Below are 288,358 nucleotides of genomic sequence, written 5' to 3' on the forward strand. Positions count from 1 at the left end.
AAGCAAAGAAGCACACTCACTGATTCTGAGGACCCAGATGTCTGTGGGGAAGGCAATCGTATATTATTTGGCCTACCATAACTATTGTCTGGATATTTTGCAATTTATCTAATGTTGCTTTCAATTACTAGTTTAAATCTGACACATAGGGCATCAATGAATTTCCTTGTGAATAAATTTGTATGAATTTCTCTGATGGTTTCTTCAATGTGAATCCCTAGGAATTAAGTTATTGGGTAGGAATATTTTTGAGGACTTTTTATTCATCTTGCCAAATTCCCTTCCAGAAAGATTTTGCAAGTTATTTGATTTCACACGCTTTGTGGAGTCCACCCTCACTAGCATTCATCATTCTTATTATTTCTCATGTTTTTTTTGGCAACATGATAGCAAAAAATGGTGTCTTACTGAGGTTGATTTCTGCCAGGCAGAACATTGACCAAATATTTGTCAGCCAAATGCTTTTATTCCTCTTTGAAATAGATGCTGACTGCTTTTAGCCACTTTTATAGATGCTCATGTTTGGAGATCAGAACTGAATAGACGGAAGTGTCTGGTTTTGATTATATGTTTATATATGTATTAGATATATATATATGTGTGTGTGTGTATATATATATACATATTTCTCAAATGACCAAATAATTTAATTACTGTTGCTTTATAGTCTCATTTTTGAATACATGAATAACTCAACTCTATAATGAATGTCAATGCTTGTTTAGAATGGGCTGATGTGTGGCTACTATTGTTATTATGCTAAAGGCTGTTAGAGATTTTTTAAAAAGTATAATAATATTTTTAAAATTATTATACACTTGTCTATATTTGTTAAACCTGCTTTCCTAATTTCACATTTCTCTTTAATTTTGATTTTGTGTGTAAAAATCTCATTTTTGTGATTAATACATTGTCAGTTTTTATTTCTTGCATTTATTTTATATTTAGAAGTTATTCTCAACTTTCAAAATAATTAGGAGCTTACTATAATTTTAATTGTCTAATATTTTTTCTTTGTCTTCACATAAAGCATATGGAACTCAAATTGGTAGGTATTTGAGATGAAAAGCAATTGTTTATTTCTCACACATTTTTAGCCACTTTTGCCAACATCAAATTGGTAAATATTATGGCTTTTCTGCATTGAATTTTGCTAGTTCATTCTTATCATCATAAAATTCTATGGTATTTTATGACTGTTCTAGAACTTTCTGTTTTGTTCTGCTGCTATAACTATCCAGTCTTCTGACAAAATGGACCTGTTTTAATGATGGTAGTATTGTATCTCTTTTGGTTTGTAACTCCCTCTCGTTTTTCTTGTTTTAAACATGGTCTTCACTATTTTACATGCCTATTCATTCTTTTCTGAATAACTTTACAACCATTTTCTTAAAATAAAGGCCTTACTACTGTCTTAATAAACTCCATATTAATTAGAACGTTCTGGCATCCTTATTCATTCATTTCTTTAGGAACTTAAGATCTCTCTAGATTTTTGAGTGTCTAAAAATCTCTCTAGTTTTATTTAAATAAATCAGACAGTTTTGGCACAGGTAACTGAGAGTATATTTTATTTTATTTATTAACACATTTTAGGGATATATTTTAGTAATTCCCAATCTTTCTCCACTATGTTTTTAAATGGAAATTGCTGTTGCAGAGCAGAGTTATTGATAGTTTAATTTTTATTTGACTAATTTTTTGAGCTCTCTTATAAGTCTTAACAGTTTTCACCACTATTTTTCTTTAGCTTACACTGCATAGGCAGACATCAAAAAAGTAATCATTGTATTTTTCCCATGGTTCTTGCATTATTTTTCTGATTCCTATTTTTCATTGGCAAAATTTTCAGAAAAATAACAAACATTAATATCATTTGTGAGTATCCTTTCTTTTTCCTTATATTGTAATGCTTCTTGTATTTAACCATGAAGTTGGGCAAAGTAGGTGTTTTCCTCCTGGAGGTATTTCAGGATTGTTCTCATTACCTCTTTTGAATCTTTTCATTAGATTTATTAGGAAAAAATGCATATCAATAGCCCCCAGAAAGAACAAACTCCTCTCACGCCCCTTGTAAGTGGCATTTTAGTACAATGAAAAGAACCTGGGTGGACAACCTGCACAAAGTCTCACAGTCTTTCTTTCTTTCTCTTTAACTGTAGGTGAAAATATTCCCATCTTGGGGATATAATGAGGAAGGGGGAAAACATCTAGGGCTTGTCCTTAGGCCTAGGTAATGAAGGAAGATATCCTATATTCAGGAGCTTTCTTATGCAAAGTGAATTTTAATAAGAAACGCTAGACCTTGCTGATAACCTGTTATGGGCTTCAATTTCTGCTCCTATTTATATGCAAACTGGATGACTAGTAAAGTTTCTCCTAGCTGGGGAGATTGAAAACTTCTTACTCTTCCACAAAAACCCCGGTACCCCAGATTCCCATGCAAAGTGCTTGGTTGGCGCAGTGTGATTGCTAGGGGGCTGGAGGAAGGGGGATGAAGCCACCACTGGAAGCCTGAGCAGCAGTGGCTGCTTCCTCACGGCCTCTCCTCCAAGCAGCGCTGCGTGTTGTGGCAGTTGTACTGTACTGTTCTACTGTGTGGAATCATAGTTAACATTTTTCTTACAGGCACACTGAAAATGTTTGGCTCACATTCTCCTTGAGCTGTTTTATAAGGGCAATAACCAAGACCAGGGTGTGCTCTTGTCAGCAGGCAAAGCTCACGGTGGAGGCTGCCAAAGAGTTTCCTGCTGGGAAAGGAGGAGGGGCACCCATCCTTGGCTGCAGGATACACGGCTGGAGCTCACGGCAACTTGCACAGAGCCAGTGCTGGGACTTTCTGTTCTCAGGGCTCATGCTTTGGATTCCTTCCTTCAGCTCTGCTGCACTGATCTGTGGAGTCTGGTGTGTTTGCGCTTGTTTGGGATGGGCTCAGAACACGTCACAGCAGCCATCCAAGGCCTAGCTCTAAGGCAGGGGCTGGGAAAATGCTCTTTAAAGACTAGCAAGCTGCTCTTCCCTCCCGTTTATGCAGGCGCACAGCGTTCCCACGAGTCAGCTGCAGGGAAGCAGGCATTCCCTTCATCTCCTGTTTGTGAATTAACTTCTGGAATGGACAGACAATGCAGGTGCCAAATGGAAGGTTCTAACACTGCTGCCTCACCCTCTTTGAAGTCCACCTTGGCACAGGCAGATCTCTTTTATGTATTATTTATTGCCAGGGACTGTGATGGGGAGAGTCCCTGAGAGATTGCTGAAGCTGTTTTTTCAGGATTTCCTTTGATTGGAAGCTGTTGGCTATGCCTTCTGCAGCTGGCTCTGTCACAAAGCAGAGGGCTCAGAGTGCATCCCCCAAGTGACAGCTGCCATGCCAGCACCAAGGAGGTGCTGACTGTGAAGTGCCTTGGGTGCTCTAAAGCACTCTACAAGGGGACACAGTGTGTAACGGCTTCAGCATGGGCTCATGAAGAAAAAGAACTCAGGCTTATGACTGAGAGGTGCAAGTTGAAATGTCAGCTCTTCCACTAACTCGAAGTATGAACTTGACCTCAGTGTTCTCAACCACAAAATGGCAATAAAAACATTCAACCCCCCAACTTGTGGGAGAGAATCAAGGAGATAAGACTTGCAGACTGTTTCTTCCTGCTTCCAAATTCCAAATCTAGCCTGGACATTTTAAAGCATGTTGAATGACTACTATCTACTCTCTTGATCTTCTTCTTTCATCATTCATTTAGTCATCATTCAGTAAATTAAAAAATTTGCTTTTTAATTACACTTCAGAGACTTTAACAATGTACATAGTGTATTACATGCTGAGAATAAAGAAATATAATATATATTCAAAACATGCTCCCTTCCCTTTTCTGTCTCAAAAATTTTTTTAAAAAAATCTTAAGTGAAAATTAAATGTATAGTGTGTCTGGTGGTAGAATGCTGAAGAAAGGGATGTGTCAGATGAGATATTTACACTAATTTGTGAAATGACAAAAGGTCTTCTAGAAGGAAAATTTAACCATAGGGATGCAGCAGAAAATGGTTCCAGAATTTAGAGACAATACAACTTTAGTATGATTTGGATCTTAAGTGTCCCTATTAAAGGCCTGGTCACCAGCCTGTGGTGCTAATTTGGACCTTTAGGAGGTGGGGCCTAGCAAGAGGAAGTTAGAACATTAAGAGCTTGCCCTAATGCCCTGTACTGGGACCCTAGTCCCTTCCTCTCTCTTTGTTTGCTTCCCAGCCATCTGTCATGAGGTGAGCAACTTTGTTGTAACACATGCTGTCTTGCCACAGGCCCCAAAACAATGGAGTCAACTGGCCATAACTGAAAGTCGTGAATGTAAGCCAAAATAAATCTTCCCTTTAAGTTGATCATCTTGGGTATTTTGCCACAGGGAAGGAAAGACAACTAATACAATCCCTTTGAGAATGGCCCAGAAGTGACCTGCTTTATGACGTGGACAGTTCATAAGTGGAATAGGAAAGGAAGAAAATGTCAAGTCTTGTAAAAAAATCCAAGTTGTGATAGCCTATCCCTGGACTCAGCTAGATCCTAGTCAACAAGACTGCTTTTGTCATTTTGAAGCAAAGGTAGGCTCAGGCAATCATAGCTTGCTTAGATGCTAAGAAAGGGATATTTGATGTAAGCCCCACTGGGAAAGAGATCTGCTGAACCATGTGGCAGATATAGATAGCTGATCATCAATACCATTTCCTATCCTTAAATGAGTAGGGGAAGCTCATCTCATGGCCTCCTCAGAGCCATGTGTCCAGGCCAATTGAATACAATCATATTGTATGACCATTCTAGGTTTGACCATGAGAGGCTTCCATGCACCATGTCTACTATCTATATGGAAGAGTCACAATATGCAAAAGTTTTGAGTTCAGAGTGATTGCTTAGAGGAGAGCTAATCAGCTGCATTGCCCACCCTATACTGGATCATGATGTGAGTAAGAAGCAATCTTTGGTAGTGTTAACCTATTGAGCTTTGGGACTGTTTATACAGCATACAGCTTTACTTAACCTGACTAATACATGTTTCTAAAGCATCTAGTATTTAGTCACTTTGAAGTATGCTGGTGAGACTGACTTTTGGGAACTTTAAATTTGAAGAACAACTTGTAAACTTCATTGGGACAATTGGTACCTGGCTAACTTAGTCTGAGTGATGAGTTTTAGTTCTCAGTTTTAGGCAGTGCTCTGCCAATGACATGTGAGATGGGGGCAATGATTCTAATAACAATGGCTATCATTTATCCAGTGCTTACTTGGTGTCAGATATTCTGCTAATTACTTTACAATTATCTTCCCACTTGCGTTTTATGATAACCCTAAGAAATATTTGTCATTGTTCCTATTTTTAGATGAGGGAATGAGGATCAGAAAAGTTTAGTGCTTAATTTATCAACATACTTCTCATTATTGGCAGAGTCAAAATGAAAACTCAATCCTACTGGACTCCAAGGTCTAAATTATTTCCATCAGATCCAATTGCTCTTTGCTGAGCTCTAAGTAGTCTAAGAAACCAAGGAAGGATTGGAACTGGAGCATGGAAGGGCAGATTTCTGTCTCTTCATGCTACCTCTACCAGAGCAGGGCCTTTTCTTGATATTTTTTGTTTGCCATTGTTTCCACCTGAACTTTTGTTTGAGCAAAGTGTTTTAGGCTAAATAGACTTTGAAAACAAATGCAGCACACTATTATTACCTAGGAAGAGATATCTCAGACAACAATCTCCATTATGAAGATGGGGCCCAAGTCAGGGAGTACAGTGTGGTTTACAGACTCTTTCTTTCTTTTGTGTTTTTCCCCACCTTATCTGTACATACCTGCTTTCTCATAAGACTGTGAGCTCTTTGAGAAAAGGGACTTTAGCTAGTCATCATTTTATTCCTAACACTTAGCAAAATATTGGGCAGAGAGTTGCCAGTGTACTGCTGTTAGCCCTACCACCAAATGATCATTTTGAAATACACATCCAATTATGCTACCTCATACCACTTAAATGTTCTTCAGCAGCCACCATCACTCCCAGAATAGAGCAGATTTGCTCAGCGGTCTCCATACCTCTCTTAATCTCATCCCTGACCATTTGGCAAGTCCCATTTCCTCTATACATGACATTCCACTAATAGCAAATTCCTTGCTGTGTTCTGTACATGGTGTGCTCTTTAATAATCCTCTACTTTTTTTTTGTCTTCTTTCTCAAGTACTTTTACTCCTTTCCCAGGGAAAGCTCCTTCCATAAATGTTACATCCCTGTAATCTCTTACTTCCTCCTCCAGGCCAATTCAAATGCTTCCACCTTTGTGACTGATTCTTTCTCATTGTACACACCTCCAATTTAGCAATTCCCAGGGTTGGGCTGAAAAAATGAGGTAGTTTCCATCCAAGAAGGAAAAGAGCAGATGGGAACAATAGTGAATGCTGCATTAAACTGAATGAACTACTTGTAGAATTTGTTCATTGAGACTACTGAAAGGGGTCTTTTGCATAGGGTTGCAAAGATATAGTGGCTAATGAGAAATAAACCACATTGTAATATCAGCTAAGAATGGATGACTGAGTATTAGGTGCATAGAATTAATTTTCTCAGTTTGTTTACCTATGGCGTGATGAAAAACTAGGTAATCATTCAGTCTCTTTTTCCATCTGCCTGTGGTCTGGGTCTTCGGTGTGTGAAGTTAATGCTTAGTAGGATCTTCCAGCCCTCCCCTACCCCTACTGGAAAGAGAAAATAAAAAATAAGGCCAGGCACTGGGCTTCTGAATAATGTGGGAACTACAGGGCAAGGCTGGACTTTGTACCTCATTTCACATAGCTTCTTTCTTTGTAGGGATTCAAGCCAGGGTGGACCCAGTGATTTTTTTTTCTTTTAAGGAAATCAATTGGGGAATCTCCACTGCATGGTGTCTGCTTAGAGCTCTTAGCACAATGTACAGCTGGGTATATTGTCTCATGCTGAGCAGAGACACGATTGGATGCTCTAGAGTTTAAACTCAATATGGGTCTAGAGAATGCAGTTTCAATTAAGTTTATGTTTAGGGAGAGTTGGGAACATATTGACATGGTAAGAGACTGAATTTTATTCATCAATGGTAATAACTGATGGTAAAAACAAAAAAGAGCACTGAGTTTGGTACTTGTGTGACCTTCAAGGGATTGAATGTCCCCAAGTTAAAGTCTTCATGCCTTCCTACTCCTAGGGCAAATACCAGTTCCTTGGGGAGACAGAACATAAACATAGCTCTTCCTAGACTCTGAAGACATAAAGGTCAAATGTTCACGTTCCACCTGCTTCAATCATCTAGTTTTCCTCATCACTAAAATCAAAGCAATTTTTACAAACACATGTTGTCCTCCTGCTTAGAACTCCTGATTTAGTGGTTCTTAGCCTCATCTTCAGCACACATCAGAAAGATTCTAGTGTCCCATAAATAGGGGCTCTAAATTAATGTTTTTCTGTTTGGGAAAAGTACCCTTAGTAGAGCTCGAGTGCCTATAATTTAGAAAAAGCCTTCTGTGTAATTCTGATATACTTTCTGACCTGTGTATGTTTCTTGAAGCCAGAGATCTTGACTGTTTTGTTTTGTTAGTCATATGCTCTTCAGCATCTAGTATAGAAGTTGGGGTGTAGTAGGTAAGAGCCCAATAAATACTTGCTGAATTCACTAATATACGCACCACCTTGTGGAGAATCATTCACTTCTATAATTACAATCCCTTGTCGCTTACTGATGTTCCAAGAAATATGTTAGGTGAGGTCATCATTGTATGGTCACCATCCAGGGCACTTACACAAACCCGGATAGCACAGGCCAGTACATACATAGGACACACGGAATAGGCTATTGCTCTTAGGCTGTGACCTTTACAGCAGTCATTGCACTGAATATTGTAGGCAATTGTAGCACAATGGTATTTGTGTATCCTATGGCACCTAAACATAGAAAATGTACCATAAAAACATAGTACAAAAGATCCAAAATGGCACACCTGTATAGGGCAATTAGCCTGGATGGCGCTTGCAGCTCTGGAAGTTGCTCTGGGTGCGTCAGTGGGTGAGTGAAGGTGAAGGTTTCCAGCATTATCATATATCACTGTAGACTATAAACTCTGTATGTTAACCTACACTTCTTGCTTATAAAGTTTTTTCTTTCATGAATAAATTAACCCAAACTTATAGTAAGTTTTTACTTCATAAACTTTTAAATGATTTAACTTTTTGAGTCTTTTGTAATAACTTAGCTTAAAACACAGATACATGGCACAGTTTTTTTAAAAAAGTTCTTTCTTTATATCCCTATTCTATAAGCTTTTTTCTACTTAAAAAATTTACTTTCTTAACCTTTTAAACTTCTTTGTTAAAAGGGAAAACATAGATACACACATTAGCTGGGCCTGCACAAGATCAGACTCATCAATATCTCTGCCCTCCACCTCACCACTTGGCCCACTGAAGGTCTCTGGGGCTGTAATACGCATGGAGCTGCCTTGGCTGTGCCAGCAGTGCCTTCTTCTGCAACACCTCCTGCAGGACCTGCCTGAGGCTGTTGCAATTAACTGGAGGGTTTTTTTTTGGATTTGTTTATAAGTAGAAGGAGGACATTCTAAAATAGCAATAACAATACAGTCTAGTAAATACATAACCACTAACATAGTATTCATTGTCATTGCCAGGTATTGAATGTGCCACAATTTTGCATAACTGGCCATGCAGTGTACTTGTTTAGACCAACATCAACACAAACATGTATGTACCACATTGGGCTAGGACATTATGATATTATAACAGCTATGGCATTGCTACAACAGGGATTTTTCAGCTGTTTTGCAATCTTATGAGACCACCATTGTTGACCAGAATGTTATTACACAGTGTTTGTCATACAAGACAAATTCCAAACCATTTGGAGGTTGCACACAAGGGCTTTTATATAGTGGTCTTGATCTGCCTGACCAGGGTCTTCTTCCATGGTTCAGTATGTGCTTCAGCATTTAGCACAGCTGAATGCATACCCCTGGTTGTGTGTGTCTTGCTCCATTTGTTGGAAATACCTATCAATCCCTTTTTCTACATGACAAACTCTTACTCATCCTTTAAAACCAGTTGCCTCACAAACCATAGTCTGGGTACAGCAGTTAATTTGCTTTTCCTGTGTTTTCCTATTGCACTTGAGGACTAAAATCTTAGGCAATATGAGGCATTTTCTCATAGCTAATACTAGAGCACTTAACTCATGGTAAATGCACTATGAGTACTGGTTTAATTGACTTGAATTTCTCCTGTATGAGGGAGATGCCAAGATATCTCTAAATTATGTATCAATAGTAGGATATGATTGCTATGTTGTGAAGTAGTAATTATGCCCAACTCACTGAATAGATGATATTTAAGGAAATGGGTTCCTACAATAGCTCTGGGCTTAGCAAACATGCCTCATGTATCCACCCTGTGTTTGGTGATAAAAACACAACCATGGATAAGTCCCTCTTTCTCATCTCAAGGAGTTGCTATTCTAGAAGGTAAAATAAATGCATAAACAGAAAATTAAAGTACAGTGTGCACTGTTTGTGTAGTCTCCAATTCTGTTTCTTCTTGAGCACGCAGGAAAACTACATAAACCAGGCTCCTTTGCTATAAGGTTGTGAGCATGTATGCAACTTTGAGAAAAGTGATATTTACCATTTTCAAGTTTGCCAAGTAGTTACATAGAAAGGTTTAAAAAAAGAGCACAAAACAAAATAAAACAAAAAAATAAATAAAACAAACAAAAAAACACCAAGAAAAAATATCAAGAGAATTTATGAGACAATGTTACCTGCGAGACTCTGAAGTACTAAGAATGGCAGAGCCATAAATGAAAGGGATTTTTATCCCTGTCACAGTATGGAAAAGTATCTATCAAAAGCCCAACGGGACAGTTATGATCAATAACAAAATCCATTATATTAAGTCACTGTCATTTTAGTTCTTTAGAAATGGTAGCTAATATGCCATTCATTTATTCAACAAATTTGTATTCAAAGCTTAGTAACAGCTGGGTACAGAAAGTGGGAATGAAAAAGGAATACAAGTCACAGTCTTGGAGGAATAAGAGCAAATATCTCCCTTATTTATTATGCCATTCAGAATTTAATCATGAGGGAATTTATCACACAGAGAGATGTAAGCGTGCACCAAGAAGAGCACAGGGATGAATACGGCACAAAAAGTCTAACCAGAAATAGATGTGGATCTCTTGTTTATGCCATGCTACTCCCAAGCCTTCCAGGTTTCCATCATAGGTCTCTTAAAAAATATTATGAAGAATGGGAGGTTTGAATATTAATCCCTCCTGTAGAAAAAATATCCCCTTCAACAATATCCTTTACCCGGGAAACTCTCAGGAACACTGAATGGCCCAGAATGGCAAACTACACAGGCAGGTGAAATTATCAAGACCACATTTTATAGATGGTGAAACAAACACAAAGCAAGGAAACGAGGTGACCAAATTCTCACAGAGGTTAGTGTCTGGGATCAGAGCCCAGATTCTCAGTCTCCTGGTCCAGGGCCTTTTGCACTGAGATCACTTGTGAGAAGAGACTTTTTGTCTCCTTTAAGGTTGAGAAGAATGTTAAGACTTATTTGACCCTAAATTAAGAAGGGGAAATAATGTTTATTAATCTCCTATTATATGCCAACCCTGGTACCATACATTTTTCATGCCTTTTCATTGGTCTTTACAGTAATGTAGTAGCTATCACTCACTCCAACTAAAAATGGGATACTTTCTGAGGCTTTCTAGCCTCATCCTCACATGGTGCCTTACACTGTCCTAGAGTTTGTTTTTGTTTTGTCTTCTTGTACTAGTGACAAGACAAAAGATGGGAACCTCTCCATTTTACTACCATTTAACTTTATGGTATCCCAAGAAATGTTGGTTCTTCATGGTTTATAAATTGTTCCTAGTTACAGGCATAGAGATTGGAATGTAATCTGCTAGCTAATTGGATCCTGAAATTATATTGGGGAAAATACAATTAAATCTCTTACTGTATATTCGCCTTGACATAAAATTACTCTAAATTTAAATTGCAAGTAGAGTATTCATATATATTGATTTTAATTGTTTGAAATTCAGTCAAATAATCTGTGTGAAAAGGCTACACCCTCTGTGACTTATTAATAAATGCAATTTTAACTGATATGATTATTTCACTGATCAACCTAATGAGAAAAAGATCTACAAATGTATCTTGGATGTATATGTGTGTGTACAAGTTGTCTGATTGGTATCGTTCATCAAATTAGACTCAGTCTTAGAAGCCATCATGGAAACCACAGGAAGTGATTTTGAGAATGAATTTTTGCATGATCATTAATTATCAGTAGTGGATTTGAACTCTTCACATGAATGCTATATCTTGTAAATAAGAACACTAGTCAGAGCTGGATGAATATGGAAGAAATGTGATAGTCTGATTATTTCCAATATCTGTGAGTCTGAGGCACTGGAGAGTGAGAGAGTAAATATGTACAAGCCATGTTTATGAACAAAAGTAGCAAGTCAAATAAAAGGAAAAAGTTCTTCTGTGCTGGGTGACCAAGGTGAGGTCAATATCAATATTGGCATTGGTGCTGCCGAGGCCGTGTTTTGCATGACGATAATTTAATCAAGATGTGTTGGTGACAAAAGGCTTATCAAACAAAGGTGTTTTAGTACACAGGTTGGTTTGTTTGACAAAAGTGACACCCATCTTCTTTCACAAAGCTACTGTAAAATTTATATCCGGCCTTGCAAAATTTTATGTTGACAGCAAGGACTATGAGGTGCAAATTTATTATACATTTGACATGCTTATTACTTGTCATAAAGAAATAGGAGTTTTTTCCCTCAGGAAACAGGGATGTTTCTTTTTAACCTACAGAAGCAAAATGTACAATGGAAATTGTAACTATAATCTGAGAATTCAAACACAAACTTATTGAATCTGACAATATTTTTGCACAATAAGGGCAGTACAGATACTGTCTCATCTTACCAATACTGGAAAACTAAAATATAGTGTATTTGAATATGTAACAACTTTTTCTATTCCTTTAGGCAACCATAATAGGCCATAATCAGGTAAAACCATCCTTCATTAAATCTGGAGTTCTGAAGCACCAGGTCAGACATTTTGTGTGTGAACTTATCTTTTTATTATTTATTTATTCATTCACTTTCTATCAAATTTTCAACAGGAGTTTTTCTATCCCAATGTTTTCAGAAAAGTGAGGAAAAATGAATAATCTTAACAAAAGTCTATTCACAATTGGTTTCTTCAGGTGAATACCATATTGAACAATCTTTTGTTAGACAAGACAGTAAAGGAAACTGGGTTTAACTTTACTGTCATTCTCTGAATAAGAGGAAGTGTAAGTTTTCATAGGTATAGGCAAGATTTTCCCAAGCTGTAAACTAAGAAGAGACATGCACCTAGTACTTTAAGTACACACACACACACACACACACACACACACACACACACACACACAAACACACACACACTCACCTTCAGTACACTTACATAACAGGCATTGTTGTCAATAGAACCATCAAGCCACCTGTGATACAAATGAGAGAAGTAATGAAGTTCCTTCATGAATTTTTCACAGAACTTTCAAGGGTAATAACTGGCTACAGGAAAAGAGGTCGTGTGTAGTTCATATCCAGGTCTAATAGATGGTAAAATCTCTTGATTAAAAGAAACCAGACTTCCTAAATAAATTTTCCATCCATGAAGGATTGGCCACTTGAGGGAGAAATTTCTAAACATATTTAGGTGTGACAAAATGTAAAGTTAGTTTCTAACCATATTCAATACTGTGTGTACGAACCCTCCAAACAACCTGATTTTCTGAACTCTTAATCGTGTAGAGAGGGTCTTTGAACAGAACCCTGGCTGCTTTCTTGGAGAGTCCACATATTTATTGACATTTTAAACACTAGCCAACTCCATTTTGTCTTTTAATCTGCAGTCCTTCCAACTGTTTGGGGATAGCTAAGTAGTAACTATAGAATTTCTATTTAGAGAGGCTTGAGGGGTGGTATTCTGGTTGCTTAAGGGGCTGAGGATTTGCAAAGCTGCCTTTATGCAGACACCCTGGTGTTTGGCTGTCTGATGTGTATTTATTTGTGATAACTGGAAGGAAGAAGTCTTGTGGAGATTACTGAACTGATTTTTAGCCTTTCTCAGCCCAGAACCTCATGTCCACCAAAAGGACTTGGGAAATACACACAGTGCGTGTTGACTATGACAAATTAATTATAATAGCTTTACCCCAAACTTCTCATCACTCAGTTACCTGAAAGGAGGAGCTAGAGAGGTACCGCTGTCTCAAACCTTCTGTGAGGATAATGTCCCTGTAAAACCATGTTGTATCCTAGGGAAATAAGTGGATCAAGGATTCCCAGGTTAAAAATCAGCTATTAAAGACTGATTAGGCAAAAAAGGTGGATGGGCTGGTGAATGAAGTCCTTATATATCTCTCAGGGACGTCTTACCTGGTATAGGCTGGGTCACAAAGCCCAGGTTTCAGTGAGGATAACCTCTTTGTTGCAACTGGAAGAGAAAGCTAATTTTATCTCTGACATGTTGGCTGCATTGCATTGATGTAGGTCAGAGGCTGTAATGGCAGCCTCTGATCCTACGGTTAATTAGATATTCATCAAATAAACTGTTTTAGCCTCTGAAATAAGTGGCATAATTCTAGTTAGATTCATTTGAATCTCCAAATATCTTCTCGGATAGAAGTACCCAAATCCACAAGCATAATATTGACAATAACAGCAACAATAACACACTAATAACAATCTTTTTGTTTGTCTTGCTTGACATTTGTTCTTTACAGAACAAATGAAAGGGTGGTGTTAAAAGCTCTATTTTGTAGCAAACAACATTGTGGTTGAAATAAGTGACATGGTTTGCTTTTAATTGTACAGTGAATTGTTGTAGCCCTGGGAAAGTTGAAGCTCCCCCACTTAAAAGGACCCCTGGCACAGTGCTGGGTCACATGGAACTTTCTCTATGAAGGGCAGAGGGGTTGAACTCTGAAGTCAGAAGTGGATGCTGAGGCAAGCAGAGGCTAAGAGAGGCTGCCACTCTAGGAAGGACCTGTTTTCGTCATTTGTGGCCCTCTCACTCTCTCTTACTGCCCATTCGTCTCCAACTCACTTTAACAAAACTTGAAAAGATCAGAAGCTCTTGCTGACCTGCCTTAAGACTAGAAGACCTCTATTGGCTCTGCTCCAGGCTTTGGGGCAAGCTCTTTTGCACTTATAGCAAAGCAGCTTGCTCGAGATAATCCTTTGCAAAAAAAGTGGTTAGATTCAGGGAGCTAAGGGACCATCACAGGCAGTGATGGGCTGGCAAAACCTCAAGCAACAAAAAAAGAAAACAAAGAAAAAGATATGAAAAGTCCTGATTTGTAGCATTTGCTGAATTCTGTGGAAGAAATACTCCCACCATGGCTTATTTCAAGCTCCCCACTTGACCTCAACTGGCAAGCAAACTTCCTGAATTTTTAGCTGTTGGCTCTAATAGGCCTGTTTTACAAGTCTGTATTAGTATCTCCAGCACAACACTGATCAAAAAAAAGGTGAAATGGTGAAAGGGGATCATGGAACTACCTTTTTCCCTAAGTCCCTCAGCATAGCTGAGCGCTAAAGCTACCCAGTCATAAAGTAAATGTATGGATTTGGTACATTTATTTACCTTAGAAATTGCAAAAGAATGAATGGGTGACAGATCAAAAGAGGATTCCAGAATATTCTAGTGTTCTTGTATTTTCCCTCTCCCCACAATGTATATGTGTGCATATGCACATATACTCACAAATACGAAAAATCTCCACTGTGCTAACAAGATTTATAAGCTCTCACCTAAGTAGGGCAAATATTCAGAGATTGGGATTTATATGAAATAGACATATATTTGATGTCCTGCTCTTTCACTTAAACTAGTTGCTTAAGCTCCGTCTTATCTTATCTATAAGTTGGGGGTACTAGTAAGTACCTGACAGGGTAGGTCTTAAGATTTAATAAGATTAGAGTGCTTTAAATCTTATTAACAACCAATAAATAGGAGCTGCAGTTTTTCTTTTTCTTAAACCTGCCTGGGTAAATTCTCACTACTGTCAACATATTTCTTCCCTGTCCTTTGTGAACAGTTTGGGAATAAGCTGCAAAGTACATTATGGCAGGGTGACATTTATTTGGTTCCTGTTTAAATTGAGTGATAGGGGTGTTGTTAATCTTGAGCGTTTTTTTATTTAAGTAATTTCCCCACATGTTCAAATAATATCCTTGTCACCCCTAAAGGCCTGGGAACAGATCTTATCTGCTTTGCCACAAAATGGTGCCTGCCTGAGTAAACATGAATGCAGAATGAAGAGGTAAAGGTTTGCTCAGAGTTTGTAACCTAATTCGCTAAGGCAAATAGAGAACATGGCTGCTGGGCTTAGCCTCCCTGAGCAATTTTAATCACAAAGCTATGAATTACAAGACTCTAACATGCAAATAAAATGTTAAATTGTCCCAGGAGCTATCTTACATCCTTAATAAAAAAATCTAAAAAAGAGCAAGAGTGTTGGTGAATGCCAATTTGTAGAAATTAAATTATTTCCTAAGAGCCAAAGGTAGATAAAGGTCAATGTCTTAATTTCTCTACAACTTGATAAATTCATTTTTTAAAACTCAGTTTTTTTTATCAATGTGATTCATATGTATAGCTTAAAGAATCAAGTAATCCTACAAGGCAAGTAACATTCAATTCTTGTAGCTCATGCCTCTCATAGTTGTCACCATATCCTTCAAATTACATGATATAATACTCGTTAATTTTTACTTTAGAAATTATGAATTAACCTCCCATTATGGGAAATGACGGTTTAGCTTCCTTTTGCTCTCTGCCCCATTTAATCCAAGCACACTTTATTTCCCTGTTGGCACAAGATAGCTATATTTTAATTGTGATTCAATCAGTTTTCAATATTTGTATAATAATGATTATGTAAGTGCTAGTCACAATTTATCATGTAGTATATTTCCTTTCCTACACAGTGCTTTCATTTTACAAAAAGATCATTCTTTTGTTTAGTTTTTTATGGCACATATCCCCAAATTCTTCCTGAGTTGTGACAAATGTCCTTGTCATACATTCAAACACAGGAGAGAATTATTGATTTCATCCTGAGGAAGTAGCGAAGGCCTTCTAAACTGGTCTTATGCAGATGGATTGTTCTCTGGACCTCCTACCTGACTGATCCTTTGGGATCTTGCTTTGCCAATGCCTTGGGCTTTCCACTTATCTACATCTGGTGCTGGGTCTGCTGTTCTCTGGAGTTTCCTTCTTGGTTTACTCCCTCTTGGTGGTTTTACTTTCTCAAATAGCTTCCTAAAGGAGTCAAGTCACTTAGTTGAATGCAGAGAGGTTGGGGATCTCACTGATTTTTAAATATACTTTTAACCAATCCCTCCTTTTGGTATCTCCCTTCTCAGAAGTGCCTAATGCTACCTGTTGGTGGGAGGGCGGGAGGACTTCTCAGCTTTCTCTTGTTTATATTTGACCTATTTTTCTCTTACTTGTATTAGAATTATACATTGTTGGGTTATAATTCACCTTTATTGGGTCTGTTAATTCAGTTTTCATCTGCTTTCCACCTTCCAAAAATCCTGTTTTCCTTAATCTTCTGGGTTTCTGTTTTTATTTTTTAGTCAGTAAACTATTGTATAAGTGGAGCTTCAAGACAGAAGTAGAGGAGGTGGCCTGTATTCAATTCATACCTTTAACTAGAAGTCTATATTTATTTTTCAACATGGTTTTCCTTAGGGTCTCTTACTTCATTTTTCTTTGTCCATGGCATTATTATCTTTAACATCTAATTCAACCTCATGGATGAAGTAGCTATTAGGGATCATGTACTGAGTATTGTGGATACAGAAATATAAGACAAAGACCCACTCAAAGACTTTTGGTGGTGATAAAAAGAATGTCATAAGATATTTTGAAGTAGTCATTTTATTGTCTGCAGAACATAAATATATCTTCCTTTTTTCTTACCTCCCCTTTGGTTAATATAAATTACCAAAATGTTTTCTGTGCCAATACCTCTATTTCTTGAATTTTAGCTCCAATATTTATCTGCCTCTTTGTGCCACATTGTCCTCATCCTACAGTGCACATAATGGTTCTTCCTGCTCCTTTTTTATTTTTTATATGACACCCATTCATCTGGCATAGAACAGTTAAGAAAGATCTATTGTTTTCATCTTCGTATCTGTAATCCTTTGTTGCAAACAAAAATAGGAAGGGAAAGAGCCCTTGCTTGGCAGAAATGCTTGCTACAGTAGGGAGAGGGATAGGTAACCGACAATTTCAAGACAGTGTAACATGTGCACAAATAAGTGCCATTAGGTTCTTGCCACTAAATCTCACATAGACAGATCGTGAGTTAGCCTACTTACCAGACTGTAAGCATATTAAGGTAGGAAAAATATTTGAGTCCTTCTTGAAGCTCAGTGGATACTAAATATGTTAAAGAAGGAGCAGAACTTTGAATTAAAATCATGTTTGCTCTCAAAACTTTCCCTGAAATTAAATAGATAAGTAAGTAAACCAATGTTATAACCTGCTTTCTCTACAACAATTTTGATTAACTAGCTCTGGTTATTTACTATTTTACTCCTTTCTAAAGAAACAGCAATTGCTTTATCGTATTTACTTTCCCAAACTACTTTGAATGCATCCTCTAACTTGACTGGCAGGTACTGTACTTGGTAATACCTTCTAAGACAGTCAACTATTCCTCCTCATTCCATATAATTCAATTAATGTAGCTTGCAGGCAAACAGAAAGATTTAGTGGTTCAACCCAAGACTCACAGCTGACCTCAGAGTGAAAGTTGAGCAATCACACTAGGATTTCTGTTCTGGGTTTATTCTGGGTCACTCAGAAAGATCTTGAGTTAGAAAACCTGGTTACTCTGCTGACATGAGACACAATCAGGCAAAAAAGCCTACTGAGGATGGCTGCTCCTTCTTAAAGGAAGTTGCCATCTCCAGTGAGGCTCTGCCCTCATTTGCATCACATTTGTACCCCAGGCTTTCTGAAGGCAATGGATGCATCAGTGGAGGATTACTAAATCCACATGGGGAACTTGAACTTGATGCATGCTGGTATGCTATTAATTTAAATATAAATGTCTATAACAAGTGATCAATAATCAATGAAGTTCTGCTGTCAACTTTTAATTCCTCCTCTCAGGAACTTTGAAGTGCTCTGCTAAGTATGCTTAAGAAAAAATGATTCCACTCAGGTTTAGTTAGGATTTCTGCTTTGCGTGAGCAGATACCGATTAGCTTCTTTTTATTAGCATAAATTAAATTGTATGAAGTAAGGGGTTTCACTATGACATTTCCAAACATACATGTAGTGTAGCTTGATTACATCTACTCCCTCTATTGAACTTTCTTATGCCTCATCCTCCATGATTAGCGCCTTTTAAAGAAAACAAGTGTAAGTTGGGCTGCAGGTACCCTCTTTGCACAAACCACGCATTCTCAACTTTATAGATGTCCCTGGTCTCCAAAGTTGTCCTTGTTTTCCATTCCTTATTATTGGACTGTTTACTCTTATTTTTGTATGATCTGCAGGATATCCAAGACATCCACTAATAGTTCAATCAAAAAAAAATGTGTTTGGTGCCAAATTGTGTCTTTGGTCAGAACATGCTATACAGCACAGCAGTGTGGCTCTGGGTTTGAAATCCAGCCTTGCACCTTCTAGCTAAAAGACCTGACAAGGTAGGGTGCTTAGCTTCTGAGCTCAGTCTCATATCAAAGCTCAATTTTGATTCTACTTGATTCTGACTCCTTAGAGAAAAAATCACTTTTCCCTCTCATTCATCTATGCATTAATCAAATACTCTTGAGTGCTTATTTCTTGAGATACACAAAATACATTAGAGAACAAAACAATACAGAAATGGTCCCTAATGTCATGGTATGCACAGTCTAGTTAGGGAGTTAATCAAGTCATCATTCAATACATGAAGAACGAAAACTTAGCATACTAGAAATATCCAAAGAATGGTAGGAGTTACAGAAAAAGGTGTCAAGGAAGATGCTGTGTCTCACCGATCCCTGAATCGCAAGGGATCGGGCTTAAAACCTGAGAGTTATGTGGCAAATATTTATAGAAATGGGAGCCTCATTTTCTGCCCAGTTGGCTGTCAGGCTATGGTCAAGTTCCTGCCTTGGGCCATTTGCACTGTCCCTGTGTCAGGAAATCTTTCAATTTTACTGTTGCTCAGGGAAATGTCCTAGTCTTACTCATATAAGATCCCCTCAAGACCCAGTTTTTGTGGCCCTGGTCTGAAGCCCTGGCCATGTCACCTGCTGCTGATCTCCATAAATCTTCTGTCTGTGAGGGTCCCCAAACCATGAGCTTGTGCTGTCTTTCCACCACAGAACCCATGTGAATCCCTCCCTTTTCTTGCCTCTCATACCCATGTACACAGCTTACCCAACCCACCTGAACTTCTCTGTCGCCATGACTTTAGTGATGTCAATTTCCAGCTTGCAGATATGGCTTTTCTGAACACGCTCCCCATTCCTCCGCATGCCTCTCTGTCTCTAGGGAACAGCATTAGTTCTGAGACCCAGACATCCTTGAAGAATTCAGCAGACTAGCCATGCCCAACACCCAAACTTTCTTAATGTTGACTTCATCACAGCCAAGAACACATTTGGTTAATCAACTCTCTTTTTTTTCCAAACTGGAGCCACACTGATAAAGATTGAAAATGTGCCCCTATTGTAAGTGGCTACTGTTTCCAATTACATATGCTTCTCCCAGCCACCATACAATCTGTTCACTTCATGCTGCTTTGCAAGAGCTGTTCGCACCAAGCCATTGACAGCCAGTATCTAAACTGAAACCATCTGCTTAGCCATTTGCCATGCACGGCTGGGTCTTGCAGGCTTACCCAGTAGAGGCCCTGTGGAGAAGTCCATAAAACAAGCATGAATTAACGCAGCCTGTTTTTATTAAATGTCTTGCAACTGATGGGAAGATGGACAAGCCTGTCTGGCAAGGATAAAGGCCAGTCCTCACAGCATCTGAAGTCTTGGATAAACTCCAGCAGCACCCTGAATCTCAAGACCATCGAGTGTTTCAGGAGTGTGGTCGTACTAAGAGCTCATTTATCTATAAAAGGCTTTTTAAAACATTTTATGGTTTCTCCTCTTTCTTGTGAAAAACTCAGCCATAACTTTATACTCCTTCTGTTTTCCTTGATATCACTTACATGGAAACACAGAAAGAAGCAGATAAGAGTGACCATGAATCTTAGGAGAGCACTCTACTCTTTATGGTTATTACTAGATCTAGAAAGTCGTGTGAGGTAGGATCTTTTCTTACTAATATGGGTGATCTACCCAAGAGTCAAATCTGGTTTATTCAGAAAACTTAAATAACCATCCATGCATTTCCCTAAATACATTGACCACGGTTTTGAAGTCTTTGAGGAGAGGATACCTTGAACCACTCACCCCAGATTCTGACCCTTATATCTAGATCTTATTCTGGACATTGGTGAGGAAAAAGTCAGTGATCAAAGCCAAGGGCACCTATGAATAATTTAAAAAGTTCAGGAAACTCTATCTCCTCCACTCTGATTCCAGGGTCATCAAGCAACTTTTCTTATACTTTGACTTCCTAGGTAGAAATAACTATCCATGAGAAGAGATTGGGTTCTTGAGCAAGCACAGCATTCATTCCACCTGATATTTCATATTGTAAAGTCATATAGTAGTATACCGTACAATGAATTCACAAAAAAGCTCAAGAAAAGGATGGTACGTAACTTCTCTGCTGTGGGGAATATCAGGACTATTGAATTTAAATCAACCAATTACAATGGACTCTTGCAAAAGCAGGTGGGTGGTCGTACTGGCATGGTTAACTGAATGCTGGTGATCCCTCTACTGTATTCTACATTTTATTCACTTGAAATTAGATGAGTGGAAGGCTTTTAACTTGAATCACATCCATTACCTTCACTATTATGCTCTGTAACACCCAATCTGAGATTTTTGTGGGCAATGCTATTAGCATAAATTGTATGAAACTTGCTTTTGCATTTGCTACAATACTACAGTTAATTTGTCTGTGATATTCTGATGCATTCATCAACAGTGCCTGTTGAGCTTCTCCTCAGTTGCAATTTCTCTAGACACTAGGAATCTAAAGATGAACAATAATTCGATCCCTGAGTGCAAACACTCCAAAGATGTGAATAATATTGTTATTCAATGTTCCTTACATAAAGTCTCAGGTCAGATGTCAATTAAAAAATATAGCCACAAGAGAAAAAGGGGGAAAAGTAGAATTACAATAACTCACCAAAACAAAGATGTTTGTATTCTTTTTGGTTTGATTTCATTTGTTTTTTTGAGGCACATTCTCATAGCAGCTCAAACTGGCCTGGAAATCACTATGTAGTCCAGGCCAGTCTCAAAATCATGATCCTTAGACTTCCACCTCCCTAGTGCAGGAATTATAGGCACATGCCACCTCACCTGATGACGTTTATATTCTTTAAGCAACTTGCACAGTTTTTTTTTCTCAGATAATAACTGAATTTTATGTTTGCCACTGCTGGAAAACTCAGAGCCCAATATGATGCTCTGCCACTAGGAGACTAGTGACACTAAGAGTCTTACCTTATTCATTAAAGCTCTCAATATTTCCTTTTCCTTCATTTCTTTGGTTTCACTTTGCTCTTTATTTCTTAGTGAATTTCTGTATGCCTGGTTGTTACTACAAACTAATTCAGATACTTTTTTGGATATAGGCTAAAGTGATTTTAAATATGTTTATGCATTTTTAATAAAAATATTTGGTTTATGACCATGGCTTTTATTTGGTCAAAGAAAAAGAAAATCTAGCTGTTATAGCTTTGAAAATTATAACACTGTTCATTCATACCTTTTTTTGCTGATTGCCTCTTCTTCTCTTTCCATGTTGTTTGATGAGCTTATTAATTTGTTGATTGATAAACACTACTTTATATGAGGAGTCATACTTTTTATTTCTAGGAGTAAAAATTATAGACTATGGCTTATTGTATTGATTTATCATACAAAAGGACAGGTGATTTGTAAAAGGAGAACTATACAGAATTAACTAAGGAGGAACTTACCAACAGAACAGAAGACATAAATAATTTGCAAACTAGATGTATTATCCAGTTGGTATAACTGCTACCATATTTGCCTGGATGCCTGGGGGTCTTGGTGTCTTTGCTGTCATTCTTGCCTAGTTTCTGTGTACCAACTCTACAGTTCTTTACCATTCCTTTCTTTTGCATAAGTTATCAAGGGGGAATTCTCTTTGGTAAAGTCTCTGCTTAGTATGGCATTCTATGCAAACGCATTCACACACATGCTACTGAATCCTCACACCAACTCCAGTTAGTATTAATCTTGCTGTGCAGATTGGAAAAGGAACCCCAATGAGATTAAATAGAGCTCTTAGGGAGAGAAGAGGAGTTTTCTTTTAACTCTTCAAAGACATGGCCAAAAGTACCAAGTGGAGTTAGGCTACGGACAGGCCCACATCAGCAAAATCCAAACAGATCTGAAGACAGAGGAGGAGACAAATTATGGAAAAAATGGAGTAGTAACAAGAGCATGGCAAGAAATGTCTTTTTATGGTTAAGATGGACCCTTGAACACTTCCTTCAAAAATGGCATAGAAAACAATAAGGTCTTAGACTGATTTGGCTTATTTTTTCATTCTGTATAGTTAGGGAAACTGAGAACTTGGAGATATCTATTTGAGCAGTAAAGAGAAACTCTGCTAAGCAGATTCACTGACTCTTTTCATCATTAAAACATTCCTTATAACATGGTTCTAAAATCAACCCAAGTGAAAGTAGACTTGGCCAACTTAAAATCCTCTGCTTTGCCAATCTCCAAATGTGGAACTTATCTTCTCAGTCTGGCTCAGTTCAAAAACTATTGTCCTCTGATCTTATCTAGGAATAGATGTGACAAATGCTAAGGTCTGAAGTGCCTGATCTAACTGAATACTAGCTGTGGCCAGGCACTGGGTTGAGTGTAGTTTACATCAATTATTTCTTCTAAGAATGATATGTGTTAGGAACTTTCATCTTCCTGGTTTGAGGGCATTTAAGTTTGATGCTTTTGGGTGTTTTATTTTGTTTTGCCCATTATTAGTAAGACTGAGAGGTCCATCTTTGCTCAAATTACAGGTCAGTCATCTCCTTAGGATGACTTCCAGAAAGTGAGACCAGCCCTCAATCAATTCTTTCATGCAGATTTAGGAAAGGAAACCATTATCAGAATCAAAAGAAAATCTACAGAATGGGAAAAAATATTCACTATTTATCAGATAAAGGATTAATATCCAAAACATATAAAGAATTCAAAAAATTAAATACCCAAAGAACAAATAATACAATTAATTAATGGGCAAATAAATTGAACAGTTTTCAAAAGAAGTAAAAATTGTTAATAAATACATGGAGAAATGTTTAATATTCATAGCTACAAAGGATATGTAAATGAAAGCAACACTGATATGGAATCCCAAGTCAGGATAGCTAGTATTAAGAAAATAAAGAACAATAAATGCTGGCAAGAAAGCAGGGAATATAGGATCCTTATACACCTTGGTGAGAATGTAAGTCAGTGCAGCCACTATGGAAATCAGGTTGGAGGTTAAAAAAGCTGAAAAGAGAACTACCACATGATCCAGCGATACCATTCCTTAGACAGTGGGTAACTTAGAGCACAAATAAGCTTTCATACAATTTCTCAAGTTATATGTAAAAAGCAGCTGGGTAATTGTGTCTTAACGGTAAGATTAGTTTTTACTATTTACTATGAGGGACACTTTGCCAAATAATTTTTCCTTTTTGAACCCTGATTTCCTCGTGTATAAATTGTAGATAATGTAATGGGGTTTTTAGAAAGACCAAATAAGATAACATATGTAAAACATGGTATATGATAGGAGTTCAATAAATGTTACTACTTTTTATAGAAGAGAATACAATACTTTCCCCTCCTTCCTCTCTTGGGTAAAGAATAATGGAGTTCCTGAAGGCATTTACAAGTAACCATTCACAGATTCTGAGTATCTAGAGGTTCAGGATTCTGGTTTCTTATCATAGGCATCTGTAGCTTCCAGCAGCTCCTAACTTCACCCCCCAGCTTTGAGCACCACCACTGAAGTTCACTTGTTTTTAGATTTAAAGTTAATTTGAAAGTTCCATGTTGAGCCACCATGTTTGCCTGGGTACAAATGTGCCTGACATCATGAGATGTTCTCAGTGGCTTTGATATTGCGAAAATTTGCTAATGGCTCTGGCAGTTCAGGGAACTCTTTGAGCTAAACACTGATTGGTTAAATGATGAATTCATTCTGAAGGGTTGCATCTGTTCACCACACATTTTCGGTGTGTACTTCCTTGGGTGATAGAATTCAGAGATGAGTAAGAGTTAATCCCTGCCATTTGGAGTTCCCAGACTAGTGGGTGAAAGGCCCATGTAAACAAATAACTACAATACAAGGTGATAGCAAACACATTCAGTGATTATGTGGGGGACTAAAAGTTGAGACAGGGTTCCCAAAGAATGTGATATTTAATCTAGGTCTTAAAATATGAAGAGAGATGTATGATGTAGATGATGAAGAAAAGGTTGCTTAAGTAGAGGGACTAGCTAGGCAAAGGCATAGAGGTTAAAAAAGAGATTTTAGCTTATTTTTGGGGAAATCAAATAATTTAAATAGAGACTAAATAAATATAAAGTGCTTTCAATACCAGGCTAAGAAGTTTGGACACTATCCTACAGATTTACAATGTTTAATATGGTAACCACTAGACATACATAAATTAATTAATGAGTTAATTAAAACTAAACACAGTTAAAAATTTAGTTCCTCAGTTGTACTGACTATATTCTAATGTCTAGTATGTCCATGTCATTGGTTGTTGTCATATTGGACCGAACAACTAGCATTTTCATCATTGCAGAAAATTCTATACACAGTATCTCTGCATATGGTGTTGAGTGAGTGAGTATTAAGGGGGTACAGAGACTTGTTTGTACTGTCTAGGATGGATTTGAGGCACATAAAAGCAGAAGCAAAGAAAATAGTGAGGAGGTTGTTACACTCTCAGCAAGAGATAATGAAGACTAAAACTGTAGCATGGGTTCTCACCATGCAGGAGGCAACCAAGACCATCTTGGAGCTCATGAAGTGTCAAGAGACCAAAGGCTATGGATGGTCATCAATGCACTTTTCCAGCTGGGAACTGATGGAAGTTCAGGAAGAAACCAATCTCTTGAGTTGTCATGAGTACCCTTTGGCCTGAAGACTTGATCTTCAAACTTTTCCCCCAGCTCCAGGCACATGGGCAAACTCCTAAGAGCCTGTGAGCTCTGTGCAGTCTCCCTAACCCTACCCGCCTGTTTTGTTTGGCCCCTTCTCCACCCATGGTGACCAAGTTTGGAAGAGGATTATATGGCCAGCCCACATGTCTGTTTTGCTTAGAGAGTCTGGGTTCCATGGTTATAACATAATAATGGATACCTCTGAAAGGCAGTGGCAGATTGGATGATAAGATGTGGTTCTTTGTCTCCTCCCTTCCTGATTGGGATCTCTGCTAAACATAAACAAATTACTTCCATTCACTGTTGACAGGAGGAAGGGCTGTACTCTGCAGGGGAAGTTGCTGAGGACACCATGGGAAGGAATGCAGACTATTTCTTCTAGGAATGAAAAGATGCCCTCAGGGACAGTCATGTGCTGTGAGGAGTTTACTCACAACCCAGAAAAGTGGGCCTTAATATAGACTCTTCAGAAGCTTGGCACCCAGCTCAGGCTCAGCTTCATTTATCATAAACACTTCTTGCACCGCTCAATCCCAGGCCTGTCCAAAGAGAAATGTTGAGGCTCCTACAGGAGAAATGGGATCCCTAAAGAAAAAGGAAATTCTTTAATGGTGAAACTCTCATTTTCTGAAATCCTCTTCATCCTTCAAGACCTAGTTGAAGCACCACCAGCTTTGCGAAAACTTCAAATCCCCAAACCAACTCACATTTTTCATACAAACCTCTGTTGGACACACAAACTGTAATGGGGTGATGGTGCTCCTGCATGCCTGTCTACATAATAAGCATTGTTGAGCAGGGTTTGGTCTATGTCAGGTTGGCATCCAAAGGACCTTCCTTGAATTCTGTTCTGTAGAGGTTCTCTAAATGTTATGAATGATGATGCATTGTCTACATTATATCTGGAGAGAGACAAAGCAGAGAAGGTCTAGGAGAGTCACATAAGAACCTAGGGAAGAAAGTATCCATTTTTAATACGTGTTTTTTTTTTATCATGTATTATGTATTCATTCTTCATTCATGCATTCATTTTGCTATTACACAAACATCTATGGAGTTCCCATTAATAGTAAAGCAATGGACACATAGAAAGATTAGCCAAATAAAGACTTTGGAAGCTGATAGGGGAGGTAAAGCTTTAAATAAACAATGACAGTTCATTGTGGAATGTCTCAACTAGAGGGATGCACCAAGTGCAAGTAAAGGGAATCAGAGAGAAGCACTCACTCTGTGAAATGAAGAGCATGGACTCTAGAATTCAAATCCTGGCTGCACAATGAGTAGGTGTGGCTTGGGCAGGGTGTCTGAGTCTCAATGTCCTCATCAATAAAATGAACATAGTTCATTTTCACATAAGATATGTGAAAATATTTACAAAAGTCATACCCAATGTCTGGAATAGAGTAAGCATTCAATCTGCTATTTTTAGGCCATTATATTTGTCAACATAAGGGAACAGGACCATTTGTAACTTCTCTTTACCTGGGCACACAAACCAAATTGAAGATTTTGTGGTAAAAGCAGGGTGCTTACAGATCTCTGATAAGTGTTTTCGATGATCCGGCCTTTGGCTAGATGCCTGTCTAATGTACATCCTCCCAGGTACAGCTTCTGGAAGATCAAACAAGACAAGTCAGACTGTTTTTACTTTCCTAGAGACTGAAAAATGTATGTAACCAGACAGAGAAATGGAACTCTCTGGGCTAGAATTGGTGAGCTCTTTTTCACCAGTGTTCACAGCAAATACATTCATTGAGACACAAAATTTCAAAGGGGCCATAGATATCTACTGTTCCCATGGAAGCACACATCCACATCATCATTGTGATTACTGGTGGCATCATTAAGCCCATAGGGAGCTAGCAGTATCGTGATTACAGAAGATGGTTGTTGATGTTTATAGGGCTAGTCAAAACAGGAAAGAGGTGCTGCTGTCATGACCAATTTAATCCCTCACAGAGACAGATGATACAATCAATGCAGAGATACTAACTAGTTACACAATGCTGTAATCTTTTCCACTATGGTGTGAGGAAAGGACTGCCTGGTTTGTATGCCTACTCACTCCTTCCTTTATTCAAAATAAGAAACAAGTATACACCATGCCAGTTTGTCAACATAGTCTCAAAAAGAACAAGGCTGTTGGAGGAAGGAGAGAAGATGTCTCATAGTAGCATTTCTTGCTCTGTGTTGATTGAGAACAAATATCCCAGACAATTGATAATCTCTATGTAAAAAAACAAAACAAAACAAAAAAACATTCTGGTTTCTAAACCACTGACAGAGAGCAATTCTCATATATGCTTGGAAATTGACAGCCCTGCAACTTTTTGTTTAAATGGGAGGGAAAATGAAGAAATAGTCAATGGACCCTTCTCTACTTCAGAACAATGAATGTTTTTTATATTTCATTCAAGAAATCAAAAGCTTAAAAAAAAAGACACATTGAAAAGGCAGACGCTGTTATTAATCCAGATGCTTTTGATTTTAAGTTACAGAAACCTATCTCTGAAGAGTTTAAGAGAAAAATGGTATCTTGGTTCATTTAGTTGAGAGGAAGAGGTTAGCTTCAAGAATCACTTGAAGGTAGGAGGTGTATTTTATTTCTCTCTGTGCTCCTCATATCTTCTGTAGTGTGTTTGTCTGGACAGGACCAGAAGACAGAATATTCTTGAGGCTCTGTGACTAAATCTGTATTTGTAGAGTAACAAAATAAAAACTTAATGCTTCCATCTTCTGGGATGTTTCTAATCAGTGGAAACTAGTCCCCTTCCTTTGAATTGATGGTTCCGTCTCTAAATCTCTTCTGCCAAGATTTCCATCCTTTGCCTGAGCACTTTCTTTGTCATAAACTTCATTCTTTTCTAGGATAGTGAAATTCATCTTCTGACATTTTTGTTAGATTTCTTTTATTCTCTTAATGTAATGAATCCCTTTCCTTAAATATATTTTTCAATGGTACCATGATGCATCAGGTTATTTAGATTCAAGATTTCAGTGTTCTCTTTCTTCTCACTTTTTTCATTTGATCTGATTCAACCAAAATTTGCTGAACATTTCCTGAGTATATGGAACTCAGCTAGATTCTAGGAGTATGTAAGTAAGCACAATGTAGTCACTGCTGTCCAGAGTCTGTGCTGTAGACTGTGTAAGACATAATCATTTAAATCACATGTGTTTTGGAATAAAGCAATTGTATATGAAGTATAAGGGAGAAAGTGGTCAGATGTTCTAGGTACAGGGAGCACAGAAATAAATAAAATAGTGTTACTCTTCTCAGGAAGCTCCAAGACTATAGAGAGCATAATATTAATAACAATAAATTAATGTTATAATGAAATCATAAATGATATGAGTAACACATTAATATTTGGATATAAAATTAGTATTATGTATTATATAATACTTTCAAAATAAAAATGTTTCTCAGAATAAAATATTGGCAATTGAGTATATAGCTGTTATATATTATTGATGTAAGTATATTAACAGATAAATATATAAATATATGAAGAGAAGTCAGTTGCATCTTAGGGAAAGGGGAAGGGCTTCGCAAAGTTCTTCTAGGCCTGTCATTGTCTTTTTAGACATTCTGTCACCTTATCCTGACACCATTTCGATCCCTTCCATCCCCTGTTCCTTGTTCCCCAAGTCAATCCTGTTCTTTGCTCAGTTAAGAGGAGAGAAAGACAGGAAAAAAAAAAAAAGAAGAAGAAGAAAAGAAAGAAAATCTTCTGGATGGACTGCTAGCACACCTTGTGATAGTATCCATGTGCCAAGTGCAAATGTACTCATTTTCTCAGTTATTTCCCCAGGAATAAAATACACACAGGGAAATCTCTCTCCTGCTAGAGGGAGCAGAGTCCAGCCCCAAGCCCTTCCCTCTGGGATCAGGGATCCCTGAGGCTGATCCTGATGAACCAGAGGGGTGTGGATCTGCTATGTCTGGACCATTTGGCCTGAATTTTACATTCCGCAGGATTTTAGTATCACAGGGCCGGGCAGGGTTGAGAGAGGCCATCAGGCAATATTCTCTTGTTTTCTTTTAATTTCCCCAGAGAATAGTCTACAACTTCAAAACATTTTCTGGTTTCTCAACATCATTCAGAGCAGGGAGTTCTTCGGAAACAGTGCAAGTGGCATTTACAGTAGACCAACTTTTTGTCATTGCATTGGACTTTCCCTTGACTGGGAGGTCTTTCTCATTTTTCACTGTCATTAATCCTCTGCACCCCTCAGCCATTAAGATGACTAGAAATGCCCCATACATTTCAAAATTCCACTGCCCATGGAATATTTCCATCCCCAACTGAGAACCATTGGATGAGGTCATCAAAATTGGTCTTTGTTCAATGTGAATTATTAAATCATTCCTTTAAACCATACAAGAACAAAGCACCTAAATCATATTTATTGTGCTATGAAAGCTACAAGTCAGAGTAAGACAGATACTAAGATCTCCCTCCACTTAAGAAGAAAAGATGAGGGCTGGCAGGGTAGCGCAAGTGGTAAAGCGCCCTACTAGCAAGCATGAGGCCCTATTTCAAACTCCAGTGCTGCCAAAAAAAAAAAAAAAGGAAGAAAAGATGAATATAAATGTAACTCCATTTGTTCACTTATTCACATATTCATTCATTCATTTAAAAATATGTATTGAATATCTGTTGACCCTGTGTTGGGGCCTATGATTAAGATAGGGTCCTGCCTACAGAAAACAGAACAGGGTACTACCATGTGAACACAGAGAACAAAAGGATTCTTCCCATTAGGAGAGCTGGAAGTTTACAGGAAGTAATAATCCAAGTAGTACTCGGAAGGATTTGAATGTCAAGAGTGGACGATGTCTGGAGGATACCAGCCCACATGAAGAAAGCCAGTATGTAAATGAATGAGATGGCAGGTGACTTACTTTGATTGGAGTACCCCGGGAGCACAGGTGGCTGTGGAAAAACTTTGTCAAAGTTGCAATAAAGAGCATAAATTTTGGAATTTTTTGCCTCCATTCAGATGGCCACTGAAAAGATTTCAAAGAGATTGTCACATACTTAAAACCATTTCTTCTTCTCCACACAAACCTCCTACTCCCCTTTCAGGCAAAACCCCTTTGCACATCTATTCTTGTAAGAACCATTTTCTCATTCAAGGGTAGAACACAGTGACTAGCAGGTAGGATTTGTTTCGCCACCACTGCAATTTGTAGAAATTGAATTGCCTGTGTTTGGATCAGGCAGGTTCACTCCAGCTCAGGCCAGCCTCAATACTTCCTACCTGCCACTCATTCTTTTTCCTTGGCTCGCTTGAAACACCTTTGTCTGACCTTGAGGCCTCACATCATATGACTGAGCTCTGCACACTTCCCCAGGCTCATCTTTTGCCCTCATGGTGGTCCTCAACATCCTGATCTGCATTATTCTATTTCATTTTCCTCTGCCTGATTTTCATGACCGATTTTCAGCCCTTCAGCTCTCAACTCACACATCACATTCTCTGAATGTCTTCCTGAGTTGCTAACCTACATTAGATGTCATTCATCTATTACTAACCATACCATCCTGATTGCTTTCAATCCAGACCCCAGCCAGCATCCAGACATTCTTTTAAACTATTTCGATCCCTTTTCTCATTTAACATTTATTTTCTCAATCATTCATCTGACTGCAGAGCACACATGGTTGCTTCAACTTGTTTCTTCTTTACATATTAACAACACATACTCCCATAGTTCTCTAGCTACTCTGACCATCTTCCATTTCCTTCCTGCCCCAGGGATTTTTTACCTTCTTTCCTTGTACTTAGAATATAGACACCAACCCTTCTCCCAATCTCCTTTCACTAAATCATTGCCAACTCTTCTAAACCTCATTTCTCAGAAAAACAATTATTGAAGAAAGTTGATTTCCTACATTATTTGTTTTGGCTATTCCTTTACATTTATTAGAGTAATTTTGTAATTTGGCATATCTGCTGCAATCAATTTTAAGCTCAAGAAGGCAAGGTACTTGGGCTGGAGGCATGACTTAAATGGTAGAGTGCTTGCCTAGCAAGGGCAAGGCCTCAAGTTTAAACCTTAGTACTGCCAAAAACAAATAAAACGGACAAGATACTATATTGGGCTTTGTCCAACATTACTGTTGCCTTAGCCTCTAGTAAAACAGGGGGCACATAGCTGCTCCAGGAGCTCAGTGGTGATTCGTTGCCCAACAAACACATGAATAAATTGGTCAGCTTCTTAAGGCGTGGAATTGCGTGGAACTGTGGCATGGAGTTTAAATAACTTCTAGTCATAGTGATTGATAAATGACAAGAAACAGCAATTAGAAAGGTATTTTAACTTCAAGACATTCTCAGTCTGGAAAGTTCTTGTCAAAAAACAGGTAGAAATTAAAGATGGAAGTTTTAAAAGAATGCTGTTTTTCTTCAACACTGAGATTTATGGTGTGCATGAGACTTTAAACACATACTTGGCTTCCAGAGGATACTATCAGTGACTCATCAGAGAGAGATTTAAAAATGTGGTTTCTAATCAAATCATCTGTGGAGCTATCAGGTGCTTCCTATGAGTTCTGCGGTAATTAAGATTCTGCCATAAGATATCAGTCATTAGGAGCTTTTCTCATAATCCCATCAATTCTCCTGGAGAGAGAGTCTCTTAAGCCACTATTCAGCCACAGCTGATTTATTACACCTAATGACCTTGAGCCACAATTATGATTCCATACTGATGAAATGCTTTCTGGTAACTCCTTTACTCTGGAGACCAGAGAATAAATTTAAAATTATTAAGATCAGGTCTTGATTGTGCAAATTTCTGAACTTGGAAGCAAAACACAACAAACATCAATTAACAATAAGCAATCTTTGAACTTCATACTGAGTCCATCTTTCTGTACCAGACCCTTAAGGGCCATGAACCATAGGAAGAAGTAAAATATACACATATATGAATCCAGGCTCTAGACTGATAAGTAAATTCTTATCACCAGCTATCTCATCTTGCAAAAGGGCAGAAGAAACTTGACTTAATCAAGAAGCAAAATTTGATCTTCTACAGAGAACATAGGATTCTGGCCAGAAGAGAAGCACACTACCAAGTGATAGCTTTCCTGTCTGCAAAGCAGCAGGAACAGGACCCAGGGAAATTCCAACATCAGAACAGACCACTTATGTCATTTTCCTCCTAGCAGTGTTCATCCAGTGTCCTGTCTTCTTCCTGGCTAAAGTCTACAGATCTGGTTATGTTCACTCTACAATATTCACTGGGTCAAACATTCTGTGCATTCTTCCCTGCACCCTCAGTGCCTCCCTAACACTTTACATACACACACCATATAATGAGTTCTCTTGGCTGGCAGGGTGACTCAAGCAGTGGAACACTTGCCTAGCAAGTGTGAGACCCTGAGTTCAAACTCAAGTACTACAAAAAGAAAAAAAAAAAGAATTCTCGTTAGATCTGATTTCCAAAGACATTCCCCAGTCATAGTATAAAGGATGCATGTTACTGGGATGGATACAGTGGATACTGTGCCATAATCAGTGGAAGGATTGACCCTTCTACGCAGATGCCTGACATTGAGTGTTCCCTCCAAACCAACCTCTTAGCAGTCAGAGCTAGAGTGATCTTTCTGAAATACACCTTCCACCTTGTCATCACTCCCTTCCCATTTAACAAGCTTGTGTGTCTCCCCAAATGTATAAATAAATAACATATTTAAATGTATAAATAACAGAACTCAAATTCTTTAAGAGCTTTCATTGACTCATCTCCTTTTCCCAGTGTCATCTCTGTTATTCTTCCTGGCCCTCCCATTATATACTCCCACACATCAGTTGTCTTCATAGTCCTTTTCCATGTCTCTATGTTTTGCCAATATTATTTTATCTGCCTGCTTAAATAAACTTACACTTGCTCATCTTCACATGTACATTTTACCTTCAAGATTTAGATTTCAGATCTCTTTGCCTTCCTTTCTTCCCCATCCTTTCTATTCTGAGGTATAAGGATTTCTTTTTCTATGTTATCCTAGATTCTAATTTCCCCTCCACGTAGTTTCTAAACTTCCATCAGGGTTGTAGAAAAGTTGGGGATGTCAGATTCAAGTGGAGGGGGATCTAAAAGCCAAAAATGAGTTATAAAGATGAAGAGGGAAGACAAATCTGAGTGTATGGCCATACTATCCGTTGAGCATGGTTGAAATGGGAATATGAAGAACACTACCCAGGGCCAAAGTCATATTTAAAACTAAGAGCAAAGGTTCAATCTAACAGGATCATAGACAGCCAGAAACCAGGTCATCTGGAGCTAGACAAGAAGAGAGAACTATATAAAATTGTCTTGGAATCTGAACAAGAGAAGGAAACAACTCTGTTGCAGGAGAATTGATAATGGTCAGCTTTCACAGAGAAGATATTTCAACTGAATTTTCATGGATTTGTAAGTCTCAAAAGGAAGAAGGGGTACCCAAATCTTCTGTCATTGATGTTCCCAGAAGAAAGGGAGATACATAGTCACACCAGAGAATGAGGAAGTAGCAGACCTAGTTATCTATTGTAGAAATGTTATTACTGCAATTTGGAAATTTGACAACCATTTGTAATTTGTCAGCAAATTATTTAGAAATAATAACAAAAATTATCTAAGGTTTTTCTTCAAGTTGATCCATATTTATGCATACTTAAGCCCAAGGATTCAGAGAAATTCATAAACTCTTATCCCAAAATCATAATGAGGAACCTATTGGGTCATTCTGTTATAATGATAGTATCTATTATTTACACAGAGATTTACCACTATAAGAGTAACAGCAACAGCTGGAACCTTTGGCTTATTTGTAAGTGTTTTCCATGTATTATCTTATTTAACCCTTAAAACAGTTCTATAGTTAAGTCCTTATTTATAGTCACATTTTACAGATAATGAAATTGAGACATAGAGTAGATACAGAACTCAGCATTGGAAACTAGGTAATGGGTCACTGAGAGCCCAAGCTGTTACCCATCTGTAACTTCTCTCAACTACTTCTGAATGAAGAGAAGACAGATTTTGTGAAAAGGGTTCTTTGGAGGGAACTGTTCCAGTGTAAGTTCTTTTCAACTCAAGACAATGGTGGGGACTTCAATGGGACCATTTGGAGAGCTTTGGAGTGTATTCCTTGTCATTGGCTGATGCAGAAATTGGTGTCTCCAGTGCCTGGGAAATCTAGGGAGTGAGAGCCTAAGTGTTCCTGGCAGAGCCAGGAGTGTGTGTTTGCTTTGACATCAGCCTGCTTTCTTGGGTTGCCAGAACTAGGGGTTTGTGAGTATTTCCTGTGGCCCAGTTGTAGACTATGTGGGAGATAAAAGCTTGTGTGTGTGTGTGTCGGGGGGTGTTTGTAAGGTTGGAGCGGGGAGCAGGTATACTTTCCCACCTACTCAATGATATGATCTTGAGGTGGGTAAGGAAACTGGTAGTGGTAATTGGGGAGGCAAGGACTACTGGAATCCCAGGACTGAGGAAAGAGCTGAAAGGGACCATTGCATTCACCCCTGCTCAACAACTGCAAGATAGAGGGGCCCTTCAGAGCCCACAAAAATGCTGGTAAAAATCTCAGCTGTAAACATTTGCTTAGTCTTAGAGTTCAGAGTCAACTGCAAATGGAATCCATTTTGAAAAAGTACTTGCCTATCTTTTTATTTCAACCACCTCTTCCTCTGCAAACTAAGACCTTGGGGAATCAAAACAGAAACCAGCAAGGGGGATGAGGGGTTGGCCATAAGGGTGGAGGGCAATTAGAGAAGTGTAAGGCCAAGAAATGAAAACTGTGACCAGGCCCTTTATCTCATAGAAGACTTCAGAGCTAAGCAGCCCCAAATGGGGGAAGTGGAAGGTTTGATAGTAGACCAAATTCAACACTGTGATTCATTTCTGGAAGCAGAGAGATTCAGATTTCAGAATTGAGATTGTGATTTCAAACTAAATAGCTCGTTGCACTGTGACCTACAAGGAAGTGAACATTGAGACTGCTGGGATAAAAGAAAAATCATCTGAACTACTGTTACAACTATTGGTAATTTCATTTGTACCCTCCATGGGCCTTGTGATTTCTTTTATATTTCTCCTCTTTCCTTAGTGATGACTGTGGAAAGGAGTCTGATCTTCAGGTTCACTAAATCATTCTTCTGTTGTATTCATTCAGACATTTTTCTCCAACAGATTTGTCCCATATCATCTTTTATTTGACTATTGGATTTTTTATGTCTAAAATTCTTACTTGGAATTTTTTAACTTGTTAGTTGTATTTTATATTACCAATATTCTTTAAGAATATTATATATATAGTTTACATTCTTATCCTTTCTTTAATTCATCTTTATGCACAATGAATATTGTCTTTATTTTGTACTAGATATACCCAGATAGTTATTTTGGCCATGAATTTAAGTTCCCCTATAGATAACCACTGTTAAGCCTGACAAAATGTTTCCAGGGAGAGTGGAAAGCCCACACCTCATGCTGTTCTCCTGCCCAGATTGCCCTTCCTTTTTATTGCCAGAGCACGAAGCACCTCTTTCTAGCAAGGACTGTCCTTTGAGTTCCTTATAAACAGGTGCAGACCACCACTTTAGATTCAAGAGACAGAGAAGAGGGGCAAGGACTGCCGGTTGGAAGGGCCCTGTCTTCATTCTCTTTCTCCCCAAGATAGCTCATTCCCACCATCCCTGTGGCTCTGCCTTAAGGCTTGTCAAACCTTTCAGCTGCCATGAGTGTATTGTAACTCTCTAAAGACCCCCTAACTTGTAGGGGGAGGGAAAGCCTGAGAGCATCAGTACAGGCTGCAGAGAAAGGACTCTGCAGAGCTCCCCTTGATTAAGTGTGGAAGACTTAGGAATGTGTTCCCAGCTTAGAGGCCAGGTCCTTATTGGCAGATGTTTAGAAAGTTAATTAATAGCTTAGAAATCATCACTCTGTGGTTGCTATTAGTCATTAGACTTTGGTCCAGTCGTTCACCTCTCTGAGTCACAGTCTCCTCACCAGTCAGATGGGGATAAGAGTTGCCCCTCCCAAGGCACCACAGATAGCTTGTTGCTAAAGGCTGTGATGAGGCTGAGTGAGCACGTGTTGAGGACTGGCCGACACAGTGCAGGCAGCACTCCTAGTATCCTGGCTCAGCCAGTCTCCCAGACTGGCTTCCCTTCTGGCCCTGCTCAGCCAGTCTCCATGCCCTTCTTTTTTGGTTCTTCTTGGCAGGTTGAATGGTGGCCAATTCCCAGTGGTGGCACCAACCCTATCATCATAACCTGTAAATTCAGCAGGTCTAGTCCCTGGAATAAGTGTCCCATGCCATAGTGTACTCAGTCAGTCCTTACCTATTTTCAGGGCTCTGAGGCCTGGTGAGTCTTGCTGGTTGGAAGCCTATGCTCCTTATACATACAACTCTTATCCACCATCCCAGCCTCAGCAGGGCCTTGACAGAAAGCATTACCTATTGAATTGCAAGGAATCTGCTGACTGAGAGATCAAGCATATTCATCTTTTCCTCTTGGTGAAGAGGACCAGGAAAAATGCACCAGCCACAGTCTGTGGTGCTGTAAAATGTATTTCAGAGGTCTGTGCACTAACCTGGACATATTCCGGGAAGTACTAGGCCACTTGGTTGACAGCCACATGTAAGAGAATGCTGAGAAAACTGCTGTGCACTTATGTAGAAGTTACTGCAAAGGGCAATAGTAGCAACACTCCTTTTTAAAAAAAGTTAATAAGTTGAGTCACTTGCCACTGTGTAGCATGACACCATTAAAAGAGAATGGAATATGGAATTATGAGTCTTGAGTTTGAATCCTAACTTTGTCACTGGTAGCTGTGTGACCCTAGAGAAATTAAATTCTTCCTAAAGCTCATTGGCTTTACTGGGAAAGTGTGGCCATAATGGCTAATATGCCATAAAGTTGTTGAAATAAATGAAACATATGATGACATAAAATTAAAACTGGAAGAGAAATGTAAATGAAATGTTGGAGACTACAAGGAGTCCTGCAGATGATGGCTGTCACCATTATTGTGGGTGTGGTCCATAGCAGGATGTGAGTTTTAGTAAACAGATTTATTTGATGGTAATGGTACTAGGATGACTGACAAACTCAGGGATGCTGAGTGTGTTATTAAGGTTCCAAAGCTCATGTATCTTCTCTTAATCCCATAAAACAAAATTAACATATTTTAAGAAGGAACTATGTGCTAGGTACATAAACACCCTCATTGCAACTCAATATGAGAGATATTGTAATCAAGGTCAAGACGTTCCCAGTGATGTTGTATACTGGTGTTCACGTCCTGTGTGGTGTTCTTCTGCCTTCTGCCAGGGTTGGTCTGTGTGACCAAAAGAATGTGGCAGAAGTGATGGTATGGCTTTCCAAGATTAGGTTATAACAGATCCCATAGATCTCTCTCTCTCCTCTATCAAAAGGTAAATAGCGTTCTCTGAAAGGCTCACTTGGAGAGGAGCTGAGACTCTTTTGTAACAACTATGTGAGCTAGCCTGGAAGGGAATCTCCAGCTCAGTTCAACATTCTGATGACTATAGCCCCAGTAGAAAACTTGACTTCTGCCTCATGAGAGAGCTTGAGCTAGATTCAACCAGTTAAACTATTCTTAGATTCCTGAACTTCAGAAAATGTGTGAGATAATAAATGCTTATTGTCTTTAGCTACTTAGTTTTAAGGTAATTTTCTATGCAATAGCAGATAACCAGTTGTTCCTCTTTCATATATGAAAACAACTGCAAATCAGAGCTGCTAAGTATTTTTCTTAAGGTCATGTAGTTGAAAAAAGTGGATTAAAACCAGGTCTTTCTGACTTCAAAACCAACATGATCTTACCATTTAATATGCTGCCTTTCCAGAATGGAAGCACATTATTGCCTTGAAGAGGGAGAAAAAAAACCCAACATAATATCTTCACATATGGTATTTAGGTTTACTCTTAAGCATTAAAAACCAAATGCTTTTGAAAATGAGTATCCAAACAGAATGCAAAACAGAGTTGCCTTGAAGGGAAGAATAGATTTTGTTCAATACAAGTATCTTACTATCAACTGAATGCCAGATTCTGGGGAAAAAACTACATACAATAAGGGAGGGTTATTGTTCCCATGTAACTTGCAGCCTTCTGTGAAAAATAATTCAATAGATGATAACTAACAGACAGACCAGAGTGGTAACTGAGAGCTTTAGAATCTTGTGGGATTTGGGGGGAAAATCTACTACTTGGCATCCATGTGATCTTGGGCGAATGACCAACTGCTTAGTATGCAAAAGACTATGCAAAACTCTTCACGTTTGTCTTCTCATCCAGTCTTACTAAGTGCTAACCTCTTTGCATGCATTATTCTATTTAATTCTTATAATAATCCTGAGTAATTATTGCCACCCCAATTTTATGGATTAACACCTATCTTATTGTGTTGCTAAGAGAATTAAAATATATAATCCATATAAAGATCTTGACCCAACAGCCAGCTCCTGGTAAGTGCTGACTAAATGATTGTGACCTAGTGTAGGTAACTCCAGAGTCAAGACCAGAGAAAGAGTCTGTGTGCAGGTAGCTTGTTTAGAAAGGATGCAAGAAAAACAATAAAAAAAAAAAAGAAAGAAAGGATGCAAGAAACTATGAGGGAATGGAAAGTGACATGGAAAAAGGAAGAAAGCTCATATAGGATATCTTAATGAGCAGGGTTCTCCTGTGGTCACCTGGAACTCAATCTATCTGGGACTTTCTGAGGCAGAGGATAGAGCGTACCTCACAAATAATGTACTGAGGTGAAAATGTAAACTATTCATCATTCATTGAGGTTAACTTTACAATACTTCTAGCCTGCCCTAGATAAGAGTCAGGTATGCTCTGTGATCAAAACACAACTTTAAGCCAAGGTGTAGAAGCTGTTGAGTAGGAGAAATGTCTTCAGAGTGTACAGGGGATAGTCCCAGGAAGCATGTGTTACAAGAAGTTATTAATATCATTGTTACTGTTAATAGCAAATTAAAAATATTACAGGATGGTTAATATAATACTGGGATAGGGATAGGATATAAGTTGTTATAAAGTCCAAAAGAGAGTCACTTCCCAGACATGGACAAAGCAAGTCAAAATAGGCTTCCAGAAGAGTGTTCTATGTAGAGAGAGGCTTGTGTGGAAAGTCTAGCCAAGAGATAGGAACAAGGAAAATATGCTCTAGAAAATGAAAGAGGTCTGGTGGTTGGTCTGAACTTTGAATTGAAGGGAAAGAGCCATGAAGGCTAAGTGTGGAGAGGTCAGCAGAAGTCAGATTCGCAGGCCAGGTAGGAGTTTGGGCTTTATCCTAAGAGCAATCAGAAATCCTTAAAGGATTTTAGCAGATTTGTGTTTCAATATTTCACTCAGATTCATGTGAAGAAAGTAAATTTGGGGAAAGGAAGAAATTTGAAAGTAAAAACGCATAGTAGAAAAGCAACTGCCAGAGTTTAGCCAAGAGTCCATATGACTCGGCAAAAGAGGAGATAATGAGGCTTAATAATGAGCAGTCATCTCTGTCTGTGGGTCAGGAATCCAAGAATCTAGAGGCTCTGACTCAGGGCTTCTCAGAGAGTCAACAAGACCGCCTCTGCAGGCTTGACTAGGGCTGACGGATCTGCTTCCAAATGATGGACTCGGCCTGGCTGTTGGAAAGAGGTCACATTTCTCTGCCACATGGACCTCTCCATATAGCTGTGCTCTTCTGACATGGCATCTAGCTTCCTCCAGAGTGAGTGATCTCAGAAAGGATAAGTAAACAGAAGTTGCTTTGTCTTTTGTGACCTAGCCTCAAAAGTCGTGCTCCATCATTTCCAAAATATTCTACTGGTGACCCAGGCCAGCCCTCTCCAGTATGGAAGGGGTCTATACAGGATGTGAATACCACAAGGCTAGAATCATTTAGGGCTGTCTTGAAGGCTGACTATGACAGTCTGACCTCACCTCCAATGGTTCACTCCCTTTCACATGCAAAAGACGCTCATGCCTCCCCAGTGCTCCCAAAAGTCTCATTCAATTTAGAGTAAAATCTAGAATCTTGTCATCCAAATCATTTGCCCCACACACGACAATGGGACAAGCATAGAATAACTGCTATTGACACTAGTTCAAAAAGTTGTCATCAGGGCCATTCTGAAATCTAGCTGGGGAGATGTTGGTATAGGCTTGATTAGTGCTCAGTCTTGCTCATGTAAAGGAATGGCCTTCCATTGTCCTTGTATCTACCCTGCTACTGCCTTGCATTTGACATGTAGCCCAGATAAAAAATAAGCCCATGTTGCTTTGATAGTAAGGTTGTCTCTGAATGAAGCACAACCTAACCTGTCCTGACTAGTAGAATTATCATGGAAGCCCGGAGGAAGCCATTTAAAGGGAAGATAGAGGAAGACAAGTCTGCAGTGAAAACTGAGAAATGGCCAGGGAGAGAAGAAACCAACAAAGCTTAGCGTTAAGGAAGAGAGTCAATGCCCTGTATAGCTATCTTTATCTCAACCAGCAAAACCCCTTGTTCCTTCCTATTATTGCTTATACTCTCTCTAAAACAAAATTAGAGATAAGGGCAAAATAGTTTCTGCTGGGTATTGAGGGGGGGAGCGGGAGGGGGTGGAGTGGGTGGTAAGGGAGGGGGTGGGGGCAGGGGGGAGAAATAAACCAAGCCTTGTATGCACATATGAATAATAAAAGAAAAATGAAAAAAAAAAAAAGAGAGAGTCTTTGAAGAAGTGGGGAGTAATCAACAGAGTCAAATACTTTTGAGAGGTCAAATTTACAATTCCTTGGCATTGTTTGGGTTTTTGGGTTTAGGGAAAAGACGATTTGGGGAAACCATGGCATGGAGTAATTTCAGTAGAATAGAAAGATCAGAAGTCAGGTTATAATGGATTCAGACAAGAGAGAGGCAATTAGAGGCATAAAGTGTGGCTATGAAGGTTGAGAACTAGAGGGAAATATAAGTATTGAAAAGTTTTGTTAAAACAGAAGAAAGTAGGAATTTTAAGCTTATAGAAAGGAAAATTAAACAACAACAAAAAAGGAGAGGAAAGAAAGCTGGACAGTCCTTCCAGAAGTGTCTGGTTTATATGAGGACATTTGGGGGACAATTTGATAATTTAGATTAAAGCAAGAAGTTCAGCTGAACAGATGCTGCTCTGGCAGCCAATGGATGGAAGTTGCATGGGGAGAATGGGAGAGTTGGAAAGGAAGTTGGCATATTGGAACAATGTGGGATGTTGATGCCATTGATTCACATAGAGGTGACAACAGATTCAGCATGTATTTTGGCAAGTCTGGGATATAGTTAGAATTGCTGCTGAGCTGAGAGAACCAGGTTTGATATAGTTGATGTAAAGGAGACCCCAGGACTCTGGGTTTCATGGCCAGGACTTGTCAGAGCCTCCAAGACTATATCTCCTACTGATCATGCCGTTGATACTGAAAATGGCTTTCCACATCATCAACAGATTGGAGAATGACTTGAAAGTAAAATTTTCCTGCATTTAGGTGGTACCCACCAAAACCCAGGAACAAATTCAGGCAAATGTCAGTTTATGTAGATAGAATCCCAGGGTATAGAAATTGAGAGTCATCTTATAGCTGACATTACTCTGGTAGCAGTGGAGAAGTGGGTTGGTGGTCAGGTATGTGACTATGCATACATCCCCTACTACCTGAGCCTCAGATTTTGTAACATGGTGATGAGAATTCTTAGATTTTTGTAAAGATCACTGGTGTTTTTTGTGTTTATTATCACACCCTGTTTATAATACCACAGGCACATTTTAAAAATAGGAAGACTGGTCTCTCAGAGGAGAAGGGACTTGGCCAAAGCCATATAAAACATGGGCATTTCCAGCCACATCTTCATGTACCTGAATAGGGTTCATTTTCAGGATGTATCTTATGCCTAAGGAAATGCTAGGAATAGCTGATGTTAAAAGGAAACAGAGATTTCTATTAGCATTTCACAAATATCTTCTCCCCAGGCCCTTGTGTGCTAATGTTGTTAGCTCTGCTTAGAGACTGGTTGGCTCCTCAGTGGCAGGATCAGGAGAACAGGTTAAGATTGTGGGATCCCCTTTCCTGCAAGAACCACCACCAGGGACGGTCTGCCTTTTATGACCTTGTCAATCTTGAAACAATTGTCTCTGGGTTGTTTCTTGTTTCCTTGGTTCATTCATTTGTTTATTTATTCATTCATTCATTTGGAGGTCACCAGGTAGTATCATGCGCTTGTGACAGTAATTGAAAGCAATCAGTACCTTCAAGCTTATGTGGTAGATATAAGGATTTGGAATCTCCATTTGTGTCCTGCAGAAATATAAAAATTAAATTGATGACTCTAGGTTTTAGGCATCAATGGCAAGAATTACAGAATTATTGGGTTAGAAAAACCCAATATCTACTAGTCAGTATGATCAGCCAACACCAGATGCTAGTACTATTAACAGCTTTAACTCTCTGTGGTTAGCTGAATATTAAGTGCTGGAAACTTCTCCACCCCTTTATTGATTGGGCACAAATCTATAACTTGCTCAAGTCCAAGGAGTTCTTTCTGTAACTTCCACCCACTAGGACTAGTACCAGTTTACTAATAGAGTGACTCTGCCGGGTCCCCATATTGTGGATCATGGAGGCTGAGTTATGATTGTCTTCCTAAATCTCTCCCCTGTTTCTTTGTTTAAAATGGAAATAGCTGACTTTTTCTTTTTAGCCATCAAAGTGCTTTCTTCCCCAACTTCAAATAAAGTACTTTCATGATTTCAAAGCTTTTCATATTCCAAGTGACCTAATTGTTTTATCGAAAGAGAAAAGAATGGAGCCACCCAAACCCTTCCATATGCAGATATTTGGGGAACACCTGGTACCTGGGAAGTATTAAGCCAGGTCCTGGTCACAGGAGGAAATGATTTGGATAATCATGTCTGGTGCTGGACACCATCATACTGCTATTCTGTGTGGACCCAGGAACCAGCCTGTGTCTCAGATCAAAGGAACAGTCTGGGGCTGCAGGGGAGCTGATGGGGAATCACTTGGAGGGAGGCAGTTTGAGAGCGACAGTGAGATAGTGAGTGGTCAAGAAAGCCAGTTTCCTGGAAGGACTGGCTACATAATTTGAGGGGCCCAGCGCAAAATGAAAATGCAGCACCTCTTGTTAAAACTATTAAGAATTTTAAGATGGCAACCTCAGAATATTAAGCCAAGCTTGAGCCCTGGGCAACTATGCAAGAGCAATACAGGGCCTCTGGATTGGATAGTTGGCTCCATTGTTTCTGTTTAGGGAACCCCAGTGTGTGGAGGGCAAGGGATACAACAAAAGAACCACTTTTCATCTTCCTCAGGTTCAATGGAAAGGAACAGGATCAGGTGTCCTAGTTTCCTATTTAGTGCATTTATTACTCCTTTACGTTATTTTCTTATCTAATGGCAAGAAGGCATTGACTAACGCAGATCAGAAGAAACATGTATACCACTCTCCAAAATTTGTAAAAGCAGCAAAGAGGAGAAATTTGTCATTCAATCCCAAGTTTTGGTACCCACTTGCCACCCACCAGTATGTTGCCCAAAATCTCTGAGTGGGACTAATAGCAAGGACTGTCTTTATATCTTAGGCAGAATTAGATAAAAATAATACATGGAAAATGTTTAACACTGTCAAAGCATTTCATTAGTATTTCTTCTGTATAAAAAATGGAAGAGAAGGAAGGGGAAGAGAAAATGAAAGGAGAAATGAGAGACAGAATGATCCAATACTCTCAGTGGACTCTTCCTGTCACACTGGCTTATGTGTTCCCTGTACCAAGGGTTTATCTCAGTGCTTATTCACTTGCTCTGCTTGTACTTTCTGAAAGAAGGAAGGAAGGGAGAAAGAGACAGAAAAGGAATTGGTAATTACAGATTGGGAAGACCTGTTAGACGCTGAGATGGTTTACTGTAAAATCACTCAGGCTCACTGAGTATCTTCACTCTCTCTCCACATGCGTTAACTTGCAGTCTCCTCTGACCATAGGGTCTTCTTAGGAAATAGGTAAAAGGGGAAATGTGGTGGTGGTAGGGGATGACAAATACAGAAGGGGAGATCTGGTAGATGCTACTCACTGCTTGCCCATTGCCTGCCTCACACACCATCCATGCAACTCCACCATGTAAGAGACTCAGGAGATCCCCATACTAAGCAAGTCCAGGCAGGCTGTAGGCAGAGGAAGAGAGAGAGGCAGAGTGGAGAGAGCATGGAGGGAGTGGGAGAAATGATCTGAAGGGGTTGGGGCCATTGCAGACTTCTTGTTGAGGAAAGAATGGAGGGCAAGGCCTGAAGTCAGTCCTGAGCTAAACAAAACAAAACAAAACAAAAAACAAAAAAATCTCTTTGATCCTTGCACTGATGTGGAGGAGGCTGGCACAGGGCAAGACTGAAGTTGTGGGTTAGAAAGAGCAGTTCTTACAATAGATTTTGGATGAGGCTCTTGGGAATTTGCAAGCTGATATTTTCCTTAGGCATCAAAAAGTCACACTGCCTGTCCAGCATGGAGGGAGTCTGACAGGTTTATGACCCAGTGGCTCCCACATGGAGCCTCCTCAATGCCACCTCCCCAGGCTTGCTTCTCCTCCTGCCATCTTCATCTCAGAGAAGGGATATATCTAAGTCACCTTGGTCCTGAATGCAGAATCTTCTACCACTCCTCCCTGCTGCCCCTCATAGCTGCAGCCTTCCATGGACAGCCTTATGTGTTTTCTTGACTGTTCTTCTGACATTGCCCCTTTTGGTCTACCATAATCTTGAACTTGAAGTATTGCAACAATAGTTTTCTCCCTCTTCCTCCACTTGGCCTCCTCTTTTTAGGTCTCAGGGCTACAGCAAATGACTCATCTACAGTGTAGTAGGATCACAGTCCTTTTCAAATTCTTTAGTCTTTACAGAATCAGTTCCTTGGCCTACCTTTTTTGCCTCAACTCTTTGTATTATGTCCATAAACCCCAAACACCAACCACATGCCAAATGGCCTTTTCCTTTTTATACTCCCATGCCTTTGCTCAAAGGCTTTCCTTTGCCAGGAACGCAGCATTGCTCCAGGTCTTCCTGCTCATTTCCTATTGGTCCCTTGACAAGTCCAGCTGAATCATCCCATTTTCACTGAACTACATCTTCTCAGACCACAGTCTGCTTCATAGAACATGTTTAGAAAACTGATCTAAACCTGTTTGTCCCTGCTGATCATGTCCCTTCCCTGGAGTCTAAGAGCCCCTTGAAAATCAAGACTACCTCATTCGTTGGAATAGACATCAGCATTTGGTTCCTGATCTGAATGCTTTGCAATAGGTCTGGCACCTGGTACTCACTCTGACTGGGATGAAATTGCCTAATTAAACACACTAGAGATATTCCATCTCTCCTTACATTAAATTCACCCTGGCAGCTCCTTTGGGGGTAGAGAAAATCTTAGAATGAATAAGTACATTACCATAAGAGCTGTATCTGAGACTCATAATTAGGAGATAATCATCTGGAATGCATACATTGCTGTGGTTACAGTCTTCACAGCGAGCCTGAAGACAAGTCATGGAAAGTGGGATCCAGGTCTCACTGTCCAAGTCAGGTGGCTGTTTGTCAACACAGTTATATAATATCTACTTGTCTGATGGAGCATGGATGAGCTAGCAGGAAGTTCTCCTTACTAGGGCTTCTGAGACATGAGTTCCAGAAAGGTAGAACAATCAAGTTACAATGCAAACAACATGGCAAATTTAGTCAAGGTCTGTGGGGCACCCTGACCATGTGGGGCACTTTGGGGCAATATTTTAAACTGGCAACAAATTTCCACTGGGTCAGTCTCTTTTCTCACTGGATTCCCATTTCTCTACTGTCCAGTCATAAAACCCGCTTAGTCTGGGCAGCGTTTTCCTAAGTTGGGAGAGGGAAGTGACATGGTCAGAGATGCTCAGCAAGTGAACAGTGAGTGACAAATTGGATACGTAGTCTTTTCTGTAGGTTTATCCCATATCCTTTTCTCTTGAGAAATCCATGTGTAGTGGGTTGAATGGTTGCCTCACCAAAATTCATGTCCACCTGGAACTTTAGAACATGACCTTATAGAGGTCACTATGGATGGAATTAAGGTAAGAATTCTAAGATAAGACCAGCCTGGATTAGGATAGGCCTTAAAGCCAATGTCAGGTATCTTTATAAGAGTCAGAAAAGAAGACACACAGAAACACAGAGAAAATAATGTGAAGGTAGAAGCAAAAATAAGAGTGATGAGTCCCTGGGTCAAGGAATGCTAAAGATTGCTAGAAGGAACCAGAAACTAGGAGAGAGATGTGGAATATATTTTTGTCCCACAGAGCTTCCAGAAGAAACAGAATCCTGCCAACATCTTGATTTGGATTTCTGGCCCCCAGAATGATGTCAGAATATACTTCTGTTGACTTAAGACACACAACTGATGACACTGTTATGGCAGCCCTTGGAAACCACCGTAATACACTAAGTCACCCTTTGTTGTTGATTACACAAGGCAGTTCAAAAGCCCTAATGCCATATGCCATAAAAATGTACTTTTAATTTCATTTTTGCATGGTAATAAAATACCACCAATGCCTTCTTTAGATTGTTTTCCAGAAGGACAGAGTTTAGCAAGAAGATGGAGAAGGGAAAAAAGTTTGCATGGTTCACTATGTGCCACCAATAAGAAAATACTGTACCATCTTTATTGCTAAACTATCTGACATCATCAGTAACATTTTACCCTGTTTATAGATGAAGCAAGTGAGACTTCAGTATGACTGATTGAACCTGGGAATCCATGTTGACTGATGATGGCAGACTCTATGTTGTTTCGTCTCCTCCCCAATGATCTCCCTATCAAAAGTCACCATTGTGCTCTATTCATAGTAGTCAGAAGCTTCAATTCTCAGAGCATCACAGCTTGCTCACCTGTACCTCAATCTCCTCTTGCTCCCCTATAGCATCTGTTGGAATCTTGGGAAAATATCTCCCCAATACTAATTCAATGGAGACCCCCAGATTCTTTCAAGGACACTAAATAGTCTCCTACTAGGCTGGAAATCATTCAGTCTGGAAAAAGAGTCTGAGTTAAGACTTCATACATTGTCAGTACTAATCCTGTAGAGAGGGCTAAGCTGGCCCTCCTGCAAATAGGGCATACATCTCACATAACCCCTTTTGGCCTCAGTCTCCTCTTGTGTTTGAGGGATACAAAGTCCTTAATTTGGACTGATTCTGCCACTTAGCACAGTTACTCTCCTCCATGTGTCCCAATTCACATGTGGGATCTGAGCATCCATCAGAGACTGAAAGAGCCCTTGTAAAAGCTTTGAAGAAGTTACTAGTCATTCTCCAATAAATCTAATTGTATTTGATTTGGACTATTTCTTTGGTTGCCACTCATAGCACCTAAAAGTGTGGCTATGACATACCAGTGTGGTTCTGAAGCCAGATTGCCTGAATTGAATCCTAACTCTGCTATTTAACAGCAGCATGGTCCTGGGCAAGGAACCTAATCTTTGAATTCCTTCGTTTCCTCATCTGCAAATTTGATGAAACATACTTCTATATTCCAATTACTTTGGTGACATAGAAAATGACTCAGATCAAGCGTTGTATGTTACTGATATCACCTAACATTGAGACTGGCACTAAGAATCCACCCCCATAAAGCATAGATTGGAAAAAGTAAACTGAAAGGTTTCTCCTCATTAGAACTGAAAACAGAGGTGATTCTTATTGTGACATTTCTACCTTCAGCTGCAGCTCTACCACAAAGGGCTGAGTGCTTTGAGCAAACCACTTCTCTTTCCTGAGATTCACTTTGCTAATCTGTAAAGTGTGTGGATAAGTACATAAATTAGTGGTTGGCAGGAGGAGTGGGGAGACACAGTGGCTGGACCAGGCAATTGTCTCAGCCCTGGCTCTTAGCATTTCGAGGACACCTCTGCCACACAGCAGAAGTGTTAGCTAAAAATATCAATAAATGTGGGCAAGAGTGAGGGGGAAAAGGACCTCTCATATATTATTTTTGGGAATGGGAACCGGTGCAACCACCATGGGAATGAGTAAGAAGGTTCTTCAAACTAAAAGTAGACTTACCTTATGATCTCTCCATATCACTCATGGGTGCATATCTGAGGGAGTGTAAATCAATACATAAAAGAGATGCCTGCATCCCCATGCTTATTGTAGCTTTGTTCACAATAGCAAAACTGTGGAACCAGCTGAGGTGTCCAACAAACTACAAATAGTTACACACGCACGTGTGCATGCACACACACACACATACTATGAAATATTACTCAGCCTATAAGAAAAATTAAAGTAAGTCATTTGCAGGAAAATGGATGGAACTGGAGATCATGCTGTTAAGCAAGTTAAGCCAAGCTCAAAAATTAATTTTTAGATCAACACATAATATTTGTACATATGTATGAGCTACAGTGTGATGTCTTTATTCTTTTATACACTAGGTAATAATAAAAATCAAGGTCTGTCCATCACCTTAAACTTGTATCTTAGCCTTTTAAGACTCCTGTACATTTCACTCAGAAGCCAGTGTGGACATCAATTCCTTCCCTCAGTATTTCCTATATTATGTTCCCAATGCTCTTTTGATTTGGTTTCCCCAAGATTTTCAATTTCTTTATCTCTTCAAGTCCTCCTTGTTTTAATGACCCATTTGAGATAGACATTCTGGGGGAAGTGGCCTTTAATTTTGAGAGTTGGTTCAAAACCCCAAGAGCTGCCCTATTCCTACAACACCAGCCACCGTGCTTAAGAGGCACTGATCCCAGGGAACCCTCCAGCCCCTCTTCTTCCTCTTCCTATATTTCCTTCCCAAGAAAGGGTTTCATTAATGACCTCATCTCTAAACTGGTCATAGATCCTGGCAAATGCAGAAAGAGGGGCTGTATAAATGGAAAACTGCCACCAGAACTCTGTTGATTTGAATCCTGATTCAGGACACTAGAGGAGGTGCCAGTGGGCTGGGTACACTGTCTACCCGTCATGTGTCCTGCAGAGAGCAGCCCCTTTACTGCTGCAGTCCTCGACTCTGTGTAGGACAGATTTCAGAATTTTCCAGTGCTCTTCCTCAGGAGGGTCATGATTTGGTTCCTCTTACACAATGGGGGAATTTGAAACATAGAGTGTGGCATAAAATATCAATTCAGCCCAGGCTCTGAGTGCTGTTGCATGTTGGAAAGGGGGAAGTGATGGGAGGGGTGTGATTTGTGTGGAGGAATGGCAGATGTGGTTGATCCACTTTGGATTTATCTGCCCATCTGGACTTTCAAAAGAAAAGAAAAGTGGTGTGGTAACAATTTCATAGCAAAGGCCACAGGCTGGCTAATCTTCAGGGATTTTTTTGAGTTAACTTCTGAAAACGTCGATTTGGCCTATTGATTTCATATTAATTGGTTCTGACTAGCTGGAGCACTGCCAGAGGAATCCCGGCACGTTGCATGTTGCCGTTGTCGTCGATCAACCTCCTTTGCAGCTCTCTGGGGTGCAGTGTGGCTGGGTGGCTCCTGCCATGGCACGTGGGCTCTTTACAAGGAAGTGCTTTTGGCCAGACTCAGGGATTCTGAAAAGAAAGGAAAGTTGATGATGAGGGGGAAAAAAAATTAAACCTCAATGTGCAAAGTTAGCTATCCTGAAAACTGAGCCCATTTCATTTGGGACTTGGGCCAAGCTGCCTAACTTCAGAAAAAAGAGAGGAGTGGGGGAGGGAGAGAGAGAAAGAACAGAGGTGAGTGTGACAAAGAGAAAGCAGAAAGAAAGAGAAAGAGGAAATGAGAAACTGGGACAGAAAGAGACACAACAGAGACACACAAAGAGCAAGTCAGACTTCAAGAGAAGCAAAGAGGGAGAGAAAAAAAAAGGGACACAGAGAGGCAAGAGAGATTTACAGAAATAGAGATAAAGACAGAGAAACAGAGCTAGAGATGTACATTCAGAGACAGGCAGGGGTTGATGGGTAAAACTTTCATTTGCCAAGAGAAAGCATGGAAACAAGGGTTGGGAGCTGGCAAGACTGCAGCTATGAAGCAGGAGTGATAGCCAGGGGCCCAATAAACTGAGAAAGAGCTTAGGGTGGTGGAAACTCCAGCAGTCAGCCCCAGAGAAACCAGGGGGCTCCCTAAGAATAGGGGCACCCACCCAGAGCCCTGTGGCTCACCTTGGCTAGCCCCATGGGGGGGGCCTTTGCCTGCAGTTCTAGCCCCAGCAGGCTGAGATCCCACGGCTTGCAGAACTGGTTAGTGTGTTGTGTGATGGAACAATGAGTGAATCATGAACGACTGGAAACAAAACAGGAGAACAAAAGCAGGGAAGAAAAAACCCACAGGAATAGTTTGGAATCCCAATTTCCTACGTGCAGTTGCTAAGCAGTTTCCTGCTGCGTGTGTCTCTCAATCTTGAGAAACTCAGTGACTGTGAGAAAAGCAGGTGTCAGGGGGGTCCACTGTGTGGTCCCCGGGTTCTCAGGCACAGAGGGCTGTTCTTCTTGGGAGGCCAGAAGAAATTCAGCTATCCAGAGAAACAAAATGAAAAGGAACTGGCTTCTGAGCAATTCCCTCACACCACAAACCAGGAAAAAAAAAAAAAATGGTGGCCGTGTAAATCTCAGGGGCAAACACTGCCTGTCAGGAAACTGGTCATGAGGACTTTTCCCTCCAGGCTATTCAATAGGTCACCAAAGGCCCTCTTCCCTTCATGGACATTGCTGTAGTCCCCAGTTATTCCACACCAGACACTGCTGCGGATCCAGGCACCCTGGACTATCAAGGTTGCAGGAAGCTGGGTATAGGTTTCTGATGCCTCTGCCTGGGAAAAATGTGCCCTAATGGTCTTCTGTCTTGTGCTCAGAATTCCTAGGAGACTCATTCAGATGGGGTCAGATGTCTTCCCTTAACTGAAGAAGGGCCGAGAAACGCTTAAATAAACATCCCACCAAGACTTGCAGTCCCACAAAGACAGCGTGAACTGGAGGAGTAGAAATTCCCTGGAGAGCAACTTGAGTGATGATATGACCAGTAGGGATAGGATGCTGGGGAGGCAGTAACACCCACTCTGGGAATTCATGAATCTGGCCGTGTGCTCCAGGGTGTAGGTCACTTTTGCATCCTTTTCAAGTTGTCTGTGGGGGTAAGCCAAGAAGATGGGGATTCAGAGTGCTCGAGTGTCTGGGGAGATGACCTTGGAACTTGGTTTGTGGAAAGCACTTAGTGTGGAACAAAGAAATGTGTGTTCTAATCACCTATGGTTAAGCAACAGGTAGAGAAGGACTGAACTCTCAGCAGAGGCTCCTGCCTAGAGCTCAAGATCAATGCTGTCCCACTGACCACAGGCACAAAAAGCAAAGAGGAATGCATAATTGGGGCCTGGGTTTTTCTTTGCTCTGATTGTCTGGAAACTGCAGTCCTCTGGGAGCTTTGCACTTCCCTATGTCAAACTTACAGAAGAATATATGAAGTCCAGCTATTCAACCAATGAGTTTACCCTTTGGCAACATGTGTAAGACTCCCATCGCTAAGAAGGATCAGGGTACAGGGTAAGGTAGGTTAATGTACCAGTGAACACCTACTGCCCTCCCAGGACCTAGTCCCTGGCTCTTTCTCATAATAGAATTGGTTGTGAATGCCTTACAATTCCATTGTGCTTCTCTTTTACGATATTCCAAAGGCTTAGTTTAAAAAAAAAAACCAAAACTTTTTGCTTTGAAACATGGACACCACTCCCAATGGCAAACATCAAGTTTGCATCTTGGCAGATCCTCAGGCTGAACACCTGGGCCACTTTGGCTGCTGCTGGTGGCTCAAGGAATGTACATCTATTTCAGTATGGCCCACACAATAATTAAAAGGACAATTTGCTTCTACATAAAGAATCACAGAATGTAGCCTCAAACCACATAAAAGGCATTTCTGCCCTCGCTGCAGTTTGGCTCTTCCTGGCTGGCCACAGTCTGTGCTGGGAATGGGGGCTGTTTTGTCAAAATGTGCATGGGTGAGTTTCAGAGGCAACAAGGGCAAGACAGTGGAGAAGACCCCTGAATCTTACTGTTCACCTCACTCTGCTATTCCCTTGGAGCCACTTTGCCACCATGGTTTTCCTGTGTGTAAACTGTAAATGCTAGTGCTAACTGTCTTTCTCAGGGATGTGGGACAGATCAAAATAAAGAAATAGGAGTGACAACTCTTCAGATGATATTAGGGCTCTGTACAAATCAGTGCTCTATTAGACTCTGTGAGCATAACACTAGAAATTCTCCAGAAATACACACCAAAAACAGATGAAGGCAGAGTGGTAGAATTCAAAAGCACCTTGGGAGGAAGGTAAAAGAGAATATAGTCCAGAAAACATAAGCAAAATTATAGGTCTACACTTAAACACAACCTTAAGTCAGTGATGTGTTGGTAAATATTTAACAACAATCAGCTCTCTGAAAAATAAGAGACCATGGTTGCAGCATTTACCAATTTCCCTGGTGTAAATACTACCAACTATGGCCAATTTTAAGATATTAATATGCTGTCAACTGGTTAGCCAAATTCCTGCAAATTTAACAATTATTCTGCTCCCTCCCGCTAAGTAGGAGCTGGGTCCAGCATAATACAGTGTAAATCACAACCAAGGTTGGCATCCATCACAAACCCTTACCTATGTCTGGTCATCTGGTCAATTTCAGTCCCAGTACTGACTGAGAAAGGCAGAAATGGTGACCCCCAGAGGACATGCCTCCTCCATGCTGTGTGCCTTAAGAAACATGCAGGGATAGAGAGGAAACCCTTTTCCATAGGGATGCTAACCCTTTCTCCAGTGAAGAACTGTTGGATCCCTGCTGACCAGCCTGACCAGTCCCCCAGGCTGAAGCTTGAAATGACCTACTTGAAAGAGGGTGTCACATCTGCCTGTCTTATTCACTCATTTCGTCAGCCTCTTGGCTATGCATTTTGTTCTCATTGTCCACTCCATCTTGACACTGTGGTTTAAGAATCATTACCATAAAGTTTTCCCCTTAAGTTGGAGAGCAAAGATAAGGCAATAACAGTGTTCCAATGGAGTGAAAACACAGAACATTCTAGAATGGGCTCACCCTGGCTAGAGAGTTCCTGCTAGTGTATAGCATGTGGACAGCACCGTGGCGTCTGTGTGGATGCAATCATATCTGTCTGTTTATTTGACCTACACTGCAGCCCGGAAAGCAGATTCGGAGAGGACTCTTCTGTCTGCTCCTTCTGTCTGCTCCTTTTGTCTGCTTCCTTCTGGGCAGGGAGGCAGGAAAACAATCTAGAACCTGGGAAAGATGAAAAGAAAGAGTCGTGCTGTGGATGACTTACCACAGCATAAAGTGAGATTTTGATCTCAAAGAAAGTTTGAGTTGGTTATTGCTTCTTTCTAAAATGTTCCTGGTCAGTTTGTAATTGGTATTTGGTAGTTCCAAGGTCCCTGGAAGATGTCTTTAACTGTGCAGCAGGAACACAATAGCCATAAATTGGGGATTCTTTCACAATTCCTAGAAGTAATAAAAGATTTTGAATCTGCTTGCACAATTTTTGCCAAGGGATGTAAACTAGAGTCATTTCAATGTTTTATGCTTCAGGGAATTTTAGAACTAAAAACATGAAGCAAGGTGTGTGTGTTTGTGTGTGTGTGTGTGTGAAAGAGAGAGAGAGAGAGAATGTGTGTTTTAAATCTCCTTCAGTATTTGTGAAATGGAAATACCATGGCCTCCTTCAGAAACTGCTGTGACATGAATGACGCGGATGGCTGCCCAGTGCCTGTGTGGTTACTAGTGGTCTTCATCCTGTGGTCAGGCTTCTTCCTGTATCTGGTTCATTTTGTGCCAGATGGGAGTATTGGTAACTCCCAAGTGCATGACCAACTATCTATCAGTCTTGTTTGTCAACAATCACTTGCAAAATAATTCTTTGAGGAATCATCCTAGGGCAGTTGGAGATTCCCACACCCCTGAGACCTGGCTTTCCATAACCTGTGACATGAGGATACAGGAAAGCCATGAGTCTCTCATATCCTGGTGGTGACAGTGATGGATCTGCTTATTGACAGCAGCAGTTCTGGACTACCAAAAGGATCTCTCTCTCTCTCTTTCTTTTTCTCTCTCTCCTATGTGAGACCCATAGATCTAGCCCAAATCCTCCAGTATTTGGAGATGGGCAAGTGGAATACTTTCCAGAGGCCCAGGACACCCTGCTCATTTGTCTTACAGAAGACAGGTCTGCAGAGCTGGGGCTAGGGAAGGGGCCCTGCTCTAATCTATGCCAAATGGAGAGAGTTCCTAGGAAAGCCAGTGGGCATCTCCAAATGGGCAATAAATTTAGTCCCCAAATCCCATCCAGGGGAGTAGTTACTGTGGAGGAGAAATTCCTTCTATCATTCAAATAAAGAATGATGATGCCTATCAATTCGGTGGAAATTTCGTCAGCACATACCTCATCCAGAACAGCTCATGCAATGGCCACGGGTTTGGAGAGAGAAGGGAGTGGACAGCCCTGCTTCAGTGACCTTCCAACTGCATCAATCCAGATTATGGCATTTTTCATTTTTCAAGAGCAAGAAGGACACCTGTCCATTGAGTTATAGTTCCTATCTCAACTGAGTCATTTAGAGGCACAGCCTGTTCACATACCTGTATGTAAACAAAGCTGGGGCCCATTCCCCGGATAGTCAAAGTACATTTGTGTGATTTTGTGCTTAATTTGGTGAGAGGAAATTTAGTCTTGAATTCTGACTCTGAGCCTCAGTTTTTTGTGTTGTACATTCCAGGAGTGGGGGGAGGGAGGATAAAGGAGAATGATGGAGGGGGTGAATTCAACTATGATATAGTGTAAGAACTTTTGTAAATGTCAAAGTGTATCCCCGTACAGTGATAATAAAAAATAAATTAAAATAAAGTGCTGTACACACTACAGGCAAGTTAGCCTGACAATGGCTCAGTATGATATAGCATTTCTAAGTAGTGGAAGGGGCACTATTTCTGTGCTTCCTTCTCCAATGGGAAAGGAGTGCTGTCCTGATGACAGGGACTGTGGAGTCCAAACTCCTAAATGCATCTCAGGCAGTTTTTAATGTAAGAATCAAGTGGAAGAGTATCAGAGGCTTAATATTCCCGAGGGTAGAGTAACAAGAATACTTTGACAGTTGTTCTTCAGAACTCAAACTTGTAGCAAAGGCAGTAAAATGTTGGTCTCTTGAAAGCTCTTGGGAAGATGGTGGCATTTTGCAAATACCAGCCAGCATCACTTGGTACAAAGTTGGAGCTCCCATGAAGCACCTGCATATAAAGGTAATCTGTGCAATGTTCACCCCGAGGAGTTATGTTCTAGAAGAGGAGCCATCGTTTTACTCCCCTTTGGTACACAGAAAGAGGAGAATAGTCCCGTAAGCCTGGGGACAGGCATCAGCTATCTAGTAGAGACACCAGGTTCTTGGAAACCTGAGCAAAATCTGAGTTTTATACAGATCCTCCAGTAGAAAGAAGCCACTGAGGTCACCAGGTGACCCTTCTGACTATTTCTCTACATACGTCCTCCCTGGGTTTATGGGGGGAAAGTGGATAAGAATTCTAATTTGCCAAGTACCTACTATGTTTCAGGCTGTGCCGGTTGCTTCAGATATTTAATGTTATTTAATTTTTCCAAAACATCTATGAGAAAAGTACTAAATCACAGATTACAGAGGAAGAAGCAAAGAACAGAAAGATTGAACAACTCCCTCAAATTACTGAAGGTCAGAAACAGGAACCCAATTTGTGTTTCCAACTCCAGAGCCATGGGTTTTCTTCTCTGAGATGGGGGAAGATTTCTCATGAGCTTAGAGAGGTGGTTCCCCATCAGGGAAGGACATTGGAATCCCATGCGGAGTAGCACATTTCAAAAAGAACCGTGCACAAGCCCCCATCCCTCATGACTCTGTGTTCATGACTGTGGATGAGTCCTGGGCCCAGGTTTAGTATAAACTCTCCAGATGATTCTGAAATGTCACCTGCCTTATTGTGGTTTGTTTTGTTTCAAATAGCATTCAGAACAGATCTCCTGCAGCTAGCATAAAGTCTACTTCTGCTGGCAGGAGAGATTCACTTATGTATTCATACACTCATTCTCTCACTCAGTGGGGGTGAAGAGCAGGTAGAGGAACTTTGATATATGGGACCCAGTCTGCACAGGACAGGACAGGACAGGCCTCCAAGTAGGGTGTTCCATGATATCCACTAGCTAATTCTGTCCCCTTAAAAATGATCTGACAGTGTTGTGGTTTGTATATGGAAACATTTTGGTGTTTAAGAATTAAACACGCACACACACACACACACACACACACACACCCCTGACCTCTGGTGACAGGAAGTGTGGACAAGGAAGTGGTTCCAGATTCTTGTTCAAAGATAGGAAGGACAGAGGCACTGGGAGTTGTGAAATGCAAACAGCACATTTCACTGGCAAGATTTGCAATCAATGTGTCTGTGCCCAAGAACTCTCTCTCTTACCTTCTATTTTATTCTCCCCAACTCCCTTTTATCCCTGAGGGTTTTCTAGTCACCTTTTTGCTCATAACTGTTGCTGATCTTGTAACGACACACAAGACTGGCACAGAGGGAGCAAATAACGAAGGGATGAAGTTCTGTTTCTCTGCAATCCATCTCCCAAGCTGACTTCCTCCACCCCAGTGGAGACTGCCTGTCTCTCCTGTCACAGCACCTTCAAGAAGCCACACTGGCCATTGGAATGCTGTGATCAGAGGAGGGGCCTAGGCCAGACTGTGGGGTTTGAATGGTAGTGTGGCCCCTCTGCACTTACATTAAGCTGGAGCAAGTCACCCAGCTTTCTGTCACTTGCTTTCCCTGTCTGCCAGCTATACATACCTGAGCATTCTAAAACCTCAAATCATCCCACAGTGGGGGAGTGAAAACAATTACAATACCTTACATAAACAATATCTTGAAATAAATACTTTTATATGTAGAACATTATGAAATAGACTCAGACATTTTCTGTTTGGAAACTTCAATGGTTCAGTTAACACTGACTATGAACATGGGTATAGGGCATAGTACTAGCTACTCAGTGCTGGGTACTGTGACAAGGGAAAGGAGCAGAGTGAGCCAGATGTAAGCTCTTCTTAAATGGAAATCCTAGGACAGGAGGGAGTTCAAGTGCATGCAAGTGTCTACAGCTTATGGTGTGATGTGTGATATGTCACAAAGAGGCATGGTATGGCCCTGTGGGGGGTTGGAGCAGGAAGAAAGTCTAGTTCTGAGTACTGAAACATGTTGTAAAATGTCTTTCAGGTGCCAGCCTAAATAAATGAATGGATAACAGTTAAATGAAGATAGATAAATTTATAAGTCTTTATCTGTGTGTATGTATACCTTTTGGAAATAGTTTTTTTCCTATAGCCATTCAGCAGTGTCATATCAATTTAACAATTGTACTTGTTTTCATGTAATGATATATCATTTTTTTCTCATAGATAAAGCAAGATAAAATCTTCAGTCACTGTCCACAACATGAAAGTCCAAGTTAGTGACCCTCGAATGAACGAGGTATCGCAAACATGGTAGATAAAGAGATTCAGTGACCACCTGGGTGTGCTCCTTAAAAAATCCCACAGGGCCTGGGACATCACGTGTTGTGATGCATATAGAGGAAGCTCATTGAAAGAGTGACATTTTAGCCCAAGTTTATAGACATAAACAAGTGAGCATGTAGAAAAAGAATGAAACATTGGAGCAATCCAGTTTTTTCATCTTGAGCTGATCATTGCCAGGTCATCCTAAAATAATGGGAAAAGCAGTGGGAAGTCCTTACCTGTGTCCTGCGTGGATAAAGCTCTCCCCTGTCCCTCTCTGCATCCCTACAGTGCTGACTGAGTCCCCAGAGCCCATTCACTTTTGGGTCTTTGACCTGCCATCTCATCTTCCTCCACATCCTCAAAGAACTTTCTATAATGTCACTCTTCTGTGAAGCCTTCCTGACAGTCTCAGTGACATGTATCTTTCTCTCCTTTGGTGTTGTCATAACCCTGAGTTCATTTAAATTGCACTCTTGTTTGTTTTTTGAGACGAGGTCTCACTATGTAGCCCTGGCTGGTCTTGAACTCACGCTCCTTCTGCCTCAACCTCTGGAGTTCTGGATTATAGGCATGCATCACCACCCCCAGCTAATTACACTCTTTTTGAATGTTTTCTCAGCTAGCAGAGAGGCTCTCAAGGGCAGGGATGTCTTTTCATCTTGTATCCCCTGGTTCCAGCAATAGGGCATGATATAGAGAGAGTTCTTAACACATGTTTGCTTAATTAAAGCACTTTATGGTTTAACATCATCCCCAGCAGGGTCTGCTTAGGATTTTCCTTGCTGCTAATGACTGTGTGTATAAATACAAGCAAGCTCTTATAGCCCCCACTCTATCCTGGGATTTCAGGAGCGAAAAGTCCTAATGAGACCCAGACACACAGAGCATTAAACATGAAGTCAAGGAGATAATGTGCCGCTCTCCACGCCACCGAGACAAAGCTACTCCTTGTGACTACATTTGGGTCATACCTAATTTTTACCAGTGTACTTTATACTTTATGATTCAATTGTCTTTGTAATAAAAAAGTACACAATTACACAGTGACTTCTGTCTTGCTAAATCAGCATTGGGCTGGATTCCAGGGGCTCTATTCTGGTTACTTTGTTGAAATTCATAACCACTCTCCCAAGGAAACGTTTTTCTAAATGTATAGCTTTCCAAATGTTTCTACAAAACTCTGTGTAACTCCTTCATTCCCAATAGCACTTTTAGGGACTCAAGTTCAGTGATCTTGAGGAGCTAATGAGGAGTTGCTTGCTTATGCAGAAACAGTACTGGGAGAGAGAAAGAGGTGGAGGAAGAGGCTGGGTTTATTTCTTGACTCAATTCAATGTCAACTGTTCTGCAAGCATTTGTTCATACCCCTCACTCCCAAGATGCAATAGAGATGTCGTGGACCTAGTCCTTCAGCTGCATGGGCCTTTTTCACTCATGAGTCCGGGATTTTGGGCTCTGTATCCCCAGTGCCAAGAACCCAGCCTGACAATGAATGAATGAATGAATGAATGAAAAGACTAATAGAAGGAACAAACAAGTGTGGGCACTAGGACCTTGTAACTCTTCCTGTGTCCATTAAGGTTCTTTAGCAAAACACTGCAGAAACCAACTGTGGCCAACCTAGGCTGTAGTGTATCTTGCTGCAATTTTCATGGTGCTTTGAATCTAGGTGTTTAACAGAGGGTAGTTGTTACAGTTATCTTTGTAAGTACTAATTTTATCATTTACAAAATTACAAGTGTTATCATTGTATATCTATTTTTTAAAGTCAAGCCATAATCAATAGAAATGAAAGTGAAGGATCTAAATAAAAAGTGAAGTCTTTGTTCTTCCCCATGTCATGTTCCTTCTCAAATTAACCACTGACACTCACTCTTTCAGAAAGTGTACAGTCCTGGGCTGTTCCCATGTCTGTAACAGTTCTTGTTTTTTCTTTAGTGTAGAATAGAATGAGGCAAATTTTCAATATTTGTATTGCTATCTCATCCATTTTAATGGGTATATAATATTCCATAGCATGTATATGTTACCATTTATTTATACATTCTCTCTACCATGGGTATTTAAGTTGTTTCCATTGCTTTATGCATGTGGGGATATTTAAGATAAATCCACTTCTTGAGTGAAATTGCTAAGTCGAAGAGTTTGGACATTTCACATTTTAATGAATCTCAATAAATTTGAAAATAAATCTTATAAGGACCTGATGTATGGCTCAAGTGGTAGAGCACCTACCTAGCAATCTGAAGGCCCTGAGTACAAACACTAATGCTGCCAAAAGGAAAATAAACCTATCAATTGTTCATACCACAGGATACGAGAGCTGCTGCTTCTGCACACCTGTGATATCTCAGCTTAACTATGCATTGCCCACTGCATGAGTTACAGTGGAAAGTGATAAATGGCATTGGGTTTTGCTGGATACTAACAGGGCTCATTATCTTTTCTTGTGTTCTGTGTCCTTTGTGTTTTCTAGGCTACACACCTTCATGTAGCATTTACCTGCTGCTTAGAGCTGGCTATTTTTTACTTATTGAATTTATTAAGCTCTTTATATGTTATTCAGTTAATCCTTTGAATTGTGTGTAACAAATACTTTTTCCAGTATGCCTCTTCTCTTTCTTGGGTTAGCTTTTACCGATAAGAATTTAAACAAATTAAGTCAGATTTGCTCTTTTTTTCTTTTTAAGTTTTAGTACGTGCATTGTTTAAGCCTTACCTAGCCCAAGAATATGTTTTCTTGTAATTATACAATAGGTTTTTTTCCATAATTGGCTCTTAATTCAGCTGAATTTATTTATTTATTTATTTATTTATTTTTGGTGTTTTGGGGTTTGTTTGATTTTTTTTGGAGATAGGATCTCATTATGTAACCCAGGCTGTCCTCGAACTCACAATCCTCCTGCCTTAACCTCCTGAGTGTTGGGATTATAAGTGTTTATCACTACACCTGGCCTGAATTTATTATTAATTAATTAACCTATATGGCTAGCTATTTATTATTTATTTGGTGGTAATGGGGTTTAAATTCAGGGCCTTTTGCTTGCCAGGCAGCTACTCTACCATTTGATATGGTCTCACTTTTGCCTGGGGCTAGCCTCTAAGTGTGGTCCTCCTACATATGCCTCCCACATAGCTGGGATCACAGGCATGAACCTCCATACCTGGCTTATTTGTTGAGATGAAGTCTCACTAGTTTTTTGCCCATGGTAGCCTCAAGCCATGATCCTTCTGATCTCCTCCTTGAATTTATTTTTTAAATAGTATAGATTCTGTATATATTTGGGCTGAGGGCATGGTTCCAGTGGCAGAGCGTCTGCCTAGCAAGTGCAAGGTCTTGAGTTCAATCTCCAGTACCACCAAAAACAGAAGTTCTGTGTATGTTTAAAGATTACACAGTCATTTAAAATGCCCCTTTCGCTATACAAATTACAATCTTGAGTCCATTCCTTTCTTCTTTCCCAGTAAAATATACCATGTTCTTGCATCAATACCGACACTACTTTACGTACTGTGGCATATATGAGCTATTGCATTCCTTACGTGTTACATATTTCACATACAATCCACATGCATGCACATGCATTCAAACTTGGGCACTAAAAAAGGGCTATGGGATTTCAGAGGCAAAAGAGATTATTTGTAATATGGGAGGCCAGAGAACAGTTTCATGAGGGGGTGACACTGAGATGTGACTTGAGAGGGAATTGGCAATGCTTCGAGAAATCCAAGGGCGTTCCAAGAAAAAGTGATTGCCTTGGCAACATGACAGAGACAACGAAACATTGGCTGTGGCCTTGTCTACTACCAACCCATAAGACAAGTGTGGCTTCATTGGGACATAGGGAACGTCTGGAAATTACGTTGGGAGAGCCAGACTGGGTGAGGACATAGAAGCCCCTGGGGAGGATGAGCTGTCTTGGTCCTGGGGCCATAAGGAGTCTAGACCGTTTAACCATGGCATGCCTTCACAGGTGCACTCAGTGTCCTGTGTCCCCAGATTTTGCACCTACAAATTCAAACCACCATCGATTGAAACAGTCAGAAAAAAATCATCTATATTGACCACGTACAGACTTCCTTCCTAGTCATTATTCCCTGAACAATACAGCATAATGAATCTTAGGATTTACATTGTATTGGGTATAATAAGTACACTTGAAGATGATTCAAAGCATGCAGAAGGATGTGTGTAGGTCAGGTACAACCACTACACCATTTTATGTAAGGGACGAGCATCTGCGGATTTTGGTATTTCAAGGGCAACCTGGAACCAACCTCCTCTGGCGACTGAAGGACGACTGCATTTGGGAAAAATGATGGGGAGGGGGGATCTGAGGAAGGCAAGCATAGAGCCAGGGAGAACAATAGAGTCGCTGTTGCAGGGCTCTGGGCAGAAGATAAAGAAGGCTAAAGAAATGGCAAAGAAAAGTTTCCAAATTATTTTGGACAGCATTTTCTATTTCTTCCAAATACACTGTATTAAAAGGAACTGATTGAAGATTGCAAAGCTCAAAGCCTTGTATTTAGGCAACAAATAGAACAGAAAAGCTGTCTCCCTCCCTCCCCCACCTCACTAAACCTCCATGGTACTTAAAGTATTAAAATGTGTGCAAACTGGCTAGCCTGAGTGTCCCTGCAACAGTCAATTTTGTAGGAGAGCCACTCTGACTGGGCCTTGTATCTTATGCTGAATTTTTCAGCTAAGCACTATTGATATTTTGAGCTACAAAGTTTTGTTATGAAGACAACATCTTTGGGCTCTATCCACTAAATGCCAGTAGCATCCCTTAGCCAGTTGTGACAATCAAAAATGTGTCCAGGCATTACCAAATGTTCCTTCAAATCCTTTTGTTTAGTGGGCATTTGTGCAAGTTCTCTCTCTTGGTAAATTAGTAACAAGATGTTAGAGGACCAAGATGGTGGAAGTTGTTTGCACTTGGTGCTGGACACTAATCCATAGCAGAGCTTAATTGTTGTAGTTCCTTGGGCAAATTACATATAAGCTCAGGCTTCAGTCTCTTCACCAAGAAAATGACAGCAATAATAACTACCTCACAGGATTACTTGAAGCGCAAATGAGATGACCTGTGAAAAGAGAGATAAGTGCAGTGCTTGTACAGTAGTTGCTCAATAAATAGGTGTTGGCTTAGGAATTTCCATCTGTTTAATGCAAATTTTTTTGATACAAAGGGAAACACTTGACTTTGCTGTAAAATGCCTTAAAATGCCACCCTTTGGCATAACCTAAATCCCAGGCTTCATGGGCTTGATTCTTTCTCATATAAGGTACATGCAGAGTGTTGGGCTAAAACCAATAATCCAGGGTACATGTCAATCCCCAGCCGACATGGCCCTCGGTTTGGTTCTTTTCAGCCTGTGGAAGGAAGATATTCCAGGTAATGCCACAGTCACACAGAATAAGCCTTTCTCCTTGTTGGGCAGCTGTGGCTCCATTAATGCCAGAGCCACTGCTGTTTAAAGGCTGAAGTATGAAGAGTGGGAAGCAGTGAGGCTTCATTCAGCCCATGAATATTCTGATGGTGAGTGCTTCCTAAGTGTTATGTGCCTCAGACTCACTTCCCTGTTTCTCACTTCCAACTCTTCTTCTTTCTTTACTGAGAGTTAATTCTTCCTCCCCAAACTTTACTGTCTTTCCACCACTGTCTATAGAAAAATTCTCATTTTCTATTAATAATTCCATCTTACTCTTTGTTCATCTCTTCTCTGTATCATCTCCTCCACATCTCCACATCTTTCTCTTAACTTCTCATCACACAGCTAGTAGTCACATGCTTTAAGATGTATGTTCCTACATCATTTTCACAGCAGAGGACTTGAACATTAAATCCCTCATTATAGTTTAATCATGTGTAAATTTTAAAATCCTTTGGATCCCGAAGTAGTAAGAGTCCAAACTCTTGGGAACATTTTCCACACCTATCTTTCTCATCTCACTGCTCTAAAAGAAATCTATTGCAATGGTTCCAAGTTTTTCTTAGGAGCTGGTTTAGAAAGAGCTGGATAATTAACATGCAAATGTTGAGAAGTAGTGTGTATTTACGTAGCACGGTCACTCTGAACAGAATAGAAATGGAACCATTGACACTAGAGTTTGCTAAAAGACAGTTAATAATACCTGGCCCCCCCAAAAAACCCAAATAATCTTTCTTTGTACTTCCTTACTCCCTTTGCTTTCTCTGAAGCCAGCATCCCAGGACCCTGTCTCTTTGACAATTAGCCTGCAGCTACTGGTGGAGGTGGTGATAGAAACAGAGAACTGATAGTTATCTTGGAAAGGAGCCCAGGAAAACCACCTTTTGCACACAGTAGGCACTCATTATGGGATTTAATGGAAGTCATAGTTGCCCCATAGCTGTGGGTGGAATTTGTATCTTGAAACAACTCCTTGTGATTTAATCTTTAGTGCCTTGTATGACATGTGTGTGCACACCAAATAAACACATCCCAGAAGGACTTCAAAGAAGCAGCTATGCATGCTGTTTTCATATGCTGATCAGACACACACGGGTGAAAAATAAGCCAGAGCAATGGTTTAGGAAAGTGTGTCCTGGAAAAGGCCCACCGGTCTCTTGGGAAATTTACTGGTCTTGGCCAAGTCAGAGCTTGGGAGTTTCCATGGAGACACCCCTAAACCACAGGGGAGATGGAGCCCAACACACAGCCAACTGAATGGACACATGGAGGTAAACTCCTTAGTTTTGGGGAAGCCAAACTAAACATCATCCCGTTGTGAGGCCTTCCTTGTCAACCAGTGGCCCCAACTTCCTTCTCTTTGACCTTTTGACATTCTCTTGTGCATGCTGTACTGTGTATTACTTTTCCAATCTCTCTAGTTGATTAAGGGCACAAAAACATCCTTCTTCTCCATATTTATTCAGAATCAATGCAAAACCCAGCTCAGATGAAAAATTATCAAAGAAATCCACTATGGAGGGTCAAATCTCATCTGTTTGTGTAAATAAAGTTTTATTGGAACACAACCATACCCATCTGATCATGGAATGGTGCTACAAGGGCAGAGTTGAGCAGTTGTTGCAGTGAGAATAATGCTGGCTAGGCTGAAAGACCTGATGTCTAGCTCTTTACAGAAAAGTCTTGGCAATCCTGCATGAGGACACACAACTGGCTTATGTATCCAAATGGGGTCACAGGAGTGTTAACTAGAATTGGGGAACAGAGTATTTCTGGCATGAGGGCCATTCTGTCCTCTCTTACAAAGACCTTAGCTTTGTCTTTGAGAGCCTGCCTCTCACCTTACCTTTTTATCTTCTGCATTTTTTCCTAGCTCTTTGGTGTGTTTAACATTTTCTTTTTCATTCTAATAGAATGTGATGTATTCACCAAATATTAGCTTTATAAAGCATGCTTTATATCATATTTAATAACACTAGTAATACCAAGTGAAAAGGCAAAATATACAAATTCACACAGTTTAATTCCAGACTTCTTTTTCAAAGCCATACTCAAGGGATGACAAGGAAGAAACACATCACAGTGTCACGAATGGTTGCTGCTGGATAGCAATGCTAAAGGGATTTTCACTCTTTTCTTGCTCCTTTCTTACACAATTATAATGAATCTATCTTCTAATACCAAGCATCTCTGATTTAAGCAGCCTGATTTCAGTCCTGCTGTCATTACATAGACACTGTCACTAACAGGGCATCCCACAGTTCTGCATGTTAAGACTCTCTCATAAATCCTATCTGTGATTCACTACATCATATTTTTGAAACTGCTCTTGAAAAAAGTAATTGTGTATGTGGAAAATACTACCAACATTTTAAAAATTTTGCAGTCCTGTAAAAACAAAAAGTCAGGTCATCCCCAAAGTCCAATTTGTGACATTAATTTTATGTACTGGGTTTATTTGCAGTGACAAGTTCTGCTTTTTTTCAGCTGCTTTCTTTAACTATCTTCTTTCTAATCTAGATTTATAGTTTCTGTCAAAGGCTAAAAGAGAAGTTGGCATAGGCATTTTGATATGGTAGAAAGACATCAGGGTGTGGTGGCTTCAAAAGTGAGTCTCCTTTCTCGCTCTAGTGTCTCCCAACCATGAGACCTTGGGTAAGTCACTTCAATATTCAGAGCCTCAGTTTCCTCTTCTGTAAAATGGGATTACTAGTAACTTCACTGGTTCCCAAGAAGATTAAAGAGAGTGGTTTTTAATGCAAATACCTATATCAGTTTAGCAAACAACAGGTGCTTGATATATGGTCTTTTGGGAACTAACCGAATGCCTTTGAAAATAGTGAAAGTGCATGTTATGGAAGGAAGTACAAGGTGCTTCCATGGAAGACTCCCAGGAGGAAGCGATACTTCCTGTCTCTCTGACTCAGCCAGCAGCAGGAAGAATCTGCACTCACATGCTGTACTAGTGACATAGTGTCATCTATTTGAAAGCACGGGAAAGATGAGTCAGGTGACCCAGGACCAGCTTTGCCTCATATGCGCTGTGCAAACTGGAATAAACATGTCCCCCCCCTCTGGGCCTCTGTTGGCTCATTTATAACATGAAAGCTTCAGACTAGAATTTCTCTAATTTTATTAGTTTTAATACAAAAGATTGCAAAAGCATGCTGTATTAAGCAAATAAATCAATGATTTTTTTAAAAAGTCACTTTGAAAATGAAAGCTTGAAACATAGGTACAGTATTTTTACAGCTTGTCACACACTTCCATATATATGATCTTCAGAACATTCCTGGAATCCTGGGAAGACAGTGTTTGATCCTTTCAAAACAGAAGCAAAACAGGTCTGTGATCACAAAGATAGGAAATCACTGAACCTGGACATGGAACCAGGGCTGCTTGAAATTCATTTTGGCAAACTTTCTGCTCTACCAAGAAGAATACACTGATGCTCTGGGCATTTACCTTGAAGGCCTTAAGTTTCCAACAACTCTTAATTAAGTACCCATGTGCTTCCTGTTTGATCATAGGTCCTCCTTGCTCTGCTCTAGAACTTACCAGCATGGGAAATTCACTTGCCTGAAGTCTTCTTTACAATGTTAATTCTGGGACTTATTGAAGGAGACTTACCAATCAAGAGACACTCTGAAGAGGACAGGCAGTGACATCAAGAGCCAAGAGAGAAGGCTAAAGTTTCCTAAGAAGTTCCATATGATAACTAAAGCATTTTGTCTCACAGCCTTAGCGGGAAGCTGTAGAAAGCCCTTCACACAGCTGGCACTGGATCTGGACACAGAGAAGTAACTGTTCTAGTAGAAGTGGATTGCACAGTGGTTTCAGTGCTAGGCAATTTGGGCAAGCCACATTTATCCTTAGAGTCTCAGTGTCCCCATGGTCCACTCTGTGAAGTAAATACCTAGCAAATGTATCCTTTATCTTAACACTTCGGTCTGAATGCCTCCCTCTGGGAAATCTTCCCCGGTTCCTCCAAACAGGACCAAGGCTCTTCCTCTGTATCACTATCCATAGCCTTTGTCTACTCCAATATCTTCTTATGACATGATGATTTGTGCATGTTTATATGTTTACTTGTCTGTCTCTAACTGGGCTGTGAGCTTCTCAAAGGCAAGAATTATCTATTTTTCTCTATATATGTACATGTGTGTTGTGTACAGATTTTTTCTGTCTATCCATTGAAGTCCTCTCAAGCATTCAGACTTAGTGTTTGCCATGTTTAACTCAGGCAATATCTCTTCACAATGGCCTTAAAGACCTTGCAGGGCCTCCTTCCAGTCCCTTATCCCTCAAGTCTCCATCCTCTCTCCTCATTATTGATTTCACCATAGCTACATTGGCTTCCTTACTGTTACGACACACAGAGAACACATTCCTGGCTTGAATCTTTGAGGATGCTTTCCCTCTTTCTGGAATGCCCTCTCCTTGCAAATGTCTAGGCTAATATGTCCTCCTTAATGATTGTGCTTGGCTGTCACCATCTCAAAGAAGCTAAACATATCCATCCATTGGAGTTGGCTACCTGCTTCCCTGAGCAGCCCTCTTGAGTCCTGGAGAAGTGTCTTTCCCACACGCAACATTTTCTCTCTTCCATGTACTATCAACTTCTATACACAATTATTATGTCATTTTCATTTAGCGTCTACCTCCACCTCCAGAATGCAGCTCCACAAGAGAGGTACATCCCACATCCCTAGGAAAGTATCACGCACACAGTGAATGCTCACACACAGTTGCTGAACTGAATTAAATTTGTCTATTTTTTTCCTCCGAGAGAGTCAGGCTGAATACTTTGGAGCTAAGTATTCTAGCTGATCTCTTTGACTCTCCCCTGGTCTTTGTGCAGACAGACCCTTACCAATGTAGAGTCCTGGTATAGAATTTCCCTTAGGAAGGGATGACTCTTTTCATAATTCAGGGCTTCCAGAGTCTTACAAAATCTCATTTCCCCTTATCAAGTAGTTCCCAAACTGAATTTGCAAGGCTGGTGTATCTTAGTCCCTTAGTAGGTTAGGATGCTCACCCCTGCCTTGGAGCATCTGGGGCTGGAGCAGGAACCTTCTCCTTGGGGTACTTTTCCCCATGGTCATTGTCTTTTTGCATCCATAAGTCACAAGTTGTTAACTATACACAACTAAACAAAGATAATAATTGCTTCTTGGAGCACTGTGTAACATCACGAACACACTGCCCCTAGTTGCTGAACATTGGCCCTAACTCTGTTCAGAGTAATTTCTCAGGGATTTTAACTCAGCCTGTCTTTAAGCTGAATGTTTATCATTTTTCCTTTTTATTGTTTCTGGCTCCTCCCTTACCTTTGAAGTCTCTGAAATCTTTTAGCATTTGGCTGGTCTCTATATACTGCAGGTCTTCTCCCTTCAAGAGGGCACCTGGCCAAGAGAAAGGAATTGGAGTGCCTCTCTTGTCTGGGCCCATAAAACAATCAGATTGCTTCACAGCCTGCCATTTGAAACATGAAGCCATGCTAAAAGTACAGATAATGCAATGGTTTCAAGGAGATTAGACTACCCCAGTGGGATTTCCAGTGAATAGAGAAGGAGAGTAAGGAGTCCTCTGTGCATAGGGTAACCCACTCTTCTCCAGACTGCATTGTCTACAAGGGAGGTCAAGGGCATGGATATCCAGCCTCCAAGGACACACAACACTGCACAATAGAAGCTGGGTGGACAGGACAACTGATGAAACTCCTTCCTATAACTACCTTGATATGGGAAAAGCTAAAGGAGCTCACAGCTGGGCATTTTCCATGTAAGCTCCTTGACTGTTCTCTTCTGAACCATTTTAGCAAATTCTATCAGTAGTTATCCTTGGCCTTGACAACCCCAGATCCCATAGCTTCCACCCAGGGAAGGCAGAGCCTCATGTCCCTGTTGTACAGGAGAGATTTCTTCCCCCACCTCCCACCTCCTCCAAGACTTTCAGCTCTTTTGGTAATTTCCAGAAGTGCTCAGCTGCTGCCACCTTGTCATGAGGGGACCTCAGAGCCTGTAGGAAACATTTGCATTAAAGAGAAAACAGCACACATAAAGTTTAGCCCATATGAGTAAGCCAGAGCCCAAATTAACTTTATGCATACAAAGATTCAAACACTGGAAAGTTAAAAGAGCGGACTGCTTTCGCCTAATTCCAATCTCAATTTTTTAAACACATTTTTTCACTTTCTCTACTTATGCCTTTTTAAAAATATACTCTCTGCATCACCCATGGAGCTCAAACATAACCTCACAGCAATACCATAGTGAAATTCGTGTATCTGGCAGGAGGAGCACCAGGAGGCAAGCCTGCAGAAGAGAACCAGGTTGAGCAAGTGGTGGCAGGGCTCAGGGAATGGCATAATGAAGTGCTGTTGCAAGGAGCTGAGGGGAAGATGGGGTAATGAATGTCTGTGTAGTGTGAAGGCATGGCAGGGCCAAACCTGCTTGGGATGTGTCCCAAATCTCCAAGGATATCCAACAATAAAAGCCGGGTAGACCAGATAGCTGATGAAACTCCAGGTGTTGATGAAAGAGGGAGGTCAACTTCAATCCCTGTCACTCTTCAGTAGGGACTCCAGAAAGAAGCTATGAGGAATGTGTCAAATGATGATGAATGCTTCCTGTGGGCCAAAGCAGCAAGTGCCACAATGTCCCTATCATGTTCAATGCTGTACCTCGTCATGGAATTACTGGCCCCAGGAGTTGAAAGGACCACCCAGTTGACTCATTGTCTCATTCACTTGACACTGGAATGCCAGATATCATGTGCTGGACAAAAGTCCCTCCCATCTGCTTGGATGGTCCCATTGGTGATAGGTTTCCAGTCTCCAGAGGCATCCCAGTCTGTGAGTCTGCATTATATTTTTGGACTGTTTGGATTATTAAATGTGTACGATAATATTGTCTCAATGCCTACTGAATTGAGAGGCTTCTCTTGAAAATACTGAGATCTCATAATGCCCTCCTTACCTACAGGTTCCATTATGTATAGATTCAGTAGCTATAGATCAAAAATATTTGTAAATAAATTACATCTGTGCTGAACAAATAGTCTTTTTTCCCCTTTGTCATTATTGGCTAAGCAATACAATGTAACAAGCACTTGAGTAGCATTTACATTGTATTAGGCATCATGTCTAAAGATGCCTTTAAGTATGGGGATAGATGTTCAGAGGACATATGCATAATGCACTATGTCATTTTATTTAAGTCACTTGAGCACCCATGGATTTTGGTCTGTGAAAGGGCTCCAGGAACCAACTCCATGCAGATAACTGAGGGACAACTGTATTTCCTAGGAATTCCCAAGGAAAAGTTCTGTGTTCTACATGTTTGTGAAGGTAGCTACTTGTAACCACTTCCAACTGCCAAAGTTCTAAACAGTAGATTTTCAAGACACTTTGCATCACCCTGGCCCTCATCTGCATCACGCTGCTGGCTCGCTTATTCTCTCCCTCTGCCCTGATTCACTATGAGTAAAAGCATTGCCTTCTTCACAGCACCCACAGAGCTGTGGGTGTTCTGGATATCCACAGGGATCCCTGTCTTGCTCTCCTCCTGGGGATTGAAAAGATCGACCTTATATCTCCAGGGAGAACTACAACATCCCTTAACTAATTGGCTCCTTCTACACCATGACAGCAGGCTTATAAGAGCTAAAATTATGTACACACACACACACCACTTCAATTCAAAGCATTTAGGTTAATTCACTGCCTTGAGTCCTAGTTTCCCTAGAAGCAGACCCTAAGACAATTCAAATGTGAGTGATTTATCAAGGATGTGTTGCCAGGATTGTCTAGAATAGGCTAAAGGAAACAGGGCAGGAAGAGGGAAGAAGCCCAGCAATGGTGAGATTTTAGGCAATATCCAGCCTCAGCCTTATAGGGAGGCTCTGGAGTGGAACTTACACCCCAGAATTCATCAAGATTTGAGACAAGGGAGCTGAGTAATCCCATCTCCCTCACAGGTTGGAAATTTTCAGTACTTCCACCTGTCTAAACTGCTGGGCAAAGGGACTACAGTAGCCCAAGTGTCCCAACCGTTAGAAACAAAGGCACCTGGTAGTCAGGAAAGGAGTATAGAGAAATGTAAAAGGATCAGAGAAGATCTGGACAGGACATCAACATGTCTGCTCATTCATTCACCCATGTCACCCCAAAACAATTACTTTCATTGGACTCAGACTTGATATATTGCTAACATAGTTTGTTATCTTTGGTAAGAAGTAGTCAACAAACTTCTAATAATAAGTAAGTTAGCCCTACTGGAGGGCGGGATTGGGAAGGTCTTGCCTCATCCCACACCACACCTATAGGCCCACACAATTGTTTGGTCTATTTTGGTAGACACTGTTCAAATAAATCTTTTGGAACTACTCCATAGACACGGTTGCAAAGTCTTGTTTGTTGAACGTCTGTGCATATGATCTTGGTTCTGTCCCTTCCCTCACTAGAATTTTCTATCTAGCTGTTCATCTAGACCAGTCAAATACCTCCCAGAACACTAAAAATTTCTGTGAGAAATCCTAAAACAGGTCATGTCTCCCAGTTCTGCAGACACTGGTTAACCTCTTGGGAGGCAGATTTTTTAGTGCAAAATCACTCATATAAAACTCTCTGTGAAGACAAATTCAAACTCAAAGCTGCTTTTGCTTTCTTTACAGTAAACAGTCCAAAATCTAAAGGACTATAAAATCAGACCTTTATCTCTGTGGGCATGTTTGTATTTAATTTTCCAATAACAGACTCATGGCACATCATCATTTTATGCCCAGGAACCCTCACCATGACAAGGTAATTTCAAGATACTGCCATTTCAGGTTTATCAGAATTTTAACGGCCCAACATGAGGTTCTGTTTTTCCTCTCTCACTCTACTTTTTTTCTCCCTCAAGCAAATAAAAGCATGTGTTTCTTTCCCCTTTTCCTTACATCACCCCAAAAAAGCAAGAGAGAGGAAACCCCAGAGATCAGCACTCTTGAGCCATACTAGCTCATACAAGTTCCACTCTCATGACTGGTTAGAAAAGCAGTCCTGTTTCCTTTGCCACTCCTTCTGATCTTGGGCACTGCAACAGGCATTCTATAAGAGTGGGCTTCAGCTCTTTCTCCTCTCCACTTCCATGATAATGATCCTACTAAATTCCTTCCCCTGCCCTCTCAGCCCTGGCCGTTGGACAATATTTTTTTATGGTTTGTCTGGTTGTACACTGTTCTGCTCCCACGGAGATAAAAAGAAAGAAAAAAAACCCCATAGTTTTGAGTTCTTACTATGTACCAACCACCTTCCATCTATTATCTTGTTTTAATCCTCACAGACTCCCTTGGGAAAACAGGGATGCAGAGGAGGTCAGTGACTCTTCCAAGATCATGCAGCCAAGAAAGAAGCACATAGTACTAACCCCATGTTGGGCTGCATCTAAGTCTAATAACTTCTGTCCTATCACAGTTTTTGCTACCTAGAATATGCTTTGACACTTCAACTCCCATGACAACACCATAGGATGTCAAGTCATTTTGAGCCCCCACATTGGTGATCAAATTATTGAAAAACTCTGATTTAAGCACATAAAACCTTTTTAAAAAATCAAACAGCAAGAAGAAAAAAAAAGAAATGACATCTACCTTTATTTGAAAATGACTTCAAATAAAGTCAGCAGTATTGTCAATCCTGAACTAGACCAAAAGAGCTCTTGTTTACGATTTCCAACAGATTATTTCATAATACAAGTGTTTAAAAACATTTTAATGCATTGTTCCACCAAATGACAGTCCCTATAGCTTGCAACTCAAAATGTCATGATGGTGAAATACGCATTAGTCACCTGCTATAAGTTCACTGGAATGTGCTGGGACATGGAGTCTATAAAAGCAAATACAGCCTTGTTAAGCATCTCGGTCACATCAGGTGCAACCTAACGCAAGGCCACTGTCATCAGGAGAAAGGCTTAGGTTTTGTGCTTGAAGTACACTGAGAAACTGGTTTCTGGAAACCTGACTTTTCATTGAACGCTCTTTAAAGCCAAGTTAATATGTTTTCTACTGTTATAACAATGACATGTGAGTCACATATGTGGTTTCGAGAGTCCCAAACTACATCTGTGCAACTGCTGATGTAATCAGAAATAACCTCTGGGTCTCTGAGACTACAAGATTAAGGAGGAGCAATGCCCAGCTGATGCAAGTGCTGACTTCCATTGTTGCTATCACCAGCATTCCTGCACTCCCAGCACTTAGGTCTCCTTGGGAAATTATTCATGAAAACTCTCTTTTCATTGGAAAAATGTCTTTACTAACAAGCTGAAATATTTGTGGGATTCAGCCTGCAAATGTGTCTTTATTCTCACAGTCTGGAGGTCCTGATGGGAAAAAAAATGTACATCAGATAGATTTGTATTTGAGTGCTAGTTCTCCCGTTTACTAGCTATATGATTTCAGAAAAGTCACTTTACTTCTCTGAGTCCTGAAAATCAGGAAATAATCTCTACCTCACTATGCTAATAAAGTGAGACATAGAATAGCATCTGGCAAGCAGGGTATGTGAACAAGCAGGTGTTTGGATCCAGTCTCCTGGGTTTTGAGTCCTGAGCTGACAAGACAGGAACCTGCCCTTGTTCTGGACCTCTGGTCTCTACTTTTCTCCCCAGCCCCTAACCAGAGGATTCACGCACATTTCTAGGACTTCACAGGAAGCAAAAGGAGGGTCACAAAAGTAGGGTATGTTGAACCAGCTCTTGCAAGGACAATCTTTCCTATGGAATGCCGTCTGTCAGTCACTAGATTGCGAAGCTGCAGGAGTACGTGACTGAGAATTCTGACCTTGAGAATGGGAAGAAGGGATGTGAGCTGTGAGAGGAAGAATATCAAGACATGCTACAACTTTACGTGGCTTGAGACGAGGGCAGAAGACATTGCAAACTTTCTGAGAGCAGAGACTGGTCCATTAGGCAGGAAAGAAGACAGTGACCCAGCAGAAAGAAGCAGCTAGGATTTGCTCATAGTACCTGTGTGCTCCATCATCTTCTGGGTAAAAAGTGTTTCAGAATATACTGTGTATTTTTCATCTTCATGCCAACATGAGTCAGGAATGAGAAACTTGAGACACATAAACCTGGGGTGACCTGAGAATTCTGTATGAGATCACACTAGGGAGATAGCCACATGCTGTTCTAGTGAGCTCTGTGTCTCTCATTTTCAATTTCTTCCTTAATTGCAATATGAAATTGGATTATATTCTGCAGATCTAGGGAAGGGCAGATGAAGTTCTATTCCAAACTAAGAAGGAGGGGGAAAATGCAAAAGATGAAATGCTACCATTAAAAAGGTGTCACAAAACTCAATAGGGTGGAGTGGCTATGCTCCTAAAAGTCTATTTAAAAAGAAGAATCTTTAAGAAATAGTAAATATCTTTATCTTATCAAGGGCTGATATACAAATGAAAAATTGCTTCTTCTCTTCAATAATAAGTGTTATCATTATCTAGACCATGTAACAAATTTGCTTTGACTATCTCCTCAACCCAATGGACAAGATATTATTATGATTTTTTTAGAGATGAAGAATAGAAGGCTGGGAGAAGCTAAGAAACTATCTTCTTTGAGAACACTCAGATTTTAAGTTCAGAACAAGGACCAGGTCACAAATCCAGTGCTGCAGCATATTTCTTTTGCTCTTAACTGCAACCTCCCAGGAGCTGTACTGGCAGATCACAAATATTTTTTTTTTCATTGAATTATGAAGAAAGCCACATGAGGTATGAATTATTACTTTAAATTCTCAAATAAGGAAAATAAAGTTCAAGAGCCTTATGTTTCTTCCCCATGACCACACAAGTAGTTTGAGGAAGAGATGAAACTCAAAGCTCATGATTCAGAACGGCCATAGAGAATCCAGAACCCAGAACCCTGGATCCCAGAATAGCGTAGGACTGTTTCTACCCCCATATTTGGTATTATAATTCTTGATGGGAAAAATGGAGATTAGCACAAAATTTATTTTCCAAGTAAGGAACTTTATCTTGTACAAAAGTAATATTAATGGGATCATCCCACTTGCTGCAAAAAAAACCATTCGTTTAGTTAGCAGCCAATATATTTTGAGATTGAGTACTAAGTATGGACACGGTATTTTCAAGAACCTTGAAGTTTAGGATAAGCAGAGAATAAAAGGTGGGTATGTATTCTCACAGTTCTCCATTCTCACAATTGCCTTCTTTCTCAGAAACACTTTCTCTACATTGACGGAAAAATAAATCTATCTTTAAAGCTTAGTGGTTTCCTACTAACTTTTCCCTCTGAAAACTTCATTGTGTTTCACTTAGTTTCCTGACTAAGAAGTTCTACACAGTGAGGGCCCCAATAAGGCTGACTGAAGCAACTTTTTCATGAAAAAGTCCCCTCACTAGCAGCTTGTCTTGAGCAAGCCCACCTGTCTGCATCCAATACCATGCAGTGACCTTGGAGCACACACAGGTGCCTTGATGTCATCCCAACTGCAGACACCTGCACAGCAAGTCTCTTTGGACTTCTTTTGGAATGATTTGATCTTCATCAGGAGAGCACTTTCTGGATTCCAAGAAGGACCAAATAATGGATCACCAGCATTTCTGCTGACTGACTGAGCCACCAAAAGGAAATTCCTTGGAGCAGTGATAGAAATGCCTCTTATTTGGATTCCCTGAATGTACAGAAGGATTAGAGAGAAGCAATCAGATGGCATGAATGGCCATTAGCAGTTTCCAGTTGACATTGCCAGGGCCAGAAGAGCTATGATCTAATCTTTGCTTCAAGAAGACTACAAACAAATGTAAACAATCAGTTTCCAAGGCCAACATCTAACCTCTGGTGTCCTGGTATCCTCTGCATTGTAATGTATGTTTCAGTATCCTGGTAACCGCTGGAGAGAGACTCTGTCAAGATGACCATACATATTACAGTCTCAATAGAAGGCACATATTTTTATAGTTAACATGAACTTGCTGTTTCCAATACCTCACTCAGTACCCATGATAATATTGAAAGATAAATTTTGTTATTCTCATGTCATATATGAGTACACTAAAAGTATATAGTTAGTGGCAGGACTAGAGTTAGACACATAGTCTATTAACTACCAGAATAACTCTCTTCTGCTTTATTGTAAGATGGGTCATTATAATAAGAAGATCTTACTTGGAAATTTCTTAAAGGTACTGGATCCTCTATAAGTAAATAAGTATACACATATATGCATAAATACTTTCTGTATATAGTATTTTATACATACATGCATATATACATATATGTACACACATACTTATGGCATCTATTCCTGTGCAGTAAGAAATAGCATTTTTTACATACAAAGCAGCATAGTATAATTGTTCAGTCATGGTTTTCTGAACTCAGATGAACCCACTCTACATAACATCCTAACCTTGGAGCAGGTAGTTATCCTCTTTGGGTATCAGTCTCCATATATGAAAATGGGAATAATGATAAAAAGCTTTCTAAGGTTAGTATGAGAGTTCTATAGATATGAAATAGAAAAGCACAAGAAGCAAAACACTACTTTTGTAAAGTGGAGTTGGGGGAAGTCTCAGCTCCTTTCCAGGCTTCATGCAAAGACTCCCAATGGCATTTGAAAAGTGGAAGAATGTACTACATTCTGAAGTCCAAAGATATTCACCAAAATGTAAAAGAAAATGTATGTATTCCCAAATAGAGAGCTCTTTGCCATCATACTAAGCAAAAATACTGGGTGATTTTGCAAAGCCCCAAGGCTTTAATGATCAGTGATCAATTTTGTGGCATACTGTACAATTCCATCAAAAGTCCTGACACTTTTCAAGATGCTGCATGGGACCTGTAACAGCATGTTCCTCAACCCCAGGCTCTTGGACAGGACAATAATCTTCACTTGCCTTGTAGGGCCAGTTCTGTTTCCTTCTCCACCCTAAATACCATCCTCCCTCAATAAGTTCCTCAAACAGAGGCTCAAGGGTGGGAGTTGGTATGTGGGTGTTTTCTTGTTGTTTTCTCTCTTCAGGGCTTCCCTGGAGGGGAGGAAACATGTAATCCAGACACATTTTTTCAAACTCCTATCATAAGGGAAACACAAATTAATATTCCAATGAAGTTTTCTGCCAACAACAAGGAAGAGGAGGAAGAGGATAAATGATATATGTAACTTGTCAAGCACAGAATGTCATTTTGGAAACACCTAAATAGTTGTATAACTACTGCACCATTGCAGTTTTATGTTACTAGGACTGTCCTATGATGCTTCAGTATTTCCTTCCTATGCTTTTTTAAAACAGGCAGGACCTTAGAGTGATACAAGTCTATTATCATATGAGCGATGACCAAGTTCTCCAAAGTGAATAGAAATTTGATCTTGAAATTTCCTCTGGGCTTTTCCTTGCTAACCTCCCCTTTCTTAGTAAGTAGTTTGGCTTAGCTCAATAATGAAAATTTAGCATATCTTGATGTGAAGCAATATCTTTTGTGTGAGTACCATGAATAAAATGTTAGCAGCTCCAAACCAGTAATATCTTAAAAGAATAATGTACTTTGACTCCACAGGATTCATTCCAGAAATGCAGGGATGGTTCAATACAAAAAATGTTGATCTCTGCATTACATCATTACTTAAGTGGTTAAAGGAGAAAACCGGAATTATCATTTCAATGAAACTGACCATATTGTCCTAGTTAAACTGGAAATAGTACAAAAGAAATAGGAGTAGAGTTCTAGCACAATAAGGAATATCAGAAGTCAATCTCAAACAAACACAAGGGTATTGTCATTAAATTCAAGAACAAGGTGCAAATGTTCACTACTACCTATTATGATTTAGCATGCTTTTGGAAGTTTAACTCAATGAAATAAATTACAAACAGATATATCTGCTAAAATGAGATTTAAAAATTAATCACTATTTTCTGTTTCTTAACCCTGAAGAAAAGAATTAAAAAGTTGTTAGAATTTAAAAAGACTACTGATTACAAATATGTATATATACAATTAATAATGTATTCACATACTTAAAGTAGGTAATTGAAATATTAATAGAAAAAAGAATAAATTCATTTGTAGGTAGTATAGAAGTAAATTTAATATCATCATTTAAAAAACTTCTAAATTTGTATACACCTAAATATAAGAGCCATAGCTATGTAATTCTTAGAAGAAAAACAGGAGTAAATATTCATGACTTTGGATTAGGCAAAGCCTTCTTATCTATGACACCAGATACATAAATAACAGATAAGAATATATGTAAACTAAATGCCAGACCATAGAATTGGGCTAAATGTGATAGCTCTTCTACATTTGAATGCAAAGCTGAGATCCCTAGTGCAGAAGATGTCTTGGCTCACATGTTGGAGGATGTACTGAAATTGGGAGAGCCTTTGAAAGGGAGAATGGCTGAGGGCATCAGTCCATGGGTAGTGGCAGGTGGAAACAACCAAGAAATGAGGAGGGAGTCAGAGAGAATAAAAAAAAAACCATTTTTCTCCCCCAAGAGTCATAGATTGGGCAAGTAGTCCATTATGGGTACATAAAAAAGAGTGGTGAGTTACAGAAATTGGATTATTTTCAACATTTCCCTCAAATGGAATTCCATCCCCAGGTCCTGCTCCTCCAACTTTTGCTGAATATGTAGATGAAATTTACATTAAAAGGTAATTTATAAATCTGGGTAATATGATTCAGTAGATAATACACTTTGGACAGACAAATCTAAGCTCTGATACTCACAAGTATTGAGTCTAGGTAAATTACTTAACAAACCTGAGCACTAGTTCCAACAGTTATAGCAGTAACCTCTACATGCAGGATTTCAGTGTGATTGGGAAGAGTGTGGTCCCGTCTATGCAGTCATTAAATCCAGGTCATTCCCTTCTCTCTTCATTATCACATTCCAGTGTACAGCACCTAAACAGTGTTCCATGTGAGCTTCTGTGCTCTCTATAGCGGAAAGCTGCTGCTTTATACTAATTCACCTCAAAGAAGATACAAAAATCATTCTGGCCTTTTCTCAATCTATTGCTTTATCCATCCATAGCCTTCATCTCTGCCTTTCTCCTAACATTCAGAGTTGTTTAATGGTGCATTAGATAAACCAAAACCTGCCTTTTTAGACCAAGTGAGCCTCTGGGCTCAAGTACTATCATGAGCCCAGAGGCATTGCTAAAATAAGAATCCCTTGCTGCCAAGGAGGTGTAAGTCTAGCAATCCTGACTTGCTCCTGACAAGTGCCCATATTCTCCTCCTGAAATGACTTTGATGAGTTTACACACTCAGTGCCCAGAGCTCAGCTCCACTTTCAGATTCTGCCTGTCCATCATTGTTTCTTAAGGATGGGCAGCAGATGACCAAGGATGGCTTCTTACTTTGTGAATGTCCCGCTTAGTTTGAGAATAAGGCAGGCTGAGCACAGAATGGTTCTTGGCAGAAAGCAGAGGAATGAGTCAACACAAAAGCAGAACTGAGCCATGGTGAACTTGAATCACTGGAATGGCATTTGCCATTCAACAAACATTTACTGAGCTGTGCTGTGGGCTGCTATTTTCTCACGTGTTATCTCACCAATTCCTCAGTTACCCCACAAACAGGTATTATCTCCCGTATGACAGAAGAAACAGAGATGTTAGGTAACCTCCTTTCACCACCCCCAGGTCACTAGTACTAACAGCAGGATCTGAATGGGGTCCCTAGATAAGGAGTTGTCTCATCTGTGTCACCACCACTTCTGCTCAGGTGTAACATGTATTAATGAATCCAACCACAATTACCTGAGAAGGCTTCAGGTTAGAGTGTAAGATTTGGAATTTTAGGATTGTGCCCACACACCAACACATACATGTTCCCCAGCTCTGAATGCATTTTCCTGAATTGTGTGGTGACTGGCTAAACACCTCCCATGAGCCCCCTATGCTGGACTCTGATAATACTAAGAAGGCCAAATTCTGGGACATGGCCTTTAAAAAAGAATTTTAAAAACATTTTATTAGCATATATTAGTTGTTTAGGGGGTTTCATTGTGACATTTCCATACATGTTTACAATGAACCTTGAATAGACTCATCCCTTCCGTCTTGGGACATGGTCTTGACCATGTTTAGGGTCTAGCAGAGAATATGTCTAACCACTGTCTATACAAAATGGTTAATCAAAAGTACATTTGTCTCTTCCTACTTTCTCAGGCTAACACTCCCACAACTCACAAGGCCTTAAATGCACAAGTCCCAAGTCACCACAGCAGTGGTATTTTTAAAGGAGAAGCATGCTCTAACCCCAACCAGAAAGAAGTGATCCACACAGGTGGCTGCTGAGTGGTGTCAGTTAAGACCAGCTACATCCATAGTCAGCCCTGTGTCCCTGGACCACTTAGAGTACACCCTCACCCAGGGCAGGGTTGCTTACTAATATCTCATGCTTCTCACTTACTTTTGACCCAAGTCCCATCTTTATCTTGGACTCATGAGCAGTGTGACACCACCTCTTGGCTGGGATCCTAAGGACTTGTCTTTTCAAATTGCTTTCTTCTAGAGGACTGTCCTCCTGCAATCCCATGCCCTTCTGTCAATATATGGGGTATTTCCTAATCCAAGAAGGCTCAAAATCAACCCTGTATATTGAAGGCATGAAGACATCTGGCTTGGTCTCTTCTCTACAGAGTGGGTTCTTTTGGGTTTTTATCAGCATATGAAACAATATGGTATATTCCTTTAGAGCAGATTCTCAAGCCAAACCGTATAGTAGGTTGCTGTTCATTTTACGCTGAGATGCTAGCCAGAAACACTTAACTCAATCAGCTCCATCAGAGCAGGATAGCCATGGTACGCAGAGTACCAAGGCTCCAGAGTCTGGAAATTGCTTATGAATTCCTTGCATTCTTCCATCAAGGACTAGATTTATCACCTCCTTGTTAGCTACCCATCCAAGCATCCCAAGAGCTTTGCATTCTAGCCTAGCTGAATGACCACAGTATCATATAAAGCAATTCCCTATTTGTTATAAGATGCATCTAATACTAAGAAACAGAAGAAATTATCTGGCTTCTTCCAATTACTGCTTTTCCTCCTGACTCATCACAACCCCACTTTTCTGGTTTTTCACCATATTTTTCATCCAACTCTTAGGAAAAAAAAATTCGATCTCGTGAATTTAGAGTCTTGGTTTCAATTGCCTTCCCAAGTAACTCACTCTACATGTTTATCCTTCTTGCCTGATTCAGTTCTCCTAGAGGATCTGACTTTATTTGTTCTTCAATAAACATCACTTAGGCTGACCTACGACTGAGGTCCTGAGCTGGGATCTGGGAAGGATCTCATGCCAGCCTAGTCAGTATCACTATCATCACCAGCACCACTGTTAGTTACTTAACATTTACTAGGGGCAGACATCAGGGCCACATTGTCTAACCTGCATAATCCTCACAATCACTCTGGGAGATGGTCACAGTGATGATTTTTCTTTAGTTGAGAAAATCAAGGCTCAGTTGAAGAAGTCAAGGATCAACTTGGGCCTTTTGTATTTCCAGGTGACCCATTGAGTGATAAAGGCAGACTGCCTCATGTCTTGAATCTGCCACTTGTTGATAGTGAAGATAATTTGAATGCTTTTCTGTGCCACGCTGTATTCAGACTCACCTGTGGGAATAGTGGGCCATATCTGTCTGGAATTTTTTAGTTTGTCCTGTTTTTAATACATCTTATATCCTCATCATAACAGCTCATCAAGTTCACTAAAAGCAGGTACCATTGTCCCCAGGCATTGATTCAAAGACTAATAGTATATATCGATTGTGAAATTAATTCAACAACTATTGACTGAGTACTCACCCTGTGCCAGGCTCTGTGCTAATCTACAGAGGGACTTGACATAGTAAGACATGTCTAACTCTCAGGAAGCTCAGTCTAGGGATGAGCACAATTGCCAAAACAGACAATAACTTCCGGGGCAATAAATGCACTCACTGTGGAGCTGTGGCTGACAGGACAAGGAAAATTACCCAGTGCAGTCAATGGTTTCAGGGAGCAAGTGGAATCAGAGGGATTGAGGTGCACATGGAGTAGCTGAAAGCCAGGCTAAGGGGCTGGACCTTGTCCTGAAGGCCATGAGAAATAAGCTCAGAGTTAGAAGTCCAGGCTATAGGAAATGTATGTGATATTCCTGTCCTATGCAAAGACAGAGTAATACAGGTGCTCTCAGAAAGCACTATCTTGAGGAACTTTGAAAGCAACAATGTGATTGGATGGGAAAAGAGTAGATAGGAAGGGGGGTGGTTACAATAAATGGACATCTGCCTGCCATATGCTTACCTATGTTATTTCAGAGGAAGGTAGAACCTGACTTTAATCCCATGTTAGAAATGAAAAACGAGGGCTGGAGATGTGGTTCAAATGGTACAGTGCCTGCCTAGCAAGTGTGAAGCCCTGAGTTCAAACCCCAGTAACCCCTCACAAAAAAAAAAAAAAAAAAAAGAGAAATGATTTACTCAAGAAACTTACCTTCAGCCCGGTTCTTGTTTTCTCTGTGTGGATCGAACACATTGCCTCATGCATCCTAGGTATGCACACATGTTAGCCTTTTCTTTCTGTTATTGGTCATGAGACCTTGGACATATTTGGTTTACTGCTGTGTGGACTGGTTTCATTCTGTATGGAACAGATAATTGGTCATAAGAGTAACAAGTGGAAAATGGCATCAGATAGTCTGAAGGTTGTACACAGACAATGCGTTTTGATTGTTTGCTTCTTAAGGTAGGGGAGATGACCCAAACCCTCAGAATATCCCTATACCAAAGATGAGAAAACTAGTAGTGAGCACAGAGTAGCTACAGGGGAAACGTAGGGTAGAGATCTGAGCAAAAATCAGGTCTGAGCTATAGTCAGGATTCAGATCCCAACTCACTGTGTGAATGCTGGTACAGCATGTCACTCCATCCAGGGGTGGGGAATGGTCTTTCCGGTGTCAAGACCCTGATGGCATGGGGCTACAAGACAGGCAAGAAAGTCACAGCTTTGTTGGCACAAAAGAACATGGAGGGGAAAAACATGTAAGACCCCTGTGTATACCACCCACCTTGTCCCAGCCTTATTTGCACAATTTGGGAATTTATTTCTGCTTTATGGAGACAATGAATTACTTAGTAGAAACTTATAGAAAAGCTAAAGATTCATTTTTTTCTCCACCTAGAAAGGAAAAACTCCTGCTCAATGTCAAAAAAAAAAAAAAGCGCCTCCACTTTCCAAATTCCCTTATTGGGTGAGTAGCAGCACCCTTCCTCTAGCTGATAAAGCTGGACACACAGCACTCGTTCTAATCGCTCCTTCCATCATCTCCCACATGTAAGCATTCACCAAGCCACTCTGCAATCTTCTCATCCCAAGAATTTGGTTTCCTCCCTCACTACTTTCCTCAGGCCTAAAGGGATCAGAGGCACCGCCCCTAGCTTTGCTTACTGCTCCCCTCAACTTGTCTAACACAATGAGCAGTCCCCATGAGAGCAAACCTGAAAATGCAAAGTAGTTAAAATCCTTCAGGACAAATCTTAAACAATGGGGGAGGGAAACAGGTGGATTATCATTGACCCCATTTTCTGCCCCTGGCAGACCATTTTGAAGGCGTTTCTATATGGTCCTCAGAAGATCCCAGTAGGATCCAGCCTCCATTGTTCACAGTGATGGTCATCTGCATATGGCTTTCTTCCTTTCCTGTGTCCCAGCCCCATTGTTACTGTTCCCTGAGACATACCCAAAAAACAACTACCCTTATCTCAGGCTCTGCTTCCTAGGGGGATTCCCAGCTATGATAGCTCCCTTGCTATCCTTCCAACAGAGAAGTTTCACCTCTATCTGTTCTTTATATTGGGCTTCTGCTTAAGGTTGTTTTCAAACAAAAGGTTCTGTTGTCAAAAAAGGAAAGATAGAGAACGATAGGAAAGAAGGAAGGAAGGAACGAGGAAATGAGGAACAAGAGGGGTTATTAATCTATTTTCTACTGCTAATAACACAGTATCAATGACCAGATAAGTTCTGTCTCATGGTTCTGATCCAAGATCAAAGGGTTGCATTTGGTGATAGTCTTGTTACTGGCAGAGTCCCAAACTGGCACAGAGTATCACATGATACTGACAAGGAACACCTAAGAAACCTAGCCAAACTGGCTTTTACAGAGACCCACTCTTGAGATAATTCAATAACACATTTATACATTAATGTGTTCATCACATAAATGGATGAGATGCTTATGAGACCAGACTTCTAATCATCTCTTAAAAGTCCTACCTAGTTTCACCTCTTAATATCTCAAAATGGTGATTGAATTTCAACATGAGTTCAGAGGGTATAAACTATATTCAAACCATTTCAGGAAGGAAAGAAAGAAAAGAGGAATGAAGGAAGGAAAGAAAGGAAGGAGAGAGGGAGGGAAGAAGGAAGGAAAGAAGAAAGGAAGGGAAAGAAGGTAAAGGGAAGGAAAGTTTAAAAATTCTAGCCTGCAAGACAAAATCTGTAACCCTTACATGGGCATTTAAGTTCCCTGAAGCCCATTCAGTCCCGTCATCTACAGATGCTCCTCAAGGAACTTGGCCTTCACAGTGACCCACCTCATGTTTCCATTGTTCTCCTAGAAGCCATGGCATCTCATACATCCTTGCCAGTTCCCTTTCCCCACCAATCCCTCTGCCTGATGGGATGTTCAATCCCAAATGTCACCTTCTCTGTGGTGCTTTCCTCCATCCTCATCACACACTGGCTGCCTCCCATTTTAGTCGATCATGACAATACCTCATCAATCATCACCATTATCACTACACTATGTAACATTTATTGAGTTTTCACAAAGGGCTAGAAGCTCTGATAACAGCTTTACGTGGACTATTTCACCAAAGCCCTGCAAGACACTGGTGATATAGGTCCAGATGGGGAAATTGAGGCTCTACAAGTATCAGGAGTTAGATGCTGAATATCCCTGTGAAAGTAGCACAATTGTGTAATTATGCATGTGTCCTCTTTCTAGTGAGAACTGAGGGATTTTGGGGGCAAGGACTGAGAATAAGTCTTACACATCCTCATGATTTTCTCAAAGCATAGTGTAGCATGATTCCAGCACAAAGTAAGCAGAAGAAAGTGCTGGTCCACATAATGAGGACACATAGAAACCTATAAGAGGAAGGTTCTTGGTCTCAATCAAGACCCTCACTCAACTCCCAAGCCTAGACTCAGAGCTTCCTTGGTGTTTCAAAGGCACTACGCTGCCCATTTTTATAAGAATAAGAAACTTCTCTTGAGGACTTGCTACAGCTAATTTAATCTTGAACACGCCTATGAACTTTTGTTGTCATAGCTTGGTCATCCTGCATTCTTTAGAGTCCCTGGGGGTCTTCAGGGCAGGGTACTTGATGGATGTGACTCTGTCTCCCCAGGCCCAGTCAGGGCTGGGCATGGAACAGAAGTGCTATAACAACGAAGGGCAGGGCAGCTGGAGAAGGCCCTTTCAGGGTGGTGGCCTGGTATTTTCCCCAGCTGGGCAGAGGCCCTGTGCTCCTGTGGTCAGTCTCAGGGCTGACCTCCATGTCTCAGACCTGAGTTTGGATCTGGCTTCTCTGAGGAGCCCAGGTTTATAAACAAAAAACAAGCGGAGCAAATAAAAACATTATCTCATTGGCGCTTGACTCAGATGCTCCAGATGTCTTGGGAGGTAGGGAGGAGTGGGTACAGAGCCAGCCAGAGCGCAGCCCAGCCTGCGCACAGGAGGGAGGATGATGCTTTGGGCTTGGATGTCTGCAGCTAATGGGGCCACCCTCACTGGCATCCCCACCCCCAACTTGTCTCTACCAGCCAGCTAAAATGAACACCCACAACCTCCTGGGTCTCCAGCAGACAGCTCTGTATCCGCAAGGCTGGCAGAAGGTAGCTGCTCTATTTGACAAATGGAGCTGTTGAATTAGCTTCTTTCTACCCATTATCTTACTTAATTCCCACAAATGTGTTACAGGATCAAGTTTACAGACCTTACTTCCCTGGTGAGAGACTGAACTCCAGAATGTTAAGGGATATATTCTTAGTCATGAAAAAAAAAACAGTGGCAGAATCAGGACTTGACCCAAGGTTAAGTACCCTTAGCTTCTACTTTCATCCCAATTCTACCCCCGCCAAGAAGACAGCAGTCTCAGAGCCAATAGCTAGTTCCTTGGTCCTCCCTCCTCTCTGTGGGAGGCATTTGGAAGGATGGAATGGAAGACAAGGAAGAGAAACCAACTGTTGGCTTGTGTTTGCAGCACACTGATGAGATACAGCAGAGAGAGCCCTGGCCTGGAAGTCAGGAAGCCTGGGAGGAAGCTGAACCCTCTTGCTACAAAAGTGCTCTGTGTAGTCAACAAATCCACCTTCCCTCTCTGGGCTGCAGTTCCTCTGATCACGAGTGCTCACTTGAGATGAGCCTTGATCCCAGGCAACCCATACAGCTGTAGCTTCTTGTCTTATGTTAGGTGTTCACATTTTAGAGCAATCTTCAGCCCTTCTACCTTTTTTGAACTTTCCACAAACAAGAAACTTCAATCACCATGTTGCATTCACATTGTACCTACAGAGCTTAATCCAGAGTGAGGGGAGGCTCAGCGAGGCACCCTCCCAGCAGCACCCATCTGCATGGATTGCCCTCCTCCCCACAATGGTACAAGGATACAGAAGCTCCAAGGAGAACTGTGCTCCATTATCCTATTTTTCTCATGTGTTTCAGAATTTGGCTCTCGCTAGCATTTCATTTTCCAGACGTGATTCAGACAAGTTTCATTATGTCTTGACATTTTCCACCCAGTCTGAGAGCCCTTCATGAGGGCCTATCCTGGGGCTCTCTTACTGTTTATTTAGTATCTAATTAGTGCTGGTAGAACAAGTGTAGCCTCAAGGTTGTTGCCAAGACCAGCAGCATGCAATTATCTACTGGAGGTAGGAAGGGATAGGACAGAGTCCAAAGTCTATTAGAGCCCAATGGAACAAGGCCATGTTGGAGAGAGGTTTGAGGAGGGTAGAGAAGATAGAGAGAAGGAGGATGAAGGCGTCAAAGGGGTTGGATGCCTTGTAGGGAAGAAGTACGCTAGACTTAGAACAGAATTTACTCATAAAGTCATGAGTAATAACTTCTCTCCTCCCTTCTGTTTGCCAGCATCATGTGTCCTAGATATAACCCTAAATTAAAACACAACTGAGATGTTGAGGGACTGTCATTGCGAGTCAGGCCAGGTGAATAGGAGACCTTCATTGCCCAGAGAATTCAATGCAACAATTCAATTTGCATTTTCTAAATAAGTATCTTCTCCACCAAGCATCATTGGTGATACGGAGGGTACGGAGATGAATGACAGAGTTGAGGGTGAAACAGGTAGTGGGGTCTATGTAAAGAGGTAGATGACAATATAAGCTATAGGTGACATAGTGAGAAAGACATCCAGCTCTGGCTGGGGTTTTTAGGGAAAGCTTCCTGGTGGAGGATGCATTTGACTTGGGGCTTTTTAGACTCTGCACAGCAGAATGCTGAGCGTGAGCACCCCATGTATCTTCACTGCCACTTGTTTTATGCTAGTCTCGGGGCTGTGCAAAAGCAAGTCAGTACAAAGGAGCTCAGCTGGATCAAAAAGCCACAAACAGCAGCATGTGAAAGAAGTGTGATTAGAGCACTTTAGGCCAGGTGAGATGGGAATGCCCAGGTAGAAAGGGTCTCATCATCGGAGTGAGTAAAAGGGACTTCACGCTCCAGATCTGCACTGTCAAATATGGCAGCTACTGGCCATGTGAAGCATTTGAATTAATTAAAATGACATTCCTTAGTACTAGAAGTAGCGTTTCCAGTGTCCAGTGTCACAGCTATGCTGCCTGCATGCTGGGTAGATACATAGACCATTTCTGTTCCCCCTGAGGGTTCTCTTGGACACACTATTCCAGACAACTGGGAAAGCATGAGAGTCAGCCTTCTGTTTCAGGGGGCAGTGTGAAGTCTGGCTACAGGGATAGAGATCACTGACAAGGAGTCATGGAGCCTGTTCCACTGTGCTAGGTGAGCTTTGATGTGAATGGGGGGGGGATGGAGAATGAGTACTATCTTTCTATAAGTTCAGGTAAGTCTTGATGAGGATGGAGAAGTGCGATGGAGATAAAATCTGTCTACAACTGTTTTTGCAAGGGTGGTTGTCTTCTGGAGCTGATGCTCCTACAATCATCAAAACCCAATGGCTTCCCCAAATTACTTTCTCTAGTGCTGTAGATTCCTAAGTCACATCAGCAGGAGCTCAAAACCCAGAGTTCCTGTGTTCAAATTGCAGTAAAAGTTTTAAAACTTCTCTTTGTTTTCTCACATGTGAAATGGGGATAGTACAGTACTACATTATGGGGCTATCAAGAGTCAAATAAGATAGTATTTATAATGCATTTAAAACAAGACCTGGCACATGTAAAGCCTCAACAGGTAAAACCTCATACCATACACCAAGAAGCAGTGGGCCTTGAGATTTGGAGCACGGATTCTAGATTATTTTTCATGTGCTTCTAATCCAGCTCACTTTCTAGCTGATGACCTTAGAAAGTTTATTTTACATTCTCTGTGCTTCCACTCCCTCAGTTCTGAAATGAGATTGGTACTAGTACCTGGTTCTTGATGCAATTGTGAAGGTTTGATAAAATTGTGTGTGATGAACTTAGAATGTCACCTGGCATGTGGCAATACGTGTGAGATCCTCCAGCACTGCTGTTGTTGTGGTCTTGGCTGCTGTTACTATACTCAGGGAAGCAGCGGTCCTGATTCCCTCATGTGTACTGAAATACAGTGCTGTCCCTTCCCTAAATATGGCCTACCTCAAAGTGAGTAGCCACCAAGGACACTGATTTGGAGAGCTTATTCTTACTTCTTCTTTGTGAACCTCCATGGAAGAATTTCTTCTTCTTAATGCTCCCAGGAGGTGCCTCAGTGTGCTGCTCAGAGCAAAACACTGGAAGTAGATCTTGATAAGTGTGACAGCTCTGGGAATCTTAAAATTGTCTTTGTTCTGTTTGAACAAAATCTAGCTTCTAACACTCTTGACTTGCTCTCACCCAAGGGGAGATGTCAAAAGCTGGACACTGAATTATTGATTAATCCTGAAAATATATTTCTCAGAGAAATAGAGGTCTTAGGCTAACTTGAGGATGAAGTTCTGTACAAAGGAAATGTGAAAGAGGAATGTGAACTAACACATCTCACAAGCAAACTGCACTGTGATCTTACAGGGTCTGGGGTTTCCGGTCCAGTCTGGAGTAAGGATCAGTCAACGCAGGCCCTCTATAGTAGCAGGCCTTGTAGTTTGGCAAAGGACTTCTCAATGACATGGATTTTGTTTGGACTTTTCTTGAAAGGACAATCTCAAATAGATGTCAAGTACGTATCAGAAGCCCCTGCCAGTCAGCAGTGCGTGGAAACTGCTGAGTTACAAAAGTGACACTCACTCATGTTTTGAAAGCTACTTAATTCCTTCACTAATCCCCCACATTCTTCCATGCACGGTCATGCATATAAATCACGACTCTGTCTCTCAGTCTCTTAATATTGATACTCAGATACCTACTTGTTATTTTATACCAAAGGGAGCCTGGGGGAAGCTAGATTAATTTGAAAATTAATTTTGGCAGGTGAGTTATCAATACTAGGTTGTTGACTCAACTATGAACATAATTTGAGTATTAATCAGAATAGTTATCATAGGAGTAGGCCATTGGCTTCTGCCTACCAGACATGGGACCAGACCTTCCATCAAATGGATCAACTCCCTTGTTTACTCCTGGCCATGCTCAATGAGATGAGCACATTGTCCTCGATACCTGAAGACTGGATGGTTAGGCAGCTTGTCAGAGATGAAACTTTGGTTGGAACTTGCAAATCTATTCCCACAGGGCTATTTGTTTTTTTGTGTGTTTCCCGTGGAGACTTCTGGAAATGTAATCTAGGTGAGCTGAGAAGCTTCAAGGTGAAGTTGGGTAATTTACATTGCTGACCTTATTCAGAAACCTTATCCTTTCCCCAAAGTTAGGGTGAATATATAACTTATTACCTATAGTAGAGACTTCTGAAAGGGAAAGGGAGAACTATTAACCATCACTAGACTACAGGTCAACATTGGGGTATATGTAACCCCAGCACAATGAGTCTGGAGGGTGAATGACCTGCCTTGTCCTGGTAGTTTATAGTGCAAAGGTCCCTGTGCAGACCAAGAACTGAGAGTTAGACTTGGGAGTGTGTGTGTTGGTGTGGAGAAGGAGTGGCAGTCAATGAGTGGAGGAAGTGATTGAACGTATGTCAAGAGTGAGGTCTTTTCCTAATAAGTAGTTTCTGATTATAAAACCTTCTCATTAAGGAAGATGTGAAAGATTAAAAGAACAAAGGAAGGAAATAAAGGAAAAAACTCGACAATACTGTTATAATTCCTTACAGTGTTCTTTCCTATGTAGCTATGTACTTTTTAATATATTTCAATTAGAATCATATAGCTTTCTGTCCTAATTTTTTTTTACTGCAGAACATGCATGCATGGGTTTTAAAAATATTTATCTACTTGGTTCTCTATTGTTAATGTGTAGCAATGTGCACTTCAGCAGTCCTTTGCATTGGGCATATAAATTGCTTCCAGTTCATTAGTTCTATAAGTGACTCTATTATGGATCACATTATAGATCAATCTCTACCTTTCTCTTGGCTTTCAGGGAAATGTGTTTCTGATAAAAGTGGCATACACAACCTGTGCACCTATGTTATCCCTTCTTTAGTCTTGCCTTTTAAAAGAAAGTGATAAAAAACTATGGTAGCCATATTTGTCTATGAGGTGCCACACATGAATTAACATGAACAGAAAAATTGACATGATCTCTGTTCTGATATTGATGGAATGTGGAATCAGTTCCAGAAGTCTGACTTAATATATGCGAGAAAACTACCCTCTGAATATTTAAGCCACTGTACTTTCCTACCTCTGATCCTTTCGGTGAGAATTTTTGTACCTGAAACAACTGGGAAAAGGGAAGAAACAGCTGAAGAAGCAAAATCAGAATTCTATATAATGGACAGAGAAAAAGAAAAATACAGCAGCACTGTGAGTGCTTGTGACTCCCTAACATGCCTTTTAATCACCTACTGTGTACGAAGCACTGGAAAACTGTGAGTCCTGCCTGGCTAGTCACCTTATTTACTTTTACTGCCAATTGCTTTCTTGTACTATGATCATAGATAAATATTATACACTGAAGTCCAAGTTCCCATGAATGCTTATAAATAACTATACATAAAGTTCCCCTATAAATAACTAATACATATATATATAATTTATATATTGTATTGATTAGTCTATATATTATCATATGTATGCATATATAAATTATGTGCTAGAGCAACTCATGCTGGAGACAAAATTATTAGTGCACTTATTAAACACACGTGTAGGAGTCCCTTCAAACAGCAATAACTAATGCAGAAAGAAGGAAACCTAGAGATGAACTGTGACTTGTGCCCTTCCACATACCTGGGCTACATCTAAATCCACACCCACTGGCCCAGAGAACTCTCCTTACCTGTCTGTGTAATAGGTGCTTCATGCCAGCCCCTGTCTATACCAAGGGCTCCTTAGGAAAAGCCATGTCTATGTTTCTATTAGTCGCAGGAAGAGGTAGGTAGTGTTAGGGCCCTATGTATGGGATACAGGGGAAGAGAAACATTTATTTGGACTTACTATGTGCAAGGCAGGATGCTGGGAAGTTTAGTCTCCAGTTTTTTTCAGATGTCTCCGGTTTTAATGATTTTTCAAAGTGATACATCTTTCTTTGATTGCCCCACAGGAAAATGATCAAATGAATGTTGGACCTAACAAAAAATGCTATACACTCAGCTAGCAAATCAAACAGTTCAAAGATGTATAAATTTTAAAAACAAAACATTGTTTTCTCTCTTCCTTCTATTACTCCCCTTGCCATGTGCAGCCTGCAACCTTGAGGAATTTATGCTACTTGTTCTTCTGCATTTTTCATCTTTTTCTCCAAACACAACCATACAAATATATCATCACCATCATAGTCACATGCATTGTTGAACTGTGATATCTGGTAAAAGCACTAAATCCCTCAATGTGTGATAATACATAGTTTCATATATTTTCACATATATGTATATGTACACAGGAATAAAAACACATGAATTCATAGGTTTGTTGAGAGGATTAAAAAATAATGACCCAAAGAAAATCCTTAGCCCCATGCATAGCACATAGCAAACCCACGGTACACATTGGCTACTATCATTTTTATTGTCATGATTCCTATCATTATATTTCTATAACCACAATATGAGGTGGGTATCACTGTGCGATGTTACCTGGGTATAAAGAGGCAAAGAATTTGGTGTGTCAAGAAGATCATGCACCTCCCAGAGTTAAGCCTATACTCTCTGAGCAGTTCACATTCAATAAAGCCTGTTCAGAGCAAGCAGCAAGGCTCCTCGTGTAAAAGAATGAACTTTGAGCTACCACTGACAGAGAAACTGAGGCCTCCCTTCACAAAACATGTCAGCTCTGGTACAAACAAATGACCCGCCAGATTCATGCTTCTGGTAGTTGCAGAACCAGATAGTTACAGAAAAATGAAAGGAGCCAGGAAAGTCTTTAGAGAATGGCCAGCCAACTACTGGCCCAACAATTCCCTTCTGCTCAGGATCTATTGACTCCTGAGCACCTGTCCCATTCCACACCCCATTCTTTGTACTAAATATGAAGAGATAACAAGACAGGGCTCTACCCTGAGCAGTCCTATGTCAAGTCGGAAAGCTGGTAAGGTAAAAGTGAAGTAGAGGGCAGGTCATAGGTTTACCAGCATTAGATGAGATTACACACATAACCCATTTAGAACCCAGCCCAGTATGTCACCTATCAGCAGTTTCACTTCAATGCACTGCAGTCAGTCATTCTAGCATCATCTGTCATTCATGTGGTTTAAGGAACTGTCCAAGACATCATCCCACATAGTCAGTTACAAAAAGAAGCTTAATTATTTTCAGTGAATCTTTCTATTACCCTTCAGTGGTCCTAAGTGACAATCCATCCCCCAACTTGGTACTCATGCTTGCGGGGTGGGATCGGCTGGAGAGTGGCAGCTACACAGTAAGGAAGGATATAGAACGTGGAGTGGAAAGATGACTGCATCACTAATGAGTTCCACGATCAAGGTTCAAAGTTTTAAATTCTCTGAGCCTCAGTCTCTTCAACCAAAGTGGGAATGACATGCATGTCCACATCACAGGCTGTGGTATGGATGAATGAGATGGCCTGTCATGTGATGTCCAGCACATAGTCTTCCTCAGCTGACTAGTGCTTCTCCTGTCCAGCAGCATTCTCCAAGAAACTGGGCCCACCTGCTCTTCCCTCGCCCCTGTACCTGCCTCTGTCTATGACTCCTGGACCCTGAAGGGAAGGACTGAAGTGGAGAGGGACAGCTGAGTCCATTGTCATGTCTGTAACCATACATAATGTATTAGGAGAAGCTATGCAATTTGTTTTTAAGGAAAAAGAAGTCATGAAAAAGGGAGTGTGAACAAATGGCCTTTATTTACTGACTGATGGAATTTGCTTGTCATCTGGAAACCACCCTTTCCTCATTCAAAGTCTTCCCTTTAGTAAGTATGGGACATTCCCCAAGTGTGGCCTTCCTTGGCCCAGTGCCTGGACCGTACACTCCTTGAAGGACAGTAAAATGCCTCTTCTTCCCAACCGCTTTGTCCAATCCTCCATGTTCTTTGTTTTTCCAGTTTGAAGTTAGATTATTGCTTAGAACTTAGACTTTTAAAAATTAGTTTCTGTACAACATGCACATCTATAAGCATAGCAGTGTTATTCATAATACCCAAAAACAATCCAAATCTCCTTCAACCGATGAATAGACAAGATGTGGTTTGTACACACAGCTTAATATTATCCAGTCATGAAAAGGAATTAAGTAATAATAAATACTACAATGTGGTAAGCCTTGAAAATTGTATGCTACTGAAAGAAGCCAGACACAAGAAGTCAGGTATTGTAGGACTCAATTTATATGAATTATTCAGCCTAGATGAATCTACACAAACAGGATCAGTGATGGTTGTTAGGTTCCCAGGGAATAGGGAGCTACTGCTTAATGGGTATGAGGTTTCCCTTTGGAATAATGAAAGTTTTTTTGTTGCATAATACTGTAAATGTACTAAACAGCACTGAATTGTTCATGCTAAGATGATTAATTTTACATTGTATCAATTTCATCTCAATAAGAAAATTACTTGCATTTTTGTATGCTATCTATTTCTGTTGTCCTACAATTTCCCTCTCTAAAAGAGGGACTCTTTCAGTCATATTCCTCGACACTTGGTCAAAGTCTCATTCTAGGAAGACCTATTATGGAAAGAAGTTCCTACTCCAGTGGGTTACCAGGCATGTGCCCCGATCACTTTACTTCTATGGTTACTTTATGCATAGTTGTTTACAGTTGAAAGGAATTTTGCTTGAAGATTGTTTTGATGTCCTAGAAAGGACAGTCCTGGGAAGTAGACCAGCTATGGCTTCAATTTATCTCTCCAAGTGTCATTCATCATTATTCAGTCAATCATTCAGCAGTAATTTTGAGATTAAAATTGTGTTCAGTTCCCTATAGGGCAGTGCTGGGTTAGTGGAAATGAATTAGATCAGCTCCTGTCCTCGGGAGCTTATAGAATATGGAGGGGAAGACCCCTTTAAGAGTAGCTATGGTGCTGTGGGGGGAGGTCTTAGCTTTCTACCTCTTTAGGCTTTTTCTGATTCTCTCAAGTAGACATTCTTTTACGTCCTACTCACGCACTATACTTACTAATGAAGTATAGTGTGTCTTGGTTCCTTCATCCTCAGCCCTGCTTAACTTAAAGGTTAAATATTTACCCCTTGTGAACAGATGAAGCTCATAAGGAATTACCTATATGTCCCAAGCCCCCCACAAATGGTGACAGAATGATATAATGGGAAGCCCATTTCTCAGACCCTGCCCTTACCAATGGAGCCTGCCAAATGCAAACAGTGATCAGTATGCTTTCTCCTGGAGGCCACTTATCTTAAACAGAAAGAGTCTAGAGCCAAATCAAAAACGTGTTTTCTAGTTACAGCTTTGCCAATATCTCCCTGGAAAGTCATTACCACTCCCCCTGGCCTTCAAGTTTTGTAAACTCTGATATTCTAGTATGCTATATTTATTTCTTTTCTTTAGCTTTTGAAAATAATCCTAAAACCCCTGCTTTGAACGTGTTATGTACCTGAGCAAGATTGCCAAAGTTAAAATCTGAGGTCCCCCAGTGTGCCAGGCTGAGCAGGCATGAGTTATGACTCTTGCTCATGCTATTGAGGATATGAGATAAACTAAGGAAATTTAAATAAAATATGGACTTTAGTTAACTACTTATATTGGCACATAGAATATGTTAGATTGCTTCCAAAGATGGTGAAAATAATAAATTATTCCTCTCCCTACCCAGTTTTCCATTTCCATTTCTCTCTTAGTAGAACAAATGCCAGAATATTTAGAACGCCATGCTAAGGATTTAGTTGACTAGTCCTCAAGGGAAGCAATATAAAAAGACCCCAGGGAAAGGTCAAATTTGGGAGTCAGATATAATTGAATTTGTCTCCATTCTCTACTTACTTGTTGTGTGACCTTGGAAATATAGCTTAACCCCTGACTTTCAGTTTTCCATTTAGAGTTAGGCAATCAGTGGTGGACATTATTTAGGACACTACTTATTAACTCAAAGCATAATTATAGCTTAAATCAATACCAGCTACTCATTGTCACTCTCTTCACAGAAGAGTATAGAAAGAGAGAAGAAAATTATGTCTATATAGTAGAGAAACCTGACAAACACCACGCCAGATGATATCAAGGTCATCATCAACAGTGATAAATATTATTGATACTATGTGCCCTAGATATGATGTAATAAGATTGGCACTTTTACATCTGTGAATCTTCTTCTTTAAAACTCATAACTCCAGTCTGCAGTAGAGGAACATTTTACAAAATACCTGAGCAGTCCTCCAAAATTATCAAGATCATTAAAAGCAAGCAAAGCCTGAAACTCACACGACCAAGAGGAACTCAAAGAGATGTGATGACTAAATATAATGTAGTGACCTGAATGGAATGAAAAAAGAACACTGTATAAAAATTAAGGAAATCTGAGTAAATGGTAAACTTTAGTTAATATATCAATAGTGGTTCATAACTGCAGCAAATGTACATAAGAACTCTACTATTTTATTAATTCTTCTGCAAATCTAAACTGAATCTAAAGTCAATGTTAAAAAGGCTATATTATAGTAGCCATTTTCTGCAAAGACTCATTTATTTCAGACACTTGTGCAAGGTGTACGTATGTTCATTACCAGGTCTTATGTTGGGTGCTGGGTTACAAATACGAATGAGTTAAGGCCTTGTTCTCCTAAATTGCTCCCAGCTTAGCAGGGAGTTGGTCAGGCCCTCAGATACTCCATTGCCTCTTCTACTTGCTACCGAGGATGTAGGAACAATTGGCTATGTGGAAGCAAGTAGGCCCTGCTTGCACTGAAAAAGTCACCATGAGTGGAGGACTTTGTATCCAGTCTTGAAGGGTACTTGTAGTTCAGGTAGACTATTCTGAGCAGAAAAACTTTGTATTTGTTGGAGAGGAGGAGAAGAAGAACTAAGAAGTGCTCAGGAGGTAGTGGGGGAGAGAAGAGTGAAGGTGTATAGCGAATGATTTTAAGCCAGAAAAGTAAGGATTCTGTTATGCCATAAGTATTTCTGAGCACCTGTCATGTGCCCAGAAAGTGCTAAAAGCTGCATAAAACTGATGAAGACAAGTAAGGTGCCTGCCCTCAAAAAGAGCAAATGCGAACAAGACACATCCGACAAGATGATTTACTTAGCAATTGATCATTGTCATAGAAGAGGCAAATATGGAATGAATAGTGAATAAATGCCCATATGGGGAGGGACAGGGTACTAGCTAAATTAGATGGCTGTATTAGTTTTCTGGGGCTGCTTTAACAAATGACCACGAAATTGGTGACTTCAAAACAACAGAAATTTACTCTTTTACAGTTCTGGAGGCCAGAAGTCTAAAATCAAATCATTAGGGCTATGCTCCTTCTGATTGTTGTAGGGAAGAATCTTTCCCTACCTCTTCTAGGTTCTACCTGTCAACACCACTTGCCTTGAGTTGCTTGCTCCAATCTTTGCCTACCTCTTTGTCTTTTTATAAGGACATCTGTCATTGGATTTAGGGCCTGCCTAAATCAAGGCTGAGTTCCTCTTGAAGACCCTAAGTTCAGAGCCTTTATTGAAATAAGATCACCTTCACAGACCCCTGGGGTTAATGTTTTGACATATCTTGTTGACAAGTCATTGTTCAAGTCCCTACGGAGGGAAATGAAGGTATTTATGTGGAAGTCTGACTTGCAAAGAACAAGGGAGGAATGTTCCAGGAAAAAAAGAGAACAACCTGGCCAAAGACCCTGAAGTAAGAAAGAGTTGTGTGTGTCTGCAGAACTGAAAGGATACAAGTGGAGCTGGGACCAGGGGAGGGAAAAAGGGACCTGAGTAGACTTAGAGGATTTGGGGAGGAGGGCCTGAATCACAGAGGATTAGGCCAGGAGAGGTCTCACAAAGATTTGCTTTTGTCTCCGACCTCATTCTCGCTTTTACCTACTCATTGCTCTAGAAGATTTCTGCTTGGTCATTCCTATAGCTCCTGGACCTTGGTGGGGGACAATTACCCACTGCAGGAAGACATTCTTTCTTCATAGCTGTCAGTGTCATGCAGCTGGAGTGGCAACAACTCTACAGTGACACAGTTGATCTCAATGCCAACTTCTAGTTTCGATGGACGTGCCCCATCAGGTCCCATTGTGAGCTGCTAGCTTATGTCCTTGAACAAGCTCTGCCTGGTTTTGTTTGGAGTCACGGAGGAAGCTGGGGATCTCTGTCCTGAAGTCCAGAGAGCTGAGGTTGAATCCCATGTTGCTGTGGGAAGGTCAGTTTCCCTCCAGAAGCTTTGGCTTCTCACCTATAAAATGAAGAAGAAAAGCCCAGTCTTACAGCAAGTAAATTTTAATTTCCGACATGCAAATGGTACAGTTGATGCAGAGAAGTTCTCAGTCAATCCTGCATTGTCAGTTGTGTTTAAATCATTGGGTGATCTCTTGAGTGTTTCCCTGTCCTTAATTTTGTGAAAATCTGCCTCCCCAAAACACAAATGGTTCCCAAAATGCAAGGTGTGAGTGACTGTGCTTAATCAAAGTGATAGAGGGAAAGTTTTAGATTTGTTGAAAGGCGGCGTGTGACATTGGTGACATTATGGGAAAAATGAATAGAGTATTCACAGTACAGCACTGAACTCTATGCATCCTGAGCATTGGTGGTTTTTCCTCAGTGGCAATCACTTTGGTGATATACTCACGGTTACCGAGGGTCTACTGCGCTCATGTATTCTGCACTCACAGCCACGTGTCATTGCTACTTTCCAAGGAGTTAACGTGAATCACACCCCACAGAGGTATCATCATGGAGCAAGTTCCAAGACTGGAAAGGAGTAGAATTCAACTTGTATCTATACAGTTCAGTCTGTTTTTGCAACTTGACACCCTTGAAAACCTGAATTGAACATCAAAGAAAAGAAGGGAAAAATATTGAGTAATTAATCAGCATTTTGTCCAATCCAATTTGGTTTTGAAGGACATTTATCAAGAATAATATACCAGCCAAGGCAAATCCTGGGAGCCCTGGGAGTGGCCACTTGGACTTGACATCTGCATTATCTCAGTCCACTCACTTACAAACTGGTCTCCATGAAGGTAACAGTTTGTGGTAATGGGAACCATATGTGCTGGTGGCTGTTGTCAGTAAAAATAGCCGACATGGCCTGTGTGGCCAGACAAAATGTCAAGTTAAGAGCAAGAAGACAAAGCTGTATGAAAGAATGAAAAAATTGTTTAACAGCCTGGAGACAGGAGTCTGACCATGAAGAAAACTTCAAGGCATTGGGATACAACGTCAAGGGGCTCATCAACCACAGGGATATTCACATGAGGCACCAGAATTCTGAAGCCTGGTTTTCACACTCTTGTGCACCAGTCAAGAGGGGCTAGAGAGATTGTGTCTGGGAAGAGACCTGAGGCTCAGCACATATGCAGGAGGTCTCTCTAGGATGTGTCCTGGGTACAGAATCCTCTCCTACCTACCCATCCTGTTAGAGACCAAGAGCCTAAAGCAACTGTACAAAGAGGTAAGGCTAGTAATCTAAAAAATATTTTTAAGCATGAATTGTAGGCTCCTTTCAAATGTGGTATGTTTCGTGGCATAATAAAAAGAGCCTATATTTGAAAATTGTGTGACCTGACTTCAGTCTCACAATAAGCATGGCCATTGTATAATAGAAACAAATTATTCAATCTCTCAGAGTGTCTATTTTTAGTCTTTAAGATGAAAATAATATAACCAATTGTTATTCTGAAGAATACACGAGTTGATGCCTTGTCCACTCAACAAATATTTATTAAGTGCTTAGTAGGAGCCAGGCAGTAACAGATGGATAGATCAATAAGTAAAATAATAAAAGTGGCCTGTCTTTACAGAGATGACATTCTCAAAAGTAAAATGTTGGAAAGTAAAAAATGCTGTGGGTAAAAATAAAGCAGGGAAGGGGAATGGAGAGGGCAGAGACTGGAGGTAAAATTTTCAATGGGGTGGTCGGGGAAGGTGACATTTGAGCAAAGATGGCAGAGTAAAACCAGGGTCTAAATAGGAGTATAGTATTGAAAGCAAAGAAAACATTAGAATAAAAGTCCTGAGAGGGAGAGTGCGATGGGACCTGGGAAAACAAAGAGACTTAGTGAGGCTGGAGAGAAGGGAGTTGAGGTGGGCAAAGAGTCTATGTGAGCCTGGGGACTACAGTAAGAAAACTTGGACATGACTCTGTTCAATTGGGGAATCCTAGGAAGGTTTTGAATGGCTGAATGACATGACTAGACTGACTTGGGTTTCTGTGTTGAGAAGTTTCTACATGAACAAGTACAAAAGTAGTGACTAGTTGGGAAGTTGTTGCAAGAATCCAGGTGAAAGCAAAGAGTGTAGGATAATATTAGAAATAGTTTGTGATTGTGGGGTTTTGGAATATGTTACAAAAGGAGGGATGGCCCAAATGATTTGCTGATAGCTTGAATGTGCATTTCAGGGGGCAGGTGGATAAGAGCGACACCAAAGTTTGGAGCCTAAGCAAATGAAAGAAGTTGCTATTCAGAGACGGGGTAAGTGTAGGTGTAGCAGTGTGGAAGGAGATTGGGAATTGAATGTTGCACATACTAAATTTGGGATGCTTATTAGACATTCAGAGATGTCTGGTACATAGTACATGAGAATCATAAACAAACCTGTGGAATTTAAGACATGACTCACTGTGAGATCAACATGGGAATGATCAACATGGGATAGATAAAAAAAGGTAGAGATGTCTTTCCATCAGGCATCAATAAATATTTACAGAACTTAAATAGTCTTCCACATGGCATTTTCCAAATCCATGAGCTACATCAGAGCAAAATGCAGAGTATGCATACAGTCCACATATTGTAAAAGTGAATTCTGTAAAGTAGTTGCTGCTATTATCATCTTACATATTAGAAAATCAAAAACCAGAGAGGAGAATTAATTTGCTTAAAGTCAAAGAGCTAATAATAATAATAATAATAATAATAACAATAAACAAAGCAGGAAACCCAACCCAGCTGTCTTGTTCCCAATTTTAAAGTTCCTTCCATAGCAGCCGTCTGCTTAGTGCTGCATTTAGAATGCAAGGTGGCAGTGGTGTCTTGTGTCCTCAGGCTATTTATTCTGCTTCTCCAAGTTTGAAATAAAAGCCGGATCATTCTAGCAGTTAAGTACTCCTATTTTCCATGCTGAAGATATTCCTAGTGTTTGAAAATAAATAATGCGTAAAATTGTCTTTTCGCAGAAAGAGAGAGAGAGAGATGACAAAGAACCAAAAAAGTCTGCTTTTCTTTTTCCCCACAGGTACTCACTGTCTCCTGGCCTCTAAATCATGTTCTCTATCTTTGGAAGGGGGAGACATAAGGCAGATACAATCTTCCCTGTCTTCTAAATCAGGTATGAGGGATAGAAAAAATAAAGTGATCTATGTGAGGTCACTAAGCAATTTGTGGATGGGACATGGAAATGGTCTTAGTTGTTTTGTGCCACCCTTTTCCCCTACAGACTATCTAACATTGCTTTGTGCAATACATATGAAAGCTGACTAAAAGAAAATCATATCTGGTAATTTGCAAAGCACTTTTTAACCCATTGTTGATGTAAAAGCCACATTTGGAGATAGTCCTGTGCATGCTAGCATGAATTTGAGAGATGAACAAGTTATATCCTGGACACTAATAATTTCACTAAAGTTGCTATAAAACAAAGCTGCCACTATAAAAATGTGACTACAATCACTAGAAAATAAATATAATTTCATTTTAATGTGCTTTAGTTGGTACTTATAGGACCTATAATAATCAAGCCCAATTCTGTTTGGGGCATCGCTATTTTCTGCAATGTGCAATGTGATCCAGTCTTACCTGGGTCTGCCTTCTCCCTTTCCTATTGGACAATATCACTTCTTCTTAAGAACTCCAAAATGTCCTCTCTGGAGACATCACCAATGCCTTTCCAGGTGCCTGATGCAGGGCACATGCTGACTGGCTTCACTGAGTCAAATTTCATGCGTTAAAGAAGAGGGGTAAGGTTGTAATTGTGGGCTGGGTTAAGACTGCAAAGAACCTTGAATGCTGAATCTAGCTGTTAAGATAACCATTGTACAGCTAGCAGGTAGCCAGGACCACTGTTTTGTTCAGCTCCCAGGTTCTGCATCTCCATGCTGGGTTGCCTTTAAAAAGATGCTTGACCAGGCATGGTGGTACACAACTCATACCTGCATTGGTAGAGAGAACTAAAAAGCTCGATCAAAAAGCATGAAACAGTACCTTATAAATAAGCAAAAAAGGACTGGGGACAAGTCTCCCTGCCTAGTGAGGATAAGGACCTGAGTTCAAAACTCCAGTACCACCAAAATAAAAAAAGAAACAGTTTGCTGAGTAACTAAAATGAGGACAAACTTGTCTTTATCACAAACCTCAGAAGAACCCACGCTTGTGCTTCTTATTGTTTTTTTCAGATTTGAAAGTCAATTTTATTTTCTTATTCCCACCCACATCTTAGGTCTTGTCATGGTTTCAGCCAAAGAAAACCATTTCAGACAGGGCCATTTCAGGCTTGTTCTGGTTCTAAAGTAGAGAGACAGGAAGTAGGAGGTGACATTTGATTTTTTGAGGTTTCCTGCTCAAATTTAAGACCAAGAAGTTTTGTGTGGGTTGTTTGAGTCAGATGAACTAGGGAGAAGTGTTCAATTCCATTCAACTCATCCCACACTTATTAGCTGTCCTAGGAGGAAGAGAGAAAGTCAGTAGTTCCTGCTTTCATGCAGCTGTCTATCTGCCTAATGAATGGGAAAGAAAAAAGAAAAAAAAAAAAGAAATACATAGATAAGGGTACAATAAGGCAATGTATGATGCTATGTGAAATACATGATAGCATTCAGTTAGGGGAAGGAGAACAGAGAAGGCTTCTTTTGGCAGTGACATTTGAAATTGGCCTTCAAGAACATGTAAGATTTTTAGCAGATGGGATGGGAAGGAGGACATTTTAGCTGGAAGGAACAGGGTAGGTTAAGTGAAGAAGGCAGGATGTCTTAGCTTAAGGAAGTAGATTCGGGGAGCAGTTGTTAATTGTATTTAACATGAGCTATTTAGGGACTTTGCTGAAATTTTATGTTCCCTATAATGAAGGAAATAAAACATGGTTGATACCGAATACATTGGCTTTGGGGGTCAGGGCCAAAATCTGTATTTGAAAGCAGGTCAAGAGAAATAGAGAGGAAAAAGCAGAGATGTGGTGTCCAAGCAATTTATGGTCCACGGGGATATTATGAGTATTAATTCATATTCGCATTACTTCTGTACAATTGACACCTGACAAGAGCTGTCAGAGATGAAAGGTGCAGAATTTAAGGAGCCTCAATTGGTGTAAAGATGGTTATGCTCTGCAAAACTCAAGGAAAGCTTCTTGGAAGAGGTAATATTTGGAGGGGAAAATTGAATCTATGGAAAGATGGCATGGAAATCATTCCAGATGAAGAAAACAGAAGCATCAATAATATTGAGAAAGACTACTATAAATTTGACTACAGTGGATTCTTAAACTGGGGTACGCAGATGCTTAAAGAAATCAAAGAATAAAACTTGAAGAATTAAAAAAAAAAAGCCACAGTTCCCACTGATTTCTAATTTAAATCTAACATTTCCTTCAAGTATGACTGCAAGTAATAAACAGCAGCAGTATTGGTAATACCTTGATTCTGCCCAGTAATAACCATAGTATTTTCACAGCACATTACTTTTGTTGAAGATGTCTTAGAATAGCATTTATATCTGTTACAACTTCAACATTTTAATAGTATCAGGCCTGGTGCTAGGTCTTATTCTTAAATGTGTATATTAGTCAGCTCTTCATTACTACAACTGAGTTGTTACTGAGATAATCAATTTATAAAGAGGAAAAGTTTATTTTGGCTCATTGTTTCAGAGGTTTCAGTCCATGGGTTCTTGGTCCTCTTGTTTTGGGCCTGTGGCAGCACAGTACTTCATGGTGGGAATGTATGATGGCGGAGATCTGTTCACTTCATGGTATCTGGCAAACAAAGAGAATAAAAGAAAGATCCAGGGTACCAATATACCTTTCTAAAACATACCTCCAATGACCTAACTTATTTCCACTTATTTCTAGGTCCCACTTCCAAAGACCCTACCACCTCCTGATAGTACCACCTTGGAAATCAAGCCTTCAACACATGGACATATTTGAAGGACGTTCAAGATCCAAATTATAGCAACATGTTATTAACAAAGCTCGCTACCAGCCTTATCACAATTTCTATTATTTTGGTGATCATATTTCAACATAATAATTTTCCTTTGTAAACTAATATTTAATGATTTTTAAATCCTTATTTTCAGGAGGGGGTCTATACATTTTTCTAGACCGACAAAGAAGTGATTATGTTTAAGGACTCAAGAAAGTCTGAAGAGGAAGAAGAATAAGGATCTAACTACAGGTTAAAATAAGATCTCAAAGAGCCTTTAATACCAGGTTAGTTATTTGTGTATTGATCAAGAATTAATAGGTAAAAACTGGAGGCATGTCTCAAGTGGTGGAGTGCCTGCCTAGCAAGTGTGAGGCCCTGAGTTCAAACCCCAGTACTGACATAAAAAAAGAATTCACAGGCAGTATTATCAATGCCTTGTCCAAATATCAATCCATTTCAGCCTGGTCTCATCTTCCAAGCATGATGCCTAGATCCCTGGAGACAGGAATTGACCTTTTGTATCCCCATAGTCTATCTTGCCTGACACTAAGAGCCCAGTTCAACATAGGACTCCACTGAGAACTGAGGTGGTCCCCCAAACCTCAAAGGTGAATTTGCCTCCTTGCTTTGGCAATATAATTCATACATTCTCCCTAAATTTGCTTTAGGGCTTTTTTTGTATTCCATTGGGGGGGATGGTTAAAAAAAAAGGCTGATAAGTCTTTATCACTTTATTCCAAGTAACACAATTAAAAAGTAATGAGACCAGCTTCCTTCAATTGTCATAACCATTTCATAAAAGAATGAGCATTTCAACATCCTTTTTCTCAAAAAGGAAAGACACAATCTCAGAAGAAAAAAAAAATATTTTCTAAGGACAGAAAATTAACAATTTCACACTCATTTTAAAGACTATGTCTTTAATGTTAAAATGACAAAGTACAATGTAGGATTTTATTTTATAAATTGTGCTGTAGGTAATGCTTCTTTTGCAGTTCAGTCTTGAGAGTATGTATGCGATCTGCAATATGCAGTGAGCTTGAATCTCCAACTAGTTTTGTCACTCTGTTATCAATGCTGTCATCAAAAGCCAAACTTCAAAGAGATTTATAGGTGAAATTGGAGAGCAAACACTCACACCACTTCATTCAATTCATAACATTTGGGCTTTTTTCAGAAGTGGAAAAGTAATTTAATTCTACCATACCTCAGCAGCATGTGCTCACCCTTGCCCCGGACTTGGAAAGAAAATCATAAAGGTACCCCAGGAATCTGATTGGTGAGGTTGCAGGAAAGGATGTGCCAATGGTCTTTTTTTTCTGCATGGTTAAGAAGAACAATTTATCTCCCTTGTAGCCCAACATGGACGGTCAGGAAATTATCTGAACAACATGTCACAGATTGGACTTCAACACTTGTCAGCTGGTATACACATACACACACAAACACGCACACACACACACTTTTTATCTTATCTAGCTCTCACATTTTTTAGATGAAAACACCCAGAGTCCCACAGATAGACCTGCCTTACCTGAAACAAGGTGGGTTAAAGGAACTTCATCCCAGAACAGTGGAAATCAGTCCCGTGTCTTCCTAGCTGCCCAAATAGCTCTTAATTCCTTAATTCAAGCACTATTCAGGTATTGCACTTAAGGTCCCATGCACACTTAGATGACAGTGTGTAGCCATTCTTAAGATGGGTCTTTCCTTGAGCTTGAAGTTTTTTTTACCTCTCCCTCCACCACAAACACACACACACACACACACACACACACACACAGAGGAAAGGTAAGGAAGGGCATAGCACAGAATGAAAAGTCACCTAAAACCTGACTTTAAAATCAGGTCCACAGAATCTATATTGTTTATAAATGTCCCCGAATTTGCCTAGAGAGTCAGCGAAAGCACCACTTTTACATACCAGCTTTAGGCCAAGTCCTGTGCTCATCATTCTACATACATGATCTCATTAATGACTCAAAAGGCCCTATGAGATTGAAATGATCATGTCCATTTTATAAACAAGGACACTACAGCCCAGTCGGTCCCCAGGACTTTTCCAGAGGTGCACCACTGACATTTCCAGTGAGAGCTTCTGCAAAGTGTGCCAGGGCTTCCAAGGCCCATATTCCATGCTGTCCAGTACCTGGTGGGAGGCCCGGTATGTGAGAGATGCACAGGGAGTATTGGCCAGCAGAAGAAATTCACAAATAACTCCCTCCTTCATCCGAAGATGCTATCCTTCTGCCACCATTCCATTTCCAAAGTGATTCATAAAATGTCCCATTAAATCACCTCCAAGGCATTTCATAAATTGTCCCAATACATGTGATCCACAACTGTGAGCATAATCTTACCACAGAGTAGGGATGTTGGTTAGACTAGTTTGTTAGACTTTAAATTTATATATTTGGTGCAAGTTAGACTTGAGGCCTGGTGGGGTCCCTAGATCTCTTTATGGCTAGGGGCCAAGCCAGGCGCCCTCTCCCATTCTCTTATATTGGTTGTTTGGATGGAAATGCTGGCCCTGGAAAGGACCCCTGCTGCACTTCATCTTGTAGGATTTGGCTCGTGATTCCAGCCAACTGAGATCATTTAGAAGTTTGATTTTTGTCATCAATCATATTTTCTATCCCTCCCAGCTGTGTGTCAGCCACAGATGTGATAAGCGGATTTTATATATCTCTGTCCAAATCACTGGTATCAAATATTGAACAGGGTTCAGGACAATTCTCTGAGGCATACCTCTGCTATGCTCCCGGGGCCTTTGCAAAGGTCTTTCTTCCAGGATTTGTCCTTTGACATCATTGATTTTTATCTTCTGTGCAAAATTTTAAGAGTAGAGCCTTGATATCATGCTCATTTTAACCCTCATTGTATATAATGCTGGCTATTGCAGGAAAACTCAGTCAATGTTTGTTGAATGGTGCAATAGACAAAGCCATTGACTTGGTGTCAGGATCCACAGGTTCAAGTCACAAGCTTTCTACCTGCATATGAATGATCTCTCCTCCTAGTGCCTCAGTTTCTTTATCCATAAATTGGGGATAAGCATCTCTGCAAACAGCCTAGCTGGGTCATTGCGAAGCTCAGATGAAGTCATGGATATAATTGTGCTTGCTCACTTATGGCCTTTTGTGTTTTTATGCACACATTTCTTCAATCTGAAATACCTTTCCCTTCTTTCCTATCACTTCTACCCTCACTCGGTTCTTCTGCTTTTCTGGGAATCTTTCCTAGGCCCCCTAAGTGTTCAATACCATCTCCTCTACAGTACTTTTCAGAATTTCACTGTCCCATATGTTCTGAATTGTCTGGTTATTTGCCCATTTTTCTATTAAGAAAATGGTCTTGAAACTCAAGAGCTACATTTTAGGGGTCTCTATCCCTGGCACCAGCAAAGGGACTTGGGACACAGAGGACACACAATACCAGGCTTATGGAGCAAATATGGATGATTGCAAGCTGCAAGTTCAGTCTTGCTCTTGCCTTAGGAATGTCTGTATTGAGTGTTGTGGCTGTGAAAAATCTTTGCTCAGGCCACCGTCAAGTATCACCAGGAGTACAGCTCTATTGTCCTGGCTATTCTTGGTTTATCTTAGTGAAGAAACAAAGGTAAGTCTGATGGACAAAGCCAGCACCAAAGCTGTGTGTGAGCAAGTATTGTGTTTGTTTTGCTTACTATCAATACAGGCTAGACTCCCCAGAAAGCAGCTTTGAGACAGAAATTCACATACAAGAAGTTGACTGGGAACAATCTCTGGGATTGACAGTATGGGAGGGAGGGAGAGAAAGAAAGGGAGGGAGAGAAAGAAGGAGAGAGGGATGAAAAGAGAAAGAAACAGAATTCAACAGACAGAAAAGTCAGTCTTCAATGCACTGGCTGCAAAAAACTCAGCTGGTGCTGTGGAGAAATCTGGCACTGGGTATGTCCCTTAGAGGTGTCCCAAGTAGAATCAAATGGGTTGAGCCTCCCATTGACCTGTCTTGGAGGAAGGCTGCCTCCATGATTGGGGGGAAACCTTGAGCTACACAGTTCTCTGCCACTGAAGATGTTTTCAAAGAGACAGCTGTCAACCCATTAGCACATGCTTCACACAGAAATGGAGAATGTCTGTTACAGAGACATTTGGCAATAACAGCATCTGGTTCTTTGCAGCCCTGCAAAGGGCACTCCTTGTGTGGATGAAGGAATCTGTGGCCAAACCCAAATGCAAACTTGAAGGATCTCTGTGGGACTCCCTACACCACTCAGCTATGCACTTTGGAGTGTGCCACCCACTGCCAGGGCCTGATCAGGTGCCCAGTTCAGTGAAAAGGAAGGCAAGGTCTCTCCTCCTGGTAAAGGAGGCTTGTCTAGCCCAGAGGAGGACTTGAGGTCAAGGTAAAGAGGGCTGAGGTAGCTTCTAAGGTAGAAAAGACAGACAGCTTCTCAAAGGTGACTTTGGAGGTAAAAGATAAGTGATAAGCAGATTCTGGGAAGCAAGCAGTGTAAGTCAGTGATACTGGGTGAGAGAACATGGCATGGACTTGTGGTGGGGGTAGGCCAGTCCAGGTCCTCAGGGCCTTAAGGACCACACTGCAGAATACCAGACTTCAGAGCTTGGATCAGATCCAAAAATCAATGAGGGGGCCATGGTAGGGTTTTCAGCATAAGACTGGAGGGCCAGGCTTTCATCCTAGAAATAACATGGGCTTCAGTTCCTTGGGCCACTGTCCTTTCAGGGGTTTCATAGAAGGTCCCAGCCACTCAATCATATACCATACCTGTGATCTCCATCCAGAGCTCACCTTGAGCTGTCCCCACTGCTGGGACCTCTCATGAAGTTGAAGGAGTTACTGTCTCTTGGGAAGAAGGGTGTAATTCTTGCCTTAACATCCAGCTAGGGAGTTGCTGTGGGTGTGACCCCAATGAAAGGAAATTTAGTGAATAAGCCCAATTTTATCAGAGCTTCTCTTGACATATCATATGCTGGGAAGAGCACCAGCTAAAGAGTCTACCTGGCCTGGCTTGTCATCCAGTCTTCGCCACTCATTGGATCTGTGGTGTGGGCACGTCGCTAATCCACATTTGTAATGTGTGCATCTATAAAATAAGACTGAGAATCCCCAACTACACAGTGACAAGGACACACAAATTAACCCAACAATAATATATAATTTTATTCTTTCAGAGTGACAAAGATGTTTTAAAAGATAATGATCAGTATTGATAAAAGTGGGTAATATAGATTCACTCATTCAGTGTGGGTGGGTGTGGTGAATTCAAATAAGCAATTCCAGGAAACAAATTGGTTTTTTTTCACTGAACATTGTGCTATAAGCAACTATTTACCAACATAGTAACTGGAATTATCACTCTGTGTACCAAGGAGTTTTGATTTCCTACACTGTTAAAGTATTTCAAATATTCTGTTGTTTTTATTTTTGTTACTTTTTTTATAACCAGAAAAACAAAATCATAACTCCTTAGGACTCCTGCAGTGATGAGTAAGATAATACACTGAAGGAGCCCTGCAAACCCCTATATCTATGTAAGGGTAAATTCTCTTTAAGTGTGCCTCTCTCTTTACACAGCATCTCGTAGTGAGGGAGTAATCCATCCTGAGGTCTTGGGCCCCCAGAAAGGTCTTTGGTAATCAGTAAGAGACTTCACTGGAGGACATCACAGTGATCTCCAAAGGATGCCTCTGAACTGTCTCCCTGACTCTGCCCATTTCTTCAGCTCCACTATTCTGTTCTTACTGGGCTCTCCTCATCTCCTGCCTACACAACCATATCAGACTCATTTTTGGTCTCTTTTGCTCCTCAATCTTGCTTTCCTCCATCCATCATTCTGTAGCCAAGGCAATTTTCCTTGGTGCATCTCTAACCATGACATTCCCATAGGCAACAGTCTAGACTTCTTGTTGTGAAATTCAAGGTCATATATGACCTAACCTCCATCTAATTCTCCAACAGTATCTCCTGCTTCTCCACCATGCCTGAAAACATAGTCTTGGTCCCCACCAATCTGTATTACATTAGTTTCTCCAAATACCCCATTTTTTTCCCTCATAGTGGAAAGTGCTCTACCACTTGAGCCATACCCCAGGTCATTTTGCTTTCAGTTTGTTTTTCAGATAAGCTCTCACACTTTTTGCCCACGTTAACCTCAAGCTGAAATCTTCCTACCTCCCCTTCCTGAGTAGTTGATTATAAGCTTGAACCACCACACAAGTATTGTTTTTGAGACAGGGGCTCACTAACTTTTGTCCAGGCTGGCCTCTAACAATGAGCTTCCTATCTCTGTCTTCCAAGTAGCTGGATTATAGGTGTGCACCACCAGCTTCCATCCATTTTTTTATGCCTCCACCTTCCTGGAATGCTCTTTCCTTGAGGTTCATCCAGCAAAGCCCTATTAAACCTTTCTGGGCATTTGCTATTAAGTTTCATTCTCTCTATTCTCCATCCCATACCCAAAGATATTTACTACGACACATTCAGTACTTTGAATATAAAGTCACTCTTGCATGCCTGCCTCCTCCTTTAGACAATATGCTCCTCACAGAAGCATCTTATTCACCTTTGAAACCTTGCCACCTGGCATGTGCCTAACTCAGTACAGGGATTTGTTAACATTTTCTTAAATGAATTTGTCAGAATTGTACCCTATGGCATAAAACAAATCAGCCTACATCTACCCTGGCTGTTCTGGAATGCTGACTTCACAAAGTCCCCAACCACCCAAGTGATCTCTTACTGTTGTCATCTGGAGGACTGGGGAGCTTTGGGGGTAAGACAGGGCCCCTCAATTACCAATTCTGACAACTCTTATTTTAGCCTGGGTCTCCCCATGCAAACAGACAGTTGACATGTGATTGGAGAAGAAATAGAAGTATGTTTCTATTAAAACCATGTTCCTTAAGTTGTCGCTCTGAATTTATATCCCTCTGGCCCCTGCCAAGTTGGCTCTGGGCTATATTCTGTCCTGAAATGAGAGCATTCTTCTCACAGCCCCAGGAGACGCCTGTGATGCCTGGAGATGAAAAACAGACTCTGAAACATGGATTTGAGAATCTGTGGAGTGCAAAGCTTCACTGCCTTGTATGATGTGCTTTGACTTTCCGTCCTACCTCTGGTTAGAGCTTTTGGGAGGATAGAGGAGGACACTACCTGAATAGTGATGCCACTACCAGAAAAGACGGGCAAGAAATCTAGCAGGAGTGGAAAAAGTCAGCTTGGGGTAAAGGAAAATGCAACCCAAGGCCAGAGAGTCTTGGCCTTTAAGTAGAACCAATCATGGCTTATATTTGCATCTAAGTGTTGACTTTGATTAAATTGAACAATTATTAGGTGACTACTATTTTCAAGATCCTTGCTAAGTCTGGTGAGGGATGAAAGACTGAGCAAGAAAATGTGGCCCTAAAACTTCTCAGGAAGGGTTTGAATCTACATACCCATGATTAACAGTAGAGCAGAATAACTATTATGAGCGTGAGTCTATGAGCAGTGTGGAATGGTAAAGAGAGCACAGGATTATCAGTCAACCAAATTCAGGTTCAAATGCAAGTTTAACCAGTTGGGCAAAGAACTGCACCTCTCAGAGCTTCAGTTTCCTCAAACTGTAATAATGAGTCCGAACAAGTCTCTTCAGAAGGGAGTTCTGCAGTAGCTCCTCTCCCTTTTACTGTTTGTTGGAGCAAAGACCCAGTGACCTTGGGCAAACACTAGTCTCAAGAGAAAGTGTCAGGACTGGGGCCAGTCTTGCTGAGGTGAAAGCCTTTGTCCCAGTCTTTCAGTTTGCAGAAGAATCTCTTCCTGTCCAGTGACTTTGGGGCTGCATGTATTTGGATTTAGCAGATGCTCTGTCAGTCAGGTTAAATGCATTTAGTTCATTTGGATTAAATTTCTGTCAGCATGAGAAGTTTAGCTAGGCTTGTTCAGGCCAGAAACTAAGGAGGATTGCTGCCATGGTAGCTTCACTATTGAGGCTCCCAGACCCTCGCCAGACCACATAGTGTATAACAGGAAAATAAACAACAGGACTGAGGAAACATGGCCTTCTTCACGTAGGGGCTGCTGCCCTGGCCTGTGGTCTTGAGCGATGCAATCAAACATGAGAATCTCAGCTTGGTTTAGGATGTCTGGTGGTTGGAATGCTCAGGCTTCTGACAGAAGGACATGGGCAGTTGGTTTATGTCTCTGTGACTTCTTTCATTTATACATAGAAAAAAGCACATTTCCAAACACATCTGTAAACAGCGAGATGACCCACTTTTCTTTTTGTGGTTCTTCTTACCCCAAATCCAACCAAGCAGAAGTACTACTGTCTTTTTACAGTCAGACAAGGGGAGTTTAAGTACAGTACAACAAACTAATTATCAGAAGACTATGGTCAATGGTAGCTTAGTTACCTATGAGCTAGGGAACTTTGAAACAGCTGTTTACCTCTCTCATGGGTCAATGACTTCGTCATTCAAACGGGTACCATAATATCTATTTCACGGGCTTGGTCTGTGGATTAAATAAATTCAAAGGATGGGGCACTCAATAAGCCCTACCGTTATCCATGAGCTATTGCGTAGTCTTTTAATCAGTCTTAGAATTTCTCTTTTACAAAATTTAGCCTTTTCTACCTCAATCTCTCTACTTCTTGAGCCTGATTTGAGAGTTTAAAGTAGAGGTGAAATGAATATGCTTTGTACATGAAAAGCATTAGAGCAAAACAGCTATGATGAAGGCTTTTTTAACCATGTGGAACATTGGCCAAGGAGAGGGGAGGACAGTATGTCTTTCAGTGCTGCCTTGGGCTGGGGGTATAACTCAGTGGTATAGTGCTTGCCTAGCATGTATCAGGCCCCAAGTTTCATCCTCAGCACTGCCAAAAGGAAAAGAAGCTTATCCCTTCAATCATTTCTTAGATCTTGAGGGCCACTTTAGAAAGTCCCACCTTTGCTTGAACTTCTAGACTGATCAATTATCATCAAAGAGCTAGAGAAAAGATGGAGACTCCAGTTGCTGTTGAAGTCAAACCACATTGGCTACAGGGCCAGTGCCCTAACCCTTTGAATCCATTTAGCCTCAAAGAAATAAAGGCTGGTAAAGCCTGACGCCAGCTCCACGATTAACTGGACAAAACCTATACACTCTAAGCTGTGAGATCAAAGAGAATACTCTTTCCAATGAGTAAACCCTCTTGAGAATTAGAACATGATTCATGCTAACAAAGCACTTAGGAGTCAGGTAAGCAGTCTGTTCCCTGGCTTAGGAATTAGAGGTGCATCTGTCCCAGAGAGGAGGTTGGTGGGGGTCTCCTTTAAGGACTTTCATATTCAGTGGCAAGATGCCCATGATCTGAGGCTAGAGCCTAAGAAACTCACTTCTTAAATCCTCTGGCCCCCAACACCCACCCCATATCTATAAAATAGTGAGATCCATGAGGGCAGAGAAGCCTCTAATTCAGTTGGCGCCCTCAGTTTCGAGTTGAAAGCCTCATACAGATTGGGTTCTCAGGAGCCTGATGTTCTATAATTGTGTCAGGAGAAGTCTTACTATTAACTCTTAGCTTAGTCTAAGCCTGCCTATTCCGTGTTCCTTAGTACTAGTTCAGACCTCTAGCATTTCTTTCCTGATCGTCTTTCTGCCTTTGTACTTTCTGCTTCAGTCCAGCCTCCACCTGACCATCAGAGCCACCTATGCAGAATGTTACCTGACACTGTCCTGCATGATGCCTTTCACTGGTCCCTGTAACCTCAGCCCCTACATTGTGAAGCCCAATTCTCAGCTGGACACACACAGGCATGAGATAACCTGCCCCTGCCTGTCTCACAGCCTCATCTCTTGCCTCACCTCATCATAAGTGCAGCAGGTCAGGTCCTCTCACACTGTTGTACCTTCATATCCCCCTAATCTGTTTGGTGTCTGTTTTGTTTTATTTTTGCATCATACTCTTCCATTTTCCCAAGAAAACTCCTCCTCCCAATGGCACCTTCTCTGCCAGCCTCCCAATCCCCTCCCCCAGGATCAAATGCTTCTTGGGGCCTCTCCACAGAAGCTCCAGCTCATGGCCATATCCTGATATCATGAAGGGCTGTGTGCCCCCCTTTTTAGAATAAGCCATGAATTTCTTGAAGCAAGGCATTGCATCTGATTCTTACTGCATCATCAGGTCCACCCCAGAGACTTGGTCACGGCAGAAATCCTACGACTTATCTGTGGAATGAATATGTTCCATGAAGTTCTGAGCCAGGTAGAGAAAAACCTGCGTTTCTGTGTTGTAAAGACAGACTGCTAGGATCCCTCCTCAAATCTCAGTCAAGCCAATCACATGCTTAGAGGGAGCCAAGACAAGAGTGTGGTGTTCAAAACCAGGAGAGCCAGCTTGGACACCTAGCCAGGCTCTGTGTTCGGTGATTCCCCTAAAGCAAATCACTTGACCTCTCTAACCTTCAGCTTCTTCAAATGAAAAGTGGCCATTGGAAGAGAAGTAGTGGTTTTCACTCTCGGCCACCCATTAGGACCTGGGCCTGGGCCCTGACACTTTTAAAAGCCTCTCCAGGGATTTAGTAGTCAGAACTGAGTACCACTAAGAGACAGGACAAAAATGGTGATTTGTATCAGCAAATGTGAAGGATTCCCAATCTGACCAGTTTCACTCTGCTGGTGTGAAAGGGCAGTTTTTATTTGTGTTGACTTAGGCAACCATGAGAATTGTTTCAGCACAGCTAATGGTCCCCAACTCTGAGCTGTCTCAAGTACTGAGCACACATAATTGATGCAGACAGACATAGGAAGAAAAAAGAGTGACTACATTAATTCATGCACTGTGTGAGGCACTGTGTCATCTCATTGAGTCACCATGGCAACCTTGTAAATGTCCTTTCTGTTACAGATGAGAAGGTGGGACTCAGAGAAGGAAAATTACTTGCCCAGGATTTCATGTTGGCAAGAACAGTAACTAAAGCTGGAGTCCGGAATTGACTATAATTCTATACTTGCTGCATTGTGATGTACAGAGCGTTGGCCATCTGGGGTCCAGGGCCAGGACAATGGTATCTAGTTGGTTCTCAGCAAAGAGTGGTTGTAGGAAGGACATGGGACAATGCTTGCTGTGCCCCACATGTGCTGGATACTATGCTATTCTTGTGTGCTCCCGGCTGAACCCAAGCCAATAGTGTTAGCTGACAGTACAGAGAGTTGAGATTAATAAGTAGAAGTTTTTCTTAGCTGGGCATTGTGGCATGCACCTGTAATCCCAGCCCCTGGGAGGCTGAGACAGGAGTATCACAAGTTTGAGGCCAGCCTGAGCTGCATAACAAGATCCTGTCTGGAAACAATAACAACTACAAAAGCTTTTTATGTAACATATGATACTGAGGTGAAGGGCTAGTTCTAAAGATTAAGAAAAGCTCAAGCAGCTGGTACATAGAAGGTCTAGAGGTCCCAAACTCAGGTTTTTCAACTCCAAAGCTGATGCTCTGTACTTGGTATTCTGCCTGGCACCTTCCTGGAGGGCACTCCAGCTAACTGAAACTTCCTCTTTCTGCATGTGACTGGGTCTCTGTTGAAACAGGCTGCTACTGATTTTCATATGTTGATCTTACTCTCAGCTGCCTGGAATCCTGCAATCTTGTGTCCAGAGGGGCTGCTTGGGAAGGAGAAGTGCGTGGTTGGATGTAACCCTGTGCCCTAGGCAGGCTGCTCTTTTGATTGTCATGTAGCCACAACTTGGAGCTTAAGATAGCATGTGGCTTAGCACGGTTTCCAAAGCCTGGCACAACTAAGAGAGCAACTGAACTGCGCAGGTTGGGGGCAGGGGATGGGGGTGATGGTGTCTGCTGAGCTTGGGCCTTAGAATATTGGGGAACCTGCCTTAAGCAAAGCCATCCAAGAGGCCAAGCATCCAGGACTAGCCTTCGCCTGCTTACCATTGCAGCCAGGTCACAAGCACCGGAGGGGTTTTCCCTAGGCAGCCAGCGTGACCAGGGCTTGCAAAGTTAAAAATAAAAGCCCAGATGCAAGGCATAACTCAAGCCTTCAAGTGAGTGATTCACAGCATGGAGGTGGGAGTGGCTTTGTCCTTTCATTTTCAACTTCCTTCAAGCAGTTCCTAAGGAGATAACTTCGGTTCTGAATTAAAAGCAGAAGAAAAATATCTACGTTATCTCATCCTCAGTTGTTCCAGGGTACTTTCTCCAGCCCTCACCCTAAGCCTGTTTTATAAATGGCAACAACTTTGCTAGCAGCAGGGGCTGTCTTCATTTCTAATAGCACTGGGAAACACATGAATATAGGAGACACAGCACCATCTTTGTAGCTATGTGGTCTGAATTAAATCCTGAGTCAGTCCATACGGCATGCTGTGTAATATTGGGCAAATTCCTTTACTCCCTTGAGTCTCAGCTTCCTCATCTGTAAAACAGAGACAATGACAATATAAGCGAAAATGAGTTGAGCCCATCATTTTGAATGTTAGAAGGGGTTGAAACTCGGCCTTGGATCCTCATTACCAAATTATCCACAATAATGGTAACATTGCCTTAAAGGGACTGGGGGTATAGCTCAGTGATAGAGTGTGTGTCTCACATGTAGACCCTGGGTTCAAATTCAGCACTGCAAGCAGAGCAAAGCAAAGCAAAACAAACAAAAAACATTGCATTAAGGCAGTTGTGACTAGCTTTTTATGGCTTACGTGCCACTTTAATATTGAATACCTTATTTGATTTTCACAGTGGTTCAGTGAGTTAGACCTAGTAGAGATGATGAGCCCCGTTTTAAAATGAAAAAAAAAATTAAAGATGCTCAGATGGTTTGAGACGCTGTTCTTAGGCCAGAAAGCCTATAAATGTAGGAGTTAGATCTGAACCAAAGTCAAAACCACAAACCTATACTCTAGGCATGAGCCTTCTTCAATAAGTCTAGTAGTAGTTCTCAATCAGAGGTGATTTTGCCTCCCAGGGAACATTCGCCAGTGTCTGAGACAGTTTTAATTCTTCTACTGGATGGTGGGAGCTGCTGTTTCTGATGTATGGAGATCAGGATGGTACTACTCCAACCATGCACAGATAAGAATTATCTACCCCCAAATGTAAACAGGGCCAAACATGGGATATCTTGATACTGAGTAAAGAACTAGGGTAGGTTTTTTCCATTTTACTGATAATAAAGCTGAGCTCTAGTGACTAGTAACTTTCTCAAGTCACATAGATAGGAGAGAGTAAAGTGGAGACTTATGCCAGTTAGATTGTTTGGACCTGCCGCATTTCTTAGCCATGAAGCTATGCTCTCTCTCCAAGGGAATCTATATTGAATCCACCTAAGAGTGTTGGAAAGTACCAAAAGGACATACATCTTCAAGTGAAGAATGGACTTTCATTTAGCAAGGCTTTCATATATTTGGCAGGACTGACCAACCATGCAAAGAGAACATTTAACCATAATCTCAACCTGCTGGAGGAAGCAGATCATTGGGAGGCATGTCCTTGAGGACTGTACCTTGGCCCCTGTCTGTTGTTCTCTCTGCTTTCTGGCCACCATGAGATAAAGGACTTCCTCCACCATGTGCTCCCATCAATATGATATTCTATCCAAGTGCCTAGGGCCCAGTGACCATGGACTGAAACTTCTAAAACTATAAGCCAAATTTAATCATTCTCCCTCAAGTTGTTTCTCTAATGTATTTGTCATAGTGACAAAAAGTGTGACTAACACAAACTAGTCTTTAAATATAATTTCAATTGTAGAAATTGAGAATTGTTATATAAATGTTTTACATTTTTAATCTCCTCTGTATGAAAAGTTCTGGCCTATGGTCAAGAATGTGAAGGAAGCATCATTAAAATTTCATAGTCAGCAATTGTTTGCAGTTATTTCAATCATAACAGACAATATTTTTAAAAGTTATATTAATGGAAGCAAGCTTAATTTCTCACGGGGAATTTAAAAATATTTGCTTGGAAGTTTTATATAAAGTCAATGTTTAATAAAATATCAAAGCATTGTGTTTCATCATAACTATTTAATGGAAATGGAAAATACTTATTAAAAAATAAGCCTCATATAGACACCCTCAGGATCCTGTCTTAGTCTACTAGAGAAATATTCTCATGTTCTCTGTGTTCAATGACATGAAAGAAGTTAGGACTATTCCAGAGGACAGACCAAATCTATGCCTTGACTTGCTGGCTGTGGGAAGCTGCTATTTATGCATCTGTGGATGTACTATGTTATTCTTTAAATCCACTGAGTGCTTAAATGTCTTTTTTTTCAGACATTTTTTAAAAGCAAACACAGACTCATGATTTGAACTTGTAATGACCACAATGGCAGCTACCATTTACTGAGCACCCAGTAGACTTAGAACCACATCAAGTGCTTCATAAACGTCACTTCTTTATTTTCAAACAAAATATTTATATAGAAAAAAAGCATATGTACAAGGTATCTAGAAGCTTGAAAGCTAGTGATATAATGAGTCATCAGAAAATATTACTTAGATTTTCACCACAGGCCTGTCAAAAGATGAATATCCATTGCCCCTTTACAAATGAGAAGATGAAGCATGGAGAGGGTATGTCACAACCTAATGCTACACAACAAATGAAACCATTTTATGTTATGAACACTTGACTGAGTAACTTGGATTAGTATGTCTCCAAAATCTATAGATATCAGACCAATGTAGGAATCAAACACCTGGAGACATCCCTCAACAACATTGCAAGAGAGTGAGAAAGGAAAGAAAGGAAGGGAGAAAGGAAAGAAGGAAGAAAGGAAGTAAGGAAGGCGGTAAGATAGAAGTAAGGAAAAGAGGAGGGGGAAAGAAAGGGGGGGGGGAAGGAGGAGAACAAAATGTTTATATTGAACTGATAGATGTCAGAATAACCTATATTTAAAGTCTGGGAAGTGTATCCTCATTCCACATAACCTCTTTAAAAGAAGAAAAGGATGAGGAAGAAGGAAGTAGAGGACAAAAATGAAAGAAGAAAAAAAAAGTGTTTATAAAACCCATTCTCATCATATTTTCAGTTATGAATTAATGAAGTTAGATAGAAATAATAAAATTATAGAAAAGATATATCCAATCATGTGGGAATTTTCAAAAATCTGTAATTACACATGTGTCGATGAAGCAATTCAAGAACACGAACAAGATTTTTATGGCCAAAATCACAGATTGCAGTGGCTCTGCTTCCCTTCTGGTTTGTGGTCATCAGAGATACACACTGGCCACCTCCTGGGGTGAGGTCTTCCCTAGAAGGGAGAAAGACAAAACTTCTCCAACAGCTCTCTTTCCACAGGCTCTACAGAGCAGTCAGAGGGACTTGGGGTAACTTTTGTTTGGGAGGCCCTCAGATTGACAAGACCAAGACCAAGGAAGGTGAGTTCTCAAGGAGGGAAGTCTTGGAGAGGATCAAAGAAATCTCACATATCCTCCCTATCAGTTCACTGCAGTGGGAAGGAAGAGGGATTGTGGTGAAAGACAAATCTGTGTCTACACCTGGTGTGTGGATTCATACTTAGTCTTCTAGGGAAACTTAGCATGACCCAGGTTTGACGGGGGTAGGGTGTCCCCAGTGGCAAGCTAGTAGGTCCAGAAACATGATTGATTGAGTACAGCATGCCAAAAGCAATGGAGTGGTAAGGAGTACAGCTCTGAATGTCACCAACAACCTCAGTCTGCGATGCAAAGTGGGTCTACAAAAAAGTTACTTCCCCTATCTCTCTCAATGACAGTGGACAATAAAATCATGGAAGAAGTCTAATAAAAATATGATTGAAGTACATTCCTTAGCGACTCATAAAAATAATAAACTAGACAGCATTTGAAATAAGAGGAATCAAAATAAGTAAGAAAAAGTTAGAATCAATCAACTGAAGGAAAAATTAGTTAATCAGGGGTCTCCAGAGAAAGAGACCCAATAGGATGCATGCATAAATATAAAGAGATTTATTTGGAAGAATTGGCTCGTGTTATTATGGATAGTTTTAAAATCTACAGGGCAAGCCATTGGGCTGAGACCCAGGCATGAGATGTTGTTGGAGACCAAACATATCAGCAGGCAGAATTCTTTCTGAGAGGTCAGTCTTTGTTCTGTTAAAGCCTTCAATTGATTGTATGATGTGTACCTTCATTATGGATCTGCTTCATTCTGATTGTATCAACTTATAAATGTCAATCTCATTAAAAAACAAAACAAACAAAAGATTTTTGTGGAAACATCTAGAATAACATATGATCAAGGATCTTTACCCTAGCTAAGTTGACACATACAATTAACCATTAGTTTATAGTTAATAAACTATTTGAAAACCAACTAGTTTATAGAACAAATCCATGTTTAGTGCTTTGTAGTTCTTAGTGTACATTTCCAGCCATTATTTCACTTAATCTACTCAATGCATTTATTACAGGTTAGCAAACCAAGCCTGAAAATGCTAAATTAGTCTCTAAGCCTGAACAACCAGTAAGGGTCTTCAACAGGTTACCAGAATCCACTGTGGCACTCTCATGGGAGTGGCAACACACAGATTCTAAGCCAGCCTCTGATTATGCCCCTTCCATGGGGTCAGGCACATCTTTGAAAATAATAATCCAAAAAAGAGAGTAATGTTAACTTATCAGCAGAAATAATTTTAGCTGTTTCATTGGGAATGGCAAAGAGAAGGGGAGTAGGTTGAACGATAGTTTTCACATTCTTCTATTTCTAAAAATATTACCTATGATCAATAGTTTTGCTGAGGTCTTTTCTTTCCTTAGTAGAGAAGATTTGATTCCGATCCTGAAAATCTACATGAAGTTTTTTTTTCACTGAATATTTGTTCATTGCCCGCATATGTGAATTCCCAGAACAGAAGCATTGCAAACTACACAAATCTGTATGAGTTGTATGATTCTGTATGTGACGTTCAAGAGCAAGTAAAACTAAAGTCAGAATAATGATTGCATTTGAGGGAGGTATTGATGGACTAGGGGCTTCTGGGTGCTGGAAATATTCCATATCTTGATCAGAGTGACTGTTACACAGGTGTATATATAGGTAAACTCACTGAATACTTGACATTTGTGTATGCCATTGTATATATGTTACATCTCAATCAAGAAGAAATAAGATACACTAGAAGAAAAGAGGAAGAAAAAAGCGTCATTTCTGTCATGGGGGGCTAAGTGGGAGCATGAGCAAGGGACCTGGTGGACTTTTGTCTCATCAGATTGAATAGTCCAGAAATGTAGGAAGTAAATGCTCATCAGAAGAGAATCTTCTGATAAGCAGAAGTTTTCAGAGCAAAGTCCGGCTTCAGGATGGGATTGGGAGTGGAAGGAAGTTAGGAAATTTTACTTGTCACAAGGAAACCACAAATACTCTTTCCTGAATATCCCGGGGGAGAGAGGAATGCAAAAGCCCCATATTTTCTTCAAGATTTAGTAACAGAATGAAGTGAAACATGACCTACTGTACTAAAAGGACTTGGAAAAGTTAAACTGCATTTTATCCAAAACTTTGTCCAAAAATCTGGAGCTACCATGTGTATGTAGATGAGCAGATGGAGTCTCTTATGGGCTCTCTAAGGACTTACATGGTATCTTGTCCATTGGGAGATCCAAAGTAGCTTCCTAATATTTTGGTAGAAAGTTCTGATATGATGAAATCTCCTGTGAGTCATATCCTTGACCTCTGAGCCCTTTCCAGGATACACAGGAATTCCCATTTACATCCAGGGATAAAAGAACTAAGGCAGGGTTCTTAAACCTTCTCTGGCCCCCAGAGATGGGTTTGACACAAAGGAAACATTGCTGCAGACATGGGTTTTTAGATGATTTCTAAGAATTGCTTGGTTTTTGGTGAAAAGAGAATTCTCCCAAATAGGATGGTCTTGAATTTTCAAATTACATGCTCTAATTTCATCAGAGAGCCTGACCCTCAGTTGCACTGCTGGCTGTGTGTGCTCCTCTCTAGAAGAAAAGAGAGTGGCTAAACCCCGAGTGGTCCACAGCCCAGCAACTGCCTTGGACTGCGCTCCGCCATCACACTGAATGCAAAGAGGTCTGCCTAGGAGACTGAGAGGAAACAATTCTGACAAAGAATGAAAGACTTTTCATTTCTGAAGAGGCACATGCAAGGCTTTTGGATCTGCCAGTTATAAAGGACCAACTGGACCTCTCTGCTTTTTCTGAAGCAGACTCCTGGATGTCAAGGCTTTTGGGTCACACTACCACCAGTCTAGGGATGGTCACCATGTCTTTAATATCAAGTCACATAGATATAGAAGGAGTCTGTACAAAGGCAACATAGCAGTAGTTTTGTGCCAGAATGTTCCCCATCTGTCCCCTTTTAGTCATCCCCTTCCAATTCCACATCCTCTCTGTCCCTCCCTCTCTCTTTGTGTCTTCTTTGTGTTTAGTCATAACTTTTCCTTTTCTCTTCTCAAATAGTTAATTTTGACATTTTAGCTTGGTTCTTTCTTTTAAATATGGAAAGTGAATTCAAGGAGAAACTAAGAGCCATCCTTGAAACTATAAAACATTGGAACAAGGGACATGAATATCCAGGTGTCAGATGACAAGCTATGTAACCCAGCACATTTTCAGTTAGACATTATGGGCTGCTTCTCTAACAGGCACTATGTAAGATGCTTAGAAGACCAGGGTGGAGAGAGGGAATAGAAACTGAGAAACAATGAGAACAGCCAACAGTTATCAGGCACTCTCTGAGTCAAGTTCTGTGCCCAGCTCTTTCCATTAATTAGCTCATTTAATCCTCTTAAAACCTCACAGGAAGAGACCTGTTGGTTCTACATTACAGAAGAGAAAACTGAAGCTTAGAAAGCTAAATACTTTGATAAGACTGAGTAGTTACTCAGTGGTGGAAGCTACACAGTGCCTAAGCACCAACCTGAACTGCCAAGTCCTTTCGGTCATGTTATCTCACTCCTTCATCATGACTAACTTGCAAAGTAGGTTGTATTTCCCATGATTAAACTAATTCAGGAAGGCTGAGTAACTTATCTAATGTCACAGCAATCAATGACAGAAAAATTTAAACTCTATTAAACATCAATTTCCAGATGCTGTGTTTTGTTCATCAAATTATGTACCTGTGGTCTCCAAAATGAAAGATTTCTTAATTTATGAAGAGCATGAAGTCATACAAACAATGATGATGAGGGTCTTTAGCAAAGCAGAATGTGGAGGAAGAAAGGCTAGCTTTGGTAGGAGGCCTTAGAAAGATCTCCTGAGGCAGGAGGCATTGAAATAAATTTAAAAAAATGACCCATAGAGTGCTTCACTTCTCAGGGTGAAGGGGAGGACTTAATACCCCCATATGTGGGATCTGAGTTGCTGTGTGGGTGTCTGAGTTTTAGTTTTAAGCCCTTTCTCTCTTTAGAAACTTTTATGGATGTCCAAATAGAAAAAGTAAAAGAAATAAATAGGAATAAGAATGGCTTCCCAAGAACATTAAGCTGTGGTTTATTTATTTTGCAAATGTATTTTTGATTAGTAATAGTAATGATGATAAAATAATAATAACCACTTTGAGCTGTGATGGCATCTTTCACGCAAACGCCTACCACCAAGCAGCCAGCCTTATTATCAATAAAGAGACTGCCTTCCTGTCCTGATTATGATCTTCAGATGGGGAAATGGCTTCCAGGACAGCCTTGCTGGGTTTCTACAAGTGGGTCACCAAATGTTGTGGAGAACAGGGAGAAACACTGCTGGGTCTTCTCACTACTGAGTTTGTGTTCTCACCCCTCTGAAACATCAACTCTGCGCTGAAGTGACCAAGCACCTCTGCTGGAGTTGAGAGGTGGTAAGGCTTGGTACTCGCACACCAGAACTGACTCCGAATCTGCTCTCTGAGAGGTCCTCCTGCCCATTGCATCACGACAAGCTTACATAACTCTCATTTGAGCAATCTAGAGTCTTGCCTCAAATCAAAGGTTTCACAACAGCATAGCTGATTTCTAGTCTCCTGCATTGCACTTGGTCTAATTGTCACAGGCTGAAGAAGAAACCAGGTCAACTCTCACAATTTGAGAAGACAATAATCATTTCTTGAGAACTCACTATATGGGCCCAGTCTTGGGATTTGAAGCCAGGTCTGTTGGTGGAATGGAGAGAGGGTAGGAATCAGGCCTTGCGCCACAGAAGCAATCCTGAGCTGAGGTTCTAAAGAATGAATAGAGAATGTGCAGGCAGACAAGGGAGGAATATTTCCCACAAGCAAAGGGAAATCACATCAAAAAGAAGAAAGGAATAAAAGCATGTAATGAAGTTAAGAAACCATGGCAGTTGGACACCAGTAGCTCATGCCTGTATTCCTAGCTACTCAGAAGGCAGAGATCAGGAGAACTGTGGTTCATAGTCAGCCCAGGTAGATAGTTCGAGAGACCCTAATCTTGAAAATACCCAACATAAAAATAGCTGGTGGAGTGGCTCAAGGCATAGGCCCTGCGTTCAAGCCTCAATACTGAAAAAGAAAAGAAAAGAAAGGAAAAACCATGGTAGTTTGGTATGACTAAGCCCTGGTAAGGTCTAGTATAATACTTTTGAGAGATAGAGAGAGTAATTCCTAAAAGTCCACCTTATAAACTATGGTACACTTGACCTGCTTTCCAAGGGTCTATATGCATGAACATTCTATGGGTTTTTAGAAGAAATGTGAAACCCATCCTTCAGAGTGACATGGACTTCAGGATTACCAGGATTAAAATGCTAGTTAGTGGAGATCCTGAAGCTTCCCTCACTTTTATGTTGGTCTCTCAGATATGCCTGGAATTCATCTTGGGCCCTAAGATCCAAAAACAATTGACCTCAGATGGATATTCTGGTTTGTGACTGCTGAGATTTTCTGGGAAAGAAAATTGTGTTGCATAAATGCCCTCTCTCTCAGTCCCTGAAATGAGGAGGGATTAGGTCACCTAAGAAAGAGACCAAGTGGGAGCCACAGGGAATGGGAACTTGAGAAAGGCTTTCCCTAGGCCTTCTCTCTGTGGCACGGTCTCTGCTGCTATTATTCAGAAGAAAGTCCAAATCCTGCTCCTAATTAGGTCAGGGACTTATTTACAAATCCTTTCAGTGATCAGATGTCACTCTGGAGCCTATGAAATGTGTTAACGTCGCTGCTGCAATCCCTCAGCCCAGAACACCAGCCCCAAAGGCACCACATGGTGGTTGCTGTTGTTGCTGGTGATTACTCAATAATAATGAAAATAATCAATAATAACTAACATGTGGACATCCCTTTGCCTTTTAACAAGCCCTTGATCATTTCATTGATCACCTGTAAGATCAATTTCAGATTGGTATCTCCAACAATATCTCTACTTTACAAATGAGGAAATTTAGCCTCCAAAAGATTAGGCAAATTGCAGCCCATCATATAGTTAGTGAGGGATCAGGCAAAGATACCCGGCCAGCTCGCTCTGACTCCAAAGCCCATTGGTTTTTTCAATGTGTTTGCTATTAAAGTCTTCTAGAGTTCTGCAAAATAATAGGCTTTAGTCCTAGGCCTAGTGCTGCAAAATGTCCTGCAGTTAGACTATCCTGTTGCTCAAATTCAACTGCTCATCTTGGGGAGAGAGAAAAGCACACTGACTATTGCTCAGCAACCAGGCGCCAAGCCACATGCACACTTGATACCCCTGAATCCTTGCCAGAATGTTCCAGAAAGGTGTCTGTGTCTAAGTGAGGCAACTACAGTTTTCTTATTTAAGACTCTTTTCTAAGGACAGAGTCTGCCACCTGGAAGATACCCCATGGTTGTCAACTGAATTGAGAGAAGCATAATTATTTCCATTTCTTTAAAGAGGGACCTGAGATTTGGGGGAACAGGACAACACATCAAAGATGACAGAGCTGGAAAGACATGGGGCTCTGATGGTGGCTTTTTGGGGTCACAGCTCCCACCTCCCTCCTCACAGGACCCGATGTTGCCTAGCACTCTTGCCAGCTGTGAACTTTTTCTTTCTCTGAATTAAAATAGCTGATGAACTTGTCCTTGGGTTGCCCAGCTTGGAGGTCAATTACTTGTGTGTGCATGTATGTATACATGTGCATAATTGCCTATTTGGATCAGGTGGGTGGGGAGGATATATAAGTGATAAACCAGTCTCTTTTCAGTTTTATTTGCCATGAGGAACTGCATTTCTGAGAATCCATCTCTAGGAATACATCAGGGTGCCTGGTCCTTGTACCTGTTTCCAGGTGACCCTGTTCATCTTTTCATGCTCACTGGGATATGTGCCTTTGTGTTCACTAGTACTATTTCCCTTATATTACAAAGACATGTGCTTTCCTGAATACCAGACAAACTTGATATCTTAGTGTATATAAGACCCCGTTCTCTGGGGTTGTCCTGTGAAAAACATGAATTTTACCATGTTGCCGAGTCTTTCATCTTTGGGGGCAGGAGTGGGGGTTCCTTCTCCATCTCAGAGGCAGCAGACATCTATGATTAACTATACAAAAATGCCAGTTTGATGATAAAAGCTGTACTTAGCATTGACTCCTCTGCTAATGCAGAAGTCTGGGGGATACAGCATTTGAGGACTTTTTTTTTTTTTAAATGGAAGCGTTTGTTAGCATCAAATATCTAATTAACTTAGGTTTTCAAATGATGGAGGTGCTGTGTCCTCAAGAAAGATGGTTATCAAAATAGTTTCATCTAGCATAATTACCCCCAAACCTACTATGGAAGAAAGAATTCAAATGTTTCTTTTTTAAGAAAAGCCAATGTATTGAATAACTTGGAAGCATTTTGTTGTGGGCTGGCTGTCTATGCCGTTGAGGCCAGATCAACTTACCAACCAGCATAATTATTGTATCCAGAGTTTGTCTCGGGAAATGCCTTCCAGAATCAGGGAAAACACAGCGTCTGTGCCCACAGGACGAGGTGGCTCCCCCCGAGGATGAAAGGCTCCAGCTGCTCTGCAGTTATAATCAAACTGGCTCTCCCCCAGCCTCCTCCGGCTCATCCTTCACACAGTAATAACAGAGTTGCTAGCTGCTGATCTCCAAAATGGTGTTTAGGACATCAAATGCTTCAACTACCACCTATGTGCATAATGACTCCCGAGTGCGTGGCTCCAAACGTGGTCTTCCTCCCCCCAGTTCTCAAGACTCCAAATCAGGCTCTGGATTGCCCATTGGACATTTGGACCTTTCTATAGCTTGCTAAGGCAGTATCATCTCCAAACCAAATCAGTCACCTTCCCTTCTTTGTCACCAAAAAAACTCCTTTTGCTCAGATTCCCCCTGTTATCAGTCCCATGATCCTTCTGGTCATCACAGCTCTTATTTTGATTTAATTTTTTGGGTGAACTTTATATATTAGGATAGTTTTCACAAAATTGAAAAGCTAGTATGGAAAGTTTTTGCATACCAAAACCCAGTTACTGTTGCATGTTATTATGGCACATTTATTGCAGTGAATAAACCAGTACTGATGCATTATTATTAACTAAAGTCCCTACTTTATTCAGATTTTTTCTTTTTTGCATTTTCAGGCAGGGTCTTGCTATGTATCCCAGTCTGGTCTTGAACTCAAGATCTCCCAAGTGCTGGGACTACAGGTATATACCACCATGAGCTCCTGCCCAGATTTTCTCTTTTACCTCAGAGCCTTTTTCTATTACAGAGCCCCACTTAGGATACCACCTTACTTTTAGTTATCATGTCTCCTTAGGTTGTCTTGATGGTGACAAATCAGGCTTTCCTTGTTTTTGATGATCTTGACAGTTTAGAGGAGTATGGTCATGAATATTCTAGAGTACACTTCCAGTGAAATTTGTGGGTATTCTCTCATGATAAAATAGGGTGTACAGGTTATTAGGAGGAAAACTGCAGAAGCAAAGTGCTGGCAATATGTTTAAGACATTGTTTGGACATTGAACAGATTCCATCCCTCCCTTTATTTAAGAGAGGAAAGTTAATTACTAATTCTTATATCTCACTTATTATGCCAGATCCTAATTATTCATTTTCCTCTCCTTGTCTGTAAAATCTTTGAGGGTAGGGACAGTGATTGATTGACCGCTCTTCCTCCAGAATCTAACACTGGGTATGGGACTGACTAGGTGCATGTTTGAAACTGTGGTGAGTATCCTTAAATGTAAAGCAGGGTGCTAGAACACATTTCATAGGACTGTTGGGATGATTAGATTGCAATATTAAAATACTTGACATAGGGCTTTGCATATAGTATAATAAGCACTCAAATGTATTGGCTGCCACCATTTTGTTACACTGTTAGGATCTGTGTCACGCAAGATATATGGAGACCCAAAGAACTGACTTTGATCTACTCCATGTGTACTGTAGTAAATTTAATAATTAGATGGAAACAAGAGGGAACAGGCTGAGCTCTGGACTTTAAAGAATAGTCCTCTGCAAATTCATGGTGAATTTAGTTCACTTTGATATTGCTTACCTATTTACTGGCCATCAATTTTATCCTTAACAATAGTCTAGATCCAAAAGAAACATAAGACATGACTCCTAGTCTAAAGACCTTGTAAAATTGACTGTCAGATGATAACACAGGACAGCACTGGGTAAGGAGCCAAGCAGAGGAAATATAAGTGTGATAAGTTCAGGAAAGGGGCTGTGTCTGTGTGGGCTGTGTTGTTGCTGAGGCCTGGGATGTGGGCAGTGAATGAATGGGTCTAATCAGGATGGTCAGAGAGAAAAGCTGAAGAGTTATAGGCAAGGATCTGGAAGGAATGAGCCTACAGGAATTCATTGCCTGAGAGGAGACACTAGGATTTATGCAGACTAGAGTAGGAGGACACAACATTAGTCAGAGCAAAGTAACAAGGTGGGGTGGCTTGAAAGCTGCCCTAAATAGTAGTGGAGAGTCATTCATAGTTTTAAGCAAGGGAGTAACAGAATGAAGATAGAATTTCAGGAGGTAGCTGTGCTCACAATGAGTATGCTGTGAATCCTAGGAAATCAGCACACTGTGAGAACACTGCAGAAAGATTAGTGTGCTAGTTTATCCATTCATTTATCTGCTCATTGGTCCTACATGTACTCAGAAAGCATTTATGAAGATCCTACCAAACCCTAGAGCACATGGTGGCTTATAAGCTTTGATATCTGTCCCAAAGTGTCCCATCGACTAGAGGGAGAGAGATTAAAGAGTTTTCTGTTATAAAACAGAGTAGATCATAATAAAAGCAACCAAAGAGAAAAGCAAATGTGGGAGGTAGATAGAAAAATAATAGACATAATAAATGTATCATAAAACAATTTTGAATATATAGATACATGTAGAATATTTATATATACACATTATGCATTTTAATGATTTTATTATTATATACTATATGCATATATTATACACTTGTATTATAATAGAAATTTGAAGGAGTAATTATTAAAATCAACACAGGGAAGAAAGCTCACTGCTAGGAAAGGATAGCCCCATGTGGTAAGCTGAATAAGCTGAAGAGAGGTTGCACAGACAGAAACGGAATCCTACAGACAAGAAGGTGAATGTGTTCAGAAAAAGTTGAATGTTACAAGAGATAATGATTATGGTCAAACTGTCACTGCTTGCAAATTCAGTGGAAGACAGGGCTGGGATGAAGGCATAATATTGAGAATCATGCATCATTATTGTGGCAAAAAGCACCCAGAGGGAAAATGATGAACAGCAGAAGACCAAAGCTAAGCCATGAATCTCAGGAAATCACCACACTATGAGGGCTGCAGAGAAGAGGAAAAGCAAAGAAGTGGCATCAGAGGAGGGGACGGAGAAGCCATGCTCCAAGGAGTAGGAGGAGAACTTATTAAGAAGAAAGTCTGAGGTGGTGGTAGTCAGTGATATAAAACATTACTGGTATAAGATAGATGACGTAATCAGGAATGATAACACTTAACAACAGCAATAATAACAATAAATGATAATATATTTCTAAGCTAAATATCAGACTCTGACACTGTTCTCATACATGTGTTCTTATTTTCCTTGCACCTAACCTAGCATGAAGCACCTAGTAGTTCCCAATAAATGACTCATGTTCTAAGCCATACTTGTAGAACCTTAGGAATCTGATTGTTTTGACACTACTGCTGGCACTGAGTGCTAGAAATGGGTTTTAATTGGTTGATAGCATAGTAATTTCTTTCCCTAGGTCATTTTACTCTTGGCCAGTAAAATCCTGTTTGATAAGATTCTTTCCATTCTGTTCCATGCAAGAATGCTCTGCTTCCCCGTGTGGGGTTGGGTGGAGTCTAGAATGTTCTTCAATACAATCTCTATGCAAAGGCAACTTCTGAGCAACAGCCTGTACCTTTGGGAATTAGCTATGCTTTTTCTAAAGTGTTTCCAAAAAGAGGCTATGTACTCAACATGGGCTATATTTATTCAGAGAAGTTGGGTAGGGGGCCTGGGTGGGAGTGGCCTGTATTTCTATGGACAGCTGGCTAACAAACTTGTTCTTCCTTCTCTCCAAGGCATCTTTGAATAGCTCGGTATTCGTCTAAACACTGATCACAAATTAGAAAAACAGGTGGCAACTACTGCCCAGTAGCTTTTAGTTTGGGAAGCAAACTAAAAGCAGAATATAAGGGGGAAGTTACATTAGGAAATGATTTCTGGACTTTCCATTCAGGTTAGGATTTGCTGTCTAGCTTCTTTGGTAAATGAAAAAAGTCATGCAATAACTTTCCAAGTCTATGAGTTGTGGGCCCAACAAGCACCTTAGAAAGATCTCTCAGACATTCAACAGAGTATATTTAAAGTTACAGAATACAACTGAGAAAAGCAAACACATTTATATTTAAAACCCAAATATTTTAAAGGGGGAGGAGCAGTTCTGGAGCTAAAATAAACCTTGGCTAACAACTTCTTTAAGCCACAAGCCAACATCCTGCTCATCGATCCTGCTCTAATAAAAACCAGGCCTCTAGCACCGTCAGTTGCAATCCTCCCCTCCCTGGTGTTCTCTCGCATCTGGAAGGCATAGAGCAGAACATAGGTATTTATTAGGATGGACGATTTCATCCACAATCACTCATATGGAGAAGTGAGGTGGCAGGATTCAAACATAGTTCTGTCTGCTCTTAAGTTCTTCCCACCTACCCAAGTGGCCTTCTGTAAGCTGGTATTGACATTGCCTTTGATCCTTGGAAGACCACAGGCAAAATCAGAATCCTTCAGAAAGCTTGAGTTAGTCTGGAAGAGAGAAGTGGGACTGTGGCTATGGGAATGGAAGGGTGAAGTGATGAGAGCAACTCTAATGGCTAGTTTGGCAAAGATAAAGGGAAAGGCTAGTCGCTTAGAGCTGTTTCTTTGTCATTTCAAAAGCCCCTTTGTTCCTGATCCTGAGTTTCCCATAAGTACATCCTCTTGTACCTGGTATTTTGAAATCATAGTCCACCAAGTGTATGGTTTGTTGTGAATTTTGTTTTTCATGAAACTATCAAGACATGAGTGACACAGGAAAAGATGGTCAGGAACCATGTGGGCAGACAGATTCTGTGCTTCAGCCCTTGGAACATTTGATTCTCGCCATCAAGAAAGCATTTCAATACTGGCAGGAAGGAGCTATGAAGGGACATTTACACATAGGCTACTACAGAAGAGAAAGGACACCAAAGTGAATGAAAACCTATGTGGTCGAAGGGTAGCGGGACAGTTTTTGGGGAGCTGCCTCCAGGGCTGTGAGGGGATGCTTCAGGGGTGAGATATGTGTCTTGTTCAATCTGGGCTCAACTTCATTTACTTTTAATTAAAAATCTCCATACAAATCTTGAATAAACTGTGGGAACTGGAATGGGATCCAACATATTCTTACAAACAGGATTCCAAAATCATTTAACCTGCTCAATAAATAATACTTTGAGATTGTCATAGATTCTTAGTATCGCACACGCACATACTCAACATACAGAAATTTTCCTGAACTTAACCTCTTCCAATGTCAATCTAACACTTGAGAATATCCTTAAAATCCATTGTTCTTAAAATAATAGTAGATTCATTGACAATTTGGCTAGAATGGATGGAAAGGAAAATCACAGCGCACTAATGCAATTCAAAAAAAAAAAAAAAAACCTCAATATTTTTTTCAGCATAGCTCTAATTATTTTATAGCATTCCCTGTGTGGTGAAGCAGATAGGACTTCTGCCTCAAAGAATCACATACAAACCAATAATCTCTAGTCTGGCATTCTGGTACCTGCCGCTGATTCCCCTTGATAGTTTAGGAAAATACAGATTCCTTGGTCACATCAGGCTTGCTGAGTGGTGGGGCCCAGGAATCTCCATTTTAGAAAGCCGTCTCAGGTAATTCTTCTGCACATAAACTTTGAGCTACTCTGTAATAGGCTCTTAACTAACTACTTCTTCTATTTCCAGATCTCAAGCGTGGAGAGCATGCGTGGCCCGCGTGGTGTTGGTGAGGGACGGACTGGGGGCAAGTTGTGCCATCATCCCAACCTTCCCTGAGCTGTTAACAAGGCAGGAAATTGCAGTTACCTTCACCTGGAATTACAGAGCAAAAAGATACTCAATCCAAATTTCCTCTTAGTCCCCATAAATAGGAGCAACCTACAGAGGAAAAGGCAGGAGTGAGACTCACGAAAAGGATGCAAATGCATCCCCAAGTCTCGCACTGGGCTGTACCTGCTGTAGACAGACTTATCTCTTCCACCTCACAGCACCACCTGTTGAAGTGAGTATTTTGTTTAATAGAATGAGGAGACCAACTCAGGAAAATTGAGTGCCCTGCCTGTACTCTAGGAATGTTAATTAGATCTCGCCCTTAATTCGAGTTTTAGGTTTTTAGATGCTTTCAACATTGGAAGATCTCAATGTCTCATGCAACAATAACTAGAATTAACAGTAACTAGAATTAAATCTGGCCACTGGGAACTAGCTGTGATGTGTCAGAGGTGAACAACTTCAGTCTCAGGTGACTGGCTTAGCTCTACTGGTTACTAATCAGGTAGCCTCATACATGCTACCATTGTCCAATAACTCCTCAAGCCAAGCACTCCAGGGTTGTCTTTGGTATGTTCTCTCTCTCACCTCCCCCTGGTTACCCATCTAAGTATCTTCACATTTGAACACCTCATTCCTTCTTCATTTCCATCACCTTAGGCCTGAACTACTGGAAAAATCTTCACTGACCACTGCCCTTCCATTTTGCGCTGGCCATCCATTCATTTATATCAATCTGTTCCCCTCACGACAGCCTAAGTGGTAACATGTCACTCCCGTACTTAAACCTTCAACAACTTGCAATTTATTTTATGGTAAAATGCAATTTTCTACCATGGTCTACAATATCCAAGATGGCTGTGGCCCAGATAACTTCTCACACTTGTCCTGGGCCACTTTTCACCTTGTTTTCTGGGCTCCAGTCACCTTGGTGTTTCAGTCTTCCAAACTCTATACTCTTTTTCTGCTTAGCAGCCTTCATATATTTTGTGTCTTCCCAAGGGAACACTTTTCACATCCTAATTCACTCACTTAACCCACTCATTCTTCAGATCTCAGTTCATTATCATTGCCCTTGGGAAACTTCTTCATTACTCTGGCCCCTTCTTCCCCACCAGCAAATCAGTTCCTCCTGTTCCTCACTCTCATAGCCCCTGCACTATCACAGCTTGCAGTTGGGCTTGCCTGGTGACCACTTGTCTCACCCACTAGAGTGTGAGTTTCATTAAGATGAAGATGAAAAGCAAAAAAAAAAAAGATGAAGACGATGTCGGTTTCATCCAACTCCACCTTTTCCCCAGCACCGGAGCACAGAGCCTGGGACACAGTAAAAGAGTAACAGCACTGCTGCTCCTGCTGACTGCAGATGCAGCTAGGGGGTCAGTGTTAGGAGGACCCAGCAGGTGTCTTTCTTGGTTCCAAGTGCTGGGCTTGCTTTCTTATCCCTTGAGAGGCCTCTGACTCGGTAGGCATCCACTGAGCTGCACCTCTTTTCTCTGAGTCTCATTTTCCCATTGACAAATTAGAGAATGTAATATATGACCAAATAGCACCCCAAGCTGAAGTAGGTTATATTTTCTCTATTATTTATAAATGAAAGAACAGAATCTCTTAAAAATATCCTGAGGGTATAAAAAAATGTATATTTTTCAAGTGTATGCATATAGCCTTTACCTTGGTCTGAAACAGCATTTTCAATTTTAACTTGTTTTTTAAGTTATTGTTTTCCACCAGAAGACAATAATAAACCCAAATGTAAATTATTTTGAGTTTTTTATTAGCATATGTTCATTGAAAATGTAAAAACTTTTTGGCAGTACTGGGGATTGAACTCAGAGCCTGACTCTTGCTAGGTAAGAACTCTATCACTTAAGCTACACTCCCAGTACTTTTTGCTTTCAGTTTGTTTTTCAGATAGGGTTTCAAATTTTTGTCCATGCTGGCCTTGTACTGCAATCCTCTTACCTCCTGTCCTGAGTAGCTAGGATTACTTACGTGTTCAGCCATGCCTGGCTTGTTTTTAAGATAAAGTCTTGCTAACTTTTGCCTGGTCTAACCTTGAACCATGAGCCTCCTGAGTAGTCAAGATGATAAGCACACACTACCACACCCAGCTCAAAACTGTAAATTACTCTTAAAAAATAAATTAATAAGATTTAATAAAATTAAGCCTTAGGTATTAACTATGTTACTATTTTTCACCTTCCAAGACTCTATTTTTGGTAGTAATGTGGTTGTTGTTCCCTTTAAGAATGAATAATCTAAAAGAAGGAAATGAGAGAAGGAAGAAGGGAAGGAAAGAAGAACTAGGAATGGAGGAAGAAAGGGACGGAAGAAGAGAAAACTGAGGAGGCTGTAGACATCCTGTGACAGAAGATGAGGGTTCAAGAGGCAGATGGCACCAAGCCACTAGTTGTCAGCACTATTCTTGCCACCCCATCCATGCTCTTCCTACCCCTCTTGTCCACTCTTTGCATTTCCTCTCTCTCTTTTGAATTGCCACCCTGAAACATGCCAGATGAGGCTGGATACTTTGTGGATGTGTGTGGAAGCAGGGGGTCTCTGAGTGCAGTACTGCATTCCCTAAGGAGAGGCACACAACTCGAGGGTGGCATCCCACATGGAGCAGAATTGGGCAAAGGTGGCATCCACTCAGGGGACTCAGGAAAAACTTTAGAAAGTAAAAGTGACCTTTTGGGTTGGGGTGAAAAGACCATGGTGGGGGCGAGAGCAAGGAAGAAAGATATAGGCATCAAGGCTAGAGGATACCTGCCTATTGTAAGAAGTGTGGACAGCCAGGAAGAAGGGAGCATTCCAGCAAGATAAACCCTAGGTGTGTAGGGAGCGATGCTATAGCATGAAGGGAGGAAGCAGGAACTAAGGCTAGAATTGTTTTGGAGAACCTTGAATGACAAGGTTAGAGGTTGTCTAGAAACCATTGAAACTAGTGGGGTGACATTAGAAGAGATTTGCTTAAGAAACTTTAATCTGGCAGCTGGGTGGAGGATGAAGCAGACATAGGGAGACAGTAACACAGTGAGCAAGAGTTTCTTGTAGATGACACTGACATTGTAGAGGGCTGTACTGTGTGTCATTGAAAAGCATTCCTGGCCTCTACTCACTCTGTGCCAATTGTGACAACCCAAAATGCCCTTAGACCTTGCTAACAGTTCCCTGGGAGGCAAAATTTCTTAAGAACTGCAATAGCTTAAGAACAACTGATTGAAGTAAGGACCAATGAGGTTCTGAGTCAGGATGACCACAGAGAGCAAAGAGGGTCTACAGCACTGATATCTGCAACACAATGAATGTCAGGACAAGGGCAGAGGTGATGTCCAAGGGAATTTTCATTTCTCAAGCATGAGTGATTGGAAAACCAACAGCAACATTCACGGCATGAGGGGAGGGGGCATAGGAAGCATAAGAAGGAACTAAGAAGGGATTTCATGTCTTAACTATTCAGTTTGATGTTTCTGGAGATACAGAAACATAGGGACATAGTTAGTGATGTCATGTAGAATAATAGTTGTCCACTCAAGTTCTATGAATGAACGAAGATGTGTATGAATGGCATACATCAGAATAGAGATTGGAAGCTAAAGACGGACCATGTGAGTAAATGAAATAACTAAAATTATACTCAGAAAAGATCTGAGTTAGCTAGGCATGGTGGTACATGCCTGCAATTCCAGCACTTGGAAAGGCTGAGATGGGAGGATCACAAGTTCAAGGCCACCAGAGCTACATAACAAGACCCTTAAAAAAAAGAAAGAAAAGAATTGAGTTTAGATATTTACATAATATTTCTTGCTAGGAGGAGCAGGTATAAATAAAGTTTATTCTCCATAATGTAGACTTTGTGGTCAATAGGAACAAAGTGACATTCCCATAAGTTACAACATTCATTGTAGCTTTGAGCTTCAGCTTAAATTTTGTTTAGAATTATGTATCCTAACCCATGTGGTAGGCTGGTATTTTTACAGTGAAAGTGTATGACTACGTTTGCTTTCTTACCACAGTATTTCATTAATAGCAGTCTATAAGACTCTCCATGAGAGGCCAACAGTTTCTTCTATTCCCCTACACAGGAATGCACATGTGTAGGACAATGTATTGGTTGTGGTCATGTGTCTTACATTTGTAGTCAAACATTAGAAGATGATTGATTAAACATTAATTCATTGAAAGTGTCTTTCACTGTTACACACACACACACACACACACACACACACACACACACACACATCCATCCTTATCTACCATGGTTCTGTGGTCAATATAAGCCAGGCAAATGCTGTTTTAAACAAAATTGGACAAAACATTGTGTTTTTACTGTATTGTGAATCTACAAAACAAAAACATGTGCCATATCCTAAAGTTAGTAAACAATGGAATTTTTCCCTCAAAGTATTTTCTATAACTTATGTCAGGAACACACTAAAGAATTCTGCCTTAAAAACTGCCAGCCACAATCCTTGTTAACACATCTAATCTATTGCAACAGTGTCTTGATATAGAGAAATCCTTCAACATCACAGCTCAATTCCCAGAGGGTAACATCAGCTAAATCCCCACAATGTCTAAGTCTTAGAAACATTTACACTCTTTGCACAATGAGTCACATTGGAGAAAATCAGCAGACAACCTGGCTGATGACAGCAAGGTTGCTTTAGAATCATTATATCAATAGCAATTATATTTTTATATATCCATTGGGATCAGGAGTTGACATAAAGCTAAAAACTAATATCTAGTTTTTTCAGTAGATGTTTAGTCGAATATATATATAACTATATGTATAATTTGTTTTAAACCAACAGAAGATGCTACCACCTTCAGCCACTCTTAAGCTGTTGGAAATTGTCCTGAAATGTTTTGCCATGGAGAGCAGCTTGGGATGTAGGAAAGCATTTATGGAAATGCTCAGGTAAGGGGAGATGAAAGAAAGGACAAGGTAAGAAAGGGTAGATGAAGAAGGAACACTTTCTATTTGATGCCAAAATAAGAAATGATGACATTTGGGTACAGTTGACTCTCCTTAGGGATCCACAATAGAGAACAACTCTTCTATTGAAAGATTCAGAGAAATTCTTTTTACTTAGGATTCTTTCTTTTTGAAAAATTTATTGTGATCAGTGTCAGAGTAAGCTGAGAGATTGAAGTAGCTCCAGGGAGTGATAAAAGGGGTGAATTTGATGGGGGAGGAGGTACATTGTATGCAAGTATCACAATGAAACCCTGTGTGCCACTAATATACGTGAATAAAAATAGGGGAAAAAACCCTCCTTTCAAAATAATTTAAAATTTGGAAACCAAACCCCTCTTTCTGCTGATTCTGAGTACTATGAGAGAAAACTAGAGTTCCTAGTCTTCCTGAGGACAAGGGGTCTGTAGCACTTGAACGCTGATATTTTCTTCTCTGATCCTTTCTATGCATCAACTCTAGAGAGAAATAATTCCAAGGCTATCTTGTTTAAATATCAAAAGAACTTATCCCTTCCAACCAATTATAGGAACAACAAAATGGTATAATCCACCTAATCCACCAAACAAGTTAACGCGTCTCCTATGACCTCAGCATGTTTTTAAAGCCCATTGTGAAAGAACTCTGCCAGACAGCAGGACAAAAATGCATTGACATCACTTCTGTGCTGGGCTAAGGCACAGCCATTACTACAATAAGGTAGCCTTTCCCTACCAAGGCCCGAAGTCACAACAGTGAGGAGGAGGCCCTGTCCCTGGTGGCTTTGAAACAGCTGGCTGCAGTTGGAGGGAGGAGCAGCTGGGCAGAGAGCCAGGGAGTCTGTGCTGGCTGCCTTGGTTGCTGAAGAAATGGCCCATATACATCTTAGACAAAAAGCCTGAATGTACTCCAGGCAGCTACTCTTCCACTTCCTTCTTTGCATGGCATCAGACACAGATCTCCCATCTGCAGGAGGTGAGGACCACTATGCCCTGCAGACACTTGGCATCCTGCCTGGACCACTTCATGAGTTTCCTAAATATTCCTTTTACCTCTCTCTCCTTCTCCCATCCATCCTTCTAATGATGCCCCTGACCTTTCTACAGCAAGTGTAGAATGCGTCATTTATTGGCTTGAAACTCTCTATTGCTTCCCATGGGCAAAGACAGTAAACTCATTATTCTTAATCTGCTGTGTAAGAAACCTCTCATCCTGGCCCCTTGCGTTTCTTTCTAGTTTTGTCTCCTGTCCTTTCTCTACTACTTGCAATGGACCAAACACACCAAAGTCAAGGGTTCAAGGGACCAAACCCAAAGTCCTTTCGCAATGCAGGGGCTGTGCACAACTCTCTGCTTTGGAATGCTCTCAGGATGTCTCTCCTTGAGGAATGCTACGTCATCCACAAGATCCACACTGAAATAACATTGTCACAGTAACTCCTTACAGAAACTTCTTTACCACCTAAGGCAGAGGGATCCCTTTCTGTGCAATTTTATGAGCAAGGCACCAGAGCATAATGTTAAAAGGGCATACTCCCCAGTACACAAGAAGTCAAAGTCCACCCCTGCTCTTGCTAGTTCTTTCTAATTTTGGGCAAATTCCCTAACCTATGACTCAGTTTCCTCACTTGCAAAAGAAGCAGAATAATAGTAAATACTGCATAGGATTGCTGTGAGAAACAAATGTGTCAAGTGTTTTAAACCCTCAGAAGAGGGCCCTATGCATAATAAATGCTCAGTAAGTGCTAGCTATTATTATTATTATGTCCACTAAAATTTTAATACTGTCATCTTCTGTTCAGGTGTGTCTCTGCCTGTCTAGAGAAGAGGGTGGGGACTGTACCTTGTTCATGCTTATAATCCTAGTGCCTAACAGTTTCATATAATAGGGCCTCAATAAATGTTTATTGAGTAAGTACATTATTTTCCAAGCAGTAAAATATCTCTATGACTCCAGAGATTGTATCTCAAGGAACTTTATTTCTTTTTTTTTTCTTGCTCTATGCAAAGGAAGACATTACGCAAATCCATAAAACACTCTGTCCTAAACAGGGATTCTTGAAGTCAATTCACAGATCCCTTAGTGAAGTGGGAATTTGGCAGCTTCCTCAGATCCTGTTCTGCCAGGGCCGTGTGTCATTGGAACAGTCATTTTTGCTCACTATATGTCTCCTGAATGCTAGTCACATGTCAGGGACTGTTCTAGGGGTTGGGGATAAAGCATTGCACAAGACAAACAAGGTTCCTATCCTCACGGACATGCGTCGGAGGGAGTGGGTGCATTAAACAATGAATAAAGAAAGAAGAAAAGTTGGAACATGGGAAGTGCTACGATCGAGTTAAAAAAAAAGAGAGAATGTGTTAGAAACTGCTTGGGAAGGCTATAATTGAAAAGGAAGTAACAAAATGCTTTTCTGAAGCCCACATGCACATTTAGAGTTGACTTTGGGACCTAAGGGAAGAGCATTCCAGCTAGAGGGGCAGTAACTACAGGCCCTCATAAGAAACTGAGCTTGACAAATTCCAGCAGTCAATGGAAATCTGTGTGCTAGAACTCAGTTTGTTAAGGTAGGAACTGTAGCACATGAGGTCATGGAGGAGAGAGGAGTCCTACAGGCCTGGACAAGGAACACAGGTTTTATCCTATGTGCAACAGGTGATCATTGAAAAGATTGGAGCAGGAGAGTAACATGGTTTGGTTTCACTTTTAGAGGACCCACCTCCCATTGGGAGAATGGATTATGAGAGTAGTGGAAGCAGGAGGACCAGCAATAAGATGTTAGCAAATGGAACAAATGGAAGAGCATCAGATTGTGTCCATGGAGCATGCATGTGACCAAGACTCCAGATGCTGAGGAACTGAATGCAGGGGTGAGAGAGGAATCAGTAACTATATTTTTGCTCATAGTGCCAGCAGCAATCCTGTCGGGGACTCGTATACCTAGAAATACTATCCCAGTCCATAACCAGGTAACATGCCAAGTTGCCAATAATTGGATGGGGATGCTGGGTAACTGGAGTGAGAGATCAAGACTTCTGTTTCTAAAATGTTGAATTTGAGCTCCCCTGTGGATATCCAAGTGAAGAGACAGAATGTTGCATATGCAAGGCCTGGGTCCAGGAGGAGGAGGTCAGAATTGCAGATATGCAGAAGGAATCATTGCCATTCAGAGAGCATTCAATGCTATGGTAGCAGCTGTGATGGCCGAGGGAGAGCACATTATTGAGGACCTAGGAACTGAGATCAGGGCCTGGACAGACCAGCATTTGGAGATGTAGTATAGGAGACCAGAAAGAGAGACCATGAGGAAATAGCTACCATCGAAGGAAAAACTCTAGAATAGTGTGTTGTCATGAAAGACAAGAGAAGAAAGTGATTCCAAATGGAGAGGTTAGGGCCAGGTATGGTGTATGCCTGTAATCTTAGCTACAGGGGACACATAGGTAGGAGGATCTTGGTCTGAGACCAGCCCAGGAGAAAAAATGTAAGACCCTATTTGAAAAAACCCTTAAGTAAAAAGGGCTGGGGGTGTGGCTCAAATGGTAGAGCACCTGCCTAGTAAGTGCAAGGCACTGAGTTAAAACTTCAGTGCCATAAAGGAAAGAAACAAGGAAAGAAGAGGAGAGGAAAGGAGAGGGGAGGGGAGGAAGGGGAAGAGAAAAGAGGAAAGGAAGAAAAAAGAAAAGGAAAGGAAGGAAAGAAGTGGAGCAGGTGGTAAACTGGATCAAATGCTGGCAAGAGATCAACTGGATAGAGGGTTGAATCTGGTAACATGGAAAATCTTTTATGACATTAAAGGGATCAGCTTCCTTCTTCATCTCTTGAACCCATTTGTCTATCTTAAAAAAAAAATGAGGGGATTGTTTTCAAACATTTGTGAAAGCAGAATTACTCTTTTCTTAAAATAAATCATTATAAGAATCCAAAGACAGCTGGTTGTGGTTGTATACTCCTGTAATCCCAGCACTCAGGAGGCAAAGGCAAAAGGATCACAGGAGAATTATGAATTCAAAGGCAGCCTTGACTACATAATGGAAACCTGTTTCAAAAATAAATAAATAAAATAAAAATTCCAAGACAAACCGAAATGAAATCAAAACTGAATTGCTGGGGACTCCAAGAACTTATGCAGCCTAGTCTTCTTGCCCCTACCTTTGACCCTAATGCAGCTTTGGGTTTCTGTTGGACAGAAGACCCCAAACCACTGGATGGAAACTATGTAAAGGGCTTTTCAGTTAAGAGAATCTGTCAAGTGTGCAGCAGGCTGTCTACTGAATAGAAACCTCCTTACATGCGGCTAGATTTTTTGTCACCAAATTATATGGACCTCAGGATTACACATAGGAATGCTTAGGATTGACTTTGCCAATGGTTCACTCTGTATCAGAACCTAGTTCCTTCCAAAGCAGACAGTTTCTTTGGGGCGCACCCATTCAACTGGTTTGCCCAGGCACTACCTGTCTACTTACCACACCTCCAAAAAGCATCCAAAGCCTTTCCTTTGTTGCAAAATGATTCAGTGTCATTTCCATAAAACGTGGGGCTCTAGCATGTGTTCACACACGCAACCTGTGTATAGTAGATTTAAAGGGAGACATCTTTTAAGAGTTCAGGATCATGAGGTAAATTCCTGGCTGACTTGATAGAACCCTGAAGCAAATCATGGTTTGATGGTCCATATTCTCCAAAGCAAGCAATGGTGCTACTGTCCTGGAAATCATCACAAAAGAGATAATTGAGTGTGGTTAGTAGGGGAAAAGTGATAAAAGACACTGTGAAGGATGTCTAGGAAGTACACAATAAACTGACAAAAATGACACAAAATTCTTAACCCATGGGATGCCTACATTGTGTCAAATACTCTGTCTGCTAGACTTGAGAAAAGGGTAGGAGAGATCTAAAAGGATAAACTCCCTGGAGACACCCTGAGATTGAATTATCTTCCTTCAATTAGTTTTAAGTTTAATATTAGACTGCCTATTCGAATTTCAGAGTTTTCCCAAGAAGCACATTCATTCGGGCTACCAACTTATAAGACCAATCACAAGAGTGATTGTATCATCTTGATTTAATAGTCACCCTGACACCTATCTGATCTGAGCAGACACTTCACAGTTTACAGAAGAAGTCTTTCCTAAGCATTAAGAGGTGGAATTTCTCCCTAAGTTTGTGGAGCCTTTATGAGTTTCCCTATCAGTTTCTCACTGAACTATTTTTTGCTGCTTCTCTACCAGCCCTTTTAGGATTGTGTTAATGTTGTGTGTTTCTCAGCTGTATACAGCAGGCCTCATGTATCATTGTGGGGCAGAAACAAGGTGGTTATTTCAAGACTCTTTTCAGAGTTCCTGATGCTCATAGCCACTATCTGATGCCTGGCCTTAAGGACAGTGGGAACTGGCCAAGGACCATGAAGGGAGGGATGTGTTAGAGATATGCAAATTTAATCTACATAGCACAAGTCAGGCCATCTACTCTGGGAAAGACCTCTGGAGTGCTAATTATCTATCTTCTTCCATGATAATCCACTCAGGGAAGCCCAAACCCCAGGCTAGACCATTTTGCCCTGGGATAGTCCTTAGTATAGCTATATCCCTAGAGGAGGGTAATTGGGAGAAAGAATTTCCTACTGTACCTTTCTGGGAGCAGAGCTTGCAAATGTGATATATTTACTCCCTATACTTCTGCTCTGATCTCACAACTCACACATGTAAGAAACCTAGTCATTTGTTACAGAAGTTCTGTTATCTCACACCTAACCTGCAAAGGAGGTATGTTTATATATCTCATTTTACTGAAGGGACACAGGGAAATTAAATTATGTGAGCCAGGTCACAGAGCTCATAACAGAAGCTGAATTTATCAAATCCAATGGTTCTAACTATTTCACCATCCAGGTCATAGATGAAGCAAGAGCAGAGATTAGAACTCAGGTCTCTTTACTAGTGCACAGCTGGCCAGAGTAGTCTCCTCACATCCTTTTGTTATGTACATAGAGCTTGAGTTCATGCCTGGAGTTTTGATGTCTGAGTGCCCTCCCCCCACCTTCCCTTTCATCTTTTACAGATTTTGTTGTCAAGATACTACCTTTGGAAAGTATCTTGTTTGGCAAGCTCCCATGGCCACTGGGGATTCGACTTGAAGGGAAGCACTTGGAAAACATTTTTGATGACTCTGGAGTAGAGAGAAAGCACACTTTTCTGGCTGGATTTCACCCAGAAAACCTTCCCCAAGTTTTATGGACGCCAGGACAGGGGGCAGTAGTGGTGCATATAGCTCCCTAGGGTGGGAGGCGAAGTACAGCGTGTCCATTCAGGGTTACCTCTGGTCATTTGTAGCCTGAGATTAATGGGCCCCAGATCCTTATGCAGCAATGATAGAGATCACACCCAGATTTTCATCTTAATCCATGGAGCTGAGAAAACATCAAAAAGCTCAGCAGGTTGGTCCAGATCGTTATGATAATGATTAATAACAGGCTTGTTGCAGGAGCTTCCGTCTGCATAGCTTGCCACTGCTTTTATGCAGAAGACTTGCATGAAGGTAAAAACAATAACAACACAACACTGGGAACTGAATGTGTTTGTCCAAATAAACAAACTCTTCATACTTTGAGCTCAAGTCTGATCCTGAAATACCTGCATATAATTTCCTTTTATTCCATAGATTCCAAAGTTCAGTTTGTCCATGTACGCGGATATCAGGCGAACATTTCATAGAATTTTAGGTTGGGTAAAATTCTAACTCAGCCAAATCTCCATTATGTTGACATTATCAGTATCTGCCTCTCCCTCTTGATGCCAAAAACTTAGGAGATAAGACAACTTCTGATGTGCCTCTTTTACTTGAAGCATTTAGCCCAGGGTCCCAAACATAGCAGAAGTACAATAGATGTTTGCTATCTTGCTAAATTTATGATGACAATATGAGGGACTTTTTGGCACAATCTCTTTTATTTTTACAGATAAGAGAATTGAAGTCCAGAGAGTGACTTGAATTACTTAGCATCACTGACCTAGTGACTGAAACAGACCTAAGTCTAGAAACATTGTCCCTTTCCTGACCTTGCACTGGTCTTTCCACACTATCTTTCAAAGCCTGAAAATGACAGGCCAGTCAAAGATAACCAGGAAGTCTACTATCAGAAAGGTCTGAGTGATATGGCCTACTGTAATCTTGTGCTAAATCTGCAGATCTGTCTCACTGCCTCCTAAGGAAAAGTTCAGAAGTACTGGTTTATTTCTGAGAAGGAATTAGACCAGTCAGGCTTTTAAACTGTTGAGCCAGAAGCTACAACAGCATATTCTCCTTGTAGTCCTGCTCACTTAGAATTGACATAAAGAGAAATCAAATGAAATCTCAGTTTCTTAACAACTATAGTAATAGAATTGGTTATAAGTAGGACACAGCTTAGCATTGTTCATGAAATTAGGAAGCAATGAACAAAGCTCCAGTAATTATTGCCACTGTACATTCAGTAACAAAAGGAAAGATCAAGCAAAACAAACAAATATATGTGTGTGTGCATATGTACATATATATGTGTGTGTTCTGACACATTTATTTCTCAGTAATTATTCATTGGAAGAGATTAAAGACAAACTTACTTTCAACCTGGTAAACCCAAAAAGTCTCTGATTGTTTCTAACACCAAACTGGGCAGAGTGACCAAGCTTTCTTTGGAAATCTAGAGCATTAAGGACAGGCCAGGTGGTCTGTCTCTCTGACTCAGACTGTTAGGCCCCTGCTGGGTGCTGATGTCCTGGTCATTGACCTCAATCGTAGAGTGATTATTCTTGTAGACACATGGGTTTGTGCACAGCAGTTCACTTTCTCCCCAGCCTTTGTTGCAAGCTGGCCAGTGAAAAAGCTAAATTGATTAGGAGAAGATCAGCTTGTGAACTTGGCTTCCTTGAACTCAAGGATCAGCAGCAGCAGGTCTCATTTCTAAAGGTTGACTTATAGCTTGTGAATGTAATGAGTAATGTGGTTCTAGACCAGTGGCAGATCTATTAAACATGTCCCTTTGGGATGCTTTTGAAAAGAAAGTGATACATATACCTTCTACTCTTCCATCACTGTGGGCCAGGTCTCCACTAGGCCCATGATTGATTTATTTTTGAAAATAAATACAGATACTCTTCATTTTATGAAGGGGTTATGTCTCACAAACTAATAAGTTGAAAATATTGTATGCTAAAAATACACAACCTACCAAACAGCCTAGTTTAGCAATACAATATACTGTAGAGTGTTGGTTGTTTACTTTCCAAGTTGAGCAATCTGTAAGTCACAAATTGGAGACTGTCAGTAAATGATTGATTTGATGATATCTGCAAAAATTTATTTGATAAAAAGAATAGAATTGGCCCCCTCCATTCTTGGGAGAACAAAAAATATCTTTTTTTTTTTTTTTCAGGAGACCAGGTTTAGGAATCCAACCTGGTTGGCTTCTAGTCTATGGCCTATACTCTGGGTGACCATGATTAGCAGTTGTTTAGCCTATGTAAGCCTTCGTGTCTTCATCTTTAAAATGAGAATAAGTTAGTTCCCCGCTACCAGTGTTTCTCTGAAAATTAACTTTCAAAGTATGTGAATAGCACAGACCATTAAGAAGATGTAAAAAATGTCCCTTTTCTTCTCCTTCTCCTAGGCTCTTTGGTATCATGTTCTTTAAAGGAAAAAAGGAGTGTCCTGAACTAAATAGATTCAAATGTGTACTTCTTCTCTTTAGTTCCTTAGCCAAATCCAAGGCTGAATCACTTGCTAATGAAAGCATGTGATTATAGGCCACTTGGTGCAGTCACAGCCAGGCCATCCAGTAGCTACCGTGATTGATCACTCTGCTCATTTGATTGGAAAACTTCCTTTGCTGTTAATGAACCTCAGATCAGACTTGTGTTGTAAGATGAGGGTGTGTCTCCAGGGCACCCAGGTCATTTTCTGTATGTGTAAAGGGTATGTATCCATTTGATTGAGGCCACACCTATAGGAGTACCTGTGTACTTTTTGGGGGAGGCTGCTGTGTCTATATGTGTGGTGTGTGTCAGGGTCTAAATTTGTTGAGTCCACTTGATAGCTTCCAAGTTTTTGTGTAAAGTCCCTAAAATAAAACATTTGAATCCTGACCTTCTTTCTGAGGTCCTTATATGATCAGTCAACCACATTCTATGACTAGTTACTGCTTCCCTTTCCCAGGCTTCTTCATAGCCTCTCTCTCTCCATATATATATATGTACATGTAAGTATACTTTTAAAATCACATTCCTAGTGTCCTGAAATGTGTAGTTTTGGGACCCCATACAACCTCTCACATCTACTTCACCTTTCTAGAATCAGCTCTGGTTACACTCCCTGCCAGAGCCTTATCTGAGTTCCCCAAGGTAGACTGGGATGCTTGTTGGTCTACTGTTCCTGCATATTTTCTTATTGCAGTGTTTTTGCACTGGAGGTTAATCACTTGTCAGTGAACTTAACTTCACAAACTAATGGTGAGTTTCTGGAAGTCCTAAGCCGTGCTTAACTTATCTCAGCATCTACAGTGCTCAGCAGAGCACCTGGCATGCTGAAAATCTCAATGCATATGGAATGAAGGAATGCGTGAGTGAGTGAATTAATGGTTCCAGGTCCAGCACCAGCCTCAGTGTGGTTACAGCCAAAAAAGGCAGAGGGAGAACTTGGCAAGGCAGGGTGGGATCTCAATCAGTATTCCTTAAAACATTAAAACTTCAGAGAGGAAACAACTTCCTATAGCAGGTGCACTTGCTTGTAGGACACAGTGATCATGGAGTGGCTAATAGATCAGATAATTTGTCCACTTTCCTGGAGTGAAGTTTTCAGCTGAGATTCTGGCTCAGAAAGTCAAGTGCATGATGCTGCATGCCTCCTTCAATGGAGTTCAATTAAGCTTAATATCTTATGACTCAAGAGTTTGTACACCAAGGCTTGGCACTTAATATTGTAATTACCCCTTTTGATTAGAACTGCCTTTCATAAGCAAATCGACGCAGTGGTTTGACAAGTTTGAGGAATTGTTTTTGGAGCTCACTCTACAAGTTCCACAGGGAATTATAATCATGGTAATTACTATTGAAGGGAGATTCCAGTCCCGATGTACTGTATGTACTGGGAGGTAAGTGAATAAAAGTCACACACTGCACCCTTTCCCATCCTAGGATAGGTTGTTGGGCTGAAAACAGGAACAAGGAATAAGTTCAGCAGGATCAGCGGTTGGTCACAGGCTAAGGTGTTTCTCCCATGATTGGGCTCTGTCTTTGGGATTTCAGGACATTGAAAGGAATTCTTCAGCTGCCATGTGCTTTTTTTTGGTTTTTATTTTTCCTTGTCCGTCCAACTAGACATATAGTTGGTGGAATCCACTCTTCCAGTCTGTGATTACTTTGGGGACTACATGGATAAGGTGAATCCATAGACTTTGTCTTTTGAGGGGTTTCCAAAATAAGGTCAGGGCAACTGTGGAAGCCAAAACTCGTGAGTAGCCGGTGCTGTAATGACCCAGAACAGGGTTTGGTTCAGAATTGTTAGGGTTCTAGTCAATTTACAGGTAAAACAACCCCTGAAGAATGAAGTGAGACTCCACTGAAGGTGCTCTGAGCTTTCTGGGTTGGTTTGTATAAGACAAATGCCTGACCAGGACAGGAACCTTATTCTAAACCACAAGGGAGCCTGGCAGCCACAGAAGTATTCATCTTACAGATGAGCAATGCTGCCTTTCTGCTCCATGACCACATGCTGGCTGCCCTGGGAGGCTGAAACAAGTTCCAAATGCTAAAGAGAACGGTTTCCCCCATGGGACTCAAAAAGAGAATATGAAAAATGGTTACTTCTTCTCTTTTTCTTAGAGAAATTGTTTATGTTGGGGACTCCTACTCTCTGGAAACACCATCTCTTATACCAAAATTCTGGGAGGGTGACTCAGTATTGGCCATACTCTGCAGAGTTCTTTCCCCCACCCTTGGTTTTTCCCTCCATCATCCACAGACTGAAAATTCATTTAAAAATTAACAGCACAAGAAGAAAAATGCCACAAGACTCAGATTGCTAGCAGATGCTCTAGGGACACTAGCAAGAGAAAAGGCAGGCAGACAGAATGGGCATTGTGAGCCTGGGGGTCACTTTTCTACTTCTTTGAAAAGATGCATAGAAGCAGAAGATCTTTGAAATACACTGCCATTCACTCCTTCTTTCAACCTTCCTTGAATAAGAAAATGGGCCACACCTGCTGCTGGGTTCCTTAGCATCCATGGTGTTAGTAACTAAGAGGCACAAGGCGCCGCTCTAAGCATTTCATAGCTTGTACTAACTCAGTTTTCATGACAGCCTTATTTTTAGTCCTCAGATGAGGAAATAGTGACATGGAGATGTTTACTACTTTGCCCAATATCACACAGGTGAGAGGAAAAGGGTTCAGGATTTGATCCTAGGCAGTCTGATCTATAGTCTAAGTTAATGACCAATAAACTTTTTGTAAAGGGTCAGGTAGTAAGTGATTTAGACTTCATGGGCCAGATCGTCTCTGTTGCAATTATTGGTAAGATAGCTCAAAAGGTGCCCCAAGTAATACATAAATAATAGTTGTGGCTGTGTTCCAATAAAACTGTACTCATGGATGCTAAAATATGAATTGACCAGAGAGTTTTTATGTATTATGAATTATTCTTATTCTATTGTTTTTTTCTAGCCATTTAAAAATATAAAACCATTCCTACATCACAAACCATATCCAAGTAGGCATTACACTGAGTTGTTCCCACAGGTCACAGTTCATCAATCCTTGCCCTATGCTATGTTCTCTGTCTGTTAGTAAATAAAGAATTGTTATCCTGGAGGCTTAATGTTGGAGACATGTAAGCGTGTTTTTTTGTTTTTGTTTTTTTTTGAGACAGAGTCTTGCTATGTAGCCTAGGTTGGCCTCAAATTCAATCTGCCTGCCTCAGCCTCCTGATTGCTGGGATTATGGCATATCCCACCATACCTGGCTGACATGTAAGCTTGAAGTCTCTCATGTATACACATTCTGTCTGTTTTGTCTGAATCTCTGTACATCCCACCTTCTGTCCCCTGCCTGGCTAAAGCCTAAATGCCTGTCCATCTTAGCAGCAACCTCTTGAAGAAATTTTCCTTGGTGTTTGACTTAGGCTCAGCCTCTCCTCTGCTATAACCAGCACTTGTCCTCTTTTCAATCATAGCATTCTTATAGTATCTAATTCATTGTCTACTGGGAAGACAACCATGTCCCAAGCATTCCAGCTTCCCTAGATCCTAACCTGGTTCTGGCATGAACAGGCAGAGCACATGCTTGTGGGATTAATTTAGGGATGGGACATTACAAGGGTGAAGAAAGAAAGGAAAGTTTAGACTTTGAGTTGAGTAAAAGAATATTCCAGGCCAATAAGATGGGGAAGAATAGTGTCCTAGAGTGCAATGAGGTACATATAACAAGACAAGAAGCAGGGTTTAGAGAAACATGGCATGATCAGAGCATCAGATGGACCAGCAGAAGCACCATGTCAACAGACAAGGCAGTACCCTTTGAAAACAGCAGCCTTGATGTCTATGCCGACGTCAGCAATAAATCCCCACTGGGCACATGTGCAATATCCATCTAGCTTGTGTGAGTTTAGTAAGATTGTTGAGTCCTTAAGGTTCTTTGTTTTTATGACCTATCTGAACTTGCTCTGGAAGATCAGAACATGCCATCCCAAAACATGCTGTATGGGCATAAAGATTACACTGAGCTAAGGCAACTTGAGACTTGACAGATGAAGGAGGAGTTCTCTCCTTTGCTCTATCCACTAAAAGCACGGCATGGACTGCCTTCTGAGGAAGGTGTCTCCTTATAGCAGGGAGAGGGGACTGCTGTTGTCATTGAAGACAGAGCAACACTAAGATGACTGTATTAACAGAGCTTAATAACGGAACATAGCTTACATTCATTCACCCATTGATTTTTATACTTCCTATTCACCTGAAGCCAAGTAAAAAGGCAAAATTACCAAAAAAAAAAAAAAAAAAGCTTAAAGATCTGTTGTTTTCTAGAATCATTTCAAAGCTTTCTTGCAGTGCTAAAATACAGGGGACCTCTTATACCAGCTAAGGTAAATGGGGTACCTTCTACGGGGCTCTGAATCTCCTGCCTTTGGGGAAAAACTGGTTCATATCAAAGTATGATTACATAGCATCTAGCTTCAATAATTCCATTCTGCTTTGGCCAGTCCAAAGTAGTCCAAACAATGGACTGGCCAAAACAAGCCCATAAACTAGAAAACAAGCCCAAATCTTTATTTCATTAGAGAGTAAAGAAGTCAGAGTTTAATCTGTTCAATTTGAACCAACTTATTTTCTGTGAAGCTCAATACATGTGAATGTGAATAAAAGTTATGTACTGTGTGAGAGAGAGAGAAGGAGAGATGAGAGATGAGGCAGGGAACATTCATATTAACATGAGTCTAATGCCTGTAGGTGCCATGGAGATGACTTGATTAGACTTGTGCTTTAAAATAGTAGTCAGCAAATAGAGCCCCTGAATAAAATCCAGTCTAAGATCACAGAATCAAAGGGATAAAATTTTATCTAAATGAAATGGTTATTAAAAAAAAAAGGATGGATCTGCAGATAAAATCAAAGGTGTGAACCAAATTCTGTGTTTTTTCCAACCACCCAACTACTTCAGAGGTTCCTGGCCTCTGGCCCCAGATCAGGACTGACTGAATGTGTTTGGAGTGCCCTGCCATCTTGGTGCCAGTCGCAGAACACACTGATGGAGTTCACCTTGGAAGGTGTATGAGTCTCTCCAGGTTTGCTCCTGAAATTTATGGTGGTATGCAACTCGAGGCTCATGAACTCTATGTGACCTTTCCACAGGTCTTTGGGCATGTGTCTGCTTCTCCAGGGCCTTGTGTCCTCATCTATTCAATGAGTTGCTGAGATGCTCTTTAAGGGCCTTCATCATGCTGGGATTTGAAACATTATAAGGATTTCATAAGCCATAATAAAAAAACAAAACACAACAACACTAGGATTCAGAAGGGGTGAAAGTCCCAAAAGTGGAGGAAGCAGAACAAAAGACAGCACTTACAGTCTCAAGGTCAGAGGTGATCAGCTAGCCAGGGCTTTAGAGGGAAAAGGAGGATTCACACTAGATTAGGTCCAAGGAGAGGAGCTTGTTAAGGGGGTTTAAAGTATACTGTCTTAATAACCCTTTGTAGTTCTTTGGCGCCTGCCTTTTCTTGAAGCTGAAAGTATTTTGCAAACATTAGCTCTTTAATCCTGCTAGCAGCCTTGTGAAGTGGGTAGGTGTGAATATCTTATCCCCACATGGGAACCATGTATTTGAGGGGAAAGGGGTCACCAACGGGTGATGAGTGTGGGATGGGGAAAGGCCCTAGGGATGAACTAAATTGAATTACCACATTTGTTTCTTCATCACTCTACCAGAGGAGAAGTAGATAGAGGTAAAAGCAGGAGCTATGCAACCTGCTGAATTTGGATACCAGACACTGTGTATCCTGGGCCTCTGGTGTCGTAAAACTTTGACCAAGTCTCCCAGTTTCTGTGAAATTCAGTCTTTCCTCAGAAAGGGGGATAATGAAACCCACTACTACACCAAATTATGGTCTGAGAAAATGAATACCGTCATGTCAATGTCATTTGAATACTGACTTCTCAATGAACATATCTGAAAAGATTTTATTAATTATTATTATTAAAATTTGTCAGACATTCGACTCAATGTTCTGTGGAGTTTTGTGCTCTGGGGAATAAAGCCCACTGAATGCACTGAACCCAGATCTAGACAGGAGGAAAGGTACAGCTGGGATGGCTTTCCAGGTGGGAGAATGGGCAGAGGAACCAAGTCCTAGAGACTGATCTGGGATGAGCATGTTTAGAGAAACCAACCCACCAGCCTGAGAAAAGTTATCTTGAGATAAAGCCAAAGTAAAGGCTCAGATCCTTCTACTACCTGGGGAAGGTATTAGTGTATATTTTAGCTGGTAGTCTTGGAAAGCTTGAGAATGAGGTCAATCTCATCAGATGTACCATGTGAGAATCAGTGGCTCAGCACAGACAGCTAATAAGAGCAATGGTCTGGCCAAATGATGGGCATGATAATCCACTGTGCTGTGAGAAGGGAAATATTACAATACCTACTTAGACATTTTCAAAATCTTATTCTTCTAAAAATTGCCTTTTGTTTGTGTTTTAATAATTTATTTTGATTGTTTAAATAATTTATTTAAAAGTGGTATATTTATGTATTTAAGTGAAATATATGTCTGGATATTGATAGTGGGTATTGGATTTTTAAATTTTTTCCTGATGTGACATGTAGCACCAGATTTGGATGTGATTCACTGCATTTATGAGGGGGAAACCGGATGAAGGCTTTCAAGGCATGTGAGAGAGCTAATAGTGGTCTGGAGAGGACAGTGGTTTACATGAGATGAAAGAATACAAAGAACCCATTACATGGGAGGGAACTAATTCCCTGGTTCCCTCACCAGTATCCTTTGTGTTCTCCTCCCTTGTCCAATCTGACACTCAAGGAACCCACTTTTACCAGTGGCTGTAGATGTCCAATCAGCATGTCCTGTGCTAGGTCCTTCAGGGCCCCATTAAAGGTGACACAGCTCTCCTATTACAAATTCTGCATCTTTCTGATGCAAATTCCTGTCTTAATTTCTGATGACCCCACTAGTCTAACTTCTTATATTAAATCATAGTGAGCATGATGCTTTGAAGGTATTTGTGGATACCAAGGACTGGTGCATGAAAGACTCAAGTGTCAGGAGTCAATGTTATCTAAGAAGCCATAAAGATTAAAAAAAAAACAGCACTGCAAGTTGAGTGTGCTGTATCTGAAATGCCTGGGACTAGAAATACTTCAGATTTTGGATTCTGGCATATTTGCATTTATATAATGAAATATCTTTAGGGATAGGGTCCAAGTCTAAGCATGAAATTTATTCACGTTTCTTGTACACAAGCTTAAAGGTAATTTTATAAATTACTTTATATGTTTTGACCACAATCTATCACATGAGGTCAGGTGGGGAGTTTTTCTTTCCACATCATATGCATACTCAAAATCTTCAGATTTTGGTACATTTTAGATTTTGGGTTTTCAGATTAGGGGTGCTCAATTTGTACCAAAATCACATGGGGAAATAATTTTATATGTCTCTATCTGACTTACTTTCAATTATCAGAATATATGTCTAGATATACTAGATAATGTCAGTGACCTTAATGTCTTAGCTCAACTCTGTTCCCTTTGCTGTAAGATTCATATTTCTTAGAATGCCATTTGAGGTCTTTTATGTCTACTTCTCTAAGTCAATCTCCTCTTTTCTGTCAATCTCTTTTAATCTTGGCCTTAAAACTCTTAGGCTTTTCCAAATACACATACTCATTCTTATTGCTCTACCCATGGATAAGTTCTTGCTGGGTAACATTCTCTTTTCTGTCTTCACCCTAACTAATCCCAACTTCTTCAATCTCAACTGATCTAGAAGACTTCCTGACTCCTCCAGGGAAAAAGCAGAGGGTTTTCTCCTGTTTGTTCCCAAGGTACAGAGGCTTCATACAATATATTGGTCAATTCACAAATATTTGTTGAGGGCCTTAGCATAAACTCTGTGCTGTATTCCCATAATACCTTGCACTTGTGTCTATTACAGCAAATGCCACACTAGGTATCATTATTTGTTTACCTATCTGCAAGGTGCAGCCTGGCGACAGGCAGCTGTGTGGAATGTTTGATTAAGACAATTGCACTATTTCCTCTCTTCTCTAGACCCACCCTGCTAGAGTCACCTGTGCCCTCCATCTCTAAATCCAGCCCAGGATAAGGAGAGCAGACAACCTTGAATCCAGCCTCACAGAATCATGGAGAAGATCACAGACTCTCTTAGCTATGGCCCATCAGTCTTCCCCTTATTCCTATGTTAGTGAAGACCATATGGTTGAGTTTCTATCTAGATTTTTCTATCAAAAATGTTATTTCCTTGCTGCCACCAAAAGCTACTTGCTGGATGGATCTTTCAAATCTACCTTGTCATGCCAGACTCTTACTACAGAGGTTAGAAATGTTCAAGACACCAGAAGTGGCTTGGGCTCTGCTTGCCATATGCTGGGAACTGGAAACCTACTAATGGTGTCATGGATTACTCCAAGAGCTCTTGTGACTGTATTCTCAAGGAAACATCCTACCTGAGCAGGCTTCCTCACCTGGTAACTGGATACTTCCTGGAGTAGCTTTCCCCTTTGGGCCATATACTCCCTTAGACATTCCCTCCACCTAGCAAGATGTACACCTTGGCTTCTGCCCTGCCCAAGAAGCCTCTTATTTCCCACAAAAGCTTTGCTGAGCAACAACTAATAGAAAGGTTCAAGCTGGTGATTTGTCATGCTGCAGGGAGAGATGTCAAGATGACAGGGAAGAGGGGTGATTAAAATGGTCACAGTGAAAGACTTTAATGGAGCTTCATTTAAAGAAAAGGAGAACATAAGAGGGAAGAAACCTGTCATTGGGTATGAAAAGTCTAAGAGAATGAAAAAGCAAGATCTTGCATATTTTAATTTGAAAAAGGATGTACACACCAGTATATTCTATGGAGAATAATACTATCTAATGTTTGTTGAGCACTTAGAATATGCCATGAATTCTACTGTCTTAGATTAATTTTCTTATTTAATCCTTACAATTGTCTTACAAAACATGTCTTTTTAGTAAACTTTCTTTTTAGAAAAAGAAATGGTTTAGAGAAAGTCTCCCTTGCAACTAGAAACTAAGATAATGACCATCAACAGGGAAATAGACGAGTAAATTAAAATTTTACTTTGCCACAAAATAATGGGAATCACAAATAATAAATTCAATCTATACCACTTACTTATTAGGAATTTTGTAAGATCACATTGAATAAGAAAAGCCAAATACAGACAAATGTGTACAATATGACCGCACATTTGCTAATAATTTTTTTAAAAAAATCTCTTAGGTGTACATGTGCGTATATCTATGTCCTATATATAATATACAGAGTAATATACATAGTAGGAGTCCATTTCAGGAAAAAAATAGAACCCTATGTATATGAATTTTCATATAAATAAGATAGGAGGAATTTACCCTTATCTGGTGATCTTGACATTGGGGTGAGGAAAGAAGGAGAAGGGTAGAGGAAGAATGCTTCTAGGTTAGGTGTCTTTGTAACATTAGTCTTATTATGACAGGTGTCTTTTGCTTTCATGATTGAAATCATCATTATGATTTCTAACAAATAAATACTTTTCCCAAAGTTCCATGCTCTGTGTCTTGATACTGAATAGTGAAGAAGAATGGTCTGTTATACAATAATCCCCCTTTACCATTGGACTGCCCAGCACTTTGGTGGTCCATCCACTTCTGGGATATTCTCAACTACACTGGCATGTGGATTAAATTATATTTTAATTCTGACTATAGGTTGCTTGTCTAAGGCTGTGCAGTAGGCATTGAAAAAGAAGCTGAAATTGCAGCTCACAGCTTTGGACTATAAACCTTGTGCTCTTGTGTTGAAGCAATAAAATTGTATAATGTAAAAACACCTTTAAAATACCAATTTTTAAAACTCTGCAAGAATCAATCTAGTTAACACATTGAAGACTTTTAGATGTATAAAGTATTACACATATCATTGTTATAATTAACCCTTCACTTCCTTTTTCCTGTTATTAGGGCAAGATATTATCAGTTACATGGATAGTGGATCCTTGATTATGGCCTCACGCACATTCATTCAACAAATATTTATTGAGCACCTAAAATGTGCTCAACACTCAGGTACATGCTGAACAAACACACTTCCCATAGGCATTTGGCCAAAAGCGATTAGTACATGCTTCTAACATTTGTCCTTTTAAAATTAAAGAGACTCTTTTATTAAACTTGAAAGTTTAGTAAACATGAAAGACTTTATTTCAGAAGGACTCTGATTCAGAAAATACTTAAAAGAAATGAACATCATTTAGAGGAACACAGACTATAAATAAATCCAGCATGAATAAGCATGAGAAATGGTGACTGGAGCTAGCATTTTAGTGTGCCCTTGTGCCAGATGCTTTATGTATGTGATAATAACAAGCGTTCCCAATAACCCTGTGTGGAGGGGACTATGATTATTCCATTTGCAGTGAGGAGACTGTAGCTCAGGGGAATGTGAAAGAATTTTCCCAAAGTAATAGAGAAAGTTTTGGAGCCAAGAATTGAGTATAGACTCGTCTCACTGCAGAAATCATGGGTTTATTTTACACTTTGCCCTGCTTGCAAAAGACACTGCTCCTCTAAAAGCCATATTATATTTATGTGGCCAAGGTGAAACAGTAGTTTAGTGTGTCTATCATGTGGGCCGCTCACACCAAGCAGAGACTCTTAACAATACTAGAATAGCAAGACTAACATTTATGGACACTCCATCATCTGCCGGATTCACTTGTAGACATTCTTCTAGGTACTTGACATAGACTATTTCCCTTTGTAATTGACCAAAAGGCCCCTTTCTTCTTCACTTGTCAGCTGATTGCATCCTTCAATGTACTAGTGACTGGAGTCATTCTCAAATTTAAGCCCTCTAGGTTCCCTTCTCTTCTTAATCTGCTTGCATACTTCCTTCTTTATTCAGAATATACACAAAGGCAGGCAGAGGAGTGTCCTACAGGTGCAAACCATGCTGTTACCCACCTCCTTGACCTCATGTCCCCCTGCTCCTCTCCCTGATCCGTGACTCTGAGCCTTATTTCATGAACTTGATTATCTTAATGGGCCTGTTTTGTTTTAAATTTTAATTACATTTTAATATACAAGTGTGCATTCATATGTAGTTATAAGCCTTTTTGCAGTTCTGTAAACACTCCAGGTGTTCCTTGTGGCTTGAATGGTTTCCCACAAGTCTCCAAATGGTTTAATTTTTCACCAATGTCAAGTCTGCTCCAATGTCATCTTCTCTGTGATGTCCCCCGCCAATCACTGTACTTAACACTTCATGTTGCCCACAGTACCAGATATCTCTGCAGCCAAAATTTTCTCTTTCGAACATACTATATAACTTAACTTTTTATGCCGCTCATTCCCTGTCTTCCTCCTCTAAAATGTAGGCATGAGGGCAGAAAATTGTGCTCGATTTGTTTCCTGATGTATTCTCTTCACAGAGAACAATTCTGGCTCATAGCAAGCAGCCAATAGATGCTTGCTGAATTAATTTAAAAAAACATTTTCCCCAACTCCATTAGGTTGATTGCTATTACTATTACTAAATAAATATGTTGTTATTTTAAAGTTTCGGTATCTCACAGTCAGATTTCTTTGTGCAAGGTCAACAGCTAGAGAGTGGCAGAGCTGAGACTCAAGAGCACAGTGTTTCCTCAGCAAGAAAGAGAAGAAAGAGGAGGAGGCAGAAGTCCCAACACGCTGGACTGTCCCAGTTGCACACTCCTCACCAGCCACCCAGCCAGCATGGCCTCTGTCTTTTACCATGCAGCAGAAGAGTGTAAGGAAGTGTGTAGGGACACTCTCTGCCTTTGCTAGGGGTCTCCCCTTGACCTCTAAGGTCCCACACTTAGAACCAGGCTGTACTACTGCAAAAGTGCTTCCAGGGAAGGAAATAAGAAAGATATGCTAAGAATACATGTATGGAAGTGAGCCCAGGAGTCAGAGTGTTTTGAAGCTCTCACGTGAAAGGTTCTTTATACATACTCAATGCCAAATATGAAAATTAACAGGTGTCAGAAGATAGTATCAGCTCTGTTGGGAAGGTTCCTGTTTGCCCAACACAAAGTGTATATGATTGGGACAGTCATACATCCTTATTACCCTCTGACATCAAATACCACCTGGACATTGAATACTAGACACTGACTACTCTAAGGTGAATTTCATCACAGACTTCAGGTCAGGCATATGCTTGTCTCGTTAGTAATTTATTTTTAAATGTGCTAGGTCCTGAGAACACAGTGTTGAAGCAGGTGGCTATTTCCAGGGAATTGATAGTATGATAGAGAGACAGACACACAACCACAATGAAAACCATGTGAACTTGGCTTGGGGGTGGGGGGAATCAAGCAGTTGTCAATGCCGGCTCTAGAATGAAGGCTTCTGAAGTTAGCATTTAAGCTAGTGAGGTTCTCTTTGGAGAATATGGTTGGCAGAGTCTAAGAGTACTAACTTACTCCCTGAGCCCACAACTTCCCAAGAAGATACGAGGAGTCTTCTGTACTGCATGTACCTTGGATGGATCCCTGAGAAGCAAGTGGCTTAGAGGTGCCTGCTGTTGTAATGATGAACTAGGGCCAGAATGTCTGCTCTCTGTCCTAAACCCAAGGAATCTCTACCATAGCATCCATATTTATTAGACTGTGGGTCAAACTATGGTAGGTACTTTCCATTCATCTTCTGATTTCATTGTTGAATCAACTGTTTCACAAAAAAACAAAAACAAAAGAAACAACAGAGGCTTACTGAAGTAAAAGGCTTGATGCAAAAAGCCTCAGGGCTGAAGAAAAACAAGGATCCAGGACTTATATCTATGTCCTTTCCACAATATAGGGCTCTTCCTTCTCCCATTGATGATGATATTCTCACAGACTTCACTTACAGTCTCAGGGAATTTACTTTACTTCCCTGAAGCTTTAGATTTTCCATATGTAAAGTGGACATCTCCCTATTGTTAGTCTTCAGTGGAATAAAGTCCATGACTTAGTGGGCAGTTAACATAAGCGAGCAGTGCCTTTCTTTTGGAGAATTCCATGCTAAGTGTACCTATCAAGGTCCCCTTTTGGGAGAGAAGTGAAGACAATGACCATATGCCAAAAAATTATCATCATGTCCTTTTGAGCCCATTTTTTCCACTAAATAGAGAAGTTAAACACTCTTTTGGAGTGATCACTCTTAAACTAAACACTTGTTGTTAGGACACGATTCACACTTTTCCCAGATATTGTGCCAATGGTCATGACAAACAGAGAAAGATTGAAGGCCATTGCCCTAAAAATGCTGCTTGCAAATTAAACTGATTTCCTTATTTCTTGACAGTTTGTCAGCCATCAGTTGCAAACCATATAGTGCCAAAAGTGTTTGGCCCTGAGTAATTACTAAGGGAACGTGGTGATTTCCGGCAAGGGAAATACAGTGTGAGTCTTCACTGTAATTATTGTGGAACTGTGAAGTATAATTACCAAACAGGCTGCACAAATGGCTTCAGCTGGCACTGCCAGATCGGTCCTGGTACTTGCTATCAAGAGCAGTGGTCCCACTCTTTTAATGCATGAACTTAGGTATCCTAATTGATTTGACTTTTAAATGAAACTTTTCCTTTTCAGATAACTATAGACTCATATGTTGTTGTATAAGAAGTAGTAAAGAGAAACGCACTGCACCTTTTTTTTTAACCATTTATCCAATGGTAGCATGTTGCAAAACTATAGTACAGTATATCTAGGATCTTGACATTGATACGGTTGAGATACAGAACACTTCCACCAGGGCAAGGATCCTTCATGTAGCTATATCTTCCACTTCTTGCCTACACCTTGTCCTTACCCCCTGCAAGCCATCAATCTTATTAGTTCAAGACTGCTATATTAATGGAATCAAACAATATGTAACCTTTGTGATTAGCTTTTTCACTCAGTGTGATTCTCTAGAGATTCATCCACATTCTTTAATGTATTAATAATTTCTTCATTTTCATTATTATAGTCCTGCAGCCACCTGGATTTCTTTTTTCAAGTCTATTATCCCTTTTTTGTTTAGAACAGAAGTAATTTTACTTCTTTCTTTCTAATTTGGATGTCTTTTTTTTTTTTTAATCTAATTGCTCTAGTTAGGACTTCTAATATAAGCTATTCAGAAACAAAAGACTGTGCATACAGAGGACTGATAAAGATGGGGCAGAGACTGACAGAGACCTGGAGTCAGCTTTTACTTCCCTGGCATTTGTCAAATCTGTTAAATATTCACACCTTGTTGCTGTCTTGTGATGTGTAACAGGAGTCCAGGGGAGTCTAACAGGAGTACCTAAAGCTGGGTTCTTGGAATCTACACCCTCATTGCAAAGGTGAGCCAAAAATCAACCTGACCTCCATTGCCTAAGAGAGGACTTTAAGGAAAACTGTACATTTCTCACACTGGTGCAGAGTACAGTAGGAAATTTTCACTTAAGAATTCATAAGCATGGGCCACACTTCAATGGGCTGATCTAAATTCATACCCATTTAGTGACTCCAATAATAATATGCAAGGATTCATTTTAAGCCATCTGTCTTAAAATGTATTTTAGACCAGTAGTGGGCGGGGGAGGTCAGTGGTTTAGTGTTCGCCTAGTGTGTATGAGGGCCTGGGTTCAATCCCCAGTATCACACTCACACTCACACTCAGACACACACTCACTCACACTCATACTCACACACACTCACTCACACTCACTCTCACACACTCACCTGCTCGCACACTCTCACACTCACACACTAACTCACACACACACACATACTTAGCAAAGACCAGTAGTGCCATAAGTCAGATGACAAAAGCAAACACACATCTTTGCTGCAGGAACTCACATTAATTCCGAATCTTAAAGAAATTCCACAAAGTTCCAAGGTAAATGAGTAAACCACAGAAAACTGACTAAATGTTCAAGTAATAGGGTATCATGAGTGAGAAATGTAATAAGAATAGATAGGCAAGAGTCAGGTATTAGGAATATTAAACAGAAAATAGAGAATAAATACATTCATTTAATTTTAGAAATTAAAAGGAAGCCTGTTAGAATGACTATCAAGAATACAAGCAACAACATATGTTGGCAAGGATGTGGGGAAAAATAAACGCTTTTACACAGTTGGTGGGAATGGAAATTAGTACAACCTCTATGGAAAATAGTATGGTGGCTCCTCCAAAAACTAAAAATAAAACTATCAAATGATCCAGAAATACCACTCCTAGGCATATATCTGAAGGAATGTAAGTCAGGATACAATAAAGACACTTGTACATCCACGTTTATTGCAGCATTTTTCACAATAGCCAAGCTATGGAAACAACCCAGATGCCCCAAACTGATGAATGTATTAGAAAATATGAGATATACAGTGAGATTTTATGCATATATGAATATTATTCAACCATAGAGAAGAATAAAATTTTGTCATTCACAGGTAAATGGATAAAATTGGAGAACATGATAAGTGAAATAAGCCAGGCTCAGAAAGGCAAAGGTCACATGTTTTCTGTCATATGTAGAATATATATCCAAATACTAACACAAGCATTATATCCTGCTTCCAAAAGTGGGACAGTTAGAGGAGATCAAGGGAGGATGAAAAGAAGAAAAGAATGATAGAGAGTGAATGAATAATATTGAAATACATCACATCTGTGTAGGAACACGACACAGTGAAACACACTGAAAACTGTTGAACAACACAGGGTAGGGAGAAAAGGGTAATGAAGAGGTATAGCGGGGGTTAGACTGATTAAAGTGCAATATATTTACAGGTAAAATACTAAGGTGAACAGCCACTGAACAGTGAACAGGCATTTTAACAGTGAAGGCCAGGAATGTAAAACAGGTCACATTAAGGGGAGGGTAGTAGAGGGGGTGGGGCTAATGAAGAGGGTAAAGGAGGGTGAGTATGGTTGATGAACTTTCTACACATGAATGAATACAGAATGTTGAAACCTGTTGAAGTTATTTCAAGAAGGGGAGTGGGAGAAGAGGGAGAATAATGGAGGGGTGAACCAAACTGAAGTACATAATAAGTATATATGGAAATGTCTCAATGAACATCCCTGTATAACTATCAAATACTAATGAAAATGTTCTTTAAAAAAAGAAATTAAAAGGAGGCTTGAAGAAGAGTAAATAAAAAATAAGACAATTTAAAATTAACCCAGTAGAACTTTAAGAAATTAAAAAATATATATAATATATTATATTTCACACATTTTAAATTGGATTACATGTGATATACAAATTTCAATATCATATATTTTATATAATATAAATAGTTCAATTATTACATTTTATAGCGATATTTTTTATAATTGTATGGACTGTAGCTATATTATACTATTACATATTACATAAAATATTTTCATATATAACATTAGGATACTAATAAAATAATTAAATCTAAAACTCAGTGGATAGGATTAATTAAGAGTTAAAAACAATTAAGACAGAACTGATGAGCTGGAAGGTAGAGTCAACAATTAAGACAGAACTGATGAGCTGGAAGGTAGAGTCAAAAAAATTATTCAAACTAGTACCTAAATTAATGAAAAAAATGTGAAAATGAGGTCTAAGTTATATGAAAAATAGAGTGAGAAAATTAAATATAGGACTAATTGAAACTCCCTATAGAGACAATATTAGAAGAGATAATGGTAGGAATTTTACTAAAATAAACTGATGAAAAACATAACGAAGCAAAATAAGAAAAATGTTACAAAGCCACAAGTTCAAGAAAGTCAAGTAATTCTAATCATGGCAAATAAGAAGAAATTCACCTCTGAATATATTATAATGAAACTTCATAGCTTCATATACAAAGAGATCTTAAAAGCATTGGAGAGAAAAGATAGGATGCCTTCAAAGCAGCAACACATTGTTTCATCCCTGACCAGTCACTGAAATCAATTCTTCAGTGCACTAGAAAATAGATCTCAACTTATACCTCATAAAAATATGTTCCAAAAATGGAGGAAAAACAAAGACTTTCTAGACAAACAAAAATGCAACTATTTTATTCTCACTGAAGGTGAATTCTAAAGGATACTCTTCAGCTATGTGACTAAAACTGGTTAAACTCTCTGTTCTAAAATTCCTTGACTAAAAATGGAATGAATAATTAAATTTAGTTCATTGGTATGTCATAAGAATGAAATGACATAAAGCCCCTAGATTGGTGCCTGGCATATAATAAAGGTTACATAAATACTAAGTGTTAGAGAAAGAAAATATTCCCAGATAAAGGGTCTGAGATTGAAGAAGGAAAAAAATGAACCTTCATTGTAAGAAATTAATAATGAAGCCTTATAGGACTACAATGAATGAAAGCAAAAGAGATGGCACTAATGATACAGAAATAAAAGTTACAGGGACTGGAATTAAAGAGGCTTAAGTTGCAGTATTATTGGGGAGGCACTAAAAGTATTGATTATAATTGGAAGGGTTAAGTCCAAATGTTTAAATTTCTTAAACAACCACTGAATAATAAAAATAATCTGACTTGGTATATAAAAAGCACTATATAAGTATTTATATCTATATACTTTAAGAAAGTCTTGGAGGAATAGTTATATTTAATTATCATATTTAAAGTTAAAAATTTTTTTTTGTTATGTTCATATACTCCTTTTTTGGGCAGTACTAGGGTTTAAACTCATGACCTTGAGCTTGCTAGGTCAATACTCTACCATTTGAGTTACACTTTCAGCCCTTTTCCCTTTAGATGTCTTTCAGATAGGATCTCATGCTTTTTGTCCAGGTCAGATTTAACTACAATCCTCCTACCTATGCCTTCCCGGTATCTGGGATTACAGACATGAGCCATCACATCTCCTTACTGCATTTTAACAAACTCTTAACAGAAAAAGAAAGGTTTTTGAAAGTGTAAATAAATGATAGGAGACTACCAAAATTGGTCAGGCAGTTACTAAAGAACTAAATACAATGTAATATAGACTTAAAATACAGTCACTGAAATTAGACACTTAAGGTTTAGGTCAAACACTAAATAGAACTGAAGAGAGAATTAGTGAACTAGAAAATGGCTCTGTGGAAACCATACAAAATGCATCCCAGAAAAACAAATAATAGGAAAATATGAAAGAGAGGTTCATAGATATTGATTCTATAATGAAGGAGTTATGAAGATGAGAGATAATTTATATAAAGTTTGTGACATCTGATTGGTATATAAGAAGATGACCAGAAGCAGATACTATGATTATTATTCAAATTTCTGAATGGTTTCAGAGAGAGGCATACATTTTATGACAGATTAAAATCTGCCCAAAATATAAGAGAAAATGTACAGTTTTTTATGATTTTTCTGGGGAAAAAAGAAAAGCAAAGTGCTGGCCAACTCAGACTTTAGTAGTTCATAAAGGGAAATTCCATTCCAGTCTTCAGCTCTGTCCTGTGACACCCTCTTTATTCATTTCCCAAGCTTGACAAATCTGCCTGGTGCTTTAATAAGTTATTTAATTAGCATTAATCAGTCTGCTAGTCTGGTTTCAAAACTAAAAAAAAATGTATAAATAAAATGTAATTATGCAGTAAATTCTTAACTGTCTTATAACTGACAAGTTGGATATGTCTTCACACAGATAATTTCTACACAAGATTGTACTCAGTAACTGTCTTAGTTGCTAAAATTCTTGAAAGAATATAGATCTGTTTTCTGAGTTTGTTCAAAAGAATCAATGCAAGTATTTGGAAGACTCCAACAAATAAAAACAAAATCCTTTCTATACAGTATTCCCTCTTCATATCCATCTCTCTCATTCTCTTCCCTTCATTCTCACCTAGGAATCTTGATGCCAGGCTGCTTTCATCTCTTCATCTACCACCATATCCTGCATCTTGACCAGCAGTAGCCACCAGAATGCCTGTCACAACGCATAGACTATACCGAACAGTTCCAGGATGACTAGAGATTCCCAGGGCTACCTATAGAAAGAAAAGGGTCCCTGGTAAATTCACATTCTTCTCTATGACTCTTAAATTTTCATGCTGAATATAATTTTTCACTTTGTTGTGCCACAAAATCTAAGCTACCATGTTAAATAACTCACACAAGCCAGTAGAAATACATACAAACCATTCTGTCTGTTAACTGTACAGATGGAACCACTGCTCTAGGCACTTAAGACCATTCAAGTGCACCCTCAAGCAGTCTGCAGAGCAAATATAAAGTCGGCAATCAGGAAGGGAGGGAGCATTTACCAGAATTTTTATGTGGGAAATAGAAATACAAATCATTGTGAGACAATTAGCCTCATAAAAGCATACCATGAAATTCAAATATACAAAAGTTGTCTCAACCACTGCCACTTTGTGAGAGTTCCAGAGCACTATGAAATGTTATATCCAGAAATACCTGCAATTATAAGAGACAGTAATTATCCTGGCAACAGTCACCAGATGCTTCATCACAGAATTGTGAAAGTTCTTACTGCTGTGATCAATTACATGCACAGTGACAGGGGTGCATTCCTTCATGTGTTTCCTTTCTTTGGGGTTCTTAGAATACTAAGGTGACCTAGTGCAAAAGTATAATTTTGTACTAAAACTGTCACACAGAACATGACCTCAATATCAAATTCGACTACATTGTCATAGATTACGAATATACTCACCTATGCATTTTCTACATTTTACAGGTAAGTGAATTAAGGCTCTGACAGTCTGGAGTAGCTTGTACAAAATCAGATATTCAGTAACTGCCATATATGAAGTCCTAGACCCTCTCTAGCTCTTTACTGGGCTCTTTTCATGAACCAACCTGAAAATTAAAGCAGAATTAGGCCACCTATGCATGAGAAAATTGTGTTGTGTGAAAAGAGCTATGCCATTATGGTCAAATCATAGACCTGTCTTGAGGCAATTAGTTTTTCTCTGTCCTAGTCTCCTAAACTCTGAATCCTGCCAGAGTTTGGGAAGATTGGTCATAAAAGAAAATGAGTAAGAATTTATGAATGGCTAAAATAATCAATAATTTCTCACATGTATGTGGTATTTCTGCTTTTGAAGTGTTCTTATCTATTGTTTAGTTTAAACCTCACAAATAGAGATGGGTGAGTTTTACCTGTTTCATTCTACATATAAGGAAACTGAGGCTCAAGGATAGAGTATGCTGTGTACTACTCAGGACCATGTGACTGGTAAGGGATAGAGACAGGAACTAGACCCAGGGGCTCTAGTCTGAAGTTCAGTGCTCTTCCCACTGTCCCAGAATTTCCATGAGTAACCTCAAGCTTACCCCTAGTACTGTAAACATTGCTCAGGGGAAGACCATACGTGCACATCCCCTCAGTTGAGTCCATGCTGCCCTCTATTCCCTTAGGATCATGTGGTTTCCAATGCTTTTCCTTTCCTAAAACAAATGTCAAACAAGCAACATCAAATACCACATCTCCAAGGTCTCTTTCTGCAGTCATTTACCCCAGTAAATGGAGCCCTCCCCCAGCATGCGGGGACATTTGGAGTTATTTGATCATCCATTCCCCTTCCCCTTTTCCTAACCCTCCCTGGACTTTCCTACAGAGGTGTTTTGTGTGAAATCAATCTGAAATGCTGATTGAAAAAATACAATCAAAATAACTGATGGATAAGACAAAGCTGAGTATATTCCTATCAAAGTAAGGAAGAATTCTACCATGACCCAGTCTCAGTAACAACACAGGACAAAGATTTTGGAGTCTGATCTAAGATGAGCCTTTAATGGGAACAGGCTTAATCAGGATTGATTAGGATCATAATATTGCAATTTAGGATTGGTAGATGATCAAACATTTAAAGGAGGGTTTCAAAGAATCTTAGAGAGTAGACAATCATTTGATGTTATTTGTTGACAATTCCAAGTTTGATGTTTATTTAAATGGGGACTAGGGAGGAAATTCCTGAAATGAACAATAAAGTATTCTGTAACTTTTATCTTCCTGGGCAAGATTCCTTAGAAGAGAGATACCACATTGAAAAAGATAGTGAGATAGTAAACCTACATTAGTGAAGATGGTCAAATAGTAAAGTCAGATGAATGTAGATAGCAGGCTACATGAGAACAGACAGATTCAGTTCTGAATCTCATCATCTTTCTGGTGTATGCCCTGATTGGCTGGAGTCAACATAGTCCATCCCCCTGGTTCACTGATTGATTCAGCTCTAGGCACAAGAAACAAATAAGGGAAGCTGGGACCAATGAGCTATAGGCAAAGTACAGTTTAAATTTCAGAGTCTGAAGTATCACAAGTTTCATGGTAGTGACCTTGTAACCATAAGAACAAGTCTTTGAAGAGATCTGATGTTAAGGAAAAGGGCTGAGAAAGAAAAGAGAGAAGCCAGGTTCCAGTCTAATCAATTAAGCCACTGATTCAACCCTTGAAGGCAGCCTTCCCAGGGCTGTATATAATTATATAAGCAATATATTCCCTTTGTAAACCAAGCCATTTGAAGGTGGATCTTCTGTTATTTACAATGTAAGGCACACACAAGAATTTCTTTCATGGTTCTTATAGGAGTGGCTTTGCAAATGTTATTTCATTTCTCTGAACCTTATTTTCTACTTTCACAAATAATCATTCACCAAAGAGTAGAGTTGTGAGAACTAAAGTAACATATGCAAAGTTTCCATTCCCTAGCATAGTCATTGCTCAATAAGTAGTAACTCTAGCCATGACAGCTTCAGCTGTGATTCTGCAACTCACCACCAAGTGACCAGGTAAGTTACTAATCTGTCTGGGCCTCTCGTAATTCATCTGTCATGTTTCAGACCATTACCTGAGTTTTGTTTTCCCAGCCAACCCTAGTTTAGACTATTTTGTGCATTATCTTTCTACAAACTAGAATGAGTTAATCTGGAAATCCCCTTCCAGGCTTTACCATATGATTCAATGATCCAGTCCTTCAGGGATGATATATTGGCATTTGATACCAGCCTGGGCTCTTGACTGTGATAGCAAATAGAGCAGTGAGAAAGCTAACACTTGGTTACCAGTGAGCAGATTCCAAGTAGCAGGACAGATTTGGGAAGCTGGTTAGATAAATATTAGCCTTTATCACAACTCAAACAACCCCAACTGCCAAACCAAAGAGTTCTTGGGGAAGAATTGTGTTCTCTCTTCCGCTTTGGAGAACAAGAAATCACAATGTAATTTTGTCACCATGCCCAGCAGATAATTCTCTTTTCTAGCTAGTAAATAAAGGTGGTCAGATCCTTCTGTGTTTCAAGGTACAGTATGCCTACACTCACTCTCCTTTAGGTAAAACAACAACAACAAAAAAGATTGGGTTAAGAAAACGTACTGCCAAGAAATTGAAGGTTGGTTTGCATTTGGCCACTGAGAACTCTGGCCATAGGAAGAGTCTGGCCAGTCTAAAGACTCTGAAGAGTTGTTAAGAGACTGTAAAATGTCACATCCAGGGAAAAGAATTTTCCAACTTCATGTTCATTTCCAAGTTTTCAAAACTATGTCAACACAATCAGCGGGAATTGGGGAAGTGGAGCAATCACTTGGGTAATTCAAGTCATAAATGTTTTCTCCTATTTAGTGGGGACAAGAAAACCCTGGGCAGTCTTATTATCCTTGATTGTATTTCATATTTGTGAAGTGATATTTAGTTTTTCAAGTACTTTCACTAATCTCACAATAATCTCATTTTACAGGAAAGTGAGGAATGAAGAGGTAAGGTGAACTGCCCAGAATCATACATGGTGAGATCGAAGCTGGAATTCAAGGCAGGTGGTGGTAGTGATGTGGCAGGAACAAGAGAGCATTTTCCAATCCTTTGCTAACGTCAGCCAGGATTAGAGTGTAAATGCCTGACTCCTTGTCACTGTCATGCCACCCTCATCTCATCTCTCTTCTCTAAGGATGTCATATTACCTGCTGCATTATGGACATCAAGGTTTATCATCAACACCCAGAAACTGATTTTAGGGAGAAAAGAATGAAGCAACTTAGTCATAGAGGGAAAATATTGCTTTGAAACACTCTCTATAACATGGGTCTAGTACGAAGCACTTTAAATTTAAGAGTTCATTTCATCTTGTCAACAGTCTCATGAGATGCAAATTATCATTTGAATTTCAGCCATCAGAGTTTCTGGAGGATTTGGTGATTCAGCATCACCAGCACAATGCTGAGGGTACCATCATTGCCCAGCTCCCACCAATAGGTTCTACCATTCCCAATAGGAGCTTGGGTTAACCAGTGGAGCCACAGCTGCTTGCTGAGTCCTTGTCACATGAATCTGCAGGCTGGATTTAGCTTCACTGTGAATAGCCAGGGTGCTTAGGAGGCTGGCACATCAGCCTGGATGGAAGGAGTGCTGTGGGTCAGAGGTGGGTCCTATGCTTAGGAGCTTGAATGATTAGAACCAGGATGGGTGAACTCTGATGTGCTCAGCCAAAACTTTGGTGATGGATTCCAACTCATGGATACCATCTCTGAGTTCAGAAGCAAAGAGCTCTTTGGTTCCTGGTTGCTTCTTTAAAGATTTTTCATGTGTTTTACCACCCACTCCCAAACCTCCTTTGCCAGTAACTTCCTCATATTCCATTCTCTATACCTCCACTTCTTGCTAGTGTTATCTCCATTTTTCTACCTCCCCTTAGCTGTCTATCTCATGCCAATCTAGCTTTGTATCTAGCCACTGTACCAACTTAACCCTTTCTAAGTTCACCAATAAGCCTACTAATTCACTAACTTGATTGACTATTTTCATTGTCTTTTGGTACCTTCCGTAGCATAAAGACACTACTGATTAGCCTTCTTGAATCTTTTACCCCATTAGCTTCTATTATACTAGCTCTCTGAAATCCCTTCTTGGTTTCCCTTCTTTCCTCTTTAACTTTTAATTGCCTCTCTCTGTGATAACCTCCTAAAAGCTGACATTTCTTAGGTTATGTGCTTTGTCCTGCTCACCCTTGCTTCTGCCTAGTCTCATGGAGACTCTGTTAGCTCTGCTCAGCACCGTTCTCTTAAGGATATACCTATATTTATCTTTTTCCCAAACTTCATTCCTTAGCTCATATACAGTGTCTCACCTTTATATGTCTCATATCAAACTCCTCATGACTGCCTAAACCTGTTCTCTTCATGTGATATTGCCCTTCCTCAACATAATCCACCCAGCCAGATCCCTGGAAGTCATTCTTGTCACCCTTCCCTCTCCATTGTCACATCCGATCAGTCATCAAGTTCTCCATATTTTTCTTCTTAAATGTGTTTAGATCAGTCTCCACTTCCACATTAAATCTGTCTCCACCACGATTCAAACCCTCATCATCTTTTGCCTGACTATGTAGCCAACACTGGCCTTGAACTTACAATCTTCCAGCCTCCCTGGATCTTGAATTACAGGTATGTGCCACCACACCCAACCTGAAGAGGCTTTTTAGAAGACATGACAATGGGACTAGTTGTAAAGCCTGCTTTTCACAAATTGAAAAGCATTCATGCAGGCTGAGTAGAGACAGAAGTCAACTAATGTGTCCATGTGGAGCTCCAAAGTACACAGATGCTATCCAGCTCCCAGCAATTGTTACTTTGCAAAGTCAAGAGCACAGCTGCATACTACTAATTTTTCAAGAGGGAATCTAGATTTTCATGTGAAATCAAAATGATTTTTAATTATTGGCAAATAAAAATGAAAGAGACAAGCAAATGAGCAAAAAGCCACTGTGACCACCACTCTTTTAAAAAAGATAAATCTCTCAACAGAATTTACCAAGTTTTTTGGATAAAAGATCTCTAGATGAAGAAAACTAGGAAAAGCATTCTAGGAACAGGGAACAGCATAGGCAAATATGCAATTCTGTGAAACACAAAGGGGAGCTCAGGGAATCCTTGAGAAGTCTCAACTCTCAATCTCAGCTGACCTTGACCACCTGAGGAGAGCAAGAGAAAGCTGAGCCTGGTGAGGTTGGTTGAGTACCTTGAAGGATACTCCAGATCTCAGATTTCATGTGAGTAGTGGGAGTTGGGCAACGAAAGGATGTTAAAGAACACAGTCAGACTGTGTTCTGGAATAACCATTCTGGCAAGAGAAGGAAGACAGAGCAGTGGTAAGGGACTGGATGGAGGTGAGGGGTGAGAACAATACTGTAATGTGCATTCTTTACTTGCAACATCAAGCAATACCTTCCTTAGAAGCAGCCATGATGCTGCCCGGGCATCATGGTCCTAGCAAGTCTATAGCCTGGAGGGAAACTTGTTAGAGAAGAGAGAGAGAGAGAGAGAGAGAGAGAGAGAGAGAGAGAGAGAGAGAGAGAGAGAGAGAGAGAGCGATTGTGTATGTTTATACACGCCACAAACTTACTTTTAGGGCCCAGAGTGTCTTTTGGATGAGAGTCAGTTTGGGGCTATAAATCACCAGGCTCATCATTTCTGTAGGGAGATGTTTGCAACAGGCCTTGGGTTAGAAGGAATGTAAATTTTCTGGAGGCCAGAAAGAGATGAACAAGCATTTCTTCTCTGGTAATTCATGCAGAGTACATAGCCACTTTCCCTCCTGAAATAAACCAGGACTGTCAACTTCACATGCTTCGCTCAAGATTTCTGGAAAGTATAATGTATGAGGGTCCAGAGAGAAATGCCCCCACTGCCTCTCCCTGGAAGATCAGTGGCAACCGGCCATTCTGGACAGATTCTCAGGCACAGATGAGCAAATCTGAGCCAAGTGACAGCCAGCGTGGCAAAAGAAAAACCACTTTAGTCATGTGCCTCTCTAGTCAGGGCACACTGAGGCAGAGAGGATGAATGAGAAAGGCAGGGAGAAGTTGCAGACTGAGACTTGCAGGACCTCCAAGAATTTAGACTAGGGGCTTCAGAAGTTACTTCTCTGTGTGGTCAGAAGTCTTTATACATAAGACAACCAAGTTTAGAGATCCATCTCATTGGTAAAACTGCAGTCATTCATCCATCCATCCATCTGCCATCCATTCATTCATCTAATGCATTGTCAGTGAGTGCTTCCTGAGTACTAAGTCCTGGGCTACATGCTAGAATTATGGATGGGATCAGATTCAGGGTGCTAGCTGTCAGAGAGCCTTCATCTCCGTGCCTGAGACAGACAAATCACTGACTTACAGGTGAAAAAGTGACAACAGACATATAGAAAATGTGATAGGGAGAAATTGTAGGGAAGAGGACACCTAGGAAGACATTCTGGGGGAGGCAGGATATGAACTGGACCTGGAAGTACCAAGCTGAATGAGCAGGAGAAAAGGGCAGAGTGTACACAATGCAGGAGGATGCCAGGTTGTTGCTAAAGCACCCAAGGAGGCTTCCCCATCTCCAGGGTGGTCCCTGACCTTCCTTGCCCCACCCTATCCCACGTGTTCTCCCAGTGGCTTGATCCTTTCCCCACTTGGCAGGGGAGGGCCAAGAAGAGTTCATAGGAGCTTCCATTTCTGGGCTTGGTGAACAGGAACACAGACAGCCATGCTTCTAGTGTCACTGCTGTGAAGAAGAGATGCTCACAGGGGGACTGTGTTTTTTTTTTTAAATCTTCTCTTTTTTATTATTTTATATAACTTCATTACATATATACCGATGCATCAGCATAAATTTATTCATAGTACATTGTTTTCTTTTGTTTTTAGCTTAGTGCTCTCCATCTCTCCCTTTCCTCTTCCATCCTGTTTGTCCCTCTCACCATATCAGACAGGCTCCTTGCAGGAAATAGTTGGCGCACTCATACAAAGTATTCAGAGGGATTGTTAATAAAGGAGTAATTTCCAGCTGTGAGAGGGATTAAGAAAAAAAAATAGCAATTGAGCTGGGCATGGTAGCACACACTTGTAATATTCTATTACTCAGGAAGCTGAGCCAGGAGGATTAGGAGTTCAAGACCGGCTCAGGCTACATAACAAGACAAGAAAGAAAGAGAAAGGAAGGAAGGAAGGAGGGAGGGAGAAAGGAAGGAAGGAAGGAAGGAAGAAAGAACAAAAGAAAGAGGGAGGGAGGAGAAACAAAGAGAGAAAGAGAGAAGAAAAGAAAAGAAAAACTAGCAAAAGATGTTGATGCAACAGCAATTAGCCTTCCATGCCTGAAGGGCCAAAGATAAGGACTGTAAGACAGGGATAGAGGCCCCCACCAGGATCTGTGGTCTTCACTAAGTCCTCTACGTTTATCTGATACCATGGGCAGGATGGGAGGCAGGGGGAGATACTACATGCTATGCTCCTACCTCCTTCCCATCTCCTGCCTGCACTTGCCATTTGCCAGACCAACTAAAAGCCAAAGGGGATGCTGGATGTTAGGCAGAGCCGGGCTCTGGGCATTCTTCTGGCTGAGGAGGGGAAGACAGACAGTTTGGGAGGCAACCAGAAAATACACAGTACAGTACAACCTGTGTGCATCCTCCATGGATTTCTTCAGATACCATACACGTATCCTACAAAAATAACAGCATAATGCATGCACATTTGTTTATCTTGCTTTTCTCATTCAGCAGTAGTTCCTCTAAGTCATATTGTGGAGCTACGTTCATTCCCCTTCTTTTTAAATAGCTACACAATATACCATAAAATGAGTGTATAATTAGCTATTTGGAAATTCTCTTATTTTCCAGTCTCTTGTCAACACAAACAGTGCTTTGAAAAACATCTGTAGACACACACACACACACACACACACACACACACAATTGCATATTACTTTTTTTTTTTTTTTGCTATGCAGTACATGTCCCAGGGATGGGAAGGCTTAGCTTAAGATTTTGTTCAAGAGTACATGTAAGCACATGCATTTTTTTATAGTACTGGGGATTGAATCAAAGGCCTCACACTTGCTAGGGAAGTCCTCTACCACTTGAGTCATACCTCCAGCACTCTTGTTCCTATTTTAATTTTGAGATATGTGTGGCTTACTTTGCCTAGGCTGGCTTCAAACTTAAGATCCTCCTGACTCCACCTCCTGAGTAGCTGGGATTATGGACATGTAGCTGCTACCACGCTAGCCCTGGATTTTTAGTCTAAGTTGTCAGAAAGCACTCATTCATAGCTGTTGCTCTTTCTCAAGAGCTCAAGAATCAGCAAGAAGGGGAAACAGAAGTCTAAGATCTTCACTAACAGTCACCTGCCATCCCTGACTTCATCACTCCATCTTCTGTATCTTTATCATCATTATCCATCACTGTTCACAGTCCCAGCACTTCCCAAGGACTATGAGGTGTGAGGTTAGAGAGTATCTCACTCATCACTCATCTCTGAACCACTCTCTTTGAGACTGGAGTCTGACATGTGTTAGCCTTTCCATATTTATTAAGTGAAAGAATGAATAAACCCAACAAAGTTGCCCAAAACCTTCTGGTTTCCTTCTGTGCTTCCCAAGGCAGGCTAAGTTGGAGATGGGGAAAGAAAGCATGGATTCAGGATGGTGACTTTGTGCAGTGCAGAGCACATACCCTTTGGTGGAACATTCTCCGTGGCTCACTTCTCAGGTCCTGAGCTGACAAATTAGGTGCAAATGGCAAGACGCTGGTCTCAGACCTGGAGAAGGGACATGAAATGACCATAGGGCATAGATGAGACTGTTCTGGGATGCATGATGTTTGTCTCAATTACTCTCAGGAAGGGCAAATGAAAACAAAACTCCTGCCCAATAAATCCTTCAGATGAAGTCTCTTAACAAAGCATTGCTCCCACTAACAATAAGGAGGCCTTTTTTCAGTCTGCATGTGGGCTCCTTGCTCTTTCCCTCCATCCCTCCCTTCAAGTGAAGCATGTTGTTTCAGTCACCAGCTGGTGTAGTTGTTGGCAAAAGTCATTCTTCTCAGAATCAATGCCTTCAGAAGAAATAAAAATAAATGACAAAATAACAATGATGTCTGTGCTCTTCCAGAAACACAAACAGAAAAGGTTGTTTTGAGTGTTTTGGGGGATTGGGGGTTTTTTGTTTTTGTGTTTTAATATTTGTCTTCCTGGTGCCTCTCCAGAAAGCCTGGCTACACTGTGTTCTTCTGGAGAATGCATTTGTCCTTACCCAAAACTGTCAGCAGTATTCTCAGTGGGTCCAATTGGATATTTTCATGTGTGAGGCTAAATGAAAACAGACCTTCCCTGAGGGGACTGACCTTTGATGGACTGACTCACAGACTGGGGCTCAGTCCCCCCCACACTGGTGCCCCTCCCCCAGGTCCCAAGAGATGCACAGGAGGAGGGGCAATCCAACATGCTTCTACCTTGAACACCCCATGTCAGACAACACTAGTGAGAGAATATGATCTCATGGGAGTTCTCTATTGGGAAGTGGCTTAGTCTATTTTGGCTGCTATAACAAAAATGCCATAGCCTGGGTGGTTTATAAACAACAGAAATTTATTTCTCACATTTTTAGAAGCTGGGAAGTCCAAAATCAAAATGCCAGCAGATTTGTTGTCTGGTGAGAGTCTGCTTCCTAGTTCATAGAGAGTATCTTCTTAGAAATGTAAGGAAGAGGATGGAAGGGATAAGGGGTCTGGGGTCTCTTTAAAACACAACTAATCCTAATCATTATGACTCTACTCTTATGACTTAATCACTTCCCCAAAGTCCAACTTCCTAATACTATCACATTGGGGATTAGACTTCAACATATGAATTTTGAGGGGGTAAATTAAACTATATTGTAAGAACTTTTGTATATGTCACAATGTATCCCCAGTACAACAATAATAATTAAAAACATGAATTTTGAGAAAACACACACATTCAGAACAGAGAAGGAGTGACACATGGGTTTGGGGTATGAGGGTAAGAATGTACTGGTTGGGATGGATGGTTCACCAAAAGTGGATGAAGGCAAAATGTAGACTCTGGTCAATGAGGAGGGCCAGGAGCATAGCCAAGAGAGGAAGATCAAGTTCCAGCCCAGAGTTTCTGAGTCTTGGCACATTTAACACTGTAATACTATAACATAATCTCAGAATTGCTACCACTTTTCCCATACTCTGTTTGTTAGAAGCAAGTCATTAAGTCCCATCCACTCTCTAGAGAAGGTGTTACTATAAGGCATGAATACCAGGAAACAGAAATTATTGAGAGCTGTTTCAGAAGTTGCCTACAACAAAGAGTTGTCAGAGCTCCTTCAACTTCAGAACCATTGCCACCAGGAAAAATTTACCTTTGTATCATGGGGTGGATTGTGTGAGCAAAAAAAGTAGATTAAATGCACAAAGAGTTATGGGGCCCTAGTCCCTCCAGTCTTATCTGTCCCTACCTGAAGGTTTGGCTATATGGTTTCACACTCTCTGGCCTGCCTCCACCAGAACATTTCTGTAATGGTCTATTTACTCATTTATCTCTCCTACTGGCAGTCTCATCTCTGTAGTACAATGGTCAGCTCAAAGCTTGTAGCAGAGCTGGTCTCAGGGTCTGTTGTAAATAGAACTGGACATACACTTGCCATCCATTTTTCCACCAAGGAGATGGGACTATCACTTTGCCTAATGAGCTCATTTTTCCTTGATGATAAGGGCAAAATAGTTTCTGCCCGGTATTGAGGGGATGGGGGAGAGAGGGAGGGGATGGAGTGGGTGGTAAGGGAGGGGGTGGGGGAGAAATGACCCAAGCCTTGTATGCACATATGAATAATAAAACAATAAAAAAGAAAATTTCCTATTGTACCAACTGAATCAGGTACCAGCAGGGAAAGAACTGGACCCATAGCCTGGCCCAGGTAGCTTCACCATTTCTGAATGGGACAAAGAACATGAGTGGAGAGAAAGAGAGAGAGAGAAAGAGAGAGAGAGAGAGGAGAGAGAATGGTTTAATTATAGGGATGGCTTTTACTCTCAACAGAGCAAAAATTAAATGTTTAAGTGGTTTGGTTTTGCTTTGACTTTTTTAGGAAGTTCTTCTACCCTTGGAGTGTTAAGTAGTGCTAGTAAAGCAGCACTGTGAAGAATTGCCTTCCCCCATCGTGGTAGTTACTTGCATGTTCTTTCTGTTTTACCCTTCTTATAACTGAGGAAGTTTGAGAGCTTATTTGATGCATTTAGGATTTCAAAGAAAGTAGGCAGAGCCATCTTCTTAACTTCTGGATGTTACAACTGCTTAGAAAGTCATGGTTTTCTTGCAGCAGGTTATAGTGTTTATTATCTATTGTTCTGGGTATTGACAAACAGTAGTGGTAGTGCTGACTTCTTGATCTGATTTTCTGATCTCTAAATTACCATGTGTGTCCATGCTCCAGCTTCCTTCTCCCCCATGGCTCCTGTGATGATGGCTCTCACTCAAGATCTATCTAGTGCCAATGTCACCCTCAAGAAGTAGTAGCTCTCCTGACAGGTCAATTCTATATTGCTTGAAAAGCATTCAAAAGCCTAGCCTAGCCCCTGTTGTTTCAGTCTCTATAACTATTTGTAATCATATTTTGCTTAATATACCTAGAATAATTTCTGTTTCCTGAACTTAAACCAACTGATACATATTTTGTCATCTGAAGTCCATCATTTAAAAGTCATTCCTGGGAACTCAAAGCCATTAACTTACCAGTGTCTCCTACACAAGCATGAATTGAAAGAATGCTAGGCAGTACAGAGCTTCAGGTGATCCACACCTGAGCTAACTTATTTCCCTGGGATCTGCCCTCATGATTTATGAAATCATTCTCTTTCAGGTATTCCTACACTTCTGATAAGTTGACTATTAGAAGGCAGGGCAGGGATTGTGATGGACTCCAAACTTCAGGGGCCATCCCCAACAAATACCAGGCAGGTGGACAAGCAGCCTGGAGAATCTGAGTCATGTCGCAGGGACCAACCAGTCACTTTACTCAATCCATGCACAGAACCGTGGGCTGCTATACTCTTGGGTATGGGAAGAAATTTTTCCTAATAACAGAAAGCAGCTAAATCAATCAGAGAACTCAAACTCCATTTTCTTTGAGCACAAAGTTGAGTCCCAAGGCCTGTGGAACACTTAAAAATAAGAATTAACACAGAAGATTGGTTGTCTTAGGAGTTAGTGACTTTTAGAGAAATGACCAGCCAGACCTGAGTTCTAGGCCAGGAAGAAATATAATTTTGTACATGTTGAACAATCTCTATGAAACTTGGTTCCTCCTCTATGGAATGGAGCTACTATTCTGCAGTTACTGCAAAGATCAAATGAAATCAAGTACCTGACTCCTGAATGGTAGCTCCTTTCTATCCCATCTATCAAAAGGAATGTAACCAACCAAGTGCTTAGAGTCTAAATAAAATGTAGCAGCTCTAAAGGACTAGTATGGTGCCTAAGGGAGAAGCAGCAGGCAAAACACATCTGTTGAACTAATGAAGTAATCATTGAAAATGTGATTTAATAATTTTGCAGTCCCCTATGAAACTCAAAAGCTTGGGGCAGCTTTCCAAAGGCACATAACTATTTGGTGACAGGACCAAGGATTCACATATAAACCATAATTCCCAATCAGTATTCCCTGTCCTGACTCATATTTTATAAAGCCATATAAGTTTCTCAAAATGATTTGTAGGCAAAATAGCACTGATTTATGGAAAGTAAATCATAAATTATATTCAAATTCTAATTTCTCGGCATCTGAGACCTATTTTACATCGATCAGGAATTTAGATTTCCTATTGAAAGTCACTTCAGGGACCAAGGATTACAAAGCTTATTTCCCCAAAGCAAATGCTCCTCCAACTTCCCCCCATTGGACTCTAAATGAGATGCTGAGAGTGAGGCAAGAAGGACAGCCCTGAAGAGGAAGAGGAAAGGGTGGGGGAGAGCTGTTGTGTGTGTGCTCTAAGAAGCTTGTAGGAACTTTCTCCTTTCTGGAAGTGAGAAGAATGAAGTGAGGTCTGGACAAGGACATCCTTAGTGACACAAAAATATTGTGAGTTGGGAACCTGAGTGTCATGATTCACAAAATGGCCTATTAGAAGCAGCTCAGCAAATACTAAAAAAGGAATCACTAAGTTCAGAGAGGGTGCAACTCTAGAGAAAACTGCCATTGATTTAAGTGAAAACAGTCCAGAAGTTTAAAAATAATAGGATCACTGGACTGGTTTATTTTACTGGTCTGTGCTCTGCATATCTCTTTGCAACTCCCAAGGCAGATTCTTCCTGTGGATGAATTAGGCTGGGTGAGGAGAACAGAATTCTTGCCCATAATTTTTTCAGCATATCTAGTTGATTTATCTGTTGATACCACTGTGTTATGGCAGTTAAAATACTGCAACATTAGAACAAGCTGGAACAGACTTCGTGCATTCATAAACCATATGAAAACCACATGTAGGAGACATGAGAGAACCAGTCCAGATAAGAAAATGAATGCAAACCTTTGCTATCCTTTGCTTAAAGCTGAAGTATGTAAGAGGAATGCAGAATTGTAAACACCGCAGTGGAATTTAAGAATCATCACCTTGTAGAATCCTCCAGATATGAATGCTCTGCATTCAGACAGGTGAACGGCCCAAGCACATAGGCTAAATTTCATTTCACATTTCTATTGGGAGGACCCCTAGTGACCAAGAGGAAATTTAGAACCCCACCCACTTTGGATCTGTGCCCATTTTGCTCTTTTAGGAAGAAATTGGAGACTTTTAGTCACCCTCTGGTTAAAAAAATGATTTTTTCACTTTCTTAAGACATAGTCTAGATGGATTTGGTGTCAGAGGACATGGATTGAAGGTTGAACCTGAGTTACTAGGTACATGAGTGTACCTAAGTCTAAGTCCTTTCAGATTCCATCTTCCAAATGACTCCAATAATCACTTACTCAAAGACTTCAAGAAGAGAATGCGGAAATGTTTCTACAACTTGACAAGGAAGCTATGAATCACACAGCTCAGAGTTCTTGAAACTTGTGTAATATATAAACTCTTTCATTTGAAAAACAAATCCTCATAAAACCCTAAAAAGTGACTACAGACACAAGACATGGTCTCTGCTTTGAGATCTACAAACTGAAGCAAGGTAGGTCATTTATACATGAAAAACAAGTATTTCCCTCTCCAGTGGTCACTAACTAAGCAATTGTTAATGCACAAGTAACATGAGATTGTTTTAAAGATTATCACAAAAACAAATTTGCAAAAAATTTAAATTTATGTAACCTTTTGCTTCCCGAGAATGAACCATGAACCCATCCTTGTTTGAAAAACACTGGCTTGGCAATCATAACTTAAATGCAGAAATTGGGATTTTTAAGCCTGGCTTTGCCATTGACTAGCTGTGTGATTTGGGCAGGGAGTAAAACCACTCTAAAACCTCAATTTCCAGTTTTAGATTGCTGGGCCAGAAAGGACTGATTAAAGGTGAGAAAACATCCTGGAATCATATTCTGTGAACAAAATCATAAGAGGAAGAAAATTCTAGTCCAGCAAGTCTTAAAGAGGAAGGTCAGATCCAGCCGTGCAAGCTTCAGTAAAACCTTCATACTTGCTGGGCCTCAGTTTCCTCTTGCAAGAAACAGGAGATAATCTCTGACAAGTTTATCTACCTTGCAGAGCTGCCAGGAGCATCAAAGTGTTTATTTGAAGGAGCCTGGTCTACAAACAAGGAAGGAGCAGGCAGAGCAGCACTTCTCCTGGAAACAGGACACTGCCACATTGCTCAAGGCTGAGAAACCACCATCCCTATCTAGAAAATCAAATCCATCACGAAGTTATAGGGTGCTGGTTTGCTATCCGTGATTCTCGTGCCAGAAATGAGCTCAACCGAAAGTGCCATTAGCTAGCTAACCATTGCTGGTGCGTTGGCTGTCATGATGCTTTCATTTGCTTATTTGTTTGTATGTTTTGATTTTGTTTTGTTTTGGTTTGATTGAGACAGAGTCTTGCAATGTAGCCCAGGCTGGCCTCAGACTCATGAATCTCCTGACTAAGCTTGCAAAGTGCTTGGATTACAGGCCTGCCCCACCATGCCTGACATTACTCTTCTCCTTTCATGGCTTCTCTGCAAACTACTGCACAGAGAAAAAATAAATGAGAAGCCAGTGGTTTCTTCTTTCAGAGAAGCTAAGAGGTTTGTCAACTCATTCCTCTAGCCTTATTCTCCTGACTTTTTCCTCCTCTACACCAAAGACACATATGGTGAAGAATTAATCTCCACAGAATAGACCCTGAAGCAGTCTCTTTTCAGCTTTCTAGAAACTACCCCCAGTGCACATAGTCTGAGAGTTACCTAACATTCCAGACTGTGTTGATTAAGGTATCACCTATGTATCAGGAGAAGAGCTGGGGCTTTCACATGCCATTACCTCTATTTGAGCTTCACAATCATCCTGAATGTATTATTGATATTCTGCTGTCCTCCCAAGGGTCATACTGCTTGTCTCCATCATCTGTTCTGGCCTTTGCTGTTATGACTGTGGCTATTCAAAGGGGGTCCTCCAGATAGTAGAAGGATAGTTCTAGTCCCAGCACCACCCCCAAATAACTGTGTGCCCTTGAACTCTTCCTTCCTGCTTTGAGCCATAGCTTCCTGCTGTTTAATTTATGCTTGCATGGGTCATGGGGTTGAACTGAGATAATACATATGTAATCTCCATACCCTGTGAAGCATAGAACAGCTGGGAAGATTGTTGTTAAAAATCATAGGAAATGCTATAAGCCCATCGCTCAGATTCCAAGTCATCTTTGCAAAGATTCAGGGATCATATGGATTCCAGTAAAAGGCTGATGGGGACACCCAGTGGGTAACCAGTTACTGGAGTCACCTTGACCATACCTGCACATTGGCATGGTGTGACCATGTCAGGGCAGTTGATGAGTGTTTTTTCCTCCGTGCTCTAGTCCTGAACGTTTGCACACGTTCATGCAGCTGCTGCCCACAGGGAGTACTTGCCAGGGCCCAGAACATGAAGACCTTTACCTCTGATGTGAAGATTGGTGGGGAAGCCTTAAGCATCAGAAATGCTGCTCAAAGAGCGTCCACTCCTAAGAAAGAAAGTAAGAGAACAATCACCACTAACATAGAGAGAACCCAAGAATACTTCCTTCTTTAGTAAACTTTGGGCACCAATTCTGGCTATGATCACTAATCAAGTTTCAGATGGATGATGTCTTAATCTATTTGGGCAGCTGTAACAAAATGCCATAGACTGGGTGGCTTACAAATTACAGAGATTTCCTCACAGTTCTGGAGTCAGGATCAGGGAACCATCATGGCCAGGTTCTGGTGAGGGTCCACTTCCTGCTTCATAGATGGTAAATTTTCCTTGTGTCCTCACATGGCAGAAGAGGAAAATGATCATCCTGGAGTTCTTTTATAATGCTAATCCAATTCATGAGTGATCCATCCTCATGATCTAGTCACCTCTTGTAAGATCCCATTTTCTAGTAGTGTCACGTTGGGGGTTAGAATTTCAACATAAGAATTTTGGTCTCACTGCTTGGTCCATCTGGCCAGTTTCCCTCTTCTATTCCTACCACAGAGACACCTATGATGAGGAGTTAGGCTTCACAGAGTATAGCCCAATGCAGTCTCTTTCCAGATTTCTAGAAATGACCTGGGTACACCTAGGGTGATATCTGGCTGCTGATTGTTCTCGGTCCTAGGAATGGAGCTGATATCCAGCCACACGAATTAAGTGACTGAAGTAAATGATGTCATCAGCTACTCCAGGGGAGTGCTTCCATTGGGGAGGTTTGGGTTTCTTCAAACTCTCCTTTTCTTCCAGCCAAATTCTGGGCACAGGGATGATTCTATTTCCCCACTACCCTTATAGCTAGACAGGTACATCTGACTCAGTGTGTTGTACACACAACACACAACACACTCAGTGTGTTGTACACACAACACACTGTGTGTACAAGTGGTTAAGTGTCACTTTGTGGCCGGTGCAATTGTCAGTTCATAATCGAACCCCTGTTCTGTCTCCTGAAAAGGTTGCATTTTCTAAATAGTTTAGCTTTTTGACAGTGAAGGCTGCCTGCACATGGAGCACTGAATCATGGTATGGAGAGCTAGTGGCCTAGAAGATCTTTGGCAGACTTTTCATAAGTAAGAAATAAACCTCTGATATTAAGCCATTTCAGGAATGTCTGTGATGGAATGGCATCTAGTTAACCCTGACTAATACAGGAGTTTCTAAAAAGTGGCTCTGAGTGTTAGGAAGTTCACCCTACACCTAATGTGTTTTGTTGCTTCTCTAAGGTTAACAATCCTAAACATACTTAAGGGCAGAGAAAGAGACATTACTCCATTTGCAGCTGACCTCTGGTATACATGGACACCTTCCTACTTCTAAACAGGACCTGCTCAAGGAAGCGGCACTACCAAGGGCTTGTGGCTTAATTGTAAAGCAAGGATGATGTAAGATACTGTTGGTCATTCCTAACACTGCATTGAGATTTGGACAACTAGAACAATGACCTCATAGCAGCCTGGCATAGTAATAATTACTACTATTTAGTAAATTGCTGAGATTTCAATGTGTTAGTGGACAATGTACAGCTTTGGATAATTTCACCCTTAGATTAATCCTGCCACATTCGGATTTTTATCTCCAATTTGCAGATAAGAAAGCAGGCTCACAGAAAGGACATGACTTGCTTAAGCTCACTTAAGTCAGTTAGAGAAGAGTTGAGACACAAATCCAGATATGTCTAATTCCAAACTCACTCTGCATTCATAGCTATCCTGTCCTCTTAAAGCTCATGGGAAAGAGAGATAAAAGCAGAAATTACCTGGAATCTTTTATTTCTAACAAGGAAGAAAAACTGGAACATAGCAAGACATACAGTACTCATTAAGGATTCATTTCCTCATGTCCACAGTGATTAGTCTGGACCATATGACTAGTTTTGGTCAATGACCTGTAAACAGAAGTGACAGGTGAGGCTGTCACTTTTCAGCTATTTTCAGGCTGAGGTAATTAAAAGCAGTTTACTTCTTCTATTGTCTCTGTCCTTGCTTCCTCAGGAGACACACCTTCTAGTGGGTGTGGTTGACTACAAGATAGAGGAGGTTCCCTAGATATTTTGTAAGAAAGAAATAAGCCCTATGATGCTAAGCCAGGGACAAATGCAGTTTGGAGATGTGTGTATGTGTGTGAGGGTGTGTATGTTTTCTTATTGGACCACAGGTTAAAAGAACTGAGCTAATCTTAGTGGTTCTTGACTTATCTTGATCATTAGTCTTACACAATTCACTTTTATTTATTTCATTAGCTATTAGTTAGTTATTCTTTTTTAAAATGTTTACACTTTATGAAACCATTCCTAAGAACTAAAACTAGTGGCCAGGCATGGTTGATGCACAACTCTAATCCTAGTTACTTGAGAGGGGTAGGTAGGTTTGAGGTTAGCATGGGCAAAAGCAGAAGACCTTATCTAAAAACAAATTAGAAGTGCTCAGGTGGTAGAGCGCTTGTCCAGTAAGTGCAAGTCCCTGAGTTCAATCCCCAGTACCGCCAAATAAATAAATAGATTATAATACATAAATAAGTACACAAACAAATAAGTAAATAAACAACAAAAAACTAAAAGGACCTTGACAATAATCTTCATCTAACTACACGGTCCCTCTGCTAGCTCCTTTCCCTGCCCTCATTCACACATGGTAACCATCACCCTGAATTCTATTATTCATTCCCTTGCTTTCCTTAGCATTTGATTTTATTGTAGCTATTCCTAAAAAGTGTGTGTTAGATTTTATTTGCTTTTAAATTTATAAAAACGGTGTTATGCCATAATCAATTGAAACCTAATTGCTTTTATCAAGTGTGATATTAGTAAGATTTATCTATATTGTTGAGTATTTCTGTACTTCATTTTTGACTGCTCTAGACTGGACTTTACTCTTTTCCTCTTCTTGGACATGTCTTGATCATTCTCCTCTCCAAATCTTGAGGGAACTCATTCCAGTTGCCACCTCCACTTGTCATCAAAGCAGCTCAATCCAGAAATGTTGCAGGCAAGCCTGAAGCAGCAGAGAACCAGGATTAAGACAAGCCTCATCCTTTCCAAGTCTGGATTTGGGGCCTGTTTCCTCTTCTATAAAATTGTCACCTTCATGCTGTTCTTACTGTGCTGTGGCAAGGATTCAGCAAGATAAGAAAAAAGGACAAAGCACTTTGTGAATTCTAACATACTACATGAATATTAACGTAAGAAAGAGAAAATTCCTTCAATCTGCTTTCTAAAGTACTCACATGCGCGCGCACATGCACATAGGTCTCTACCAACTAAAATCAACAAATTCAAGCTCATAGACACATATCTATTCTGGCTACCCTCTGAACAATCATCTGCAGAATCACTAGTGCATTGGACTCATCTCTCTCCTCTTCCAGATGTCTCCACCCTTCTCCCTCCTTGGCAATTCAGATGATACTCATTATAGGTCTTCTAACAAATTGCAAGTGATGTCACATCAGAACTGGCTGCATTTACTCAGCCTGTGCTTCTCGCAATGCGTATGTGTGTGGAGGGGCATTGTTTGACAGAGCTGGGGTTTGCACTGAAATGGAGTGGTTTACTACCACAAATTCTGCTTTTAACAGTTGAAGGACAAGGGACCTTGGAGGCATACAGCCCAGGGTTTTAACCCAACAGTGGCATGTATTTCCAAAGAGGCAAGTAAGTTCTCTCAATCTGCAAATCACAGAGAGAGCAAAATTTAAATCACATCATTTAACTTGAGTGTTAAGAACAGATCCTGAAGCAAAGTAGGTTCTCATGTAAATGCTAGTTTTTCTTTTTATTTATTCTCCTTTCCTTGCTAGTCAGTTTCTACAGAAACATTTTGATCAAGGGGTAGTAGTATCATTTGAAATTTCTAAAATAAACTGTGTGACTTACCACAATATGACATAGGCCCGTGTGTTAAAAACCTGGTCACAAGCATGTGACATTATTGGAAATAGGAGGTAAGACCTAATGGAAGAAAGTTAGATCACTTGGAAGGGTGCCCATGAAGGGACTGTTGGGATCCTTGCCTCCCCCTTCTTTTTCTTGACTACTATGAAATAGACAGGTCTCTTCCACCACACGCTTCTGCCATGAGGTACTGCGCTACCACAGGCCAAAAACCTCAGGACCAAGAGAGACCATGGACTGAAACCTCTGAAACTGTTAGCCAAAATAAATCTTTTCTCCTTTTAAGTTGATTATCTCAGGTATTTTGTCACAGCAATGGAAAACTAAGACAGGCTTTCTAAATGTTCATTTTGGCAAAAGCAGAAGGTGACCATTTCCTATGTGGTTAGAGAGTAGATGCCCCCCAGGGGGACAGACATTGCTTCTCCTTGATGATAGACAAGGGAGCTCATCAGTGAAGTCAGAAGACAAAGCCTTGGAGGAGACTGGGCCTTTCCAGGCTAAGCCTCCTGGTGCTACAGAAGGGGAAATGGCTTCAGATGAGGAGAAGACACATTTTTAAACATGGGAAAAGGTAACCCAGAAGGATTCTGGACCTCATTCAGACAGTCATAAACTGTACTGTTATTCCAAGCAGAAGCATCAAGGATTGGGAGCCACTAAGAGTACCAAGCAACCTGTGCAGTGGATTGCCAATGATCTTACTCTTTAAAAGGCAGGTGAGAGGAGAGTGGTCCATGTGAGAGAACCAATTTGATTTGTGGGACACATGAAAGAAGGCTCGAGCTTCTGAACTCCAGGCCAGGATCCTTGCACTGGTCAGTGGGTGACTCAGGTGAGTTTTAAACAGAAGCTCACCTGATGAGGGGAAAGAGAAAACCAGGTCAGTGATGGAGGAGATCAGGTCACAGCTAGACAATGTCCACTATGGCAGCAATGTCCACTTGGTTTTTTCTCATAAAAATTAAGTAAAATTTAAAAAGTAAAAATTCAGTTCCTCAGTCACACCCATCATATTTCTTTTTTTCATTAGTGTATTTTAATTCTACAAAGGGGTTTAATTGTTATACTTCCATACATGCATATAATGTACTTAGATCAAATTCAACCCTCTATTAATCTTCTTTATCCTCCCCCACTTTTTAAGCAATTTTAATGGATTTAATTTATTTATTTTCATACCTGCACATAAAGTACTTCAACCATATTCAGTTTTTAGGTCTAGATTCTGCATATGAGAGAGAACATGAAATTTTTATATTTCTTAGACTGGCTTCCTTTTCTTAACATGGTTTCCAATTCCTTCCACTTTCCTGCAAATGATATAATTTCATTCTTCTTTATGGATGAATAATATTCCATTGTGTATCGATGCCACATTTTCTTTATCTGTGCATCAGTTGATAAGCATCTAGACTAATTTCCTAGTTTGTCTCTTGTGAATAGTGCTGCTATAAACACCAGTGTGTGAGTATCTACATTGTATGCTAACTTGCATTCTTTTGGGTATATGCCCTAGGGTGATCTAGCAGGAGCATATGGTGGTTCTGTTTTTAGTTTCTTGATGAATTTCCATTCTGATTTCCATAGTGGCTGCACTAATTTACATTTCTACCACCAATGTATGAGGGTTCCTTTTTTCCTGCATCCTCTCCAGCATTTATTGACCACCCACATTTCAAGTACTTAGTAGCCACATGTGGCAAGTGACTACTGTACTGGGCAGCGCAAATAAAGAACATCTCCATCATCCCAGAAAGTTCTATTAAACAACATACTGTCAACAGGAGCAGGGCGCAAGCTTAAAGCAGCTGCCAATGCAAACAAACCTCCCAGCAGCTGAATCATCTGGAGGATCAATGATCCTAAGGGGACATCATCTAAGTCCTTCATGCACAACCTGCACAGGAGTGCTTTGGCTTTCCCAGCAGATCAGTGTTGGAAGCCCAGAATAATGGTGAAGCTCAGATATGAATGTTTAAAATTTCCACGTTCACTTGAGCATTTTCTTAGTCACTGCTTGTAGTAAGATAAATCATTTCAAGATTCCAAATTATTATTATTGATGAGATCAGTATGACAGACTGCCTGTGTACTAGAATTACTCCTTGTCTGTCTAAGCCCTTCTCTGAATAAAGAGAAGTGACAACTCAGCCTTTGCTACCAAATGCCCTCCCCTCCCCCCATCAGACCCATCCACAGTCATCAAGATACAGAATGGCAGAGCTTCATAAGATCTTTTAAGGCTACTCTGATCAGAACCCTTCATTTTCCAAGAGTAAGTTTGTGGACACAATTTATCAGACATTGAGGGTCAAAGATAGATCAGATTTCATGTCCCTATCCTTCTTCATCTCTCATATCACAGTTCTGGTCTTAGAAGAACATGGTATCTACATAGGATTCCCCTTTGCATCCCCAAATTGGATTAGAATGAAGGACAAAGATAGAAGAGGTCAAAAGAGCTGGAGCCTACTGGCCACCAGAAGTCAGCATCCTCGGTGAAACTGTTCAATAGCTACTTATTCAGTCTAATAAAACAAGCTTCCTTGGGGAGCCTCCTGTGGGCAAGCCATTGTGCTGAGAACATGGGTGTATTAGGAATGGTGATGTCTGTGAGGATTTTAAAATCTGAAAACACAGAGATATGCAAATACTTAAGAAAAAAACTCTCATCTCTTGACGTGGCACTCATCTGGAACTTTGTTTTGATTCTAGGTTTTTGTGGGCTAGAAGAATCTGAGAAAACATTCTTCCATTTTGCATAAATGTCTGACATTAGTACAAGATGAGGGTAGAGAGTCTCCAGAACTGAAAGGACATTTCAGTTCTTGCCAATTATTAGCTGTGTCTTCTTGGGTCAATTACTTCACTTCTAGGGTTGCCAGATGGAGCAAATAAAAACACAGCAAGCCCAGTTAAATTTGAACTTCAGATAAATGTAAAATTTTTAAACATAAGTATGTCTCACACATTTCATGAAACATGCTTATACTAAAAGTTACTCTTTGTTTTTTCGGAAATTCAAATTTTACCACAAGGCCTGTTAATTTCTGTGGTACCATTAATCATCTTTTTTCTTTTTAAGTTGTTAATTTTTTTTATTGTTTTATTATTCATATGTGCATACAAGGCTTGGGTCATTTCTCCCCCCTGCCCCCACCCCCTGCCTTACCACCCACTCCGCCCCCTCCCTCTCCCCACCACCCCCTCAATACCTGGCAGAAACTATTTTGCCCTTATCTCTAATTTTGTTGAAGAGAGAGTATAAGCAATAATAGGAAGGAACAAGGGTTTTTGCTGGTAGCTATACAGTGAGTTGACTCACATTAATTTCCTATGCGTGTGTGTTACCTTCTAGGTTAATTCTTTTTGATCTAATCTTTTCTCTAGTTCCTGGTCCCCTTCTCCTATTGGCCTCAGTTGCTTTTAAGGTATCTGCTTTAGTTTCTCTGCGTTAAGGGCAACAAATGCTAGCTAATTTTTTGGGTGTCTTACCTATCCTCACCCCTCCCTTGTGTGCTCTCGATTTTATCATGTGCTCAAAGTCCAATCCCCTTGTTGTGTTTGCCCTTGATCTAAATCGTATGTTCTCCCTCATATGTGGACATTAGATCATTTTTTTTTCTGAGCCCATTTCTTCACCTGTAAAATGTGAATAAGAAAATTATTTTGCTTGTCTAAAGAGGATTAAATTAGATAGGGTATGGGAATCTTAGCAGGTAGCATATACTCAATAAAAAATAGCTGTCCCCCCTTTCTTATCTTCTCATGACAGACACCAAATAGCAAAATGGACCTGGGAAAATATGTGCTGTCTAGTAGATGGTTTTCTGGGAGTGAGCCCTTGAGCTTTGCATGAGAAAGCAGAGACCATTGACCCTGCTTCTGTACCCATGCGGGGCTCCCAGATACACGCTGCGGTGTGTTTTAAAAGTGGACACCAAGGTTTATGCTCACTGTGAACCTGCTCAGATTGTTTTGACCATGGGATTTGAGAATCTGCATGTGAATGTGCAAGTGAGAGTTCTGTTCTAAAAAGAAGAGCACTTAAATATCAGGTGACTAATATGTTGTTGATTCTTAAATATCCACGGTGAGAAAGCAATTCATTCCCTGATACTGAATGACACTAAAAGGTCAAAAATCCAAGTGGGCAGGATAGGGGATTAAAGACGAGAATTAAAAACTGTAGGTCCTAAAAACTTCTTTTCCTATTGGAGGCAATGGACCCAGAAGAAAGATCTGGTTCCAAGGGACAGCATCTGGAGGGTGCCCTGAGCAGACCACATCCCATATAATCTGCTCAGCAAAGTCCACAAGGAGGTTTTGGTTCATGCTCATCTTGGGAGGTAGAGATGTCATAGGGAAATCTAGGGGCTCCAAGGAGGGGACAACTGCTACCCTCCTTCCCCTGAGACTCTGATTCTGTGTGCTCAATCCACATCAGAATGCATATAAGTTAGCATCAGCACTGATCTTGGGTTGCTCAGCAAACTGAGACCATGCTGCTATGGTTCAGATAGGCCCCACTCTTTCAAAATGTCACATTGCAGAGAAGGAGATAGTATTTTGCCAGCTCCGAGCTGTCTTTGTAGGAGTTGTGCTATTTGCCATAGGCATTAATTTTATCCTTCTCTGGACAAAGTCTAGATGTAAAATTGTGAGTTATGATCAATTTAACCTCTACCTGAAATCAGGCTGAGAATCACATTTTTTGCCTTGAAATCAATCCTAAAATGAAAATAAAGAAAAAAGTGCAAGGAGCAGATGGAGGAAGAAGTTTTGCACCCATTTCTGAAGTCACTATTGGGGTAAGCCTAAAGTAATAATCACAGTTTAAGGCAGTAATTCTCAAAACATCTGGAGAGCCCTAAGGGTCCCTGAGACCCTTTCCAAGGGTCTGAGAAATTAATTTTCATAATAATATTTGGGAGTTATTTACTGTTTTGTACTCTCTCGTGCATGTACAATGCTTTCTACAGGCTATATGACATATTCAGAATTATCTAAAATTGCTATTAAAACACTCTCCTCTTTCCCATAAATATATCTGTATAAGAACCCAATTGTCTCCTATTTAGCTAAGTATTAGAGTTGCAAAAAGTGTAAAACAAAGCCATTTTTCCCTCAGAACAGTTTTGAACTCCATAGCTCTTTTTCATAAAATTTGTATTCATGTCAATGTACACTGGCTTATTATTTTTATTCTTCTGTGAATTTAGTTTCTAATAAGATAAATATTGATAGCTATGTAGACACAAAAAGCAATAATATTTGGAGCCCTTGATATTTTTTAAGTATGTAAAGGATCTCAGAGACTAAGAAGCTTGATAATCATTAATTTAGGGAAGATGAAAAAAGTGAAGAATTATGAAGTACTTGTAATTTATAAAGAAAATTAGATTGCTTCTTAGGGATTTGGGGACTGCATTTGTTCTAAATGAGCGCAAGGGGAAGAAACAGAACCCATAAGAAAAAGCCCAAGTAGATTTCAGCCCAATAAGAACTCTCTAATGGCCTGAACTATACTTAACCAAAATGGACTATCTCAGCATGGTGTGAGCTCCCCATCCCTGGAAGTAAGTAAGCGGAGTTTTGGATACCATCCGGCAGGGATGTTGCAGAGAAGAAAGGATGTTACAGGCAGTTCCTGCAGGCATAGGATGGCCTAGTTAGAGGGCTTTCAAAGAACCCTTCCACCCTACACATCTACCTTGAGGAAAGAACCAAAATGATTTTTATAAAAGTCAAAGACGGAACATTATTGTCTCGATCTAATTATCTTTTTCATGTGGGACAAAAAGGGCTGGTTCCCACAAGTTACCTGGTAATAATCCCTCACCTTTTGCATTGGGCTTTGCAGCTGGCAAAACTCTTCACTTGCTCAGTTTAATGTGATCCTACCAACTGCCCAGTGTACTGGACACTTCCTAGAGGAAGCTTCAAGAAGTGACACAACTGGTTAAGTGACATATCCTTGTGTCCTCAAACACTCGAACATTCGTATTCTTTCCAGAGTACCATGTGTCAGCCCAAGTACCCAAGATCACAAGCCTAGCTCTGACATCTCCTCTGTTGTCTTCATGTGGCTGACACATAAAGAGACTGTCCAGCTCAGCTCCTGCCAAAGTGTCCAGTGCAAAGATCTTGCTCATGTAGAAGACTCTCTTAGACCCATCCCGCCCCTCCCTGAGAATTTCTCCCCAGGGAAACACTGGACTCCTGAGAAGTCTGAACCGTTCACCTCTTGCAGGCATGCTAATGAACTGTTTCAAGCCATGTGTGAGTCTGATGTAGGAAGCCCAGGAGCTGAGCCATTGCAGCCCGGGCTTGCAAGAGCAAGGTGCCGCCCATCCCTCTATATCCTGCCCTCTACTCAGGTGTTACCACCTTTTTTGAGTGGCACTTCCACCTGCCTGCAGCCATCCCTCCTTGGGCAGGGAGCCCATCAGATTTTACAAGCCAGGCAGGGTCAGGCCTGGGGAAAACATGAATGGGAATGCCCAGAACAACAGAGGCAGCAGGCAGTTTTCCTGGGCAGACAAGGTGAGCCAAGCCACGTGCTGGCAGTCACAGGGCACCCATGGGAGAGCACTTAACACTAACAGCAGCAGACCCCAGGAACTGGCACAAACTGAGGCAAGACCTACTGGGATTTGCCAGTTCTCAGTAGGACAAGTTTTACATGATGATGGCTTTGAAGTTACTTCACACTGGATAGTAGGAGGCAAGGTCAGGTCGTGAGTACTAACTATTTGTAGAGCAGGGTGGGCAAACCATTTCTGTACAAAACCAGATTGTATCCGGGTGCCAGTTGCTCATGCTGTAATCCTAGGTACTTGAAGAGGCTGTGATCAGGAGGATCATAGATTGAGTGCAGGCCAGACAAGAAGCTTCTGAGACTCCATCTTACTGGTGAATGAATAAACGGTTATGGTGTATCCACGAAATGAAATTCTATTCAGTATAAAAAGGAAATCAACTGCTAGTATAGGCAAGAATGTGGATAAATCTCAAAAACATTACTCAGAGCGGAGTGAAAGAAACCTTACGTGATAGTGGACAGGCTGAATGATTCAACTTATCTTAAACTCTAGAAATGAAAAAAAAACCATCGATATGAGCAGAAGAAAATGCATTTATATGAGTAGCTGCCTGGGGCTAGGGCAAGAACTGGAAATGGAGTACAAGGAGTCAAGAGGATCTTTCTGGGTTGATGGTTATTTTTTTTTTATTTTGATTGCAGTTTTGGCTATGTGGGCATATGCAATTTGTCAAAAACTTGTCAAACTGTACACTTCAAATGAATGCATTTTATTTTTATTGTAGTAAATTGCACGTTGAAAAGATGCTCATAAATTTTGAACCCGTCATCCCCACACTATTAAGGGCTTTGTGGGACCCAGCGGGGAAACCTACAGACTAGATGATCTTTGAGCCACTGGGACAACACTAGGTCACACCCATGTTCCAAGTGGATCTCTGCATTATCCTCATTATAGCCTTCAAGTATTTATCTTGCCAGACTTGCCTGAGCAGATCTTTAGAGCCAACCAGGTCCTCTATCATAAGATACTATGAGCCTCCTGAGAAAGCAAACACCATCAAGAAAGAGACAACAGGCCACCCAAGCTTGGCATAAATCGAGTAGCCTGAAGAGTCTGATCGCAGCTTAGTCTCTGCCACTTAGACCCCTCTGTGCAGTCGGCCTCCCGGGGAGAGGGACTGAAGTACAAGTACATGGCAAAGTTAACAGCTGGCCTGCTGTGTAGTCTATGGGAGAAAGAGCCATTGAGGGTTCTCTCTCTCTCTCTCTCTCCTCTCTCTGTGTATTTATTTATTTTGGGGAGTTTTGAGACAGAGTCTCACTATATAGCTCAGGTTGGCCTTGAACTCTTGATTTTCCTGTCTAGACCCCTTTCCCTCTTTTCTTGCTTCCTCTGGGATAATTTGCTATTCTTAAGTATTACATTTGTCTCCTCTATTTGCTTAAATTTTAATGGTTTTTCTAAGATTTAGAATATTAAATTTTATCTTAATTTACCACAACCTATATTTGAAAGTATATTATTCCATGTTTAATTTAACAAACTAGCATATTTCCATTTATTCATTCCTGTCCATTGTGCCTACTGCTAAAGGAGTGACTTTTCTGGGGTCTTTATTGAATCCCCTGGGGTTCAGTGAGTTCTCTCCACTGTGACTGGTTGGAACTAGAAATCTCCTAGCCTTGTATGGGCTCTGAGATTGTTCATTTGATGCTCTTGAGTAGTTTTTCTTTGCTTGGCCTCATGACATTTTACCCTTTATAAATGAATTTGTATTTAGCCAAATAGTTGAGAAAAGTTCTGTGTTCACTTGATAAAATTACATTTGCAGTAGATTTGAGAGTCTTTGGGCTGAAATATACAATAAATAATAGCCCATAACTGGAATAACCATTCAGGAGATCTCTTTTTTGTGTGTGGAATTTTACTAAGTCTCAGAACCCAATGGCAATTCATGGGCATCTGCTTTTAATTTGGAAGCCCAGTCTTGGCCACTCAGGATGGATATAGAGACTTAAATCCCATCAACTAACAGTCAGTGAGCCCCAATATGACCCAGTCTCTGTACTAAGCATCATGGGTACTGAGTGGGATAAATTATAGTCCCTGTGCCAAGCAAAGAAGAAAAGAACCCCTAAAGTGGATGAACATACAGTGAAATTCCGTCATCGTTGCTAGTAGAAGGAGTATTAATATGGTACTTGTGGAAGCAGTACAAGTATTGAATCTTTTGTCTTGATTAAACAAGGCAACCAGCTATAGCTTTACAAAACAAGAACAATTTGAGGAAAGATTTGCTAAGTGAACAGACATTCTCAAAGGACAAGGCAAAGGTGTTTCAAAATGAAGAAACAGCATGAAAAGAGGCACTAAGGCATCAGAGTATGTAAGTTTGTTATGTTCTTGCATTCTAACATAAGCGAGGAATGGGAAGACTCTAAGAGAAAGGTAAGAAGGAGTACCATCATGGGAGGCCTTGAACTCCAGGCTAAGTGGCTTAAGTGTCATTTTTACAGCAGAGGAAGGATTTTTCTGCAAAAGCGTGATTTAACCAGATTAGCATTTTTAAATGTTGATTTTGATAGCTGGAAGGTATATGGCAGGAGGAATTCCAGGTGAAAGACATTGATACTCCTTGGGCCACAGCACATAGAAACAGCTTATGTACAGAGGAATCAGGACAATCCCAGGAAGAGCCCATGTCCCCAGTGCTGATGGCAAAGGAATGTGCATCCTTTCATCAAGACCTCATCCACTCCAGACCCTAAATACCACAAAGGGTCAGGAGCAAGTTGGAATCTCAGAGATTCCCTTTCTACTTAGATATTCTGGTGTAATGGGCTGCTCTCATTTTCTGTGAATTCAATATAAAGATGAAATAAATTTATTTAAGTCCCAAATTTTAAAAAATACAAATAAAAGAAACAGCAAATAATACTTTGCAAAAGTAATGTAAAAGAGCACAAACTTTGCAGATGTGTAAATTGAACTTTATCCCCTTCTCACCTCTAACCACCCATGAGTCCTAGTCAAAAAATTAAGAGAAGTAACATCTATCTCTCAGGAGTAAGATTTGGATGAAATGAGACAGTTTATGTAGTCTGACCTATTGTATGGCCCAATCCAGATCTCAGGCCTGCCTGTCTCCTGCTAAAGCTCACATCATGGTCATTCATGTGCACAAAGCACAACCCTACCCTATGCCCCAGCTCCCATAGTTGTGCTATCTTCAGCACTGCCAAATTTTCTGTGATTCCATAGTAAGGACCAGGTCCCAACTTGGTGTGTACTGTGCTGATTAAGTGAGAGCTACTATGGCTTGCAGCACTCAGGACTATCCTAACTCACTTATGGAGGTTCTGGCCTTCCCCGTGGCTGCTTAGAGAGGTTAAATAGCACATCCCAAAATGTGAAGAAGTTAATTCTCTTCAGATGGACTTTGATCTTCCTTATAGTCAGGAGACAGAAAAGATTAGACCAAGTCACAGTGGTCCCCTAGGATGTCCTTCTAGGCATCCCATATGACCAGGCAGTTTCTTATGTTTTCTTAAGAAGCTATGGCCAGGAGAAGAGGACCAGGAACTAGAGAAAAGGTTAGTTCGAGAAGAATTAACTTAGAAGGTAACACACATGTATAGGAAATCAATGCGAGTAAACTCCCTGTATAGCTATCCTTATCTCAACTAGCAAAAACCCTTGTTCCTTCCTATTATTGCTTATACTCTCTCTTCAACAAAATTAGAGATAAGGGCAAAATAGTTTCTGCTTGGTAGTGGGGGGGTAGTGGGGGAGAAGGAGGGGGAGAGGGAGGGGGAGGGTAAGGGAGGGGATAAGGGGGAAGGGGGAAGAAATGACCCAAACATTGTATGCACATATGAATAAAAGAAATTTAAAAAAAAAAAGAAGCTATGGCCAGCTCAGTAAATTACTATCTTATATTTCTCAGATTTCCTCAGTCTCATTTCCTTGTTTTCTCATATTTTCTTCCCTGGGGTTACATGTTCCAATAAAACATCACCATATGAGCTTTGCCTCTGACTCAATCTTGCTTCTGAAATCCAGGTTAAGTTGTTTGGACTGAGGCCGGGTACATAGTAAACATTTGGTTAAAGCATTCGTTCTTCCTTCTGAGCCATGTGTTTCCTTCTCCATATACCTCATAGGCTTTGGGGAGGTTCAATTAATACATGGGACTGTGCTTGGGTAGCATGCACAAGGCTCTGGGTTCCTTCCCCAGAACCAAAAATAAGCAAACAGATAAACAAACCCAACAAAAGCTCTAAGATAATACAGGGAGAAGTGTTTTTTCAGACTCCCTGTAAAGCAGCTACGCTGTGTGGATGTGGAGCATCATTACAAACTAATTAACACAACTGGGCTAGCCAATCAGTGACTTTGTTTCACAAGGTGAAACTTGTTCTTATTCACTACAAGGAACAGACTGCTAGAACAGATTTTTAATAGCTGGACTACCTTGAGAAAATAGCTTCTCTTCTCTGAGACCCAGTTTTCTCACCTCTAAAATAGAGATAATTCATTTCATTGTTATAAGGTTTTAATAAAACCCTGGGTGGGAACTTGATCTAGAAATTCTTAAGACCCATGGGAATGAAAGAGATTATTGTTACTAACAGAAAGGTTTCGGCTCAATAAATACTTGTTGAATGAATGTCTGCTTGTGGAATATAGAACTCTACTTCAAGTGTCCAAGGTATTAGTATAACTTAGGCATGCCTCCTGATTCTTATTGTATAAATCTGCTTGAGAATTTAGAACAAAAGGACAGAAAGCAGAGGTTTATTCTGGGTGACTATATTAATTATTACTTCTCTGTAGATTGCAAATGCAACCCAAAGATAAAGTGGGAATAAGCTACCATTTTGAGGTGCTAAAGCACAAGACAGGCATTGATTTATTTGAGATAGGAGTAAGTTGTCAGCCACCGCAGGGATTTATACTTATTATAACTTATATTGCTTTTATACCTTTTGTATCACTTATACCAATATAATATTTAATCTTTCCAACAATTTTTTGAAGTAGGTATGAATTTCCTTATTTTCAGTTGAAGAAACTGATATTTAGAGTTCAGTAACTTGCCTTCCAAGGCCAAAGATAATAGTTTCATGGAACCAATATTTGAAACAAGATCTGTCTCACTCCCAAATCTGTACTTGTTCCTCTATACCACGCTGCGTCTGAAAGTATTGTCTCCTCCCTTATAACTTTCTTACTGTTTTTCAAATTGTGCTTGTCAAAAAAACTGGGTTCCTAGAAACTAAGGACAGCTATAGAACCCAAATCAAAATGACACATCAATTACCCATCAATCAGGGCCTATCAAGAAAAACATTTGTCTTGTAGTGTTTTCCCATTTCCATAGTATAAATACTCCCATCATGGCTTATTTTTTTCCTTAGACACCTGGCATTGTTGAATGGAACCAAGTTATTTAGGAGCTGCAGCAGTATCAATATTTTTCTCTGCCGACAGAAACTGTAGGCAAAGCTGCATTTTTCTGTAATCTTTTTTTTCTTAAACCCATGGCAGCTGCCATCACCTGCAAACACACACAGGTGCCAAATAATTCTACAAGTGCAAATGAAAATGAAAAACTTGGAAAGGGTTGATCATGTTGCCCTGTGAGCTCATGGGTTGTGATTCCTCATTATTTCTACATTTTAAGGAAAAGGAAACTAGCATTTCTGAGGTTCTCCTCTGTGAAAGGTAATGTGCCAAACTGTCCTCATATGTGTTTGCTTTTAGTTCACATGACACTGTGCTCTCACCTTGCCACATGGGCAGCATGGAAGACCTCACTCGCCTCTCTGTCTACACATACAGGTTGAAGTGAATTGAATCAGTATTTGCAATGCCTATTTCTGTGGTAATTATCAAAAAGCATTGGACATTAAAACAATAGTCCTGGTCACCAGCTTTCCTAAATGACCTATGTCCTGGCTCATACCCAACAAAGGGCCATTCCCTCTTCCAAGAAAACATCAGCTGAACCCGGGAGGCAGAAGAAGAGAGAGAGAGAAGCCAAAATGTGAGCATCATCTTTTCCTAGCCTGAGGGTTGGAGATGTTGAAGCTCTGTTTTTGTTTTGGGGTTTAGAATTAGTGTTTTATTTTTGTTTGTATGTCAAATGAGTGCCAGAGATAGAAGTCATCTTCCCCAATAAGCAGGTCGTGCTCTGGTGAAAATGGGCCCAGTTATGGAATTCTCAAGATGAGTCTGCTCTCAGTAGAGGGTTGGCAGACTCGAGTCTGGATCCTCTTCTTGCCTTCATTATTGACTCTCCCGCTGCTTCTGGCCTAGTGTCACCCTGGAGATGTAGGCAGATGTCTGAAGAGAATGGAAAGAAGGTATCTGGGCAGAAAGCACCTCTAAGAGACACATAGCAGCAGAGAAAGGTAGAGGCAGATGAGCACTGATGGAAAGAAGAGAAAGATACAAAATTATGGAAAACATTCATTCAGATGGCAATGGGGAAAGAGAAACAGGAGAAGAAGAAGAAAAAAAACCAAGGAAGCCAACCACAGAGGGGGCAAAGGAACCCACAGACAGGATGAGCCATGGAAATCAAGACAAGGAAGAGGCCGATTAGGAGAGAGTGAGGAGACTTTGAAGAGAACTGTGGACGGTAAAAGGAGGCACTGCAGAAAATGTAGAAGACAAGTAAGTAAAGATGGAGAAAGAGAAAAACCATTGAGTATACCTATGGCCACTATCTCATTGCTTCCTCACTCTAGCCCCATGTGGTAGAGAAAGTGAGACCCCCAAACACAAAATGTTCACAATCACACTGCACAGTTGGAACAAGAGCCGTAGTTGGTATTCAAAGCCCAGACTCATTGCTATGCCATTACTCTTCCTAAGCATTCTGCCAAAGCATGGAACCAATGCAAAGCTAGCATAGCAGAGGGGCTGTGTCTCAATCTGCCTGTCCACCCTGACCCAGAGAGACAGGCTTTCTCCCTTGGACCAAGTAAACCTGTCATAAAGGTAGATATTTTTTGGATCTCACTTCCCCTCACAGTCCACCAAAGCTCTTGACTTCTTCATTTCAATGCAGACCTTATGAGAAAAGCATCAAAACAAGCAGAGGGCCAGGATGCTTGCTTAGTTTGCCCCAAGCTGCCTATTGCTGTTTAGTCACTGTGACAAATGCTGCTTGTCATTGTGTCCTCAGATCAGTAAGTCACTTTGTCTAATTTGGTGAGCCCCTTTGCCCACGCAAAGAGGTGAAGTTGCTACTCAGGCTCCTCATCTTATTGAGCACCTGCTAAGAACACAGTCTCATTTCAAACTCTCACTAAAACCTCTCTTCTCTATCTGCAGTGCCGGTCTCATGATAGAGTGTGGGGAGGGGCAAGGGGCCATTTAAAACTCGGAAGTTCCTTGGAGGTGTTCACTATAATCATCCTCACTTTCAGATAAGAGATTAAGGCTAGGAAAGTTCAAGTTATCTTCTCAGGTTGTTTATGTCATCTGAATGCAGGCAGAGCTCCCCTAACCTTGTACCAAATAGCCAAGCAGACATGATGAATGTTTTCCTTGATGAGCAGATTCTAGAGGATACAAACAATAAATAATTGTGTTCTTTCTCACCATTCTCCGTTAACAAGGCCTCACTGTGAAGTTCTTTACCTGCCCTGGGGAGGGGAAACTCAGAATGGTCCTGTAACTTTTCCAGGCATTCCAGGGAAATAAGCCTTCCAGTTACTTTGGTTTGCAAAACATTCTCATTTTAATAATTAAAATGTCCTGTCTGGGATAATAATCAGCAGAACTGCTGAGGACAGTGTAGAACCTCTCTCTTCTACCTGCAGTTCAGGCCTCACAGTAGGTGCAGTGGGGAGGGGCAAGGAGCCATTCTGCTTCCAGGCAAAAGGGCTCTTGTCATATTTTTCCTATCCCAGGGGAAGTCACATACAAGCCTTGCACTGAAGGAACACACGTTGAGCCCCTCCAAGCTACATCTTTTTTTTTTTACTGTGGTACTGAGAGTTGAACTTAGGGTCTTATACTTGCTAGGCAGGTGTTCTTCCACTTGCGCCATTCTGCCAGTACCCAAGCAACATCCTTGAAGCCACTCTTACTGACTGAGATCTCTAATGCAAGCCATCTCTTTGCATGCTCTGGATGAGTGGCAGCTGACTTTAATATCTGAAGGTATTTGGATTATTGCCTAACCAACACAGAGACCAAGGAGTCCTTCATCACATCTATTGTAGAAGCACTGAAAAGTGCTAGGAGAGTTCCAGCTTTGTGAAAGTTATATTCATAACTGTTACACTAATTCAGCCATCCATTTTGGCAAGTATTTCTTTACTCTGTTAATTTAAATCAGAGCTTGTGATCAAATAAGAGCTGGTGTACACCTTCATAGGAAGACAGATGTATGGGTCACTTGTAAAAGATTGTTTCAAGACTCAGAGAACCAAAATAAACTTCTCACTAACTCTCGGGCACAGAGGTAGCATTGGCAGTGCTCACTACATTTTCCAGAAAAAAAAAAATGTGTAATTTAGTCAATAGACCTCCAAGTCTTGCATCAAGGGTTTGGGTGAGGGACACACCCATAAGCATCAAGCTATCTTAGCTGGAAAAGGTATCTAAAATCACCCATTTAACCACCCTAGCTCTGATGTCATGTCCCATAAGTAGTTTTCTGATCATTTACTTACACATCACCTCATTCCAAAATAGCAGTCCCCAGAAAAAAAATTAAGAGCAAAATAGTGTATTTGATTCTGCTATCCCAGCTTAAGTCAGCTAGAACTACATTTCCCAGAGTCTCATTCACTATATGGTTTCAGGAGAAACTTGACTAAGAGAGGAACTGGCCTGTGATTGGAAGGTCAAGGTGAAGCTTCAAGCTGTCACATTCACAAATTAGTCATGATCAGATATGATGGCAGAGAGGCACAAAAGTGCCCTGTGGATTCTCACTGTCCTCACCCTCATAGGCTCAGCACCCATCTCTTATTCTGCAAGTTCTGATCCCAGGCTCACTGCAGATATTTGGCAGCAGACCCACAGAGGTGGGCCACACAGAGGCAATGCCACATCACCACCACACCCTGAGCACATATAAGGCAGAGGCAATCAGCCAGAGAACATGGAACATCATGACTGAGAAAAATGCTACATTCCAAGGTTATGAAAACACAAGGGTAAAAGCCCTTCTGTACTGTCGTTAGCATGCAGTAGATATTTTTTCAGATACTTGGAAGGAACAGACTTTAAGAATATTGCAATTGATTGAATGTTCCCCTTCCCAATTCATATGCTGAAATATCCTAATCCCCAATGTGATGATATGAAGAGGTGGAGCATTTGGGAAATGATTAGGTCATGAGGATAGAGTCCTCAAAAATGGTATTAATGCCCTTACACAAGACCCCAGAAAGATCCCTTTTTCCTTCCACCATGTGAAGACTACAGAAAGAAGGTGCCATCTATGAGCCAGAAAGTGGGATCTCAGCAAACACCATCTGCTGGTGTCTTAATCTTGGACTTCCCAGTCTTCAAAACTGTTAAAAATTAATTTCTGTGGGATATAAACCTCTCAGTCAGTGTATGGATTGTTGCTATAGAAACCTGAAAGGACTAAGACAAATACTGTTAATAATTGACCTAGTATTTACAGTGAATTGTGAGCAGATGCATTAGCAGACTGCCAATTTTCAAAATTAAATGATAATGACCCTAACATAAAGGTATTATAGATGCCAAGTAATAAAAATGATGAGACCTGTAGAAATGGCCAATCAACTTTGCATAACAAAAAAATGAAAAATCTGCACATGACCTGTAGAAGTTCTGAACATCATGGCTTCTGAACATTAAGCCTTTTTAATGTTAAGTGTTATTGAGGAGAGATTCAGAAAATAGTATCCGAGCCCCATTTAAAAAATTATGCATGCATCCTTTGTGTAGATGAGGAAGTATGATGCAGTAATGACTTATGGATCCCGGGGCAGATTTCTTGGGTTCAAATCCTGACTTTGCCATTTGTGAGCTGGGTGGACTCAAATGCTTTATGCCTCAGTTTCCCCATCAGTAAGGTGAGGGTAATGACAGTACTTATCTCATAAGATGCTTTGAAAATTGTTAAGTAAAAATGATAGGAGGACATTGTTTTGGACTAAGCTACCACACTGGGCCTCAACAGACTAGACTCAAAATTAAAATGGAATCACTCATACTACAGTCCCACATCACCAAATTGAAATTAAGTTATTATCTGACCTTCTGAGAAATCAGGAGAGAGGGATAATAGCCAAGTTTCCCAAATAAGCCAGTTCCAATGATATAACAAAGAAGTTCCCTCTCCCTTAATTCTTACCATAAAAAGCAACCTAAAGGTCACCTATCTCTCTGTCCCATCCCTACAAGGAAAGCAACTTTGAAAAAACCAATCCACTTTTTGTCCTTTGTTTCTGCGTTTTTTAGTCCTTCACTGTCTATAAAACCAATCTCATCTGCTTTGGCTCATTGGAACTTATTCTATTTTATGGAACAAAGTGTTGCTTAACTCTAGAATCACAAATAAAACCAATTAAGATCTTTAAACTAAATTGGTTATTATTTTGTCTTTTGACAAGATTAAATGAGTTGATATTTGTAAACAACTTGGGAAATTCTTGGTATATACTAAATGATATATAGGTGTTTATTATGAACAAATGTATTTTATTTTCATTTCACAGTACGAATTCAGTATTTCCTTAAAAAAATCTTTTTATGGCTTCCTCATTGTAGTCAAGAGTCTTTACTCTACCCCATACCTAAGAATTGTTATAAGTAGATACAGTGTTATAGGGATTACAGGCCAGAGCATGGTGCTAAGAAGAAGCAACCGCCCCCTGCCCCCCCCCCCTTTTTTTTCCTGTACAAAAGCTAATATCCTTCTGGGTTGGAGTTAAGTTCAAGTGGAACTGAGTCTCTCCAAAGTATTTCTCTAGGTGTTCTGCCCAGACCCAGTTTAAAAGGCCAGGAATGGATTCTACTTCTGGGTCCACCAATATGGCGGGTATTGCTGGCATATTACTGTCACTTACTGGCAGTCCCTCAGTCTGCTCCCTTGGGAATCCTAGTGACTCAACTTTGTCTTCCTTTCTGTGTGACCAGGGAGACTGTTCCTCTTGGCTTTAGGCTATGAGCTTTCACTTGATGGTATCTTCCTTGTTGCTTTCTCTGTCACCATACTGGCTGGGAGATGATTTTCTCAACCCATGCCATCATCTGTTCTGTGTCAGGCCCTGCGGGAAAGTGCACATGTGGCTAGGCAGCAATGAATGTGCAATCAGAGAACCTCTGCCTTGCCCTGGGGCCCAGCCCCTTGGTAAGCTGTCATCCTTGGGTTTTTATGCTCCAATGACATTTGGAAGAGGTAGGGGAAAGTAAGGAAAGGCAAGTCACATTTTTGTGAGTCTCCTTGTCACAGAAAAGCAACTGGTGGTGATCAGAATTCATGTGTGACAAATTTAATTTCACCTATGTGTCAACTTTTCACACCTGCAAGTGCCTATTTGTAACTGTAAGATGGATGAGTGCCTCGTCATATTGCTCTCTCCAGAGCCCTAATCAGTGACAGTCCTTCACTTGAGGAGGAGTCACTGACACCTACTCTGCCTCTAGGCACTCAGTGGAGATGGGCATGAAGAGACGAACCTGAAGACCACTTGTTAGATGCTATATGGGGCCCTCCCAGTAGGATGGGAAGCAAAAGGAACTGGTGTCTTTTGGAGTCAGGGAGGCTTCCAGGTAGAGGCAGCAGGCAAAAGTGCCTGAGGCAAAGTTTCCAGGGAGCTGGTAAATCTTCCAGTTGTCCAGGAGACTTTGGCTGGAGGTAAAGATGGAGGACTCATCTGCATGGTGATGGTCATTGTATCAGAGGAATTGAAGGCCTGGACCAAGTTCAGTGGGAATGAGAAGAGAAGGCAGCCTGGTTAAGGGCTTGAGTATAAACCCAGAAAGCGCTCCAGAGAGTCTGTGGAGTGATTCCTGGCAGGCATGAGATTGGATGAGAGCCAAGCTCATGGGGGGAGGTCCTGCAGGATGTTTCATGGCTTTTCCTAAGACCATCTCTGGGGCAGGAGGTGGTCTGTTTCCCGTTCTGCCCTTCCTATTAGCACATTTTCCTAGGCAGTGACAGTGACTGAGAACTCTCCCCAGCCCCTGACCCATATTACCTGTCCTTTGTTTCAAATTCCCCACCATTTACGAATATGCTACTGAATACACATGGAGTTTGGCCCCAGGCTCCCCTATGACAGGAACCACTGTACCTTGGTCCCTAGGCTCTGGGTGAAGCCCAGAGCTCAGCTGTCCCCAAAGCTTCAGAACCAAGAATGACTCCAAGCAGCCCTCTGAGGCCTAATTCCTTGTCACAGGAAAGAGTAGGCTGAGGATCCTTCAAAGTCTGTCCTCCCACCTTCTTGCCAGGCTGTGGGCTCCCAGGGGTAGGAAACTTGACCATTCCTCCCTGGATCTCTGGGGCTCAATGGATGTGAGATCAGAACTCTTTGCTGTTGGTAACATAAGAAACAAGAAGAATGATGTAAATTCTGTTCTTGCAGATTCAAGGGTAGACAATAGGGGGACTCCTCCCCCGAGTGACTTAGCTGCAGCATTAGCGGTATGTGACACTTTGCACACTCAGAGTATGAATGTAAACACCTGCTTTCCCAAGGACATAAAATAGCTTTTAGACCAGCTCCAGACCTCCTTTTTGTGCATATTTCACTCCATAGGGCACTTCCTAAATGAGATGATGAATCCAGATCTAGAAATCCTACCATGTAAATTGACCAACTTTTTTTTGGTTTTTTTTTTCTTCTCCCATCCACCCTTGATTGAAATTGAAACATTCCAAGGAAATTCGCTTTCCAAAACTTACACTTTTCCAGAGAGGCAGAAAATAGCTTGCTTTCAAATCCACTGTAAAGATTTCACTTTAAAATAAAATAAAATAAAATGGAACCAAACGCTCCTGGAGTCTAACCTGACTACAAATTGAAAGCTATACTAGTGTTTACATGGTTTTGGGTTTTATTAGGAAAGTGTTGCCTGGCATTAATAATATGATGTTTAGCTGAAGTAAAATTCCAACCCTCCATCTTCCCAGAGTCTGGGGAAATGAGAACACCCTGTCCAGGCTCTGAGCCTCCACAGGCTCATCAAGAAGGAGGTGCTTGGTGTGGGACCCAAATGAGAACCACAGCTGCTATAAATTGACATCATGAATTTACATATGTAAGACCCAGGTGGTTTCCTGCAAGCCCTAATGCATAGATATCATCAATCCCTCTGTTCATATGAGGAAACTGAGGCTCAGATGGATTAAGTTCTTTGCCTAAGAAGACCACACAGGCACTTAAGTAAGAAAACAAGAATTTGCATCTGAGTTTGTCTTCATTCATTTTCATCAGCCCCCATCACAGAGAATTATCTGGCCCCAAATGCCAAAAGTACTGGAGTTGGAGATACTGATTATTACTGAACTCTAAATGCTGGTAAATACCCCAATATTGAGAGGCACACACAGATGCTTGTTCTCAAAGGTACTCCAAGAAAATGGGTATTTCTTTATCATAGAAAAGTTCTGCTGAGCCACAGATGTGTGGCTCAGGTCTGTAATCCTATCTACTTGGGAGGCTGAGATTGGAAGGATCATGGTTGAAGGCCAGTTGGGCAAATGGTTCATGAGACCCCATCTCCAAAAATAACCAGAGCAAAATGGACTGGAGGTATGGCTCGAGTGGTAGAGGGGCTGCCTTGCAAGTGTGAGGATCTGAGTTCAAATTCCAGTCCTCCTTGAGTTTAAACCCCAGTCTCACCACAAAAAAGAAAATAAAAGTTCTGTCATCAATACCAACGATTACTTACATTTTTCATAAGAACTTTTAAGAGAGATGCAGTTTAATTTGTATTAAAATATTTGGGGAAAAATAATATGGAAATTTCCTTATGCTTGTTCTGAATCATCAAGAAACTGTAATCGGCCTGGGGACATTATAGTAAGTATCATACAAACCAACCCCTAACGGAATGACTTCCCTTTGGAAATATCCCAGGGAGACCCCTGAGAGACAGTGGAAAGTCGAGGTTGTCTGTTCATAGTATCACATGGAGACCTTCTGCAGCTGGGTAGAGTTAGGAGTTTTGAGCTGCTTTTCATTGGGTCATCTTACAGAGGGATGTACAGCTGGTGCTTGGTGAGTTTGGGTATGTATTTAATAGGAGTAGACTTGGTAGATAAAGAAAAAAAAAAAAAACAGCATGGAATCATTGGAACCACACACAAGAAGTTTCCAGAAATGAGATGCACACAAGAGATCAGGAGCCTATAAGTCACAGAAATTGGTTTAAAGGGGAAGACAGGCAAGAATGAAATGTGGACTTGAGAACTCTTGTTTGAGAATCTGTCTGCTTGTCTCAGAGGTACTAGGTAAGATAGGAATCAGACAAACAAAATATAATCCTGGTTTAACTGATGAATTGTCAAGGTCTCCTCTAGGAAACTCTGGCCTTCTCTGTAATCTGAAAAAGAAAAACTCCACAGTGGCAGACAGAAACCATAACGCTGGTCTTTGCTATGCTGGCCAGGCAAGGCCATTGTAGAAAGCAATCTACCCATGTGCATATGTTTAGACACCCCCAGTCCTGGCTAGCACATTAGCTCTAAAAAGGCCAGTCATAGGCTTCATGCCTACGCATATGGAAGCCATGGATTGCAAGTAGGACCCACAGAACATGGTGTATCAGAGGCTTTGTGATGTGCACACAAAGACTCAAAGAAGGTGCAATCTAACCTCACAGGGCCTACAGACCCTGGGCAGAAGCCTGTCTGTGCCATGCTGCATTGAGCCTGTGCTCTCCAATTTCATCATTTCTGGCTCAAAGTACGCCTGCAATTTTCATTTCTTTATGGGCTTAAGTAATCTATTGCAAATGGCACCAGCAGGCCGTAATGCATTCTTGCTGAGGAAACTGTTCTTTCTCTTCTGCAGCTTTCTGGTTGAAGATTTGGTGGGCTGGGTAACTGTTTTACATTAGCTATAATGGTGTTTACATTGGATGCACCGATGTTTAAATCACTGGACATATTTGTTATTAGTAAGGAGGCAGTGGCATTGTTTAGCCCCAGTATCTGGGTGGGTCGGGGAGGACTTCTATTAGTATTGATAATATTTTACAAGAGACCTTGCAGGGATGTTTATAATAATAGCAGTGCTGTTTATCTTACCAGGATTATGTTGAAGCAACTTTAATTGTATTCATATTAAACATATCGATGTTAGAACTGATGTAATATGTTTAGCATTAATAAGAAGGTTGCTAAGTTGGGGGCTTTTGAGGTAGAATTAAAGGGCCAGGAAGACAATAGTACATATGGAAAGCATTTGGGGGGTTTCTGTTCTTGTCTAACAAGAAGGATTAGAGCATTTGCTGAAGTAGAGTCTAAGACTTACGGTGGGCTACAATGCTACCATCTGCTTCCCTTACGATGGAGTTCTCTTGGCTGGCTTGTGTGTGCACGCGCGATTGCTATACAGTCCCTGTGTTCTCACAAGCTCCACCAGAGCCTAAATGTCAGGGATACTTCAGATGCTTTGCAGCTGGCTGTCACACCCAAAGATGTTTCAAAATGGATTTTGTAATGGCTTATAAAAGTCCCACATTGTGCACGAGCGGTTATTGAGTGTGATATAGTGTGCACAAGAATGTTCCAAATTCCCTCCGCGCTGTATCCATCAATCCGGCTCTATTAGGGTTGGCAGGATAATGGCTGGAGTGAGGCTCTGGACTTTATCTCCAGCTGAAAGAAGCATCCTAATTATCTACTCATCAGAGCAACCCCACTTCTGGCTCGAGGAGATCGCTGCCAGCTCAGGCCCACAAATTCCTAATCCTCACAGTCACCCGCCAGGCTCATGGAGACTGAGATGGAAGATTGAGTCCAGCCCAGCTGGGAAACACAGTCCCAGTAAATCCTGGAAATTGATCTGACTACCCAGCTGGAAGCACCGCTCTAATTTAACCCATCGAGGCTCAGTTTCCTGACACTTGTCTTCTGACCCAGTTCAATTCTTCCTGGGCCCAAATGAGTTCCTGAGATACGTGGCAGAGGCTGAGACCCAGCTTGGACAGATCAAATGCCCTAGTTTTCTGTAACCTGGGAATATAGTCTGCACATGTAAGGAAAAGCAGGTAGGTTCCTTTGGACTCCAGTGATGACTAAAGAAAGGGATGGAGTGGCATGTCTCACTAGTACCAATAGGTAGCAGATCAAAGCAAGCTGAGGAGCTAGACTTTACTTTTTAAGAAATGGGAAGCCAAGGAAGGTTTTAGAGGAAGAGCATGACATATATGATCAAAGATATGATTTGCCAATCAAAGCTGCCCATCTTCCCTGAATTGAATGAGCTCCCTTTCTCTTCCATGTGTTCTCAGTATAGTCTTTTCCCATCTCATTGCAAGGTCCTTTCACACTGAATTCGTCATCATGGATGGAGTGGGAGGTGAGGGAAGTGGGATCCTAATTTGTGATACCTTCAAATAGTTTTCTTTAAATATTTGTTCAACATTTATTTAATGGGCCTGGCAAGAAAGTTATTTTCTCATAATATAAATTATATTCAGAAAAGTTTCTCTTATAATTCATACCCATGGCCAAAGGAGATGCAAAGTTCATGAAAAAAAATTTAAAAAGGAAAAACAGACATTTCCCATTTTTCTTGTTGTTCTGGAACTCCATCCTGTTTTCTTTTGTGATTTTCTGAAGCTGACCGACTTCTTGGGAGGACTAACAAAGGATTTCAATTTAGATAACAAAATGAATCACTACAGTGAGGAACACTACATCCACACTCCTGTTCCAGAGTCTCAGCTGACTGCTCTTGCCCGAGCATGTCCCCCAAAACTATGCAGCTGAAATAGGCAATTGCCAGCAAGACTTTTTAAATTATTATTATTAACTTTCACTCAAAGGTATTTTGTGCTTGGGTGAGAGAGGGCCCAATTTACATTTTGCCAGTTATGTAAATTGTTAGACCAGGGTATTTTTAAAAAATAAACTGGCTCCTTATTTCCAACTCATTTCCAGGAAGTTTGGCCCATGGATTGGTGCCGTGGGAGGTGGTCTAGCTAGTCCTCTCTCCAATCCACTTTGGCTTCCAAGTTATTCTTTCTATCACAAGCATTCCATGGAGGTGGATATGATAGCCATATCTGCTCACCAGAAGAGATGGCTTCTACAAAAATCAAGGAAGAGAAATTCTTCGGCTGGAAAAACTCACCACCAATGCCAAATGCAGTCAAGAAGCCAAGTAAGATGAGATGAACAAAACCAAGGTGAGGAAAGTGTCCATTGGTTAGAAGAGTGAATGTCCTGAGAGAACATGGAGACTTTGAGTTTGGAAAGCTCTTTTGAAGAGGAGGGAGATAGAAGAAACTGGAAAGTAGGCAGGGTCTTGGGGGAAGAACTGTTTATTTGCTTTTGTTTTTTATTATTAGAACAATTTGAATTCATATTTCTAGGCTGCAGGGAGGAAGATGCAGGCTTGAGGTGAATATATAATAAAAAGGACATCAGTCACACAGGGAACCCTGTCACTGAAGAGACAAAAAGGTGATGCCTGGGGTGAAGTTTACCACAGTTTGATTTATTTTGCTGCTTTTCTGCTTGGTTCTTGGCATTTTATTTTTACCAACCAAGGGGTATTTGGTCTTCCATAGAAAGTACATGTTACTGAGAGAGAGAAGGATCAATCACAAAGAAAGGAACTTCTTTGAAGAGGACTGGATCATCCTGCCAAAAAGTATAACTAAATTAATAAAATTATACTTAAAGCAACATTTTTAAAAATACTGGTTTTGCACTGTTGTGCTTTTTATTGAATTAAAATACAGATTCACTAAAGTACACTAATCTCACTGCTGTAAAATTTTACCTGTGTCTATACACATATGCCTACCAGCAGATCAAGATACAAGCACCCCTTGCATCTCTAAAGACTATCTTATTCCCTGTCCCAGGCAACATTCCAATCCCTATAACCACTGGACAGACTTTAATCTCTGTGCATTGCCTCCTCTTCTTGAGCTTTAGATAAGTGGAATTAAATAAAAATGGTTTCTGTTGTTCAACATAAGGTCTGCAAGATTCATCCATACAGTGGGGAATGTCATCATTTTGCTGACTTTTGTGTGACTGTGAAATACTCCATTGTATGAGTATATTGCAATTTATCCATTCTTCTCTTGACAGAATCTTGGTTGCTCTGGTTTAGTGCCCTTATTCACAAGACACTATGAACATTCTGGAATATATCTTGGATGGATATATGCATTTTTTTTCTCTTGGGTCTGTATTTTGGAATAGAATTGATAGGTGCTAATATGGGGATGTTTTTGATGCTTTGAGGGTTCCTGTGATCCACAGGATAAGGCCTGCACCATATAACACACTGCCTTCCATTATACTGTCCTTATATGCTTCTCTGACTTTATCTTTTGCCAGGTCCCATCTTGTACCTAACAGCCATCTGAACTCCACCCATTTCTCCCAACATCCTTAGTTACATCATGTCTCCATGTTCCTGCCCTTTCCTATGCTGTAATGCCTTCTAACTTCTATTTATCCCTCAAGACTCAGGGTGGAGTGGGCATGCAAGGGCAAGGGCCATGCCTCCAACTCTCCAGCCCACCCAGCAATCACCCTCTTCCTTCTCTAGGGACCCAGATGTAGATATTGTACAAAGGTTTCCAAAACCCTTCTTTTCTTTTTTTCATTTCCTTTACTCATATGTGCATACAATGATTGGGTCACTACTCCCCCCTTCCCCCCACTCCCTCCCTTTCCCCCCACCCCCCTCCCTCTCGCTTCCACCCCCTCACTTCCAAGTAAAACCCTTCTTTTCTATGCACTTCTTTATTTAAGAGGGCAGGGTCCCAGGCATGAACCCCCCACAATAAAGCCTGTCAATGTTTGGGAAAAAAAAAAAAAAAAACTCTAGGCAAAAATTTTTCCTTCCTTGAATACTTCCTCGATCATTCCAATTCTCTCCCTGTGGTGTCAATTTTACACATCAACTTGACTGGGCAGCATATAGCTAGTTAAACATTATTTCTGAATGTGTCTATGAGGACATTTCTAGAAGAGATGAGTATTTGGATTGGTGGACCAACTATAGCAGATGGCCCTCCCCAATGAGGTACCTGTAGTCCACTGAGGATCTGAGTAGAACAAATAGGCAAAGGAAGATTGAATTTACACTGCCTGACTGTTTAAGCTGGGATACTGAGCTTCTGCCCCTGGCACTCCTAGTTTTCAAGCTTTCAGACCTAGACTGGAATCTAAACCATTAATTCTGCAGCTCTCAGGCCTTCAAACCATACCACTAGCTTTCTTGGGTCTTCAGTTTGCAGATGACATATTATGGGACTTGTCAGCCTTTCTACTTGTATAAAAACAATGCATCATGATAAGTATATTATATATATATATATATGAAGATTATTGTATATAAATGTGTGTATCCATCTTGTCTGTTCTGTTTTCCTGGACAACCCTGACTAATAATCCCCTAAATAACATTTTTCTGTGCATTCAAAGTCTTTTGTTCTTATCTTTATTAGCTCCACTCACTCCGTGTTGAGATGACTCTGAGACACTAATCCCTTACAAGGCAGGGCCTGCATCTTTGTAATCTTTCTCTCCTCAAGTCACACATAGGGCCTCAAACTAGGAAGGGCTCAATGAATGTTTTCAAGTTTAATTAGTGAACTGAATTTTAAATAAACAGAGGAGATGGACTATTTGGTCTTCTCCCCAGAGACATAACAGTAAGAGGTCAGTCATCTAGTTCTATAACATTTCAAGTGGAATTGCTTATCATTGCTACAACAAATAGTGAAGATGAAAGTGGGCAAGAGACAGAAGTGAAGGGACTTTTGAGTTCTTAAAGGAAAGCATTTCAAACTTTGAAAGACATGCTAGTGATTCAGACTTTGTCTATGTCCCATAATACCAGACACTAAGATACAAAGCATTATTTTATTCTTCTTTGGCAAACTCTCTAGATGTTTCCAGGTATCCAGATGTTCCCCCTGATATAAGCTAAACAACACCATGTCTCTCTCACATTTTGTTAAGATATTTAGTATCAAGGAGACAGATCTTGAATATAGTTGTAAATTCAGTAAAGATAGAACCAAGGGCAGGAACTTTAACCTATTGGTAGTACTGTAAAGGATGTTTGAGAGATGTGGCCCAGAGATGAATCTAGAAGATATAGTAAGATGCGTGGAGTTGTCAAAACCAACCATTCCAGAGAGTTGCATAGTCAATGTGTTTCTGTTGATCACCTAGTTATTTGATAAAGGAGTCAACCTCCCCCATAATTCCAATCCTTCTTGACCATAGTGAATAACCAGTAGCCTTTCCCAAAACACACCTCACTTAAAACTTCTGAGCCAGAGTATTAGTCAGCTTTCTCTTACTATAACAAATGCCTGAGATAAATCAACTTAAAAAGAGAAAAGGTTTTATTGTTGCCTCACAATTTTGGAGATTTCAGCCTGTGACTGATTGACTCCATTGTTTTGCACCCATGGCAACACATAGCATAATGCCAGGAGTATGTGACAGAGCTGGCCCATTCACCTCACGGCCAAATGTAAAAGAGAAAAGGGAAGAGACCAGGGTCTCACAATCCCCTTCAAGAGCACATCCCAGTGTCAAAAACCTCCCACTCATCCTACCTCTTAATGGTTCCACCACCTCTCAATGGAGTCACATTGACTACATGAGCCTTTCAGGGACATTTAAGATCCAAACTATAACACTGAGTTTATACTGACTCCTTTGCCTAAAATGTCTTTCCCCAATTCCTCCCAGTTCCCCAGATGCCTCCAGCTGGAAGTAGTCTTTTGCTCTCTTCTCTCAAACCTCTCTGTGCCAAAACCCTTCCAAGAGTTGGCTCAAATGTCTGCTTGCTACTGAAAGTGACTTTGTACCACCTGGAGATCAAGTTCCTATAATAGACCCTGCTCCTTTTTTGAGTCATTTGGCATTTTCTACAATTTAACACAACATTTGTGCATGTATCACCTCTTCCCCCAAATAGTAAGGGATTTAAGAGCAGAATATGTAGCTGACACATATATTGGTGTCCCTAAAAGAAAACAGCAAATATTGATTGATTGAATGTGACAATTCCAATTTATGACCTGTGGCCATAATCTTGGTGTCCTAAAATAGAAAAAATAGTGGAAAGAGTTCTAGATTAGGAGTCAGGCCAAGCTAATTTCACACTGGATCTACTATGTCTTACTTCTATGTCTTTAGACAAGCTGTCTCACCCTTATAGGCTTCAGTTTCCCTATATGGAAGGTCCCTTTCTTCTGGTCCCATACATACTTCTGTCATGTATCAGGAGCATTAGCCATATTGACAGTAGAGAGAATTAACTAGAGTGGTGCTGGGAAGTGCTTTCAAAGCATGAGTCTCAAAGTCCAAGAGGAAACCTAGCTGATGGCAAAGGCAGCATCTTAACCTGAAGGAGGCAGTCCTTGGCCCCAACCAATAAGAAGCGGGTTCCCAACAGAACCCCCAACCCACACCTTCCCTGCGCTATCACTGTGCAGGTAAGTGGCTTGGACAAAAGAGGAAAATAATTGCTTTTGAGATTCCAAGGTGATTTATTAAGTAGCATTTCCTGTTTTAGATAATGGTTTTTCTCATGTTGTGAAGAGATTCTAGTGCTTAAACATTCTTCATGGAACACAGATTGGTCTTTGTTTGCAAAACATTCACCCAATATTTATAATTTGACTATATATTCATGTATCTCCAAAAGCTAATGAGCCTTTTAAGATCTAGGCTTTTGATTTTAAGATGGTAACTGGGGATATTGATTGTAACTAACAGAAATCTCTTGTTTGGTATGTCCAACACCCCTTCCCCTGGTCCTCTGTAGTCTAGTAGCAGCATCCCACTTTCCTAGGGAATTGTTTCTCTCCAACTCCAGTGGGAAAATTTTCCCAGTTTCCTTGTCACAATGGGGTCTAATTAGCACAAGAATGCAGCTTCCTAAAGAGCCAGGGTTTTCCTCTAGCTCATAAGCAACTGGAGGGCCAGAACTCAGGTCAACTTATTTTTCTAACCCTAATGCCCTTCCTAGCCTGTATGTGAAGACCTCAGTGAGTAGAAAAAGGTCTCATCCCACTAAGCCTCAGAGTCAGAGGAAAGGCTGAGACATTGTTCACAGAAGTGGAGGCAGGGAAGGAAGCTGGCCTTTTACAAAGGAGCATCCCATCTGAGAACATCAGTCAGATTAAGGCAGTGAGTCAGTAGAGAATTGAACTTGAGCCTCTTCAGTCATGCTCGGATTCAGATTAGGATTCCTCCTTGATTCTGGGAGAGAGCTGAGCCTTTCACTGGGAATCAAGTGTCTCCAGCTGTCAAGGAAGAATCACACCTTCAGGAAGCCAGGCAGTGCTTGATATCTAATGGAGTACCTTTTAAACCAAATCAACTCCAGATTTTCTGTAGGCTCTTTAAGCTTAGAACTCAAAAAAGGAACTTTTGAGATTCAAAGATGATTTACTAAGTAGCATTTCTTGTTTTAGATAATATTTTTTCTCATGTTGTGATGTGGACAATCTGTTACTCTGTCTGTCCACTGAAGGGGGCTTCCTGACCTCTTTCCCTTCATCTGTTCTCTCTCCCCTCTTTCTACTTTACTTCCTTGACCATACAATGGTGGGTTACACAAAAGCCGCAAATTCCAAGCTATATGTAGCATAGAGCGGCTGTTTGTCCCAAAATACCACGTCGCTGACTACAGCAAACACAAATTACAAGCTTTATCTAATCACCATTATGTGACCAGTCATTTTTGGTTTCCAAAAATGACAGTGAGTGGCATGCTTCTGCAGCTGGTGGTGACACTGGCTTGACTTTCAGATCTCAAGTGCACACAGATGCACATGGTGTTGGGCATCCCAAGTCATCAATTCAGAAAGGTAAATAGGAGAGGGAAGAGAGGAAGTACAGATAAACAACCTCCAGTGGTTGGGACCTCACAAACAAATTATTTAAAGTCATCAAGTTTACTAACACTGAACCAAAGGGCATCAACCAACACTCATCTCCCTAGTACACAGTTTACTAATGTAGACAGTGACATCAGTCACTGTTGAATGGCCATGCCAGGGACTGGAAGAAATGAAACTTGTTTGGAAATTGCTGATTTAGTTTTGGACTTGGGTTTGATTTTTCCTTTCCTTCCCTTCCCTTCCCTCCTTCCTTCCTTTCTTCCTTCCTCTCTCTCTCTCTCTCTCTTTCCTTCTTTCTTTCTTCTCTCTTTCTTTCCCTCCCTCCCTCTCTTCATTCTTTTCTTTTCTTTCTTTCTTCTACCGAGAGTAAATGGCAGTGGTATCAAAGAAACGTAGTGCTAGGCTTGGGGTCCGAAACCTGGATTGACTTTGGGCTGTGACCTTGAGCATGTCAGCACACTGCTCTGAGTAACCTTGTAAATAAGAGGAGGACAATAACACCACTTTCTCTGGCTGATGGGAGGGTGCATATAGAATACCAGCCATACATGTGACACTAAGTGGCCTGGATAAGATGAATGCAGCCACTTGCTTGGAGCTGGTTCTCTTTCCAAATCATTCCATCATAACCAGCTTGACTGCCCCTTACTCTAGTGCACTGGGGCTGTCAGTTACTAGAGACAAGCAGTGAAGGGCCCATGATCAGAGTGTCAAATACTACCACTCAAAATAAACTAGTGCTGCACAGAGGTTCTAGAGCACATGTGCACACTTGGAAGTCTCCTCTGTAAGTTTTAAATAGCCCAAAGACGTGCTTGAGGGAGACGCTCTGTCAAAACACGAAAGCGCTTAGGAAAACAGACCCTTTAAAACCCACATTCCTCCTCACCAGAAGGAAATCGCACAAGGCCCCTGCTTCCAGAAGATCTGAGCTCTTATAGTGAGCTCTGGGGCTGTGGGGGCCTGGCTTTACAGGACCACCCGAGGGGGCAGGGGAAGCATGGATTATTCTCCAATGGCTGGAAGCACTAATGATGAAACAATGAACGGTCTGAGCTCAAACTGACTTTCACTTCCCTAAACTATAAATAAATAAGCAGTTTTTACTTTACTTCAATTCCACATTAGTCCCCTCCCATGAATGGGTGCTTTTAGAGAAAGATTTGGAATCCAAGCATCAACTCTAGCAGTGTAATGTTGAGAAATTCTATTCCCCTTTCACTCTGAAAAGAGAGAGTGTTGGATGAGCTGGATAGGCTCCCTTTTGTGCTCTAAAATTCTGTTCTATTGAGGCCAGTTCTTCCTGGGAAATGGGCTAGAATAAAGATCATATACAAAGGAAAATCACTGCCCTTTCCTGCCATTGCACCTGGTACAAGTAGATGAATTTCCTTCTCTCCACACTTGATAGTAGTAGTACAGTTAACTGTGTCATCATTTCTCTGCCTGCACCATGCTGAAAAAGGAATAAGACGTCTGGAGCTAGTCAGTTTATGCACCAACTATAGAGATGATTTCTAAACAGATGCAGAATGAGAAAATAACAATAAAAATTAGCATTTACAGAACCCCTACTGGGGTTCTTAAGGGTTTCACATTCCTTACTTCACTTTATCCTCAGAACAGTCCTATGATGTAAGTGTTTTTATTTCCATTTTATCAACCATGAAACTAAGATTTAGAGATAAAGTAATTTGCCCAAAGCATTTCTCTGTTTCTTCTGACTGCTAGGAAGCTCAAAGTCAAATTTGGTCAAAGACAAGTGCAAAAGGGATTTATGTTCCTGCCATTCCTGACTCGATTTTTCTTTCTAACCCCTGCTCTCCTACTCTCTTTCTCCCCACTTTATAATTTCTGCGTTTTTCTATAGCTATAAAGCAACTTTAAGTCCTCTTTGGAAAAAAAAGAGATTTAAATAAATGATTACTGACAGCCAGCAGTGGTAGAGCCAAAATGAGAACTCAGGTCCCAGATCACACAGCCAGCTGCCAACCCTCAGGTTCTCTTGCTTTCAAGTGAGCTGTTGGCTTGGAATTGTCTATCTGCAGTGGTTAAAAGTCCACAGCAGGCCAAAGGATACTAACAGTCTGAAAATACCACAGGCTGCTTGGGTTCTGGCTGATGACTGAGTAGGGGCAAAGGAGGGCATAGATGAGACTTGGACCTGAAATCTTCCTAAGGAAAAGCTTAGTTCTTTTGGTGAGAGGTCCAGAGACCCAAGAATAAGGCCTTCCAGGGACCAAAAGCAGGATCTGACTTTTGGTGGAGGCAACCCTGGATGGGACTCAAGGAACCAAAGTGTTCTGGCATTTCTTTAGGAGCAGAGCGGGATTTTCAGAAGTCTTAAGTTAAAAAGTAGTTCTGGGTCTACCTACGAAATCCATAAGAACCAGGAAGGAGCCAAGAGTTTCACAGAGGGGCTGGGAACAAAAGAAAATAACCTATAGCACTGTTAGGCATCAGCAAGAAACAGTTGTGAAGTATAAAGAAGCAAAGGAATCCACTTATAATAGATAAAAATTTGGAATGAGTTTAAGAAGGTCAGATGAAACTGCAAACTATGATTGGGAGAAAATAAAAAGGAAATGATATTTTGGTATCTATAATGTGATAGGTATTGTGCTGACTATCTCACATTCCTTCCCTCATTTAATTAGAATGATGTTCTTCTGAGGTGAGTCTTTCTGTGTCAGTGTGGTTAAGAGAGGATAAATAACCTGAATGGACTAGTACGATGGAACTCATACTCAGCAATGATTCACAAAATTACAACACTTAGAAGAAAATATTACAGGCGAGTTTACCCGACCTGCCCAATAATGGATGTATAACGTAAATGGACCCTGACCCACACATTGAATGACTCCTTTTAGAGCTTGAAAGAATGATCTAAAGCTCACAGGGAAAAAATACATGAGAATACATGAAAAGAAAGTGCTGGAAAAGTTAGCAATGATGGAAGAACCAGCTCTACTGGGAGCTAAACCATATCACAAACCAACAATGATAAAAATGTGTAATACTCAAAGAGGTAAGAAAATGAATTTTTATAATAGAAAGAAGTACACAAGATAATTTAGTATATCTTCAAGTAAGCATCAGAACTAATTAGATACTTAACACTTATTTAATGGGCTATTTTATGTAATTGGATCACAATTTAGAAATAAATTAATTTAAATTACCCCTTATATGACATGAAAAGTAAACTCCAAGTGGATTAAAAAGTAAAACTATTTAAATGAGTCATAGAAATAACAGAATAAAAACAAAGTATTTAATCATAATTGTGAAGGAATATTTATTTGGTTAATAGCAAATAAATAGTATAACTTTCACTGGAACAAAAAAATTCTCTCTCTAGAGACTTCTCTTCAAAAAAATGTAATTCTCTTCTATAAAAACAAAGGCCACTAAGGTAAAAAAAAAAAAAAAAAAGAAAAGCTATTTCCAAGTATAATTTAATATCTATGATGTTACCAGGCAATAAATACAATAAGGCCAAAAAAATAAAGGATAAAAATCAAAGGACACAAGGACAGTCCTATAAAGGAAATAAAGACATTTTCATTCTAAGGAAATAAAAAATATCCAATGTAATGAAGCACCATTCGACACCTGCTTTCTGGTGGCAGTGTAGTTTGCTTATGGTCTTTTAGAAAACTGTATGATAAGATGAGGCCTGTTGAAATATTCCAGGAATGGGGAGGGGGGAATAAAAGAGAATGGCGGAGGGGATGAGTTCAACTATGATATATTTTGATATATTGTAAGAACTTCTGTAAATGCCACAATGTACCCCCACCCAGCACAATTAAAAAAGAAGGGTGAGCACATCTAGAGAGCTAAAGTACAACATGAGGACCGTGGGTAACCAAACTGTGCTATGCATGGGAGTCACGCTGAGTGAGTAGGTTTTAGCTGTTTTGCCAAACACTTACACACCCATAAAAAAGGGAAGCTGTGTGAGATAATGGATATGTTCATTTGCTTCACTATAGTAATATTTTTATTATTTATAATGCATCCCATACATCATATTATATACCTTAAATACTCATAATGAAATTTACTTAGAAAAATCTCTCAGTTGTATGTGGATATATGTATTTATGTATACATGGATATACATGGATATAGATCCATAGACAGAATATATTATAATTATGTGTACATACAATCATAAATATATGATAATTATTTATATTATATGTAAATTCTAATACATTTGAGCCAATTCATCTATTCTAGAAATTTAACCAAAGGAGATACACCAGAAGAATAAAAAATTACACATAAGAAAATGTTTCTTGCAATATTATTTAAATGAGAAAAAAGGAAAAAACATTCAAATCAATGACCAAGAAAAGCAACATGGTGAAATGACTGTGGTGCAATGCCCAGATGGAATATTAGGCAGTCATTGTAAGATGACATAATAATACTGTGGCATTAAGAAGAGTTGCTCACAGAGATGAGTGTGGACTGAGGCTGCAAGTACATGTATGTGTGCAAATGGAAGAGGAATGGCAGGGGCCATAGAAAATGAAAAGTTTTATGAAGGAGAAAAGAAATGAGTATTTTCCATTGTTTGAATTCTTCTTGTTGTTCTAATGAAGCTTTACCCACAATGTAAAATCTGGTTTAATTAAGGCACAGTGAGCACCCGTGGGACACAGCAATGTGTGTGCAGATACTTCAGAACTTATTGGGCCTTGGTGCCCAGGAGATACAGTCCACCTCTAACTCAGGTGAGAGCATTGCCCCTGAGTCAGGAAGCAGGTGGAAAGGCTGTCAGATCCTTTGGACTATTTGTCTATATCGTTTCTTAGGCCTGCTATAATAGGGTACTACAAATTGGGTGACTTCAACCATTAACATTTTTTTTCAGTTCTTTCTTTTATTCATTCACAAATGAGAATACTAAACTCAGTGTGACTCTGGGTAGACTCCATTGCCCCTTCTTCTCTCTGGAAGTGGCCAGCAATCCTTACTGTCCCTTGATTGGCAACTATATCACTATAGTCTCTACCTCTGCAATCAAATGATGTTCCCTCTGAGTGGCTGCACATTATTTTCTCATAAGGCCATTGGATTAGGGGTTCATTTTCTCTAACTTCATCTTAACTATTACATCCATAATGACCCCATTACCAAACAAGGTCAAGTTCTGAGACACTGTGAGGAAGGACTTCAACACATCTTGTTTTCGGGAGAGAGGGAGGGGCACAATTCAGCAGTGTTTAAACCCATGAACTTTCAAATCTCAGTTGCTGCTGGTCATAATCCTATAATTCTTTCAATTTGATTGTATGTGAGGACTGACAAGATATTACATCAAGCAGGAATTTTAAAGAGCTCTCTGACTCAGGGGTTGAGAGCTATTGAGTCTTATGTGTTTTATTAGTCTCTCATTTCTCAACCTTGGCAACATTTAAATAAAGTGAGCATAAGAGTCACCCAAGATTTATGGCTACTGTGCCTGGTTTCCATCACCCTCAGCTTTGGATGCCATGGTTCGAAAAGACAGCAGGAGGCATCACTGTGTGAACCTGCATCAGCAAAAGACAAATGAGCAACACTCCCAGATGTGGGGGTCAACAGAAATGCAAAATTGTGACAAGTAAATACTAGAGTTGATTCTAGAATGTTCTAGATAAAGTTGGAAAAGTCTTCTAGAGATTCTTGAGCTACAAGAGAAATAAAATTCTTGCCCTATCTATGCAGCTTCCCTTTACTGAGAAGAGGAAGTCTAAACACTATTGAATACTTCCAAGCCTTGTCCCCAACCAACCTCTCTAGCCTCATATTTTACTCAAATCTGTGTATTAGTTTGACATTTCCTAAACAAACTTTATGACTGAGCAAACCCAGGGCTTTGTCTATACTCTCTTTCTTGCTGGGATGCCTTTCTATCTTCTATGCTTATAGATGAGAAGACTACTGAGACCCCAAGCTTCTGAGGTCCCAGCTCAAAATGCCAGCTCAGAAAGCCCCCATTAGACTTGACTGGAATCACTTTCTATTTTTTCTTCAGTTACATACTCAGCTTTGACTACTTATTGACTATTGAAAATATGCCAAGGACTGTGTGCAGCAGTGTGGATGGGTGGGATGAGTTGATAGATTATTCTGTAAATTCTTATATAGAAGAAGAATGTGAGTAATTAGTTGGAGATTCAATTGGAGGGTCTGATGGAATTTAAACAAGGGACAATTTACAGATACTAAGTCTATATTCCATGACAGGGTGCCTCTGGAAGAACTTCCCCATGATAACACTCCAACTGATTTTTCCTAGGTCAGATTTTCCTTTCTGCAAGGACTTTTGCAGTCTAGACAGGCAGAGGCACTCTTTGGGATGAGAAGCCTCAACCCCTCTAAGGGGATCAGGGTATAGAAGACATTATGGGCCCAGCCTGTCCTCATCTGCGGTAGTGGCCAGACCAGGTGTCCTAAAGAGGAACACAAAACTTCTAGGAGCTTCCTCTACATCCTCCAATGGGAAGCCCCATATCCCTGCTTAATGGACAAAGGAGGACTTGCATCTCTGCCTTTTGACATAGCAAGTGTCACTACCTGGCTGAGTGAGATTTCTTTTCCTAAGTCCAGTTCTATGTTAGAAAGAGATTCTAATTCCAAAAGCATCAGGGAAAGTTCCCCATCCCTTAGCCTTGCTAGGCCCCCTGTGTTTCTGTTAGATTAGAAGAACTTTTATTTCCTCCTTGCACCTCTATTTTTGATAGCATTTACTTCCTCTATTTGCTGCCCCAATAGTCCAAGTCACCCCCGCCCTCACATATCACTTCCACAGAGAAATAGCAGAGGTAATGAACCACTTCTTCCTTGTGTCCTTCTGTCTACCATCACAAATGCTCATTGATATCAGTGAGATTGTGATATCATCACAATGTTCATTGATATGGCTGGTTTCCCTATCTGTCTCCTTGGATGTGAGCTCCCCAGTAAGGAACTCTCCTTGTCTCATGTCTGTTCTCTAAGCAGAGCTTTGTACAGAGTACATATAAGTGCTCATTGCATAAAAGTTGGCCTTGCCTTTGTGTTTTGGCACACCTTGACTTCTCATTTGAAGTCTCTTGGGTGAAGATCCATGGTAAAAGTATGCCCTAAATATTCTGTTGATATTCCTTCTAAGCTGCAGAATTTCCTGTCTAGACCTGTGTTCCAATGAACAAACCTTTGCTTAATAATAATAATAATAATAGAAAGAATCACAGGAAGGCAGGCCTGAAACATCTTGTAGCACTCAGCTCAGTCAACACCCAACAACCAAATGTACCTTGAGATCCAAAGTCATGCAGTGAGCTCTGGGGTCGGGGCAGGGGGGTTCAATTCTACAGATACTCAGGCCTGGCCCCTCTTCCATGTAGCTCCTCTTTATTCCATCCTCTGTGCAGGATGTCCAGCACATACAGGGCCAGAGTGGAGAGGCCACCCTCCAGCTGGAGGCCCATCCATGCCAAGAGGTAACATTTTCCCACAGGCTCTTGCCTCTTCTTTTTCAGAGGAGCCAATGCTGACAGTCTCTTTGGCTCCATCTCACTGCATACTGTCAGGAGTTTCCTACACTAGCCTTCCCTCTGCACTCACCTCCCTCCTTGAAAAACTCTTTTCCTCCCTCAAAGAGCTGAGTCAATGCCAGGGCTCAAGCTGCTTTTGAGGGATTCCTTGCCTAGGTCTAGTGTCCTGTCCTTCATGCCTCCTGTCATAGGCTTAGCACTGCCCAGATTCACCACCGACTGCTTGTGATTCCCATTAGGACCAAAGGATGTTTGCAAAGGACATCTGAAAAACTGTCAGAGAACATGGAAGACTGAACGCATGATGCTGTCTGCCTTGCCAGCCTCTTTGCTTCCCTGCTGCAAAGCCACCCTGAGTGCTTCCTCCTGCCCAAGGGGGCAGAGAGAAACCTGAAGTTCCTGGGGTGGGGGGGTGGCCACAAGTGCAGGAGGAACACTTTCTTCACTGGTATTTCAAGTCGATTTCACAATCTCAGAAACCACCAACCACATGTAATCACTGGCTGGAAAACAACAAGTGTGAGTTTAGATTGAAGGAACGCGTGTGCACGCGCACTTGTGTGTGTGTGTGCATTTTAATAATCAGAGCTGAAGGCAGTTCATATCACACAGCCAACAGAATTCCTTCTAAAGACAGTGTGGGTTTTGGCCAATGGCACATATTTGGATCAGAGAGAAGAGAGGCTTGTTCAAGTCAATAGCTTTTGTTAGATCATCAGATAGGAAAAAAAAATGAATATACAGACCCAGAATTATATTTCTTGCACACAAATAGAAATATTATATTAAAGGAAACATTTGGACCAGTACTGTTATTACCTTCTGCGTTTAGTATTTTTAGGTTCTATGATGTCACAAGTTGAAAGGTTAAAAAAAGGAAGATATTATCAAGAGAGGACCACAATCATTTGTTTCTTGTCTTTCAAATCTTTGCTCAGGGAATAAAGAGAACTTCTGTGGTAGAGTTGCCAAATGAGATACAGAACACTCAGACAAATCTGAATTTCAGATACACATACAGACTTCTTAAAAGTAAAATTGTGTTCCAAATATTGAGTAAGATAGAGCTATATTTCTTTTTAAAAAAGTATGTGCTGTATTTATGAAATCCAAATTTAATTCGGTGCCCTGTGTCTTCCCTTATTGATCCTGGCAGCCCTATTTCCAGGCCTCCTACACTTCATTTTGGATGACTGCAACAGTCTCCACACCTCCGTCAACCTTTCACAGCCTGGAAGTTGGTCTAGTGCAATGTCCTCATATTATATAGAAACTGAGGTCAGAGAGAGGAAGTAACTTGCTCAAGGTTACCCAGGGCTTCAATGGTACAGCCAGGACACAAACCCAGTCTCATTGCCCCAGAATGTTTTGCCACAAATGACAGAGAGGCTCAGACTACCACAGGGACACTTACAGAAGTCAATCTAAAGTTCACACCAGGATCAATTGAATATAAAAATAATATTTCTAAGCCAGTACCAGTGTCTTATGTAATTAATCTTTGCTGCTTGGGAGGCTGAGATCTGGAAGATTGTGGTTCCAGGCCAGCCCAGGCAAATTGTTCAAGAGACCCTGTCTACAAAATGATTAGAGCAAAATGGACTGGAGGTGTGACTCAAGCAGTAGAGAGCCTGCTTTGTGCGTATATATGTATATACATATATATACTATTCAGGTGAATTTGGGAAACATCCAAAGCTCTTATATGTATATATATGCATATATATACACATATATATATACATATATATGATTCCTGCCTTATTTATTTGGAAATGAATGATGAATAAATAAAAGCTGATGAATCATAAATTTCAGAACTTTTTAAATGTCCAGAGCAGGAGAAGAGCTCAGTGGAAGAGCATTACATAGCTTGTGTGAGGCCCTGGGTTTGATCCCAGTACAATGATAGGTAAACAAATTAATTGACTACTTAATTAAATGGTCTCCAGAAGCCTTGAATCATGTGAATTTTTTGTATATGAAATCCAGTGTATAAAATAATTTAAAACTAGATCTATTATGATTGAATCAGGGTTAGGGTGGTGAGCCAACTAAAGTATTCCAAAATTACATTCATGGGCTTCTCTGAGTTCTGTCAGTGCCGTGGAACCACCATGGATGTGACAGAATAAGCACATGCTTTGGATTCAGAAACTTCACCACCGCTACTCTTAGGTCAAACACTAAGTTCTCTGAGTTTCAATTTCTTCATTACTCAACTAGGGAAAAATGACAATTACTAACGGCCAGTGACATGACAGCAAGAATATGCAAGCACGTGCTTTGAGTGTTGCATGGCTGTAGTATAGGAATTTACCCAGGTGCTTGTTTTCATGTAAATGAAAGAAGAATTAGAAGAGTGGACTCCTTGAGCTCCATGTCTGCTCCATTTATCTATCAACTACACATTTTTATCACTACACTTCTTGATCTTAGGGGTGAGTTCTGACAAGCCCACTATGGCTCCTGGTGATGGACTCTGAAGAACCAAGCAATCAGATGATGACTGCAGTGTTGGGAAGGCTGCAAAAGCCATAGCAGATCTTTGGCCTTTTACCAGGCACCTGGACCCACATTCCCTGATCAGGAACTTCGGTTGCTATAACCCTTGGATCTTCTACTATTCAGGTGAATTTGGGAAACATCCAAAGCTCTTAGTCTAGGGAGAAAATATTTGGATGCTCTAACAACATCTAAAACATAACATAAAGGCTGGGCCCACAGTAAAGGCAACCCTCTGACCAGTCTGTCAAAGGTGGACTTGCCCAAACCCATGTCCAGCACTGTGCTTGCTGCAATAATTTTCACCAGACCACTGTCTCACCAGGCTCTCCTTTCCATTGCCCCACTTTGAGATCTCTTGGACCTTCTTCTTCTTGGTTGTGATTCAACATTTGCCATCTGCAAATATTCTAGATTTTAAGTCCTTGCTTCCTAGAAACACAACCCGTACCTTAGGGAAATCCTGAGAAGTAGTAACCCAAGGGGAATTGGTGTGGGCTGAGGTGGTAGACTATTTGTGCATTTTCTGGCAAGTCTTTGAGATTGTTTCCTACAAAAGAGCCTCGACTTGCCTACTTCATCAGGAAATTGGAAGAGATCATGGGCATATGCAAAGTGATCTGTAAAACCTATTCAGATGCCAGATTTTTATCTTTCTTTTTTATCTTTTTTTTGCAGTGCTGGGTTCAAACCCAGGAGCTTCATGTATGTAAGCAAGTGCTCTACCACTGAGCTACATCCCAGCCCAAATTTTTGCATTTCTACCAGTGGTGCAGGACTTAAAGCAACTTTGTATTCTCCCATTCTGATGCCTAAAAGAAAGTAAATGGTCTATAAACACTTTTTTCATTTAAGTGAAGTCCTAATACTCTTCAAATTAAAACATTATTGGCATACTCCAAAGAGGGACATTTTACACATTCTGCTATTTGGTGTTTCAAGTAATGAGATCTGTCCCCTCTGCAATGTTCTAGTGAACATGTTTTAAATGCAAGGGTGACCTGATCAGTTCCTTCTCTCTAATTGGTTTTCTCCTCCAAGTGAGAAAAACATGAAGAACTCTATTGCATTCAGCATCGCAAGTAGTAGGGGCAGGACCATTATAGCTCAGTCCTCAATGGGACTAAAAAGGACTATAAATATGCATTGTTTAGACTCTCAATAGATCAATTAATCAGGACTTTGTGTCACTTAGAAGGAAAAGAAATAAATCTAGAACCTTTATTGAAAACCATCTTCTCTGGCCCCTGAAATCTTAATTCTCTCAGAAAGTCATATTACACATAAGAGGAATCCTTAAATGTCAAGATCAGAGGCACATGAACAATTCAGAGTTAATATAAACAACACTTGTTTGGCATTTGTGTTTTTCAAGTGCACCAAAGAACCCAAAGATCCACTGCTTGGCATTGTTTGTTTTTGCTTTTGTTGCTGGGGATGGAACACAGGGCCTCACACATGCTAGGCAAGTGCTCTGTAGCTGAGCTACGTCCTCGGCCCCAGTGTCCACTCATCCTTGACATCCTTTTACAGGTGGGATTGAAGGGTTCATGAAGAACTTTTGAGGCAGTGCCACATGAGATAACTATTTGCAAATTCCTCGAACTCTGAGGTTGAGGAACTGGACTGACAGAAATATCACTTCTTTATCAGAGGGTAAAGGGCATTTGTGAGAATAAGTTATGAAAGGAAAGAAGAAACAAAGAACGTGGGGAAACATTGGTCTTGTGCAAGCATTTCCACTTAAGACTTCTCTTAAACTAGGCTAATGGGATCCTTATTCCAGGGCCTGGTTATACCCAATAGTCTTCTCTAAGTGTCACACCCTCCCTCCAGAGAGCCCAAAGTTGGTTTAAGTGCCCAAAGGATACTTGACCTCCTGGAACTAAAATCCTGTCAGAGGCCACCACTAGCCAAGTTTCTTCTTTGCATTTGTGCTTGGAGTTTGAAAAGAGCTTTCCTATCCATGAGCACATTTGCTCCTCTCTATCACCCTGGGAAGAAACATGTCACACCTGCACCCCAGATAAGAAGGCCAGCCCCAGCCTGCCCGCCCAAGAAGAGGGAGAAAGCCCATTTGCAGTTATGAAATACTATTTAAACTATGAAGGATAACTAAGTGAAGAAATTTCCTGTCACATTTATACTTTTGGAAAATAGCATTTCCATATACTAAGGAGAACCAAAACTAAGTATTAGTTGCCTAATAACCACAATTTTAACTGGACAATATTTTATGAGATGTTCAAATTGGGCATGCCACGTTTCTAGGCAAAAGGACTGAAAATTGCTATTTTGATTTGTTTTCCTCAATAAAGTCTAGTCCTTCCATTAATCTTCATTAATGGAATGGGTAGGGAATGGGAAAGCAAAGCAAAGAGGATGCTTAAATTCCTCAGAATTAGAGAAATGTGACATGTAAATAAAAGTTCCCCTGCTACCCACCCCAACTCCTGCGAAAGTCTGTCTTGTTTAGGGAATAGAGTCATTTTTCTCCATTAAACTTGTTCTATTGAAAATGTCAGCCTGGAATTGAAGCCACCATAGGCAAGGATGCATTGTAAGTGCTGGAAATAAATTGCTGTGACCGGAGGTACTTCATCCTATTTAAGAATAAAATGAAGAGTCTGTGAGGGTTGCTTGACACCACTGTTGGTACAGACTCATAGAACAATTCAGTGTTTACCCAGCCCCTGGTTTTATAGATGAGGAAATGTGGGTTGAGAAGGTAACTGCAGACTCTCAGGCCAGGGCAACTCTGGCGCCATAATCTAGGGCTGTGTTTCTATGTGTTACTAGCTCAGACTGTGGCATGAGGTGTGTGTGTGTGTGTGTGGTGCATGTGCATTTGTGTGTGTTGAGGTGGGGGGCTGGAGCCAAAAAAAAAAAATAGGATTCTTTAGGAGATGACACCTAAGCTGGGTCTCAAATGATAAGTAGAAGTTATAACAACTAGGACAGGGTTGATGGTAGCAAATGGATTGAAAGAGCAGTTACAAAGTGTGAGAGGTCTAGGTGTTGAAAGACATGCAGCAAGTTTGATTTGGAAGTGGCCAGCAACTGTGAGAGAGGAGGGGAGGAGTCAGATCAAAGACCCTCATATTCATTCTAACTGCCTTAATCTACTTTATGCCAGCTACTGGCTCCTGGAGATGTGAACAAATCCTGACCAGCAGTCCTCCCTCATATTGGGGATCTCATTTATGGCCCTCTTGGTGTCACCTGGATCTTCACACCAACACCTCTCAGATTTCTACCTCCATCTAAACCAGACTCCCTCTGAGGTCCCCATCTACTTATTCTCTTCCACTCTTCTGTAAGAGAAGGACATGTTACCAAACATGAAAGAGCAGTGAAAAAAGAGAACAGAAAGGCCAGACATCATTTTTCTACTCCAGAACAGGCGTTCTTCTCAGAGAACAATGACAAGAGACCTAAATTTAGAATCAGAAGTTTCAGGGTTAAATATGAACTTTAACATTGATCACATGTTCTTGTCTTAGTCTTTGAGTCCCAGTTTCTACATCTGAGACCAACTCTTTCCTACCCTGATTATGAAGATTGAGGAAAATATACATAAAGTGTAGTGCACTGGGAAAACATCAGACAATAATATGAATAATGGAGTCTGAAAAATGTGAGAGCCAGCTTGTGAACCAAAATGAAGAGCTCCTCTCTTCCTTTACGGGGAATTCCATTCCTCCAGGTGGATTTCACATTTCTCCTTTGTTAACTAGGCACTTTCATCTGCACAAGCTGTAGTGATCCGTGCCAGCTCAGCAGAGGAGCTGTGAGGCAATCAGAGGCAGATGAGGGGGCTCCATTACCCTCCATTGCCCTCCCTGATGGTGATGCTGGTGATGACTCCCTCAGGAGCTGTCACCACCAGATGTTGGCAAGCATGGCAGCTCTAGAAACTTTTCCAGCTGTAATGTCTTTGATCACTGGGAGTTCTCTAGATTTGCAAAAAACAAATCTTATGAACTGTGCTGTGAGCACGTTTTCTTCCTCTAAGATCTCTAGAGAAAGAAATGTCTGTTGCTGGGAATCCTGAGGGAATGAATCCATGCAGAAAGTTGGAGGCCTAGGTTCTGGCTATTATTGCTGTATAACAAATCACTCCAACATGTAGTGACTTAAAATAGCCATTTAGTATTGTTATGAATTGGAAACTAAATGTCCCCCAAAGGCCATCAGCTAAGGCTTGGTGCCCAGTCTGTGGTGCCATTGTGAGGTTGTGGTACCTTTAGTAGGTGGAGCCTAATGGAAGGAAGTTAGGTCTTTGGAGATATGCCCATGAAGGGACCCTAGCCTTGTCTTCTCTCTCTCTGACTTCGTTTCCAAGCCACCATGAGGTGAGTTGTTTTGGTTTCCCATACACTCCCTGCCATGATGTTCTGTCTCACCACAACCTCCAAATAACATAACCAAGCAACCATAGACTGAAATCTCTGAAACCATTAGCCAAAATAAGTCTTTTCTTCTTTTAAGTTGATTATCTCAGGTATTTTGCATAGCAATGGTAAGCCAACTAATACACGAGTACTCACAGATTCTGTGGGTTAGGGATTTGAAAATGAAGCAGATTTGACTCTGTTAACCAATATCTAAAGCCTCATCAGGAAAAACTCAAAGGCTGGGATGCCTCAATAGCCAGGGACTAGAGTCATCTGAAAGCATCCTTACTCATTCTGCCTGTTAAGCTGGGACCTCAGCATTCAGCTGGGTTGTCAACCAGAGAACCAGAACATGTTCTCCCCAAATGACCTGGGCTTCCCCACAGCATGGCAACCTCAGGCATCTTGAACGTCAGCTCAGAGCTCCAGAGGCAAATGTGCCGGCTACAGAAGCACATGTCCCCTTCAATCCTCAGTTCCAACCTCTGTAACCTAGCCTCAGAAGTTACTTGGTGTCACTTCAGCAGTATTTTATTTTCTATTCCTCCCAAGCAAGCTGGGAACCCTGCCCAGAACCAAGAGGAGGGAAATTAGACTGCACTTTTTAATGGGAAAGTGTTAACGTTGCAGGAAAAACATGAACAATGCCACCATCCTTGGAAAACACAATCTGCCATAGGTAGCAACAGACATCTCTTCCTCAGAGCCTTGGCTTTCTTATCTGGATAATGACGACAGTTTCAGTTTCTGGCCTTCGTAGGAGTCTGCTCCTCTGGGTGCTTAAGCCTAGATCAGGTTCATCACTCCTTCATGATGTTCCTTTTAAAAGGGTTTGGAATCAGCCTAGGGCCAAAGCCATGATTTTTCATCTGGAATCTCCTATCTGTGCATTGCTCCTGGCACAGAATGGAGCTCAGAAAGCATCACTGAATTATTAGGTTATTGAGATGCCTAAAGAATCTAATAATAATTTAGTAAGTGTTTATAGAGAACCTATGAATACTGCTTTAAGTGTTTTAGAGATATTAACTCGTCTAATCTTCTAATGAGCCTTACAAGGTAGGGAACAATATTATTTCCACTTTACAGATAAAGAAACTGAAGCACAAGCAGGTTTGATGACTGACCCAAGACCAATGACCTAATACATGGAAAAGCCAGATTTGCACCAACTGTTTCTAAGCTACCATACCACAGGACACAGGAGCCCTAGCCAAACACACAGCTATCGTGGATCCCGCCATCTCCTTGAGTTTATGCACATCCTTCCCCATGTTATATCTGTCATGCGAAAGGGCTGGACCAAATTTCTTCAGGCCAGTGCTGGTCTCTTCTTTGTCTTCTCAGATGAAATAAGACCAAGGCTGAACCTTTTCTGATGCAACTGTTTATGGTCTTCCGAAAGAGCTTAATGGAGACTTTCAAAGATGATTGGGGACCCAAAGTCCTACAAAAAAAAATGCTGAAAATCTGAACACAATGTTCATTTCAAGTAATGACAAGTTCTGCTGGGGCCAGATTCTGTTCTAGCCACTGGCTCTTGATGTCCCAGTGCACAGGGACATTCAAGCCTCCTCCATGGAGCTAACAGCATAAGGGATGAGGCTAGGGGTAAAGGGGGCACCCGCTACAAGAACCCAGAACAAGAAATTTGAATGGGGATGACTGTGATACTTGGGGTGCTACAGGAGCTGACCTTCCAAGGAGAATCAAAAATTCCATCATTCTCAGTTTGTGAACGTGGATAGCCTTGACTTTGTTCTCTGGGACTGCTCAGAGCTCTGCATGAGACAGACACAATGTTCCAGTTCTTTGTTCTTTCTTGACATCATTATCTTTGCCAGCCAGCAAAGGAATGAGGGTGAACCAACCCAAAGTGATATCTACACTCCCCTTGTCATTGCAATGGTTTAAACCCAGTGTGACAAGGAGGGACATACCAGACTGACTGGGAGCATCTCTCCCCTCAGAAGGGCCACAGCCAGGTGCCTTTCCACTCTAGAAAGGACCAAAAGAGGAGAAAGGCCCCGCAAGGTGGGCCTGCTATAGGGGAGACCAGGGAGGAAGAGCTACAAATTGGAGTGCTTGCTGGCTACAGGAGCAGCAGCCTGAGCTGACTGACCCCATCAAAAGCCAGAGAGAGAGAGCTGGTGAAAGGTAAATACCTTCCATTTGTCCCACTCAGCAGGGCCATTAGTAGCACGCGGAAAGAATTTCCGTGTCAGATTTTTATCCCAAAGTGTCACTCACATAACAGGGTATTTTGCTTACATTATAACCAACTTCTGATGGGATTTCCCTCTTCCTTTAAGCCTCACATAAGCAAGGCTTTGATTTCCTTTTCCTTCCTCCCTTTTCTCTGATGACAAAGGCAGCAGCTCCTAAGAGCCCACCTCACCCTCCACAACCTTAACAACCGTTCAAAGATCAGCAGTGTCCTTCTCCCCTCAGAGAGGAGGCCGAGCAGGTTCAGAGAAGCAAGGTCACTGGGCCAACATCAAGCAGATGGAGCCAGGCTCCAGCATGAAGCCACCAGGCCCCACCCCCATGACAAGTGCCACAGAAACTCTAAGACTCCAGAATCTTGGTATTTCGCTGAGCCAACCCTATTTATCTTTTCTGTGCTTCATCACTCAATACAGATATGTTAGCATTGGTTTGGAGACATTTCTAAATGGTTTCTTTGTTGTTGTTTTTTGTTTGTTTTGCAGACTGGGGTTTGAACTCAGGGCCTACACCTTGAGCCACTCCACCAGCCCTTTTTTGTGCTGGGTTTTTTTGAGATTAGGGTCTCACAAACTATTTGCCCAGGCTGACCTCCAACCATGATCCTCCTGATCTCTGCCTCTGAGTAGTTAGGATTACAGGCATGAGCCACTGGCACCCAGCCCTAAATAGTTTTGTAGCTTCTCTAAGATATTTGAATTTTCCCTGAAAAGGTAATCTTGCTAAGTTTAACTTGGAGGCAGCATTTCATGGTGGTTGTTACTTAATACATAGGCGGTAATTTATTGTATTATTGCTATATCATTGTCATTATTGCTATATCATTGTCATTGTACTTGATTTCTCTGACAACTTGCACAGCTACTTCAAGGGAATAAAATGATACCAGAATAGATTTATGGAAAACGAAAACAGGAACTGGCAAAGTCAACACTATTTCACAACTATTTGCTAAAAGAGTTTGCAACACTCAAATTTAGTTGCTTTATCATTTTTTTAAAGGTTGTTGCTGTTGTCATTCTGTTTCAAATAAATGATTCGTCTGGATTTAAAACATATTTGAGTTTGCTAGAATGTCATGTGCCCAGCCCATAGGAGGAAAAGAACTCTAAAAAAACTCCAGGAATCAGAAACTTGCATCTTGCAGGAAGCCTGGTCTGCTCCTGTTTCTTCTGAATTGGGAAGCTGATTTCTTTGTAACCCTCAGTGAGCACGAGCTGCCTCTTTAGAGAACAGAAAGCACAATATCCCCTTTTCAAGAGAAGTTGCTCCTGCCATGGTGAAAGGTTGACCCTTCTGCTTTGCACTCCATGGGCAAAGGCTGGTGCACTTTTGAGCAGGCTGAGACATCTCTCAACCTATGTTTGAAATCCAAAGAGACTGTGGAGAGAATGCAAACCCATGTAAGACAAGTACCTGAAAGACTTTTCAACTCCACAGAACCCTGTAAGTGGGAGTGGTTGCTTGAGCAGTCATCACCATCACGACCCAGAAATATTTCAATAGAACTAACTCTCTCCAGACCTGGGAAATATCTGACCTCTGGGAAGACTTCATTTTATGAGTGATTCCAGGAGTCTGATGACTCAGTCAAAAGCGTGACTGAGGCTGGTCTTAAAATGAAGAAAAAGAAGACTCACTTTGTCATTCATTTATTCATTCAACAAACCTTGAGAACCTTTCACAAAGAAGTCCAAACAGAAGCCTTCAGATAATGAAGAGCTTAAACATTTTAGAAGCACAATTTACACAAACTTTCACATAAATTGCTTTATAAGCTGTCAAAATCATAGAAAGGTGAAATGCTTACTTTATAAATCATTTTGACCCCTCAGTAAAGCATGTCCCAGGGGTTTGCTTCATCCATGTAATACTCTAATTAAAGATTACATGAGGTGTTTAAGATGGCAGGAAATATTTTAAAGTTTAATACAATATTCATCTGTACTTTATCTATTTCAGGGGAGACTTTCTCCAATTGTTTGAAAGTAGTAAGATTTTGCAATTAATGGAGGTAGAGAACTCAAAGACAGGGTCTTTCCCAAGAAGGTGGCTGGAGGCAACCGATTCCCCTACTTCACCCTGGCCTGAGTTCCTAAAGCCCTTCTGTGGGTTGAATCTTAAAAGATCAAGCTCCCTTCCAGCCTCTCACTTATCCCACCAGCAAGCCGTGAGGTCACATCTTTTAGGGACATTCAGTAGGTTTCTTGGGACCCAACAAGCTTGCACCTGGCCCTCACCTGGATCTTTTCCTTCCCCTGCCTGCTTTCTGGGGTGGGGACTGAGATCCACTGGGAGATGTTTCCCAGCAAGCAGGTGCCCAGGCATCTTGCTGTTTGATGCCATCTCGGAGGTAGGCACCAAAAGTGACTGAGCAGAGAGAACTGTGGTGACCAGGACACAGACAGCATGCACAGTTCACTAGGCCTCAGTTGAGAGGCATTGGCATGCAAAAGAAAAAGCAAAAACACATTTTCTTTGGGTTATACTATAGGTTGCTTATATTGTGCTCATTTTACAGCTCAAGACAGTTAAACTTTGATAGCCTGGGTTTCCTTATCTGTAAGATAGGAATGCTATACCCTTTCAAGTTTTTTGAGAAGATTTGATAACCTGTCTGCAAAGGAACAAGTATCATGTTTATTTAGCACAGTAAGTCTGGGAATAGCAGATAAGTAATATCACGGTCCAGTGTGGTCTCTGTCATAACTACTAAGGCAAGCACAGGACAGCATGAGCTGTTAGTGTCTCCCAAAGCAGTGTGGACAAATGCACAGGGTGTCAAACCTCATCCTGGGATCTTCCTGCACTTCCTTGCCTTCTGCTTCTAGGCACCATCACCTGTTAGAGTTATTCTGATATTACATGCATAATTGGTAAATAAACACACTCAAATTATATTTTTGTTACACAAAATACACTTTTATCGGGGCTATGTGATTACAAAGTTTGCATTAACTCCAAATTCTTAATCTTTGCCTTCCAGAGTTATGATCTAGATCCTGCCTACCTCTCCACTCTTCTTTCCTTTGCAGAAACCTGGAGCTTCATGCCTTCTGGCTGCTATCCCTGACCAGCATGCCCTTCCCTCCCATGAGCACAATTGAGATTAGAACTGAAGGGGAAATTTTGTGCATTAATGGGAAACCCTATATTGCCTAGCGAACACCTTCCAGGATGTCTGATTCTGATTTTATGTTATTTTACAACTGGAAATTGTAGATAACTGATAGCCATGCAAAGGACTTCTTGTGTATAGACGTAAATTCTGTCCTATCCACAGAGCTTCAATTGATTCCTCTTCTACTGTGGAAGAAACTGGATTTGTTTCTATTTGAATATTCATTTCAATTTTCCTCATCTTACCATATGCCAGTTCTTTAGACTTTCCTTTGAACTAGTTATCACAGCTTCCTGTTCCCTCATTCAGTAGTAAGTTAAATAAAATCCTAACATGTTTAGTTTCTATCTATCTAGGAATCATGGTGTTATCCTTGTTGAAAATGGTCACTTAACAGGAATAGGGTCTGACCTACAGTCTATGTTGTTTGCTGCCTTCCTACTCATCACAGAGGCCTTCACTGAATACCTACCTAGTGTCAGATGCTATGTTGGTGCTGAGGATCCAGGATGGGTTAGCCATGGTTCCTGCCAACCAGCAATTCACCCCTCCCCTAGGCTAATGGGAGAAAATTAAGGCAAAGACTTTCCCACTAGATAAAAAGAAAGCTAGAAACCAGAAGAAAAGTAAATAGTTTCTACCCCCAATTGGGAACCAGAGGAAGTTTCTTGAGACTCAAAGTAATAATTAACATGATGAGTTAATCTTATATAACAAACTCTAAAATTCTCTCCAAAAACATGTTACATGAAGTATAATTTTATGTTGAACATTATTTGAATTAAATAAACTAAACACTGGCAACATCTGGTTTCTCATGAGATATGTCAGTAATGAAACTTGGCACTGTATTTAAAATAATACCATATCCTATTCCAAAGAACATAGTTCAATATTTCCAAATTCCCATGTGCAGAACTGCTTGGTGGGAGTTATTTAAACAATCGTCAGTCATCAAACAGTCATCCTCATGAAAAGGAGAATACACACGTATACAACAGCAGAGCCAGAAAGTTCACCTTGACACTAGGCCTCAGAAATGGGAACATGTGTGAGTTTGGAATAAAAACTACAACCTACATAAATGTAACTGTGCTTTGTATTGGTTACCTATGTATAAGTTTGTCCCTTTAAGTAAACTGATTTTACTCATCTTTTTAGCTTTGCCCAAGTCTTTCACTCAATTGTCCATATATCCATCCATCTAACCATCCATCCATCCATCCTTCCATCAGCTCAGCCATGTATTCTAAAATCTGTACTGGTTGTCTGTGTGGATCTGCAGGAGTTTAAGGGAGTATAATGATGAAATAAAATGCAGTTCCTGGCCTCATCCCTTGTGACAAGAATGAGGGAAGGCCCACATGTAAATACCCAAAATGCAATTCAAGTGTGTTCTAAGTAGTTAATATGCAAAGAATTATGGGGACAAAGGAGAGGGTAAGTTGTGAGAGAGAAGGTGGTATGATGAGACAGAGAAATTGTTTCCACCCAAGGGAAGGCACAAGAAAAAGCTGGGCTAGAAAAATCAGAATCAACAGAATATTCCCACTTTCAGTAATATGTGTGTCATTGAAAGTACAATTATTATTAAAGACTGCCGTTTAAATATGTTTCAAAAAATTATAAACATGACTTTCCTCTATGAAATAGAAAGGGAAGGAACACTGCCTAACTCATTTTATGAAGTCAATATTACTCTCATCTCCAAACCAGACAGAGAGATCTCCAAAAAGGAGAACTATAGGCCAATTTCCTTAATGAACATCGATGCAAAAATCTTCAATAAAATAATGGCAAACCGAATCCAACAACACGTCAGAAAGATCATCCACCATGACCAAGGTGGCTTCATCACAGGGATGCAGGGGTGGTCCAACTTATGCAAATCTATAAATGTAATACAGCACATCAATAGAAGCAAAGACAAAAACCACTTGATCATCTCCATAGATGCAGAAAAAGCCTTTGATAAGATCCAAAACCATTTCATGATAAAAGCTCTAAGAAAACTAGGAATGGAAGGAAAGTACCTCAACATTGTAAAGGCTATATATGACAAACCTACAGTCAGCATTATACTTAACGGTGAAAAACTGAAACCATTCCCCCTAAAATCAGGAATGAGACAAGGATGCCCACTATCTCCACTCCTATTCAACATAGTACTAGAATTCCTAGCCAGAGCAATTAGACAAGAAGAAGAAATAAAAGGAATACAAGTAGGTAAAGAAACTGGCAAAATATCCCTATTTGCAGATGATAGGATCCTATACCTTAAAGACCCCAAAAGCTCCTAAACACCATAAACAGCTATAGCAAAGTGGCAGGATAACTTACAAAAATCATTAGCTTTCTATACACCAACAACAAACAAACTGAGAAGGAATATATAGAAACAATTCCATTTATAATAGCCTCAAAAAAAAATGCCTAGGAGTAAACTTAACAAAGGATGTGAATGACCTCTACAAGGAAAGCTACAAACCCCTGAAGAAAGAGATCGAGGAAGACTATAGAAGGTAGAGAGATCTCCCGTGCTCATGGATTGGTAGAATCAACATAGTAAAAGTGGTTATACTACCCAAAGCAATCTACATGTTTAATGCAATTCCCATAAAAATCCCAATGACTTTCATTGCAGAGATTGAAAAACATACCCTAAAGTTCATTTGGAAACACAAGAGACTGCAAATAGCCAAGGCAATACTCAGCAAAAAGAGCAATGCTGGAGGTATCACAATACCCAAATTCAAGCTATATTACACTTGGGGATATACCCAAAAGACTGTGACGCAGGTTACTCCAGAGGCACCTGCACACCCATGTTTATTGCAGCACTATTCACAATAGCCAAGTTATGGAAACAGCCAAGACGCCCCACTACTGACGAATGGATTAAGAAAATGTGGTATCTATACACAATGGAATTTTATGCAGCCATGAAGAAGAACGAAATGCTATCATTTGCTGGTAAATGGATGGAATTGGAGAACATCATTCTGAGTGAGGTTAGCCTGGCCCAAAAGACCAAAAATCATATGTTCTCCCTCATATGTGGACATTAGATCAAGGGCAAACACAACAATGGGATTGGACTTTGAGCACATGATAAAATCGAGAGCACACAAGGGAGGGGTGAGGATAGGTAAGACACCTAAAAAATTAGCTAGCATTTGTTGCCCTTAACGCAGAGAAACTAAAGCAGATACCTTAAAAGCAACTGAGGCCAATAGGAGAAGGGGACCAGGAACTAGAGAAAAGGTTAGATCAAAAAGAATTAACCTAGAAGGTAACACACACGCACAGGAAATTAATGTGAGTCAACTCCCTGTATAGCTACCCTTCTCTCAACCAGCAAAAACCCTTGTTCCTTCCTATTATTGCTTATACTCTCTCTACAACAAAATTAGAAATAAGGGGAAAATAGTTTCTGCTGGGTATTGAGGGGGTGGGGGGCAGAGGGAGGGGGCGGAGTAGGTGGTAAAGGAGGGGGTGGGGGCAGGGGGGAGAAATGACCCAAGCCTTGTATGCACATATGAATAATAAAAGAAAAAAAACTATATTACAAAGCAATAGCAATAAAAACAGCATGGTACTGGCACAAAAACAGTCATGGAAGACCAGTGGGACAGAATAGAGGACTCGGATATGAATCCACACAACTATACCCACCTTATTTTTGACAAAGGTGCCAAAAATATACGGTGGTGAAAAGACAGCTTCTTCAACAAATGTTGCTGGGAAAAGTGGTTATCCGTATGCAAAACACTGAAACTAGATCCATGTTTATCACCCTGTACTAGTATCAACTCAAAATGGATCAAAGACCTTTAATATCAGACCTGAAACTCTGAAGTTAGTATAGCAAGGAGCAGGGAACACTCTGAAGTAATAAGTATAGGCAAGGACTTCCTCAACAGAATCCCAGCAGCTCAGCAACTAAGACAAAGAATGGACAAACAGGACTTCATAAAATTAAAAAGCTTCTGCACAATAAAAGAAATGTTATCTAAACTGAAGAGACCACCACAGAATGGGAGAAAATATTTGCCAGCTACACATCAGACAAAGGACTGATATCCAGAAGTACAGGGAACTTTAGAAACTAAACTCTCCTGAAATCAATGAACCAATTAAGAAATGGGCAACTGAACTAAACAGAACTTTCTCAAAAGAAGAAATTCAAATGGCCAAAAAACACATGAAGAAATGCTCACCATCTCTAGCCATAAAGGAAATGCAAATCAAAACCCACACTAAGATTCCACCTCACTCCTGTCAGAATAGCCATCAGAAAAAACACCACCGACAACAGGTGTTGGCGAGGACATGAGGAAAAAGGAACCCTTGTACACTGCTGGTGGGAATGCAAGCAAGTACAACCACTCTGGGAAAAAATTTGGAGGCTTCTTAAAAATCTAAACATAAATCTGCCATATGATCCAGCAATCTCACTCCTGGGGATATACCCAAAGAAATGTGACACAGGTTGCTCCAGAGGCACCTGTATACCCATGTTTATTGCAGTGCTGTTCACAATAGCCAAGTTACGGAAACAACCAAGATGCCCCACTACTGATGAATGGATCGAGAAAATGTGATATCTATACACAATGGAATTTTATTCAGCCATGAAGAAGAATGAAATGTTATCATTTGCTGGTAAATGGATGGAAATGGAGAACATTCTGAGTGAGGTTAGCCAGGCTCAGAAGACCAAAAATCATATGTTCTCCCTCATATGCAGACTTTAGATCTAGGACAAATACAGCAATGTGGTTGGACTTGGGTCACATGCTAAGGGGAGAGCACGTACGGGAGGCATGGGGATAGGGAGAAAACCCAAAACATGAAAGCATTTGATGTCCCCACTCCAGAGGAACTAATATGGAAACCTTAAGGGGACAAAAGTCAACACGAGAAGGGGATCAGGAACCAGTGTAAAGATCAGTTAGAGATGAATCAACTTGGGTTGTAACACAGGTGTGCACGAAAGCGATGCTAGGAATCTCTCTGTATAGCTATCCTTAACTCATCTAGCAAAAATGCTTTGTCTTCCTTATTATGCTTATGTCTTCTCTTCAACAAAATTAGGGATAAAGGCAGAACAGGTTCTGCCTGGAATGGGCAGGGAGGAGAGGGTGGGGGTGGGAGGCAGGGGGCAGGTGGGAGGACCCAAATAATGTACGTACATGTGAATAAATGAGTAATAATAAAAAAACCATGACTTTCCTACAAATATAAAACAAACAAGTGTCTAGAATTTTATTCTTCTTTAATTAATAAGATGTTAAATCAGTACAAATAAGAAGTTAAAGAGACAGATATTTGTGAGCAATTTAATTTTTAAAAACGCTAGACTAAAATTCCAGATTGAATACAAAACTGAGTTAATGTCTTTAGAGCAACAGTAAACTTGAGGTGATTGATGGGAGAATTCTTGACCAAGGTGTACTTATCCCCAGAGTTCATTAGCTGGCCTACATATTCCACTAAAAGCTCATCTGCCTTAGGACTTGTAGACCACTCAAACCTCCATCAAGTTCAAGATGGCACTGGTGAGGACACTATTTAGATGACAGATGGTCTTAACGACTTTTGTTCTTTGGTTCCTTCTTCCTAGATTTAATTTGAAAATTGTAATGAAGGTCATTCAGACAGTTGGTGTTTGTTGAGAGGGACTCATCAGATTTTAAGGTCTATGATGTCATAAAAATGATTTAGAACTTGGAAACAGGCAAAAGAACTTATGAGGTGCTCTTTCAGTGTGCTTCTGGGATGTTAACACCGATTGATCTTCTATTGACAGGGCTGTTTTCCACTTTATAGAGAGTGACAGATACAGACTTTCTGGCTGTGTTAAGCTCCCATCACTCACACTACCTGCATTGACTTTATTGGTATTTGAATAAAGTGAGCAGTGGGGCTACCAGGTTTATGTCTTTTCTGGGACAGTTGTGGCAGCAGGTGTGGGACCAGCAGAATATACTGATGTGTGAAGTCTCAGTGAGTCCTCTCTTCCCCAGAGCTTGGACAAGGTTCACCCACTACAGGATAAGAAAGAGGCAGGTGTTTTTAGGTAGAAACAGAAGCTTGTTATAAAAGAAAAAAACCAAGTACTTTATGGGGGGTGGTGATGGGATGCAGCAGTATGGAGTGTGTATGTTATGTTGAGGAGTATGGGGTTCTCAGTCTGGACTCAAATGAAGGTCAAGATTAACAGCAAAGAGGGTAAAGCAGAGACAGACATAAGCAGGTCTTCATGTTAATGGGATGGCAGAAGCATATGAGGACTTGGGTATTTCTGAGAAATACTGAGTGGTAGAATTCAGAGACTGTGACCAATGCATGAGAGGAGTGAAAGAAGGAAAGGAGTGAAAGAAGAAATAGTTTTCTGAGTGTCTATGAAGAAGCTAGTACCATTAAAAAAAAAAACAGAAACGGGTTTAGGGAGAAGGGATAAAGCCAGCGAACTGAATCCTGGATACAGTGAGCACAGAGTAGCAGCTGAGAAATTTCAATGAACGGAGTGGGACCAAGAGGGTGCATGGATGCCCAAGTCCCTTATATAAAATGGCATAGCATTTTCATACAAGTTATTCTCCCACATTCACCCATCTCTAGATTATTTTTAATGCCCAATACAATGTAAAAGCTCTATAAGTCATCATCACACTGTACTGACATGATGGACTTGCCTTAGAAAAACATTCCTCATTGAAGATATTTGTAAAACATACTTCTGAGTGTTACCAGAAAGTCAGCACAGCTGTCTACGCAGTCCTTGTGTCAGGCAGAAGAAGAATTCGTGAAAGATGTGGAAATGTACTGAAAGCGATAACAAAGTTTATTAGGAAAGAAATACACTTCCAATAGACTGAAAGCAGGTCATCTATAGAGTGAGAATGAGAGCAACAATTATTTTTATCCGACCTCCAGTTTTGATTGAGATGAAAGGGACTTGGAGAATTAAATCCCTCCCCAGGTAACAAGACTAGGGTGTACCAACTATTATTGGGTCCACCTGATCCCTAGGATATTGTTGACAGGCCTGTATTTTGTTAAGTAAAGATAATTTTTGTTTCAGGATGTTGACCTGATTTTTGAGTCACCTTAGTGTGGGTGACTCAAAAATGTTTTGTGACATCCCATGACCTTGGTGGGCTATTTTGATCTTCATAGGAACTAAGTAATTTTCTCTAGGTGATCTTGAAAAATCCTCCATCAATCATGGCTGACTACTACCTAACATGAGAGGCCTGCTACACCATTTCTGGCAGAATGCAAGGCTTCCATCATTCTTTTTGTCAGTTATAGTTGTCCCTCAGTACCTCCAATGGTTCTAGGTAGCCACAGATACTCAAGTCCCTTATATAAAATGTCACAGCATTTGCATATAAGGTATTCTTCCATATTCTTTAACTCATTACAATGCTAATGCAATGTGCATGCTGTATGAATAATTGTCACAGTGTATTGCTTAAAGAATAATGGCAAGAAACAAAGGTCTATTATATTCACTAAAGATGCAATCTTTTTCCTGACTATTTTTGATCTGCAGTTGGTTGACTCTGTCCAGGAGGATCCCACCAATACAGAGTCCACAGATACAGAAGGCAAACTGGACTTGCAAAAATTTAAATGTCTACTGTGTGTTGGCTAGGCAAGAATGCAGAAGTACTCAGACATGTTCTTTGTCTTCTAGAAGCTCTTAGTATCTAAGATTTTACGAGGAAGTTAACAACAGCAGATAAGAATGGGGAGGGATCAGCACACAAGTCACATGAAGAAGAGCCCACCCATCCCCTCGGTCACAGGCAGCCACTCTCTCCTTGTGTCCTCTCTCCAGGGATACAAGTTCAGCAAGTCACACAGTTTATTTACTGTGCTGCCTTCATCTGCTCTAAGAAGTCACTCATAGGAGGAGGGGTGAAAGTGACTAAAAATACAATGGTTTCTGATTTGGGTACATTATGACATTCTTTGGGTCATTTTAAGGAACAAGTCCCTTTGTTCTTGCAGGAAGAACTTGGAAATAAGTACCCATCGATAATTTAAGTCATAAAACATTTGAGACCTGAACCAGGCTTTTAGAAATCCTTCAGACATTGCTCCTCCTTAAATGGAAAACAGATCCTAATTTTTCCTTCTCTCTTCTTCTCCTGCCCCACTTCTCCAATCTCTCTCTCCCTTGTTGCAGGTGCTAAGAAATAACTTGATTGATCCTTTTACTCCCCACTCATTCAATGGCAGAATATCACCAGCTCCAGATACAAGGTCTCAACCCTTTTAAAGGTTGCATATCTTTTCTGAAAGTCCTTATTAGAGGTGGATGTGACTCCCCAATTTCTCATTTCTCAATCTCTCAGAGTTTGCCCTGCCTTATGCCTCTTCCCAAGTAGACCTTCTCCTTCTCTCTTGAAGCTCAAATAGAGCTTGACATACATCTCTTTCTGTCTCTTCTGCTTCTTTATAATAATGACCTTTGTAGGTGGTTGTCTCCACTGTTGCATCCCTAGTGCCTAGCATAATGCCAGGAACAGAGCAGGCAAACAACAGTCCTTGAGGGATATAGGAATCTGTTCCCTGGGTCCTCAGCCCCTATCACTGTGCTCTTGATGGCTATTGAACATAAACAGAAATTTTCCTTTCCCCTATGATTAGTAGCTATAAGGGACTACATGAGTCCTCACTCTGTAGTTTGGTTTCCTTCCTCCCAGCTCTCCCCAGCCTAGTTTGGTATTTTGTACATGTCCAGTACTGAGCACGTATTTTCAGAAAGTATTTTGCTAAGGAACTGACTGTATATCTTAGCAACTTTAATGTAAATCTAAAATTATTTCAAATGCAAATAGAGTAAAAATAAATTTATTCTGCCTTTGTATCTAATCTTCTACCAACTAACCACTAGACTTCTGGGGAAGTTCTTTTTATAGCCCTTTCCACTGAAAACCCTGTATCTTATTTAACAGTTATATGAAAAAAAAATTATAAGGCAAATACCTTGTACCAGGAACCATTCAGGTCCTTCACGTTTTAATGCATTGGATGCTTATAATAACCTGGAGACATAGGTAGCAATAGTCCCTTTTTACAATGAAGAAACAAACTAAGGCATAGAGAAGGTAGGTAACAGTCATCAGGAAGTAGAAAACTGCACAAAGTCTGGTCATCTGAGGATGCTATTCATTTTCTGGGACTTCTTTTCTCTTGAGCCGAGAGATTGCCTTGTTCCATTTAGCCTGAGCCATGTAGCATGTGAAGTTTTGGCTCTGCAGGGCCTGGAACAAAGTCAGCACCATACAGCTTGGGGAGAAAGGCAACCATGTTTGTTTTCCCATCATCTCTCTCACGGCCTTGCTTGAAACTAGCTCCTGACCATCCTCAGATGCTCAACACAAGTCCAAATCTAGCCAGGTTTAGTCAAGTCAACAACTTGAGACTAAAGTCAAGTTATTACTTTAGTCTCAAAGAGAGGAGTGAGAGCCTGCTTGTCTCCATACTCCATATAGCATGCTTCCCTAACTTTCTGGGTCACTTTATTCCTTCCCAAAAGTTTTCACTATCCTGTCTGTGCTTACTATTCTCCCAAACTCTAAACTCCAGTGCTGCATATTCCTGCTTTGTTGTATAATGAAGGGGCCACCATCCCAACTTGGTCACACAGGTCATCCCCTTGGTCACCCATACCCATTTGTAGCCTCAACTCCCTGCTCCTTCACTGACCCTCTCTCTTGCCACATCATCCCACCTGTAAGGTTCAGGTCCTTTGGAATTTTTTCAACCTGTGGCCTCTGCTCTTCCATCCTCTCCTCCTGAAATAAACTCTGCCTCCCAGTTGATCTGGTAGATTCTTATCTATTTGCTCCTGGCTCATCCTAAATATCTCCTTCTCTTGTAAACCTCCCTTGACACTGCTAGTCACAGAGAAGTTGCTTCTGCAGCTGCCTGACATTGGCTGTCAAGTTCATGGAATCCCCATGCTCCAAATCTAATCTAAAGTGAATCTGTACAACTTTTCTTGAGAGTTATTTTTGTTTTAATTGGCAACTGAATGGTACTGTCTTAGGTACACAATTAGATGATTTTGACACATATAAACACTCATGAAATAAACACCTCAATTTCACATAAATAAAGCATTATTTTCATCCTCTGGTTCCTAAACTCAGCATGCTTTTTTTTTTTTAGATTAATACATGTAGTAGTTGATTCTTTTTTATTGTTGAGTAGCATTCCATTTTTATGAAGATACAGTAGTTTTTATTTATTCTATGTTGATAGACATTTGGGTTTTTTCCAGTTTGTGGGCTGCTATAAATAAAGCTGCTGAAAAACATTCTTTTATAAGTCTTTTGTGAAGATATGTTGTTATTTCTCTTAGGTAAATAGCCTTTCAAAGAATCTAATGTTAATACTACCAACTTATCAAATTCATTTGTTGTCTTAAGTGTTTTCAGTGTTTCTCCATGTCTTAAAGTCCCAGTCCAAATTTTTAAGGGTCACTTTCACAATAAGCCAGTGAAGGAGACATAATTAATCCAAACACAGAGGAGCTATGGGAGTTGCCCAAAATTGTTATCCAAAGAGAGTAATGCACTGAATGATATGCAAACTTGGGAGCATCCCCACTCAGGTTCACCTTTGGCAATCCCCTACGTTAGCCCACTTTTCCTTCTATCATTGTCTCAGGGTCACCAGGCCAGAATAAAAGTTCAAGATCCACAAAGGGCAAGAATGAATCCCAACTCTAGAATCCGTTTCTCTGCTTTATCTTCTTGCTTCCCCTCAGAAAAAGAATCTTAACCGATTGCATAGCAGTTTTCTTTGGTAACTCGACCTTGGAAGAGAGGAGATAAGATATGTGAGGCACTACAACATACTTTAAAGGAAACTTTTGAGTGTCTACTTTCTACCAGATGCAAGGGACACAACGATGACCATGGTCTGGCCTTGAGTTTCAAGGAACTCACAGCCTGGAGAAGGCAAATACATCATTGATTTTTGCAAGCCAGAGAACCTTAGCACCAGCTGTGACTGATGGGCAACTTCTTTACTGGAGATTTTCTAGGAAGTGACAATATATGTGGTAATCCTTGAAAGTTGATTGGTTAAATTTGTACACTTAGAAATGGTACAAAGTGAGCAAAGTCCTAGAGGTGGAATAAAGACAATGTTCAATAAAGACAATGAAGGCCATGACCAAGAGAGTATAGCTGGATTTTAGGGTTCAGTCAAGACAATAGTGGGACAAAGGGTGGTGAGGTTGGTTGACTAGGACCATGTCACTGAGGACCCCAAATGCCAGGCTCTATAGAGTTTGACATCTTCAGATGGAGATTGTCATACAGATCTATGCTTTAGGAAGATTCTGGAGATGAGAAGAAATATTTTAAAGAAGGAGAAAAGAAGGGCAAGAACCCCCAACAAGAAGTAAGGTTCACTAGACCTAAAATGATAATGATGATAATGATGGTGGTGGTAGTGATAATTGTTATAATGATAATAGGTTATGAATGTATTCTGGGAACTGTCTTGGGGGAATCAGAGGGAAGGAAGAGGGGGAAAGAAAAAGATACAGGGGGTGAAGAGAATGGAAGTACACTACATATATACATATGAAGACAGCATAATAAAACCCACCAAATACTGTTTGAAAAAGGGGGAGAATGGAGAAGGGAATGGGCACATAATGGGGGGGTGACCTTGTTCAAGGTACATGGCATACATGTATGGATTTCACAGTGAAATCCCCTAATGTTATTAATGTATGCTAATTCAGAAGTAAAAATTTTTTAAAATGACGTGGGATTCAGGTAAGATGATTAAAGCCTACACATAGAGCAAGGACAATGGTGGAAAAGGCGCAAGGGCACTTTTTCTCTTCAGTGGAAAAGTGATGTCTTTAAGGACCATATTAGCAGAGCAGAAGAAGAAGAGCTCTAAGACCAGGCTCTGTCAACTGCAGTCTAGAAACAGAAATATTCACTATGGAAAATGGTGGCACAAGACAAACTGGACATTGTGATGATAGAGATGTGGTCAGGTCTGCTCTAGGAACAGACAGAAGACATGAGGACACTTATTCACTGGACCCCAAAAAAGCAGAGGCTGGCCAGAACATTGCTTTTTTGCTTCTGTTTGATTTTTTAAAATCTGTTTTGGGCAAATAGTACTGCAGATTCCTGGAAGCCAAACCAAAGAAACTCTCTTATAAGGTTTAACCAAGCACTGAAACAGAAATGAAAAGAGAGAAGACATCCTCTTCACAGCCCGTCCTCTGGCAGGGGAACAGTTTCCATTTTGCCACCTATCTGTGAAGTCTTGAAGAAGTCACTTTGTACTTTCTCTGTGGTTCTATGTCCTTATCTTTATGACACCTAACCATCTGTATGAGCTCATTATTAGGATCAAATGAAAATGCAGGTGAATGTAGTTTCAGAGAGAATAGAAACCTTTCTTGTTATCATTATTATCCTTGTTATTGTTCTATGCTATACCCAGACCTGATTATCTTTCTAACAGCCAGGCACCTAGAAAAGGTAAAACCACCACTGGCAAGATCTTGTTTTGCGCAAGAATATTTAAATGCGTAGTGTCCATTGACCCAAAAGAATGACACGTTTTATAGCATTTTTCTAAGTAGCAATTTTCCATGAAAAAGAACAATGTCCCTTGGCTTGAGGGTGTTTAGCAAGACTTACTTATTTCTTCCTCTTAAAGAACTTCTAAGGATTTTTGGAAACCCCAAATCACTCTTGAATCCTTTCATTTCCTACTAATTATCCACAAAAAGGCCTCTGACTAATATAATAGGCTATAACGTTCTGAAGAACATTGAGAATTCATTTAGACAAACATCTCTAGGACCCAGACAACATGGGAGAAGAAGCAAAAGGAAGCTCAGACCTCCCCATCCCATCCTTTTGTAGGGGCTCCTGATGAAGTAAAAATACCTATAGGGACACACTTCTCATGAAAGAAAAGCAGACGATGTGTTAGGGTGGAAAGTTCCCGGCTGTGTCTGTAACTTAGAACTGTTGAACACACACACTCCCCACCATCATCAGCCCTGAGAAGACCCTATGATCCATTCACTTGGAAACTCAGCAAGGGCTCTACATTCTAGGAGTTTGCAGTTCCTCAGGATTATTGCAAAAGGACCTATGTCCCCACTCAGCTGATGCTCAATTGTGAGAACTTCTTGTTCGATTTCATTTTCAATTACCAAGAATGTAACTTTATACTTCAACACTCATCCAACAAGATTATTCTTCCACTTCTTTCCAGACACATTGCCCTAATCCCTAGGGAGATGATTTCATATTCAGTCCCTGCTGCTTGTGGTGCTTACACCCCAGTGCCTCACAATGACTGACTTCAAGAGCAGCATGGGACCATTGAGAGATTTCACACTTTTGCAGGCTGCAAGTGTAACATGCTTGTTTGCTTATTTGTCTGTTTTTTAACCTGGGGTTACTGTTTTGCCAATCCAGAATGAAAGAAGAAATTGAGAATGAATCAAGCTAACTGGAACCACACAGAGAAGACTGGAATTCCCAAATGCTCCAGAATGTTCTGTCCTAATACCTAGAATGGTCACAGTAACCTAAACTATCAGAAAGCTAACCAGCCTTAGCCAACTCAGCAAAGATTTCAGGTTACCTCACAGGCGAAGACAGAGCAAAAAATAATAATAATAATAATGATTCTGTGATTAAAAAAAAGAGCCTGATAGGAGATTAGGAAAAAAATTTTCAGTGAGCATTGGGCAACAGTCTTGCAAACCTATAGGAAGAGTACATAAGTGAATCCATCTCAAGGTTGAGTTGGTTGCTACATCAATTTTGCCTCTCTTAAAAAAAAAAGCAAAACAAAACTGGCATTGATTAGTGAGTGTAACTATATGGGTATTTGGAGTTTTAGTTTTCATTCCAAGAAACTGGCAGCCTCTCTCACCACTGATCTCCCCAAATTGATGGATGGTAGCAATTATGTAGAGTTATTTATGTAATGAGTTGTAACGGCAACACACGTTGACTGTCACTTTGACCCAAACACCCCCTCACCCAATTATAAGGAGACCCCCATCACCAGAGCTGCCTTCAATAAGGGACCAGTAAAAGACAAAAATAATTCTTCATCCCACCCCCCACCTCTCATGGAAATAGAAACTTTGAAAGATTTAGAGAAAATAATAATGTCCCTTTAATAGGAATACTTAGTAGTATTACACAATATTAATTTGTCATTGTGGTTTATCAGTCCATCTGGGCATTTATTCCTGCCTATTCTTGTAGCAAATAAAAGTTATTAATTTAATGACTAAATATCATTTTTTCACTTAATGGATATTTAATGACTTTTTATATGAAGGGCAAAGCATTGGTCTTGTCTGTAGTGGATACAAAATAGAGCCCTGGTGCCCAAGAAGCAAAATACCTGTATTCTTTAAGACAAGGACAGCAATGATAGCCACACTAAATACATGTCTCATGTATTGAGCACCTATTGTGTGTCAGGCATCATGCCAGGTGTTTCTACACATGCCCCCTGATAACCTTTGGATGAGACCATCTTCTCTCTTGCCCTCCTCCTTTGCTCCCTGACCTCTTTACTCTTCCCTGACCACTGCATGTGCTTCTGCCTCAGGGTCCTGCACTGATCCCTCCACCTGGACCCTTCTTTCCCTAGATACCCATGCTTTACTCCCTTACTTCATTTGTGAGGGTTTTACTCATATATCACTATACCTGGCATGTCTTCTCTGACAAGCCCAGTAAACTAGCACTGCCTTCCCATACTCCACATATTTGTCTTTCTAGCAGTTATTGCTCCTGATAAACTAGATTATTTGAAATTTACCTTCAGTTAGGTAGTGGTGATGGTTTCAGAGCATTGTGATGTACTGAAAACTACCAAATGGTATACTTTCAAAGGGTGAAATGTTATAATATGTGAATTATTTCTCAATATTGCAGTTTAATAAACTAATAGAATAAGAATAATTATGGTCTCTTTCTCATCATCCAGGAGGCCAAGAAAAGATTGTTATCTTCCCAGTTGTATTTTGAGGCCTAGAGAAGCAAGGATCACAGAGTAGGAACTGCTAAATACTTGCTGAATGAATGCACATATAAGAAGGAAGCTTGAAAATAAAAAGCACTGGTTAGCTATAGGATGTCAGTACTTTTTATTCTACAGATGATGGTAAGATTCTCATAGAAGTCAGATTCAAATAACTCTTGGCACAGTTTGCTCCTCAAAAAATTAGTTTAGCTTTCTTTCTTTCTTTCTTTCTTTCTTTCTTTCTTTCTTTCTTTCTTTTTCTTCCTTCCTTCCTTCCCCCCGTTTCTCACTCCTCCCCCTCCTCTTCCTCCTCCTCCTCCTCCTCCTTCTTCTTCTCCTTCTTTTCCTTCTCCTCCTTCCCTTCCTCCTCCTCCTCTTTCTCCTTCTCTTCCTCTTCCAGTCAACTGAAGCGTCATCAAAAGAACAATTAATTGGTAGACAATTCTAGACTCACACACTGGCTCTGATAATGACAGTGTATGTCATTTGTTCTTTTTTGGTGTTACTGGGGTTTGAACTCAGGAACTCACACTTGCTAGACAGGAACTCTACTGCTTGAGTCACTCCTCCAGCCCTTTTTGCTCTGGTTATTTTGGAGATAGAGTCTCATGTTTTTCACCAGCCAACCTGAACTGCGATCATCCTATTTTACACTCACTTCCTGCTCAAGCTGGGATGATAAGCATGATCCACCATGCCCAACATTTTTTTCCTTTGAGATGTGATATCATGAACTTTTTGCTTAGACTAGTCTCAAATCTCTATACTCCCAGTCTCAGCCTTCCAAGTAACTAGGATTACAGGTGTGAGTCACCTGTGTCGGCTCATTTGTTCATTTTGAGCTTGAATTTTTGCATATGTAGAATGCCTTTCCATCGGTGTCTAGTTACACCTATTCATTTATATTTGTGAACACCCGTTTTTCTACTCTGGTCATTACCGCTCCCTCCCACACCATGGGCTTCACTTAGTATAGCACAGCCTAGTCCTTTGCTTGAAACTCAGATCTCCCTTGTTAGGACTTTGAGCAAGGAGCCTAATCAATTGATACTCAGTTTCTTTATCTATTCAATAGGAATAAGATGCAGTTCTATCTATCTGTCTGTCTATCTATCTATCTATCTAATCTATCTATCTCAATCCTACACCCCATCCCTATGCTTGAGCCAAAGTGAATGAAGTAACAAACATGCAATCACAGTACATATTACTAATAAAATAAGTCCCTATAAGATCCTCTGTCCCCTTCTTTTACTCAGTGGATATCAACTTTGAGTAATGTTCAGAAATCCTTTCTTTCTTTTACTTAGTCAACCATTCAATAATCTGTGATCACCTACTCTGTTCTTGATGCTGGACTTTGAGGAAACAAGGTTTACAAGACAGATATAAGCCATTCAATCATTCTCCTTGTGGAGTACAGAGGCTGCAGGTCCCCAGATGAATAAAGCCTCCCCCACTATCCCGAAGCACATTCCAAGAGGAGCTGTAAGACCCAGTTCTCTAGGAGCGAACAGTCAATGATCCTCCCTCTTCTCCTTTTCCTGGCCCCAGAATTTTAAGGGTTTGAATTTCTGGAAGGAGAGACCTTTAGTCTTAACTCCTGGTCACAAATATGAACCAAAGTAAACCATCTCTCTAGCTCCCAAGAGACCTGAATTCCTTAAAGAGATGAAATCTGATTCCCAGTCTCAAAAGTCTGTGGTACAAGAAGCTGGGATGTCATCAGACAAGCACCAGCCTCAGGTAGCTTCAGAGAAAGTCCAGATTAATCAGGAGCCCTCTGCCCACCCCCATCCACACTTGGGAATAGTACCCAGTTCTATTTATCATCCCAGCTTTAATGGGATGATAAAGAACTTCCAAGGATGAACCATTTTTGTGGACATTCTCTATAGCAATGAGGTTTTCTTTCCATCTTCCATGGATGATAACCTCTTTGAAAACAAATGACTAATCTTATGGGTAACAAGAATTAAAACTTTGGTGTCCAATGGACAAGAGTCCATTCACAGGCACTCCTTGAGCGGTCATCAGAGAACTTACATTGCATCGCTTGCTTTAAACCACAATTCAGAGGGAGCAATATAGCCTTCTTTCTAGATGTTTCAAGTGTGGGAGAGAAACTGAACCCACCTCTGATCTTTGCCAAGCTGTCAGAGTTGCCCATTGCCAAGTAGCATCCTGTCCAGATATAACATTTGCACAGAGACCAATTTCTCTCTTAAAAAACATCAAATTCCTTCATGTTTAATAACAAATTATTGTACAGCATGTCACCAGGTACATTACCTGAATTAATTTTTATAGTTGTCCTGTGAGGTAGATATAATCCCTTTGCTAGAGGAAGAAAAACCAAGACTTTGTAATATTGCAGGGAGTTAAGTCAAAACCCACATCCAGGTCCTCAGATTTCAAGTCCAATATTTTTCATCTACTCCAAAACTGTCTTACAAAATTTTCCTGGAAATTTATTGTAAATTAAATGCCTCTCTTTCAGCTCTCTCTTTTTAAAATTTTTATTAGCACAATTTTATTGTACAAAGGGGATTCCTTGTGATAATTACATACATGCTTATAATATAATTTGATCAAATTCACCCCATCTGCATGACTCTCTTTCCCTCTCTTACAGTTTGAAATTTGCTGACTTTACAATGGAGTGAAAGCAACCTAATACATATTGAGTAGAGACTGATCACAAGGGCTAACAGGCCCAGCGTTCTTTCAGATGTGAGGGTAACAGTGAGTATCCTTCTACCATTCTGTTTTTCACTTCCAATATAGTGTTCAGTAAATTGCATGAACTATTCAGCACTGTTATTAGAAAATAGGCTCAGTGTTAGAAAAATTCACCTAATTGAAGATGGTCATAAGTGTTCTGATCTTAAGGTAAGCTAGGCTTTAAGGTAAGCTAGTCTAGGCTATGATGTCAGATTAGGTGTACAAATGCAATTTTCACTTAGGATATTTTCAACTTACAATTAGTTTATTGGAACATAAACCATTGCAAGTCAAGGATCATTGCTAACTACCTAATAAATACATATATACCTACCCTTATTTTATGGGAAACCACAAAAAGAGAAACTGAGATACAGTTTAGCTGTGATGCAACAGAGAACAGAACTCCCTTCTTTCGTCTGCCTAGCCCTTTTGCCATAATGTTAAAAGCTGTAATGAGTTGAATGTTCAATCTTCATGGGTCCTGAGAAACAAGTACCCACTCTGTTAGCACATTTGTAAATCAGTTACTCAAGGCCCGAAAGATCCTAGTGAGAAAAATGAACACAGCCAGGGCCACGTTTGAAGAGCAGGTGTCCTGAAGGGTTGCCTGTAGAGCTATTGTGCTCCATTGTGCCATGAGGTCATATGCATATATGTTCTCTCTCTACAGCTTCAGGCAATAGGTAAGTCCTGAGAAGTTGTAATTATGTATTCATCAAGTCATTCAATAAATTGCTATAATAGGAATAATCTTTTGGGGAGGGGAAATAATCTTTTGCCTTTTCTTTCTCTTCTCACTCCAAACTTCTTTTATTCAGGATTTCTCCTCTATTTTCTCAGAGGTATATATTTCTTGTTAGATTTAAAAAAAAAAAGACATTAAACTTTATAGAAAGGTAAAAACAGTTTTCTACTTTCCATAATTCTCTTTCCTTATTGACACTTGAGTCTAGTGGATTTGGTCTTGAGAGTGTCCTACACGCCAGAACGTGAAGAACATAGTCTGGGAATTGCTCACATGGCACAGGAAGGGAAGATGGGGAGAGAAGAAAGAGGTCAAATGAAAGAGTCCTGACCGTTCCCACTCAACTATTAATAAGATAGCATAGAGTCAAGGAAGGGAGAATAGATGGCAATAAAAATGCCCATGTTGGTTGTGAACTCCAAATGCTGGCGCAGTGGACAGGTTTGAGATAGGGCTACAGTTGATATATTGGCAGATGAGTTTGCTCCCAGACCCATCTTGGAAAGGAAGAAGAGGAGATCTGGGACAGAGGGGAAAAAACAGATCTGATGGAGAGTTTAAATCTTAACTAAGTGCACAGCTAATTAACTCTTAACCCAGATGAAAGTAGTCTAAACTGGAGAGACAGAGTTTCCTGTACACCACAAATGCATCCTCCCTACCCATCTCCCAGACAGTGGGTGTGGAAGTTCCAGGACAAGATAAAATCATTTACCAACTAAGGAAACATGTAATTTATTATTTATGCTTGGACACTGCTGAGGATGAAAAGAATGCTATTGATAATAGTACCAGGATAGCAATCAGGACTGTCTCATGTAAACTGGTTAGAATGGTCACTCCAGCCATAAAAGACAAAAATGGCTGGTTTCCTTTGTATCTTAGTTGTGGTTGTATAGATCTACTCCTTACTCTTTTAGTGCCTCTCCTGGGCAAAGCATCACACTAACCACAGTGGAGAAGCAACTGTGAATCAGCCTGAGACCCTGCTTTGGAGAACACAGCCTTCTGATTTGGGGCTATGTGGAGATAAGAGGTGTGCTTAAGCTCTCAGATGATAAAGTACAATGGGCATGAGGAAGATAATGAATCCTGCTCACTGGGATGAGAAGCGTGTCGGGAAAGGTGCTAAGGAAAAAAAGACCAGAAACAGAGGAAATTTAGAACTGTAGAAATAAGGAATAACATTGGGAAAAAGTGAAAACATTTCAGAATGAGAAAAGAAAGTGAGCAGAAATGTGAAAGCAAGGTACTTGGATTTAAACAGGGCACTGCAGGACTTTTTTTTGAGCTAAAGGTGTGTGCAGAATACTCTTCTGGTGACTGTCTATCTGCCAGTTCCTTCTTCCTTGCAAAGAAAATCCAGCTTTGTTTGTAGTGACAACAGTTTCAATTAAAAACCCATGGATCTCCCTGACTCATGGATGTAAAGGTTATCAGGAAGCCTAGAACTCTGGTTAATGAGATTTGGAAGAAGTTCCTGTCAAGGTCAAGGCCCCATAGGAGAAAGCCCTTTGCCCATCCCCCTTCACTTTTTTCTACTCCTTCTCCCCACCCCGCCCCGGATGCAGAAGCAGCAGCTTAAGGTGCAGCAGTCATCTGGTCATCTAGAAGACCTTGACAGCTGTGAATGGCAGTAACCAAAAATGAAAGGACCCAGGTTTGCTGTGGCATTGATCATTTGCTATATTAGCCCTAGACTTTGACCTTGAATTTCTCATTCCATGAGACAAACACATCCCTTAATTATTTGACCTACCATCATTGAGATTTTCTGTTATTTGTAGGCATCACAGATTTAGCTAAATAGATATAAAAAGTTATTTTATGATCCAACTAGTGAGAAGACTTGAATACTAGGCCATTACTACATGGAGTGCCCTATATGTCATAAGTGATCAATAAATTTTTAAAAACAAAACAAGGTAAATTCTAAGACTGTTAAGACATCGGCATTGAGAAATTTTTTTGATAAATAGCTGGGGGTGGCCAATATAGTCCTTGTAATCAGTAGCAAATCAAAATCTTTAGGAATACTTCAAATTGTAACTATTACATTTTTTTATTCCAGCATTTACTGAATACCTATTATGGGTAGTTTTCAGAATACAATAAATGGCTTATCTCACCACTCTTAAAATGCCAAAGGTTGACATCTGCTCCTATTCTGAAATATCTTTCTCTGTTGGCTCCTGAAATTCCTAAAACACATGGTTATAGTAGAATGAAACAGAAGATTTTAAACGATCACATTCCAGGTTTAGAAAGTTTAACCAGATTTACATACTCAGGAAGTCAATGTTTATACCCCCTACTAAAATTCAGCCCAGAGAAAGGCCTCTCCCACAAAGCTCAAAGCTTATGGACAGCAGACATCAAGCATCTAATAATCTGATCATCTAACTCAAACTGCAACATATGTGGAAAAGTCTGGAGAAGTCTCTGGAGAATGGACAGCCCCTATGAACATTTCTACTCTTCCTATTTTCCAAACACCCAAGGTCAAGGCTCAGGAGTAAGGAAAAAAGAATAAATTTCAGGGAGCAGAAGGAAATGCCATATCTACTGCTCCCCAGTCTTTATCCCATTGCTGAAGAGCATAATCTGATGCTTACCACACACCGCATCAGACACAAAGATAGATGGCCTTTGGTTCAAGCACTGAGTCTATAGCATTGCCTCTAGCTGATCCTTAGAAATTTCAGAGTGACAAAAGAAGAAATTCAAATGGCCAAAAAACACATGAAAAAATGCTCACCATCTCTAGCAATAAAGGAAATGCAAATTAAAACCACGCTAAGATTCCACCTCACCCCTGTTAGAATAGCCATCATCAGCAACACCACTAACAACAGGTGTTGGTGAGGATGCGGGGAAAAAGGAACCCTCTTACACTGTTGGTGGGAATGTAGACTAGTACAACCACTCTGGAAAAAAATTTGGAGGCTACTTAAAAAGCTAGACATTGATCTACCATTTGATCCAGCAATACCACTCTTGGGGATATACCCAAAAGACTGTGACACAGGTTACTCCAGAGGCACCTGCACACCCATGTTTATTGCAGCACTATTCACAATAGCCAAGTTATGGAAACAGCCAAGATGCCCCACTACTGACGAATGGATTAAGAAAATGTGGTATCTATACACAATGGAATTTTACGAAGCCATGAAGAAGAATGAAATCTTATCATTCGCAAGTAAATGGATGGAACTGGAGAACATCATTCTGAGTGAGGTTAGCCTGACCCAAAAGACCAAAAGTCATATGTTCTCCCTCATATGCAGACATTAGATCAAGGGTAAACACAACAAGGGGACTGGACTTTGATCACATGATAAAGTGAGAGCACACAAGGGAGGGGTGAGGATAGGTAAGACACCCAAAAAACTAGATAGCATTTGTTGCTCTCAATGCAGAGAAACTAATGCAGATACTTTAAAGTGACAGAAGCCAATAGGAGAAGGGGACCAGGAACTAGACGAAAGGTCTGTTTGAGAAGAATTAATTTAGAAGGTAACACACATGTACAGGAAAGCAATGCAAGTCAACTCCCTGTATAGCTATCCTTATCTCAACCAGCAAAACCCTTGTTCCTTCCTATTATAGCTTATACTCTCTCTACAACAAAATTAGAGATAAGGGCAAAATAGTTTCTGCCTGGTAGCGAGGGGGTAGGCGGGGAGAGGGAAGGGGCAGGGCGGGGGGTAAGGGAGGGGATGGGGTGGGGAAGGGGGGAGAAATGACGCAAACATTGTATGCACATATTAATAAAAGAAAAAAGAAAAAAAAGAAAAGAAATTTCAGAGTGAGTGTGGCCTGGTGTTGTGGTCATATACTTAGAGTTGAATTGCCTCCACTTGAATTCTAGTTCCATAATTTATTGACTGACCTTAAAAATAAATAGCATCAACCTCACAGAGTTGTGAAGATTAAATGAATTAGCATGTGTACGGGGTTTGGAAAGTTCCTCAATAATGATAAATACTTCATAAATGTGAGCAGATTAAAGTGGAGTGGCTCTAGTTGGGATGGAGCCCGAAGCTTCCTCTATGTTCTCTCAACATGGTTGCTACACAGCAGAATGCCTCTAAAATTGCAGAAAACGGCCAGCCATGTCTCCTCAGAACCTAGTTTGGAAAAAATGATTATAAAATACTGAATTACAGGATAAGAAACCATGTTGTCAGTGCAGTGTACGTGTACTTCAGAATAATACCTGGTCCAAATCCTCACTCATGTATGCTCTTACCAGGGTGAGACTGAAGAAGGGTTACTTTACTGAGTTACAGCCTGAGCTCTTGTTTTTCACCTGTACATCAAAATCATAATATCTAGTGAGTCAGATTACTGTAAGGATTAAATAGAAGAATGTATTAAAGGATAAGTTAAGTTCCAAGCTTATGGTAGAGGCTCAATAAATATTAACCTATTGTTTATTCCTAGGAAGGCCAATTAAACCACCCATGTTAGCCCTGGTTCACATCTGTGGTCTGGCATCACTATTCATTGCACATCCTTTCATTCTCAAAAGGTCCGGGTTCAGACAATAAATTATATGACTCTTTGTAACCATCTTCTTAACTCCTCTCTCCAGTTTTGATTCTTGAGCTTTTCAAACATTGAGGAACCTGCAGGTTAAATCTTAGTGTCCTACAAGGGACCACAGATGACTTTTTAATGTCAGGGCCCAAGAATGTGGTTAATGTCATTACAGAGTTAAGCAGGAAACTCAGAACATAAAGAAAGAATTGATTTAAAGTTTTTAAACTTTACTGGTAGAGTGCTCCCCTCAACTCAACAGCTGGAAATTTCTAGGGCACATCCATTCTAAGTCCTGAAGAAACCTGCCTTTCCAGGAAGGCAGCATTCACTCATCTTAAAAGGACCTGAGTTGGAGGTAAGCAATCCCTCACTCACCTACAATCCTGGCATTCCCTTGCCTTTAAACACACAGGAATGCACAGTTCACTTACTTTGACAGGAAAGAAAATGCCTTCATTGTGAACACAGAGCTGGGACTAAAAGAAAACTGATCCTTAGAGTGTATTCTCACACGATGAAAATGTGTGTGTATGAGTGAGTATGTGAGTGTTTGTGTGTGCTTTGTGGTTATCATTAAGCACATCCATTACAAGACAACACACATTTGTGGATTTTTTTTTTTTGCATTAGAAAGTCTGTTCTCAAGCCATTGACTTGTTTGTATAGAACTGACTAGTATCTTCATTAAAAGCTAACCACTTCCAAACTGTGTTTTAGGCTCCTGCATCAGCCTGGAGAGCAAGGGAGCTAGCACAAGCACCACTTATCACTTTGGCAAGCTCAACAAACAGCATTTTAGAGTGTTAACAGCCCTTAATAAGGACTCTCACTGGTGTTAGTTAAACAAACAGCATTAAGTTGAGGAAGGCAATCTCAGTATTGACTTATTGTTATCAGTGTTGGCCTCTATTGGCTTGGTACAGGTTGCTTCCAGTTCCAGTACCTTCGGAGGACAGCCACCTAGGAAACTGAAGCCTCAGTACTTAATCTCCCCAAGTGGAACACATGGCGGTCAACAGATATCTGTGCCATTTTCAAATGGTAAAGGGCATTTTAGAGATGGAATTTGAATATTTAAATATCAGATTCATGGAATACTTTTAGGACTTACTATATCCTTGGAGCAGAAAGCTTAGAAATATCCATGACCCTTAGTGATTGTATCAGCACAGCTACTTACCTCCTGGGAGGAAGGAAAGAGCTTGTGCTGGGAGAGAGGCAGAAGTGTAAGGCTTTCATGCAAATGACAATGCCATTTTATACTTGGGCCTGCTTTCAAAGTTGGGCTACCATTAGCTCTGTTTTAAATAACCTGAAGTTTAAACATGGGGTGATGTAAACCAGCCACTGTCCCCTTTTGGGTCACAGCTGATGAAACCCCACCCATTCTTGTAAGCCCACTTAAATGCCACCCACCTCCTCCAGGAAGTTTTTTTTTTCTCCCTCCACCCTCTTCTTACCCCAGTAGGAAATGAAATTTTTCTCCTCTGAATTCACATAACTCAAACATTAGCTGCATATGACTCACTTAAGATGCTTATTTAAAAGTACAGGTGCTTCTGCTTGAATAATTAGAAATCTGGCTACATTTCAATCACTTCAGGGCAATTTTTAAAAGTGGTGGTGGTGTGGTGGTACATGCCTGTAATCTCAGCACTTTGGAGACTGAGGCAAGAGTATCTTGATTTGAGAACAACCTGGGCTGCATAAAAAGACTCTCAAATGAAACAAAAAGAAAGAAATGAGAGGGAGGAGGAAGGAGGGAAGAAGAGAGGGAGGGAACGGGAAGAAGGAAGGGAGGAAAGGAGGAAGGAGAAGAAGGAAGAAAGAAAGAGGAGACCAACTTTCCAGGAGAATCCTATGTACAGATTGAGCTGAGAACCACTGCTCCTCTCTAAAGAGATTCTGATTCTGTTGATCTGGGGCAGGTTCTGAGAATTTTCATCATTTCCAGCATCCTGGGGTGGGGATTTCTAGTTCACATTTGAGAAATAATGCCATGGACTTTGGATACTCAGTGGGGTCTGCTCACTACCACAGTAATACTGTGTTGTGTGGAGTGTGTCCTGGAAACTGAAGATTCTGTTCATCTTCCAAGCAGTAAGTTTCCATTCTCATATATAAAACTGGAGGTAGAAACTAAGGCAGAGATGAATGGTTCTATTTCATAAAAGAGAGCGTATGGAGGTCGGGGAGGGGAGTGGGTCCTGAGATGGAGGAAACTGAGACCAGCAAGACTGGAAAGAGAAAGCTGAGAATCCTTGACTGGCACCTGACTATGTCTCAGAACTAACCTTGAAGAATGGAACTTCTGTGGGAGGATGTTGTATATTGCTTGCTCCAAGATGTGTAAAGTAATCCCCTTAGAAATCTTAAGTAAAGAAGTAATGGAAGCATCTCCACATTGGTAAGGGTGGAGACAGTATGAAGACTTGAAAAAACAGTAAGGCAATGAAGGATGGCTCACATCTGGCTTTCATGTGTAGGCCTTGTCTCCTAACACAACTTGTTACACAAAACAGGTGCTCAACAAGGATTTGTGAAGCAAACAAAATCACTACTGGAAAAGGCTCTAAGGAAAGACCATGGTTCTTACCACCACAGAAAAAAGGTAGAAAGAGAGATGTACCAGCCTTTCTCTTGTCAGTTCTGACCTCCCCAACTTCATGCCAGCATAGCAAAGTGTCTGCCAAGAAAGAGTGGCAAGTGTAAACCTCAGAGAGCCAAAAATTATCCTTGTGACATTAGATAGGCTTTGGGTGTTTGGCTATTGATGTTTTGGAAAGGTTTGGGAACCAAATAAATGGGCATTCAAAATACAGAGATAAAACTTCCCACATACTATTCTACCCTAATGTGCATGGCATTGACCTACAAGCAAGTAGAATAGGGATACCCATGTGACACACAGCTGGTTTAGCGAAACTTTGTCCTGAGTCCCATCTGTTCTGAGTCAAAGTCACAGACAGCCGGAGGGGGTCCTACTTGCAGTTAAGATTCACAGCAGCTTTTCCCTTCCTCTGGAAATTATTTCACTTTGCTTAGAAGCTATATGTGTTTCTAAGACAACAGAGTTCTTTTGAGTGGTTTTTGAAACAAATTCATTAGGACTAGCACCAACCCATATGGAGAACTAAAGAGTAATTATTTCCTGCTTTCTGGCCCTTGAGGAGGAGCCCCTTTGTTTTTGTCTGCCCAGAATTCTTACAGCCTTTGGGGCTGATAATCTCCATTCTGTGTCATCCCACTAGAGCTACCGATTTCCAGAATTGTCAGCACTCCTTTCCTGATCACAGCATTGGTCACGAGACTGCACATTAGCCAATCTCAGGGCTGTGTGTCTCTAGCAACAGTGACTGGTCCAGGTGTGGTTGTGTGATGTAGCAAAGGCCAAAGAAAGTCTTCCGTGGCTTAACAAATGGGCTTTGGGAATTACTCAGCTAGAAAATGTGTGAATGTGAATCTAGACCTATGGGTGGTCAGAGTCTACCTGCAGGACAGAGCCACTACCAGAAGGACACTGGGACACTGAGCTAAAGGGTGAAGAGAAATAGCTCATATCACTGTTGGAATCCCTGATCCATCTGTGCCTAGAGGTAGATTATCCATGGACTTGCTAGTTGCATGAAATTTCATTTATTGTTAATATTTAGATTAGTTTTAAGTTGAGTTTTTTAACTAACAACTGAAAATGTTGTACTGAATATAAATGAACATAAAATGTTCATATTCATGGAAACTTCATGAAATAAAATGGAGTAAGAATCACTGGAATTATCTATTGTTCACTTATTTGGACTGAAGACCTGTACAGAGGTATTAAGTGTGTATCTGATTTGAATATCCCATTCAACAAATGAATTCACCTGAGACTCATGGAGATTGACTTTGACAAGATCACCATGCTAGTCAAGGAAGAATGTCCTAACATAAATTGACTCCATTCTATGCTCTAGAAGGGAGAATGTGCAGGGCAGTAGCAGCTCTTGTGTACTATTTAGTTAATAAGACGCTGGCACTCCTTTGTGATGCCAAGGCCCTTAGCACAGAACCTTTTGTCTTATTCTAGCTCCTAAGAGGGGCAGAACCCGACTCAGAAATCTGGCAGTAGAAAGCCTTCCTGGTGGTCGGTGGGGTTGCTGGTATCACATGCCAGGACACCAGAGGAGCCTCACTCTGAAACTGGCACTTGCTGACCTGTTACTTAGAAGGAGAAGAAACACTGAAGCAATGAGTTTCATCCAGTATCAGCCAAGTGGAGAAGCTGAGGATGGAATGGCTGTGATATATTCAAAGAAGGAGCAGAAATTTCTCAAGATCACACCTACCCTGTATCTGTATAACTTTGCTTATCCTCCGATCCTCTCCTACAACCTCCTTGAAAGTGGCAGGGTAATAACAGCCTAAAGAATCCATTCCAAAGGCTCACTAACAAAGATTTCCTTTATTTGAATGTCAATTCCCATTCCTAATTATGACAACACAAAATTTCCTTATTTAAATTCCCATTTATCTTTGTTTTGTGTTGCTATAACAGAACAATGCAGTCAGGTAATTTATAAAGAAAAGAAACTTATTTTTGCAGTTCTAGAGACTATGAGGTCCAAAGTTGAAGGGTCCCTAACTGTCAAGGGCTCTATTTTGGTAGAGCCCTCATGACCAAAATATCTCCCATTAGGCTCCCCCTCCCAACACCACTGTACTGGGGATTATATTTCCAATATGTGTACTTTGAGGATGCATTCGAACCATAGCACCATTTCAAGTCAAAAAAATGCATGGAGCTCTGCACTACCATTTGTTGTCTGTACAACATAAGCCGTTACAAGGTCTATCTGGGTCTCAGTTTCCTATGCTGAAAATAGAAATGATACTACCTACCTGAAGGTTTCATAAGAATTAAACATGGCGATGTGCCACCATTCCTCTTGACCTGTGACAGGTCAATATTTCCATAACTGTAAATATTGTCATGGTTTCCCATGAGTTCTCATGGAAATAAATTTAAAACATGCCAGGCCCTGGTTCCTCTGCTTCCTCTTCTCAGTATTGCATGACTCCAGAGTCTCCTCTGGTAGTACTTGGCCACAATTGGATAGATGGGGAAGAGCTATCCCAAGCACCCACGCTCATTCTCCCAGCCCAATAAACAAGCGTATGCATTACTGTGGTATTAAGGTTAACTGTGAGTTCAGTGTGAGTGCTACAGTGATAGAAGAAATACTCTGGAGAGCGTGAGCAGAGGTCTCAGGTTTCAGGTTCTTCCCCTTCACCTCCATCTGAAACTCCAAGGCAACAAATTGGGTGAAGTGAATGAGAGGGAGATGAGAGGCAGTAAGCATTTTCTAAGGTTGAGGGTTTATTTGCCACACCTCCTACTCTGTCAAGTCCCAGGGGCATACCCCACTCATCCTCCTCTGGGCTAGATGGGTCACCAGGCTCTAGATGACCACAGGGGTACTCAGAAGCAGGGCACAACCTATTGTAGAATGTCTGGTATAAGTAACATTTCATTTTTGAACTGTGTGGACCATCCTTTCATATTTTCAAGATGGAATTTTACATCTCTGCATTTAAAAAAGTTTGAACCAGAATTCTAGACACACACTTCTAATTCATGTACCTATACATGTGACTTTTGTGAACACAAATTGCATATATAATCTGTGTTTACTTGTAACTCTGGTTATGTACTGCTTATATCTGTGGATTCAAGTTACTGAAGTGAATACCAATTAAAAAACAAATAAACAAAAAAACTATTGTAGAGGTACAACATGAGAACTAGGAAGGCAGGGACACTGGGAAAAGGGAATTCCTCTTCCCAATATTTCCAGGAAAGTGATTTTCAATCTCCCATGTATGCTGTGGATCACCTGGGGACCAGACTCTGGTCTAGTTGATCTGAGGCAGGGCATGACAGTTGGCATTTCTAGCAAGTTCCCATTGCTCTGATGATTATGGCTCAGCAACTGCATTTTAAGTAGCTAGGCTTGGGGACATAGGAAGCTCACAATAAATGTTTACTAAGTAATTAGTAATAAGTTGATGAATGAATAAAATGGGGAAGGTAGATTAAGATACAAATTCTATTATCCAAAACAAGACAATGCCTCTAACCTCTTATATTTGATAGTTATCTACCACTTCTCCCCTCCCACCCAAGTTCCATTCCTTTTAATTCTTTTTCTTTTGTCTTTCTCCGCTCAGGAACACGGATGTTGAAAGATCAAACTCACTATTCCTGATGTACTCTCTGAGCTTCTGAGCCTATGACTATAAAGTGGGAATAATACTATCTATCTTACAGTTGTTGCAAGGACCAGATGGCTCATTAGAGAAGCCCAGCAAATGTTATTGATATTATTCATATTAATTGATTCAAGAGATAACAAATTCCTCTCCTGCACATAAAAGGAACAGGAGGAAAGTATTGCTTGTATGTATATATGCTAGCCTGAATAAATTATTTAATAAATTCCTAAATCATTTTTAAAATCCACAGTGCTATGCTGGTTTCATAGGTGGGGAAACTGAGCCTTCAAAAGAATAAGAACTTTTATCCAAGGTCATAAATCTGAGTAAGTAGGAAGGATCTTACGTGTCTGATTAAAAAGAAATACTTTCCCTACCTCCTCCCTCATCTGGTGTTCTGGATGTGGGCACCTGCCTCATTGCACAGAGCCCTCCACTGTCCAAGGCTCTGGGTAGTCACTGTCAAAGCTTCAGTTCTGACCCAAGTCCTGGGCTTATCCTCTGCTTGCCAAGCAGATGCTTGTTTATATGACACAGGTCTGGATGACACAGTCCTCAGTGCTGTTGTTCTGTTTTTGCCTTCTCTTTACAGTCAGACCTTTGGTGAGTCAGTCATAGTCAAATCCAAGGACAGTTTGTGCTGTGACAGTTTGTGTTGTGCTCACTCCAACTTACGGGGAAGGTGTCTGAAAATTTGAAGGTCACTGGGTGAAACATGTCAAAGGAGGTAGACAGATGACCTCTCACCTCCTTGCAGGAAAGAGGTGTTTGTTGAGGAAAAAAGTTCAAGGGCAGCCTCTCCAAGTCCCAAACAGAGCTGAATCACTGGCCCCATTTTCCGACCACGGATGTTTTCTTGTTTGTAGTCAGTTTCCAAGTGGGGCAGGACCTGCCTGATTGAGGTCTAAAAGAGATTCAAAGGAAACAAATGTGGATCTGACATGTGTTCATCACTATAAACCTGGCTCCTTATCCACAGCCCAATTTTACCTCAATATTCCCTCTTCTATGGCAAAGATGACCACCTGCTCCTGAGAGATTCCTTTTCCTCTTCCATAAAGTAGAATTGTCATTGGGAAGTGGATGCCATATCAGTGACCACCTTTCCCAACACCCATTGCTTCTTCTGTGGGTTGTGTGACTGCTTCACACCAGTAAGGAGAAGTGATGTGTCTCACTCCTGGCCAAGTCAGGCCTTCTCCACCCTCTCTTTGCTTGTCCTGGGTGAAGAAAGAGCGCTTGTACCCTGACTCAGTATATGGAAGGCTGCCTGGTGACTAGGATCACCCACACAGACGGATTGATGAGTAAGAAATAAAGTTTTATTATTTTCTAGCCACTAAAACTTTCATCTTTTTGTTAGAGCAACTAGCATTGCTTTCATTATACACTTCAGAGTTGAGACAGGCTGATGCGACCCTAAGCACTGTATGCAATGCACTGTGCTCAGAACTTGGTGATCATGATCTCACGGAACCTTCAGATGACTCTGGTACTTCATTATCATCCCCATTTCTGACTCTGGGATACAGAATCATTCATTCCAGACCCTACAATTAGAAAGTGGGAGGTATAAGATTGAAAGAAATTTCAGCTTGACAACAGGTGCAATAAGACTTCCTTTGTGCCACCTCTAAGATAGTGGCATCACAAAAGGCCCTTAGGAAGGTGTTCCTAGGCAACAGCCTAAGAAGTTATCCATCCATGGGCTTAACACAGCTTATAACCTGTCTTCTACTGACCCCCATTCTGGGTTCTTGGGGAAGATGAAGACAGGAAGGAAGGGTGATAGTTGATTGCTCATCTTTCAGTCTAGTCAGCCATGGGACAAAGGGAGCCTCAGAGAGTTAGAAATAGTCTTTGTAAACCCTGTTGCCCAGACCTGGTACAGCTCCAAAGAAGTAGCAACAAGTTTCATTGAGGTACCTTTGGAGTGGCCAGTGTCATTTTTCATTGTGTCTTAAACTTGCTATTGGCAAGTCATGGTGAAATAGAGTTCCAGTAAATTTCCCAATTGGGGTGACTCAAAACTATTCAAATTAAAATTTGTGAAGGTGGCTAAGTTGAGAGGTATGAATTATGCCATGCTTGGATCTAGGTCACCAAGGACAACTTTAGAGGGCACTAAAGACCCTGGGAACAACATTATACTTTAGTGGAAAACACAGTGAGCTTAGAGTAGGAAGCCAGAGGCCTAAGGCCTTGCTCAATGGCTAACACGTCTTGGCTACCTGTAACCAAACACAATGGTTACATGTCATGACACATACCTTTGGAGCTGTAGCTTCCTCATTTCAGAAAAGGAGGTGGGTGGGGTAGGGTGGTGAAGTGCCACTCTGTCTTCCTCACCATACTATCAGGGGATTTCCCGGTCTTTCATCTTCATGTTCAGCCTTATACCTGGCATCTTATACCTGAATTGTTGTGACAGGCCCCTGGAGAGGGAAGAGAGTGGCTTCAGGACCTTCTCCTGCCCCCTCCACATTGTATCCAGTGAGACCCAATTCCTACATAAACCCATGAAGAGTTGCCTACTTTCCCAGGATAAAACCCAAGTTCTTTAAGCTGCAAAGTATTCCATGAAAAATCCTGAATTTCATTTATATTACATACAGCGTAACTACAATCCTTTGTCCTGCACTTGACCTCCATGGCAAGTCTCATATTTCCTCCTGCACCTTCTTGCCATTTACTGACTTTTACTCTACCAATGTGTTCTGCTTTGTCCTGATCATTACAAGTGCAAACTCTGTCCATCTTTAAGGGTTAGTGTCACTATACCACATCTAGAAAGTTTTTCCTGATGTCCACAACTAGGATCCATCTTCCTCTTCTGAACTCAGGCAATGGGGATGATCCTTTTGAAACATGCTGACTCATTGATCCCATTTTTTTTCCTTTCCCAGTTTCCTAAAAAGAAAGCAAAGAAAGTAACTCTACCTCCTTAATCTACACATTCTCTAGGAACGCTCATTGTGCCTGGTAAAAGTTGGTGTTTGGTAAGTTTACTAAGTTAATTGAAAGTCATGCTTCAAGGAGACTCGGAAATGGCAGTTGATAAGAGGGATGTTAGAGTAGCCATGTGCAGTAACAAGTATGCACTAGTGCTGATTGATGGTCATGATTTAAAACAATAGAAGGTCACCTTTTGCTATTCTAACAGTCCCTCAGCAGCTCCCCTGAAGAGAGTATCTCCAGGCAATGATGCAATGATTTAGAAGCCTTCCATCCACCAAGAGGCTCTGCCATCTTTAGTGTTTTGCTTGTAGCTCTGAGGATAAGGTTCAAGGATCACGGAACCTTACACAGGACATTTTTTTGGTCAGAATGGAATTGGTGTTCATTCTTAATAGTCGAAGTCTCATCCATGAAACCTGCAGCACTGACATCATCTGAGACTCCCACAGAAAGGCAGAATTGTGGGCTCCACCCTAGACCTACAGAATCGGGATGTGCATTTTAACACAATCTCTGGATAGTGGGATGCATACCACTGTGGGACAGACACTAATGGGTGTTATGTCTGTTCACATTCCATTCATTCACAAGCCCCAATCTAACTGCAAGGAAGACTGGAAAATTTATCCTGCTATGATACCCAGCTGTCTGGGTTTCACTATCCATGAGCTCTGCCACTAGTAACATTTAAAATGGAATGGAGCCAGTTCCTATCCCAGGCCAACAGAGTCACATGAGTCTGTACCTCTGCAATGCAGGGAAGATGGACTGTCTGTATTGTATGAATAGGGGACAAGCTGTTTCAAAGTGGTGGAATAGAGCAGAAGGGCAGATGTCTATGAAGAGGTGGAATCCAGGTAAAGCAGCACATTAAACAACCCTTTAGCCAATGAGATCGAAAGAACATTTAACTATTGAGTGCACTCTGACAAAAATAGCTGGCCCCTGAAGCCACCAACAGTCATTCAACCAGTGCACATGTGCTACGCAGTCACAGAGGCAAGGCAGACCAATACATTGCTAATTTTCTGTGAAGTTTTGACCTGTTTGATCTGTTTTCACTATTTCCATTGGTCACTGTTTCTGTTTCTCATTAGCTAAAATTTATTTTCATTATTCTGTGACTATATTTTTTTCCAGAACAGAGGATTTGAGGTTCACATACTTTCATCTTTTCTTTATGATTGGTTAATTAACCAGCACTGAGTGGGGTAGGGTGGGGGATAGCTGTCGAAGGATACTTTTAAAACTCTCTTTTCATGTAACTGTGTAGACCACTTAACAAGAAAACTTGGAGATCCTTTGTAATATTTGTACTTGATGGTGTTTTACTTGGGCAATACTAAGCTAGCTCTGATCTTAAGTTTTAAAGCATTTCATTAAAATAAAAAAAAATAATATTTCATAATATGAATTAGCTTCATCTTGCCTGTGCCAGACACTAAAATGATTAACCCTGAAGCAATCAGAATTTTCCCACCAGCACTGACCTTCTCACTTTTATAGCATACCATCCCTTCCCCAAATATACTATAGTCTTATTTATAAACAGCACGAAATAAATGAAAAGCGTATCCATAGGAAGCAAGCATTTCTAGTAGAAATTGACATTTTATGTCCATATTGGTATGGCTTAATGTTAGGAGTCAAAATGGTGTTACATAGCTCAGTCTGAGCTATAACAGTAAATGAGTAAAGCACATATGTCATCAGTCAGGGGATTATTTCTGCATTGTTTTTCTTTTGCTATTATTTAAGGCTAGGTGACTTCTCTTGATGAACTGTCCCTCTGATGGCTTCAACAGCTGGGTTGATAATTTCTAAATCTTCCTTCCCAGAATTTACCTTACTCTTTTTTTTTTTGAAGTGCTAAGGATTAAACCCAGAGTCTCATGCATGCTAGGCAAGCACTCCACTAAGTCACATCCCTAGCCTCCACCCCACTTTCAAACTTCGTACTTAAATGATCAATTCAATGTTGGAACACCTATGTTTCCAGAGGACTTCAAACAAGCTTGCCTTAGAACTTATCATTCCTTCTTGTAGTCCTTCAGAAATTATTCAAATACTTGCTAACTTATTGATGAAGGTAGATATTCATCCTTCGTTTTCCTCATTTTCATTTCTGAAGAATTACGTTTATATTTACTCTACCCTCCCCCCGAAATTTGAAGTGACTTTTGAAAAATATTTACAATACAATGAAAATAGTCAAAGAAAATAATAGGAATGGCAACAGAAAGTTACAAAAGTCATGCAAAGTCTGAGGAAAACTCATTTCCAGCTCTGTAGAAAAGGCAGTTAGGGTACAAATGAGGTTCTGAATTTTCCAAAAGCCAGAGCAAGTGGGAGACACTTGTCAGGGATGTGTGACTCACAGGGTCTGGCAGATTAGAGGAACTGCAGCTGTTCAGGAGAAGCGTGAGTTATTATGTCACAGAAGCAGGGCCAGTGGGTGCTGTGGACTCTCACGCAAGGTTAGCTGGGCCAGTGACACTTCCTTAGTTGGTCTTATCCACGGACTTAGGTGAGTGCCTTAGTGGATGTCTTAACTTTTCTGTTTGAAAAAGAGAATGGAGGTGGCTAAAGAATTACCTTCCGTCTGTGGGCTCTCTTACTTCTCAGAGTATGTCGTCCCATTGAGCATCCTAAAATCAAATATTAATGCCATGCATGATGGTGCACATATATAATCCCAGCACTTGGGAGACTGACGGGAGGATCATGAGTTTGAAGCCTGCCTGGACTCCATAGCAAGACGCTGTGTCCAAAAAATGACAATAACAAAACATCAAATGTGACTCCAATTTAAAGCACATGTACTGAATCCTTTGGGGTCTGGCATCTATCTCCTGCCACATCACCTTTGAACCATCGATGCTACTTCACGCACTGTTCCTTAAACAACCCTCTAACTCCTCATCCTCTGCTTGAGGTGGGTCCCCTGAAAAGCAAAATCCTGCTCCTGTTCTGCATCATATTCTCAGTCATCCTATACAACTTGTCTTAGTCTGTTTTGTGCTGCTATTACAGAATACTTGAGACTAGGAAATTTATAAAGAACAGAAATGTATTGGCTTATGATTCAGAAGTGTGGGAGGTTCAAGAGCTTGATGCCATCAACTGCCAGGGCCTTCTTGCTGCGTCATTCTATAGCAGCAGGTGGGAAGGCAAAAGAAGGCAAGAAGAAGGGATGCTGAATTTGCTTTCATAACAATGCTCTTATAATAAAATGAGTCCATTCCTGAAATAGTGACATTTATCTGTTCATGAGGCAGACCACTAAATTATTGCTCTTTCTATGAACAGACTATCATTTTAAAATAGCAATCCTTTAACAGAAAAAAAGTCTAGACTTGCAGTTCAATAGCTTAGGTTGTGAGTCATTTTTCCCACTGGTTACTACCGAGGACAGCCTGTGGAGAGTGCTCCATCTCTCTAGCAATATTCTTCCTTTGTGTAAAAAAGAAGAATGATCCCAAGTTGGCTTAAGGTGGAGTTTTCATGGATTAGGCCTATTAACAAGTAATAAACAGGCAGGGTCATCACAATCTTTTTTTAAAAATGACAAAGAAAAACTTTCAGAGTAAAGACAAGTATCATTTCATGACAGATGCATACATGGGTCAAGAAATAAGATCAACTTCTCAATCTAGACTACTGTCAAGAGCGTGAAAGTTACTGTTTTTATTTATTTGTTAGTTTGTTTTGGCAGTTCTGGGGTTTTAACTCAGGGCCTCATGCTCACCAGGCAAGCATTCTACCAGTTGAGCCACTTTGCCAGAACTTTTTGTGTGTATGTTGGGTATTTTTGAGATAAGATCTTGCTTCTTTTTTTGCCTGGGTAGGCCTCAAACTGAAATCTTCCTGATCTCTGCCTCCTGAGAAGCCAAGATTATAAGTGTGAGCCACTTGGGCCTGACTGAAAGTTACTCTTTTAAAGAACCTCTCAGGCTAGGGCATTCAGGCTGAGTCAGGTCTAGCGATTGCAAAGGCAAACCCACTAGCTTTCTTGAGGCTCTATAGACCAATAGAAAGTGGAGGGCTTTAGAATCTGATTTGGGTTTGAATCTGGACTCTTCTACTTATGACTGTATGCCTTTGGGCAAGTCATTCCACCTCTTTGGGCCACAATTTCATTATCTGTAAAATGCAAAAATAATGCATATCTTATAGAATAACAGTGAGGCCTAAAGTACAAAATGTAAATACTTAAGGCATATCATAATGCTTGAAAAATTTTAATTATGATAATTATTAATTTAAATATTTTATTACAACCATTATCATTATTATTTTCAAATTAAATTGAAATTATTTGTTTACATGCCTCCTCCTAGACTAAGCTTACAAAGAAACCCAAGTTACCCTTTATCATTGCATTTCCAAAACACAATTAATTCAATGCAAATTGATTATGTTGACAGAAACTCCGAAATCAGAAACAGGATCAGGAAATATAGACTAATATGCACATAGCCCCAGTTTATGAAAGGACCTTTATTTACTTAAGAACTCTTTGAGAAGAGAATGAAAAGTTAGAAGGATGACTAAATACTGCAAGGCATTTTATTATTATGAGGTGAGGTCACCTACATAATTTCACTTGTACCTGACAACCATACTGCCAGGGAAATTGTTAGTCTTAGGCCCCATTCTGCAGTGTGGACACTGAAACTCAAAACAGAGAACCAAGATTGTTGGCTTTGAACGATGTGTTCCTTCTCTTGTACCAGTGACTCTTAAATACTAGGCTGTGTTCAAGAATAACCAGAGATCTAGTCAAAAACATATTATCAGGCCCCTTTCCCAGAGCTTCTGACTTAGTTCTTTCATTCTGGAGAATAGGAATTTGTTTTTTAACCAGTGCCCAAAAGTGATTCTGATCCAGGTAGACAGAAAAAGTTATTTCTTTCATTCAACAGGTCTTTTAAAGATAGAAAGAAAAGGCCTTGTACCCATTTGTATATTTGCCAAAGACTTTTGTCAGTTAAAATGGGTACCTAGGGACTGGGCATTTGCCAAAGTCCTTGTCTTCATTTTGCTAATGGTTTCTTTTGACCTCTTTGGAAGCCTTAGGCCCTGGTCTTGACATGATGAGAGGAAGCTCTTCTGATTGTCCGCCTCTCTGAAGAGCAGGGCCTGCTCCTAGGATGGAGATGGCCTCTATCTACAGTAGGCCAAGATGAAGATGTCGTAGAGGTCAGAGATCTGAAAGGCCTTGAGAGAGCCAAGCTCCATCTTCATAAGCCATCCTTGACTTCCTCAGTCAGAGTTGGCACCCTGCATTTGGCTCCCACAATCCTTTGTGGGAAGTGTAGAATGTTAGTTTACAAGTGTGCCTCCTGGAAAAAGAGGTATAAGGGAGGGTGGGCAGAAGAATTATACCTTTCATCTTTGTACCCCCAGTTCTCAGCTCTAGGCACTCAGCATATACTCACTGAGTATGTGAATGATGATTACAGAATCAGCAGAATGTCATGACTACTCTCCACATTTTTTAATAAAAGTTTCTTAGCTGCCCTGGTCTTCTTCTAGTCATTAGGTTTGGCTGCCTCTAGAATTCAAAGGAGAAGCTCTTTTGTTTTTTTTAAATTATGATACCAACTTCTTAAATTTTTCATGGAATACTTTAAAAAAATAAAAAAGAGTACTTCTTATGAAGCTATAAAAATGATCAGCAATAAACTTTGTGGTTGGTGAGACATGAAACACATAAATTGTTTTGAAAAAAATAATTTTACTGGAAACAATATATTTGGAAACTAATTTGCCACCTCAGTTGTCAAGCCTTGGCTTGCCAATCCCCAGTGGAACATGAGAGATGAGGCTTTGTAGTGGAACCAAAACTGGCATTTTGCAAAATGACATTCCTAGGACAGGTCTAGCACACAGCGTCTACTTCATGCTATAATGGTATCCTCTCAGTTAGCCTTTTATGGAGGGAATACCATTCTCATTTTATAGCTACAATAACTGAGGCTCAGAAATCCCAGTGGTAGGGCTGGGAGTATAGCTTAGTAGTAGATTGCTTGCTTAGCATTTGCAAGGTCTTGGGTTTCATCCCCAGTACTGCTCCCAAAAATTATAATTATAAATTGCACAGCAAGTAAGAGGTAGAACTGGAACCACACAGTTTTTGTTCTTCTATAGCTAGTTTATTTCACTTAGCCTAAAGTCCTCCAGATTCATCCATGTCATTGCATATGGCAGAATTTCCTTCTTTGTTAATGCAGAAAAATATTCCATTGTATGTTTTCTGTGTTAGTTATTCTTTATGTTACTGTGACTGAAATACCTGATATAAACAGCTTAAGGAAGAAGGATTTATTTTGGCTCACAGTTTCAGAGAGTTCTGTCCATGGTTGCTTGGCCCCATGCATTAGGGCAGAACATCATGGTGGCAGGAGTGTGTGGTGGAGTTGCTTCTTCACCTTGTGGCAGACAGGAAGCAGAAAGTGGCAGGAAGAAGCCAGGATAAGATATGCCTTTCAAAGACACATGCCCAGTTACCTACTTTCTCCAACCAGGCCCTATCTTCTAGAGTTTCCAGAACCTCCCAAAATTGTGCCATGGTAAGGACCAAGTATTCAACACATGAAAACACATAACCCTGTGGGGAGGGGGCATTTCATATTCAAGCCGTAACATAGGTTGTTTCCACATCTTAGCTGTTAGTAATAATGCTACAGTGAACATGGGAGCACAAATATCTCTTCAGGATCCTGATTCCAATTTTTTTGGACATATACCCAAAAGTGGAATTGCTAAAGATATGGTTGCTTTATTTTTAACCTTTTAAGGAGTCTCCATACTGTTTTCCATAGCAGCTACAATATTTCACATGTGAAATGTATATGTTTTAGAGCTTGTCTATACAACACGGCGCCTATAGTTACCAACATTATATTGTGCATTTTAAAATTTTTAAAAAAGCTACATCTCATGTTTACTGCTCTTAACACACACACACACACACACAAAATGATTGAGGCACAAGAAAACTTCAGGAGATGATAGATAATTCTACTATCTTGACCGTAGTGATGATTGCATGGGTACTTACATATGTCCAAACTAATCAGATTGTGCATATTAAGTAAGTTCAAGTTTTGCATATCAATTATACTTCAAAAGGACTACTAAAGAAAATCTTACTGGATCTTTTTTACAACATTGTGAATATGCTTAACCCAATTGAGCCACTGTATACTTAGAAATGGTTAAGATGGTAAAATTCATGTTATGTATTATTTAACCATCAAAACAACAAGACTCTAAAATGCAAAAAAGAGGTAAGGCTAGATTCAAACCCAGATCCTTTCACACCTCAATCCCATAGGCTTTACATGGCACTCAAGCTACACCAAAAGTTACAGTTGTTAACATAAAACATTTCAATTAACTCTACTCTAATACAGAGCAATGAAAATTCAGGCACCGAAAAATGTTTCCCCTCTTCAAAGACACCTGCTGATCCCATCCCCAGTCTGCCTTGCCTAGTGGTTTAACAAAAATTCCACTCTTTGGAGGAAAAAGATGAGAATGCCACGGGCGATAAACTATAAAACGTGAAATTACCTGAGAGTTGTTTCATCCTTATTCAGAAACCCTAAAAATGTGTGGGCTTCATAAAGATCAGATTGCAAAAAAAAATCGACAAAACATATTTGAGGAATAAATGTTCACTGAATAGTTTGGAATAAATGAATATTAAAATGAAGAAAAAAGAAAAATACACTCCACTACCCCCAAACCATAACATACTTGATTAATGTTAACAAGATGCTTATTTTTACCATTTAACATTTAAGCAGACATATCTTCCCTTGCAGTGACTAATCTTCATGTTTTCCTAGATGTATAATACTCTATCGAGGAATCACCTCATCATTAATCACTTTTTTTGTTACATATTTAGGTTATACCTAGCTGTTGGCTGCTCTAAGTGACTATATAATTCTTCTAAACAATTGTTCTGTTCACCCTCACTGAAAATGCACTCCCCTCACTGCACCCAGGACCAGCATCACAGATGCACCACCTATGCAGTTTCACAGGGTACCACACTCAGAAGGGCTCCGTACTTGGTTTAACTCTGTTTGCACCACCTTGGAATTCTTAGTTCAGGCTTTAAACACGTGCTTTGTAAGTGAAGTTTGATGGAGCAAGGGGACACACCAGTGAGCAGAAGAGATTCAGACAGCATGTGTGTCCTGTTTCTTGCTGACCCATGTACATATAGTGTCAGCCATGCTCATGAGTACAATCTTCCAGGCAGCTCACATGCATGGGAGTGCAGTGAGGCAAGAAGCAAGTACAGAGTCAGCACAATTCCTCTATGACTGTGAAAGCCTGAGAGAAGGGAGAAGGGGAGCCCGGGAACAGGCTGTCCTCAGAGGCCAGGCTTTTTTTTTTTTTTACCAGAAGCAGAACTTGCTTCCAAAGGCCAGCAGTCCTATCATATGCTTTCTTGCTATTGTTGCTTCCTGTTTTATTAACCACACCGTGGTTTCTGTTTATTACAGGCTTACTCCTACATAAGCCAAAGGTAGAGAGTGCTGGTAGAAAGTTCATGTATCAAGAAGTGACTTAAAAGCGGGTGAGTTAGTCTGGTGCAGCTTTTATGCTGTTCTGATAAGAATAGTCAGGTGTGGTGATATATGCTGTAACAACTGCAATTGGGAGTCTGAGTCAGGCAGATTGTGAGTTCCAGGCCAGCCTAGACTACATGGTGAGACCCTATCTAAAAGGTCTAAAAAAGAAAGAAGGAAGGGAGGAAAGAAGGAAGGAAGGAAGGAGGGAGGGAGGGAAAGAAGGAGGGAGGAAAGGAGGAAAGGAAGGAGGGAGGGAGGAAAAGAAAGAATACAAGATACAAACCCCGTGTTTTGAATATCATGCAAATACAGAATGCAATTTCAGTGATCCCCATAGGAGTTGGCTTCACTTTCTAAATGAATCCAGTCACTTTAAGGGAATCAAAGCAGGATTTTCCTAGAAGCAAGCTTCCTTCTTCTCCTCCCCACCCTCCTCCACCTGCCTTCTGGCTCAACAGCAGGATGGTGGCTCTTATTTTACACAATCTAATCAGTGACAGGGCCCAGGCTAATTTCTCCAGATAGTGACAGATTAATAGTGGTGTTGGTTTGGGGGCTAGTGTTCAGCAAAAGGCAACTAGGCTCCTATTTCTTTATTGCCATGTACTCTATGACTCTTAGGTTCCTTGTTTACTTGCTCGTTGGGAAACTTTTACAGCCTTGTTCTGCCAAATATTGCTCTCCTTTAGGTTAAGGCCTCATTTCTAAAATATAATTTCTGAACTTTGGACCTCAATAAAGTCACTCTTGCTATTATGAGTTGACTCTTCTTTATTAAATTGCCAAGTTTTTTTTTTTCCTAAGGATGGTATTGTAGCAAGAGATTACTTGGCATCCAGTGAGCAAAATCTTCTCAGGCTGATAACCCATAGCCTGGAGAAGGCAGTAGCTACATGTTAAAATCAGCTGGGGAGACTTAGAAACCAGTGACATCTTCATCTCACCCTCCAAGACCCTGACTTAATTGGCCTGGGGTTCATCCTGGGCACTGTGCATTTTAGAAACTTTCCAGATGATTCTGTATCCAGCCACGCTTTTAGAACTGCTTAGACACACTGATCTAAGACCTCATTTATTGAAATTCACACAACCACTTCAGTCAGAATATCAGCTATGTGTCAGGAGGATTCAGCAAATGATTATGGAGCTCTGCAGGCTCACCGGCCTGTCGTAGATCCTCTGGGGATTATAAAGATGAATAAGACAGAGGTTGGGGGGAGAGACTGGGAGAGGCTGATTAAGGGGTACAAAATTAAAGATAGGGGGAATAAGTTCTAGTGTTCTGTAGCACAGTAGGGTGATGTAGGTAACATTACTGCATTGTATATTTCAAAATAGCTAGAAAGAGGATTCTGAGTATTCCCATTACAAAGAAATGAGAAATATTTGGAGCTAGAAATAATGATTGCCTTGATTATATATTGTTTGCATGTACCAAAATATCACACTGTACCCCATAAATCTGTAGAATTTTACAAAACTTAATAGAACATGAGTAAGATAACTCCCCAGCCTGGAGGAACATTCAAGATGAAGAGCACAATACTGCGAGAGAGGGAGAATATAAAGAAGAGAGATTTACCCATGAGCCAAAAGGAAATTCTACGTGTGAGTTGCCTTTAGAAGGGAATGTCTAGGGTTTCTTCACAGAAGAAATGATGAATCAGATCTTGGTATAGCAGTAGGAACAGTGAGAAGGTTACAAAGCAGTATGCTCCCACAGCAAGGACAATGTCTTGTTTAACTTTGTGTCCCAAAGTGACCAGACCAATGCTGGTACAAAATAAGTCTTCAACAAATGATTGAAGTGAATTACCTGATATGGCAGTAGAAAAAGATGCTTCAAACCACAAAAGCAAAGACAAAAAGGTTGGAAAGTTGGTCTAAGTCATGAAGACGTGGAAAGTTCTGGAGTTGGATAATTCCATCACTTGCAGCTGTTCCTCAGGAAATACATATGGCAGCAGACACAGAGGATGCTTCGGTTGAAGAATACACTTGGAGGTGACTTAGGAAGCAAAAGCCAAGGAGGGGGCTAATGAGGACCTGACCCAGGCCAGGAGCAGTGGGGACGAAGCAGAAGTTCTTGGTATTGTTCATGACATGCCTGAGGAAGATGCCTCCCACCCTGGCAGTCCAGAGAAGAACTTCCCACGCTGCCACTGTCTTTTATTCTGAGTGAACACGGAAATGTGCAGCCTAAATAAAGCATGTCAACCTGTCCAGCATCCCCCTTTTCAATTTGCTCTTCGCCTTGCAGACAGCCAAAAGACACACTGACTCCCTCCATCAAGTCAAGTAATTTCATCTCCCGCAAGTGTTCTTAGCTTGACTCTAAGAAATACAGGGGATTTTCAGGGGGTAAGAGCCTCAGCTTGAGGACACTGTAGGAGAATGGTGGGAGAGGCTCTTATAACACAGACTTTCCAGACTGGAAGGGTTGTTCAAGATCATGAAATTCAACCTTCCATTTTGTGGGCTGGGGCACCAATCCTGGTGAAGAACAGCCACTTCATTTCAACTTTTCCACAGAAATGTGTCTTTTTTTTTTATCAGCTATATAGTCATTGAATACCACTGCATATTAAATAAGAAAGGAATAAAGAAGGGATCAAGATCAGGAATTGCTCTTTCCCCAGAAGATTATATTAACCAAAAGAGTTCATAACTTTCTCCAGACTATCTGGGATGGTTAATTTTTTGGGTTGACTTGTTCAAGCTGTCAGGTGCTTAGATATTTGCTTAAACATTATTCTGTGTGTGTCTTTGAGAGATTTTTCTGGATTAGTCTGAATCAATAGACTAAAAGCAGATTGCCCTCAGGCCTCATCCAATCCATTTAAGCCCAGAATAGAATAAAACAAAGGCTGAAAAGGAGGTCCACTCTCTCAGCCCTACTGTCTTCAAGCTGGAACACAGCTCTTTCCTGCCTTTGGACTTAGGCTCAGGCTGGAACTTTCATCACTGGTCCTCAGACCTTTGGACTGAGGCTGGCATTATACCATCAATTCCCTACAAAGCCCAGACTATGACACTCTCACAAAGGACTTTTCATGCACATTTACCTTTAATTCTCCTAGCAATCCTCAGGAGAAGGAATGGTGATGTATTATGTGTCTTCGAAGCTCAGCCTGCCATAACAAAATACCATAGATAGGGTGACTTCAACAACAGTACATTACTTCTCAGAATTCTGGATGCTAGGAAGTCTAAAATCAAGGTGCAAGCTAATTCAGTTCAATGGGGAGAGCCATCTTCTTGGCTTGCCAATGGCTTCCCTTGTCTAACTCAAAATACCTCCCAAAGGCCCAAACTCCAAATAGGGTCCCATTGGGGATCAGGTCTTCAATGTATGAATCTTGGTCAACAAAGACATTTAGTCCATAAAAATATGTTTCCCATTTTACAGATGAAACCACTAAAGCCTAAAGAAGTAAAATGTCTCTCCAAGGGTCTCCAAGCTTCTGAGTAGAGAGAAGAGGCAGAATTTAAGCACCTACCTTCCTCCCAGTGCTATTCTTTCTTCTAAAGCCATGATCTTTGTGTTAGCTGTTTTAATATACACAAAACTTCTCACCTTTAGAAATAGCCAACAAAGATATGAAAAGTTGCTCAGCTTCACTAGTTATCTGGGAAGTGCTAATTAAAATGGCAAGATTCCATTTTTCACTCATCAGATTGGTGAAAATTAAAAGAGTAATAATATCCAGTGTCAGCGAGGGAGAGCAGGAAGGTGTACTCTTAAATACTGTTTGTAGAAATGCACATTGGTTGATTTGTTTGGAGGGCAATTTGGCAGCAACTATAAAAATTTTAAATGTGCATTCTCTTTGATCAAGCAATTTTAGTTTCTGATACCTACCCCAGGGAAATAGTTTCACATAGGTACAAAGAAGCACACACTGCATTTTCTGGTAACAATATAATACTGGAAGCACCATAGGAACTAGTCATAGGAAAAGAGTTCAAAGGCCTATGGTGTATGCAAACTACGGCATCTGAGAAATCTTCTAAAAGAGTGTAGCTGATTTCCATATTCTGATAAGGAATATTTTATTCAGTAAAGCAAGCAAGCTGTAGAGTATGGATAGCATAATTGCATTTATCAGATCAAAAATTACCATATATGTCTAAGTAAAATACTTTATAGGAAAAAATGCAAGGATTTATTCACATCAAACTGCTAATAGTTACTTCTGGGATTGAGTTAGAGGAGCCAATGGGAACTTTTGTGTTCATGATGTATTGACTAAAATTTCACAGTGAAAAGACATTCTTATTATTGTTTGTATAACTATAATGAATAAATAGATATATAAATAAATAAAAGCCTGAAAAAGAAAGTGCTTTCCTTCACAATAGTTCTATTTATTCCCAAACAGTATCCCTGTTGGGTAGACAATGTAAGAGTATTGCCTGGACAGTCCAAATGAGAAACCAATGAGTCAGAGAGAAGGATCTGTCTGAGGTGAAAGGGTGAGTTAGTGATAAAGCTGAGACTAGAACCCATGTCTTTTTTTTTTTTTTTTTTTTTTTACAGGTAAGGCTGTTTAATCAACTTTTTCTTTTTTTTTTTTTTTTTCATTTTTCTTTTATTATTCATATGTGCATACAAGGCTTGGTTCATTTCTCCCCCCTGCCCCCACCCCCTCCCTTACCACCCACTCCACCCCCTCCCGCTCCCCCCCTCAATACCCAGCAGAAACTATTTTGCCCTTATCTCTAATTTTGTTGTAGAGAGAGTATAAGCAAATAATAGGAAGGAACAAGGGGTTTTGCTGGTTGAGATAAGGATAGCTATACAGGGCATTGACTCACATTGATTTCCTGTGTGTGGGTGTTACCTTCTAGGTTAATTCTTTTTGATCTAACCTTTTCTCTAGTTCCTGGTCCCCTTTTCCTATTGGCCTCAGTTGCTTTAAGGTATCTGCTTTAGTTTCTCTGCGTTAAGGGCAGCAAATGCTAGCTAGTTTTTTAGGTGTCTTACCTATCCTCACCCCTCCCTTGTGTGCTCTCGCTTTTATCATGTGCTCATAGTCCAATCCCCTTGTTGTGTTTGCCCTTGATCTAATGTCCACATATGAGGGAGAACATACGATTTTTGGTCTTTTGAGCCAGGCTAACCTCACTCAGAATGATGTTCTCCAATTCCATCCATTTACCAGCGAATGATAACATTTCGTTCTTCTTCATGGCTGCATAAAATTCCATTGTGTATAGATACCACATTTTCTTAATCCATTCGTCAGTGCTGGGACATCTTGGCTGTTTCCATAACTTGGCTATTGTGAAGTTCCCACACCCTGTGGATCACACCTCCTTGCTTCATTTAGCTTCCACAGTCTGGACACCATCTTTCCCGTGATTAAAGGAAACCATCCACACATTCTTTCAAGTAAACCTCTAACTCTTAGAGTTGGAGGATTTCAAAGCTGTTCTCCCTCACTATTTTCAAACCCTGAGAATAGATGCCGTATCTTCCCCATCTCTGCTTGAAACCTGCAGGATGAGTATTGTAAAGGACTCCTCTGATGTTCCGTCCGATTTCCACCCAAATAAATCTTATTTTGCTGATGTCTATAAAGTCTGACTTTATAGCAGAGAGCTCGCCTAGAACTCTGTCTTTAATAAAAGGGGAAAGAAGTGGAACTACTAATTTAGTTTCTTTAAAAGGCATGTATTTTCATGCACATTAAGTCCATCTGTTGGTGAAATGGATGCCTTTGCACAGTGTATAATTTGATAAAACCCAAAAGAACTCAGAGCTCCTAGCTTGAAGCAGAAATAGAGAAAGTGGCTAGGAACCTGAGTGAAGTGGAGAAATCCACCAAATACTATTTTTAGAACTAAAGCCTGATTTTAAAAAAATAGCCATCATGGAGCAAGATTAGTGTTTTCAGTGTCACTGTCTCTCAGCACTGAGATCAAAGGACCTGCTGTCTTTATAGCTCATTTATTGGGGATATCTCTTTCATGGCACTGTGCAATATCTGCCACTTCCTTCTCTGCCTTAGCACTGTCCAATGGGTCTCTATTGGTTGCAGAAAGCTTAGAAACTGGCAGCTACACATTTATTTGCCAGGAAGAAGCATTTTAAACTTTTTATTTAAACTTGACATTCCATATCAAAATCCTGATTTCTTGGGGAAAAAAACCCAGAAGATGTAGTCATACTGAGTCCAAATTCTTTTAGAGCATTTATTGGCTGATGCTACATAGAGGAGGCATGATTTAGACAGTATTCACTTCCTGCTGTGCCATAATTCCCACCTGTACTTAAGAATCTGCAGATTCTTGAAGTTGTAACACCTGGTCATGAAGATTTCAGTGAACTTCCCAGAGAGTATTCAAGGTCCTTCACTCTTGGCTACTGACACTCCTCCATCCTCATCCTCTCCCCACTTATTTACTTAGTCAATAAACTTTCATTTATTGTTAGCATGTACCAGGCAAGATGCTAGGTAGTGATGGAGATGAGTAAGAAAAATGCCTGTGTCAGAGTTCCAGCCTATGGCATACGCAGACTGGGACAATTGGAGCAGGGTTGGTTGGATGGTAGGAAACCCACAAGGACAGGGTAGTGCTCTGAATCTAGAAACTTTGGGACTCTTCAGCCCTCTTCTGAGAAGGCAGCTAGCTCAAGATGACCCTGCAGAGCTAGACCTGAGGGAAAGTTCACCTGTTCTCATTCTCTTCTCTACCTCTGATCTTCTAAAGGACTTGTTCATTGACCAAGCTGGAAATGAAGGAGAAGGAGCCTTTTGATGCAGCCCTTGAGGTCAGCTTCCCTAAGCAGGGAACAAGCAGGGAAAAGGCAAAGTAGATCCAAGGTGCAAGCAGAAGACACTGAGCCAATCCCATTTGTCCTTCAAGGGACTCCCAGTCTACTCAAGAGAAAAGTAAATCAAGGTGAAGCCAGTGCAGTGGTGGCAGTGTTGTGCTAATAAGAATCATAAAAGGTTATAGAAGCCTAGAGCAAAAATTTATCTATGCAGAGGCAGCTTACCTGAGAGCTAGAAACTCCCAGGAAATGACAAACTCACTATGGAGTTATCCAGAGAGAGGTAAGGAAAGAAGAGATCCCAGGAGAGAGATCCCATTGCTCAGGCTTTGTGAGTACTGTATGCCCACCCCACTGGGTTGCTCCATGGTATCTAAATGTCTCCTGCTCTTTGGGGCTACATAATAGTGTCCTTTCTTCTTTGGGGGGAAATTATCTCATCCTAAATACAGCTCAAAATTAACTCTTCAAGCAATTCCACTCCTGTACCTACCCAATAGAAGTATGGAAGACATGCACCAGTGAACAGTTATTACAGTGTTTACAATAGCATTCTGCATAGCAACCCAATGTCCATCAGCAATACACTGAATCAGTGAAATACGGTAGGTTTACAGAATAGAGTACAATAAATGTGATACTAGTAATAATGTATGGTCTGCATGTGCATAAATGTGTGTGAATATCACAAATATAATATTGAGTGAAAACACTCAACATATCCCAATAAGATTCCACTTATGAAAAGATCAAAATTAGGCCAAGTCAAATCTGTGGTGGTAGAACTCAGGACTCAGTATCTTCTTAGGAGACTGGTAGTTACTAGAAGGTAGCCCAAGATGGGGAGTTTTGTGTTTCTAGTAGTATTCTCTTTTATGATCTGGGTAATGGTTGCATGGGTTGATGAAAATTCATTGAGCTATAGTCATGATATATTTTTTTTCTGTGTGTTATACTTAAAAATTTTTAAAAGTTTAAGTCACCTTCTTTGAAAAGTCTTCCAGGTTGTTGAATAGCAAGGGCTCCCTGTCCAAAGAACTCTGAAAACTTCTGTAAAACTCAAACGGGCATCCGAAAACCTTTGAGGAAAGGCCAATTCACTGCTCAGGAACTCAGGACCTGCCTTGATTTCCCTGGTGATCCTGGACAACTCTATTTTCTCAGCTCCATTTGCTCCTTTAATGACGTAGATGTGCTTCCATTTCTCCTCAGTGATGAGAAGTTGTAGCTCAACTATTTTCTTCTGGATTTCCTTACCAAAGTGGGCCACCCTTGCTCATAAAACAACCTTGAAATGGTTATACCTTTCAACTGAATGGCCCCCAACTTTCTCATCATGGAGGGACCCAGCCATGATTTCAGTCTCATGAGCCCCACATCCTAAAAGAGGATATAAAAATAAAAAAGATGTCTATTATGCAATCATCCATTCTCTTTAATCAAGACATTTATATTAACGTTAGCCTAAACTTGTGACCAGCATGAGATAACCAATATCCCTCCACCGGATTGCATAATTGCTGCTCAAAGCACTGTAATCTGATCCTTTAGTTTATGCTGAAGACCCATAGCAGGGGTCCAATATGAGGTTTTCATGATGAACTCAGAAGCCCTTATTTATTCCTCTCAAACTTTTCAAGGTGGCTGCCTAGGTCAGGATCACTGAGTTAGCTTCTCACTGCCATACTGAAGAGACTTTGTCTTTTATCTTCAGCCAGTACTTCATGGTTCTACTTCCCTCACTTCTTTTCAATAATGATCTCAGAGTGATACAGCCTTCATGATGCTACATAAGCTAAATGAAATGAAATGGGGTTCTTTTAAGGATATAAATTCTCTTAGTCTGTTTGCATTGCTGATGAAATACGATTATAAACAAAAATGTATTTCTCACAGTTCTGGAAACCGGGAAGTCCAAGGTAAAGGTGCTGGAAGACAGTGTCTAGTGAAGGCTCATTTCCTAGTTCATGGACAGTGCCGTCTAGCTGGGTTCTCACATGGTGGAAGGCATGAGAGAGCTCTCTGGGGTCATTTTGTCAGGGCATCAATTCCAATCACGAGGGCTCCACCCTAATGACGTAATCATCTCCCAAAGGCTCCACTTCATGTTACCATCACCTTGGGGGGGGATAAAATTTCAACATATGAACTTAAGGGAAGGGAATGGACCCAAATATTCAGACCATGGCTCCAATATTGACTGCACGTATGGGGCACCTTTTTATTAGTATGTATTTCAATTGATATATAGTAATAGTACAAGTTTATAGGGTACAGGGTGACGTATTAATACAAGTATGTAATGTGTGATGATTAGATCAGGATAACTGGCACGTACCTCTTATATGGTGCTGCTACTGTCCTAGGCAACTTACATGCATTCATGTGGGCTGTGGACTCAAATAGTATGAGTTCAAATCTCACCTCTGATCCTTACTGCCTCAGTGACCTTAATTAAATAAGCAGATACTTAATCTCTGAGTTCCCATTTAGTTATCTACCAAATAGGGCTTCCAGAATAATAAATTGGGTTCCTTGGAGGATTATCTTTAACCCATAGAGGTACATGGTTCCAGGCTCAGCATATAGGAAGTACATAAAGTAGTTAGGTTAGCTCTTTGTGCTAGTTCTGCTTTCTTCACAACATCTCTTTCAAGAAAGCACCATTAGATGCCAGGCACAGTGGTACATTCCTTGAATCCTAGCACTCAGGAAGCTGAGGCAGGAAGATTGAGAGTTACAGACCAGCCTGGGCTATAGCTAGACCTTGTCTCAAAAAAAGAAAAAGAAGGAGGAGGTGTGGCTCAAGCAATAGAACAACTGAGTGCAAAGCCCTGAGTTTAAACCCCAGTGCCACCAAAAAAAAAAAAAAAAGGGAAGTAAGCATCATTGTCCTTATTTTATGGTGGAAAAATTGTACCCAAGATTACACAGTAACTGAATGGCAGAGCCAGGATATGTAACCCTGCTCTACTTAAGACCCAAACCTCTTTCCTTCAACCCAGCTAATGTTGTGACCAGACACCTCAATTGTTGCTTCCATTATAAACACTATTTCTGAGAAAAAAAAATAGATATTTTAATTATGCTACTTAATTATTTAAAAAGAATAAAAAATAAATTAACTAAGACTTTCATCATTGTCATAATAACTTAATTTTCCCCAAGCTCATTTTTATGGACCCTTAATTTTGGAACTATTGTCAAGTATTATTTCAGGCAAAGGGGTTAGAGAAACCCCACCAAACTGTAAGAACTTGGGCATCCCCTTCCCTCTCTGGGAAGACCTCAGTTTCCCCTTCTGTAGAACGGAGGAGTAGATAGAGGCTCTCCCAGTCCCGACAGCTCTGACATTGAAGCTTCTATTGTGACATCATTGACACGTGTGAGCAGCTCAGCTTCAAACGTGTGACTCTTGCCCCCTCTTCCTGATCTGTTTCAGAAAGGAAAGGGGAAAAAAAAAAAAAGAATCCAACACAACATCTGTTTTCACACCATGGCTGGGAACTCATTCCTAAAACATTTTTCACACTTGACCAGAAAGGCATTTCGTCAGGAGTAATAGGATCCATCTATCCTTCACTCTCTGGCTGCCTCTGCACTCTGCTGATAAGACAGTCACTAATGTGCTGATGTGAATTTCCAGGAATTGAAGCTGCTCCGAGGCTGCCCAGCCAGCGCTTGCTGTGTTCTCAGGGGCAGGTGCCAGAGCCTAGGGCCCAGAGGAGACCTTCCTATCCCAGGCAAGCCAGCCACATCACTGTCCCTGGAGCTTTCCCCCAGCCCACCAGTGCTTCTTTCAGGATGGGAGACTCTCACAGCCATCGATCAAACATCCTTCTCCCTGACTACCTGGCCCTGCTGTGGGAAAAGCTACTCCCTGATGATTTCTGCATCCCCAGCCACGGCAAGAACTAAGCCAACCCTTGGGCACACCGACAGCTCAGGGGGGCTCTGCCACCCACTCCCATTCTGGACTTCCATAACAGCTCAAGCTCACAGAAAACTTCAGTCCCAAGCAGTGTTCTGATTGCTTCCTATAGTAGTCACCTCCTAACTGAATGTCTTAACAACTGTACATCTGTGTCATTTACCTTTGTCAGTACCTTATTTTACAGTTGGGGAAACTCCGTTACCAACAGGGTGTATCGTGTACTTGATCACACATAGTAAGATTAAGCCCAGGCCTTCAGTTCCAAGGAGAATTCACATGAGGCCAGCAAGTCCTCAAACATTTTGGTCTCAGGATCCCTTTAGAGGTCTCAGGACCCCCTTAACAACAATTGAAGACCCTAAAGAACTTTGGTTTCTATGAGTTCTATGCGTCACTATGTTAGAAATTAAAACTGGGAAGTTTTTAGAACTCCAGTATGCACAAGTGCATGTTGCATTTGTCCTTATAGCATGACAGCACCACAACTGAGTAGAAATACTCAGTAGTTCTTTCCGTGAAAGAACGGATGCAAAAAGGGCAAATGACATCTTAATTTTTTTGTTGTTGTTGATATTGGGGTTTAAACTTAGGGCCTCACACTTACTAGGCAGGCGTGCTACCACTTAAGGCACTCTGCCAGCCCCTGGTATCTTACTATGTTTACAAAAATAGTTTTGACCTCAAAGTCCCCTAAAAGGCTATCAGGACTTGTAAGGATCCCCAGACAACACTCTGAAAAATATGCACTGCACTGCTTCATTATCTTGTTAGAATGTGTGCCTAAGAATTTGTCTTCCCGCAGGGATTGGTCCAGTCCATAAATATTTACTGCGTTCTAAGTATACATCAGGCATAATGC

This window comes from Castor canadensis, chromosome 13, assembly GCF_047511655.1.
Source record: "Castor canadensis chromosome 13, mCasCan1.hap1v2, whole genome shotgun sequence".
Taxonomy (NCBI): Eukaryota; Metazoa; Chordata; class Mammalia; order Rodentia; family Castoridae; genus Castor; species Castor canadensis.